Source organism: Crocodylus siamensis, chromosome 3 (genome assembly GCF_052110815.1).
Source record: "Crocodylus siamensis isolate JL-2025a chromosome 3, ASM5211081v1, whole genome shotgun sequence".
Lineage (NCBI taxonomy): Eukaryota > Metazoa > Chordata > Crocodylia > Crocodylidae > Crocodylus > Crocodylus siamensis.
Genome location: NC_143397.1, coordinates 134690237 through 134978594, shown reverse-complemented (window position 1 = coordinate 134978594; position 288358 = coordinate 134690237). Strand labels below are relative to the sequence as shown.

Sequence of the window (288358 nt, the reverse complement as noted above, 5' to 3'; positions counted from 1 at the left end):
GTAGAGAACATTACCCTCAACAGGAATTTTAAACTTCCAATAACTTCCATAAACTATTTAGATTTATTTTAAAATTACAAACTGTGAAAACACTCCAAGATGCAAAAAAGGGAAGGAACAAATGATTTCTAGCTCAGTGGAGAGCAAAATCTATGACCAAACACAATAGGCACAGTGGAGATTTACAGCAACAATCCCAAATTCTGCATATTTACTATCATAGAATAATTAATGAGTGCAGGATTTAAATATTTTATGTAGGCCTTATTTCAGATCTTTTTTAAATAATGGCATAATATTGGATATATAAATAGGTGCAGAGGGAGAACTGGATATAGCTTATTGATTAACATGAGTTCAGAGTGGAGCTCAGATAGATTTATTTTCAGCCTCAGGAAATTCACTTCAGAACCTGCGAAGAGAATCATGCAGCTCCCTCTCCAGTGACATTTTTGGATATGGCCATCAAGCACTAGGGCTTACCATACTTTTTGGCCTGAAAGAGCTTGGAGTTTATGATCTTCTGTGTTAGCCACCTGTGCATTTTTTCCCCAGGAATTTGAAAATGAGAAAAGGTGAGAAATGGTGTGTAGGGACTCATACTTTGCTGGCCTGAGAATGCTCTCTCATAGCTTTTAATATGCCCAATGTTCTTGTAACAGCTTATGTTGAATGTGTAGGACCTGGTGTACATGAAGGACTTTAATTACTGTGACACGGGCTGGACAGGTAATACAGCAGTGCACAGGCAGTCCTGCAAACTCTTGGACTTTGTTGGGGATAACTTTTTGGGATAGATGGTGGAGAGGCCTAGAAGAAAGTTCTTGATTTGTGTCTCTCAAGCAGGTAGGAATTGGTCAAGAATATAAAGGTGGAAGGCAGTTTGGGGGACCATGAACTGAGAGAGTTCAAGATCCTAAGAAAAGGAAGGAAGGAGAACAGCAGAATATAGACAGAAAAACTGGATGGGAGGTATCCTAGGATACTTAATGAGTTGACTGAAGTAATTTCAAAGTCATTAGGCTATTATCTTTGAGGAGCAGAGGAAGTCAGGTGAGTTCCCAGATAGCTGGAAAAGGGGAAAATGCAGTGCCCTTCTTAAAAAAGAGAAGAACGTTCTGGGGAATTACAAGCCATTCAGTCTGACCTCAATACCTGGAAAAATCATGGAGCAGGTAATCAAAGAATCTATTTCTAAGCACCTGGACAAGAACATGGAGATCAGGAACAGGCAACACAGATTCAACAAGTCATGCTTGACCAACTTGATCTAACAAGGTGAGAGACCCTGTGTTGGGGAAAGAACAGTGGATGTCAATATCTTGATTTTATCAAGGCTTTTGACACTGTTTTCTATGACATTTGCATTTGTAAGCTAAGAAAATACACTCTAGATAAAAGTATGGTGGCAAATTAGGTGGATACATAACTGGATGGATCATTGTGCTCAAACAGTAGTCATCAGTGGCTTGATGTCTGTGGGAATCCGAGCGATCCTCACCTGGGGCACGCCCTCGGCCAGCAGTGCGGTCCTTATCAAATGGAGGCATCAGTGTTGTGGCGAGAGCTCCCTATCCACCCCTGCCTACCTTTACCACCTTGGCAGGTGAGATGGATTGGTGGAAGCCCACAGCTGGAGCAATATCCAGGGGCCAGAGACGGGGCAAAAGGTGGAAGAGGCCTGACGGCAGTTGTTCAGGAGAATGGAGCTGGGAATCTCGAGACACCAGGAGAATGCCCCACTGCCAGGGTAAGCGTCTGGGAAGGTGCTGAATAGGCAGTGATGGCCCCACTGTGAGAGCAAGCAAGAGGGTAAGAAGGATGATAAATGGTGGCCCGGGAAGGTGGAGGGGCGGGTGCTCCAAGCAGCTGGCTCCATTTTTTTTCTTTTTCTTTGATCCAATGTTTATCTGGAGGCAGCAGATCGTTTGCCGCTGGAGCAAGAAAGGCAGAGACAGCCTTCCCTCCAGCTGCTCGGCTCATGCTCATTGAGTGGTTGCATGCTACCAATTAAGCCAGGTGCAGCCGCAATTAGAAAAGAAGAATGGGGAAGTCCAGAGCCAGGGAAGACTCTGGAGCCGCAGGAAAACCCAGAGCCATGGGGGAGACTCTGAAGAGTCCCAGAGGATGTCTGGGACCCAGTCCTTTTTCTCCGCCCTGGGACTAAAAGAAAACCCTTTGGGCTTTTATGGAAAAAAAAGAGCAAACAATAAAGGGAGAAAAGAAAGAGCTGCTTCAGGCTGCTTAATTCAGGTACCATCCCTTCTCCCAAAACCTCAGAAGCTGGGTGGAACTCGATGGTCAGTCTAGGTGGAGGTGGGTAGTCACCACCTCCCTCTCATTAATACCTCTTAATCATCAAAGTCATGGCAGGAAGGGAGAGCACTGGATCCCACCTAGACTGAGCAAACCAGGTTCCAGTCACCCTGAGGGGATCAGTCTATGTTATCAGAACGTAAGAGTGCACGTCCTTATCCAGTGGCTACCCAACAATTTGGTGCATTGGCTGGGAATTTCGATGATGGTCGAGAAGCAACAGAAAGGATGGAAGACCTCATAGTGGTGGCTTCTGCTGGCATGGACCCGGTTCAGCAGACCCTCCATTTAATGGGGCAGATTCTCCAGCGGCAGCAGCAGCAGCTGCTGCAGCCACCAGCACAGCAGCTGGCCTTAGAAGAAAATTGGATCCAACAGCAGGCATGGCAACAGCGGAACATGGTGGAACTAAGGGTCCCAAAGATGATGGTCCATGACGATCCCCAAGCATTCCTTGAAAGCTTCAAGCAGGTAGCCCTGGTGGCCGGGTTAGAGAAATTGCGGTGGGCTGGAAACCTCGGGGTGTTGTTAATAGGGAAGGCACAAGCAGTCTATGGGTCTATGCCATGAGAAGAAGCCAGGGACTATGACAAGGTCAAGAAGGACATTTTGTGTAGGCTGGACATCAACCCTGAGACTTATCGCCAAGCTTTTAGGTCCCGGAAGCCACAAGAAGCAAGGGAGCCATGGGTATTGTTGCAGCGTTTGGCTGACCTGGCCACCAAATGGCTGAAACCCAGAGAGAGCTCTAAAGGTGAATCTAGATGAGGAGACCCAGAGGTGGGTCTGTTGTCAAAGGCCAGGGTCACCGATGGAAGCGTTGCAGCTGGCTGAGAATTTTGTAGTGCCCTGGGGGAGAGGCCACAGGACTGAAACCCAAGAGCGATAGGACACTTGAGGCCTCATGACCCTGCCAAGTCAGGAAACTGGGAAGCCTGGGAGGGCAGGAAGGCTGACAGCACGGGGTGATCTGCTTCTGGTGTGGGAAGGTGGGACTTCAGGAGGGGTGGTGATAGCTCAGGTGTTGGTACCCATCCAGTTTAGATTCTCCCTCTTGAAGCTAGCACATGAAAACCCGTTGAGGGGACACCTGGGGCCCCATAAGACAGAAGCCAGGTTGATTAGGTGGTGTTTCTGGGTTGTATGAGCCTGCCAAAAAGTAAGCAGGGATAGGCCAGTGTGAGCCCTCTTATAGCCCATGCTGATAACTGAGGTCCCTTTTTCATGGATTGTGATGGACATAGTAGGCCCCCTTTCTAAGAGTTCAGCGGGGCACCAGTATTTGCTTGTCATTATAGACTATGCAACCAGGTTCCCGGAAGCGGTGCCTATGCCGTCAGTCACAGGGCCCCGGGCAGTGGACGAACTTATGAAATGGATCACCTGGGTAGGCATCCCAAAAGAAATTGTCGCTGACCAGGGGTCTAATTTCATGTCGGGCATCATATGGGGGTTATGTAGGCTGCTGCGGATCAAACATATCCGCACAGCTGTCTACCATCCTTAAACTAATGGGGTAGTAGAGAGGGTCAACCAGATGTTGAAAAACATGTTAAGACAGTACGTACAGACAGAGCCCTGTTGGTGGGATTTGATGATCCTGCCAGTGTTGTTTGTGGCATGAGAGGCTCCCCAGTCATCGTTAGGGTGTGCCCCATTTGACCTGGTGTATGGGCACCAGCCCAAGGGCTTATTAGATCTAGTCAAGGAAGGGTGGGAAGCTGGGCAGAGAAAGGAGCCAGACACTTCCAAATATGTGCAGAATATGTGGCAGCACCTGCAGAGGGCTGGGGAATTAGCGTGTGAGTGTCAGGGCAGCCCAACAAACACAGAAGTCTGCGTATGACAAAAGGGCTCAGGAGAGGACCCTCCAGCTTGGCCAAAGGGTCTTAGTACTACTCCTGGACACTGAGAACAAGCTGATGAGGAGTTGGCAGGGGTCTTTTGAAGTAACTCATCAAGTAGGCCCTGTAGACTACGAGGTATATAAACCAGGGCACAAAGGGAGAGGAAAGTTTATCATGTTAATTTTCTTAAAGAATGGAGGGAGCAGGAAGGCCTAGTAATTACCCCGTCCCTGCTGGAAGATGAGTTCAGCCGAGAGTTAGGCCTGGGTGGAGAGTTAGAGACTAGCGACCCAGTTGTCCCTGTTGGACCCCAATTTGACCCTGAGCAATGGTGCCAGATGAGGGCTCTGGTGAAAGAGTTTTGTGACGTCTTCAGCAAAAACCCTGGGTGCATAAGGGGATAACCCACAGCATAGTCACATCCCCAGGGAAAATTGTTAGGGAAAAGTGGAGAAGGATCCCACAAGGCTATCCGTTCTGAGCTCACTAGGATGCTGGAACAGGGCATAATCCAAGAATCACATAGCCCTTGATGGAGTCCCATCATGGCTGTTACTAAACCCGATGGGTCCATGCAGCTATGCATAGATTTTCAGAAAGTAAACATAATTTCCCAGTTTGATGCTCCAAATCAGCAAGCTCCTCGAGAGAGTGGGACAAGCTCGATTTATTTCCACCCTGGATCTGTCAAAGGGCTGGTGCCATTATGGAGGGAGGACTGGGCTAAAATGGCCTTCAACACCCCATGGGGTTTATACAAATTTAAGAGGATGCTGTGACAGGATGGGACCTAGGAAGTTCCCATCTGCTGCCGTGAACTCTCCTAGCGCCCCCTACCGTGCCAATTTGGTGTCACCACACACCCTCACCATCTCGCCCGCCACGTCTTTGATGTTCTTAGTGTTTAGGGGAGGTTGCCTTTTCTGTCTACGTTGACACAATGCCCTGGTGTATCTTGGCCAATGCTCTGTCCTGGTTGCCCCAGTGCACTCTATCCTTAGGGCTATGCATGGCTCCTACCACCCCTGATACCACGCCCCAAGCCTCGCAGAAGTACCGGACGTTATCTGGTCAATTCTCTTTTCTTGGCGCCCTCGTGGGCACCCCCTGGCTCATCTCTGGGGCTTCTTGCTGCCCGCTCTCCCCTCTGGGGTTTCTTGTAGTTACCCGCACCCCACGGACACTCCCTAGCTTCCCTTGCGATTCCCGCCCACACTGGGGCCTCGCCTCGCGATTCCTGCCCGCACTGGGGCCTCGCCTCGCGATTCCTGCCCGCACTGGGGCCTCGCCTTGCCTGCGCCCCACTGGGGCTTTCTGCAGTCGAGGCTCAGGTGGCTGTAGCCGTGCCTGGCCACCCTCCAGACCGCCTTCTTGGGTCTTGCACCCCCCTGGGCTCCTCACAGTCAAGGCTCAGGTGGCCGTAGCCATACCTGGCCCCCAGACTCTGTGCCCTCTCCAGTGCCAGGATCCCTCACACTACTGTGGAGCTCCTATGAGGCCTCCTCCAACCCCTACAGCCTCACCCGTTCCTCCAGTAAACAGTAAACACAAACAACCAACATAATAACACAAGCCAATCGGCTGTAACTCAAACATAATCCTCCTGGCTAAAGCGTTCTCTCCGACAAGTGTTCTCTAATCCACACAATATCACACCCGTAACTAATGACTTATACCTCCAGGCCTTTCTCCTTTTTTTTCCCTTTCAGGGTCAAGCTCTTTTCCTTAGCCTAACCGTGCCCCTTTGATCCAGCTGCCGGTCAGGAGAGGGAGGGAGAGAGAGAGAGAGCACCCACAGCTTCCTGTCTCTGTTTTATGGTGGTCAACCCTGCCCCTTCCGGTCAGCTGACCCACCAGGTGTTGGCCCTTAGCTATTCCTGGTCGCACTTAGCAACCAGCAGCTGAGCCCATACTACTGTTTTTCAGTAGCAGGCACCTTAGTGCCCCACTACAGATGCCCTATGGGTTGCATGGAGCTGCCGCCACCTTTCAATGATTGGGATTGGAATTGGCCCCACATCAAAAACCGCTTATATAGATAACATCATAATCTACACCCAGGGATGGGAAGAACACCAAGTAGCAGGGAAGGCAGTGCTGCAGGAGTTATGTTGAACGGGTCTAATGGCCAATCCAAAAAAGTACATCCTAGGGAAAGCAGAAACCAAGTGTCTGGGATTTTTGGTAAGGCGAGGGCAAATCCGACCCTTAGCTGATAAGGTTGAAGTGTTGTACCGGTTCAGGCAGCCACAAAACGACAGGCAGCTGAAGGCTTTCCTAGGGTTAGCTGGATATTATTACAGGCGATCCCACCCCAGGATCCCAGTGGGAGGGTTGGTAGTGGGTGGGGCTGCTGGCACACGCTTCCAGCCTAGCCGGAAGGCCTGATTGGCTGAGGGGTCAACCGCAGGAATTTCAAGCCATGGGCTTTAAAAAGTTGAGGAGCAGGAACAGAGGGAGCAGGGCGCACGTGTGCCACACATGTACCTCCTTACCTTGGCGGCGAAGGCAGCAGCTGCGGAGGAGACAGCAGCGGGGGCAGCAACAACTGATTCCCCCTAAGGTAAGTGGGGAAGAGGGTACAGAGCAGCTGAGGCGGATCCAGAGGGGAAGCCCTTTGGAGCCCTCTTAGCTCGCCTGACAGGGAGCCGTGCTCCCGAGCTGCACGCAGGCAGCGCGCGTGAACGGTGCGTGCAAACAGGTGCGTTCTGAAAGGGCGTGCCAGCGTTTGCGCTGGCGTTTGCATAAGATGGGCACGAGGTAGCTGTCAAGAGCGGCACCTCCAGCAAGCATAAGCTGTAGGTGCAGCTCTGCAGACACGGTGCAGATGTGGAGCATGGTTGCCAGGGGCCCCGCCCTGATGCTGCCGCCTGCCATGGGCTTTTCTGAGGCCTCCACCCAGATGGAGCTCATGGCGGGGTCGGTTGCCCCTTGCCCCCCTGTCTGTGGGGGGGGGCTCGGTGGGGTCCTGGGGGGGGTGGTGCCTGGTGGTCCCCTTGCCTGTCCCTCCTGTGCATGACTTAGGGCCCTGGAGGATCAGGTGAGGGAGCTCCAGGCTGAGGTGAGCAGGCTGAGGGGGATCAGGGATGCAGAGGATGAAATTGATGCCTATTTCTGTTCTCTGTAGGCCCGGTCGCCCACTGTACAGCCCCCACAGGAGACGCATCCAACGCAGGAGTGGCAGAAGGTGTCCAAATCCAGAGCTGCTAGGCCTAGAGTGGTGGAAGCTCCCCTGGTTCACCTGAGGAACAGGTTCGATCTCCTGGCAGCTGTGATGGAGAAAGACAGAGAAATTGCCTCCAGCGGGGACGATGCCACTCCCCACATGACAAAGAATGGGCAGAGAGTGAACACCAGCAGGAAGAAACACCGGGTCCTCGTCATCGGAGAGTCCATCCTACAAGGACTGGAAGGTCCCATCTGCTGGCCTGACCCCATGACGAGAGAGGTCTGCTTCATGCCTGGGGCTTGGGTTAGGGACATCATGGAGAGGATCCCAGCCTACATCCGACCTGCAGACCAGTACCCCATAGCTGTCATCCACATGGGAATGAACGATGCAGCCAGGGGCAACCCTGACTGCATTATGAAGGAATTCAAGGCTGTGGGGGACAAGCTTAAGGAGATGGGGGTGCAGGTGGTATTCTCCTGTCTTCTTCTGTTGAGTAGGCAGGGATGGCGACGCAAGACCTGCATTGGTGAGGTCAACTGGCACTTATGCAGTTGGTGCCGCCAAGCAGGCCTTGGGTTCCTAGATAATGACCTATGCTTTCGGGCGGGGGACTTGCTGGAGTGGGATGGGCTTCATCTCTCTCCTAAAGGCAAGCATGTCTTCTCTTCCAGGTTGGCTGATCTCGTATGGCGAGCTTTAAACTAGCCTCGCCGGGGCAGGGGCCACAGGAAGATGAGCAGACACCACCAGAGCAAGACAGGTGACAAATGCAAGGAGTACCCAGGTACGAAACAGGGGTCCAGACAGTCTCCCAAATCGGGTGGGGGGGGCACACGCAGCTAGGCAAGGCCTTAAATGCCTATATACCAATGCTCGTAGCATAGGGAACAAACAGGAGGAACTCGCCCTCAGAATAGCCAGTTGAGACCCAGACATAATAGGACTTACAGAAACGTGGTGGGATTCATCCCATGACTGGGCAGTTAGCATTAGGGGCTATAGGCTTTACAGGCAGGATAGAGAAGGAAGGAAAGGTGGGGGTGTGGCGTTTTATATCAAGGAGCAATACCTATCCTCTGCCAGCAGTATGGGGTCAGAGGAGGGGCAAGCTGAAGTGCTCCGGGTCAAGATACAAGGGGGCTGTGGGGACAGGAATCTAATGGTGGGGGTCTACTACAGATCCCCCAACCAAGGGAGGAGCTGCACCGGGAATTTTCAGGCCAGCTCACAGAGGCACTTAAGGCAAGGGATGTAGTTGTCATGGGTGATTTAAATTACCTGGACATCTGCTGGGAGAAACAGTCAGCCAGGTTGGACCATTCCAGGAGGTTCCTGGCCGAGATACAGGACCTCCACTTAATTCAGGAGGTGCACAGTCCCACCAGAGGAAATGCCCTGTTGGACCTGGTCCTGGCTACAGGCGACGACCTGGTAAGGGGCCTCCAGGTTCTTGGCCACTTGGGTGATAGCGATCATTGCTTGTTGGAATTCACCATCCAGCACAGGGTGTCAAGGGCCAGCAGCAAGGTGGTAGCCCTAGACTTGAAGAGGGCCAACTTCAACAAGTTGAGGAGATTAGTGGGAGAGGCACTGGGGTTCTCCATAGCAGGGGAACTCAAGTGCCCAAGTTGAGTGGTTGTTCCTTAAGGAGATGATACTCAGGACCCAAGGGGTGACCATCCCAACAAGAAGCAAGGGGGGCAGGAGTACCCGAAAGCTCCCCTGGCTCAACAAGTGTGTCCGGGAATGCCTGATTGCCGAAAAGGCGGCATACAACCAGTGGAAGGGGGGTCCTATCTCCAAAGAGGAGTATACCTCCTCTGCTCAGGCCTGTAGGGGGGCTGTCAGGAAAGCTAAGGAGGACATAGAGCTAGGACTAGCATCCAAAATCAAGGATAATAAAAAGTCCTTTTTCAAATATATAGGGAGGATGAAGAAAGCACTGGGAAATGTGGGGCCCCTGCAAGATCCTCTGGGCAATCTGGTGGTTGTGCCAGAGGAGAAAGCAGACCTCTTTAACCAATTCTTCACCTCTGTTTTCTCGAGCAGGGACCAGGACTTCCCCACCATGATTCAAGAAGGACTCGGGAACACCTCCAGACCTCAGGTTGGGGAGGACCGGGTTAGAGAGTTTCTGGAGTGTTGAGGGAGCTAGCAGGGGTTATTGCAGGGCCCTTGGCACAGGTTTACGAGCACTCGTCATGCTTGGGCCAGGTGCCAGATGATTGGAAGATAGTCAACGTGGTCCCCATCTTTAAAAAAGGGAGGAGAGAGGACCCAGGCAACTATAGGCCCATCAGTCTTACCTCAATCTTAGGGAACCTCTTTGAGAAGATCATCAAGGAGCACATCTGCGATGAACCAGCTTCAGGGATGATGCTCAAGGGCAACCAGCATGGTTTAATTAGGGGCAGGTCATGTCAGACCAACCTGCTTGCCTTTTATGATAAGGTCACAAAAGCCTTGGATGCAGGTGTTGCCATGGACGTAGTCTTTCTGGACTTTAGCAAGGCCTTTGACACCGTCTCCCACTCATCCTCATTAAAAAATTGGGCGACTGTGGCATTGATGCCTACACAGTCATATGGATTGCAGATTGGCTGAAGGGTCATACTCAGAGGGTGGTGATGGGTCATATTGGACCTGGGGGGACGTGGGCAGCAGAGTCCCCTAGGGCTCAGTCCTTGGGCCCATGCTATTCAATTTCTTTATCAGTGATTTGGACGACGGGGTGAAAAGCAACCTGTTTAAATTCGATGATGATACCAAAATTTGGGGTGAGGTGAGCATGCTAGTAGGGAGGGAAAGACTGCAGCAAGACCTGGATAGGTTGCAGGGGTGGGCTAACAAAAACAGTTCAATACTGACAAGTGCAGGGTGCTGCACTTGGGCAGTAGTACCCAGCAGCACACTTATAAGATGGGAAACTCCCTTCTTGAGAGCACAGAGGCAGAAAGGGATCTTGGAGTCATTACTGACTCCAAGATGAACATGGGCCGACAATACGAGGCCATGGTTGGCAGGGCTAACCTCACCTTGTCGTGCATCCACAGATGCATCTCAAGTAGGGCCAAGGAAGTGATCCTCCCCCTCTATGCAACACTGGTCAGGCCACAGCTGGAGTACTGTGTCCAGTTCTGTGCGCCCCATTTCAGGAGGTATGTGGACAACATGGAGAGGGTCCAGAGGAGGGCCACCCGCAAGATCCAGGAACAACAGGGCAGACCCTACAATGAGAGACTGTGGGACCTGAACCTGTTCAGCCTTCACAGCAGAAGGCTGAGGGGGGACCTGGTGACAGTCTATAAACTCACTAGTGGGGACCAGAAGGGTTTGGGAGAGACCTTGTTTCCCCTAGTGCCCCCTGGCATAACAAGGAATAACGGCCATAAGTTGTTGGAGAGTAGGTTTAGATTAGACATCCATAAGAACTACTTCACAGTTAGGGCCGCTAGGATCTGGAACCAACTTCCAAGGGAAGTGGTGCTGGCTCCCCCCCTGTGGGGTCTTTAAGAAGAGGCTTGATGCCTACCTGGCTGGAGTCATTTGAGCCCAGTTTTTCTCTTGCCCAGGCAGGGGGTCGGACATGAAGATCTACAAGGTCCCTTCTGACCCTACTTCTATGATTCTATGATTTATACCTAAATTCGCTGATATCACTGCACCCCTCACTGACCTGTTGTGAGGAAGGAAAGGAGGTTCTCTCTCATGGAGCATGGAGAGTACTCTCACGTTTGAATGAACCAAGAGGGCCCTCTGCCATAAGGCAGTATTAGAAACCCCAGACTTCAAAATGCCTTTTATTCTGCAGACAGATGCTTTGGAGTGTATGCTAGGGGCCGTGTTGTCCCAAGAGATCGACGGAGCCTCCTGGCCTGTGGCCTATGCCAGCCAAAAGTTGAACCTGCAAGAAAGAAGGTATACTATGGTCGAGCGGGAGTGCCTCACCATAAAGTGGGGGATTGAGTACTTTTGGTATTACTTACTAGGGTGGGAATTTACCCTGGTTACCAATCACGCCCCTTTAAGATGGCTGAGGACTAAACAAACAGACAATGCACGCCTTACTTGATGGGCTCTGGCTTTGCAGCCCTTTAGTTTTAAGATCATTTATAAACCAGGAAGGACTAACCTGGTTGCCGACATTCTTTCAAGGTGTCATGAGAATAAAGATGAAGAGAAACCCGAGATGGCAAGGGCGGACCCCATCGCATGGGAACTTCAGGAAGTAAACACGCCTAACAGTGAGTTAAGGGGGGAGGTATGTGGGGACCCGAGCGATACTTACCTGGGGCACGCCCTCGGCCACCAGCATGGTCCTTATCAAATTGAGGCATCGGTGCTGCAGTGAGAGCTCCTATCTGCCCCTGCCTGCCTTTACCACTTCAGCAGGTGAGGCAAATTGGTGGAAGCCTGCAGCTGGAGCAATATCTGGGGGCCAGAGATAGGGCAAAAGGTGGAAGAGTCCTGATGGCAGTCGTTCAGGAGAACAGAGCTGGGGATCCTGAGACACCAGGAGAATGCCCCACTGCCAGGGTAAGCGTTTGGGAGGGCACTGAAGAGGCAGTGATGGCCCCACTGTGGGAGCGAGCAAGAGGGTAAGAAGGATGATAAGAGGTGGTCCAGGAGGGTGGAGGGGCGGGTGCCCCAAGCAGCCAGCTTCATTTTTTTCTTTTTCTTTGATCTGGCGTTTATCTGGAGATGGCGGATTGTTTGTCCTCTGGAGCTTCAGCTGCTTGGCTGAAGACAAGAGTTCCCATGCTCATTGAGCAGTCTCGCACTGCCAATTAAGCCAGGGACAGCCACAATTAGAAAAGAAGAGCCGGGAAGCCTGGACCTGGGGAAGGAACCCCAGAGCTGCAGGAAAATCCAGAGCCATGGAGGAGCCTCCGAAGAGCCCCAGAGGACATCTGGGACCCACTCCTTCTCCCCCTCCCCCGATCTAAGAGCCTTCTGGCTTTCATGGAAAAAAAAAGAGCAAACAATAGATAAAAGGAGACAAGAAACAGCTGCTTTGGATTGGTTAATTCAGGTACCATCCCTTCTCCAAAAACCTTGGAAGCTGTTTATAAACTAACTAGCGGGGACCAGCAGGGAACCGTTTATAAACTTACTGGGGGGGACCAATGGGGAATGGGAGAGACCGTGTTCCCCTGAGCGCATCCTGGAGTAACAAGGAATAATGGCCATAAGTTGTTAGAGAGTAGGTTCAGACTAGACATTAGAAGGCATTCTAGGATCTGGAACCAATTTCTAAGGGAAGTGGTGCTGGTTCCTACCTTGGGGGTCTTTAAGAGGAGGCTTGACGATTACCTAGCTGGGGTCATTTGAGCCCAGCCCAGTTTTCTCTCTTGCTCAGGGCAGGGGTTGGACTAGAAGATCTGCAAAGCCCCTCCCGACCCTATATCTATAAGCCGGGTGGATCTCGACAGTTGGTCTAGGTGGAGGCGGGTAGTCACCACCTCCCTCTCATTAATACCTCTTAATCACATAAGTCATGGCAGGTGGGAAGAGAGAGCACTGGACCCCACCTAGACTGAGCAAACTGGCTTCCAGTCACTCTGAGGGGACTAATGTATGTCATGAAGATGTAAGAACGCACGTCCCTACCTGGTGGCTACCCGACGTCTAACTGGGAGGAGATATCCAGCAGGATTTCTCATGGGACTATCCTAACCATAGTACCATTTAAATATCTTCATTAATGACTTAGAGGATGGGACTGAGTGCTCACTTAGCAAATTTGTAGATGACACCAAGATGGGCAGAGCTGCTGACACTCTGCTGGATAGGATTAGGATTCAGAATGACCTTGATAAATTGGAGAATGGTCCAAAATTATTCAAATTAAATTCAACAAGGACAAAAGGAAAATCCCATACTGAACAGAACAGCATGCACAAATATAGTCTGGGGAATGACTGGCTATATGCATAACAGATAATTGTGGACCATAAGAGCCAACAGTATGCTCTTATTGCAAAAAAGCTGATGGTATACTGGGCTATATTAATAGGAGTGATGCTTGCAAGTCAAGGAAAGTGATTCTTCTACATTGCATCTGGAGTACTATGTCCAGTTTTGGGCACCACCCTAGTGGAGAGCAACATAAATGATTAGGAGTCTAGGAAACATGACTTATGAAAAAAAAACTTCTGTGAATCTGTGAACTAGGCTTCTTTAGTATGGAGAAAAGAAGATAGAGTGGATATTTGGTAACAGTCTAAAAAGACTAGAAGGGTGGTTATAAAAATGGTGATAGATATTCTCTGAGACCATAGGAGACTGGACAAGAAGCAATGGTCTTAAATTGCAGGAAAGGAAATTGAGAGTGGATATTAAGAAGAACTTTTTCAGTAGAAGGGTGCTTAAGAACTGGAAGAGAAGTTGTGGAATTTTATCCTTGGAATTTTTTAAGAGCAGGTTAGGCAAAATTTGTCTAGGATAGTTACAGGAATGAACCTAGTCTGAGCAGGGGGATGGACTACATTACTTCATGAGATATGTTCTGGTCCTACTTTTTATGATTCTAAATTTAGGTAGATTGGAGGGTTAGTTTTGATGAGGTATTTTAGGTTATGTAAAAGCTGTAGAGGCTTAATTGAAAGATAGCTTTCTGTGAGTATAAGAATTCAAATAAAATACAGTGTTTCTTTCACATGAGAATTTTATGAACAAGGATTAAAAAAGAACAGCCTCTGACTTTTTAAAACAGATTTATTATTATTTGTTATTAATATAGTGTCTATGAGCCCTAGTTATGAACCAAGACACCATTGTGTTAGGCAAATTACAAATGCAAAAGAAAAAGATTGTCGTAACTCCAAAGCTGCTTCTATGAGAGAGAAGCATGTTATGAGGAACAGGTTTGTAGATGTATTGTGCTCTGAAGAGGTAATTTAATATCAAATGTTAATTAGCCAAGTATGCAGAGATAAATCTATCTTTTTCAGGAAAACCAGTCAGTTTAGAGCTTTAATTTGGATTGCTTGGTGATATTGCTTATGTAACATGATCATGCTTAGTATATTTAGAATCATATGATAGTTAATGTTGCTGCAAACTGAATATCTGCATAAATCTGAATAAAAGATTGAGGGGAAAAATCCCTAAGATTATGCAGCAAAACTGTTTTTTTGTCGCAGTGCTTCAGAGCTCAGAAAAAGCACACACATATTACGTGATGCTAACAATATCAGATTGCATCCTCAATGGATATCTTTCATCTGGACAAACTTTTTGCATACTTCTGGGGACTTAACTTGGATCTGGGCTCATGGTAGCACACCAATAATACCACTATTCCCTGTGAGGCTATTAAATACACTGTTAGATATAGTCCCCTACATTCCCTATGAGGCTATTAGATAAACTATTAGATACACTGCATAGTTTAAGAAAGTGGATTATGCACAGCAAAGTCTATAGAGACTAGCAGGCTGAGGCCAGGGGTGGATTTAGAGGGTTTCAGTGGTGCAGTTGCACTCCCCTTTGATTCCTGCTTCACCTGAACTTTAAAGCCAACTGTGTGGCAGTAACATTTCTATTCAGATAATGTTGAGTCAATTGACTTGATGGCTCATTATCATCTCCCTAATTCCTGCTAATCTCTCTCCACACTATAGGTGTTAATGACCCTCTAATCCTTTTTAATAGTCGTGATGTTTCACTATTCAAACTAGCTTTTCATCTACAATTCTGCTGTTTGTTAGCCATTCCTGGTAATGTCTCTCTTCTTATTTACAATGCTGCAGGCTGGTTTTAGTTCCAGCTAAAAACCTTCACTCAGGTGTAGAAATGACTAGCAGCAAAGTACTGGAAGCACTAGCCATGTGCAGACAAAACAAGAGGTGTGTGTGCACGACACTTTAAAGCAGGCTAAATGCTTTTGTACCACTTCAATGGTGTTGGTGTTAGCATGCCTCAGTGGTGTATTGCGCATTACTTCCATCCACTGTAGGAAATCTGGTGGCGTAATGTGACTTAAATGACTTGGGGCGCAGCAAACTAAAACTCCTTCAGGGAGCTTTAGTTTGCTGCCCCTACAGCCACAGAGCAAAGCACTGGGCTCCATGCAGCTCCATGGCTCTGCAAGAAGCCCTGCAGGCAGCCTGACAGGAGCCTGGGAAAGCAGATCTGCCCAAGAAAAGCAGGGAGCCTGATCTTTGCACCCCACCCCGCCCGGAGCCTGCCTGCCTGCCTGAGCTGCATGGGGGCCCAGTGCTTCCTTTCATGGCTGTGGTGCCCCCCAGGACCACCCGAGTTGGGTGCCTGCGTGTGGGTACTGCCTGGGGGAGGGCCGCCACTGCCATGGAGGGAAGCACCAGCCCCCCACCCCCCGACCAGAGACCACTCTGCATGCTGGCAGCTCGCCCTCCTCTCCTTGCTGGAGAGGCAGGTAAATCAGTGGGGTGTGTGCACCACATGGGGGTTTAATCAGCCCTGAATTGAAGCAGTGTTTTTTAAAACCCACTGCTTCAAATTAGAGCCCCCATTTCAGCTATGGGATCCTTTGACCCTAGCTGACTTCCTGCCCTTGGGGCAGGGGCCTGGACTTGATCTCCCAAGGTGCCTTCTAGCCCTAATATCTATGAAATCTATGAAATCTACACAATCCCACTGTGAAGATGCTCAAGAAGACTAGATTTTGAAAAGGAGATTTACATTTAACTTTAATGACTACAGGGTTAATTATACAATATTGTTTGACTATTTTTTGTCTAGTTTGTTGTATTTCTTAAAACTTTACATATACTATAGCAAATTAGTGCAGATTCCAGTAGGTATATTTGTTTTTGCTTTCATCTTATAATGAATAATGTAGTGCTAGCCCCCTGTCATATTAGTAAAGCTTTAAGTTTTGCCTTAACTGGAGAAACATGTGCTGTGTTATATGTGATGATATGCCACACAATCTGCATCCTCACTTTTCAAAATCCTAGATCTGCCCATGGATGAAGCTCAAGACAAGAGGTTTCAACAGTAGCTGTGGATGAAGCTACTACATAGCAGCTTTTGAAATCTCTTGCCTTTAGAAGCCTTTATGGCCTCCATGCTCTACAAAGGGGAAAGATTTGACTGGTAGATCCATGTAGTTGATGGATTCCCTGGCCAGTCATATACTCCAAACCAACTTGATGCAAGACAGAGGAAGACCTTAATGATCATCACAGCCACACGTAATATCCAGAGGCTCAGCATAAAACCACTCACCTCATGTTTCACTTGTATGAGTGGCACAAACTCATTTTTAAAATGGATGAAACTCCCCTTTTATGAATTGTTTCTTTCTTATTTTGAACATATATATAGGCAAGCAGAAATACAGGTGCACCGATATTATAAAGCTTGAGATGCTCATATATATACCAACCATCTTTTGCCCTTTCAAAACCCCTGGGCTAGGTTACTGCCATCTAGCCTGTCTCTCACACACACACACACACACACACACACGAACTTGAGACACTCATATAGGTGAAACATGAGGGGGGTGGTTTTACACTGAGCCTCTGGATATTATGTGCGGCTGTGATCACTAAGGTCTTCCTCTGTCTTGCATCAAGTTGGTTTGGAGGATATGGCTAGCCAGGGAATCCATTAGCTGCATGGATATAGCAGCCAAATATATATATATAAAATGTGGGTGCGCCTGTATTTCTGTTTGCCAAAACAAAAATCTTTAAAGAGAACTGCAAAGCTCTGATGAGAAGTGATTAAGTCTCAGATTAATGAGTTTAACACCCCTGGTGATGAGGTTGTAGGGGGAGTAACTCAGCTAAGAAATAAACTTAACCAAGTTTTGTTAATGTTATTCTTCATTTGTAGCAATTTCTGACTTTCTGGTTTGCTAGTAAGCTTCCATAAAATATTGTTGTAGTGTATTTTAAAGCTATAAGAAGTTTCATAAAGCCTGCAAGAATGCTTGTAGATGTGACATCACAGTAAGATGCTTTTGCAGGCATCCTTGCCAAGCCAGAAAGTGCCAGGGAATTTTATGGAAAAATGAAAAAAATATTAGCAAATTTTATTTATGTTTTATTCCTGAATATTCCCAAGTCAAATAAGTGAAGCATCTGCATGCAGTCTGTCCATGGTGGTAGATGGGGACCACAATGCAGAGTATCCAGAGGCAAGCAATGACTAAGGGGCTGGAGTGCAAGCTGTATGAAGAAAAGTTGAAGTAACTACATGTGGTTAAGGCTGTAGAAATTAAGGGGGACGTGATAATATTTTTCAGATATCTGAATAGTTGGCATACAGAAGATGGAGGAAGGATGTTTCCCTTGCCACAGCTGGTGGGATACAAAGCAATGGGCTTAAACTGTAGGAAAGCAGATTTAGATCATACTCAGAAAACAATTCTGAACTAAGAAGAGCAGGGCAATAGAACAAGTGACCCCAGGGAATTTGTCTCCTTCACTGGATCTTTTTAAAAGGAGGCTGGATAGACATTTGTCTGGGATGGCCGAGGAAAAGCAAATCCTGCATCTGTGCAAGGAGTTGGATCAGATGACCTGTATGGTCTCTTCTAACAATATGATTTCTAATTTGTATTTTTCTGGACTTGCCTGTAGCCATTGGTTTTTGTTATGCTTTTTCCTGGTAGATTATAAAACCCTCTAGTATCCTGTCTTTTTTCTCCTTGAAGGTACTTATCTGCAATAATTGAGTTGCCTCTCCATCTTCCTTTCTAATCTAAACACTGTGAGGGGTTTTTCAAGGTCTGAAATCATTTCTGTGGCTTTTTTTGTAGCCTCTCCAACTTTTCAAAATTGTTTTTAAATTGTGAACACCAGGATTTTATGCTGAATTCCACTCCTACTTCTAAAAGTGCTGTATACAGAGAGAAAATGATCTTGATTCTGTTCACTATTTTCCAGTTTATACATGCAATGATCCAAACTATAGTACCTTGAGCTACAGTATTACGCTGGGAGCTGATGTTAAGTTGTTTGTTCACTATGGGTGTATCTACACAAGATGCGTTAATGCACATTAGCTTTATTTAATGTGCATTATGGGCACGTGTCTACATGTATGAGCCATTAATGAGCATTAAAAATGGCAAAATTAAATGCAGGTAACATATTTAGGCGTGATTAGTTAAAGCACATTAATGCCTGTGTAGACATGACTGGGCACTAACTCTAGTGCTGGGTCTGCCCATCCACTACGGGCACATGGCAGGGCTGCAGGGACTTGGCATTAAATTTAGTGCCAAGTCTCTGCACATGAAACCGTCTCCCACCCCATCCTCATTAAAAAACTAGGCGACTGTGGCATTGATGCCTACACAGTCAGATGGACTGCAGGTTGGCTCAGGGGTCGTACTCAGAGGGTGGTGGTGGTGGACAGGTCATATTCAACCTGGGGGGAAGTGGGCAGCAGAGTCCCTCAGGGCTCGGTCCTTGGGTCTGCGCTGTTCAATTTCTTCATCAGTGATTTGGACGACGGGGTGAAAAGCAACCTGTTTAAATTTGTTGATGATACCAAAATTTGGGGTGAGGTGAGCACGCTAGTAGGGAGGGAAAGATTGCAGCAAGATCTGGATAGGTTACAGGAGTGGGCTAACATTAACAGGATGCGTTTCAATACTGACAAGTGCAGGGTGCTGCACTTAGGCAGTAGTAACCAGCAGCACACTTATAGAATGGGAAACTCCCTTCTTGAGAGCACGGAAGCAGAAAGGGATCTTGGAGTCGTTATTGACTCCAAGATGAACATGGGCCGACAATGCGAGGTCACGGTTGGCAGGGCTAACCGGACCTTGTCGTGCATCCACAGGTGCATCTCAAGCAGGGCCAAGGAGGTGATCCTCCCCCTCTACATGACACTGGTCAGGCCACAGCTGGAGTACTGTGTCCAGTTCTGTGTGCCCCACTTCAGGAGGGATGCGGGCAACATGGAGAGGGTCCAGAGGAGGGCCACCCGCATGATCCGGGGACAACAGGGCAGACCCTACAATGAAAGACTGCGGGACCTACACCTGTTCAGCCTTCACAAGAGAAGGCTGAGGGGGGACCTGGTGACTGTCTATAAACTCACTAGGGGGGACCAGAAGGGTTTGGGGGAGACACTGTTTCCCCTAGTGCCCCCTGGCATAACAAGGAAAAACGGACACAAATTATTGGAGAGTAGGTTTAGATTAGACATCCACAAGAACTACTTCACTGTCAGGGTGGCTAGGATCTGGAACCAACTTCCAAGGGAAGTGGTGCTGGCTCCTACCCTGGGGGTCTTTAAGAAGAGGCTTGATGCCTACCTGGCTGGACTTATTTGAGTCCAGTTTTTTCTCCTGCCCAGGCGGGGGGTCGGACTTGAAGAACTAAGATTTTTTTTTTAATTCACTAAATGTGTATGAGAGAGAGACCCACCCCAAAACAATGTAGTACGAGGAGGCAGATAATCATATGTGAGTTGGTCTGCAGGCCAGACCAGGACTGACCCCCTGCAGAGAATTCATGGTGCCAGGTCCTACCCATTTGCCACATGTGCCAGCCCCTGGGAGAGCAAGGGACAGGATGGGCCCAGCACTGCAGGCAGCACAAGGAGGCAGTCCAGGACACTGGACTGCCTCTACAAGGTCCCTTCTGACCCTACTTCTATGATTCTATGATGTAGATACCTGCCAAAAATCGCTTAATGCACATTAAGTTTAGTTGCACTTAAATGAACGTGTAGACACACCCAAGGAGCCCTAAATCCTTTTCAGGATATTGTTTCTTATTTTAGGTTTAACCTGCATTTCTTTTGTTCCTAGTTTAATGACTTTGTATTTGGCTGTATTAATCATTTTGCTTGACTGGATCTAGCTGGCCAAGTGATCCAGATGGCTCTTGTGGTCCACAAAATGATTGCCCATTCTACCAATCTTGTTATCTGTGAATTTTATCAGCAGTCATTTGACATTTACTTATAGGTTAATGATAAAAATGTTAATGAATGTTGGGTCTAGACCTGGGATGAGTCCCTATTTAAGCAGGCAAGGAATTTTGACATGCTGATTTGTCAAAATAGATCCATGTATACAAAAAGTTTCAGTTTTGAGGAAATGTTTACTGAGCAAGGTTTTCAGATCCAGATTCAGTTTTCTGGTCAGAGAGAAAGGGAAGAAGCAGGAAAGAGAAGGTAATAACCACACCAAAATAGCCAGTAACACTTAACTGTATTTTCTTTTACATACCATGCACCTTTTCCCCCAGAATCAGCCCCCTACAATTGCCATGCATGTATTAAGCAGATAAGATCAGGCTTTGTCCCTGCTTTATGCAGCCATAACTCTGGGAAAAAAATCTTTATTCTGCCTTAGAGGAGTTGTGTACTATATTCTGGGGCATGTTGTATGTGAGACAACATGGTAAATGTGGAAGACTGCAATGAAAATCCTGGCTCTGTTTGTGGATGCTGAGTGCCTTAACCACTAGGTCAGGGGTGTCAGACAGATGGCTTGTAAGCTAGGTCTGGCCTGTGGAGCTGTATGGTCTGGCCTGTGAGTTGCTAACCCATGTGTAGCATGCAGTATGTGTGCTGGACTTGGTACCAAGTGACCTGCAGACAGCACAAGCACGCTGGCTCCAGGTCTGATGGGGGTGCCACATAGTATACACCCCATGCCAGCCCTGGGTGCCATGTGCAATGCTCATGGTCAGTTCAGCCCTGCTTGCAGCATGTGCTGGCCCTCCAACTCACTGTGCACACAGCCCCTGGGGCCAGCATGGGGAATGCGCTGCCCACTGTGTGCAGACTGGACCCAGTGCTGCATGTGGCACAGGGGGTCCAGGTTGCAGGCTGCATGCAGTGTCCTGGACTGCCTCCTTGTGCTGCCTGCAGTGCTGGGCCCATCCTGTCCCTTGCTCTCCCAGGGGCTGGCACATGTGGCAAATGGGCAGGACCTGGCACCATGAATTCTCTGCAGGGGGTCAGTCCTGGTCTGGCCTGCAGACCAACTCACATATGATTATCTGCCCCCCCTGTACTACATTGTTTTGGGGTGTGTCTCTCTCTCATACACATTTAGTGAATTAAAAAAAAAATCTTAGTTTTATTTCAGTGTCCAGTGGGAAATATTTTTACATCTGAACATTTTTGAAGGATAGGAAAGCTGTTTCCTGCCCAGTTCTGTCTGACACTTCACGTATGTTATGAGATCTGTCACATAACCAATTCCTAATTAACTGATGCTGCACAATCCTACTTTTTAGTTGGACTGTTGTGTGGTAACAGATCAAAATTCTTATTAATATTAACAATTATTTTTAATCAAACTTATTCTTCATCTCAAAAAGTGAAATCATGTTCACTGAATAAAGTCCATTTTCTATAAAAACCAATTCAACTGGCATCCATTTCATCTTTTATTAATCTTGTATCAGCTGTTCCATTCTTTTTGCCAAGCAATGATGCCATGCTACCTAGCTTATAGCTATCTAGGTCATCCCACTGGCTATTTCTGAATTTAGGGAAAATATTAGCACTCTTTCTGTCTTCTGAAATTTCCCTAGTATTCCAAAAGATAGGTCCCAAATCTGTTTAGCCAACTCTTTTAGGATTTTTGGGTGCATATTACCTGTGCCTGCTGATTTAAACAAAATATCATCCTTAATTACTAAATGATAGGAAAGTTCTTTATTGTCATCCTTTCGAAGACAAAAAATTAATATGTATTGAAAACATCATTCTTGGCATCATTATCAACAATTTTATCATTTCTACGTGACAACTGACCTGCAGTATTGTTAGGTTTTCTTTTGTTCCCAAGTTATCTAAACTCCTTATTGTCTCCAGTCTTCTAAGCTATGGTGCTATGTACAAACTCTTCAATTTTTTAATTCATTGGAAGTGCATTATTCCTTGGATCTTCCTTATTAGAGAAAAGAAAAAGGATAACTTGCATCCGTTTACAAGGGAGAATAGCACTTTCACCAGAAATGTTACACAAGAGAAATACACTAGAAACTGTATACCTTTGCATTGCAAATGCAATCAAAGAAGAAAATTACAGCTCTTTTTTATAAAAAAGGAAACAATGCCATAGAATAAGGATGAGCACTCAGCAGCTGGCTTACTAAGAATACAACTTTACATACTGATTGCCCATTGGCCAAACATTCTGTTTGGACCTTTGTAAAAATTACATCCATTCATCAAGTCTCAAAGGACCACTATTGACACCTAATCACTGTAAAACAAGCCAAAAAATCCTTGTGTCCACTACATTACATGTGCTTGTCTCCATATAAAATTATTCGCCAAAGACAGAATTCTATTATTAGGTGTGAGAATGGATTATGGTAAGGAGAGAGGCAAGAGATTACAAAGAAAGTGACAGGCTTAAATTTTCTCTGCAAGAAGTGCCAACTGTCCTTTCATTCTTCTGCCACTTCTTTTATCTATGCTATTATAACACCTAAAGGTGCCAAATGGTCTTTGGCCTCTGCTGTTACATTCAGAGCTAATCGGGAATTTTCCCTCAAAATGTTTTTAAACAGAAAAGGTAATTTCTACAAGAGTTCATTTTTCCATTGGAAAAACTCAAACAAGTCATCTCAGTCTGGGTCAACAACAACCAAAATATTTTGATTTGTCAAACTGAATTGAAACATTTAATTTTTGGTCAGGTTGATATTAGTCTATATCCATTATAGCTGCTGTATGGCTCCTGGGAACTGAAATTTGAGTGCTGCAGAATGCCTTCTTTTATCTGGTTCAGACTCTTTGGGCACATCCTCACGAGCAGGAATGTGCATTGCCTGGGGATAACTAGCAGCGGCACATACTTGTGGTGTATGGCAAGTTGCCCCAAATAGTTTCATAATTTCTAGGGTTGGAAGGGACCTGAGCAGATCATCGAATCCGACCCCCTGCCATGGCAGGAAAGAGTACCGGAGTCAAATGATCTCAGCAAGGTGTTCATCCAGCCTCCTCTTAAAGACCCCCAGGGTAGGAGCCAGCACCACTTCTCTTGGAAGTTGGTGTCACAGGGGCACTCTGGTGCCCTGTTCCTAGTGTTGGTGTCACTGGGCATAACCTGGGTAACTCAGAGGGATGGAAGACCACGAGTGTTGAGGAAGTCCTTCTGCTCCAGGCTCAGAAGAGCCAAAGCCCCCCCTTGCCCAACCTTTGCAACCCTTTCTCTGGTGCCTGCAATCTCCTGTCCTTCTGGAAAGCAGGTGAGCTAAAACTGTTATCTGTGGAATGCAAGGGCACCGCTCGGAGAGAGAAAGGAGGAGGGAGGAGGGAGAGGGGGGGCTAGCAGGTGGAAAATCACTGACAGTGAAACTGACCGGGGTATAAAGATCTCGCTGTTGCAGGGTTAGGTATGCAGGATTTGAGACCATACAGTCTCCCTGTGCCTTTTACTTGAGCTCAAATAAACTCTGTCTGCTTCTCCCCCAGTGTGTTTATTTGGCGCAACGCACACGGGGCAACGAACCCAATTGTTGCCTCCCTCGGGCACCTTGTGCCGGCAACAGTTTTGGCGCCCAACGTGGGGCTCGAGGCTAACATTTCGCCTTGCCTGGATCCCTCCTGGGGTCGACGACTTGCGGCAACAACCGACGCCCAGCACGCACCGGTGGTTTCATCGGGCGCCTCGGCGGAGACGTGGTTTTATCGACCCCGGAGGGCACAACGGTGCAACGCGCTCTAATAGTGGAGAAGCGATCGTGGGCGACGGTGTGAAACCGGTCCCTCGGATAAGGTAGGATAGCTCAGCAGTCTGAGCATTGCCTGTTAAGACCTGGGGACGCCCAGTGTCTCCCTGTAGGACCTGGGGACGCCCAGTGTCTCCCTGGAGTATGGGGCAGGGACAGAGTACGGTTGGCAGGGTACGGTGTACAGCCATAGAATGCATTCTGACAAATTGGAAACTGTTTAAGTCAGATCTAATGACTAAAAATGATCTTAAAAGGTTCTGTACAGTGGAATGGCCTCAATATCAACTGGAGGATCAGGAAAGGTGGCCTCCGGAAGGGTCAATTAACTACAATACAATTCTCCAATTACTCCTGTTTTGTCAGCAGACGGGTAAGTGGAATGAACATTTGTATGCACAATTGTTTATGGCTTTATGGAACAAGACAGATATTTTGCAGAAGTGTAATTTGACTCCGATAGGATCAGTAGTTGTTAGTGTTGAGTCTCAGCATTCCCCCCCTATTACTGTAATGCCAGAGTCAGTGTCCCCTTCGGCTTTAACACCTCCACCATATAAAGATCAGATGCCCCCGGTCCCAGAGATCCCTCCCTCAGTGGGATTTTATCCTTTGCTTACTGAAACTGTAATAGCCCAGCCTGGGGCAGATGGGCGTGCAGCCCAGACCATGCAAGTGTACACCCATGTACCTTTTAACCCGGTGGACCTGGCAGCTTTTAAAGCACAGGCTGGAGAATTTTCAACTAACCCGAGTAAGTTTATCTCTGTCTTTGAGGGATGTTTAGCTAGTCACAAGCCTGACTGGGATGATTGTAATATTCTTATGCGAACCTTATTATCTGAAGTAGAGCGGAATCAAGTTATTTCCAAAGCAAGGGAGGAAGCACAGCGGAGGCATGAAAGGGATCCCGTCAATGATCCTGTTCCGGCAGATGTGGTTCCCCTAGCAGACCCTAGATGGGACCCTAACAATCCTGTGAATCATACCTGTCTTACCTCTTACAAAGAACTGCTTATTCATGGGCTCAGGCACTCGGCTGTCCGACATAATAATTGGGCAAAGCCGTATGAAATAGTAGAGGAGCTGAAGGAAAGTCCCGTTGCATTCCTACAGCGCATCCGAGACGCCATTCGGCAAAATACCAGTGCAGACCCTGATGATCAGGCGATGGAGGCAATTATAAAGGGTATTTTTACCAGCCGTGCAGCCCCTGATATAAAGAGGAAGTTACAAAAGAAGGAAGACTTAATGGGTATGTCTGTAGCACAAATCCTGGAAACTGCAAACAGGACGTATACTCTCAGAGAAGGAGAAAAGGACAAGAGACAAGTTAGAATGCTAGTAGCAGCAGTACAGGCTGGAGTCAGAGAAAGGCCACAAGAAGGTGGGAGAGGCAGGAGTATAAGGGGTCATGGGCACGGGCGCCCTGGCCCACAAGAAAGACGCCTGGGATGGAACCAGCGTGCCTTATGCCGGTGAGAGGGACACTGGAAGAATGACTACCCAGAGAAAGGGAGAGACTGTACTCCTGTAATGACAGCTGAAGGACAGGAGTAGGGGTGTCAGGGGAAACGGACCACCCCACCCCCGGAACCCCGAGTAAAAATGCGGGTGGGGAATTCAGAAATTGATTTTTTGATAGACTCCGGGGCAGCACGGACCGCTGTAAATCAACCTCTTCAACTTCCCGTAGCGGACTCTCTCACCGTGGTGAGTGCCATGGGAAAAAAGACTCAGTGCCCAGTGTATGCTCCTGCAGAATGTGCTCTGGGAGACCGGGCTCTTTCTCACAAATTGGTCTACCTTCCAGATTGCCCAACACCCCTGCTAGGACGAGACCTGCTTTGTCGATTAGGTGCATCACTACATTTTACCCAGGATGAAATAACCCTCACATTGCCCCCTGAAAATGCATGGATAATGACCCTCACGGTTGAACCCTCGGCCATGAACGCTCCCCCGGAGTGGAACCAGTGGGAAGACCAGGTATACCCTTTGGTATGGGCAGAGGGGGTCCCTGGAAAGGCTACACATCAAACCCCCATTAATATTCAACTACTGCCAGGAAAAGGTCCAGTACGAATCAAGCAGTACCCAATCAAAAGGGAAGCCAGAGAGGGACTGCAGGAGACTATAGACTGTTTCCTAAAGTACAGCATACTGCGAGAGTGTCAGTCAGCCTGGAACACTCCTATCTTGCCAGTACTGAAGCCTGATGGCACATATCGACTGGTGCAGGACCTAAGGGCGGTTAACGAACGGGTTAAAACTATTCATCCTCTCGTCCCAAACCCGTATACCTTGCTGGCCTCCGTAGGGGGGCAGTATACTCATTTCTCAGTTCTTGATTTGAAAGACGCTTTCTTTATGATTCCAGTTGACCCCCCCTCTCAGGAGATATTCTCTTTTGAATGGGAGGACAGAAAAAGGGTTAAGAAACAACTTTGTTGGACAGTATTAGCCCAGGAATTTAAGAACTCTCCTACCTTTTTCGGCCAGTCCTTAGCTAAAGACTTGGAGGAGTGGAATAATGAGCATGAAGTTCTCTTGTTACAATATGTGGATGATTTATTAATTGCTGCCATAGATTTAAACTCCTGCCTTAACGCCACGGTAAGCCTCCTGAACTTTATTGGGCTTCGAGGATATCGGGTGGCTCGAAATAAAGCTCAAATTGCTCTACCCGAAGTACGATACCTGGGATTTCACATAAGACAAGGGGAGCATCAGCTTTCAAGCGAGTGAAAGGAGGCTATATGCCAGGTTCCCACCCCAAGCAATCATAAGTGGCTTAGGGCGTTCCTTGGCATGGCAGGTTTTTGCAGAATATGGATCCCTGAATTTGGACTATGGGCAAAACCACTATATGACTGCATGAAAGGGGCAGACCATGACCCCTTTTATTGGACTCCAGAAGCCGACAAGGCATTTAAGATACTAAAAAGGAAACTAATGGAAGCCCCCGCCCTGGGGTTACTGGACCTTTCTAAACCTTTCCAATTGTATGTGCATGAACGAAAAGGGATGGCTCTGGGAATGCTTACTCAATTGTTGGGGGCGTGGAAACATCCCGTTGCTTATTTCTCCAAACAGCTTGATCCAGTCGCCAAGGGATGGCCAGCGTGTTTACGAGCAGTTGCGGCAACTGCCCTAATACTTGAGGAAGCTGAAAAGTTAACGCTGGGAGGAGCCATGCAGGTGTATACCCCTCATATGGTCCAGGCTCTGCTAGACGCGAAGCGGGGTCTCTGGCTCACCCAGGCTCAGGTGGCTCGGTACCAAGCTAAGCTGTTGGAGAACCCTGAAGTGACTTTGCAGCCCTGCCCCTCCCTCAACCCGGCTACTCTCTTACCTGAAACGGAGGAACAAGAGCATGATTGTTTAGACATCATAGATGCACAGTACTCCAGCCATGCAGACCTACAGGATCAGCAACTTCTGAATGCTGATTGTGAGTGGTACACTGATGGCAGTAGCATTGTTGTAGAAGGGCAAAGGAGGGCAGGTTATGCTGTTGTGACCCTCTATGATGTTGTTGAGGCCAAGGGTTTGCCCGCCGGAACATCTGCTCAACTTGCTGAACTGGTAGCCCTGACCCGGGCGCTAGGACTGACAAAAGGGAAACGGGTCAACATCTATACCGACTCTAGGTATGCTTTTGAAGTACTACATGCCCATGCTGGCCTATGGAAACAAAGGGGACTGCTGACAGCCCAAGGCTCCCCAGTGAAGTATGGACCCCAAATTCTCCGACTCCTGGAAGCTGTTCAACTTCCCTCGGAAGTGGCAGTAATGCACTGTAAGGCACATCAGAAAGAGGATCAAGACGTAGCCGGGTAATGCCCGGGCAGACAGAGAAGCTAAAATTGCTGCCACCCTGAGGACGCCGAGACCTGCTGACATCCCTATGCATGCTCTCATTCCATCAGTGGGGGAGCTCCCGGATCCCCAGTACTCATATGTGTGGACAGGATCTTTTATAATGGCCGGGCTTATGCAGATCACACTCGATTTACAGGGTCAGGCTTGATTTTATTACTAAACAAACAAAATCACTATACTGGGTGCACCAGGGAGCACCCACTGACACTCGTGTGGAAGCGGGGAGGGGTCGCCGGGATCAGGCGGGTCTGGCGTCCTTCCCTCCGGCTGATCAGGCCGAAGGTCGCTCCGTGTCAGTCGTCGTGGGGTACGTTTCGTTCCGTCGGGCGCGCAAAGACCCCGAAGTTCACAGCGCGATGATTTTTATACTCTCTGTGATGCGGGGCCGTCTAATTACATGCGGCGCTTTCTCATTTGCCCGGGGCGGTGACCGTCACATTATTGACAAGCCCTGGACTTCCCCTTGAGAGACCCCGTGCGGAAAATTCCAGCCGCATGCTGCTTCCACGCTGCAGCCCCAGAGCCTCCCATCCACCCAGCACCTGCCACACAAACACTAAACACATGCGAACATGGCCACCCATAGCACTCAGCAAGTGCAAAATAATTATAACAATATGAAGAAAAAGAACTAGCCGACAAGCTTGGTCTCCAAGAAAAGAAGGGATGGCTCTGCTCCACGGACGGGAGGATCCTCCTACCAAAGAGCCTGACCCAGCCAGTGTTGCAACGGCTACATCAAACTACACACGCTGGAAAAGAAGCTCTCACTCAGTTGGTGAACAAATATTTTCTAACCTCTGGACTTCGACCTCTGGCCTCCCAAATACAGGCCAGCTGTTCGATTTGTCAAAAGAATAACCCTCGACCCAGTCTCTCAGCACCTCCAGCCACTTTGGAACCTACTCCAGGCCCCGGACTGGTTTGGCACATAGACTTTACTGAGTTCCCCCGAACTCAAGGATTTAAGTATCTCCTTGTTATAATAGAGCGATTCAGCAGATGGCCTGAAGCCTTTCCATGTCTCAATTGTACAGCCAAGACTGTAGCTCTAACATTCGTCCGGGAAGTTATTCCCCGCTTTGGACTTCCCCAGTGGATGGAATCTGACAACGGAACACATTTCACTTCAAAGATCATCCAAAACATCTCAGATGCCTTACAGATCCCCTGGAAACTCCATACTGCATGGCGACCACAAGCTAATGGTGTAGTAGAACGTACAAATCAGACCCTCAAGCGTCATCTATCAAAGATCTGCCAGGAGGCCTCTCTGTGATGGCCTGATGCTTTGCCCCTTGCTTTGCTTTGTATCCGTGCCCTCCCCAAGGGAAGATTAGGGCTTAGCCCCTTTGAGATTGTTTGGAAGGGCATGGCCTATGAATGGGACGCCGGTTCTAGCAGGGGAGTGGGAAATAGGATGTAATATTTTGTCATGGTATATGTGCTCTCTGTCTGCTGTTCTTTCTTCTCTCCATAGGTACACTAAAGACTTGCAGCCTCTTCCGCTGGATGCTCCAGTCCACTCGTTACAGCCGGAGATTCCATGCTCATTCGGACCTGGAAGGATGAGCCCCTCCAAGAGAAGTGGAAAGGACCTCACCCTGTCCTACTACAGCGGCAAAGGTCGATGGACACAAGAACTGGATTCATCACGAGACAGACTTGGCATGATCTTTCTCCTGGCATACGGAGTGGGCTGGTTAGCCAAGCTATATCGTCAACTTTCTACGTTCCTTACAAAATTTGCTAATGATACTTTAGCTATTGAAAAGAGCCTTAACTCCGAGATTTATCAACTTCGTTTATTATCTCTTCAAAACCGTCAGGCCCTAGATTATGTTTTAGCTTCTCAGGGCGGGGTATGTGCTCTAATTGGGAACAAATGTTGTACTTATATCCCAGAAAATTCCCAAGGTATAAATAAACACATTTTGTCAGCTGAACAGGCTTTTGAGTTGTGGAAAAGTCAGGAACGTGAACCCACTGTCTTTGATTCTCTCTGGAGCTGGTTGCCCAACCTTGGAGGCCTAGGAGCGGGCATCCTTCACCTCCTGATCACCAGTGTTGTGTTGTGTTTGGTAACTCTCCTCTTCTTTGCGTGCTGTAACGCCCTCCTGCACAAAGTCTGTGCATCCCCCTCCCCGAGCGCCTCATTATACCCTTGCATTGCCTCAAACACTCAATTACTTTTTGTCTTCAGAATATGAGAAAACTCAGCCAAAACTTTGTTGAGTATTCTCAAAGGGGGGAGCTGTTGGTGTCACTGGGCATAACCCTGGGTAACTCAGAGGGATGGAAGACCATGAGTGTCGAGGAAGTCCTTCTGCTCCAGGCTCAGAAGAGCCAAAGCCCCCTCTTGCCCAACCTTTGCAACCCTTTCTCTGGTGCCTGCAATCTCCTGTCCTTCTGGAAAGCAGGTGAGCTAAAACTGTTATCTGTGGAATGCAAGGGCACCGCTCGGAGAGAGAAAGGAGGAGGGAGAGGGGGGGCTAGCAGGTGGAAAATCACTGACAGTGAAACTGACCGGGGTATAAAGATCTCGCTGTTGCAGGGTTAGGTGTGCAGGATTTGAGACCATACAGTCTCCCTGTGCCTTTTACTTGAGCTCAAATAAACTCTGTCTGCTTCTCCCCCAGTGTGTTTATTTGGCGCAACGCACACGGGGCAACGAACCCAATTGTTGCCTCCCTCGGGCACCTTGTGCCGGCAACACTAGGATGAGAGAACAGGTGTTGGTTGCTGTGGCAACCGCAGTGGGTCAGCTGACCAGAAGGGGGCTGGGCTCAGCCTTTATAAACAGCCCAGGCTGAAGCCAGGCTGGCAGTTCCCTTCTGGCAGCCTGAGGAGTCAGAGCCCTGCAGTGGAGTTGAGCAGAGCAGCCCGAGCACCCGAGTGGCTGCACCATGGTACGGGGTGAGAGAACCCTGACTGGAAGGTTTGGCAGCAAAGCCGGGTGGGCCTAGTTTGTATGTCATAGTCAGGAGACTTATTGTTGTGTTACAGCCAATTGGCTTATGGTTCTGTTTAGTAATGGTTATACCGGAGGACTGGGTGAGGCTGTAGGGGTGGAGGAGGCCTCATTAGGAGTTCCCCAGTAAAGTGGGGTGCTCCCAGTGCTGGAGAGGGTATTGCACTTTGGGGGTGTCCTGACCCTGACCTAGAGAGATAGTATCGGGAAAACTCAGTAGGGCTCCACAGTGGTGGAGGCCCCAGTGCCAGCTGGGCACCGTAGTTTAGGGGTGCAATACCCCAACCCTGAGAAGGGGAACAGATGACTTTGGAGGGGCCAGGCATGGCTAAGGCCACCTGAGCCCCAACTGCTAAGAGTACTAGTGTGGGCACCAGCCAGATGCCCAGAGGGTGTTCACGTTAAGACCCAGGGGGCATACATGAAGTGAAACCCAGGGTGAGGTGCTGTTATAAAGATGAGCCCAGTGAGGGTGACTGCACGGTCAGAAAGCCCGGGGAGGGCGAGTGCGCGGAGAGACAGGACCCAGGGGGGCACCGTCTGTATGCGGAGGAGCCCCAGAAAGGGGCAAGCATATTGAGTGGGCCTAAGAGGGGAAGACATATTGAGCAGGCCCGAGAGGGTGCAGAAAGCAGAGGGGTGCCGGTTGCGTGACAAGCCCGGGGGCGCCAGTCAGGGCGCAGGAAGGAAACTGACCAGACAACGTCCGGTACATCGGCAAGGCTTGGGACGTGCTACAGGGGAGGTTGGAGGCACGTATAGCCCATAAGGCTTGGGTGCACCCATCACTCCATATAGAACAGGGGATAGGATTAACATAGCACCGTGTCCAAGGGGACAAAGGGCAGCCTCCTTTATAAAATTTAGATAACATCAAAGATGTAGCGGGTGAGAGAGGGTGCTGAATCACCTACTTGGTATGGTAGGGGGCGTTAGGGAGATCATGGCCACTCCTAGGTCCCTGCACCGTGACAGTTGGTTCCAGATCCTAGCTGCCCTGACCGCGAAGTAGAGCCTCCTGATGTCTAGTCTGAATCTACCCTCTGCCAGCTTGTGACTGTTATTCCTAGTCACTCGTGGTAGTGCTTGGGGGAACAGGGATGCTCCCAATGCCTGCTGATTCCCTCTGACTAGTTTGTAACACGCCACTAGATCCGCCCCCCCAGCCTTCTCTTGTGGAGGCTGAACAGGTTCAGGTCCTGTAGTCTCTCCTCATAGGGTCTGCCCTGCTGCCCCCGATCATGCGAGTGGCCCTCCTCTGGACCCTCTCCATGTTGTCCACATCCCTCTTGAAGTGCAGCGCCCAGAACTGGACGCAGTACTCCAACTGTAGCCTGACCAGTACCTCCTTGGACCTGCTCGAGATGCATCTGTGGATGCATGACAAGGTAAGGTTGACCTTCCTGACTGCATCCCCACACTGCTGGCCCAGGTTCATCTTGGCATCAGTGATGACTCCAAGATCCTTTTCTGCCACTGTACTGATGAGAAGGGAGTTCCCCAGCCTGTAGGTATGGTGCTGGTTCTTCCTCCCCAGGTGCATCACTGTGCACTTGTCAGTGTTCAATCCCACCCCTGTAACCTAGGTCTGATTGGAGCCTATTCCTCCCTTCTAGGGTACCCACATCCCCCCCATATCTTAGTGTCATCAGAAAATTTGAACAGGGTGCTTTTTACCCCCTTGTCCAAGTCACTGATGAAGATGTTGAACAGTGCGGGCCCAAGGACCAAGCCCTGGGGGACTCCACTGCCCACATCGCTCCAGGTCTAAAATGACCCATCCACTACCACTCTCTGGGTGCAACCCTTCAGCCAGTTGGTGACCCATTTGACTGTGTAGGTGTCAACACCACAGTCCCCCAGTTTCTTAATGAGAATGGGGTGAGAGACAGTGTTGAAGGCCTTCCTAAAGTCCAGGAAGACTGTCCACTGCTACCCCTGCATCTAAGGATTTGGTGACCTGGCCATAGAAGGCCACCAGGTTGGTCTGACAGGACCTGCCTCTAATGAACCCGTGTTGGTTGCCCCTAAGCATAATCTCCCCTGCTGGCCCGTTGTGGACATGTGCCAGAATAATTCTCTCAAAACCTTATGTATTTAAAAAAGGGCTTGTTGTCCTTGATCCGGGAAGCTAGTCCCAGTTCCATCTCTGCCTTGGTCTTCCTGACTGCCCCCCTGCAGCACGGAGCAACCGCAGTATAATTCTCCCTGGTGATGGCTCCTCTCTTCCATTGGGTGTACGCCTCCCTTTTAGCTAGAAGACATTCCTGGATGCTTTTGGTGAGCCATGGGGGCTTTTGTGCTCTCCTGCTCCCTTTGATCCGAGTTGGGATTACCTTCCTTTGGGCTTGGAGGATCGTCTCCTTAAGGAGCAACCATTCTTCTTGGACACCTGGCTCCCTTCCCCTTCCCTCTGGGACCTCAGCGTTTCCCTGACTATTCTCCTGAGCTCGCTGAAGACCGCCCTCCTGAAATCTAGGGCTGCTGCCTTGCTGCAGGCCTTTGCCACCTTGCGCTGGATGGTGAATTCCAGCAGGCGATGATTACTGTTGCCCAGGTGGTCGAGCACCTGCAGCTCCCTCACCAGGTTGTCACCAGTGGCCAGCACCAGGTCCAACAAGGCATCTCCCCTGGTGGGGCCGTGCACCTCCTGGGTTAGATGGAGGTCCTGCATTCTGGCTAGGAACCTACGTGAGCGGTCAGACCCGGCTGACTGCTCTTCCCAGCAGATGTCTGGAAAGTTCAGGTCACCCAGGATGACCACGTCCTTTGACCTAACTACCTCCATGAGCTGACTTAAGAATTCCTGGTCTAGCTCTTCCCCTTGGTTGGGTGGTCTGTAGTAGATCCACACGGTTAAATCTCTTTTCCCTCGACTGCCTTGTATTCTAACCCAGAGCACTTCCGTGTGCCCCTCCTCTGACTCTGTGCTACCTGATGAGGATGTGTATTCCTCCTTAATGTAGAGCACCATGCCCCCACCTTTCCTCCCTGTCCTATTCCTCCTGTATAGCCTATAGCCCTTGATATTCACCGCCCAGTCATATGTTGCATCCTACCACGTTTCAGTGAGCCCCACTATGTCCGGGTTGGTGTCAGCTAGCAGGAGGGTAAGTTCCTCTTGCTTGTTTCCCATACTATGAGCATTTGTGTAGAAGCATTTGAGGCCTCCTGAGGATGTGTGCACTGGCCCCCTACTTTCAGCATTACCTTGGCCCCTGTTGCTTACCTGCGTATATGTTCTGCTCGTCAGTCTACATAGATGGGCTGTACTTGTGGGTTTTGCTAGGTTTGGCAGTCCAAGGCTTCCTCCGCCCTCGTCTTCTCCTTCCCCCAATGAGCCTAGTTTAAAGCCCGCCAGAGGAGATCTGCTAACTTAGAAGAAAACACACAAATTACCTTTAGGCGAAAGGTGGAGCCCATCCCATCCGAGCATGTCTCCTGTCGTGATGTGTAGGTTGTTGTCGAGGAAACCAAAACCCACCTCAAGACACCATTCCCAAAGCCACCAGTTGGTCTCTGTGATGCACATAGGGGAGGAAGCTACTTTACCTAGGGTCCTGGAGGGCCTCCCAGGGCTCCAGCAGAGGTGATCTGGTTGTGTGGAGTCTGGCTGGCAGCCAGAGTGAGTGACACAGTTTTGGATGGCACATATGCCACCCTTTTTTCTGTCGCAGGTTTTTTTTACATTGGGATCTCCTGGTGTCAAAAACCCCTGCTATTCTGCAAATTAGCAGTGTGGCAAACACCTACATGTGCACCTGGATGCCTCCTCTGGATGCACCTTTTGTTGGGACTAAAATTTCCATGGTACACTTTAATCTCCCTTCTGTTTGATTCACCGTGGTGCATCATGGAAGTCGATTGGCCATGATGCTTCATGAGAGAGAGAGTAAAGAATTAGGCCACATATATAGGGCTGTTACTCTGAGTAGAAACCACAAGTGCACAGATATTCAGGATTATTCTCCCAGAGAAAACAAGCTACTCTGGGAGAAAAATAACCCAAGAACAACCAGGGTTAAATCACTCCTGGGAGATTTGCTTCTGGAAGAGCCAATGTCTATACAGGTGACCAAACTACAATTCCAGTGGTATCCCAGGGAAGCTCAAGTAGACTAAAAGGTTGAACTGAACTGAAATATTTCAGCTGGGGAATGTCAACATTTTTTGATTGAAAATGTCTAAGAATTTTTTTTTTTTTTTTTTTTTTTTTTTTTTAAGTGATAACTTGGAAATGACCAGCTGCAAACTCCAGCCAAAAGGGCAGCTAGGTATCTGCCGGGTACAAAAGAGCAAAATGGGATAATTGTAAAATGGCAGGTAATAAAAACAATATTTTCTTTTTCTTAACAGTTTTCTTCCTTCATTGATTAACAACAGAATGTAGTGTAGCTCCTGCCTTCCAATAACGTTCTTTTAAAAAATTATTTAAAAAAATATTTTAAATGAAAATACTTAGAAAATAATCAGTATTGATCAGGAAATTGATTGGTAAGTTTCTGTTGTACTTCTTGGGGGTTGAAAACATAATGTTGAAATCTATTCTTCCTCTATTGCAGTGGCTTTCAATCTTTTTTTTGGGATTGTGTATCCTTTTTTAAAGTTTGGTACACCACTGTATATACCTATGATTCCATACTATGGATCATAAATGCTGACTTTTATTTTTGCTGCGGGTGGGGGGCCTAAGATGATGGGCATGTGGAAAGTTTTATGTGTTTCAGGTGACAGCCGTCTTCCCAAGGGGGGCCGGGGGTCTCAGGCTCCTATATACTCGGAGCCTCTGCTGTGGATAATAAACAAGTAACAGTTTGTCACTACAGCTGCATCATAAGCTCTCCAACAACCCAAGAGGTATTTTGAAGTTGTTCTTCATTTTATCTTTTTTCCCCTGTATTTGTATTTCTTCTTTCCCTTCTGCTTTCCATTCATTCCTCTCGAGTATGTTCTAGAAGTTCATTGTTTAGCCCCAGGGGTGTGTATATGTCTGTTTGAGAAACACTGCCCTATTGAATACATTGTCTTTAAGGTAAATCAGACCATTTTTGCTAGTGGTTGGAATGGGTAATAATTGCGGCTCGGTAATCTTATTTATAAAAATGCATCAGTTGTCTGGAGGGACTAATTAAGCTATGATATAATGTTGAAGATAGAAAAGAAATTACAAAATGTGATAAACAAAAATCGCCAAAACAAAAATAAAGGAAAACATCATAGGTTTTTCCCAAGGAATGACGAAAGAATGCATTTTCCCATTGTACAGAGTAAGCACAAGCAGCTCCTAAATGTCTTTCCTTGAACAGTTACCAGTTTTCATTTTGTTGCCATTTTTATTTTGCTCTCTCAGGTCTAAATGATGACTATCTTTTATCCTGGAGTAACATGCTGCTTGGAAAAATGCTGCATGCATAAAACATCTGTTACATAATGGGCAAAATTCATCTCCTGTTTAATTCCATTATAGTCCATGCAGTTACACCAAGGATCAGTTTGGCTTATATACATTATACACAAGTGAGTAAAATACAAATGCTACAGTTAGACTGTTTAATCCTATTTTTCACTTCTAATTAGATCTGAATAGAATAGAAACCAGCTGCAGAGAAGCCTATGTGGGCTTTTATATGGCCTTCATCAATCCAGTACTTGAGAACCTTCTAGTTATGCAGCAAGTAATATAACAAATATCTGCCACATGTTTGTTTTTCTCATCCTGTCACATGCATTAGAAAGTTCTCTTTTCACTGAATAGCTTTCAGAACAAAATCTCTTTTCCATTAAGACCACAAATGTAAAATGTTTTCAAAAACTAGCAGCAATTTTTAGATAAAGAATCAAATGCATGAAAAATCCATATGTATTTTATTTCTTCCTCACAAATCATAGGAAAGTAGGGCTGAAAAGGCCCTTATAAGGTTATTTAGTCCAGCCCCCTGCTCAAGGCAAGATCATCGCTTGACTAAACCATCCCAGCCAATTGTCTGTCTAACCTGTTCTTGAAAACTTTCAAGGATGGAGACTCCACCATTTCTTTAGGTAGCCTTTTCCAATACTTGACCTTCCCACTCAAGCTGAAGCATAGAAATTTCCTGTTTCAGCTTGAGGCCATTACTCCTTGTCCATCCCATACATTCACTGAGAAAATGCCTGTGTCCATCCTCTCTAATTGCCCTTCAAGTATTTGAACTGTTATCCCTTCCCTTCAGTCTTTTCTTCTCCAGACTAAATAATACTAGTTCTTTTAGCCTTTCCTCATAACTTGTGCTGCCCAGGCCTCTAATAATTTTTGTTGCTCTGGGTTGGACTCCTTCCAATCTGTCCACATCCTTCTTGAAAAGTGGTGCCAAAAGCTGTACTTGTACTACTTCACTGAACCTTTTCTAAACATATAAGTGAGCTCTGAATCTGAAAAGCCCTTCAAATAGTAGCTGGTGAGCAAACTACTACAGGAAAGCATCAACAGTAAAGGTGAAGAGTTGACTATGAAGAGTAGAATTATTATCTTGCATGCATATATTATTGGTGGCATACTGGAATCTGTATCAGTGTGACACCATCATATCATTCTTGCCTTGAGATCCGTTAAAGATGTCATAATCACATACCTAAATCTCAGCAAGCACAGGGCCTCTTGCTCAACTGCTCAAACTTGACAGTGTTAGCATCTGTACTCAGCAGGCACGCTAGTCACATGAGCTGTTCTGTGGCCCTTATATGTAAGAAGCTCAAATTTTAATTTAACTAGGGAAGATATGTTTTTGCTAGCTCTACATATAATTGTTGTTCAAGTGCATGCCTCTCCCAAGCCTTCTGTAGTCAGTCCATTTACATAAATTTGGCTACTTGACTTTACTTCGCTACACAGATAATGGTCAGAAAAACCAACAACTGTTTTCTTGTTAATGCAAGTGCTTTTCTCAAGTGACACCCTTGCATAGAAGTACTGTTAACAGTCTCTGTGGTGCAGTTGGTTAGTGTGTTTAGCTGTTAACTGAAAGGATGGTAGTTTGAGCCCACCCAGGGACAGGACCCATACTTCATACCAAAGGATTGGAAAAGGGCCATTGTGATCTGCATTTAAAAAATGGGGAGGAAGCAGGACCCAGGAAATTATAGGCCAGTCAGTTTTACCTTTGAGAAAATTATCAAGGAGCACTTCTGCAAGGGCCCAGCAGGGGAGGTAATGCTCAGGGGTAACCAACATGGGTTCATTGAGGGCAGGTCTTGCCTGACTGACCTGGTTTCTTTAGTGTGCTCAAAAGCCCCCATGGTTCACTAAAGGTATTCAGGAATATCTGAAAGCTAAAAAGTAGGCATATACCCAATGGAAGGGAGGGACCATCACCAAGGAGAATTATACCTCTATTGCTAGAGACTGTAGGGGGGCTGTTAGGAAGGCTAAGGCAGAGACAGAACTGGGACTAGTGACCTGGATCAAAGATAACAAGAAATCCTTTTTTTAAATACATAGGGGGTAAAAAGAAGGTACTAGGTAACATGGGGCCCCTGTAGGACATGCTTGGAGATCTGGTGGTCACACCAGATGATAAAGCTGACCTCTTTAACGAATTCTTTGCCTCCATTCTTCTCAGCAGGGACTGGGACATCCTCCCCATGGGATTCTGGACAGACCCAAGAGAGGCACAGCCAGGTCCAGGGTCTGTGAGGACCTAGACAGGGAACAACTGGTGGGATTGGATGTGTTCAAATCATCAGGTCCAGATGATCTCCACCCCAGGGTGATGAGGGAATTAGCAGAGGTCATTGTGTGACCCCTGGCACGGCTTTATGAGCACTTGTGATGCTCTGGCGAGGTGTCAGATGACAGGAAAAGGGCCAATGTGGTCCCCACTTTCAAAAAAGGGAGGAAGGAGGATGCAGAAAACTATAGGCCAGTCAGTCTTACCTCGGTCCTCGGGCAGCTCTTTGAGAAAATTATCCAGGAGCATATCTACAAGAGACCAGCAGGAGAGATCATACTTAGGGGCAACCAACACGGGTTCATTAAAGGCAGGTCCTGTCAGACCAACCTGGTGGCCTTCTATAACCAGGTTACAAAATCCTTGGATGCAGGTGTCATGGTGGACGTAGTCTTTCTGGACTTTAGGAAGGTCTTCAACACCTTCTCTCACCTCACTCTCATTAAAAAATTAGGCAACTGTGGTGTTGATGCCACACAGTCAGATGGGTCTCAAATTGGCTGGAGGGCCGCACCCAGAGAGTGGTGGTGGACAGGTCACTTTTGACCTGTAGGCATATGGGCAGTGGGGTTCCCCAGGGCTTGGTCCTCAGGCCTGCACTGTCCAACATCTTCATCAGAGACTTGGATGAGGGGGCAAAAAGCACCTTGTTCAAGTTCACAGATGATACTAAGTTGTGGGGAGAAGTGGGCATGCTAGAAGGGAGGGACAGGCTACAACTAGATCTGGACGGGTTACAGGGGTGAGCGGATAAGAATAGGATGGGTTACAATACTGACAAGTGGAAGGTGATGCACCTGGAGAGGAAGAACCAGCACCATACCTACAGGTTGGGGAACTCCCTTCTTGTCAGCACAGGCAGAAAAGGATCTTGGAGTCATTATGGATTCCAAGATGAATGTGGGCTGCCAATGTGGGGATATGGTCAGGAAAGCTAACTGCACCTTGTCATGCATCCACAGATGCATCATGAGCAGGTCCAAGGAGGTGATCCTCCCCCTCTATGAGACACTGGTCAGGCTGTACTTGGAGTACTGTGTTCAGTTCTAGGCGCTGCACTTCAGGAGGGATGTGGACAGTATTGAAAGGGTCTAGAGGAGGGCCACTTACATGATAGTGGGCAGCAGGGCAGGCTCTACATTGAGAGGCTATGGGACCTGAACCTGTTCAGCCTCCACAAGAGAAGGCTGAGAGGGGATCTGGTGGCTGTCTATAAACTTACCAAGGGAGACCAGCAGGGAACGGGAGAGACCCTGTTCCCCTGAGCACTACCAGGAGTAACTAGGAATAATGGCCATAAGTTGACTGAGAGTAGATTCAGGCTGGACATCAGGAGGCACTACTTCACAGTCAAGGCGGCTAGGATCTGGAACCAACTTCCAAGGGAAGTGGTGCTGGCTCCTACCCTGGGGGTGTTCAAGAGAAGGCTGGATAATCACTTAGCCGGGGTTGTTTGACTCCAGCATTCTTTTCTGCCCATGGCAGGGGGTTGGACTTGATGATCTACTCAGATCCCTTCTGACCCTACCAATTATGAAATTATAAAACACCATAAAGTATAGTATATTTCTAGCATCTCTGAACTTGCCATCTTTAGTAGGACAGAAGACTCTACTCCATGTTCTCTGAAACGTATCTTATTTCTAGGAGTCTGTAATCCTTCCTCCTCACTCCTAGTAAATGTATTTCCAGGCAGAGATTCAAGTGGCTTCATTTACTACATTACTGTCAAAGATCAAGTTTTCCTCTGACATTATGTAGAAAAGGAATGACACACAGCACTGTTTGTAAAAGGCTGAACTTTATTTCTTAACCTAAGTCATATGCACATCACAGCAGTCCCTGGCTCCAGCTGTTATTCTTACAGCCTTCTTAATTAAACAGATATCCTGCATGTGCACAAAAAATCAGAAATGGAGTCCTCTGGATACTCAACTCTTCATGAGGCATCTAACTGGTACATGGATGTCTAGCTAATTCTGCTGTAGAGATGGAAGTAGCTGGCAACCAAAACAAAACTGAGTCGTCTTACGTGCAAGGAATACTGAACAATTTGAGAGAAGATAGTTCCTTCTTTTTGCTAGGGACCAGAATATTAAAATAAAAGCCCTGCCATGCTAAGGTGCAAGCAGAAGGATATACTAGCTTGGGATCTTTCTCAAGGGCACTTCTCTCTAGACAGTGGCTAACTGCATATCATGGAAACCTTTGATAGCACATCTATCAAATGGCTAAGGAACAAAACTACCTGGACCAGGATGTCTCTGAAACAATGGCTGTGTGCATATCAAAGAAGAACACACTAGTGCAATTAACAGGCCTTTACTTTCAACAATCATCATTTCCTCCAAGCCATGGATGCAGCTGTTGGTACAGAGATGGCCTCCTGATATGCCAACCACTTCATGAGCCACCTGGAGGAAAAATTTATAGAAAACTGCACCACCAAACCTGCATTATAGCTGTATTACATATATGATATTTTCATTATCTGGACTGTACACCTGGTCTTACTTATTGACTTCCATCACAGACATAACAATCATCATCCTTTAGTCAAACTTCCTCTGGAATACTCCTATACTAACAACAACTTTCTAAATACCACATTCCACATCTAGGATGCACCCTACAAACCACTATATACAGATCTCCCCTCCCCTCCCCTCCCCTCCTCAGAACACAATACCTGTGTTCACAAGACCAGCAGTCATCCGAAGCACAGCAAAAAGGATGTCATCTACAGCTAGGCCTTCACATACCACTGCATCTGCTCTGAGGAGGATGCCCACCTGACCAACCTAAAAATCTGCCTTTATAGAACAAGGACACTCCAGTAGAGAAATAGCCATCCGAATACCTTGCAGTAATCTGCTATAATACAAAAATGAAACCCCCGGTGACTGCAACTCATCTACCACCCTACACCGGATCCGATCAGAAGAATCATCAACCAGCTACAGGTTATGCTCAACAAAGACCAGACACTGAGAGAAATATTCCCAGCCCCTCTGCTCCTAGCTTTCAAACAGCCCCTCAACCTTGCCCAATTCATCATCAGAAGCAAATGCTCCACTGTCCAAAAGAAATCAAGTGAGAGACAGCCTTGCCTTGGCAAGAAATGCTTAACCTGGCAGCACATCTCCATTGCCTCTACTATCAACACCCTCCTCCCAGAAAGAAATCATCAGGATCCAGGATTCCTACTACAAATGCCTCTCTCAAAATGTGCTGTACCAATGCACCAGATGCCCTCATGGCAACTATGTGGGTGAAACTAAATAGCAATTAAGCACAAGAATGAACTCTTACAGCAAAAAGATATAAAGGATGGAAACATGCATTCACCATTAGGAATACATTTCTCACAGAAGAACCACTCTGCCTCTGACTTCTCAATCCTTGTGCTCAAGGGGAATCTACTTAACACGCTCAAGAGACAAATTTAGGAACAAAAATTCATAAGCTGCCTGGACACTAGGAACCAAGGACTAAACAGTGATATGGAATTTATGGCCCACTGTAATTTACCCAACTCCTGAATTCTTTCCACACAAGGAAGGTGAGATTGACTCCCTCCCTCCTTTTTGATAAGCCATGACCTTCCAATAATCAGCTTCTTTTCTTCAGCTAATTGTGCACCTGCTACCCCTGAGAATTTTTCTCAGCCCCTCTCCTATGCTGTGCTTCAGTTGCTGTGCCTATCTTCCAGTGTTCAGAGACCTGAGGAAGAATGCCTTACATTCAAAAGTTTGTTTACCTTTATCCCAACTACATAGTTGGGCCAATAAAAGATATCACCCTAAGAAATGCTTGGCTCTTGCATCTACCAAAATAAATACAGCACTGAAAAGTGTAATGAGGAATCAGAGATTAGGAGATAATGGTGAGAGGAATTAAGAGGGAAGTCATGGCTAACTACCTTTCTGTACTTTTGGAAGGAGCAAAAGGAGGAAGTTACCTTAGGGCAGTGTTTGGAAACCTTTTCATACTGCAGACAGAAATAACCCAGCTTGGATGAGACATAGGCAGGTTCTAGGATCCATCCACTACTGCTGCTGCCACCACTTCTCCCACTGCAGCTTGGGGAAAGCTCCTGCCATGGCACAGGAGAAACCCCTATTGATGAATACTATTGGACCCCTCATCCATGAGCCAGATGCAATGGCTCCAGATCTGTGGGCCATTGCTGACCCCCACCCTAGGGGAAAGAAGGAACCTAGTCATGGAGGCCAGAAGTTCCCCAACAAGCTAAGAGGATTACTTTCTGCTAGAAGCATAGGAAGCACCAAGAAACATCTTCAGCCAGAAGTTAGCAAGGAGTTGTTTCTGGTTTTGTATGTCTGTCTACCATACTTCAGAAGGATCTTCCACAACATTTCTCAGCTGACAGTAAAAAGCTTTTGTGAGGTCAAAAAAGGCCATGCAGAGAGGCTTATAGTTTTCCTAACATTTCTCCTGCGGCTGGTGAGCTGTGAAGATCATGTCAGTTGTGCCTCCTGATGATCTAAACCCACACTGAGATTCTGGGAGGAGCTCTTCAACAAGTGGAGACAGTCCAGGAGGATGGTTCAGGAGGCTCCCCACTGAAATTTGTGACCATTCTCTGCCTGCTCTATGACAGTATGTGAGTGGTGGTTCTCAGTAATGGATCTATCACAGATACCTTTGGAGTTAAAACAGGAGTTAAGCAAGGCTGCATCATTACTCCAACACTCTTCCTAATATTCTTTGCTGCAATGCTCTATTTAACCATCAACAAGCTTCCAGCTGGAGTAGAGCTAAAGTACCAAATAGATGGTAAGCTGTTTTACCTCAGCTGAGTCCAAGCCAAAACCAAGACCACCCCAACCTTAATCATAGAGCTCCAATATGTTGATGACACTGCAGGCTGTGCTCACTCAGAAGTAGACCTTCAGGCAATTGTCAATGTTTTTACCAAGGCATACAAAAAAAAAAAATGGGACTGACACCTAACATTCAGAAGACTAAGGTCCTCCACCAACAAGCTCCTAGTGAACAGTTCTCAGATCTGGTAATCCAGATCCATGGTGAGGCTATGGAGAACAGTGAGTATTTCCTGTACCTCAAAAGCCATCTTTTGCAAAAGGCTAACATCAACAGAGAAATCCGTCACCTCCAGTGTGAAAGTGCAGCCTTTGGATGCTTGAAGAAATAGGTGTTTGAAGATCATGACATCGGATCTGAAACCAACCTCATGGTTTATCAAGCAGTCATGATCCTCACTTCGCTGTACAGAGCTGAGACATGGACAATGTATAGGAGACATCAAAATTTGTTGGAAAAGTACCATCAATGCTGCCTGAAGAAGAGGCTCTGAATTCAGTGGGAAGACAGATACACTAATGTTAGACTCCTTTTGCAAGCACGCACCATGAATATTGAGGTGATGATCATCCAAAATCAACTTTGGTGGGCCAGCCATATCATTCAGATGTCCGACTCCAGACTCCTGAAGCGAGTTTTATTTTCCCAGCTAGGCCAAGGTTCAAGAAGAGGGCAGAGAAAGTGCTTCAGGGACATCTTTGAGGCCAGCTTAAAAAAAATGCAACGTTGATGTCAACTTGTGGGAGATTATCGCTCAGGACTGCTCCAAATGGAGAAAATCTGTTGCAGGGATCTCCATACTTTGAAACCTCATGACAACAGGAGATGGAAAAGAGGGAGCAGCAGAAACAGTGCATCACAGACTAAACCAAAAATCCAGAGGTACCCACCCCACACAGAAACACATGTCCAACTAGATAGGTCTCATCAGCCCAATCATCCTTGACTGCAAGGGATTGCAAAAGAAAGAGCGTGTGTCTATCAAACCTAATGATTGTTTGCTGATGTGTTTTCTGTTTTATGAAATAAACCTTTTGGCTTTTTACCTTAGTTGATCCTGAAATCACTCATCACCAGACAGATGGCAGCAATGGCCACAATACAATGACACCTTTATTGCCTCTCTAGCATTAAGAGGCCTGAGATAGGGGGAGTCAGGTCCATCCTGTTCCACTGAGTCCAGAGCCAAGACCCTGCCCTATGATGACGGTTGACTAAGTAGTCTTACTTAACTTTCACTACTATATTCCTCAGGCCTACTTCTTACCTCTGCTTGCCAAGGTATATAGTCCTTGGCAACATGTTTACCGGAACATGTTCTACCTGTTTCTGCCCAAGGCACTTACACTTCAGCCTTTACCACTACCTAGGAAACTCTTTCCGCATTGGGAGCTGTCCAGCTATGGTCCAGATCCATGAATTCCTACTCCTTCAGCTGTTCTGCCGAAACAGCTGAAGGACTACTCTATTTGTAGTACTAAAGTGGGTAGGACTGGAAAGAATTGGCCAGTTGAATCATCAGGTGACCACCATCTGTGCTGTGCTTAAGATTTGCTTTCTCTGTTACAGTATAGGCTTTCTAAATCCCAACATACCGGTGTTTCAATGGAAACACATAACAACCCTCTGGGAGTGTTGCAGGGCATTATTTCTAAATTATTCTCCATTTTATGTGATATGCAGAGTGTTAAATGGAAATTATATAAGCTTATGTTAAAGATTTAAACAGAGGTCTTACTGTACTATGGAATAATGGGATGATACTGAGAAAAATAACTAACCACATTTTAATAGTACTATATTTTCAGTCCAGTCCTAATTTTTGCCCAGACTTTATCCATCAAAGTTACATAAATTTAAAAGCAATATATAGAAACTCAAATGAGTCAAAAGAAGTGTGGCTGAGTAGCTAGGGTGACTATATATCCTATTTTTGCCAGGACAGTTCTATTTTAATTACCTATTCTGGGTGTCTCATCATTTTGGGCTTAGTAGAACACCTAGGAGAGGTGTTTAAAACAAGACCACTTTAACTGCACTCTCTACTTTCCTGCACTCTATCACTGGGCTGAGATGAAGCTCAGACACAGCTGAGCATGCTGGAGAGGGAGGAGGGGAGAAGCAGAGTGTCTGGTTTTGAAGCTAGGAATACAAGGTCACAGTATGAGTAAAGTATTTGAACAACCAGGTAGAGATGCCTCTAAGGCCATCCTGGAAAGCTTTGAGGAGAATGAATCATAACACTGATCAGGTTGTCTCCTTAGCTGTTATGTTGATGCAGCTGGCCTTTTAAAGAAGACAGCAGAAAAACTTGTCTAGGGCTCGCAATGAAAATCATTTTGTTTCCTCTTGGGGAAACCACTGTGCCCCATCACTGAGCCAGTGGTAGTGGATTATTTTAGCAAGGGAGAAGCATACCTCAATGAATCACAATTGAATGGCTTATCATGAGCTGTGGCTCCCTTTCCAGTGTTGCTGAAAGGAAACCAAAGTCTAGTTTCAGTTACTTTGATATAAATCTATAGAGAGTCACTGGCCAAATCCAAGATGGAAATTTGACTGAAAACAGTCATAGTCTCTAAGCAGGCATCTCATAATGCCTTTTTTAAATTTATAAAGAATTTATCCTTTAGGCAAACTTTATTTCATTTTAATAATGCAAACAGTTTTGAATCTCATATGGCAGCATCCAAACCATTCCTGCTTGATATTGTTTGGAAATGTTTGTCATAACTATTCTAGAAAACAGCATTAAAAATGGCCCAAAATCTGTTCTTAGTTGTAAAAGGTAACTCCTCTTTACTATTAAGGAAGATACAAGACGTTTGTGTTTTACTGATTTCTTAGTTTTTCATAGAGATGTGATTTTGTGCTTTTGCTCTGTGCATAATAGATTGCAAAAGACCTTAAAGAACCCTGCATAAAAATCTAGTCAATCTGATGGAATGGCTAGGGCAGTTTCTTAAAACATAAATCCCCTTTATAGTTACTGAGGCAATGATAAGAGAGCAATTCAAGAAACATTTGAAATCCATTTGAAAAAAGCAAAGTAACAAAACAAAGTCCCATTGATCAGCCTTTTATCTTTCCGCTATTCTTTCCCCTGTACTCTTCCCCTTGCTTTTAGTTCCTTAATGATCTATCGTTTTTTAGTCTCCAGCAATATGGTAGAAGATGAACAACATTCAGATTACTATAGAAATTAAATGGAAGGAGAGACTTTTAATCTGTAATCCAGAGTGTATTTTTCCAGACTAAAGAGAGTATAGATAACTGTCTTTTTACTGCTCTTCATTTTCCATTATTTTCATTCCACATACTACAACACATAATCATTGATGCTACTGACATCTACAGATTATTTTCTATCTGAGCTGAACTAGACTATGCTGAATGCTTTAAAGGCATCTATTATGATGTTTAAAACTTTTCATAATGAGCACTAACCTATAAGGGATTTACACCCATTCCCTTTGCCTTCATCCATGTTAATAAAGGATTGTGGACATACTTCCGGGTCCTGCTGAAAGCATTTGTTTTTTTATCCATTATGCATAAGATTTGTTGATGAAATGTAAACATTATAGGAATGCCAGCCAAAGCAGGTATATTTATTTTATCAGAGTATTATGGCTACTTTCTCCATTTACTGACTGATGTGCAAGGAGTATATTGTTCTACAGCAGAGGACACAACCACCTTTAAAACACCTGTGGAAGGAAACTGTGCCTTGTGTTGCTGCTGCAGTTTTTTTTTTTTTTTTAAGATGATCTAAGGAAGTCCCCTAAAGACTCATTAAGAGGCTTAGTGTCCTCACATTAGTGTATTGTGCTAAAAATATTAGCTAATTTTAATGTCAACAGCAACTAATACTTATGAAATGCTTATGTAACACCAAAGAGCTTAGGAGAATACAAAAAGCATTCAGTTGAAGGAGCTTGCTTGCACCAAGCCATAATTAACAGTACAGCAGTACACACATTATGGATTTCAAAGGAGGAAATGTTTGCATTATATACAGATACCATTGCTACGTATGTTTTACATTAAATGGTATTGAATTATATTCCTTCTACAGGCTGTTATAAGGGATTTAAAAAAAAAAAAAAAGGTGGTTGGGGAGCATGCCAATTGATTTTTATTGACAAAGACTCCAGTTCAAGGAGGGCACTAAAGCAAGCGTTTTGGTCTGTCCATGTTCAGGAAAGCATTCAAAATACTTGCTTAAATTTTGCATGTGCTTACCTTACATTGACTTCAACAGCTTGTGATGAAATGCTCAAATCTTTCTTTGACAAGTTGCTTCAGGAAGGCTAAATACATATAGTCAGAAAGCCTGAGGTGGAATTGATTCAGTCTATGCAGGTTTCTCTAAGCTGAATAGATTGAACCAAAACCAAACACAACACAACAGACTTGACTTTTCAGTTGGGAAAGGCAGGCAGATGCCTGCACTAGCCCAGGCCAAAAGGCGGACAGCGCTAAAACACGCCTCCAAGCCTGCTGGCCAGCCAGACCATCCCAAGTTGGCTGGCCAGCACATATCCCCAACCGCCTGCTGTCCGCCGCAGGGAGGAGAAACAGTTCCCCATCCCCAGCCTACTCTGAGTGGGAATCTGCCCATGCGGGAGGGAGCCCTGGTCTGCCCAGCTGTGGGGGGTGGCGACTTTCCCCCCATGTGGGCACATCAGTTATGGGAAGCCCCCCCACTCTGGTCTTGGCTCCCCCTCGAGTTAGGATGTTTCCAGCTGAGGGGGAAGGGAGGGGCTGGGCCCCAAGGGTTTGCTCATCTTTGCCTACCCAGGCAGGCTTCATAAAAAGAAGGATCGGGCCTTGCTGCTATTGGTGCCAGGAAGCCCAGGGGGCTTACACCAGGTGGCAGGGATGGGAACACCCCACAGAGAGCAGGATCAAGCCCTGCTGGCTGGCACAAGCCTCTGGTGCCATCCAGAGCATCCCCCAGAGCCTGGTATCAGCAACAGTTAGTAGGTTGCAGCAGGCATCCCTGGGGGGCTCATGCAGAGCAACAGGGCTGGGCTGGGCTGTAGTGGGGAACCCTCTGCCACAGGGCCCCCATGGAAGACCCACGCAAGGGGCCTGGGGCTGAGACTGGGGTCTGTTCCCCCTGCCCATCCTGAGCTCCTGGGTTGGTGGGGCTCCAACAAGCTCCCTGCTGGACTGGGCTCAGATAGCGATTCACTAGGGAGAGCCCCCAACATGAGGGTCACAGCAGACCCAAGCAGGGGGGGCCAGGGTGTGGGTCCCTGTCCCAGCCAACCCCAGTGCCTGACAGATGGGCCAGCAGGGGTTGGGGCTCTGGCAAGTCCCAAGTCAGGTTGGGCTGGGCTGGGAGGGAAACCCCTCCAATTTTAACCCCCCCCAAGCAGACCCTAAGGCCAGGGTGGGGGTCCATTTTCCCCTGCCTGCCCCCAGCACTGGGGTCCAGTCTCCAGGGACAGCCCTGCCTCTCTTCCTTGTCTGCCTCCCGGGGTGAGGCGTAGGGGGTGCACATGGGTACACGTGCACCCCCTGAGCATGGTGGTGCACCCTCTACAAAAAGGCGCTGCCGGCTAGTGCTCACAGTTTATGTGCACTGAATTTCTGTTCTGTAACAGATCTGAACTGGTTTCTGATTACTTATACCAGTTTATGTGCAATTTTTGATAAGCAGGTATGGTAGGGTTACTATATTTCCATTTCCAACAGAGGATACCTGTCAGGGGGTGGGGAGAAGTTTCTAAATGTTACAGTAAATAATAAGTGTTATTGCCTGGAGGGGCAGGCACCTCCCCACTACCCCATACCCTGCCATGTGCACATGCACAACCTCCCCCACTCCCCGGACAGTCCCCAAGCCCTGGCCCTCCACCCCCTGCCACCCATAGACTTACCTGCATCCAGCTGTTGGGGCTGCTTCCACCACCTTACCTGGCTGTATGCCTGCCACGTGTGTGGTGCCCCCTGCCTCCAATCACCCCAAGCAGCTCCGTGCAGACTGGAAGGATGACAGCCTGCAAAGGGAAACCCACGGCTTTCTCCTTTAAAGAAAAAAATCCAGTTTTTTTTCTGCAGCAAAACAGAAAACCCGGATCCCTGGTAAACATGGAAGCTGGGAAATACAGTTTTACCAGCAAAGTCCTGGACATCTGTACATATTTCAAAAAACTGCCTGGACGGAGATCAGAGGACCCAAAAAGAGGACACGTCCAGGAAAACTTAGATTTATGGTAACCCTAAATAACCCTCAGGCTCTCTCTGCATGGCTGCTCCCCTGCCCCAACTGTTTGCCCCCTCTGCAGGGAGGTCAGCCCTGTAATAAATAAATTAGTGTTTGAAATAGGGTGCTTCTCAATTCACAAAAGTTATGAAGCCTTGAGTTGAGCAAGGGATGCCTCAAATCTGAAAAGGTTCAGAACCACTGGAGTAGAGGATCAGGCCCCAAAGGGGTCATATTGTTAACAGGAATTTTTTTAGTAAAAAGGTTTTTGTAGTTAAAGTTGGCCTGGCAGAAGTATGACAGTTCACTTCAGAACATGGTTCAGATTCTGTGTAGATAGGACTAACCGACTGAAAGATTTTTTTTATTTGTGGGACCATGAATGAACTGCCTTTCCTGGAGCATGCATTGATTTTGAAAAAGAAAAATGAAAGAAAAAAAAAAACAACAAAGACTGACAGTTTTTCAGTAGAAGCTTCTGTTAGCCCCCAATTCCCAGATATCACATCACTGCAGAAATAACCTTTCAGAGCAAAGAGAAGCTGCTTGGACAATTTCAGAATTAGTTAAGGGTTAATAAAACCCACACCTACCCTGAGGGACAGCTGTCTAAGAACTATGCAGGCTCCTGTTGTGCCATTGCTGAAGGTGGCATAAGAGCAACAAGAGGAAGTCCTTTTTGAACACATTGATGTGAATATATGAGACAGACATTTCTTTTTGGCTTTGGGCATTTATCCTGTAGGCAGCTCTTCTTGCTACTAAAGAGTATACATGAAAGGATGCAAACATGTTATAGTGGAGTATTTTCTAATCCTCATTAATAAGTTTATGCAAAACTGTATTGGGAACAACAGGAAGAACTGATAAACCTCCCATTTTTGAGGAAACTCATGGAGAAATTAGTGAACAATGTGCTGCAAGCTCATTTTAATGGGAGTCAGTATTTTAGAATCAGCAAAATCTAGAATCAAGCCAGAGTGCAGAATAGAACTGAAACAGTGACATTAATGGGTGCTCTCTTCCTGTCAACAGATAGAGGGCAGACATTTGTCCTTATCTTGCTGGATCTTCTGCAGCATTAAAACTGTAGGTATTTTTTTCCTGAGAGAAGTGACCGGGAGCCAGGAAATAGTTTTATTTCTTCCTGGATTGACACAGCCAATGAACAATAATGGAAAACTTTGTCTCTACCACTGGATCACTTACTTCTGGAGTCCACCACTGATCAGTTCTTTCTCTGTTTTTTTGCAGCTTCCACAAGCAGCCACTAATGATCAGACAGTGTGAACTCAGGAGGTATAAGTAATATGCAGAAAACAGATATTCAACCTACTCTTTGCAGCTGCAGCAATTAACATTGCTGTCACTTGCTCCACCAAATTTCTGGCCCTGTAGGCAGCCCCTCAGGCCAGTTGACAGGGATCTGTGCTCTAGATCCAGCCTGCACCCTGGCTTCATGCTAGTCACCTGGCGCTTGGGGCTAGATGACTTGGACACCCCCAATTTAACCCATATTCCTGTGGTGGATGGCAAAGGCGACCCTTTTGTCATTTCTACAGTTTGGCTTGTCTTCTTTTTGAAGGTTGTCACAATCATGGTGTCCTGAGGTCATCTGGGATCTCCTCATTATTAAAAATCCTTAAGATGAGGGCATGAAGCTGTAATGTGAGATCCTTTCCCCCTTGCTTGAAGATTTCAGTGGGGATTCCAAGATTGTCCCTGCCTGGGTGTTGTGGGATACAGTTGAGGACACCCTTGTTAACAACAGAGTCTTGACTGAGAAAGTCTTCAAAATGCTCCTTCCAATGTGTGTTGATGCTCCTCCTTTCCTTGAGTAGGTCTCTTCCATCCTTAGGTCTCAAGTAGGTTGGTCTTTGAGTGCTAGGACCATAGATGCCTTTAGAGGCATTGAAAAAAAAACTGTCATCATTGATGTCAGCAAGATGTTGAATGTCCTGTTTTTCACACTGTGGGTCCTCCTTTGGATCTCTGCCTTGGCTTGTTGGAGATTCAATCTATTTTGATTGGAGGTGGTGTCCTTCTGCCAAGCACAAAAAGGCCTTGCGCTTGCAGTTGATCAACTCTTGGATCTGCCAGTCATTCTTATCAAATCAGTCTTGGTGTTTCCTGGTACATAATCAAAGTGTCTCTTTGCAGGTGCTAATGATGGCGGACTTGAAAGCACCCAACTTCCAATATTCTCTAGTTGTTGACTGGACCAGTTTTTCATTGAGGCAGTGGTGGAAGAGGTCTTGCTTGATTGTGACTCTGAGTCCTTCAACACTGACCTTTCACTGACATTGCTTTTGCTGCAGCCATTGTTTGGGAGCCAGTCTGAGTGACATAACTGAGTGGATAAGTCAGTGATCAGTCCAGCAATCGTCAGCTCCTGGCATAGCTTGGGTGATACAGACATCTTTGCAATCCTTGGCATGAACAATAACATAGTAAATCAGGTGCCAATGCTTAGATCGTGGGTGTTGCCATGATGTCTTGTGCCTGTTTTTATGGTGATGCTGAGTCCATGTTCCTCATCCCTCCCCTCCCCTGCAGCAATCAGAACCACTTTTAGCTGGCTCCAGCTCCAGCTCCAGCTCCAGCTCCAGCTCCAGCTCCGGCAGCCATGCCCAGCAGAGCCTGGGCTTGTGGCTATGTTTCGGGGGGCAGCTGCAGGCAGACGGCGAGAGCCCGGTCCCCGCACGCCGGCAGCGAGCACCCACAGCTGGGGCCAGCACCTCTCAGACTTAATAGGCTTAAAAATCGCCTCCAGCACCGACACGATCAGGTGCGGGGAATACATGGGTACAGTCTATACATGGACTATTTTCCGAAATTACAATTTTCCGTGGGTTATACATTGACATGGGTTATATCAGTGTGCGGGCTATATATATAGTGCAAAAATACGGTAGACCTTTCCACTCTTTCTGTTCCAGAGGTTGTAGTCCTTTCTGACTCTGGGATTGAAAGTGTTGAGAAGAATAAGTCTGTCTCCCTCTGGAATGTCAGAAAGGACGGGTCAAGGTTGGCATAGAATTCCTCCTTGGCTTCATTGACAGCATCAAGAGTCAGGGTGTAGGCACTCCTGATGGGGCATATGTGCTCCAGGAGACCCTACTGAACTGTCTCCTTCCACTTGCTGAAGAGCTCCTCCCAGAATCTCAGTGTGGGTTTAGGGCATTGAGAGGCACAACTGGCATGGTCTTTATAGCTTATCAGCTGCAGGAAAAATGCTGGGAACAGCATACACCTCTCTGCATGGCCTACTTTGACCTCCCAGAAGCCTTCAACTTTGTCAACAGAGAAATGACATTGAGGATCCTTCTGAAGTATCGATGCCCACCGAAATTCATCAATATTGCTTGCATACCATCACGGAGCAGGCAAAGAGTGGTTCTCAGTAATGGATCTATTCCAGATCCCTTTGAGGTTAAGAAAGGAGTTAAGCAAAATAGTATCACCACTCCAGCACTCTTCTCAATATTCCTTACCGTGATGCTACAAATGACCTCCAAAAAGCTTCTAGTCAGAGTGGAGCTAAAGAACTGAATGGGTGGTAAACTGTTTAATCTCAACAAACTCCAAGCCAGAACCAAGACCACACTGACTTCAATCATCAAACTCCAGTATGCTGATGATGTTGTAGTGTGTGCTTGCTTGAAAGCAGACCTTCAGGTTGATGTCTTTACTGAGGCATACAAAAAATAGAACTCATGCTTAATACTCAGAAGACTAAGGTCCTCCATCAACATGCTCTTAATGAGAAGCCCCCAGCTCCAGTAATTCAGATTCATGGTAAGACTCTGGGGAAGTATTTCCCATACCTCAAAAGTCATCTATCATAGATGACATCAGTGAAGAAATTCAACATTGCCTTAAACGTGCAAGTGCAGCCTTTGGATGCCTGAGGAAATGGATGTTCAAAGATTTATACATCAGATCTAAAACCACGCTCATGGTTTATCAAGCAGTTGTAATCCCGATCTTACTCTGTGCAGATGAAACATGGACAACATATAGGAGACACCTCAAGTCGTTGGAGAAGTACCAATAAGGCTGCCCGTGGAAGATCCTTTGAATCCAGTGGGAAGACAGACACACCGACATTAGCATCCTCTTGCAAACAAACACCACAAGCATTGAGGCAACAGTCCTCTGACATCAACTTCACTGGGCCAGCCACGTCATCCAGATGTCTGACTCTAGACTCCTGAAGCAAGTTTTATTCTCCCAGCTCAGTCAAGGCATATGCTCAAGAGGAGGGCAGAAAAGTGCTTCAAGGATGTCCTCAAGGCTAACTTGAAAAAATGCAACATCAATAACCACTTGTGGGAGACTAGAGTCTGCTGTAAGGAAGAGTCTGCTGCAAGGATCTCAGTACTTTGAAATCTTACAATGACAACAGGAGACGGAAAAGTGGGAGCAGCAGAAACAGCATTTCACAGACCAAAACGAGAATCCAGAGCCACCCACTTTGCAAACACTTGCCCAAGTTGCAAAAGAGTTTGTCAATCCCAGATCGGTCTCATCAGCTATCTTCAGGCCCACAAATAAGACAATCATGGACGACATCAACCTTGACTGTGCAGGGATTGCCTGGGGTTAGCTCATATGTAGGAGTTGCACAGCCCTCTCAGAGGCTGATCTGAGATGGTGGAATAAACTCCCTCAGGAAATAAAGCGCCATCAGAAACTTCACCTCACTACTTTCTGTTTTGAGTATGAGGTATAGTTCTTTTGACCTTGCCTTCCCCAACGTAAATATTTAGCAACATGTATGTATATAAAAAATCATCTCACCAAAACAAGACAAGTCACTGCACAGTCTACTCCCCCTGAGGAGATGTGAGAATAAACAACATGTGACAGCTGTTAGTCACATCACTTAAAACACTACTGAAAGGTCCTGAGATACCATGGCAATGCATCTGGTGCATAAGAGCATATATAGAACAGCAAAGAACAATATAGAACCTTATTATCCCAATGCCTCCCAGCACTTGGAGTTGCAGCCTGAGGGTGCTGAACTTGCCAGTCTTGCTCTTGGGAGTAGCTGTCTCTATCAGAATCCTGTAGAGCAGGGGTGTCAAATGTCCTGCCTGCAGGAGCCTGTGGAGCGGTGTTGTCTGGCCTGAGAAGCTTCTAATGGGGGTTGGGGTACACATCCGCATCGGGGGGCTAGTGACAATGGCCACTGCCACCACTGCTTCTGGTTTCAGCCTGAAAGGAACCATGTGGTCCAGATCCAGCCTGGAGGATTTGGGTGAGTTTGACACAGAGGATATGAGATGGAAGAGGGATGGTGAGGTCCCTTGACACTGGTTCTGTGTTGGCACTGTTGTTTTAGTCATTGTTCTCCTAGTGATTTCATGTAATGCAGCCCAAATAGGTCCACAAATAAGGCATCTCAGATATATTATTGATCCATCTGTATCCATGGAAACTGAACATGGAGCTATTGTTTAAAGCATATAATTAAAGTGATAGAATCAGATTAATAGCAGAGGTGGACTAACTTACTCTGCCACCTTTATCAGCTAAAGGAGTTCAAGGGCAAAAGTCCATAGTAAAACCAGCACAGGAGAAAATATATTGTTCTCACACCATTCCCTTTAAGAAGAAATATCTATGTACATTAGAAGGATGTTACAAGGTCAAAAAAATTAAATGTTGAAAAACAATGTTTTATTTATGACGTTAAAAAGTATTAAAACTGAAGGGATTTTAAAAGGTTAACTGGCCTTTGTTGGTTTGTAGGTTTTCTTCTTTATATTTCTTTTAGATTAAATAATAAAAATAGATGAACTAGCTGGGCACTTATTGACAGGCAGTTTCTAGCCAATTTAATTTCCAGGTTTTCTTGGACAAGGACTGGTTGGGTTGCAAACACTGCTGTTTCAGATTCATTGAAACATTTCTTATAAGAGAACAAATTCCCTGCTGTTGATGCACACAGGGGCATAGATTTCAATGGAGCTGCTCATTTTGTCTCATCTCATCTAACCTCATCTCTTCCTTGAATCTCTCCAGCATATTTTAACAACTCTTGAAGTAGCAGGACTGACCCAAATTGTCCTCGTGCTTCAGCTGTAGCATGTTAGGGTATTAGGTCTTTTGGTTGTGTCAGGGTTAACTCTGTAGTTTTACTAATAGGTTACCCAAAGGTTTGTATAGGATGGTTTCGATAGGGATTATTCTGCCTCTGGCAGGGGGCTGGATGCTAAATGGCCACTAGAGGGCTCTTCCACCTTTGCTCTTCTATGATTCTGTGATTAATTCATTGGAACTTTCAGGATAGAATCTGAAAGTACGCAGATATTTTGTGACTTTTACAAATATTTTATACAAAATTTAATATTTGAATCGAATATGGTCTCACTGGGCATGTCTACACATGCATTTTGGCATGCCTAACTGTAATGAGCATTAGCTTAATGAACATTAAGGCAATTTAGGCTCGCGTCTACATGTGCATGAATTAAAGCACATTAATGCCATGTGCACAGACTGACGTGGGACTAAAGTTAGTCCCAAGTCAGTCCTTACACAACATTAACGCATCTTAATGCATCTACATGTGCTAATGTGCTTTAGCTATTCACAACTAAATTTGATACCTTCTTTTGCAGGTATCAAATTCAGGCACTGATAGCCTAAAATCACCATTTTTTAGGCACATTAAGAGAACACACATGCAGGATTGCACCTTTAAGGCACCTTAAATTGGGCTACAGCACTTTTTAAATTGGCATGTGTAGATGCACTCACTATGTCCTTTTAAAACTCAACACTATGCATGGCCAGGTGAATTACCTTTCTGATGAGTAATTTTGAAAGTACAAATTTATTTTGACTTTCCCTGTCTCATTGTTCTATGCAATCTAAAAATAATCCTTCCCTGACAGACAAAAGACAATGAACATTAAGCACTCCTTTGATGCAGTCTTGGCAGTAATAGAATAATCTTCCATGAGAAAAATCTCTCTGACATTTTGATTTCTTAAAATGTCCAAACATGATCAGATTCAAAATAAAGCTCAGTTGATTTGCAGAAGCCTGCAAGTTTTAATATGATAGGTGGGTAGATAGGTAGAGCTAACTCTAACAGATTTGTGACATATATGTACAAAAGCTTGCTGTCTTATCAGAGCTACAAGATTATCAATAATTCAATTTTGGCAAAATGTTTTTGGGATTTTGGGGGGGCATCATGAATGGTAGTTGAAACAATGACTTTATTGCCTTGAATGGAGCAATGACACTAACATTCTGCATAGAAATGAACTGATGAACTCCAAAATCCACCATTAAAATTTTGCTCAACATTCTGTGCCAATAAAAAACCCCAAACAAACCAAAAAGCTGGCAAAGGGAGCATTATGCTCATAGTAGACAAACTCAGCAGGCCAGATTTTCTGCTGGTATAAATCAGAACTTGCAAATTCTGGACTAGATCTCAGGCCCTTAACCTAAGCATGTTTTATTACTCTGAGAAAACAAACAGAGGTTGACGGGGTGGAGATTGCTGGAAATGGGGGAGGGTTAGAAGCCCCTGACTTGGAGACCATGGGCCAGACCCTCCTATTCTGTCTTTGCCACTCAGTGGTTTCCTTTCACTTGCCTCTTCCTGCATTTTTCTGCCTTAACTCCTCTATTCACTGCCCCTCTCTTTCCCCCATGCAGTCCCCATGACCCATACCACCCCCTGCAACTCTACCTGGTCTTCAGTTGCTGCCCCTATCACCTCCCTGGCTGGCAAGACATGGCAGCTGCAAGCAGCAGCTACCAACTCCCTATTTGTGACACTCTATTCTGACCTGGATTCCATCAGAAACAGTAACAGCAGGGGATGAGAGCCTGCTTGATGACTTGCTATTTCTCCTGAAGGCAGAAAAGCAAGGAACACTGGCATGTGTGGCACTCCAGTTGAGTGGTTCGGGTATGGGGTGGCATCACCAGCTATATGAACAACATGTGAGATGCCTGATAGTTTTTGCCCTTGAGATGCAGAAACCAGTGGATTCCATGTGCATTCTAATTAGATCTTAGTGAAGAATGCAATGATTTTCCCCATGAAATACCATATTTACCATTCACCCCCAAATAAAAAAAACACACACCCTGCTTTGGGAAGGCAGAATGAAGAAAAGGCTTTTCCTTTTAAAAATGATTGGAATGAGTTTTCTTGTTTAAGACGTGGACTCCTATTTTTGTGAAAATGGTGAGTCTAGCATGTGAATAAATCTTCATTCAAATTTAAAATAAAGTAGTTTTGACAATGTTTTTGCCCTTTTTCCCCATTCATTCTCCCTGACCACTAGAACAGCTGAGGCTTACTAGCACAAATGTTTATGCAAAAGCAAATTTCCAGGTGCTGTGCACAGCTATTTCCATGTTGCAAGTATTTATGTTAGCAGTGCTTGGACGCTCAGCTAATCAAGGAAAAAACAACGGTACCATTTTAAAGAAATCAACTAGGATCAGCAACACAGTTCACATTCCAAATATCTGATCAATTCTATATTTCCATTATACACCTAACACTAATCATAATATTCAGTTACTGTTCATAGATTTGCAGGCTATGTCTAGAGCAGGTAGCAGGACATTATTATTGATAAAATACATCTTAACACAGGGACCAGTAACCTCTGGCCTGCAGGCCAGATCTTGCCCACAAAATAATGTCATCTGCCCCATACAGCCTGGATATTGATGGTATTTTGGTGGTGGGCGTGTTCAACAGTGGGGGTGATTCTGCAGCAGTGGCCAGGTTGGGCATGCCAACCTGCCTCAGACGAAGCTGCATTATTCTGGCTCACTGATTCTGTAAGGTTCCCACCCCCTGGCCTAGGAAGTTACAGGCGAGGGGTAAAGTTTTAGACATGGATTCATATGCTTTTTGATCTGAAAGATAATAGGGGATGGATAAAAATGGGAAGTGGAGCCTTGGGCACCTGACGTGATTTAGCAGCAGGAAGTAGATGGGAAGAATGATACTGGACTGAGAAAGGGAAGCTGAGTAGATGCTGGAAAGAAAGACTGCCCAAATTTGGTTCTGTAGTGTCATTTTGAGGTAATGGATTTCCTCTCTCCCAGTCCAAGTAACACCTGGCCCCTAAGTGCTGGCAACAACTTTAATCCTGAATTTATTATGATGAAACAGGCACTGCATGGGGAAGTAGAAAATCCTCCACAGGCCACAAAAGGATGGCAAATTCTATGCAAATGTTAATGCAGCTCAATGAATGGACAAACCTTTCTGGCTTTTTATAGTCCCATCCTCCACCCCACTGGTGGGTCAGTTTCCTTTATGGTAATTTGCAGGATTCCAGCACGCTTTACTTAGTGGCAACTGGGATAAAATGCACCCCTGCCAAACTCCATCCAGCACTGCTGGTTTCAAGAAAGTTGCCTAATATACTGCAGCAGAGAAAAGTTTAAAATATTTGGTACCTGATGGGATGGTTGTTTTGCTGGCACAATTCTGCTAGCTTCAATGTTACACCCGCTGGGCACTTGGCCCAATATGTCAGTAAGTGTTGCACAGTGGCAAATGATTAATGCAACATAAAATTGCTAAATTTAGGGTGAATGTTTGATGCAGTATGCCGGTAATTAAATGCTGAGCTCCCATTAACTTTAATGGGAACAAAGGACTAATTCCCTTGGCACTAGGCTGAAAACATACTCCAGAATATCTGCATGGCTGCTCTACTCATTTCCCTTTTAGAAGCTGTTTCACACCTCTAGACACAGCTTATAAAACAAAGTACTTTACTATCTAGGAAGATTGCATGCTAGTTTCTAGCACGAAATGATCCATATCTATCTCATTTGTCAAGGGGGACACAGCAGTGTTTTACATTTCATACAAACACCTACAGCTGGTAGGTAGCATCTCTCATAAGGTATTTCTAAATGTCATCATTATTCAAACACCTAAGAGAGCCAGATTCCCCAGGTCTCCCTACCTTGTTGCTATAGAGATTTACAAACATATAGTGGAGACACCAATCACTTATGTCTTCCTTACCACAAAATAGGCTACTCAGTTTAAAAGCCTGGTATCTTCAGTAAAAGTAACCACAAGAGCAAGTTGCATTTAAATTATTTAGAGTTAATTTATGTGTGTGCGTGTATATATAAAAAAAAAACAAACCTTGAGGTTCCTTTTTCCTTCCCTCTCCCTGCCTCTGTTTTCTTTTTCTGATATTTCTAACGCAAAAAAACAAAACAAAAGAAAAAGAAAGAAAGAAAAAAACCCCAACTCTGACACAACAAACTATCAGGAGTAGCAAGTCTGGTCTTCTCAGGTTTTTCAAGGGCAATCACTGAAGGTTTCAAATGTTTGGACTGTGAACCGTCTGAACTGTAAATTGAAGGTGAGGGATTTGAATGTTTAACAACTCTCTTGTCTCCCAATGTTTTCTTCAGTTTTTTGTGTTAGAGAGATGCTGACAAATTATTTTTAAAAAGAGCTTATTTTCAGGCTTTATTTATGCACCAATGAAGTAGAGACAGCAGAAATCCACTTCAGCTTTCCTCAGGTGCCAAAACTCTCAATTCAAACATCTGCAAGATTAATGGATATCTGGGATCCTGATGTACATCAGACTTTTGCATCTATCCCTACATTTAATAAAGAAGGAGAAGCAGGGGCTGAAGGGAATGGGGAATTAGGAATTTTTCCTTTAAAAATAAGAGTCCTACGCTACAAATTTTATATGCACGAAAGATAGCATCTACTGTTACAGGAAAGTAATTGAATCAGTGGCCATATAACAGCTAATACTAGTATAGTAATATATTTTCACCCGTTACCAAGGGGACACATATCAACTGCAAGAGCAGCGTTCAGATCTACCCATATTCTGCCTGAAGCTGGTTTAATGGGCTGCACTTGCTCACAATCTGTTTTTGCTAAGAGAAGGAATAATTTATACAGACATACTTTACACAAGGCACGCTGCTTTGGTTAGGCTACTGTATTTCCTTGTGGGCACACGTGTAGATTACACTCACATCTCTGCAGGGATCCAGCATTGGTCTCTGCACATTCTCCATGGCTTTCCAAAGGAGATAAAAATTGGTATAATCTTTTACCATATGCTTCAGCTACTGTCCATACTGAAGATTTCCTGGCAAGTACATATTTTCAGTGCTGATCAGGTCTTTGTCCTATGTTTTTCACATGGCCATGAAGATAACATCCAGAAATGTAGTTCTACAATGCGAAATGCATGTTACTAGGTCTAGTCTAGTCCAGCATTTCACTCTTACCATCATGTCTGTCATCTTGAATGCATTTCTTCCTAACTTTAAAAACAGCAGGCTAAGAGAAGAAGCTGGCTACGGCAGTACTGCAACCTCCTTCATTGGAGTCTTCTCCTGAAGAAGAGTCTGGATAGGCATCTGTCTGGGATGATCTGGGAACAACAAATCCTGTGTCTGTCCAGATGATCCTTCAGGTCCCTTCCAACCCTATGAAGCTATGCTCTGACAAGTGCTTTATTGTTCAGTACATTTAAAATATGTGGCTGAGTAACCATCTAAGTAGTCTATACTTTGGTGTTGTTTATAGACCGCATACTGTACACTCTGGCATAACAAGAGTAGGTATTTTTTGCTTGGCTTGGCTAAAATGTTAGAACAATACTAAAGTCCACTGGCCTTTATTCTGTTTCCTAGATTGACACAATGAATTACAGGCTAATATGAAAGACCATGTTACCCAACTCATCAGAAACACACATCTCTTCTATGGATCTTTACTGGAAAATTAAATCTTTATTGGGTGCAACAATTACTTTTACAATAGAACTAGATAATTTGAAAGAGGAACATTTAATAAATTTGCCATTTACTACTGTATTACAATTTATGATCCTGAAGGCTAATTAATATTTCATTGTCTCACATCTGAAAAAAAAAATTACAAAAATAACCACAAAACTATAGAAGACACTTTTTTCCCCCCTAAGACTAACTAGGAGAAAACCACAGAAGGCAAGCTTCTGGGAATTACAGGCACCTGTTTTGCATTTAATTTGATAAGCCTCAAAGTGCTCTTTCCTATGAAAGAGTCACAGTTATCAGCTGACAAGGAGAAGGTGAAGGAGGCAGGGTTTCATGACTCAGCGTGTAAATTAAAGTGATCTGTGGCTTGTTTTTCTAATTTGTTTACTTTCTCTAACAGTAAAACAGAGCAAAGTGAGCTTGTCTTTATTTCCCCGATCACAGCTTGCTCATTTATTTTAACACTCCTATTGTTCTTGCAGGCTGTTTCCTAATACCTCTTCCACTGTCAAGTTACTTCCCACCTGCTTGACTTCATTACCTGCTGTTCTTGTCACCTAAGCCTGCTTGTGTTTGCTCAGACTCCGTTTTGCTCAACTTTCCTCTAACTTGTAAAGCCTGTCATGCAAAGTTTAACTGCTAACCTTTGTGCTTTATAAAGCACGGGTGACTCTGTTGTAGTTAGTGATTATTTTACATATGAACCTAATTATCAGAACCTGGTTGGTGGTTCACCAATTCCACCGATTCCCCTGGGTTAGAGTCAGAGAGGAGAAGAAATGTCTTTATTTAGTTGCTGGGGAATGCTGAATTAGGCTTTCTACAGGCATCCCCAGTTTCAAGGATGGGGTTATCTTCAGCAAAAAAGCTTCTGTCTTCACCTCCCTCATTGCCACACAGAACTGTTGGGCTGGTTGCAAGGGACCTTGGGGTACCTGTAGATGTTACACACCTGTTGATTTAGGTGTTAATCTGTGCAGATATTTGGGGAGGTTAAATTAAGCAAAAAATGGCTGGCCTGATCTAAATTAGTTCACCTGAGAAGGTGAACAAAGTTAGACCAGGAACAGGTTAGCCTGATCTAATGAATGTCTGTACATGTTCAGAGTGCAGCCCCATGGCTGCACTTTTCCAGGTTCCCCCTTCCCCCAGATGCTAAGTTGCCTATTTTTAGTTCCCCAGCCACTGCATCCCCAAATGGATAACCTCCTTATTCCCGGATGGGCAACCCCCCCATGGACCCACCAACCCCGTTCCTGCAGACCTGCTATCCCCTCTCCTGATCCCACCTGCCCCTCCCCCTGCCACCAGTTACTTAGATCAGGCTCCTGGCACCAGTGAAAGCATGCACAAGACACTCCCAATCTACGACCATGCATCTTAAAGTAACCCCAGTTAGTTCAATTTTAAAATAAGCCGTGTGATCATAGACTGGAAGTGGTGAACATGTACCCTGAAGAGGAATTTGGTACAACTCCTTGAAGGAATTTAGGAAAACTATTCCTGTAGCATCTCTGCCAAAGCTTATCCAGCCTCTTCCTGAAAATCTCCAGTGAAGGAAATTCCATAACTTCCTTAGAGAGTCTATTCCACTGCCTCAGTGTTGTAACCCTCAAAAGGCATGTCCAGATAAGTGCGTATGTGTGGTATACAGTACTGCAGATCCATCTGTGGCACTGCAAACTGTATGTGCCACACATGCAGGTGTTCGCTGCACTGCTAATTTGCAGTATGGTGTGTTTTTTTGAAGCCAGCAGATCTTGGTGTCAAAAAACCCTGTGCCTGAAAAAAAGTGGGGTGGCGCATTTGGTGGCAGTATGTGCCACCCGAAACCAGAGCCTGGCTGGCTGGAGCCATGTTCCAGGTGCCAGCCAGGCTCTGTGAGCTGGATTGCTGCCACTGCAGCCTCAGGAAGCCCTCAGGACCCCAGGTAAGGCTTTTGGGGCTAGCCCGTGTGCTGGCCCCAGCCTCCTCTCCCCATTTGGAGCAACTTGCTGTACTCCAGAGCATGAATGCACAAATATTCCCTGGGGACAAATAGCAGTGGTACAACTATGTGCTGCTGCTATTTGTCCCCCAGGAAATGCACGTGTGTGCTGATCTGGACGTGCCCCAAAAGTTTTTCCCAACAGCTTATCTAAATCTCCTTTTCTCCAGTTTGGAGCCATTGCTTCCTGCCTGCCTTCAAAGCAAAGGAGAATAGTTGTTGTCCCTCTTTTTTATGGCAGTTATTCAGATACTTGAAGACCTGAATGTCAGGTCCCTCTCTTAATTGCCCTTTCTCCAAGCTAAATATGCCTCACATGCTCAACCATTCCTCATCATTTAGTTAACTCTCCAAAGGGCGTAAAGAGAGTCTATTGAGTCTGGCAAACAGGATTGACCTAGGATCTGTTTTTCTGAGCTATTGAGCACCCAGGACTTCAGTGGGAGCTGCAGGTAATCAGCCACCACAAAAAGATTCAGGCTTCTAACAGGTAAAATAGGGGTTGTTTTTCTCCTTGTGCTGGATTAGATGCCAGTCGACAAAGGAAACAAATTTAAATGAATAACTGCCTGCATTGTGCTTTTCCTTGGCTGACAGCTCCATTCCTGAAGTCTGCCAAGGAGACCAAAAAAAAAAAGCTATGAGGCTTGAAGAAAAAAACCACCAAAACAGATAGAACAAACAGTTAAAAATATGCTTGTATTTAGGGGAATTCTCTCCTTTATTCTATGGTTTGGGATGGGATAATAAAAGGTAAGCATTAGCGGTGGAGGCACCATAATGACAGAAAGAGGAGACATCTTCCATCACTTAATTCTTGTCACAGTCCAGCTTCAGTGCTGGCCAGGTTATTAAAATCTCAGAGGATTGTCCTGAGCTTTAGCCATACAAGGGAGTCATTGCCTTAACTCACTCTAACTGAACAGCATGAATTGGAAAGCTGGAAGACCCCACAAAGTATTGGTGTGAGAGGTGACAAGATGATTTCTTGAGACTTCCTTTAGTGGTCAGTCTTGCAATGTACAGCTGAGATATTGTTTTGGTTGTGGTAAGAGTCTTCCAAGTCCAGCAGCATTTTGTTTGTACAACATAAAGTGACCCTGGTCCATAGATTTCACGGAGCTGGCTTTTACATCATCTATGTCACCAATGAATTAAACATTTCCCATCTCCCTTGATGTGTACACCTATTAGAACTGGCCTTCTTAGATAGCTACACACAATATATATAATGTATACTAACAATGATATTGAGTCCTATAGTCTGTCCTGTATTTGCTTACTGTGGCTATTGTATTAAGTAAACAGTAACATATATAATGATTGGTTATGCTGTGCAGTCACACATGGCAGATGCAGTTTAGGTACTGATAACAAAAATAGGTGTTCTCAGCAATCTCAGAAGCGTGCGTGTGTGTGTGTCTGTCTAGTATGACTTCATGCCTTAGTTATTGCTTTTAGAATGTGTACAGTTACATTTTTGTAATACCTGGCTAATTAGTGCAAATACCTAAACTTCCCTCACATATGTTTTTGTTTCTTTCTTTCAAAATGTACCTAGGATTGTCTAATGCATAATTAATTGTAATTAAATTGACAAGGTACTGTCAGGATGTGAATCAATATTTTATACAAAGATCTGATTTCAGAGGTATAGCTGCCAAGACAACATTAAAACTGCCCTTTTTAATATTGAACATTTCCCATCTGGGTTATAATGTCAATTTAAAACATTTGATAGCGAGTGGCAATTAATAAGCATTCCATCTTTCATAGAAGCAAGAGTTTTGCCAAGTGTGTTTAATTTACTTATCAAAAGGATCTGGTTTTTAAATATGGATCTCCACTAAAATTATCCATTTAAAAGGAGGAATACTAGAACAAAGCAGTTTGCCTCAGTCTCCTGAATGTTCAGGATGATTGCTGTGTATACCCTTAAGAGGGCATATCCCCCTTTAGACACACTTGACATTTTCCACTCCTTAATGTGAAGAGACGTGTCAGCCATGACTTGCCAGAAAATATAGAAGCCTATAAACTGATACATAGCATAACTACTCCATGAATTAGTTGTTGTATACTAACTGGCTGTTTATTTCTGATACTCCTCAAAATCACAACAAAAATATGAATTATTCAACCACCATATGAAAGAGAGAAATATGACACATGCACAGAATTCATATCAGTTAAAACCATGTGCCAGCAGAGTGAAACTGAGAGCAAAGGGAAAAGGAAGACTGGTATTGGGTAAATATTTTCTAACGTCCATTACACAGGTGCCAACTTTGGTTTTTGCCAGTGGGTGCTTGCAGATGTAAAAACCTCCCCAAAACTGGCGCTTTAAACCTGGGACGTTCCTGTGCCGAGCCCAGCACATACCCAGGAAAGGCAGCGCGTTACATCAGCCTGGCTCTGTAGCATCTGTAAAGATCAAGCACTTTAGTGGGGCTTTTTTGTCACTTTTATCTAGTAGCTGATTGAATCAGCTTTAGGTAAAAGTGCCAAAAGCCCTGATGAAGTGTTCAATTCTTTACAGACACTGCAGAGCTGGGTAGAAGTATTGCGCTACTTCTGGTAAAGCGTAATTTTTTTTAATGTCTGCAAACAAAATGGCTGTGGCTGATGGGTACTGATCACCTGCTAATATTTTTCAGTGGGTGTTTGAGTCCTGGAGTACCCATGGAGTTGATGCCCTATGGTCCATTAGATAGCAGAACCATCTCTGGAGGGAGAAGGTAGGGGCCTCATCACTTGAGTTATTTAAAACTAGATTAGATAAAGTACTTGTCTCTTTAGTAGAAAAAATGCTGAACTGGCAGAGGAAATGAACAAGATCGTCTAATAGTTTTCTTTCTCATCTCTAATTTCTACAATTTGGCAAATTTGTTCATACAAGCCCTATTTGTGCAATTTATGGAAGAAGCACAAATACACTAAGTGGATTTCAGCTGTACTGTTGCAAAACACAATAAAACCTAATATAAAATGATACCAAATGAAATTTGTGCTAGCAACTCACATTGTAAGATGATTTCCCTTTGTTTACAGAATAACAGCTAATGCTTTCTAAGGCAGTGTACATCAATACCAAAATGACTGCCAAGATTGATTAGTGACTAAAACCACTGTTGTGCAACTGCTGTTGAAAAATATAAAAATTCAACATTAGAAAAAACTGAACAGTATATTCATAAAAACGTCCTAGATTGACACAGCTGTGTTTTTCATGTTTTGGCTAATACTTGCCTGGTTACAGATGTTAACATAGCTATTACCTGTATGGGTATTCCTTAAACTGTGAGACTTCAAAATTTTAGGGGGCAATTGATGCAAAAGGTCAGGGAATATGGTATAAGGTGGAGAAAAGGCATAATATATGACTTCCACATAAGGTGGAAAAAAGACATATGACTTTTGCTAGGGGTTTGACAGAATTATAAACCAAGTATGAAATTTCCAGTACTGCCCAAAAGTTAATGCCTGATTTGCTTATCTGAAAGTAAGAAAGAACTAGGGGATATAAAAAGAACAAATTGCTATACTCTTTTGAATTTTTTAATGATTTTAAAATTTCCCAATGTTCTACCACTTCCCCAGTGAAAGTTGCTTTCCCCCATTTTCTCCATTTAAAATAAATATTGAGGAAACTTGTATATATTTTTGTAATGATAGAAGAATACCATTGACCAAGTCTGCCTACCTCTCTCTACTACCTTATCGGTTTTAAGTGCTCTAGAGTTAGGTGACTGTAGGGTGGCCATCATAGAGGACATTCCAGTTTTCTGCTACTCTGTCCTCTGTTGTCCTCTCTTGAAGAGATAAATAGAGGACATAAAGGCATTGGGTTTCATATCAACAGAGGACAGAGGACAAACAAACTCTCCTGTATGATCACCACCATATATGTGAGACTCTTGTTTGCCTGAGGACTATGACTATTAGAAGCCTATGGGAACAACTATAAGCAATGGTTCAGTGCCTTGAAAACAGGGGCAGGTCTGGGAGGTTGTAGTGGTGAGGATGTGCTCCTCTTCTGTTACTGCCTCTGGCTGGCCTAGGCACAGGGATGTCCTAGAGCTGCTCTTGCCCTGCTCCAGCCACAGGCTGTGGTTCTGTGGGGTATCAAGTTCAATAAGAGACAGTGGCAACCGCAGGCTGGTTTTCTCTTCCTGCACATGCTCCCTGCCCTCTCCAAGTCCCACATTAGCTGGGAGGAGCCCACCCATCACTGACCCTGGGTGATGCAGGCACAGGGGTATCCCCAGAGTCATTCCTGTCCTGCTCCAGCCAGGGGCTGTGCGGAGTTGCTATGCAAGATTCTGGGCTTGGCTGGGATCAGCAGCATGCAGATTCCTTTTTCAGATGCCTACCCTTGGCTTGGGGGTGATGTATGGGGTGTGCGGTGTGGGGCAGGCAGTGGAAGAAGGAACCTGTGTGCTGCTGCCACTGCCCTCAGCCAAGTCCAGCACCCTATTCAGCTGCTCAACTCTGGGGCTCCTCCCTCCCCTGACTCATCTGGGGACAGCAGCAGTGGTGGGCAGGTTTCTTTTCTGCTTGAACCTTCTCCCTTCTCCCAGTGTTCTTTGTGGGCCCAGAGGGTTCCAGCCACACCTTGCCCCATAGTTTGAGGGATGGTGTGCCATCACCCCACTTTAGTACATCCTGGATCTACCCATGCCTGAAAGCAGGCAAGACAGGGATCATCCCACCTTAGATAGACAACTGTGCTCTTCTTTCTTACCCCTTCTGAAATCCCTCTTCTTTGATTTACACCTCCGCCCCGCCTCAGAGGTTGATTAGCACTGTGAGTTTGACTGTATGGGACTTGTCCTTTCTATTTTGTAGCCTTGGGACTCATTTCAACCTTTAGATTACCAGATCTTGGAGTAACTCTATTTACTGAAGTTTGCCACTGACTTCATTTGGGACAGAATTTCACTTATAAACTGTATTTACTCAGATCTAAGACAAAGTTCCCCCCACTGAACACAGGGAAAAAAGCCCCTTGGATTCAAGCACAGGCAGCAAGGGCAGGTGGCTGCTGCAGCTTAGGCTCTGGATCCAGCTCTGGCTCTTGCCCTGACCCAGGATCAGAGCCACAATTGTTGCCTGCCTGCACCCCACTGCTTCTGCCCTCTCACTTGTCTCTGCCTACCCCACTTGCTGTCCTGCCTCTCCCCCATCCTGTCATTTTTGCTTGCTCCAGCTCTGGCAGGGCTCCAGCTCCATTTCAACCTGGGACATGGAGCATGCATTTGCTCTGACTGCAGCCCAGCTTGACAAGAGCTGTTGCTGCAATGGCACCTCTGGCTGAGGCCCAGAGCTGGAACCCAGGCCAGAGTTGCTGCCACCACTGCTGCTGCTATGGACCTGGGCTGGGGCCACAGCAAAACATGTGCTCCATGCCCCAGGCTGGAGCAGGGCTGGATTCCTCTCAGAGTCAGAGCAAGGATAAGTAGTGGGGCCAGAGGTGGTATGGGGGGCAGGCAGTAGTTGTGGCTCCAACTCTGAAATTGGTGTGCAGAGACTTGGGGGGTGGGTGGGGGTGGGGAGGAGAGGCAGGGAGGCCCATGGGGAAGACAGGTGCCAGGGGGTGCAGGCATAGGGGAGCAGACAGCAGGAGGAGCAAGTGGTAGGGGGACAGGCAGCATGGGTCTAGCTGCTTGACTCCATCACCTGCCCCCTATTGCCTGCCCCCCTTAATGCCCCCCCTACCACCTGACCCCCACTGCTTACCCTCCTACCACTGCAGCAATAGGGGGAATTTAAGATGATCCTCCAGTAACTAGATTCTATTAAAGGAAAATTAAAACAAATGGAATACTTTTCCTTGTATAGAATGTAATTACTGGGGGGAATCATCTTAAATTCAGAGTTGTGTTAGATTTGGGTAAACATGATATTGATTTTCCATTAGCATATACACCTTTCTGTGATATACACAATAAAATAAGTCAGTTTCCCTTGTGGCTAAATCAAAGATTTCAATTTCCATTTTTACCATTCCTATGTAAAGGGCATTACAATACAGTTTAGGCCTCAATGTCACGTAAAATGCCTTTCAATTACTCCAACAAGGTAGGAAATCTTTCCAAGTCTAAATATTTTTTTAATTCTAAAGTTAACTGCTTTGGTCACTTGGAAAATAAAAAACGAAATAGTAGTGACAGTAGTATCGTAGCAGTAATGCTCTACTGCCTTGTATAGTCATTTACACTTGTGCAAAGTGGTTAAACAGCCCTAACAAGTCTGAATTCTCTACCCACTGGTAACATTTTACAATATCTTTATGCATAGATGTTAAAAAAACTACACGTATTGAAAGGCAGTGGAGAATAACACCCACCATCTTTGGCAGATCTAAGCAGAGAAACTCAAATTTTCCTGTTGGATGTGCTTCAGTAGCTAACAAAGTTTAATATCAGCAGGGTGTTGACAAATATACTGTACACAGCAGAAAGTAAACAAAAAACCATGTTAACTGCAGCTCCAGCAGAAATTAGCATTTGTAGAAAGATTAATATTGGTGATATGGAAGATAAAATTGGTAGGTAGGTAAGTGGGCTTTGATGCTGTTTTCTTGTTAAACTGATGGGACAGCAGTGTAACATCATTGGCTTCTGCAGAGTCGCTCTTGATTTACTCCACTATAAATGACATTGTAGTTACAGTGAACTAGGTCCCCAGTAGGATCATAGGAAAGTAGGGCTGGACGGGACCACATGAGGTCATCTAGTCCAGTAATTTTGCAGTGTTTTCAACTGCCAGTGTCTCTGAGGTATTACAAAGTAGAGCATAAAGGAAAAGTAAACAACTGGTATTCTTTTCACCTTGATTCGAAAGCTAATAGCTCCACCAACCTTCTCCAGAAACTGAGATGTAGAATGTGCTGATGCTCTGACTTGACACATTGCAAATACTACAAGACCTCAGGTGCAATAATGTGCTTCACTTGAGTAGCAGAATAGCTATTTAATGTTCCTGCATAGTCACACTTTGAGTCACCTAATATTATAATATGGCCTCAAATAATAGTGTAAGTTAAACTGGATGTGGAAGTACTCAGATTTCTACATTCTGCAGGAATATAATTTAAAAGCCATGCTAAACCCTTTTTGGCAGTGCTTTAAATGCTGAAGCACTATGGTCAAGGTGTTTTATTTGTAAAGAGGTATGCAAATAATGTTGTCATTGAGATGACATTCGGTTATGTTTTAAACCAAAGTATTAAATACAATGCTGGAGCTGAGATAACTGGAAGCTAATTAAAAAAAAAAAAAAAGAACAGACAGGGAAAGACACCAGACACAACACTGCAGACACATTGTACAGAGGTAATGCATAGATGGCATGCACTTACAGAAATGTCTTCCTGTGTCAGCCACCCATTTATTAGAGATATTAAGACAAACTGAACAGAAAAACACCCTACAAATAGATGGATCTCTGACACCACACACACATCTTTTCCAAGCATGGGTACTTTAAAACCACGTAGATTTTTTTTGTACATTTCTTCCATTTGCCTCTGTTTGGATACTGAAACTAATGGATTTGTGGATTAGTGACACCTTGGGGTTTACCTGTGCTGGAGTTGCCAGCTCATCTGACAACATATATTTTACTACAAGCATTAAAATAAGGAACTCAGTAATACCACATTCTAAAAAATTTGAAAATATGTTAATGATCAAGTAATTATTGGAATGACTATTTTAACCTTTCAGTAGTTAGCTCTGTAACATCACATAGCTGCAAACTATAAATTGCTATATCCGTACTTCATGAACACATGTATTATTATTATAAACTTCCTCGCTGTCAAGTGATACATTTTAACTGTCTCATTTTTTCTGTGTCTTTAATAGGAATGGGGCAGTAAAAGGGACTTGAATCTTCTCAAACTGAACTGACTTAATTTCATATCACCTGGGCTAGCAACACATTCATGCGTGTTTTCCTTTTGTTATCCCAGCTTTGCATTATTTTATTGCATAGATCTGCAATAAGGCCTATCAGGCAGTACATTTGGTCTTTGCACTGCTTCCTCCTTTCATCTCTATGTTACCTTAACTTTGCATGTAATCAAAAACCAGGCTTGAACTAAGATACTGCTCTTGTTAGTTTTTGGCTCTGTTGTGCAAATAGGAAAACAGAGCCTTAGTTACTTAGGTATGCTCTTAACTAGTTATTTATATATGTTGACATTACCCTTTCATTTTTTAAATATATAAAACCATTCCTTTTTAAAATGATATATGTATATATAGCAATCTTCCATTACTTCCAAGTGTAAGCTGATAGAAAACAAACATACCTTATAGAGTCTGATTCTGCTTGCAGTTATGCTGGTAAATCACCTGTAACTCCTCTGAAGTCAGTGGAGTTACCTCAGCGTAAATACTTGATTACAAAGCTCCAGCAATTCCCACTGGAGTCAGAGGCAGCTGAGGGTGGTCAACATCTTGCAGGACTGAGTTCTAAATGAAATCCTGATCACAGTATGTCCTTACAGTATCCGTTCTTTGAATTTGAGAAATAGACAGCAATTACCCATGTCAACTTATTTCATAAATTTGCATTACAGCATGATTATCTTGGTGGGATGGAAAGAACTCCATCCTCCAGCTAAAGGAACTAAGGGAAACTCTCTAATTACTGGAGGATAATAGAGGGCATGGGACTGATCAGGTGTTTTGCTGAGGGAACTAATGGGCTGGGGATAGTGATTGCAGCAGGGAATACACAGCAAGTGGGATGGTTTAAATAGGAAGTGGTCAGAAAACCTATGACTGTGAAAGGGAGTCCAAGAGGCTGGGGATCTTAATGAGTGCACGTGGAATAACTTGCTTGTAAGAGACAGCCATACACGGTTACTCGCTTAAATGTGCACATAAACCTAAGTGGCTGTCTCTTAAGGTGGGCTGCAACCACGGAGAGGAGTTCATGGATGGCTGGAGGGGATACTCTGAGGTGGGGAGAGTACAGAGGCTATGTTTCTACCAGAGGAAAAAAACATGTAGATTCTCTCTCCATTTCTCAATACCCTCCAGGATTGTGTTACCTCTAAAGGAATGTAAAGGGAAATTAGTAATCGGTTACCTCCCACAAAGACTTAAGCTACAGAAAAGGCTGGTGAGACCTGTAAACTTATCATGCTTTTCTTACAATATTAATTCACAAAGAGATTGAAATCACTTACTGGCATAACAGATATTACAAAACAGAACATAACATACACATTGTCTGGGATGTTGCCTTATATGCCAATGGCCTGCTGGGCCTCATCCTGCAGCCTTGACAGATATGACTAATCTAGCTGAAGACAAGTGACTATATAGATGAATAAGGGCAGCAGTGTCAGCCGCTGATTTAGGTAATCTTGCTTTTTTCTCTTAGCCTAATCTTTAAAAAAATTAACATGTAAATTTTATTTCCATTGCTTAGTAGAATGAACAAGTAGAACAAATTAAAAAAACAAATATTGAAGCATTTTTAAAAAATGGACTATGGCCACTGCTTCCATTTAACATGATGGACTACAGTAATAAATAAGAATACAAAGAGAGCATAAATTAACTATGCTACCAACATGGCAATATGTCTTATTTCTTATTTGTTATTAAGATGACATGCAGTCCAAAAACTCATGGCATACGCATTGGCAAAAACCATAAACCATGAGAATAACAAGGCTCGAAGGAACAAGGCTGACAAAAACGACTCCAAGGGTGACTTTCTTAGATACCAGTAAGTAGATCCCTAAAGGCAAGGAACTAAAGTATAGCAAACCTAGCAACCAAACTAGCACTCGAATGGAGGTCTGGAAGAGCAAGGATGTACAGTTCCACACTGTCCAATCATGTGACACAGTTGCAACAGAGTCAAAGCTTGTGGGCCTGTAGAATTCCACCACAGGGGTCGAGTTCAGAGTCTGAGGGCTTTCTCTCTGCACTTCCATGATGGTTATAACCAGGCAATTGGAGGAAGTGTGAGACGGGCTAACAAGAGATGCCAGCCTTTTGGGAGTCAGCAGCAGTTCTGTTGGATTGTCTGGGAGGCACTTCTTCCCCTTTCCCCCACAAGCCAAATTCACGAGGATGTTGTTGTCATCGGGAAGACTACTAACCTCATCATCTGGCAGACAAGTCTCAAACCTACAGAATGGGCACACTATGACTCCTTGAGGAGAGTCCCCAAAGTCTATGATCTTGCAAAGGCATTTGGCACATACCCTGTGACAACATTCTAGCACTTTTGGTTTTCTCTGTTTCACGTTATAGCGGTTGTAACAGATCTTGCACTCAAGCTCATCTGAGCTCTGGGACTCCACAGTATCTTCGGGTGGTTGACTGGTCATTTCTTTTAGTGGTTTGTAGAGTTGAGATGATGGGAGTTGAGAGGAAGTATTTTACTCAAGATAATTTTAGGGCTTCTTTCTGGTTATCACATCACCCATATCAGTCAGAAAAACAAGGGAGGACAGTATCAAAAGTACCAGTGAGCTTCATTCATTTTTGGCTTCTGTTAATGATTTTGTACTGTTCCTTCATTGTGTGCCATATAAAAAAGACAGCGTGGAGTTTCTGTAGAGGAAAAAGAGAGTCTAGCATTGTTAGCATGGCACTGAAGACAAATCTTTCACAGCTTTATCTTTCCAATAACATTTCTTAAAATTCTCTAAAGCCATTACTAAAATAATTTTTCTCTGTCACCTGAAATATACACAGCAGTCGCACTGAAAAAAACATGATACCACATTTCACATGTAGGTATGTTTAGTCTCCTGAATAACACATTGGCTCTTGAAGTCTTCACTGCATCTTGGTTCTGATAGATTTGTTTCCTGATTGGAACCTGTTTTATCTCTTGCTTTGTATGTAGTAAGTAGGAGCACCTGTTTCCATCATATCTCCTAGCCAAGCACAAAAGGAAAAGAGAGTGTGGGTTTATCTAGCAGCCACCAAGGCCCCAGAAAAATGTACTAACAGTATGGTAGAACCCAACCAGTGAATATCCCCATTGTTCTGTCCCCTGTAATTGGTCCTTGTGATTTTCTTTGCTGTGATGACAAAGAGGGAGCCACTGGCAGGGATCCAGAGAGTGGGTCATGGAGGATTTTGCATTGCTGTGTTGTTGTTTTGCATGATGCTTTTACCACCAGACCCTGTACCCTAGGTTGTGCTGGCAAGAGTAAATATGTTCTAGGCACTACATACACTATATTTAAAACCAAAACATAGTAATCTGCCAGATGGAATGAATTTACCCCCAATATAGGCACTTGGCTGGTCAAAAATGTGAATTTGGCAATATGCCTTAAAGGCCATCAAATCCATGCTTTGACAAAAAGAGTGAGCTTCAGAGCTAGGAACCCACTCTGGTGCCAGGACTATTGTCTAGTTAGACTGTACTTAGTATGTAACAGGAGGACAGTAGGGAGTAAGAAAAAGGTGGTTTTATATTCCTATTGCGGCTGCCCAGTTTGGGGCTGGACAGAGACCACTTTGTCCTCTTAGTGTAACTTAGAGTATTTTAGAGTTTTGCTCAAAATTGGGTCCAGCCACTTACGATTCCAAAGGGTGATTCAAACATCTGGAGATTGCCAGGGTACGATGCAACCTACTCATATCCCCTTTACTCCCATTTTCTTCATTTCTTCTTAAAATCTGTTTCATTTTTCTTGCATGTGAACTAATGCTGACTACTGTTCACAAAACCATAACTACTGTCTGTTCCTGGTAAGTGTTATGGGCATCTCCAACATAGGCTAAGTTTATTTATTTATCTTTTAACTTTCTGTTTCTTGATCATTAGTTTTGCCAAGTTCCTCATTTCCTTCACTGCTTATTTTGCTTCTCTTGGGAAATTTACATTCAGTATGTTTGCATCGTTGTCCTCAGAGAACAATGAGGCAGCAAATTCTCTCCTTTTAGCATTCTACCTCTTCTGTCAATAAATGATGCCCGCTATCTCTCAGTGCCCTAATGTCACTTTCTTGGGCCTCTTGTCTCTAATGTACTTGAAATACTGTATTTTCTTGCATATAACATGATCCTATATAAAATATGCACCTTGTTTTTAAAAGTCATGATGAATGTAAAAAAGGAAAAAAAACCCACACACATCTTTTCTTGAGAGCCTCTACCAGGGAGGAAACAAAATCCACAGCCAGCAACACACCAGATTTCCAGCAGCTGAATTTTGGGAAAAAGGACATGTTGTATGAGAGAAAATACATTATTCTGTACTGTTCATCTACACTTAACCCTAACATGCAATGTGCATTCTAGTCATCACTTCTAGCTTTTTAAAATTTACTTTAAACATATTTAAAACCTGATGGAATACTTCAAACAATGCAGCAAAGAAATACAGTGACTATAAACAAGAAACATATAAGGTAATGCTCCGGGGTGGAGGTGGGGGGGGCACTTTAATTAGAGCGGCTCTCAGAGTTGCTGTAATTAAAGTACCCACGGTGTCATGTGTATTCAGTGTCCCATGCTTCAAAATGGTGGCGGGGGTGCTTTAACTAAAGCTCATTTGATGAGCTTTAGCTAAAACACCCCTGCCACCATTTTGAAATGTGGGGACACTGAATACACACAACACAAAGGTTGCTGGAGTACATAGTTAGCACATTCCAGCAGACTCGCAGCAGACTCAGTTAATATAGTCTGCTTCAATGCACGCTAATTACCATGCATTGGAGCAGAGTTCCATCACGTGTATAGGTGCCCCAACCTACCCAAATACTGCGAACCAAAAAATGGAAACACTAATATGATGGGCCAACCTGCAGGGATGTGAAGTTCAACTGAAAAATGTAAAAGAAACAACACAACTCTAGGCTGTGGCCTCAATCTCATATAGATTTTTTGGACTGGGGGTGAGTTAGAATATTCAGCTTCTAAATCATTCAGAAGTAGGGCTGGAAGGGACCTCTAGAGGTCATCTAGTCCAACCCCCATTTACAAATCATAGAATCATAGACAATTAGGGTTGGAAGGGACCTTAGAAAGTCATCTAGTCCAACCCCCTCCTCAAAGCCAACTAGATCATTCCCAGCTAGATCATTTCAGCCAGGAATTTGTCAGTCTAGGTCTTAAAAACTTTCAAGGATGGAGATTCCAGCACCTCCCTAGGTAACCCATTCCAGCGCTTCAACACTCTCCTAGTGAGAAAGTTTTTTTTCCTATTATCCAATCTAAACATTCCTTACTGCAACTTCAGACCATTGCTCCTTTTTCTGTCATCTGCCATCACTGAAAACAGTTTAGCTCCATCCTCTTTGTAACCACCCTTCAGGTAGTTAAAGTCTGTTTCAAATCCCCACTCAGTCTTCTCTTCTGCAGACTAAATAAGCCCAGTTCTCTTAGCTTCTCCTTAGAAGTCATGTGCCCCAGCAGCCTCACCATTTTTGTTGCCCTCTGCTAGACCCTCTCCAACTTGTCCACATCCTTTCTGTAGTGGGGGCCCCATAACTGGACATGGTACTCCAGGTGTGGCTTTGCCAGTGCAGAATAGAGGGGAATAATTACTTCCTTTGATCTGCTGGCAAATGCAGTCCAGTATGCCATTATCCTTCTTGGCAACAAGGACACACTGTTGACTCATATTGAGCTTATTGTCCACTGTAGCCCCCAGGTCCTTTACTGCAGAGCCGCTGCTGGTTCCAAGCCTACAGTGGCATTATGGGATTGTTCTGTCCTTAGTGCAGGACTCTGCACTTCTCCTTGTTGAGCCTCATTAGATTTTTTTTGGCCCAATCCTCCAATTTGTCTAGGTCACTCTGAATCCTAGCCCTACCCTCCTGCATATCTACTATTCCCCACAGCTTAGTGTCATCTGTAAACTTGCTGGGGGTGCAATCCATCCCATTTTCCAGATAGTTAAGGAAAATATTGAACAAAACTGGCCCCAGGATTGACGCCTGGACACTCCATGTGATACTGGCTGCCAACTAAACATCGAGCCATTGGTCACTACCTGTTGAGCCTGACGATCCAGGCAGCTTTCTGTCCACTTTGCAGCCCATTCATCCAACCCATACTTCCTTAGCTTGCTTGCAAGAATGCTGTGGGAGACTGTAACAAAAGACTTGCTAGAGTCAAGGTATATCATGTCCACTGCTTTCCCCACATCCACAGATCCAGTCATCTTATCATAGAAGACAATCAGGTTGGTCAGGTATTACTTGCCTTTGTTGAATCCATGCTGAATGTTCTTCTCCAAGTGCTTAGAAATGGATTCCTTGAGGATTTGCTCCAAGATTTATCCAGGGAGTGAGGTGAGGCTGACTGGTCTGTAGTTCCCCAGATCCTCCTTCTCTTTCTTAAAGATAGTCACTATATTTGCGGTTTTCCAATCATTTGGGACCTCTCCCATTCGCCACAAGTTTTCAAAGATAATGGCTAGCAGCTCTGCAATCACATGGGCCAACTCCCTTAGCACCCTCAGGTGCACTGTATCCAGCCCATGGGCTTGTACATGTCCAGCTTTTCTAAATAGTTCCCAACCTGTTCTTTCGCCACTGTCGGCAGCTCACCTCCTCCCCAAACTGTGCTCCCAGCTGCAGTAGCCTGGGAGCTGACCTTGCCTGTGAAGGCTCTGGTGAAAAAGGCATTGAGTACTTCAGCCTTTTCCACAAAATCTGTTACTAGATTGCCTCGCCCATTCGGTAAGTGAGGGACCCGCCCTTTCCTTGACCTTCCTATTGTTGCTGACTCACCTTCACGTCCCTTGCTAGCTACAACTCCAGTTGCGCTTTGGCCTTCCTGATTTCATCCCCGCATGCCTGAGCAATACTCTTATGCCCCTTCCTAGTTGTTTGCCCAAGTTTACACTTTTTGTAAGCTTCCCTTTTTTGTTTTAGCTCGCTGAAGAGCCCCCTGCTAAGCCAAGCTGATCTTGTGCCATACTTGCTAGTCTTCCTGTGCAATGGGATGGTTCACTCCTGTGCCCTCAGCAAGGTTTCTTTAAAGTACAACCAGTGCTCCTGGGCAACTTTCCGCCTCAGACTCTCCTCCCAGGGGATCCTGCCCATCAGTTCTCTGAGGAAATCAAAGTGTACTTTTCTGAAATCCTAGGTCCATACTCTGCTGCTCTTTCTTCCTTTTGTCAGGATCCAGAACTCGATCATCTCATGGTCACTCCTGCCCAAATTGCCATCCACTTATACATTTCCCATTAATTCTTCCCTATTTGTGAGCAGCAGGTCAAAAAGAGCATGGCCCCTAGTTGGTCTCTCTAACACTTGCAACAGGAAGTTGTTCCCAATTCTCTCCAAAAGCTTCCTAGATTTCCTGTGCACTCCAGTATTGCCCTCCCAGCAGATGTCAGGATGATTGAAGTTCTCCATGAGAAGCAGGGCTTGTGATCTGGAAACTTCTGCTAGTTGCCAGAAGAAAGCCTTATCTGCTTCATCCACCTTGTTTGGTTGTCTACAGTAGTGATCTCCAAAGTGGGGTGCACAAGATGATCCATTGGGGTGTGGGAAGAAAATATTAGAACTTCTATTTATAGTTATATAAATATACATATACTGGGGGTGCATGCTCAACATTTTTTTACTGTTAGGGGTGCGCGATCAAAAAAGTTTGGAGACCACTGGTCTACAGCAGACATCCACCATGACATCACCCTTATTGCTCTTCCCCCTGACCTTAACTTAGATACTTTCAACAGGTCCGTCTCCAGTTTCATACTGGAGCTTTGAGCAATCGTACAGCTCTTTACATACAGTGCAACTCCTCCTCCTTTTCCCTGCCTGTCCTTCCTGAACAGTTTGTATCCATCCATGACAGTGCTCCACCCATACAAGTCATGCAAGTCTCTGTTATTCCAATCACATCATAGTTCCTTGACTGTGCAAGGGCTTCCAATTCTTCCTGCTTTTTTCCCAGGCTCCGAGCATTTGTGTAAGGATGCCCGAGGTAACTAGCTGATTGCCCTACTGTCTCAGTAAGAATGAGGAGGCCTCCCCTGTTGCCTTCTCCTCCTTGTGCTTTCTCTGGGTCTTTTCCTCCCCACTTACCTCAGGGCTTTGGTCTCCATCCCCCAGAAAATCTAGTTTAAAGCCCTCCTCACTAGGTTACTGAGCCTGTCTGTGCAGATGCTCTTCCCTCTCTTCGTGAGGTGTATCTCGTCTCTTCCTAGCAACCCTTCTTCTTGGAACAATATCCCATGGCTGAAGAACCTGAATCCTTGCTGGCAACACCATCTACCCAGCCATGCATTGATCTCCAGGATGATGCAGATTACTCCTGCCCAGGCCCTTCCTCTTGATGGGAAGGATCAAGGAGAACACCACCTGTGCTCTTGTCCCCTTCACCCTTGCACCCAGAGCCCTGTAACCACTCTTGATAGGTTCAGGATCACCCCTGACAGTATCATTGGTTCCCACAAGGATGAACAGCATGGGATAGCAGTCAGAGGGTTGGATGAGTCTCTGTAACCCTTCCATGACATCTTGGATTTGGGCTCCAGGCAAGCAGCAGACTTCCTGGGACAACAGGTCAGGCCAGCAGATGGATCCTTCTGTCCCCCACAGAAAGTAGTCTACAACCACTGACACCCACTGCTTCCTCTTCATGGCAGTGGTCTTGATCCACCCCACCTTGGGGATTCCTGGCCTGGCCTCTTCCACCAACAGAATGTGCTCCATATGTCTTTCAGGCGGGGATGACAACTTCTTGCTGCTAAAGGTCATAAGCTTCCAACTTTCACCTTCCTGGAAACCCATGCTCTCTTCCTTTTCTTGCACTGCCTCTGGCAGTCCTTTTTCCACAGTCCTAGAGGTTTCCTCCAGGGTGAAATCAATGAAGTCCTCATGGTGGAGGATGCTTCAGAGCCTTGCTACCTCCTTTTGTAGCTCTCTTGCCTACTTCTTGAGGGACACCACCAGAAGGCACTGCTCACATGGCAGGCACTCCCCCACCTGGCTGACAATGGAAGGAACCTGCAAAATGCAGTCTGCACAGCACCAGACCAGGACCTGGGTGGAAGCCTTGACACTGTGCAGTCCTTCAAGGACAGACACCTCACAGGTGCAAGCAGAGTTGGAGCTGGAAGTGGCAGTGGATCTGGGATAGTGATGTCCTCCAGCCATCTCTCTAGGTCTTCTAATCTGCTGCCTCTTACTTTCTCCCTCTCTTTCCAAGCAGACCTTACCTAGCAAACTCCTCTGTAGCTGGCCTGTTCGCTGTTCTTTGGACCTGAAAGTTTCCCTTTTCCCTGAAAACCTCTTTCCTCTCAGCAAACTTACAATGAAGAATATGAAAGAAAGTTTCCAAGCAAACTCCTCCTCACTATGGACTCTAGTTAAACAAGGGGCTTAAGTATTGGTTTAGCTGCTGAGTTTTAGCTGCTTAAAATAAAATAAAACTATGTAGGTCTTAATTACATATAAAAAAAAAAAGAGAGAGAAAAATTTACCTTACAAGCTTCCCTTCAAAGAAGGAGGCAACAAACTGACCTGCAAAGACATGTGAACTGCTTGTAAAATGTGCTGACTAAAAATGGCCCATCAAAACTGGTCTTTATATAAATTTGGGTTTTGTCAGCCCACATTTTTCCTGAAAATGTCCATTTCCATGGAAAATTTTGACATTTAATTGAAAACAAAGAAGCTGAGAATTTTCAGTTTGAGGTCTAAATATTTTGAATTTTAGTGGAAGGTTGAAAATTTCCACAGGACGAAAACCCACTATTCTAATATTATTGCTTTCCCCTATGAACATTTTGCCAATATCTGGCAATTTTTGTGGCAGAAAAATATAGAGTTTTGCTCAAATTTTTTCCCTTTTGTTTGGTCAAATTCAGTACTAATGATCATAACTTCACTGAAGTCACTGATAAAAGTAGTAAACGTGGCTCATTAATTTTATTATCAACACACATTGCAATTCTATAGTAGCTCTGCCAATGATTAACTATCTCATAGTAGTTTGTCAAAGTCCATTTTATCAACTGCTTTCAAACTTACTTTAACATACATTCAGAAGAAAGACATAATGATATTCATTGTTGCTTTCAATCTCCTTAAAACATATTCATCAGTATTAAGCATCCATGTAATTCTACTTTCCTTAGTAGGATTTGGTTAAGCCTAAGATACTGAACTTCTATATGCATATGCTCCCTCAACTGCCTTTAGTTCTTGCTATTCTTACACTTACTTCTTCTTTTCCAATTAGAATTAAAATTCACACTTTCTTTAATCAAGACTTTTCATTACTGCTTTCTCTACTTGATAACATTTTCTTGATAACATCAACTTTGCTGCTTATTTTATCAGTTTTTTCTTTCCATTACATTGATTGCTTTGTTTTCTTAGGAGTTTCTGTGTCGTCTTCCCCATTTCTCCTTTATTCCTCATCTCTTCATACAGATATTTTGTGTCCTTCAAACCATAATTTATCCCTCTTGTAAATATGGTGAAACTTTCCACCTTAATCAACGTAATATAGACCAGAGGAATTGGAGAATTTCTAGTGGAACTACATTTAATCTTGACTTTGAACTTTAATTCTTATTTCTCAAACATCAACTTCAGGTCTATATAGTGAATTCTAATTATGTTATTCTTTTCATCATGGATCCAGACTGCTGCCTTCACCCAATACCTCCTTGTTTTCCAAAATTATATGATAACTCTTACCTAAATTGTAGTCATGACTGCATATCATCATATGGATCTGCTCCTAATTAAGTTGGTTTTGAAATTCCCATTGACCTGGGACTGGGAGCAGGCCCTGTATCTGCTACATAAAGAACTAAATTGAGTTCTGTTAAACTACTGAGTTCCATCAACAAAACATTAGTTTCCCTTTCATCCTTCATTGTGGATAGAAGTGTGTCCTCATGGCATTTTCGTTATACGTTGGTTCTTGATTAAATGAAAAATTGCTTAAATGGTTTCACCTCACTTCTAAATGATGACGCAATCTTTTATTTTTCTTTCTGCCACCAACTGCAGCAAGCACTGATAAAGTTAGAAATGTACTACAGTGGTCTACCAGAGTGCTTATTTGAGGATGTTCTCTCTTCTAAATAAAGGGCAAGATAGAGGAAGGAAGAGACCAACTACAGGGACTATAAACATGGAGAAACTTATGTCACCTGGGGAAAAAAAATCCTTGTGAAGGTTCATTCCTGGACCAAAGAGGTCAGAGACCAGAGAGAACACAGTTGGTAAAGTAAATATGGCAGCTGGGGAAACCTTTAGCTTTGTTTTGTTTTAAATAGAGGAACTAATATCCCTCAGTGATTTGAATAGAAATACCCATAAGTCATTGTTTCAGTCCATACTAGTATACATTAACATTAGGGGAATCCTATTTACTAAAACAATGTATATTTAAGTACAAAAACCATGCTTATTTGAAGATTTGTAGTCAGCTTTAGAGCTCTTCAAATACTATATGTCAATTACATGTACATTGCTTATCAACACCTCTTTCAACAACAGTTCTTTCATAGATGACAGAAATCTATTTAATAACTACAAAAGTGAAAGAATTAGAGGTGTCCTGGCCTTAAAGAAAAAAAAAGGGATCAACATACTTTCCTTCAGACATCCCACTGAAGATCTTCAATCACTTCTAGTTTTCCAAACTTCTAGTTTCCAAATAAATTGCAGCGACATAGATGCTGAGTACATTGGGGCCCAAGGGCCCTGGCCCCTCTTGGGAAGAGGGTAGGGGGACCACTGTCCCTAATTGGAAAGGACAGTCCCAAAATGGTGGGAGGGTCTCCCAGGAGGGATGTGGGGGGCATGTGCCCCCCAGATTTGTACATGGGGCAGGGGTGGATGCCCACCCTAGTGCCCTCCCTACAGGAGCCCTGCACTAGCTACATCACCATGGCACAACACACCTTGTCTGCCCAGCAGCAGCAGGGGCAACGGTGTGGAGTTGGGGCCCTGAGCCTGCACTGGGCAGCCTGCATTCTCCCCCGCCTGGCATGGTCTTCACTCAGTTTTGCTCTGGCTGTGCCGCTGGGGAGCATCATCTTAGGCCATCCCCCCATCTCCCCGGCAAAAATAAAAGTCAGCGCCTATGTGCAGTGACTTCTGCACTTTCAATTTAAAACCATAATATATCTGTAGACCAGCACATTTGTATTCAGCCAGCTCCCTGGCATTGTGACTCAGCAGGAAGTGACCATCTCACTAGATTTTTTCAGCTTGTGCTACATGGTTTGCTAAAATAAAAAAAAACTGCTTTACTATCCCCAACATTTGTATACAGTACACTCAAAAGCTTTGGCAGCTGCATCCTGTTTCATGCCACATTTCTGCTGGCTCTGGACAGCTTTTAACAATGATCATTTTCGTGTCGGCTCTAATCAATTTGTGACTCTGCACTAGAGTAACAGAACGTGGCATATCGATCTGTTCTTGGTTTACAGTCACATGTGTAAGTGACACTGACAATGCCTGAGTGTAATTCTTTGCATGATAAAAATTACTATTACTAGTATAGGCACAGAAATCTGTTGGGGGGGGGAGGTTAAACCTTCAAAGAAAGCTGAAGAAAAAAATGCATGGAAAACAAAATCTGCCATATATGCAGTTTACAGGTTTATATATGTATTTTTACTAATGGATACATAACAAAGAGCACATATAATAATTTATTGGGTAGGAACTGCCCTTTTATTGATGGTTTTATGGCACTTTAGATCCATGTAATCACTACGTCGCCATAGTGTGCTGTACAATGATGTAGCACCTCGCTACGCCACTGCAGGGCACTGTGTAGGTGCACCCTATGAGTAATACTTATTTTTCTGACATTATAAAGGTACCTGGTAGAGATAGGGAAGGCATTACTTATCTTGCTTTGTATCTATGCAGTGAGATCTTTAACTATCATTTTAAATGAGCTCTGAGCAGTGGCATAACAAGTAGAGTTGGTGCCTAGGGCAAGCCCTGAAGAAAAGAGCTACATGCTTTACGTGCCCCGGCTATTGCTCTTAAAGTAGCAGCAGCAGCAGCAGCAGACAATTTAGGAGTTCCCAGCATTGGTATGTTGCCAGAGTGTGGACTCTGTGGCAATGGGGGAAATTCTGGTACCCCTCCTAACTTGGAGTTCAGGGCAGGTGCCCCTCTCACCTACCCCTAGTTATACTATTGGCTTGAGCATAGTTCCCACATCCTTTATGCCTATACACACGTAAGTATCGCCTATTACCTCTAAATAGAACAATGTAATATACACTGCTTCTAAATTATTCCAATATTTAAGATTGTATGCTGAGTACCAAGTAGAAGAGGAAGGCATATTGGAGCATATTTTATTGAAACAACAATGCCCCCCTTTATAATATTCTGACTTCCCCTAGCTCCAGACAGAGGCTAACACAATGCACATACAAATCTTGCAACTGTCTAGAATGATGTAGACTAGACTGTTTCATAATTGAGAAACACAGACGCAATCAGAATCTTTTAAACAAAATTTCCAGTGAAAGATTTTCTATCTCATATATCATTTATAAAATAACTCATACAGGAACGTTCTGATGACTGTTTCAAATTTAAGTATGGCTTTTAATTTTATCTTTAGAGGAAACCAATAAAAGACAAAGGATTTGCTTTCTCTATCTTTTAGTTCAATGGATTAATACCAACTGACACCATGTAAAGATCTGGACCAAAAATTGAATGTAAAATGATAGCAAACAAACATTATTCAGCAATAATTATTTCCTTCTGTTGAACAACTTTAATTTAATTGCCCTATTTACTTGGGCTTTTGCCTTTTTCTGCATTTGACAACTGTTATTTGGTAGCCCTTCCCTGTGCCTCTTTCTCACTGTGGATAGCTTTCCTTCTATGGCTCTGAAATCAAGAGGAATGTTCTATTATAATACGAATATGTGCTTCACAATAGAAATTGCATCTTTAAAAGGGATATCATTATGTTATACAAAGAAATGAGACAATTACTCACAGGAACAGGCTCAATGATTTACCATTCTTTTCTCTAGAAAAATATTTTTTTTAGCTGGCATGCTCATTTAAGTAGCAATCTGGTGCTTTGTTACTTTTTCCCAGACTCTGTCCTTCAGAAGTTCTTCTCAGAATAACTGTGCTGTCTGCGGGACACTGATTCTAGAAGATGAATTGAAAAGATACATAATGATAAATAAATAAAAAGCTTTCCAACATTTCTTTTAGGTACATTAATGTTTAATTATGTCAACTACAGATGTGTCAGTCATTTGTCTTTAAACCTGGAATTATTACAAAGCTAGTAGGATATTATATATATTTGGTTTCAGAAGGGTGACCTGGTAAAAAAGATAATATTGTAGAAGTTTCCCTGAGCATGGAAGGAACCACACAACGTCTTAGCATAACTGCAGATTTTGCTTAAGACTTTAAAAATAAGGTTTGAATAGAAATTAGGTGATGGGTACATCTTCTGGCCTGGAGCTCTAAAGAATCCCAGAATGGAGTGAAAAGTGATGTTGTAATTCCTGTTTTAACAGACAGCTAAGACCACATGCCTTCTACTTTGTGCATCTACAGCAGGGGCGGGCAATTATTTCAGGTGCGGGGCCGCTTACTAAGTTTTGGCAAGCCACTGAGGGCCACATAACAGGTAGCCGGGGGCAGATAAATATTCATTTTCTAAATTTTTTAGTGGCCCCGTGGGCCGGATAGAATGGCCCGGTGGGCTGCATCTGGCCCACGGGCCACATTTTGCCAACCCCTGATCTACAGCTATAGCACCGGAGCTATTTATCCTCTGAGCGTCTCATTTTGCAAAGAGAGGGTCTTACAACAACCCACAAGGTCTGGAAAATCCTGACATTTTAGGACATTTGAATTCTGTTCTAGATCGGAACTCTGTAGTTTATGCCCCTCTCTAATGTGGAAATTAGTGATGAATGATGACAGTTTGAAAGTTTGGAGATATTTGATCCCTGACTCAGCCTGGACATAAGGTGAAATACTGAAATACTGAAAATATGGAAGTCAGTGGGAGTTTGGTCATTCAGTTCAATGGAGCCACGAGGATTAACTCATGAGATTTCTAGACCTTCTTGTATCCCTCTTGCAAACTATGAAAGCCAGACCCACTGAGAACAACAGGGGTTTTTTATCTCAGTAAAATTCATTTTCATTTTGATTCAGTTTTGGAACACAGATTCATGAGCAAAATAGTCCCGTATTTTTGCTTTAGCTGAATAAGTACCACCATAATGTAAAAGCAACATATAAAGGAAAATAGAAAGTAATTATTCAAATGGCATGTTGGTACAAGAGTTTACCAATATTTTTCTATGAAGGCTTTCTGTTCCAATCACTTTTTAGAATTTGCATTGTTGCCCTTTGTCCAATGGAAGAGAAAATGGGAAGAAGCATTGAGATGTAAAATTTTTTATCAGTGAAGCTTTTTCAGGGCAGGTTAGAGAAACTTCTCTGGGATGGTTTAGCTCAAGATGATCCTGCCTTGAACTGCAGGTGGACTAGATGACTTCCTGAGGTCCTTTTCTGCTCTCTTTCTGTGTTTCTTTGAGCTGTAGCTACTTCAATTACAAAAGGCTAAACATTAATATATTATGAAATAAACTGATTTGAGCATAAACCTCCACTCATGAAGCAACTATCTCAGTCTTGGCTTTGTATCAACAAGCCCATTTTGAAAAGTCCTGGACAGATTGTCCTGACTAATTTCTCATGCAATCTTAACAGCTTCAGTTGAGGAAGAAGGGATACCTTAGGAAATAATCAAGCCATCTGGGCATATTAATATGTAAGAACAGAACTTCAGTTTATGTACAAAGCATTTTTAAAAAAACATTTCCAGGACAAAGTAATTCTTTTTGCAATATGCCAACATTTGGCTTATGAAAAAGTGGGACATACTCTCCTTTCAGTTAACTTTCTAGAAATGGAATTGGAATGCTGTAATTTAGGGGAAAATATTAGTACTTTGTGTTAATGAGGCGGGAATAAAGCTAAGTTGCATGCCTCCCTTGCAGTCCTCCCAGCTTTTGAATGATTCCGAAACCCAAATGTAAAAACAGTGAAGGGACACTAACTTGGATTGTAATTAGGACATATAACCCTCTGCAGAATGTTCTTTTTTGGTATTCATGTTACCAAAAACACCTGTTGTTGTTGCTGTTTTCGTGTTTTTTTTTAATGTAGGAGGAGCCATATAAGAACAATCCAGTAAGTTTGCCTTAAGCTTCAAAGGTTCTTGATGGTCCCTTAGTATATGGGACCCTTGATGGGAATTATACTGCATTAGCAAGCCCTGTTTTCATAGACTTCACACATTTTCTTTGCCACCCAAGTTTTCACTAATGATGAAATGGAAAAATTCTGGCTATGTTTTTATATGAAGGATAAACTAATTAGAGCTGATGCCTTCCCTAGGGATAGGACAGTACTACAGAAAATTATGTGAACTTTCATTTGAAATTGTATTTATTTGAGCACTGAAATGTGTTTATAAGGAATATCATAGTAATTTCTTTTCTGCCTGCCAGATTTTAATTTTAAAGAGGCCCAGTTTGTTTCTGCTAACATTTGTACATTGTAGAGTGTATGAGGATCTCCTTTCATTTGTGTCTCTACTCTGATTGTACTGTCTGTCTATCACTCCTACTCCCAACATTGCAGAGTCCTTTAAGTATAGTTTGGAGTCCATGAAAAGGGAGAGATAATTTAGGGTGAGCTGGGGAGATATAGGGGTTGGATTAGCCATAAAACTGACAGAGAAAATTTAAAATAGCTCAGTATTATGTTAACATTTCCACAGATGTCCAAGAGGTAGCTGTGGACAGAATGGAACCCTGCCAGTGCAGATCCAAATAGGACTGGGCTTGTCAAGGTCCAGAAGTACTAGGAGTGTGCAGGACATTCATGTCACTAAAGGCATGGGAGAAGGGGAGAAGAAAGCATATTCTCCACAATGGGACAATGAGGGATAATTTCTGCAGAAGATTCTGTAGACAAACTGGCCTGTTTCTCCAACCAGAAATGATTCAATGACACATCAAAGTACCTTCTAGTCCAGACCTTCAGGGTACAGTTGATTAAATTTAAAAAACTGAAAATAACACTGTATCAGAACTAATCCCTGATCAAAACAGGCTGCAGGGGTCCAGAGACCCCTGCCTTCCTTCTAGTTTTTATAATATTTTTTCAGTCTATGAGCAAACTTTTCACTGATGTCCTTTGAAGCTTCTGAAGTCCATTATAGTTTTTAGTGATCTTTTCTGTTGGGACTTGTCTGATTTCCATTGCTTTGTGATAATTACATTGAAAATTTTAAACTAATTTGCAGCAATCAAGTTTTGCCCACTTTCTGTAAATATCCAAGTGTACAACTTTATTGCCAAAAACCTACATAGAAATGGTAAACTTCAAGTGAACAACTGATGAAATATTCACAGAAAGGACATAATAATATTCACAATAGAAACTTGATTCTAAGAGATAAGAAACATAGAATGGGTCTTATGTTTTCAAATAACTAAGACTCCTGGATTTTATATATCAGGAAAACTGCTTGCAAACAAATTGCACAAGAACGGTTATTTAATATAGTTCGATGCTGTTAACATTTCTACAGCACAAATAATTATGAATGACAAATATGTTAGAACAATTTCAGCCATTTAAATAATATTTAAAGGATATTTTAAAGTGTTTAAACTACGTAAATAACGTAAAACCTGAACTTAAGTTAATTATATTTTACAAATCCTTTGTTCTACAGCACTCTGGCATTACCCCAGAAATAGAATTAAATCTTTTGCAATGGACTTTTATGTTGTAAAGAAGCATGAACTCCTCTTCAACAATACAGATATAAATGTTAGAAAGGCAGCTTTGGGACTTCCTTGTAACTGGTGTAAATAAGTTTCAAGGGGCAAGCCTACATGTGCAATTAATGTGTAGAAAGCTTACTGCATAGTAAAATACTGTGCAGTAAGCTTTCCCTGAGAGAGCATCTACATGTGTGCTCATTGGGAGCAAATTTTCTCCCAACAGGAGCAGTTCAGGGCAGGGATAATGTCCAGTGCAGTTGGGAGAGGGGGCTTAAATGCCCTTCCCTCTCCTCCACTTCAGTGTGCTACCCGGGACTGGTGTCTGGCCATGCCGCTTGCCCCCACTGCTTGAGCAGTAAGTGGGGAGAAGCCAGGCAGGGGCTACTGCATCTCTGCCAAGCAGATCCGAGCTGGGGTCCTGTGTGGGTGGGAGAGGGCACTTAAAGACCACCCCCCCACCTCATTCTACTGGCCTGGCCCAGGTTCTGCCTACCTTCCCCCTCCACTCCAGTGGGGAGTGGGGGAAAAGCCTGTGAGGGGCTGATCCGCCCTTGCCAGGCAGAATCTGGCTGGGATCTGGAGCCAGGTTTCCCACCCTCAGCCCCTTCTCAGCTAGTTAGAGGAGTGATAGTGCTCTGGCTAGGGAGCAGAGAGGTGGGGTCAACCCTGTTCTGCTGGAGCAGACAGCCCAGCCCAGCCCAGCTCAGGGCTGCAAAGCATCTTGGGATGTTGGGAGACTGTGAGTTAACTTGAACAGGAAGGGGTCTGGGACAGAAGTTCCATAAATCCATTTGACCTAAATCAGTTAAGTCTGATATTGCATTCAACCAGGTTTATCTTAAACCAGTTTTGGCCATTTTAAAACTGGTTTATGTTCCCTGAACTGTTTTGTTACAGGTTTAAACTGGTTTCTGATCACTTAAACAGGTTTATGTATAACTTCTGTGCCTAGCCAGTGTGTTACTTAGCAATGAAACCAGATGGTTTTGTTCCCATGGTGAGCTGTTAGTAAAAGAGGATATTCCAAGGAAAGCAGTCAGAGACAACCTTTTAACTTAATCAGGTATTGCTTTGGGTACAAGTACTAGTTCAAAGGAAGAGCAGAGTCCTTGCAGGATGAATTATATGTATGATACTAATACATGGACTGCAGATCTGCTGCAAGGAAAATGATGCCTGGCCGTTAAACTTTCAAGCCATGTCAACACTTAAAGATATGCAGTCCCACTGCAGTTTCTTTATTACTACTGCAATGAACACTTACTTTCAGCTGATGATAGTGTATTGACTGGAATTGATTATGTGATATTCCTGTTGGAGTACTTAATTTTAGGGTTTTCCAGGAGCTGGATGAAGGATGGCCAAGCTACGGTCTTAATCCTGCAAGCTCTTTCTTACAATGCTAGTTCCTGAAGACATGAGCAGATTCACTGAACTACGTAGGCTGCCCAGTTTACTGTGGAAAATACAGAGAGAGCCCCATTTCAAGGGATGGGCTTTTGTGGTGGAAAGGACTTTGTTGCTCTCTTTCAATAATAGCTTGCATAAATGGGAATGCAGTCATTTCAGAGCTTTAGCTGACTGGTGGAAAGGAAGGGGACCACTTTGTTGTCACCTAGCAGAACTGATCTCCACTGAAGGGCATTGAAAGAGAGAATACATCTCCTTCTGACTTCATTTTCCAGTGATGTCACTGGTACTATGATAGTGAGGAGGGATTTCAAACTACATCTGTGGGGCTTGAGGGATGGTTCATGTATTGTGCCTAAGGTTGCTTCCATATGTCTCTTCTATCTGGATGCCAATGCAGGGAGGCACTGAGCACAATTCAGCTGTAGAACTGTACCCTTGCTAACAGGTAGGATCACAGTTTAGTTCTCTCAGATGTGACCATTCAACAACCTTGGAGCATGTACATAATTAACTAAGAAAATCAAAATATGCCCAACACACATTAGTTCCATAGAGTTCACCTAGACAATTGCTCAGCATACTATTCATTCTTACTCTTTCAGACAAATTCCAAAGGAGAAAAAAAGGCTTCCATGGTATACTAAAGGTGAACTGGAATCTCAGTCTGATTTAAACAGCAGGTGAAACACAGAGGCAAAAGCCCAACACTGGAAAAGCCCTGAGACCAGTCTCTAGATCTGCAAATCTATTACTGAAGGTACTTTAGAAAAGAAGTCCCAGTGCCTGAGCATACAGGAGAAGTCTGTTTGGTAACCTATGCACAAACCATGTAAAGCATTATAGAAACATTATGGAAGTGAACTAATAGCCTATGTAGAGTTCAGAAAACAGGCTTTAGCCCATATTAAACTGGCTTCAGATCACTAAGAAAGCAGGAAGCCACAACTGGTTGTAGCATTCCAGTGATTTTCAAAAATAACCTCAGGAAATGCATATTGCCACAGAACAATTTGGAGGTCAGAGAGGCCATATCAGTAGTGAGTCCAGCAATGCAAGGAGATGACTGAAACTGTCTAGTCAATGCAGATGTAAAGGGTAGTTCTAATTGCTGACACAGCATGGGGAGCAAATCAAAATTGGAATAGGAATACCCTTAGATTTTGAGCACAGAGAACCCATCACCACACATTCTGGATGTTTCAAAGTATTCCCAATCTCTGCTTTCATCTTGTTTGACAGGAGTCTAACACCATTGGTCCTACCCACATCCCTATCTCAGCAGGCCCTGGTATTAAGACTGTACCAGAAATATGAAAAAGTGGTGTAGACGTGTCTGTCTTCCCATACTCATGGCCAGAACCTCTTATTGCCTTTCTCAGCAGCCTCTGGTGTTTTCTGAATGGGAGAAGCCACAGAAAAGAACCCCACAGGGAGGAGCTCCATCAGTGATCTAGGAAGGCAGAAAAACAATTGCTTAACAGGCAGGATCCCTTTCAGTGGAAAGAATGGATCCACTCAAGCCATCACAAAGCATACCTTTGTCAAGATGAGCAAGACTTGCTGGTCCATGATCTAAAGATTTTTGAAAGGTCTAATCATAAACAACACTGCCTGTAGCCAATAGGAGACACATTATTGGTTAATTTAGTACAGGTTTCATGCCAGATTCTGGTTAAAATTAAAAAATATATCATAGTGTCTTACTGCAATCTTAGAACTACATACTTGAGGAAGTTTAGAAATTGACTGGTAGTTATTAAGACACAAAGTAATGGCTTCTTGAGCATGGACCTGGAAACTTGTCAGTGATTTCTTACAGACAGGAAATCTTAATGAATGGTAGACTCAAAATCTTTTTGAGAGGAAGCCACAAGGAACATGAGTCTCAGATTTGAGGGCAAAGCTTCCTCAAGCACACTTGATACCTAGTGGCCTGATTATTTTACTCCTAAGTGGACCACATAAGCATATTTAAAGCACAAAAAATCCGCAAAGCCTGATAATTTTCTCCTGAAAATCTGCTTAGTAAACCTATCTAGAGAGAGTTTGGGACAAAATGAGTATAAAATGAAACTTTTAAATATTACAAAGCAGCAACACAGAATCCTTACACTTACTTGTCTACCTGGTTTACTGGATATTGTTTAAGACTAGAGGTGTGTACAGAAGTGCTCTGTGCACATTTTAGAGCTGTAATTTAGAACACTTTTTATAGCACTATGAAGTTACAGTGCTTTTAAACATGACAGAACTGTGCAATTCTAAGTTTGGTCAGGGGGTGGGCTCTGAGCCTCTCTGCACTTTCCAGGCTAGGAGGCATGGGGTGATCTGCAGAATCCTGGGGCTTTTCTACTAGTCAGAAATTTGACCAGCATACAGAAGTTACTAAAGCGCTGTAGGTTGGTAAAGTGCTGTAAAATACAGCACTTCAAATTTAATACCTCATTTAACAAGGGTTAATTTAAGGCAATGTACCCATTTTTAAAATGCTGTAAAACCATGTATTTCTGTTAAGTCACAGCAATAAAGTGCTTTAAATGGAAAAAAAAGCAACTTCTGTACACACCTCATATGCTTTATTATTAGTTTTTTCTTCTTAACACATTCTATATTTACTCTACTATGGATATAAATATCCTGTATAAACATATTATTTTCTTAATGGATACTCAAAACAATGTCACTTTTCCTATTAGTGTCACAAATGAGCAATTTGGCAGAGACGGAAAGAATGAAGCAAGATAATGAAGGATAATTCTTGCTTTGCCCAAATTATGAATGAGGAAAAAAAAAGACTTTGATAGAAAAAGAAACATAACTAGCATGCCTAGTTTGCATATTTATTTTTAAAATATTCATTAAAATGATTTTAATGAAATCTCTACTTTCAGCCTACTTAAACAGTTAAGTGTAAAGGTCTGCTGTACTCACCATTATAAATGGTACATATCTCTTTTCCAAAAAATGATGCTAGAGTAATCAGGCAGTTAAATGGCCTGCCTGGGCAAAAATTCAAGGATGATTTACATATTTCACAATGCCCTCACAGTGCTGCTTGCAATTTGCATATATTTATAGGTTGAAATTCTGCCTTCTGTGGGGTGCAGGGAAAAATGCATGAGGATACTTTTCCTGGCATCTCTACACTTCTTCAAACACAGTGCACACCAGTGGCAGTGAATCAAAACACGTCCTTTTCCTGGGGTTTGGTTTTATTGACAAAAGGTTCTTATGATGACAGCCTAAAATCCAGTTTTTATCTCTAGGCTTGACTACTTACAGGTTTCCTATCAACAGTTCTGCTCAACAAACTTCTCTTCTCTGCCTTTCCTACTTCCCTTTTATTTGCATGGGGTTATATAAGCCACTTGCAACAGAAAGTGTGTATCCACTTTGGACAGCAATATAGTGTAGAGATGTGAAAGCTAGGTTTAAAGGAGCTACCTCAGTTGCAGCATAGAATTCTGCCCAGGATAATTTACCCTGCTTCTAGGTTGATTTGGTAACACTAGCCTGATGGTTTCCACAAGAGTGTTGCTTTCTCACAAGCTGAGGTTTTTCTGCAATTTTCTCCATGTATTTTGCCAGTCTATTTATCACTAGATCTGTAAACAGTCAAGGAATGGTGTTGCATGAACCAGGGCATCAACAGAAGCGTTCGTTTTGAAAGGTGATAGGTAGGAATTCACATTTTGCAAATTTCACGGAAACCACAAAATCCAGAACAAAAAAACTTAATAAAAATAAAACGCTAGCTTCTCAGTGGGAGCCAGTGGTCTTCACTGAGGGAAGGGGAAACTGCCAGCTGTTGGGGTAGTGCAAAGGGCAGCAATTAAGATGGTGGCTGCCCTTTTGTCTCTCCTCCCCCTTACCAGGTTGGGGCTGCCATGAAATGCCCATGAACTTGGCTCTACACGCCATGAGTGGGCTATGAAAACCCTTTGTCTCATCACAATTTAAATAGGTCCCTGCTTAAATTAAGTAGGGAGAGATCTTAGGCCCCTGGCAGATGTTCAGTTAAAGGCACCATGGGATCTGATGAATGATCACAATTGCACTTTTAGCCATACTACATGTTCATGGTGGGGGTGGAACTGTGGGTTCAGGGATCAGATCCCCATTGCACCATATTGCTGGTGCAGGGTGAGCCTGGAATCAATCCTGAGCTTCCCTTGCACCAACACGTAGGAAGCCAGTCAGCTGATCCCCACTCCCAGCTTCAGGAGCATGTTGGAGTTAAGGACTCTGATTGCTGCTCCCAGCCTTGGAGAGTGCACCAGAGCCCTTGACTTCGATACACCCCTGGGGCTGGGAGTCCCTTAGCTGCTTCTGTCAGCCTCCCTGGTGCAGAGAAGTCAAGGGCTTCATTGTGCCCTGGAGGCTGAGAGTACAGATCAGCTGCCACACCTGGTCTTTGAGGCACAGCTGTGTCAAGGCCTCCTGACAGGCTGGAAGCTGATGTAAATTAAGGCACAAGGCAAACCAGCCACAAAGAGCACTTACGCACATGTGGGGAACCTGCTCTGATGCACTGGAAATCCAGTGCGTCGGAGCAGACTCAATTAATTGAGTCTGCTGGAGCATGTAAACTGTGCTCTGGCAACTTCGCATGTCATGTGTATCAGTGGCACAGTGCATCTCTGGGCTGAGAAAATGGCAGCGGTGTGCTTTGAAATAAAACATATCTGATGTACTTTAGTTCATTTTCTCAGTGCGGGGACATGCTGTGCTGATACACATGACTCACGGGTGTCTTTATTTAGTGCGGCTAGCTAATTAAAAGCATGGTGCCACATTTGGATCACATGTAAAAATGCCTAATGCTATTATACATATTTTATATAAGAAGTTTGTGCCTTTTTCCTTGTTTTATCATGCCATTAATTGCATTAATGTGTGGCTGGATTACTATACTAAACATGTGATTAACCAGTTAATCATGACTTAAATGTAACGTCTGCCAGGGCCCTTAAAAGAGAATAAAATTTTATCTTCCACTCTTCACATTTTCAAATCCAGATTTGTCTCAAGGTGAACTGGATGGCTCAGAGTATCAGTAAGGATAGAAAATGGAGATTTCCATCTCTGTGGCCCATGTCTTCTCCTAATGTATAGAATGGAAGGCACAACTTATTCAAAAATCTATTGAGATCTGTCATTTCTGCCACTCAACCATATTTTTCATTTACAAGACTGGGCACAGTCCAAAGTGGGCACAGCTCACAGCATATGACCCTACAAATATCTGCCCATATGCACTTGCAAGTCCCTTAGTCCCATAACTCCAGCCATGCCATCATTATATACCCTTGTGCATGTGGCCTCCAATGGCCCCTCTGACAGGGTTAAGAAAGTATGCAGCAGAACCTTTAAGTCCTGTTAACTACAACGAGCTTCTGTTCTGAATAGCCCTGATTCAGTCATCAGGCATTTTCATTTATATTTGCTTGTAATAGCCCTTCTGGCACCCTGCTGCATGGATGACTGGGGAAAGGATAAAGGATGAACTAATGGAGCAGGTTTGAGGCCAGTGGCATATATTTTGCGGTGGCAGAACCTCCAGCCAGTGCCCACGTCCCCCTATAGAAAGACAGATGGACACACCCAAAACAGTGGCCATCAAAATAACTGAGCAAACCAAACTCTCTAAAATGAATGCTTGGTTAAGACATATCTGTTTTCTTTGATTAGTTTTTCCACTTAAGAGGGAAATCAATTTGATTTTTCTAGAGAATGCTCGCAGTACTACTTTTATGCAAAAAAAAAAAAAATCCTTTAGAAATATTTTTGCCTTTTTGAAGACAGAACTTCCTTCATAAATCAAATAACCTTGGTTTATGCATGGAGAGACTGCAATGGTCAGTAATAAAAAATAGTATGGTTCTCACACATGAACAGGTCACTTTGGATTGAATGGCAGGTATATGAGAGAAAGGATAGCAAGATCATCCCCCTTTGATGAAATTTCTCTTCCAGAATGGTACAGTTTAAACTTTCTGATAATTTCAGCCTGTCCAAATAGAAGGTTTACCTTGTTAATGAGGTGCTCCTTCTATATAGCAAGAAGTGATTATGTTCTAGCCAGAGGATAGAATGCCACCTGTGACCAAACCTCTAGCTTCCAATTATCTGAGCTGAACTGCATAAAATAAAGACAGCTCTGAGCACCATTTCTGGTGATGCAATATATGATAGAATACACTTGTAAAATATGCTTATGATACCAGGTAAAACCTTAAGTGGTTAAAAACCTTAGGTTAATAAAATGAATCTGAGCATAATGCTAAGTCAGAGGTTCCCATACTTTTTCTTCTTGTGTATCCCCTTCCAGATTTACCAGTTGCCTGTGTACCCTTACCATATGCTTTATATTTTAATCCCTTAAATGTCACTTATAATAATAATGACAATTAAATCAACTATTACACAATTTATCCCACATACCCCCCAGAGATGTCTTGCCACAGTTTGGGAACCCCTGTGCTATGTCATTTGGACCTTCCAATCCTAATCTCATTTATACCTGTAGTGTAAATTCAGAATAATTCAGTTACCATTTTAAACTGTAGCAAAATAATGCCAGCAAAAAAAAAATAAAAAAATCACATTTACTTTGTTGTTTTAAAAACCACGAAATATTGTCAGAATTAATCACTAAACAATACTAGATCATTTTGTTTATTGTCAATAGCATTTGCTATTCTCACTGCATGGCTTGAAACAAGGTCTACTTTTTCTTTGGGTTGCTTTTATTATGCTCCTGTAAAATTCCAAAGAGTTGTAAATATGTATTATTTTTATGGATTCAGAAATCAGGCATTTTCATTTATATTAGCATTTCACCTTGGCTGTGCATTTCTTCTAAGACCCATTTCTGCGATCTTCCTATTTCTATGATGGGAAGAAGGCGGTTAATGTTTGATTACTTCCTGCAGGATCCAGCTCTAAAAATACTTAAAACTTTACTTGGATTTGGAAGGAAACATATTCTGGTGCCTTTAAAACTTTTTAATTCTAAATGGCTAATTATATAGGTCTTGCTCAGGCAACAGTCACATTGAATTGTGTGGGAGGCCATAGGAAAAACTAAGAAACTATTTTTAAGCTGGAATTTTTGTAGAGCTTTAATCCTGAACATAGATTGATGCTCTGCTGTTGAAAAACATTCTTAAATGGTCAAGTTACTACATCTTGGCAATAGTGATGCTTTGTAATCTCTGTATCTGCCCTATGAACAACATCAGTAAGATGTTATGATAGCATTTTAGTAATTCCATGAACATTATGCAATGCTGGATGTACTTGCATACCCTAAAGTGATACATTTGTTTTAATATAAACAGGATGTACAAAGGGGAAGATAGAATCTCAGTGGCAGTGTTTATGAATGCATGAATTGTGACAGCTTTATTGGCAGGGTATCAAGTCTGAAGGATTTACTAATCCAATATTATTTGAATGAAGGATTTGAAATGCTGGCACTGACATTTTATTGTGTCCAAAAGAGCCATTATGGTATCAATAGAAGTGTCTCATATATTCTGTGAATGTTCTGTGTGAAACCCACTGCTTCATTCCTCTTCTGGGTCTGAAATAGCCTCATATCCAACTCACCATCAATAGCAGGTCTTAAACATTTTATTTTTCAATCTTTTAACTCAAATATTCAGGAGATGAAATTGAATACTATGCATTATTTAAAATAACATCAATAAGAATGGTACTTTAACTGGAACAAAAAAATTCACAGTAAAGATTTTCAGTCCATTCTCAAGGCCCTGGGGTAAATCCTACCCTGAGTTGTGCCCATACAAAGACACTGAACTCAACCCTACTGAGACACTTGAGTGGCTCGGTGTAATCAAAGACAGAACAGACCTATTTTGCAAGATTTCTTTGTGAGACATATACCATGCTAAAAAATAACTAACACAATAAAACCAGGTCAAAACATGTATTTTCAGGTGTGATTAAGCTAGCGAAATGGCGATTTTTGTGAGGTATATCTAGGTATTGTGTAAAGTGGACAAGCACCCATAGATGCTAAAGCTAACAGTGTTAGCTAATACTTAAGTGTAAACTTTAAATAGGAATTGCTTGCTGTTTGTCAGTTTTAAGTTAGCACATGCTTTTTACTTTAATAACTGTTTATATTTATCGGATTGTTGTGGGATCAACATGAAAAATACTGTACACTTGGTCCTCAATTTGGATAAGAGTATTTGAACAGGCTTTGTAAACAATACCAGCATGGTGACTGAACAAAACTATATATTTGTATACAATTATAATTAGTATTGTATTACCAAGGTGTGTTTTATAGCGTCTCAACACATGTTTAGTGATTTACAGAAATATGTAACTATATAAGTCCCCTGCACCAAAGACCTTATAATTTGCAGTAAACAAATGATGAGATCACCAACAGAAGAGGGAGATGCAGGTGTGTGGGGGGGAGAAGAACAGGGTTAGCATAGCATGTGGTGATTTAATTTGGACATATGCTGCAACCTGGGCTTGTGCTGTGAATAACTGGATCTCATAGAAAGTTTTGGTTTTGTGTAAAACATTAACTTACTTCTGAAAGATGCTAGTATAAGAGCAAGATTTCAAAGAGGCACAAAGGGTAAGAGTGTGATGAATGGGAGGTGGTTTTAAGTACTGGAAGATAGAATGGAAGAAGGCACAATGTGGGAGAAGGATATTAAGGATGGGGAACTTCAAACCTGGGATCAGTTGTGTAGTGGACAGGACAGAAGGGATTCTGGCAGACAGGGACAGTGATTCAGGGTCTTATATGTGATAAAAACAAAACTGGAGTTGATAGGCATCTCTGTAGAGCAAGGGTGGCAAACTGGCTTGAGGTGGGTCACCCAGCCCACAGGGCTTCTCAGTACAGCTGTTATTTCATTATGTCCATACCCAGTGGGTCTATGCAGAGAAGTACATACTCTCTTATCCTCACTTTTACCAGTTTTGATCACTACTTCCAATTAAAATCTGTGGCAATCATTGACAGGGATAAACAGAGTTAGCAGCTGTGTTAACCGCCCCCTCTTGGGCGCTGGCAGGAAATATGGCCCACCAACTGATTTGAGTTTGACACCCCTGCTGTAGAGCGTTCAAAGATGGGGAGTGACATGGTCTATGAAGTAGGGTAGGAGCATTGTTATAGCCACAGTGGTTCTGCAAATGCACGAGAGACAACAGTGTTTCTGTAGTACCTTTTATTCTCCCAACTATAGAGCTGGGAAATGTAAGACAAGCTTTCATGCACAAAGTACCGGGTCTGGGGGCTCAAATCCTTGTCCAGTATAATCTATGGAGATAATCAAGGAAGGCGGTAGGATTTTAGATACTGCTTCTGAAGGAAAGAAACATTATGATTGTCAAATCAACTGGTGAGGTTGGTAGGAGTCAAGGGAGAAAAGCCTAGGCAGGAGATGGAGCTATTTGCCAGAAAGAAAAATGGAGGAGTTTTAGATTTGTGGTAGGTGAATAAATGGCAGGATTTTGTACTAATCTGGATGTGAAGAGAAAAGGGGAAAGGACCTTAACAGTCTTTCCTGCCCAGAGCAGGGGGGCTGGACTGGACGATCTCATAAGGTCCCTTCCAGCCCTAAACTTCTGTGAATCTGTGAAGAGCAGACATTTTTTCCAGTGTTGCAAGCCTGAGTGAAAGGATTGCATAGGAGTGATTGGGACAGTAATTGAGAAGGAATGATTAGAGCAGGATTCAGAAGGAGATTTCCAACCTTGTTTTGGCAATGCTGTGGGTGAGCCATCAAAGATGAAATGTAACGGGACCAGCCAAAGTGAGATGTATAAAAAATGAAGTGTTTCTCTTTCTTCGCGACTCTCACTAGCCAGAAGCTTCACATTCCAACCACAGTTAGCAGTACATACAAAAATGCAGGAAACAACCAAGCAGGTGAGGGGAAAGAAAGACACTAGCAACCTTCACTCCCTGAGGTTTCAGACCATCAAGCTGATAAATGGCTTGGCTCTTCTCATGGCAAATAATATAGATGAAAATGGAGTGACAGACATGATTTATGGCAGCTCCTTTAAGGAGGGAAATTCTATTTCCTCAAAAACCAAAAAAACGCTAAATGCCTGCTCTGGTCTGCAGTGAAATTGCAAGGCATACGTGATTCTGAGAGACATGATTTAATTCTATATACAACAGCATTACTACACCTTTGAATGACAGGCATTATTCGTGACTCCAACCCCCTCAGGTTAGTCTGATACAGCTGGGAGGCTGTATCACCTAGTGCTATGGCTGATGCTGAAATTGCCTTTTAAAGATGTAGAAACAGAGGACTGAAAAGGAGCTTCCTGGGCTGTCAAGTACAGTCCCCTGTGTTCCCAGGATTTCCTCAAATTCAAACCCTCATGCACAACTATGAGGCACGAAACATCCAGAAACCATAGGAACACACTGCAACATGCCATAGATGGAGACTGGGAAGTTAAATGCCCTGTCACTGCAATGATAGACGACTAATTAGCTAATCTATGCTAAAGGAAGGAAACTCTACCCTATGTTACAGAAGAAGGCAAAAAGGCCCATAGCCCTTTCCAATCTGATCAAGGGCAAACATTTCTTCCAGAGCCCTAGTGTGGTGATTGGTATCACCCTGAGTAGGAGAGCAAGCTTCTTTAGTTAGGAACCTTTGGGTTTTCTAAGAATGGGCAAGAGCATCAGTATACCCCTGTCAAAACCACCAGCCTTATCTGTAGTCAACATCCCAATGCTTCAGATAATAAACTCCCCTGTCCTGCTCCTCCTTCTCTATCCTCTCCCCACCTCCAGTAATCTAAAATGGGTCTTACCAATGGCTTGTACGTAGTACTAGTGCTGCCTTCATGGTGGGGGAGGGATTTCTTTTCTGGCTCCTGCAGGCAAGCAGCAAAAACCGTGAAGCATGGAACTACCAGACACCTACCACTGAGTTACTTACCTTTATGCCCCAGCATACAAATACTTGGCTCCATATATCACACTCAGTGCTGAACAAAGACCCATTTTACCATACTGTCCCTTCCATAATCCCATTGAATTCAAGCTTAAAGCAATTCAGGTTCTTTGTCCCCACTACTTTGCTTGCAAGACCATTCTAAAACTTTACTCCTATCATAGTTAGAAATCTCTTTCTAATTTCCAGTCTAAGTTTGTTCATAGCTTGTTTGCAGCTATCTGATCTTATGCTGGTAGTGTTTTTTAGCTTAAAAATCACTTTGCTTTCCTTAGAATTCTTCTCACGAATCAGTTTGTTAAAAAAAAGGAATCCTATTCCCCTTCAGTTTCTTGTTTTTAAAGCTGAGCAAGCCAAACATCGTTTATCTTCTTTCATAAGAAAGTCTTCATTTACTTAAACATCTTATTGGTCCTCTTTTATACTTGTTCTAGTTTAAACTTTTTTAAACACTGCTGACCACAACTGCACACAGTAATCTAAATGTGGTCTTGACAATGCCTTGTGGTGTTTCCACAGGTATAATCTGCCTCTCAGATAAACCTCACTACTTTAAAGATATGGGTCCTTGAAAAAAACCCCACTCAGATAACCCATAAAAATCATAACGAAAAAATAAGAATAATCTGAGTCATATTTATAATCATTACTTACCAAATAGGTACAATTGAATGCAATTTTCAAAAACAATAGAATTACTCAACATTTCACTTAAATGTTGAACTTGGAGTCATCACTGTGTTCTTGCAAAACATACACAACATGTTGCATAGAGCGTTGCATTGCTTTCATCCATCTCTGATTTGGAGCTAGCATTTGGAGATAGATTTAGGTTTTCATCAGTTTATTTTCTGAGTAGTTGGTGGGGTCTTCAATCTTGACCTCAGCATGCAATCAAAATCTGCTTGATATAGTTTTCTATGAGAGACTTCCAGGGACTGTTAACCCAAATGAGCCCTTCTCCGAAAGTCGCATGTTTCACTATGCTGCTTCCTGTGTATTCAGGCAGCACTCCCTGCATCCATTCCTCTCCTTTTTGGTAGATTATGTTTTAAAAACTTTAATGAATGGCTATGTGAGGTAGTTTGAGCACTTTTGTCAGGCCTTCTGGAAAAGCAACCACTTTAGATCCAACTCTGCATAATTTTTCCTTGACATCATCTTGGATATGACAGTCCTAAAATTCAACATAAGGATTGAACATCCTTAAGATGCTTACTCCAACAACTTTCATTCCCGCTGAACATCATCCATCCATCTTTTTTCATTAACTGACACACAAACATTTTTTAGCAGGGTTTTACAAGCCATCGTTTTGAGTTTGAGAATGAGCATGGGTTTGAACTTTTTTTCCCACAAATGGAACCATGCAACACAACTATAAAGTAAGTTTTCTCATATCTTGTAGTAGCAATATAAATGCCTTTTTTTATCCATTTCATCAATGGTTATGTCACTGGGGCACCAAAACAAAGAGAACTTTGCCCATATTGTGCAAATCAGTTTATGCAAAGTTTATGTTGATTAGGGTGTTCATTAGGGTGTTCAGTCATCCGAGTGACAAACAAATGGAAGTTCCCCACCTTTTCTGACAGGTTGTTCTAACTGCTGGTTTGAGGTTTTATGAGTATGTCTGGAAAACAACTTAGGAACAAAAGACTGGGAAGAACATCCTGAGCCATTAAATCTAGTCCCCTCTGTTCACAGGAAATCATTAGTGCAATGAATTGCCATAATTGCCACTTCAAACTTTCCCACTTGACAAGAAGTGGGAAAGACCTGAAACACTAGGAACATACTATAACATGTCATAGATAAAAGCAATGAAGACTGAGAGCACTGCCAATGTTCTGCTGCTACAATGACAGGAGGCTAATGGGTTAATATATAATCATAGGAGGTCATAGGAAGAGGACTATGTCTTTTGAAACAGAGGAAGGCAACCCCCCCCCATGATCCTTTCCAATATAGCTTAGGGGAAGAGTCCTTCCTGACCCCAGACATGGCAGCTGGTTTGATCTTGAGCAGAAGAGCAAGCAAGACTTTTAGACAAGAACATCTGTGTTTTTCTAAGTAACGGCAGGAGCATCAACACAACCCAGTCAGAACTCCCAACCTTAGCTATCATCATCAGTCCAGTGCCTCAGAGATAGGAAAAAAAGCCTCCAGCAGCTAGTAACTTTAATAAAGAAAAAAGAGTCCTTCCTGGCCCCACCAGCAAATGCCCTGAGGCATGGAATTATCAGCCACCTTCTACATTGTGAGACTGTATTATCCTTATCTAGAGACCACAAACATATGACTCCATATCACACCTACTAATTGTACATCTTTTCTATAAATTTGTCCAGTTCAGTGATTCAGGGTCCTTGCCCCCAACACTTTGCTTGGAAGCTCATTCCAGAACTTTGCATCTCTGATATAAATCTGCTCTTAACTTCCAGTGTAAATTAATTGATAGCCAGTTTGTAGCCATTTGATCTTGTGCCAGTGTTGCTTTTGAAACTAAAAAACTCTTCTCCCTTCCTAACATTGACTCTGAAAGTATTTGTAAAGAGTGATCATATCCCTCCTCAATATTTGTTTTTTGTACCAGCTTGGGCCACCTTTAAAGATGTTGATTATGTTTTCTTTAGTTATTTCTTGTGCCTTCATCTGAATTTTTACTATTGATATTGTTTGTCATTACTGTTGATACTAGCTTGACTTTGTGACAGCACCTTCCTTGTCAGCTTAATCTCATTTTGAGTACACTTAACAGTACCTTTCTAGCAACCACACTTCCTGCATGGTAGCTTATGCAACTGATCTTTCATTTCCAAAAATCACGAGCATAGCTTTTGTCTATCCTGAATTCTTGCCCTGAAGCATGATTTCCATGTTGTAAGGCATAGTCTAGAATTTTCAGGATAAATTCAGCTGGAAAACCTAAGCATGTAGAATTTTTTTGGAACCACTTACATCCTGCTTTCAGAATGAAATACAGCTGATCTTCCTCCCCCTTTTCCACGTCATGATTTTTCCCAGAGAAGTAAATTCTCAGTTACTCTGCCTCTGTATATGGCTCTATAGCAAAACCAGAAAAATGTTTAATACTTCCCCTTGCACTAGCTGCACAGGAGGATAACCCAGACTGCAGCTGAATTAAAGGGTTTTTTCTGAAAGGCAATCCATGGGTTATACATTTGAAAATATTTCTTTTCTGACTTCACCTTGCATAACACACCCTAGAATTGCATTAGCCTTTTCTACAGTCCCATCACAGTCGCTCATGATCATCTTAGAATCAACCAATAATCCCAGGTCTGCCTCTTCTTCAGTTGTCTTCAGTCTACACGCCCCCCATCTTATAGTCAGATTCCTTGTTATTGGTCCAAAAGTGCACATCATGCTGTTGCTGGACACATAGTTTGCCCAGACCTATGTGCAAAACTTAAATGACTAAATTATAATATCAGTGCCTTTGCACAAGAATGTAAACTCGTGCCCGGGACCACCTGAAACATAACAACATAGTTAATCCCATCTCTGGCTTTGGTATCAAGTATACTCCATGCCCATCTATTCTAAATTGATTATGAATAAGTTCCTCTTTCAAAGTGATTGCCTTTCCCTTGTTATCACATTCCTCACCAATCTAGGTGTCTGCGCCAGTTGGAAAATATTTTGGAATCTGCCCTATAATAATGACCTACATAGTGCCTTACAGTTCATGGTCTAGGTGCTCAATTCAAGTAATTAAACACTACTGCAATTAATCAAGTAGTATACTTCCGGTTTAGGGTGTTAGGCTTGAGCAATCAAGTCATACTATTGTTAAGCAAATTATAAACCTCCAGAGCGATCAAGGGTTTTTGTGCATATCAGTTTCACTCACAACAACCAGAGATGGATTCAAAAGGCTAACATTTACAACACAACCAAAGGACAATGACCCTCCATCCTGTCAGCTTTGTCCAGACCCTGATCTTCAACCCATCAAGAAAATATACTTTGAAGCTATACAATTAAACAGTATAAGAACTAAACAGATTTGCCAGCAAAGTGCGTGCAGTCCAGAAAAGATCAAGAAGCCATCCTGCCACTCAGCCAACAAGTAAAGGATCCACCCTTTGAGGCTGTGCAAGAACTGCTTCCTCCTGTATTGGGTAAAGATTAGGGGTGTGAGAAACAGGGTGCATTCAATTCAGATTCAGCCTGAGTAGGGGACAGCAATTCAATTTGTTAATTCAGATCACTGTCCCCAATTTGATTTGGTTGTATCCAAATCTGAAGATTCGATGCTGATTCAGAGAATCAGCAATTCAGCCACAGACATAGCTTTAAATGTTTTTCTACATAGTTTGAGGTACCAGGCACGGCTTGTGAATGCTGTGATGGTGGGGCAGATGCAGTGTCCCACAGGAGTCCACTTCCGAGTCTGCCACCAAGTGCACTGGGGGGTCCCCCGCTCCCTCCCAGCTTGGTGAGTGGCCATGGAGGACCCTAGGTGCCCCCCCAGACCCAGGAGGCACCAGTTGCTGAGCCAGAGAAGTGCGGGGAGGCCCCCCAGCAGACCCAGAAATGAATTGGAAGTGCTTCTGGTCCACTTTTGGGCCTGCTGCTGAGCATGCTGGGGAGTACCCTGTGCTCCTATGGGACACTCCATGCGCTCAAGCATCTCAGCATTCACGAACTGCCTGTTACCTTCAGGTATGTAGAAAAAACATTTAAAGCTGTGTCTATGTCTGAATTGTTGAATCTTTCTGAATCTCTCTGAATTGATTCAGAGGGTTCTGATTCAATTTGGAGAGATGAAAGGGTCTCCAATTTTGATTTAGATTCAGAGATTCAGCCACTGAATTGGGCCAAATCTCCGCTGAATTGAATCAGTGACCGAAGCTTTGCACAGCCCTAATAAAGACCTCTTTGCAGTTAAGACAACACTAGGACTAATAGTTCATTTTATATTGGGAAAGAGTCTTTTTCTGTCATTTAGTTTTGTAGCTTTTAGTAGTTATTAAGACAAACCTTTCTGCTATTCATCAACTGAATGTTGTGTCAATTCATAAATCACTGGGTTAAAAACTTGGTTTCTAAGTGCAACACTGTTAAACTTTATACAGTCTCTAATGATCCATTCCACAAGATTATCTAAGTTGTACCGTATAATAAACTAATTCTCTTCTCTCTTGACAATACTTCCTACTCCCAGTTTGATGTCATCTGCAGATTTCATGAGGTCTCATCTATCTCCAGCACCAAAATTACAATGAAAAATGTTAAACTATGTCAAGAACTGGGCCAAAGAGTGATCCCTGAAGAACATCAATGATATCTGCTTGTCTTCTGATAATCCACTTTTCAACATAGGCGCTGTAGTGTCCTTAAAGACAACTCCTTATCTACCTCATAATTACGACTCATCCCTGTCCTCTCCAGTTTGGTCAATAATAAGTAACTTTTTTTAATCTAGAAAAATTAAATTTGTTGCATTTCCCTTGCCCACAAAGTTAGTTATCATTTGTCCTGTTTTCTGTTTACTTCTATATCTTGGATAAATCCTTCCTTCAAGTATCTGCTATAAGACTTTTCATATGACTGAACTCAAACTAACAGGCCTAAAGTTGCCTGGATCATTCTTGTTCCCTTTTATAAAAAAGGGCACTATGTTTGCTATTCTTTAGTCATAGGGTACTGTCCTTGAGTTGATAGACAACTCAAGATCTGTGCTAATTTGTATACCAATTCTTTTTTTAAAACCTTTTTTTCAGTATAGAAAGAAGAGTTTAATACAGGAGAAATATAAGACATATAAAGGAACTGTATGAGATTCAAGCTATTACCTCTTTACAAAAAATGCAATCATTCTCACAAATTGTTAACTCTACCATTGATATCATAATTTATATGTGCAGAGATATCATTCAGTAATATATATTAATATTCAAAGAATCTGGCCAGTGATTCTGGCTTAATGGCAGGCGAACTTTTGTTCTCTGTATGGGTCAGTAATGGAATCCATATTTCTAAGTATCTGTACCTCTTTTGTCTCTTCTGTAATGTCTGAAGTAGTTTCTCCATCACCAGGAGCTCCCATATTTTAGCATGCTACATTTTCAGTGTGTGTGTGGGGTAGGGGGTCACATGTTATTCTTTGAATTGACACACATTAAAAAACTCATGAAGGCTACCATTTCCAAAGCATGCCTCAAATCTAATGAATTATGCCTTCAGTCTAATGAGGGGTGCCTTGAGTCTATAAAGGTTGAGAACCACTGCTCCAGCCACACAATTTATTCTGAATTCCAACCCAAAAAACCTGCAAGGTCTCATCCATCAAATCTCTCCTGTAGAGAACTTTTGTAAAGGGGCCACTTCTAAATTGCCTACATTAAAAGATTCAATATATTATTACAAACAATTGAAACCACAGGAACCAAAGAAAAAAAGGGAAGAAAAGAAAAAGATTCTCTTCTTTAGAGAATTTATGTTGCAGCTAGCTTTCTTTGTTTTTGTTTTGTTAGACAAAAAATTCATCCTGCTAGTGATTACATTTTGTCTTGCATAACACCAAGGACATTATGTATATGTCACCAATCAGGCTAATTTATCAAATCTGTATGTGGGTTATTATAGTGCAAAAAAGTTGAATGGAATTTGAATTTTTAAAAATTGCAATAATAGTGTATGTTACGGGAAGTCACTGAATCTCACAAGCAGGCTCACAAATACAAAGGCACACATCTATTACAAATATTATCTAGACCAGAGGTAGGCAACTTTTTTTGGATGGAGTGCTGAAAAAATCACAATGTCTAACTTGGAAGGTGCACCGATGTGCCAGAGCCCGGAGCAGCTGTTTGCAGCTTCCCGGCTACAGCCAGCCCACAGAGCCCGGTCTGCTTGTAGTAGGGCTTGCAGCCTCCCAGCCGCCTGCTGGGAGCAGCCTGGGCTCTGTGGCTGGCAGCAGTTGCTTAGAGCCTGGGCTGGCGGTATTGTGCCGAGCAAAATGGCCTTGCGTGTCATGCTCGGCACACGTGCCAGGGGTTGCTGACTCGTAATCTAGACAATCTACAGGACAGAACAGAATGGGACACTTTTAGTTTGACTCCTCCACATAGGCAGGCATAGACTGTAATTACACATTTTTTATCTTTGAGGGGTGAATTTTTAGAGCATTATGTCACATTTTCTGTTTGCTGTTTGTTGTTGCTCTAGTTAATGTTGTTAATCTGGGAGCAGCAAAGCAAAACCTGCTAGAATAGACCTTTTAAAATTCTAGTAAGTTTTGCTGTACTACATTCACACAGAAGAGATTATAAATGGAAAGAGACATCATAAAGACAGGGAGAGAGGGCAAGAGAGGATCAGCACAGAGCTATAGGAGATCAGTATAGAAAAGAACACACAGGAGTGGGTCACAGAAACACAGTAGAATTGGTTTAAAGTTTCTTGCAATTTACTATTTCACGGTTGGATGGTAGATTATTTTCCTTTAGATACCTGTATATAACTATACCCACTATGTTACTGACCATATTGTGTGAAATTACTTGTCAGACTTGAGTAATCATAGGCACACAAGGGGCAAAAGGGGTAAAATGCATTGGCAGATATGTGTGCACATTTCAGATGGCAAGCCATATCTCTGGTCTATCTGATAACTATCTTAAGAGAACATTACAGCTTTTCTGTAGTTATAGCCTAGACATACATATTTAATAGTGCAATGATTCACAGCATCATCACATTAAAGTGATTATTCCTATTGAAAAATTTATAAGAAATGCCTATTGGCAATTCTTATTATGAATAGAACATAAGAACTGCCATTTACTGAGTAAGACCAGTATCCCCACTGCTGCCACCCTGCAGCACCTCCAGGCTGCTCTGGGCTCACTGGGTGGTGGCGGCAGCAATTGGGAGTAGCTGCTGGACAGCCCTGGCATGGGCTCTGGGCAGCTGCAGCAAGAAGGGCCCCAGAAGTGGTGAGCAGGCCCACTGCCAGGTACTGCTTTTGCCTGATGTCCAGCATGCCACCCACTCATTGTGGGCAGGGCTGCCTCTCTCTGTCTCCCCCTTCCCTCCCTTTCCCCCCACCAACCATTCTGCTCCTATAGCATGGCCCCATAGCTCACACTAGCTCTGGTTTGTGGGCAACAGGTAGGCACCAGCATCAGCTATGAATGCAGGTGGCAGCTTCCCTTTGGGGATTGGGGCATCTGCCAGAACCCCTCCTTGGGGTAGAAGGGCAGCCAGAATGCACCCCCCCCCATACCCACACCAGCTCCCTTCCACCTGCAGCCCCATCTCACATAGGGAGGTTTGGTGAGTTGTTGGGGGGGTAGGGGGAGGGAGCAGGTGTGCTGACCCAGCCCACAACAGCTCTCCAAAATTCCTTATGTGGCCTGCAGGACCAAGTAATTGCCCACCCCTGAGCTAGACTGTTTTAGTGGTGGCAGATGACAGAACAAAGAGCAATGGTCTCAAGTTGCAGGAAGAGAAGTTGAGGCTAGATATTAGGAAAAACTCTCTCATGAGGAAGGTAGTAAAGCACTGGAATGGGTTACCCAGAGAGGTTGTGGAATCTCCATACTTAAAAGTTTTTAAGACCTGGATAGACAAAGCCTTGGTGGGGATGATCTAGTTGGGGATAGTCCTGCTTTGAGCAGGGGATTAGACTAGATGACCTCCTGAGGTCCCTTCCAACCCTAATTTTCTATGATTCTTTGAGTATGTTATATTCAATCCCAATCTAACCTATGCTGCTTACAGAAACCCACATAGGTTTGAGTGATTTTGCCTTGGAGGTTTGGAAATTCTGATTCAGAGGCTATACCCATAACTCCCATGTTCAATAGCTACTGATGCCCCTTTCCTCCAATTCCTTTTTGAATCTGGTTAAACTGTCAGCCTCCACAACATCTTGTGGCAATGAGTTCCACACTTTAATTACACTCTGTGTGAAAAAGAACTTCATTTGTTAGTTTAAAACTTACCACTTACTGGTTTCGTTTTGTGATCCCCTAGTTCCTGTAGTGTAAGGGAGCTGAAAAATTAAACCCTATTAATTTCTTTTTGCTGTTTAATGTTTTGTAAACCCTTATCATGCTCCCCTCAAGCATCTTTTTTTCTAAACTGAATAGGCCTAGCCTCTTTAGTCTCTCCTCATATGGAAGCCCTTCCATACCACTGATCATCCTGGCTGCTCTTCTCTGTACCTTTTCTAGTTCTTCTGTATCGTTTTTTAGGATGTGGGGATCAAAACTGGGCACAGTATTCAAGGTTTGGATACACTATAGATTTATAAAGGGGCATAATAATACTTTCTGTTTAGTTTACATTTCTCTTCTTAATAATCCCTAACATTTTGCTTGCCTTTTTGATGAGTGCTGAGAACTGAACTAAAGTTTTTAGCAAACTGGCCCAGATGACTCCCAGATCTCTTTCCTGTTGGTAACAGCTAATGTAGAGGCCATCATAGTATAGGTATAACTATTATAGTGTAACTATTGATATCTGCCATTTAGTTGCCCATTCCCTTAATAAAGCAAGATCCTTCTGTAGTTCCTTAAAGCTTGCCTTAGTTTTTACTACGAATAATTTTTTGTCATTTACAAATTTGGCCACCTCACTATTTAGTCCCTTTTCCAGATCATTTATGACTATGTTAAACAGCACCAGTCCCAACATAGATCCCTGGGGGACCCACTGTTTACTTCTTTCCATCCCCAAAACTGACCATTAATACTCACTCTTTGTTTTCTATCTTTAAACCAATTTCTAATATATGAGTAGACCTTCCCTATGAGTGGACCTTCCCATGGCTACCTAACTTCATAAAAGCTGTTGATAGGGACCTTGTCAGATTATTTGCATATTCTAACTCTATTGCATTTGAAAAGAAAAAAAGCACCAATAATCTAATTTAGAATAGACAATGAAGATCCAAAGACCTCTCCTCTCTACATGCACACAACAGCTAATTAATAACAGGAATACAAACATCAGACAGAGCAGGTCTTTTTATGTGCATTATAGTAACATGCACAAAAGCTGAATAGAATTTTAAAGAAATACAATATCAATGCATATTAATAGAAACCACAGATTCAATCATCTGAACACATTGAATATTACTCTCAGTCCTGAAAGGCACACTTCAACTTGAAGCAAATATTTTTTGGTTTTGTTACTATACCCAAAATACAAGTTTTATCATGGAAATGTGATCAGAACTTTAACTCCAGCAACAGTGGGGCAACTATTGCTGGCAGTTACATAGTATAACACTACTGTGCTCAGTGGGCCTCTACACCATTGCCAACAAGCTTCCTATATCTAGGTGCAGAGTTTTAACTTCTTTCCACAATAATCCAGGAAGCTGACAGAAGACAACCTTCCCTCATTCCTAAAGAAAGATCAGAGGGTAGTAGAAGGGTAACCATTCTTCTCATTTGGGACGTCCCACATTTGGAGACCTGCAAAATCCCATTTTAACAGCTCTCTTTTTCAATGTACACAGTTTGTGAAGTTAATGGGAGAAACTATAATAGGCTTCTGTATAATAGGATCCTCAGCTCTGCCTCTTTTTCTCTTCTAGTCTGGCCAGAAATATTTTCTTGATCCCCCATGCTCTGGTTCCAGAGAGCACTTAAAAGCTAAATGACTGTGCCATAACTGGAGTTACTGCACAGTAGTGCTGCTGAGTGACTTTTTTGTGATGCTGGTGTTGTGTCATGTTTTCTGCCACGTGATGCTGCTGCACAGTAGTCACAGGCTACTGCACAGTCAGCATCTTGTGTAGATGCGGCTAGTATCTAAGTGGCTTAAGCTTCATCTAGAATGCACTATTTATGATCCTGGGGAACCATTTTGAAGAACCTCCAGGTTCTTCATTTTAGGATACTTACTTACCAGCTGCCAAGCTGACTCACAATATTGGGCCTTGTCTATTTGTTCATTCATCATGACCTGATGTGACTGATATGAAAATAAATGTATGATTGATTGATGGTGTGTTCTCTGTTTCTTTCTGCCCTCTGGTGCTGAGGAGAAGTGCTCCTGACACCATGCTATGCCAAAATGGTATGTGATCTCTGGATTAATAAACAGGGCAGCAGGGATTAGGAGTGAAGAAGTTATTTTATCTCTCTATACAGCTTTGGTGAGAGTGATGCTAGGATTCTGCATATAGTTGTTGTGCTCAAATTTTAAAAAAAGATGATGAAAAACTTGAAACAGTGTTGAAACAGACTACAGAAATAATTCCAGCGAGTATAATGATTCTCTTCAGAGAAAATTCATTAAGGAGAAAACCGTAAAAAGCCAATCTGTTTAGTTTATCAAAAAGACGATCAAGATGGGACTTGATTACAGCACATAAGTACCTTCATGATGAGAAAAAGCTGCGTACTAAAGGACTCCCTAATTTGAATTTAGCTGAGAAAGCTGTAACAAGTACCAATGAACAGAAGCCAAATCCAAAAACATTTCAAATTGCAAATAAGGCACACCTTTTTATAGTGTGTGTAGTTAACCATTAAAACAACCAGCCAAGGGAAGTGGTAGATATCTCTTGATAGCTTCAAATCAAGACAGTTCTGGAAGATATATTTTTAGCCAACACATTTTATTGGGCTCAATGCAGGTACCAGTGCATGAAATTTAATGGCCTGTGATATCCAGGGCTGCACCCAAAAAGAGGTGGTGGAAGGATCTTTTTGACCAGGAGGGATGTGGGCAGTGGGGTTCCCCAGGGCTCGGTCCTCAGGCCTGCACCGTTCAACATCTTTGTCAGTGACTTGGACAAGGTGGTGAAAAGCACCTTGTTCAAATCTGCGGATGACACTAAGATGTGGGGAGAAGTGGGAACGCTAGAATGGAGGAATAGGCTGCGATCGGACATGGACAGGTTACAGGGGTGGGCGGATGAGAACAGGATGGGTTTCTACACTGACAAATGCAGGGTATTGCACCAGGGGAGGAAGAACCAGCAGCTTACCTACAGGCTGGGAACTCCCTTCTTGTCAGTGCAGCAACAGAAAAGGATCTTGGAGTCATTATTGATGCCAAAATGAACGTGGGCCGCCAATGTGGGGACGCAGTCAGGAAGGCCAACTGCACCTTGTCGTGCATCCACAGATGCATCATGAGGTCCAAGGAACTGATTCTCCCCTTCTATGTGACACTGGTCAGGCCGCAGTTGGAGTACTGTGTCCAGTTCTGGGCACCTCATTTCAAGAGGGATATGGACATCATCAAGAGAAGGGCCATTCGCATGATCAGGCGGCAGCAAGGCAAGCCCTACAAGCAGAGGCTATAGGACCTGAACCTGTTCAGCCTCCCAAGACAAGGCTGAGAGGGGATCTGGTAGCTATCTATAAACTGCCCAAGGGGGACCAGGAGGCCATGGGAAAGTCCCTGTTCCCCCAAGAACTACCAGGAGTAACAATGGCCATAAGTTGACTGAGAGTACATTCAGGCTAGATATCAGGAGGCACTGCTTCAGTCAGGATGGCTAGGATCTGCAACCAACTCCCAAGTGAAGTAGTGCTTGCTCCTACCCTAGGAGTCTTCAAAAGGAGGCTAGATAATCACCTTGCCAGGGTCATTTGACCCCAGCATTCTTTCCTGCCCATGGCAGGGGGTCGGACTTCATGATTTGCTCAGGTCCCTTCTAACCCCACCAACTATGAAACTATATCAAAGAGGTCAGTTTATGTGATCCAAAGATTCCCTCTGGTCTTATGCTCCATGAATCTTTGGATTTTCATATGTTATCAACATTACTATTAACTTTAACTTTAACACAGGAAGTTTTGAGTTAATAATATTTAGATTCAGATAGCTGAAACAACTTTTAAGGTATGTTTATGTACAAGAACTATATTAAAATATTATGTAAATGAGAAAGTCAAGCACTCAGGAAATATTAGAATTAAGTTTGCCTGTGGAGACAGCTTTAATTACATGATCACACACTATTTTTCCCATAGGAGCCTTCATTCAGTGTACAACAGTTGTCCTTACCAATTTGTCATTCATCGAACCTTCTTTTAGTCTCATTTTTAATGCGTGCCTCTAGGCCCTATGCTGTTCAAACCTTGCACTGAATACAGAATTATTTATTTATTCTTGGACTTTTCTATGCCTTTACCATTACTGATTATATGGGCTTCACAAACATCAATTAACCTAGCTTCACAACAATTCTTTCAACTGAGATGATATCATTATTCCCATCTTACCCCAGAAGGGGAACTGCAGCTCAGATATTTATGTCCTCCACTAATGTCGTATTTATGTACACAAATTCTGGGCACCCACTTCGAGATGTCTATGGCTTAAATTTGCGGAGAAATCAGAATTTCATAATACTTTCATTATATAGGGCAAAGCTCTTACTGATTTCAGTTGCGAGGGCTCAGGACTTCTGCAAATCAGACGATAAGTATCTCAAGATAGCAACATAAAAATGAGGAAAAACAATTAATAGCTACCTGTGATAAGCTATAAGTAACTTGTCCAGACTTACATAGAAATCCTGTTGCAGAGGCAGTAATTGGATCTCGTTCTCAATGGTGGAGTTCAGCTACCTACATTAACCTTTTTCTTTTCTTGCATTTCTTTACCTCATTCCTTCCCACTTCTTTGGTAAATGAGGGAGGTGTCCAACAGATAACAGTTATATTTACCACTCAACCTTAAGCACCATCCATCATTTGCAGTGAATGAAGCAAGTGCCCCGAGAAAGGAAAAAATGTGGTCATGAAACTAAAGGCAGTCATAATGCATAGGAAAAGCAGGCTGACTTAAGTTTACATGGACGACCTCTATTCTGGTATTTCCTAACTTGTGACAGACAATCGCTCTTTTAACATGGGAAACGACATATAACAACAAAGTTTTTAAACAAGAAACTGAAACCCAGAAATTCTTCCTGAAGTGCTTGCCCATCTATATATATTAAGTGCATTATTTATGTATGTCATTCTTGGCATTTGTTGTGTCCCATAAATTTGAGATTAAGGTTCTTTGGTCACCTGCTCCTCCACTACAGTAATACATGCCATCACCTGCTTACAGTGTCCTTCTGCTGCCTAGATTGGCTGGACCTATGTTAAAAAATGAATGGAAACTAATTTAACCTCAGCACCAGAAATATAGAAAAGAACCTCTGTATATTTTTTAAGGAAAAATTCTTTAAAAAAACAACGTGACTACAAAATTGCTGAACAAGCAATCATCCACAGACTTGATTTTCACAGATTTCACAGATATCACAGACATTAGGGCTGGAAGGGACCTCGGAAGATCATCAAGTTCAGCCCCTTGCCCCAGGGGCAGAAAGTCAGCTGGGGTCACAGGAACCCAGCAAGATAAACATCCAATTTTTTCTTGAAGGCATTCAGAGTAGGTGCTTGAACCACCTCCAATGACAGGCTATTCCAGACCTTCAGGGCTCAGACAGTAAAGAAATTCTTCCTTATGTCCAGCCTGAAATGGTCTTGCAGAAGTTTATAACTGTTTGACCTTGTCATCCCTTGGGGTGCTCTGGTGAACAATCGTTCCCCCAGATCCTGGTGAACACCCCTGATAAACTTATAGGTGGCTGCCAGATCACCCCTGAGCCTGTGCTTTTCCAGGCTGAAGAGTCCCATAGCTCTCAGCCTGTCATAGTAAGGCCTGTTTTCCTGACCTCTGATCATGCACATGGCTCTTCTCTGGACTCTCTCAAGCTTCTCCACATCCTTTTTGACTTGTGGAGCCCAAAACTGGATGCAGTACTCCAGCTGCAGCCTCACTAAGGCCGAGTACAATGGGAGAATGACGTCCCGGGATTTGCTCGAGAAGCATCTATGGATGCAAGCCAGTGTTTTGCTCACTTTACTAGCTGCAACATCACATTGAAGGCTCACGTTCATCTTGTGATCAATCATGACCCCCAAGTCCCTTTCATCCGTAGTGCTAGCCAGCATGGCACTGCTGAGCTTATAAGGATGCCGCAGGTTTTTCTTCCCAAGGTGGAGAACCTTGCATTTTTCATTATTAAACACCATCAGGTTCTTGTCCTCCCATTTCCTGAGCCTGTCAAGGTCAGCCTGGATCGCCCTCCTGTCCTCAGGTGTGGATGCTTTACCCCAAAGTTTGGCATCATCAGCGAACTTGGCCAGTCCACTCCTGACTCCATTGTCCACATCATTAATGAAGATGTTGAACAATATAGGCCCAAGGACAGAGCCTTGGGGGACCCCATTGGTCACAGGGCACCACCACAATTGACTTCCATCAACCACCACCCTCTGGGTCTGAACACAGAGCCAACTGCCCAGCCAGTGGATTGTGGTGGACCCAAGGCCACAGTTGGCCAGTTTTGCCAAGAAGTGATCATGGGATACCAGATCAAAGGTTTTTTTGAAGTCAAGATATACAATACCAATCTCCGCTCCCTTGTCCAGGTGATATGTCACCTGGTCGTAAAAGGAAACGAGATTGGTCAAACATAACCTACCCACAAGAAACCTGTGCTGGCTATCCCTCAGGATGCTGCCATTGGCCAGTCAATTGAGGATGGCCTCTTTGATGATTTTTTCTAAGACCTTCCCCGGGATAGAGGTCAGGCTGATGGGCCTGTAGTTTTCTGGGTCCACTTCTTGAAGATAGGCACCACATTGGCCTTCTTTCAATCTTTGGGCACTTCATCAGAGCGCCAGGAACTCTTGAAGATCCATGCCAGGGGGTGAGCTATGATGCTAGCCAGCTCCTTGAGTACTCTGGGGTATAAACCGTCAGGGCTGGCTGACTTGAAGGTGTCCAGCTTCTCAAGGTGTTCCTTCACAAGCTCAGCATTGATGGAGGACAAGGGATCTCCCTCACTTGGGCCTCGCTGTCCTGTAATGGGCAGGCGCAATCTGTGGGACTGATGAAAACCCGACGCAAAGTACCCATTTAGTAGGCTTTTTCCTGGGCATCAGTTGTCAGTTGTCCCTTCTGATTTCTCCCCACGTATCTGAAAAAGGACTTTTATTATCCTTGATACTTGTAGATAGTTGGAGTTCAGTCGCAGCCTTGGCTTTCCTTGTTCACTCCCTGCAGGTCTGGACCATTGTGGAATATGCCTCTTTGGAGGTGGATCCCATCCTCCATTCTTTGTAGGTCTTTCTTTTTAGCCGCAGAAGGTCTGCTAGTTCACTGGAGAGCCAAAGGGGCTGCTGTGCCCTTTTGCTGCCTTTCCTCTGAGACGGAATGGCATTAGCTTGTGCATCAAGGATCACTTCCTTGAGGAGCAACCACTCTTCCTGAACTCCCCGCCCCTTTGGGTCATGGTTCCTTAGGGCCTCCTGAGCTTGTCAAAGTCAACTTTCCTGAAGTCGAGGATTTCTGTATTGCTGACTGTCTTGCCAGCTTTATGGCAGATGGTGAAGGTGATCAGCTCATGGTTGCTGCCAGCTTCCCACTGATTGTTAGATTGCCAGTTTGGTCATCCCTGGTTGCCAGTACCAGGTCGAGAAGCACTTTACCTCTCATTGGCCCGTAGACCTCTTGTTTCAGACAGAGGTCATCCATGCATGAGAGGAAGCTTTGAGACCACTCGGATTTAGCTGAGCACTCTTCCCATGAGATGTCTGGGTAGTTGAAATCTCCCATCACAACCATGGACCTGGAGCATGCGGTTTCAGCTAATTCCCTGGTGAACTCCTGGTCAAGTTCTTGACTTTGGGTGGGAGGTCTGTAGTAGACTCCCACCATCATTTTTCATAGTTTCTTATCTCATCACCTTAGCTAGCTATTAACTTTTGTATACCTTCAGGCATTAACTACCTTGTTTGTCTCAAATGATCTTATCAACTCACTTATTGCCTCAGTTTTTCTTGTTCCTTTCCCATCTGCATAAAAGCTCCTATTTCTGCCAGTCCTGTCATTGTATCTGACAGAGTATGTTGTTGTCTATGAAAGCTCATACCTCTCTGAACCAGTTAGTTTCTCAGGTGCCATCCTCCTTTACCTTGTGCCTAAGTGTAAGGTCCTCCTCTTTGACTATCCCATAACTTCCTCCTCCTCAATTAGCAATGCAATAACTTGAACTTTCAGAGGAAGTACTTGTGGAAGATCTTCTTAGGTTGGAGACTTAGCTGGTCCCATGGCCATACTGTCATCCTCACTCTGTTTCATTCAGATTCATTTAAAAGTTATTTGAACCCACCAAAGAAGATGACAGGTTCCATGCATGTTCCTCTAGAGATGCTGTCACAGAATCAACATTGGGGAAAGCTCTTCCTCAAGAAGCAGCCTCATTCATCCTCCCGCTCCTGAGGTGACCCCCTGCAGCCAGCCCCAGCGTGGCTTCACAAGAGGGGCAAGCCTCTTGCTTGGTTGTTCTCAGTCCTTGACTTCCCAAGTGATCCATTGCATGCCCAGCCCTGGGACCTCTTCGTTTTCAGTCAGCTTCCAGGATAAAGGGGTACTATTTGCCTCTTTGAAAGAAGAGGGGTATCAGAGTACCAACTGTCTCCAACAGCACAGCAGACTCTGCTTCAAAACAAACAGTCTTTATTGGGCCATTTCAATTTCCTCTGTCCTTACTCAGACTTGATTCAGTCCTCCCTGGGACTATTCCTTTTCTCTCTGTCCTCCCTGGGAATTTTTCTGTCTTCCCTGGAACCTTTTCCCTGTCTGCCCTGGAACCTTCTCTCCCTGTCTGCTCTGGGACTGCCTTTCCCCTGTCCACCTTGAGACTTTCTCTCTCATCTCTGGGACTATTACCATGTCCTCTTGTGGACTACTCTCTCCTCCAGCTCTCTCCAAGCCTCACTCTGTCTCCTCACACCCAGGCAGATACACTTGCATCAACACAGTTACAAAACCTTAGTATTATTTTGGGGACAACACTCACCCAATACAATGAAACATTGTCATGGGGAACCAATCAGAAAGCAGTCTCTGTGGCCTGCTGTCAGGCCTAGACTGCCATCCACCTGAGGGGTAAAAAGGGCATATAGAGGCCTACTTATGAAATTATTTACAAGAATGATTTACAGTAAAGCCTGCACACACAGAGCCCCTGCAAAGTGCTCCCCACCAGAATAAGAGACTACAATCTAGCTCACCCAGCCTCTTTCCTCTTAGATGCTTTAGGAATTTTCATACAAATTGACTGATCTCCATTTAACTGTAACTGGGTAGCACTCCCTATTAATAAGGCTCTCATGGCCTCTGCTAAAAATACAGAAAGAGTGGATACCTACTATGGTTATTCCTACATTGAGAAAAATGGACAAGGTATGTCATGAACTTTCTATGGGAGCATAATATTTCTATGCCCACTCAGTAGCAGGTTCATTAGTGGCGGTTGAGACTAATGAGGTAAATCAAGCAACAGCAAAATTTCCATCAGAGGGGAAAAAGAATGAATATGTCTTGATTTATTTGGACATAAAAACTGTTCATTAGTGAGCCTTCAAATACTACTGGCCCATAACGATTTCATGAATTATAGTAAGCGTTCTGATTTTGCTGAGAAATCTTCCCAAGAGACCAGAAGGACAATTAAGAAGAAGATTTTCTCTCTGCACAGTTATGGATACAGCTGACACTGTTCCTAGGTCTACAGCTACTTCAGCAGCGAGGCTGAAGGCATCTTGGCTCCAAAGTCCTGATTTCCATGTGAGATCCAGTGAATGGTGGAAGAGCTGCATTTTAAAACCCAAGATCCATTTTAGTAAAGACTGACGATGCCTTTCACTTACTGAAGGACTTTTGAACCAAGCTTTAAGATTTACAGTCCTGCACCTAACATAAAACAGGAAGATCCCCCACATTTTTCAAGGCAGAGACCTTTATCAGGCACTATCTCCCGTCAAAGAATGTCAGAGCCTTCAAAAAAGAATTTGTTCTCAGAAAAAGGAGACTCTCTTTCCCAGCCCCCTCTACTTCAAACTATATGCACTGAAACAACCATTTTGATGGTTCACTGAGGGCTGCAAAATCACTTTTCAGTATCCAGACACTTTCATTCCTCCAATTTGAAATGGACTTTTCTTCCAAGATCTATAGAGCTAAATAACTACAGACTATGGAGTAATGAAAATCATTTTAGTCAGATGCTCCATCCAATTCCATAGTGCACCTATTGTTCCTCTTCAGGGACCCAGTCTTATCACAATGTACAAACATTTCTGTCTTTCAAAGCAACAGTAAAAGTAATATCTCAATTCTCAGGCATGGTGCTTACTCCAATTACTTCATAACACTAAAGAAGAAGGAAGGCCCTTCTTGTTTTGAAGAGAGCCAAATCTTGTCTATACTATAGCAGTGCCCTGTCCTGGCATTTGAGACCCAGAGCACCCAAGTCCACAGTTGCACTCCAAACCCAGAAGTTTGCTAGTGATGTTTGTCACGGAGCGGGAACCTACGAGCGGCTGTGTACTCGCTAGCGCCCCCCTGCCGTGTCACTTAGGCAATCCAGCACCCTCGACTCGCCCGCCACGTCTTTGATCTTAGGTTCAGTATGGGAGGCTGCCTACTTGCACCTATGACACCGCGCTGGTATTGCCTCCATTCCAAATGGGGTGCTCTCACCCCAGCCTTATGGGCAGTGCATGCCTCCAACCTCCCCTTATAGCACGCCCCAAGCCTCGCAGCTCTTCCTGGACATTGTCTGGTCCTGCGCCCTACTGGCGCCCCCTAGGCCGGCCTACAACCAGTGCCCCTTCTCTGGAGCCCCTGGGCCTGACCCGCAACCAGCACCCCTTCTCTGGCGCCCCTTCCGGGCGTGGCCCCCTTGACTGGATTAACCCTCTGTATCGACTGGGCTCAGGCAGCTTAAGCCCTACCTGGCCCCTTCTGAGTCCTGTCCCTGGTGACCATCCAATTGGGCTCAGGTGGCCAGAGCCTTACCTGGCCAATGATAGTTGTCCAACTAAGTGTGTCCTGGTAGGCTCAGGCGGCCGGAGCCTTACCTGGCCCCTCTGGTTCCTAGGGCTCCCCTGCCGGTACGGGGACCTTCCAGACAACCCTTTAGCTCGCACCTGTCTTGGGTGCCTGTCAATGAAATCTGCCGCCCGTCTTGGGGTGGCTTGATCAAGTATGTGGCCCACCTAGGGCCTCTGCCGTGCCTCTCATGCCCGTTGCCCCCTCTGGGGCATTTGCCATGCCTCTCGCGCCCGTTGCCCCCTCTGGGGCCTTTGCCGCGCCTCTCTGGCGCAAACCGCTGTGCCCCGCTGAGCACCACTCGCTGTGCCCCGCTAAACACCTATGCCGCGCTCCTCACGCCCGCTGCCCCCTTCTGGGGCCTACGCTGTGCTCCTCGCGCCCGCTGCCCCCTTCTGGGGCCTATGCCGCCTCTCGTGGCTGGGGCTACAACCCTACACCCTGAGCGCCTTTCCGGCACTCCTCATGCTGTGCCTAAAGTGGCACTGCGCACTGTGCCCCTATTGGGCACCGGGAACCCCCAAGCTGCTGGGGAGCCCCCGTGAGGCCTCCTCTCATCCCTACAGCCTCACCCGGTCCTCCAGTGTAATCATAACAAAACCGTAAGCCAAGCGGCTACAACACAAGCAAAAGCCCACCGGCTTATAACACAAACCACACGCCGCGCTGGTTCTCACCGATACCTTTCTCAGGGTTCTCTCTCTCCCCTCGCATCATTGCAGCAGTCAAACTGCCACCGTAGGCTCTGCTGCTCAGCTCTCCGCTGCAGAGCTCCTGCTCGTGCAGTGGCCGGACGGGAACTGCTCACGGGCTCCAACCTGAGCTGTTATAAAGGGCCCGGCCCTGCCCCCTTCTGGTCACCTGACCGGTTGGTTGCCCCAGCAACCCGCAGCTGCACTGCTTTGCTGCTTGACAACTCTCCTCTTATCCTTTAAGTCACAGGGTACCTCAGTGCCCCTGTGACAATGTTATTCTGGGGTCATTCCTAGTGCCCATTCTCAGGCTTGCCAGAGATCAAGAACTGGCACTATCCATAAATAATTCTCTGTTTGGCACCTGTATGTTTCTGAGAGCATTTAACAGTCTTAGCAGTAGTTACTGCTTATGTAATTAGACCGAGTATAACAGTCTACCCAATACTGGACAGCTGACTAATTTGATGGCGATTATTTCAACAGGTAAAGATGCCATTCATTAAATTCTTCACCTTTTATTCACTCTTGGTCTAAAAATCAATACAGAAAATTCCAGATTAATGCCTTGAAAAGACTAGGAACAATATTAGGGTCAACTACAGCCAGAGCATATCTAGTCTAGGATAGAATAAAGGTTATGTCCAACCTAATAACTCAGATGCAGACAAATATTTTCACTACAGTAAGGAAACACTTAAGTCTCCTTAGGAAAATGCATCCTGCATGTTTTCATGAACAAAGACAAACTACATCTATGCCACATGCCGAACTGATTCAAATGAGCATACCAAGCAAGTAGACATCAGTACTGCGTCCAGTTCTGGGTGCCACACTTCAAGAGGGATGTCGACAGCATGGAGAGGGTCCAGAGGAGGGCCACCGCATGATCAGGGGACAACAGGGCAGGTCCTATGAGGAGAGGCTACAGGACCTGAACCTGTTCAGCCTCCAAAAAAGAAGGTTGAGGGGGGATCTTGTGGCCTGTTATAGACTAGTCAGGGGGGATCAGCAGGCATTGGGGAAGTCACTGTTCCCCCGAGCACCGCCAGGAGTGACCAGGAATAACGGTCACAAGCTGGCAGAGGGTAGGTTTAGGTTAGATATCAGGAGGCACTACTTCATGGTCAGGGCGGCTAGGGTCTGGAACCGACTTCCAAGAGAAGTGGTGCAGGCTCCTACCTTGAGGGTTTTTAAGAGGAGGTTGGATGAACATCTTGCTGGGGTCATTTGACCCCAGTATTCTTTCCTGCCATGGCAGGGGGTCAGACTAGATGATCTGCTCAGGTCCCTTCCGACCCTAGAAACTATGAAACTATCTTTTAGGTATGCTACTTGATGATCCACAGAAGGTTGGCATAAAGATTCCTACCAAGCATTCAAGAATATACCCTTCAAGAACACTCTACCCAACCAGGACCATTTTGATGGATATATCCATTTTAGGATGGACAGGAAACCTGAACCATTGCTAGACACAGAGCTGATGAACTTGAAAAAAGACAAAGCTTCATATAAATGTCCTAAAGGTCACAGCAGTCTGCAGATCCTGGTTTGTATGTCTATCATTCATTCAAAATCAGAAAATGCAGATTATGGCAGACAGTTTATCAGTTATGATTTATATAAGGAGACAAGGAGGGCCAAGATCATCCCTGTTCTGCCAGGAGGTAATAATTTGACTATGGAACTGATGTATCTGTCATTAGGTATCTCTCAGAGTACTTCATCTCCCAGGCCTGCAGAATGTTTTGCTGGACGATGAATGGGAAATCAAGTTGTTGGTCATATATAGTATCTTCAGGGTATAGGACATCAGTAAACTTGTTAGCCATAGGCAAGAAAAAAAAATTATATTCCTCCAATACCTCTGACTCCCAGAGTGCTCAGAAAGATCAGACAAGGTGTGATGAAGATCATCATGATTGTTACCTCCTGGCTAAGACAGTTCAGGCAGCAGAGTTAATGCCATTGTTGATTTGTCCTGCAAGGAGTTTACCTCTCCTGATGGACTTGATAATTCAAGATGAAGTAAATCTACTGTATCCAAATGCAAATGCCCTTCATTAGCTTGCTGCTGGCAGGATGTCAGCTTTAGATCATGATTTGCAAATTTCAAACTATATTAATCCAGGGTAGAATGGACTGCATTAGATAAACTTACACTGCTAAATGGAGAAGATACAACTTGGTATGAACAAAGGCAGCCCCCTATCATGTTAGGCTTCTTGCCCTCCCTGATGTTTTTTTGCTCGTCTATTACTTTAATGGGGATACCTGCAAGACCAGCTACTTCTGTGGTTATTTCATACCTAATAAAAACCATACAGTATTTTCATACCTGATCACAGCTAGATTTTTGAAGGTCTCATATAGGTCTTTCATCAGCAAAGAACATCTCTCCACATGGAAATTCTATGTGGTTCTTACAGGTTTAATAAGGCTCTCTCTCAACCCCATGGCAACCTGTTCCCTATTAAATTTATCTGTAGAGACCGCCTTCTCAGGTGCTGAGGAGATACAAATATAGCTGACCTACACTATACAGTACAATACTCTACGATGAACAAAATCTTTCAGAGCTTCCCCAAGTCTGTTTGGAGCAATTGCTGAGAACATGGGTACACAAACAAGCTACTGTGAGGTAAGAGGGAATGCATTTACAGCTACTCTACAGTAATTGGCCACATGCACACACTTACCCTATGGTAAATAGGAGATAACAGACTTTTACAGAGGGGTAAATTACCTTGCATTTATTGTGGGGCAAGAGAACTGAGGCAGTTACTACAGAGTAGCTGATCACTATATGTTCACATTCCAGATTGCTTCATGGTAATTTCCTTGTCCATGTCTCCAGATAAAAACAGCCAATAACAGCTCAAAGGCTAAATGGCTGTCAGACTTTATTAAAGATTGTTATGACACAGCTAGTTTACATCCACCCCATTCGGACTAGGGTCCAGGCAGTTTCTATAACTTCCTTGTGAAACGTCTGACTTCAGACATCTGCAAAACAACCACAGGGCAATTAGTTCTTACATCACCAGAATACTGTTCCATTGGAAAAACATCAAGGGTGGATGCTTATTTTGCAGAGCTACACTACAGTTTCTTTTATCTAGCCTCTCATTGGGTTATAGCTTGTGTGCCACCAGGAGTTTTATATTTACATATACACCTGTATTAAGCACTCCAAGAAGAAAGCTTACTTACTGGTACAGGAATTAGAGTTTTTTGATCTGTCTTGCCCACTGCTATATTCCATGACTTGCTCTCTTTCCCCACTACAACATGTAGATTCTGCAGAGCTGCAGGAACCGATTTCCCTTCTCTTCTTAGTTTCAGGGGGTGGAATGAGGACACTCGGTCTCGTCACTGCTGGCCAAAAAGATTGCAACCTCAAGCCTATTCAAACCAAGGATGGAATAACACATCTTGAAGAACTCTTATTACTGTACTAGTTCTGTAACTTTTCTATCTTGTGGAACCACATGGTATCCAATATCCTTGGTATCTGCAGCAAAGTACGCTTCCTCTTAAACTAACACAGAAAATGATCACAGTAGTAAATTGTCAATTTCCAGCCACAAGCTGGAGATCAGCCACACAATTTTGTGAGTGGTGTTTATGGCTATTTGCTGAGCCCATAGCACAGGTGACTAGTAGGGGAGGTGGGGGGGTGCATGCCCCCTCTTCCCCCCCACCCCCGAGCTTGGCCCCTGACTCAGCACTGCTCAAGATGGGACAGTTTTTTTGCCATGTGGGCCAGCAGTGTGTTGGGGGGGGCACTAAGCCACAGCACACGAAGTAAAAGAATGGCTTTTGGCTCACCCCTGGGCCCGCCCACATATTGTGTTCCCCCCAGACGCAGGAGGCACGAGTCACCCCTGGCCCAAAGGGACACTGTGTCAGGAATCCTGAGTTCTATTCCAGGTCCAAAGAAGAGTATATTCTAGTGCAAACTTTTTTCTTTTGTGGACCCTTAAAAACTTTTGAATTGAGGTACAGACCCCTTTGAGTTGTAAGTGTGGGTATTCACATATTTTTGATTGATCATAGTCACCTTTTGTGGACCGCTTAAACAAAGTCTGTAGACCACAGATTGAAAACCACTGCTCCAATGCTTACAGATCCCTCTGACCCTGACCCCTTTTGCCTGACTTCGTCTCAAGACCCATGTCCCCCCAGCCCCATCTTGGCTTCCCTTCAAGTCCCAATCTTTCCCTGAGCCCCTTTTCCAGTCCCCATTGCTGAATCTGTTGCAAAACCCCCAGTTTTTGTTTTTGGGGTTTTTTTATTTGTAAAATGCATTCCCTCCCCTTCCCCAACCATTTCTGACTTTCTCTCTGCCCTTTCTATCCCTTATAGGCAGGCATCCTGGTTTTCTGTTTCCCATGGAAAAACAGAGAAAACCGTGGATTTCACATTTTTATCAGAGAAAACATTGATTTCCCTTTTATCAGAGAAACCCACGGATTTTCCCCTTTTGCAAAGAGCTCTGTGGGCTGGCAGAGTTCCAGCCCACAAGAGCTGTTTGCAAAAGGGGCCAGGAAACCCTCAACCCTGTCAGAAGGGTCGGACACTCATACTAACCAGAGGCTGGTTCAGGCTTACTTTTCTTGCTGGAGGGAAGTGGGTCTTGGGGGTTGTGGGACAGGGCTGGGTGGGGGATGCTGGCTAAGGGAGCAGGCCAGCCAGGTAATCTGGGTGGGAGGGGGTTTGCCGCCTCCCCACTCCCTGCCAGAGTGCTCAGCTGGCTGGAAAACCCTGCTGCTCCCAGCCAGCTGCAAACCTCCCTGCTCCCTCAGGCCCTAGGCAGCTTGGGCACTCCCTGGCTGGGCACTCTGGCTGGGAGTGGGGGTTTGCAGCCAGCCGACCATTCTGGCCAGGAGCAGGCAGGCCACCTTGGCCACACTTCCTCTGTATGCATGGGGGGCAGTGCACATCCGCCCTGCCCCCACCCCCTACACAGATCTGGGGGTGTGGGTCCCCCCTGCCCCCCAGGAGTGCATGCTGCCACTGGGAACTGGCTCTACCTGAGCCTGCAGCAGGCAGCAGCACTGGGGGACCCGGCTTGTGCTCCTGCTGTAGCAGCCGCTGCCTTCCACTGGGGGCAGGAGGCTGTGGACCTGGGTCCCTGGCCCCATAGCTCTGGCATCTGGGTGCCCCCTCTAGCAGGGCTGGGGGGGAGGGGCTGTAGGTGGGGGGTAAGGGGAACAAGCAGGGCTGGGGGGCTGTGAGTGGGGAGTGAGGGATACCAGCAGGGCTGTGGGGGGCATTTAATTTTAACCACAGATTTTGGCATTTTTATCAGAGAATTTGTGATTTTTTTATCATGGAAAACCAGGATCCCTGCATTATAAGTGATTACAAGTAGTACTAGGTAAGCTAAGTTCTTGTATACTATTACTGTAATAAGCCCTATTTTTATATATTGTAAATAGTGTTCTGTTATGTTTGTATTGATTTTTACTGTTTTATATTGTATTATATTGTATTCCTATCATTTGTGCATTGATTTTTATTGTTTCATATTAATATTGTACAGTTTAGGCCTGTGTCTGTAAAGTGATGTCAAGTATTCATTTGCATCTTGTCCCCATGCCCTGTTGTGTAAATATGTTGCAATTCTGTAACCTCTCCCATGTAAATTGGTTTTCCTTGAATTCCTGAAACAAAAGGGGGAATAGACAAGTGAAACACAATGATAGCAGGACCCCCAACTAAATCACCCCACCATCAAAACCAATACCTGGACCAATGACCCAGCCATTAGAACCACCCTCAGCATTCAAGAAATAAAAGATGAGGCAACCCACCATTGTGCCAGGCTTCACATGCTCAGTATGAACATCTGGAACCCACTGGAACAGGGCTAACATTGCCTGGACATACCCTACCCATAGGAGATCATAAGTAGTCTGCCCCATAAAAAGGGGTTGTGAAGACTGACTCGTTGGGACACCATCTTCACCTGGATCAGACCTGCTTTATGTTACACTGCCTATCAACCCAGAGGCCCTGCCGGTGACCCCCTCTGGACAATACTTGCTGGAGAATGACCCCAATTGGCCATCGAGGATTCCCCTCCCAGCCTGGATAGGTAGCTATCATCCACATCCTCTCTTCAACCAAGGACTTGGACTCTGTTTCTCTTCCCTACCTGGAGTCCAACCTTTTTACTGAGTCTCTTTCTCCTGCTGCCATTGTGTGAGTGTGTCTGGGAGTGCTTGTGTGAGTGTGTGTGGGAACCAAACTGTACAGTACAGTGTTCATTTAATACAACTCTTATTTGGACCCCTGAGTTGGGTTCTGTCCCTGCTACAATCTCTGCTCCTCGCCGCTCTAACTTCTGTCTCATTTCTCCCTCTCCTGCTTCTGGCTTACCACCACTGCCAACACGTGTCCTATGCCCCTGTGGCTCCAGCTGTCCTGAGCTCTTGTCTGCTTGGAAACCCGTTTCTTTGCTATTGCCTCATCTCCACTGCCTTTTCCCCTGATCTCTGTCACTGCTGTTGCCTTGTCCCCACTGACTTTTCCCCTGATCTCTGCCACTTGCTCTTTAGTTACCAAGCACCCCAAGCATAGGAGTACCACAGGCACCAACACACATACACGCTGTCACCTGAGTCAGTGTTTAACCTGTGTGTATATGTGTATGTATTTGTATATTGTGTATGATTTCATGTCATTATTATTAGGGTATGTATGAGCTTGAATTGGTGATATGTGTGCATGTGCAATTGTACACCATGCCCTCCTGTCTAACAGCGCAATATTGAGATCCTGAGTGTTGGCCTGACCCCACAGGGTAACAAATCCACATCAGGTGCTTCCTTTTTTGACCCATTTGTCAGATCACTTGGATCCTTGCTTGTCTTCTCCATCTCCCCAGCCCCATCCCTTTCCCTGTCCTGTTCCCCATCCACCCCTTCTGACTCCCTTTTGCTCAATCTAACCCGCATGCCCAGCTTCTCACCCTTCTGACTTCCAGTGAGACTGCCTCCTAAACCTTCATGTCCTTATCCTCCATGCTGCTTGGGCAAGAAGGAAGGGTGGAAAGACTGAGAGAAAAGGAGAATTTCCTCACTTTCATCTCTGTGTGAGTGTGTATGACACTGCTTCTGCCTCTGGCTGACATGAGGAGCAATTGCAGGGTGGGTCACAGTTAGCTCCTTGCAGCCCTGGACTGGAGCACACTCAGTACCGGTAGAGTCTTTAGAGGATTGAGCTGTGAAACTTTAACAAGTCTCTACTGACCTTGTGTGGACTGAGACTTTCAGAGGTTTATTACTTAGTCAAATTCTTATTCCAAAATAAGCTGTTTTGAAATGCAGACAGGCCCTAACAGAGGGTCTAAATTGGACCTACCTTTTGGGTTTTTTGTTTTTTGTTGAAAAGATAGTGGAACGGGTAGATATATCTAGCCCACTTGTTGTGCATGTCACTCAATTTGCAGGAAAAATAAGGGGTCAGACACTATTTCACTTATCAGGGGCACAAGTGTCCTTAGGTGTCTGTGTGCGCTCCTATGCCACCCTCTTTGAGTCCCTAAAAACAGTTAATGCAGAAGGTGGATAAGTCCCCCCACTCCTTGCTGCATTTTTGTGATTCAGTCTTAAGGGTAAGATAATGGTGTATTATAAATTACTTAAAGTGCATTAATAGATTTTCAGGACTTGAACAGGGTGGAATTGAATTGCACTTAAGCACCTAAGTCTACTTAAACACTTAATAGGTGGCACTGAATTTGGCCTCAGGTGCATGAAACGACAGAGGATCAGGTTTTGAAAACTTATTGTAGGGGGGTTAAAAGTTTTTGCTGTTGTGTTGGGAAAGGTGCAGAGCAATACATATCTTCATGTATGCTTGTAGTGGGGCTGAGGTCTAACATATATATACATATGTATATATACTTATGTATATATATACATATATATTCAGAGACCATGTCTGAGTTCTTTGCAGTTAATATGAGCCTCACCAATGCTTACTTGCTGCTTTATGCTTGGAAATGCACATTTACTGAATATTATGCCACGCTAAGGTGCAAATGTCGGCCAACAGCATGTTACTACCAGAACATTAATTTACGTTAGATGGTTAAGAGTTACACTTCATAATGGGTAAAGGCCACAAGAGAATTTCCTGAGCTTTGTTCTGCTTGGTCCCACAGCACTCCATAGCAACAGCCTCTAGGGTGCCACTGGTAGGTATCTCGCTGTGTACCTGTAATTGCTGCTGGCATGCATTGACTTTAGTGACCTAATATCACTGCAAACCATCCCACATAATGGGTTCTTTCATTTCTTTTTGAGACAATGCCCTATCCTCCCTCGGACTTTATGTAGACTGAAGGAAGGCATAAAATGGCATCTGTGAGGTTCCAGCATAGGCCAAATTCTAGCATTTCTTAAAATCTTACTACATGTTTACATATTAGGTATGAGATGCCCAGGTTTTCTGTAGTGAGTTACCTTGCTCTCTTACGATGTGTGTAGAACTTTGTTTTTTCTGACTCCTCTCACATTTCATTAAATACCATTCCAATTTTTGGAGTTAGTAGTTCTTTTGCAGATAGTCTATATGGAATCAGTTCAATTCTGCAATTTCATATGGCAGCCTATCTCCTGAAAGTTTTTGGCATTCATTTTGGCTTTTAAGACACGATTTGTATTAAGTTTCAATCATTTTCTCACTATTTGTCATGGAAGCAATGGGAACAGAAGTCCCCAGGTTTTTAAGGTACATAACTGACCTTTTATTTCCTGATAGGTACTTTTCAATTTCATATAGCCTAGAGTATTGTCTAGAAAGGCAAATTCCCATTGTACTAAACTAAACTGAGGTCACTATTCCCATGCATTTAATAAACCCCACAGCTTTCTCTTCAGTGTTACATAAAAACAAAGGGTTTTTGAAAGGGTATCACTTTTTCTCAATAAAACAACTGTTGTGACACTTTGTCAAGATGTGTGAAACATTTCTGAATGCTTTGTAAGCCACTGTGCACTGGATACGTAAACCATTCCACTGAGATTTTGGGTTTTTTAACTCAAATGTTTCTAATTTCTTTTCACATACAGTTTAAATGGACAAAACCATAGTGACAAAGACATTAGAAACATTTACAATAGATTAATACATTAATTTTAAATATACTACCAAATAATGTTTCTTGCCAAAGACTATCAGCTTCATACAAAGCATCTGCCACTTTTGTTTGCAATTTTTGAGGAAAGTTATACTTCTTTGTCATTGTTTCTTCCCCAAATGTCCCACCATATTATTTTTATTCACTGAAAGTCTTTCAGTGAAATTGCTAGGTTAATTGCTTAATTTAAAAGTGGCAATTTCTATATCTACTTAATAGGCTCATCAGCTCCTACTCAACACTTAGCTCATGAGTACTGAAATCCTGAGAGAGTGATGAAAAATACATTATTTCCCATGTCTTAAATCTTGAATGCTGTGATTAACGCTACTTGAAGTTCAAATTCTTACTACTACAAACTCCTCAATATACAGGTCTTTCACATACATGACCCCTGTTTGTATATATGATCCCACATGTACTACTATAATTTTATCCTGATCCATCTCTCAGTTTTGTCCCTAGGTAGTATAATGTCACTACACAATCCACAGTGGGGCACTGTTAGCTAGTTACTTAGGACTTGGTGCTTTAAAGCCAGTCAGTTTCTCATCACAGTTGTTCTCAGAGAGCTCTTGAAATTTTTTATTTCTATCAAAACCTTTTGCTTGCAAAGCAAATAACTATCATACTGAAAACAAATGCAGTATAAATACTTTATAGATATTTAACTGTATTGGAAGCTTCCATAAACTGCCCTGTCAATAGTGCCCCGTTGACTCCAAGACTTAGCTCCCCTTTTCTCCTTTTTGACTTATCCTTGGCTGCCTGAATTAATCAAATGTGATACATATTTTTTAACCTCACCAATTTTCCAATGAAGACTGAATTTGGCAGCCACCAACTCATTTCACATAAACTCATAAAACAGTCCTTTTTTATACACTTACTCCCAGGCATGAACAGTAGTTTCTTGAGTCGTGAATCCTAAGCCACCTGGTGCTTTGGCATTTCTTGTCTTTTTAAGCAATACATATTAAAAGTAACGTGCCCTATCTTCTTCCGTAAAACTGAATTAGAACACAACCAGTTGAAGCATTGAACTCCCAAAGGGGAAAAAACCCCATATTTACTCTGCTGTTGCAGCAAAACATGTAGTTTATCAACAGCAACAATGCATGTTTCTTTAAAGATACAAATACTATCCCTGCTGGAAATAGTAAGCCCACCAGTTGCAGATCAGGGAACTAAAATGGAATGAGCCCTAATGTATCATTTTTCTGTAAGCTTATCTTTAAAGTTGTTGCCAGGTCAGTAAGTCAACCTGCCAGGCTAACAGAAAAAAGTGACCCCCCCCCCCCAAAAGAAGCAGGATCGCCCCCTTCACCCCCCCACCCCCCAAAGAAGCAAGATTATCCCTGGAGCTGTGCATTTAAGTTGAATGGTTGTTATCCTTCCCACACTCATGAAGCAAAAGTCATAAACCGGTCTCCTTCACACTAAGCCTTTGGTTCCTCTTCATTTCAGACATACCTTCTGCACTGACACTGAGTTTCCAACACATTTAGTGCAACCAGTTAAGCCAAATAAGATCTTTAACAAATTCCAGCTTCCTTTTGCCTTTTACCAAAATACCTCTTCCTTTTCACTCTGTGTCAGTATTTTTGTGTGCAGATCTTCCTTTCCCCTCATCCTTCCAGTCTTTACTGTTTTTCTCCTAGAGTGGGAAAGACAGTTTGCACCCCACCCCCATCCCACATATACCCACGCCAGCACCCCCCCAAAATAATCCCAAGAAGGTATGTGTTCAGGGGACTCCGTGTCAGGCTCTAGTGAACGAGCCGCCTCCGGCAGTGCTGCTGCTCACTCCTTCAAGGGGAGACACTGGTGCAGTAATAAACTGTCAGCAAGTCATTAAAACACACTGATGCTCAGGAGAGCCCCAGCCCCACAATGACACCCAGAGCAGTATGCAGCCCCCTGTACAGGCATGGGGAAGCTAAAGAGAGGGGAGGAGGAGTGCAGCTGGCTGCCTCTGTACCTGTTCTGGGTGCTGCAGGCAGGGTTTCTTCAGGAGACGGTGACCTCCTCCTTCTCCTCCTCCCTCAGCCTCAGCAACAGCAGTGAGTGTCTGAGAGCAGGGAACAGGCTTTGTTACTACTCCAAGGAGGCCCGGATCAGTGCCGTTGCTATAGAAACTGGCTGCAGCCTGAAGCGACACTGACAAGTGGCAAAGGAGCCTGGGCTGTTCATTCAGGAATATCCTAGCCTTCGCTGCTTACTCCTGCTGCAGCCGACGCCGGGAGATGCCCAGCCCAGGGGGAGAAGGGGCTTCACCCCACCCAGTTGCTCTCTTCCTCTTGGGTACCCAGATCAGGGATGTCGCTCTCCATCCGTCTCTCGGAGGCAGCCAACAGGCAGTCTTCCATCTCAACACACACACACACACACTCTCTCTCTCTCCCCTCCCAGGTCTTCCTCTAGGACTAATGTGCTGGAGGGCATGCTTAAGTGAGAGTCTCTTGGGAGCCCCTTGCTAACGTTTGTGCCCCTAAATTGAAGGGGAGGTTGGGACGTTCTCCCTCCCTGCTGCAGATGAAATCACTCCTCTCTGCATGTTGCCTGAGATGGCCTAGCTCTGTGGCTCCGAGAAATGCTTCTGAGGAGAAAATGTTTTAGCGGTGTAATGGATCCGATGACACCAAATGACAGGTATTTACAAACATTTCCCAGGGGGGAACTTGCTGAATCTGGCTCACTAGCTTTTCACCCATTGTCTCCTCTTCAAATAACTCTTTGTTGTTGTTATGCAGTTATTCAGGATGTATTTTTCCCCCTCCAAAAAAAAAGTATAAACACTTTCAGCAATACCATTTGATAAAAGGGACATTAATTCCTTCATTTCTTCGGAAATACTGTTGTCACTGAACTAATAAATCACTTAATAGCTCCTGAGGCCCTGAGGATTCAATCTGGGTGCACGTGGAGACAGACACACTTTTAGTTCATGAGGTTTTTCACAGAAAAGGAGGAATTTTGTGGTACCCTTAAATGAAAAGACAGACAGCAACTCACCTTTTAACAAGAACCCAGTCCAGAGTATCATGCCTGGGATATTATCATTATTATTATTAGAGGCAGGGTAGATATGCATCTTTATAGACAAACTAAATCTTGCTGTGGGGTCCTCTGTCAGGAGTTGGTAAAACTGTTGGAAAATTGTTTCTTGGCTTCAGACAAATATTTAGCTAGTCTATAAAGATGCATAACTGTCCTGTCTTCTGACTGACTTCAGACAAACATGTCTAACTACCTCTCACTGCTCATATTATTATTATTAGTCAGATTTATTGTGGTGATGCCCAAGAGTCAACCAAGAAGGAGGTGCGCTTCAATGTGCCGTAGCCTATTTTACTGCACATTAGAGCGTCATGGCAAAAAACGTGCTAATAAGCTAATGCGTGGTAAAATTAGGCTACTGTGCATTAAGTGTCGCTAAAAAAGTGTGCGTTTTTGCTACTGCTCATTAGGGCAGCCTAATGTGCATTTAGTTAGTACCTCACATTAGAGGTACTAAATTAAAAGCACAGTAGCAAAAGCGCATTAATGAACACGTAGACACACCCAGAGAGTGGCAAACAGTCTTGGCTCCCAAGAGGTCACAGTTTAATGTAAATGTACAGACATGGTCAAGGTGGGGAGAGGGGGAAGAGGAAAGGCTAGCATATACAAACAAAATGAAAGATGTGATGGAAGTCAATGACAGATTCATGCCAAGATTTTCATCTGAATGGATTTAATTAAGAGAGGATAAGTGAAGTTCAAAGAAAAATGAAGGGAAAGGAGGCAATAGGCTCAGGTCATTGCAGAGAAGGATAGGAAGGGGAGGGTTGGAATAAATGGCCAGTTAGAACCAGGTGGAGAAAGTCTTGTCAAAACTGTAGGAAGGATTCTGATAAATGAAGAGATGTCTGCAAATCCAGACTCCTTTTTGCTTCTACAGCTGGTCCTTCTGTCTGGAGTCTCTGTGTGGTTCCTCTGTACAGTTTTCCCCCCAGTGCTACCTTCCTGTTCCACCTTCTCTTCACCCTTCTCCAGAGAATGCTCTGGCTCTACTTATGAAGTCTGCTCCTCTGATTTTATTCTTCACTCTTAAGGATCTTTCATCTCCTTCCCTCTTCTTTCAAGCAAATAAAAGTTGAAAATCCTTCCTGAATGAAGGACGGCTCTCTTCCTCTTTTTCTCTTTTCTTATTTTGTATTGATTAGCTGGTGTCCTAAATTTGCCAGGTAGAAGAAACCCAACATACAAGATACAACTCTGAAGCTGCATTATCAATCTTAGTTGCTGCCACTGCTAAGCTACTGCTGATGACTATTAAGTATCAGCATTGCAAGTCACTGTGAGCTGATGAATCTCTGCCAAGAGCTGCCTGAACACTGCAGCTTATACTCCTTAGGAAGTGTTTGGCAAAGACAAGAAAGACCCCCCACAGGACTGCTTCACAAAACAACATGGCTTGAAACAGAACTGCTAACAGATTATAAAACAATTAAATAACAGCAGAAGCAGGGAAGAGGGGAAAGGCAGGGTTGGAAAGAGTGGTACTGAAGGATTAGGGTCACCACATATTTATCTACCTAGGTTGCATGCTGAATACCAAACCTAGAGTGCAACAAATACACCTGACGAGGGGGTAGAAAGACTGAGTGGAATTCCTTATTTTACTTTGAGGAGACACTCTGATCTGAAGTTCTAAGTGTAGGATGAGCAAGGGGAAAGGTCCTCAACATGTTGAATCTCACAGCATAAGAAGTATTTTGGTTATTTTTTTCTCATTTATGATTTAATTTTAATGACACAAATGCACAATTTCCTTTTAAAAAATTGAAAGCAATCTATTTCTCTTCCAAAAGCTTTGCAGTTTAGTTGCATAGTCAACAAATTATTTTACTTCCTTTACCTCTGCCCCCGCCTTTTTTTTTGAAACTTTTATTTTAAATTTATTTTATTTTAGGTAAGTAACACTCATCAAGAGTCATTGGGATCCCAACATCTGCCTTTAGGAAGAATGGCATTCTAATCCAAAACACAAACTGATGCGTCTGTTGGCTGAAATGCCTTAGTTCTACAGTTGGGAAACCACAAACTACATCTTGACAAAAAATACAATTCTGGGATTTTAGCAACAAGTCTTTTTTAAAATTAATAACTTTGGTAACATTTTAAGACCCCAGATATCCTCTGCTCCTGTTCTGCCATTTCCCCTCTCCTTTTTCTAATTTTACAGATGTCCAACTAGGGATGACAAGGCTATTTCTTATTTTAAAATTAAGATATGGACTATATTTATGGCAATATTTTTAAAGTTACAAAATACAAAATATTGGGGAGAGGTGCGGTGGGGAGGAAAAGAGCATTTTAAAAATATGCGTTTGTGTCACTATTGCCAACTTATGATTCATCAGTGACATGCATATGTCTCAGGACAGAAGACTTTTTCCAGAAATGCACTGTTCACTGTTCTGAAGGAATACATTATGGGACAGTGAATGAATACACGTTGTTAATATTCATGTTGAGCAAAAGAACAACTTTGATAGCATCTCCATTCTTTTGGGCTTTGGCCTCACTCCAAATAGTGGCTACTGGGTCTTACACCAATACGAGTCTTAAAGAACTAGCAACAATAATGATTATACGGTCCCTTTATTCTGTGGAACTGCATTACATTTTACCAATTTTGTGGGGATAGGTGCAACAGGATTATCATTTCTGCAGAAAAGCAGGTATGTTAGCCCAAGAGGAATTCCTTACTAATTTGCTTCCAGCACCTGAGCTAGGATATGAATGGATGTCACCGCATAGTGAAACACAGTCATACCCTACATATATGTAGAGTAACAAAGGGTCCTCTCAAGGGTCACTCTTATGACTGGAACTGTTAATATATTCGCTGATGATCTATAAAAGGAAGTTAAATTGTGTAATGAAATGTGTAGATGATACAACATTATTTAGTTACAAAAACACCAGAAAAAGACTCAGAGATATAACAGATCAGTCTAACCACATGGGCAGCCCAACAGCTAGTGAAATCAACTGTTGAAGAATACAGTGAAAAGAATTATTTGCATTGCTTGTACAACTTACTGGGCTCTAAACTGAGTGCCAACACTGGGAAAAAAATCCAGGCCTCATTGTGAATAACTCAAGGCACAGCAGCAATTTAAAAAGAAATAAAAAAATGTCCAGGCATGTAAGAGTTATACAATCATACTGAAAAGACTGCACAATTTCATAAACCAATTATCTACCCTCATCTTGACTACTTTGTTTGGTTCTGATAACCCCATCTCATAACAGATATGGCTGATACAGGAAGAGGCTACAAAGGTGCTGAAAATGATTAGCGGCTTAGAGAGAGAGACTTCTGAATGTGGAAAAAATGAAAAGATTAAGCCTGTGTAGGAAGGAGGTGAATAAGTGAGGACATGATAGAGGTTTATAAAAATAATGAATGGCATATAGGAAATAAATCCTGTGCTCCTAGGCACCCTTTTCCATGATATATGAACAAGGGGTCAGCCAAAGAAATTAAAACTGAATAAATTTAAAACTGATAAAAGGAAACAGTATATACTCAATATGAAGGCATTCACTGTTACATTAGAGAGGATTTAAAGTAAAGATTAGATAGTACAGAACATTTTTAAGGGATAGGAACCCTCATATTTTACAGCATAAACCAATCACTAGCTGATGAGAAGATGGGGGTAAGAAGAAACTTCCCTGTAGGCAGGTTACTTCATTATGGCATTTCTGGCACCTTGCCTCTGCAGCATCTGGTACTGGTCACTTTTTGGGAGAAAGATATAGGACTAAATAGCCTCTTGGTTTAAACTGATAGAGAAGTTCCTGACTTCTCCAAGGGTATTAAATACCCACTTGGATATTTGCACTTAAAAGAATGGTGTTTGAAGCAGCATAAACTCGTGCTGCCTGGGACAAAGTGCCTGATCAGGGGACCAGACCTGAGGAGTCAACTCTATGGGACTGACTGATTCTTTACCATTAGCCATCAAGAAATGTAAGATTGAGAGGCTGCATCTCAGTTGCCTCTATGGAATCCCAACACTTTTTCCTCTGATGACATTGGTGAAGGCAAACGCAACAAGTGCCATCCCTTGGTGTTTTCTTGTTCTTTATGGTACTCCCAAGGAAATATCCAAGGGAAGTTAAAACCTGGCTATAAAAGGCAGGATAAATGAAGTGGTCATATGAAAATATTCGAAGGCTGACATGTCCACGTTTCCTGGGTAGCCCGTCTGGGCCTCCTGTCAAACAACACACCAAAGGCATTTGAGTATCTTGAAATAAGCATATCCTGCCAGGAATTACTGTTGTTTCAAATGACACTTTAAAGGCCCCAGATATGGATTGAATGTTATTAAACTACTGGTACAACATAAATGCAATGTGGAGTAAAGGAAAGTTCTTTTTAGCCATGCATATCAACTATTACAATTCATGTCAGTTTAAATGCAAAGAAGAATAAGCTTAAAAAATTTCAAAAGGCAAGATAGCAGCCTCAATCCCATTTACAGAATTGACTTAGGACCAAATTTTGGAAGTACTTTGCTGCTTAATGCGTGCATCTACACAAGGCATTTACTGTGGAGCTGCCTAATTAAATGTACAGTAAAGTCTCTGCATCTATACATGTGGCCCTACTAGGCCACAGTAAACTAATGAACACTGCTGTAGGGTAGTACTTTTAAATACAAATACTAATGCTGTGGAGGCATTATTTACTGTGCAGCACCACATATATAGATGCTGATGGGGCTGGATGGGGCATGAGAGTGCTTCAGTGCAGAGGCTGCCTTCAGGCTAGCCCTGCACTGAAGTACCTTCATATCCCAGCTAGCCCCTCCACAGTACGTTGAGCTGGGTTGGAGCAGCCCAGGACTGGCAGGCAGATCCTCCAGCCCCCTGCCAGCCAGGGCTGCTCCAACTCACCTCAATGTGCTGTAGTTCCAGGCATACATGTAAACATGGGTCCTGGAAGCAATAAACTATGGTGAGGAATGTGCCAGAACTTATTGCTTCACATTAATTACACGTGTAGATGCACCCAATGTCCACAGAATTCAGTGGAAGCTAGATGCCCAAAAGCCTTTGAAAATTTTATCTTTAGGCACTTAGGAATGCAATTTTCTTTTAAAAGCAATGGGACTTAAGAACTCAAGAAACTGATGCATTCTTGAAAATGCATTTTAGGACTCTAAGGCTTTCCTGCGCTCCTCTGTGCTGTGCCCAGGATTGCCCTTGTGAAGTATGTGCAGGCTGCTTTGTGTGCACCAAACCCCAGGAATGAGGTAGAATAGTTGATTAAATACAACCTTGAATGCAATCCCTAGTGCTCTCTCTCTTGGGCATGCTTCTTGGCACACTTGCAACATTCCTCTAAATTGGCTACCCTGCCTAATTTCTGGGATTTGGCATACACTGAGTGGGAGTCAATATGCAAGGTATGTTCTTCAGCAGCAGTGCTGGGCACAGCACACCAGGGCTGTATAATAAATCACTGAGGTACTTCTTAAAATTTCACTCCAAACCCTAGTTTTTCCTCTGATAAAACACTAAAGCCAGTAGGAGCTTTGCTATAATAAATATAATTTGTCCAATTTTCTTTATACATTTTCCATATAATAGGATTCAGTATAACAATAGCTTCAGTTGTGCCTTGCAAAAGAAAGCAGGAACTTAATGTAGCTTGGGGAAAGACAACTAGACTACATATATTCCAAGATATTCAGACAGCAGAAAAATCACTTACATTTCATGGAGTCATTACTTATGTATAAACTTGCATCATGCTTTAAATTTAATGTTGAATTAACTATACCTTTACCTTGCAGAATTGTATACTCGACATTCACGATACGTTTCAAGTTACATTATCCAGACTAGTTGTGTTACTGTGGTTTGTTCTGTCCAGTGCACAAGAAACACTTTATTTCCATGTTAGCTGTACATTTTTTAAACTGAGATTTTAAAGGAGGCAGACCAATCTGTGCTGCCCTTTGAGAATTTCAGAACGTGACCATCTCTTCTTTACTCATATAAAAACCACTTACTAACTCACAGCTGGGCTCTGTGCAGTTATTCTGTACCAGCAGTCACTGTTTCTCTTTGAATTCCCCTTCCACATAAAAAGATGTGAAACATCTTGCCCCAGCAGCAGAACAGCAATGTAGGAGTTCTTTGTTGTCACCACTGTCCAACATCTGCATATGTGGTTTGGTTCAATTCTTTTTTTCTTCAAAAATAAACCTAAGTTAATTTCTATAAAAATGTGCCTGGATCATTCAAACAAGAGGAATAAAAATAAGGAAATGATATGAGTCTAGTAGGAGCACAACATCTCTCAGGATCACACTTGATATCTCTCAGTGATGCAAAAATTGGCAGTTCATACTACACTGCAACAAGTTGTGTTTCTTTAGGTACACAGATTCACAGAGGGCATGCATGGTCCATGTGATGCACAGAGGTTGCTAGAGTAATATTAATGACTGCTTGTTAAAGAATAGCAAGAAATTCTAATGCCCACAGCCTTTCAGATCACATCTCCTTTTTCTTTGTTTAAAAAAAATAGAATATAGTAATTTTGTTTTCCTGAATTTAAATAGGGTTTACCTCTTTTCTTATTCAGCTCCCTCTCATTTGTTTATTCTTTTTTTGTTCACTCTTTAGGTACACACCAGAGCATAACTCATGCAAACAGTGAGATGGCCTTTGTCAACAGAATTATTCAGAATAAATGTCTCTGCTTTAAATTGATCTGTGCACCCTGGATAGTAATTTCTACATCTAAACTCAAAGCCCCTCTAGAATTAATTTAGTTTAAGACTAATGTTGCTATATAATACATGTATACTTTTATAAGATAAACATCATATAAAAATACATAGAGTGCCTTATAGTAAGAATCAGTCAGAGAGCTAGAGGGAGAGGAGAGGGGAAACAAGATTTAAAGAAAAGAAATGATTCAGTGGTTTGAAGGAAAGTTGGAAAGGGGAAGAGAGCTTCTGAAACATTGCATAAAAGACAGGGCCATTTGGGCCTATGATTTTTATATGCAAAAAATAGCCAGTAGATGTTAAATGTAATGCTGATCCTTGATTTATTCCTCTTTGTTTCATATGAAGGATATTGTAATTTACTAGGTAAGTTCAGAGCATAAAATCACGTATTTTCATATCACCACTCTGGGGGCACTAAATTTCATTTGGGTATTTCCACCTCCCAAAATTAATTGGTAGTTTATGAGAGTAAACTGATGACCAGGCCATGGGATGGCTTTTTTCTTCAACTCATCAGGGTTCTATCTAGGATTGTTAATCAAATTGGTGGCCAGCACACACACTCCTTCTCAATTTTTGCTTTAAGTTGCAAGCATCAGAAGATAGAGAATTTATGTCTAGTCTCAGATTTCCTATGGATTCTTAGCTACTGAACTCAGAATATGTGGACTAAAATTATTTGCCTATAGAAAATCATAAATGTATCACAGGAATGTTGCAAAAAAGGGTCATTTTAACAAGATAAGTCTTTGGCTATTGAATAATTAATGCAAATAACACATGCGGAGATGTCTGAAACTTGGAATTTTCATTTCACAGGAAAGTTGACTGGACCATCTCCCAGTTCCCAAGTGCCACCATATCTGGCAAATAAGGGAGTGCCTCCAAACTAAAACTTCTATCACTACATCTTTCCTCTTAACAATAAGTATAAAAATAAATTAACATCCAGTATACTTGAATGAAAAGAAATAAAAAGCATATTTGAATTGTGAAGCAGTTGGCAAGGCTCTGCAGTCCTTTAGTCCCTTTGACCTGAGGGACCATCTCCCAGCTCCAACCTCTGTTGTCTTCCAAGTAAAGGATTGACTCCAAATTACAGCTTCTATCACTACAAGCCAAACTGGGAAACTATTTCTCATCACAAATAGAAGACCTATGGATCTAGAGCATAATAGCCATCCAGGTTTTTAAAGAAATATAATAAGTATAGAAATAAAATAAACAGAAGATTTTGAGTATTATATGATATCATAATACATAATCTTATGACATGACAACATTTGAAAAGTCACCTTATGTACTACTACAACTATTACTTTGCTAATATTAATTGGAGGAGAAGGAACAGAGATGGCCAATCCATATACAGAAAGATCACTTTGGTCTCACTGTGAAAGATTTAGGTCTCACCATATCAAAACAATGGCAAGAACAATTACCATATGGAGAATTGATTTTCTTGTCTTGGAAACAGGTAGTTTGGTGTTTCCAGAACATCTGTGTGGAGAAATTAGCTTCTTTCAGTTTGATGGGCTCTTATTCTTAATTAGAAAGCTCAGCCTTGGAGGGCTGAATAATATAAATGGAAAACAGGATCTGCCCAACAAGACACTGTTGTTAAAATATGTGAAACTTCAAGGTCCACAAATCTCATTTCCATGTACTCTTGGTTGTGGTCCAAATGCTCACAAATAATTGAAGGTATGTATTTGCTCCCAAATATTTAAAAATAGAAATATCAAACTGTCTCTCTTAGACTGCAGGCACACATCTGCACTGCACTTCCGTGAAGGCTGCTCTTACAATTGCCCTGCCCACCTGGCCTAAACCTGGAAACGTATGAATAGCCTCCACTCACCTGCTGCCAAGTTTCCCAACCTGTCAGAAGCCCTGCAGGCTGGATACCATAGCTCTGTGGGCCTCATTTATCCCACAGGCCAAAGGTTGAGCACCGCTCATCTATACTGAATGAGAATCAGTGAGTGGGGCAGTACACTGTGGGAGCACTGGGATGCCAGATGCACTGTAAGAGAAATAGCTTGATTAGTTTATAATTTTAAAAGATTACACATGCAGGTCACATGAGACCCTATTGAGAGAAACCTGCATCAAAAGATGAGCAAAACAAACTCAATTTGGGGCCTGGCTTCACTGAAGCGAACCATTTTTTTTTGTACAGTAGGAATGACTTTTTAAAGTTTTCAATCCACAAGAAAGAGGACAAACGAATGAGGACATTTTTGTAAAAATATATGAACATAATCATTTCTGTTTGTGATATGTGGCATTTCAAGGGGATGTTGGTTTACGACTCAATATTGTTATTCCTGAACACTGAATCAAGATCATTTAAAGGGAAAATTCCACCTTCTGTCGAAATCTATTTAGAGTAGTCAGTCATGACTCAGCCACATCACAGCCTAGTAGGTCCATCAGGCTAGCACAGTTAAATAATGCCTGCTTCTGCAGTCAACAGCACAGAAGGAAGAGATGTGCCTAAGTCTCCTGCTACACATTACATATATTATGCAATTAACTGGTTAATCACACAATAAATTTAAACTGGCCACATGTGCAAAGTAAGAAGGGCCACAAGTGCCAAGTAACTGTCACACAATTAACTGGTTAATTGCACATTAAAGTTAGACCAGTCACACATGCAAAGTAATTATCACATGATAAAAAAGACTAATCAATTATAAAAAGGGCTAACCAGCTATAAAGTTAGTGCTTGAAAATGTGTAACAACTCTATAGCTGGTATCTATCCAGCTTTAATCTGAAAGTGTAGCAGGGCCCTAACATTCCTGCTTGGTCACTTCTGATTCCCCTGCCTGACCAAACAGGCACCCCCATTTATGGCTGCATTGACTGGGGGCCAGTGGTGTAACTAGAGTGGTGTGACTGGGGCAGACATTCCAGGTGCCAGCATCTGGGCGGAAAAAAAATGTCGCAGTTGCACAATCACACTGGTGATGGGGCCGTAACCAGAAGCTCCTCCTCCCCTTGCATGTGGCAGCTGCCCAGGCACCCAGCCATATCTTTACACCTCTGCTGTGGGCATCTGGTAGCAAGAGCTGTGGCAAAATCCCTCAACTGTTCTGCCAGTCTAACTCTTCACTTTGGGGAGTATGTAAATTTATTTATTTTACAAAGCAGCTGTTTGAATGCAGCTCAAAGGTTCAATATCCTGGACTTAGTCCCTGTAGAGTTGAATGGATGGAATGCAGGTGGAAAGGTCAGTTGGACAAAACAGATTGTTTAATGACAGCTTCACAGTTTTACCACACTCACCGAGTAGAGGGAAAAATAACACAGAGACATCACTGTGTACTTTGTGCATCATAAATGTACAGTATCTTTACACAGTCATTAGAGAGAGGCATTTTATGTCCTCTAACTGCAGTATGTAGCCTTCTTTGCTGCAATGAAAATACCAAAATGAACAATTCCCCACACCAGCACCCCGCCGACCCTTAAGTCTCCCTATGTTTTGGTTCTGAACACATCAACAAAGATTTAAATAATTTACTGAAGGTCAGTAGAGTTTGTTCACTGTCAGGCTGACTTAGGAGAAAAACACCAACAACAATATAATTCATCCTATTTTAAATGACTTTGTATGCCTTGTGTATGTTTGAGTATCTGCTTCCAAAACCAATGTGCCGTAGAAAAGAATATAGAGCAGAAAAGAATCATAATACTGCCTTACTTTTTTTTGCAATTCAGATAGTATATTACAATACAAGTTGTGTTCAATTTTTTTTTAGGTGGGTAGGTGATACGCAGCCTTAAATATCAGCAGCATGATTTGTGAACACTGCAGGGATGCAACTTCACACGTATATTTGCAGGCCTTCTTTGAAGACACAATTACCATGAGTTCCTGCACAGTTACCATGCACGCATACACAACAAACATGCAAATCACCAACTGGTGTTTGTATGCATGGTTGCAACAGTATGTATGCAAATGATCTAAGCAATAGAGGCTGCTTACAGACATGAAAAAACCCCAAACCAGAGCTTTACTTTCAGCTTGGTGTGCTCCCATGCCAAGTGCAGTGCATGGCCAGAAGAGGCATTGCGTTAGTTTGACCGGGCTCACACAACGTCTGTATAGACCTCACGCTTCAGCAGGGCTTTTTGGTGTTTTTATGTAATAGCTGATTGAATCAACTTTAGATAAAAGCGCCCAAAAGTCCTGCTGAAGCACTCAACTTATACAAGCCCTGGGGAGCTGGATCAAATTAAACACGCTTCATTTTCCAGTAAAGCACTCTTTTGTTTTGTTTTTTTCACATCTGTCAGCACCCAGAGTGCTTAAAATGTCAGAATATTGAGTCCTTTATCACAGTGGAAGCTGACAGAATCTGGGAGTGAATTGGCATTTCTGGCAATTTTCAATGGGCATAATCATCTGGGAATCTGTCTAGGAGCATTACTTGAAATGTTACTGCATTTTGTCTGTGTTTATACAGCTTTAAACCACATTTGCCTGTGCTTTACTCGGACTATGGCAAGGCTATACAGTATGCTGTTGCCATCTAGAGTTGGCTCATCAAACCACAGATCCTGCAAAGCCTACTTACTTTGCTATTAAATGAAAACAACCACTTTAACTCTTCAACATTTCCTCTCTCAAATATAACCTTGCTAAAAGTCAAGGCCTGTTCTGCAGATCTTAATCAGAAAGATGCCTTTGGCTTCTATTTTGCCTGAGTGTGAATTGTAAGGATTAGGTGATAATGGAATTTAGAGTAGTTTAGGAAAACTGGGAAGCATATATTACTTTGCACCAGGTGCAATTCTCACTACGGCCCACTCTTTGTTAGGAAAGAAAAAGACATTTTGAGATTAATTAACTAATTTGAGGTGAAAATCCTAGTGACCACAAGAAAATTTGCATGTTTTGCAAGAGATAAGGAATAGGTTATGGCTACACTATCAAAGAGATGTTTTTATAATGAAATACCTACCACATTAGAGCTAAAATGCCCCAAACATACAGCTGACAGTGGGAGTCTGCAGACTATATTTAAGGGGTCCACAAAAGATGACTATGATCAAAAGTATGTGAATACCCACATTTACAATTCAAAGTGGTTTGCACCTTCATTTGATATTTTTTAGGGGCCTGCAAATGAAAAAAGGTAAACAACTATAGAGCCTTGTTTCCACTATGTAGAAACACACATTAGCTATCTGGCTATAAAAAACACACCTCTTTTCTGGCTGTGAAGACATATAGCATGGATTATAACATCAGTTATCATGGACCGAATAACACAGATTATAATATCCAAGGCTCTTTCACTTGCAACTCCACCAATCATTGCCAACCTTAGGGAAAATGGTGCCTTGGACGAGCTTGTATTGTGGGTCCCCTATCCCCCACCCCTACACCCACTCTGGCACCCACCCTTACAAGCCAATGGAGCTGCTGCAGGTAAAGGCAGGCAGGCAGGGATGTGGGGTGCAGTCCGGGAGGGAGGTGGAGTGGTGTGGTGCCCCTTTACTGTCTATATTGGACTATTCCTATATTATGCAATGAACGAACACCACTCTGACATTAGCTGCAAAAAGACACACAAGCTTGTGGCAGAACACTTTAACTTCCCTGAACATTCCTCCATTGCCAACCTGAGAGTTGCTGTTCTCAGACAGCAAAATTTTTTAAACAGATTTGAGCAGGAAACAGCAGAACAAGAAATCTTCCAGACTGGTCTGTGTTAAGTATGGCTTAAATAGAGACTGTGGATTCTTGTCCCATTACCTGGGTTAGCTTTGGTGATGCCTTTACTTCTATGGGTATAATGTTTGCTTGTTTGTCTCTCCCAGTTCTGTTCCCACTCCCCTCAACTTGTCTATTCTATTCTAATTTCTCCCTCCTTCTACTTACCTTTTTCCTTTGGTTAGTCTATAAGGTACAAATCTACCCTGCCTTATATATGAAACCATTAGGTTCCTCCATAGTCTGTGACTGGACCTGCCAACTCCTATGAAAACTAAAAACTGTCTCATCTTCACTACCCTTTTACCTTGTGTAACCCAGGTGGTATGTGGCTAGTACCCCATCCTGAATTGAAGAGATGTCAGTGAGTGCATGTATGCTGAGGAAGTGTGATGGCCTAGCTGCAGGCCAGCTCACCTTCTTTCCCTGCAGAGCAGACCAGAGACCAGGACACTGAGTGATACTTAACTATTTACAGGTTTAATTATACAACATTATATAAAACTTATAAACATATACTTATACACACCCACACACACACACACACACATATTACTATACTATTTACAAATATAGGTTTACAAAGCCAATAACTTTTGTCAACCCTGAACTCAGGCACAGGTCTCGATCCTCTGTGGCCTTCTGGCTAGTATACATGCTTTGCCCTCAACAGGGCCCTCCAGGCAGCAAGCATGGGAACACTCAGTGATAAAACATAGGTTATACAACAAATCAACAAAGGAAAATCTGTCAGTGATGGAACAATAACAGAACATGGACAGTGATATTACATCAAATGGGATACCAATACATAATGATAAGCAATACAATGAATTCAGGTATAGAGTTAGGGTTGCTGCTAGGAAGCTAAATAATCCAACATTAAAGACGCAAGTTTACAATGAAAATGAAAATCCCAACATGAGGAACCAGAACACAACAATCACACAGCGGCTGTGCCCAAAGAAGAAATGGGAGCAGAGGGAAGGAACCTGCTACCTTAAAGGAACAACACCATCACCTTCCCTGAGGCTACGGCCAGGAGGGGCCCTGTAACCCCTTCCCGGGTAACTCATGACTCTCAGCAGCTTTGAAGAATTAGGCTTGTCTCTATCTGTGGGTTGGATGTGGGGGGTGCCGGGATGGTTGTCACTTGGTGCAAGAAGGCCCAAGTTGCCTCTTGCAGCTGCTGAGGCCTAGCAGCCCTCTCTCAGGCCCCCGTGCACTGCCCTGTGCACTAAAGGGGTGCCTGCCTCATGCAGGGATGGGGACGTGTCTGCTCCCAGGCCCTCTCCAGCCCTGTGCACTGGTCCATGCGCTGAGGGCTCCTGCCTTGTGCAGGGTTGGGGATCCACACTGCCTCATGCAGCCACCAAGCTCCAATCCACTGTGCACTGGACCATCTGTGCACTGATTGGTATAGCAACACCACAGTTCCCTCCACGATGGGGCTGGGATGCAGCCGCTTGCTGCTTCCCACTTGGTGGAGGCATCTTCTGAGAGCTTCTAGGGCAACTGCTCCGCCTCACTGGTCAGCTCCACCAGCTCTTCTGCAGCCCTCTTCATCATCCCTCATCAAAGCCACGCGTGTGCTGGGCATGCAGGCTTGTATCTCCTCTGGGGTCTCTGCCCCCAGATTGTGGAAACAGACCAGTGAGAAAGCCTGAGGGGTTGCAGAGGGAAGGAACCTCTGGCCCTATTAGATTAATAGATTTTAAGGGTCTGGAAGGGACCTTTCAAGGGCATCATGTCCATCCCCCCTGCACTAGGCAAGAAAGACAACTGGGGTCAGGTGACCCCAGCAAGGTGACCATCCAGTCTTCTCTTGAAGATTTCCAGGGTAGTCTTCAAGAGGAGACTGGACAGTTAGCTTGCTGGGATCACATCTTCTTTACCTCGCCCCTAGGTTAGGGCAGGGCAAGCCTTCCTCCTGCCTTCTTCTGATTGGTGGGGAAGGGAAATGGTCCCATGAATTGGCCTGAGTCATTCAGCTCAAGTTATCAAGCCAGGCTGCCACACTTGCGTTAGCTAATAGGCATTAGAAAAAACTTTTTTCCCCTGGTGAAGATTCCAGCCTAACAGAAAACAAATGCATTAAACGCTCTTTAGACTAAATCTAATGTACTCTCACAGCTCTCTTCCACAGTTTGTGAAAAATATAAGGGTATACCTATACTGTTCAACAATGGCACCTGGCATGCTGCGTTTGTTCCACATGTATTGCTTCCTGAACTGGAATTAGTATAGCTGAGCCAGCAGAGTGCTGTGCATGTGCCAATAAACCCCGCTTCTTGGCTTTATATAAGGCTAGGTACAGAAATAAGACATGAATCGGTATAAGTGATCGGAAACCAGTCTAAACCTGTAACAGAACAGAAGTTCAGTGCACATAGACTCATCTAAAAATGGCAGAACCCAGTCTAAGATAGACTTGGATGGATGTAGTATTGGATTTAATCAGTTTATGTTAAACCAGTCTATCAAACTTCTGTTCTAGATCCCCTCCTGACTTAAGTTACTGAACTCTGGCATCCTAGGATTCTTTGCAGGTCCCCGCTAATCTCTACTCACAGGGTGAGCGGGCTAGCCTCCATCCATGCTCATCTCTTCTGACTGAGTGGCAGGCCAGCCCTGGCCCTGGGCTGTCACATGGCTGAGGGAGCAAACACTCTGCTTCCCCAGCCTTGCACGTACACACTGCGTTAGTTTATAAAGTGCAAATCTACCCTGCCTTGTACTTGATGTCAGATGAACACAGCTAACCATATCTTGTCCAACATCTAAGGCAGCTACACTTTTTCTAGTAGTATGCATGGTGCAGACACAATGGACATCTTTACATGTGCTCCAGAGTTGGGGGTAGGGGGGCAGTTTAATTAGAGCGGCTCTCCGAAGCATCATGTATTCAGCATCCTGCACTTCAGAATGGTGGCGGGGCCACTTTAACTAAAGCTCGTTCTTTAATTAAAATGCCCCTACTGCCATTTTGAAATGCGCGGATGCGCGTGTTGGAGCAGACATTGGGCACATGTATAGGGACCCATTAGGTCTCAGCCTGGCACTGACTGGTGCTGCAATTGAGTAGTATGGACATTTAGAACAACAGTGTCTCCTGTAGGATTCTGGGATAGATACTCTTGCTAAAATACTGAGGAAAATCATCCCCACAGATTTTGAAGTTCAGTCATTCCCAAGGCACAGAGATGACAGGTCATGTCTACAGCGAACTTACTATGGCAGGGGGTGGTGCCTTTGCACATGCTGCACTGGTCTGTGCCGCCTGCTGAATCTGAAATGGTGGAGCTGTCTTTGAGCAGTGCGGCAGGTGAGCTAATTATTGTTGCTAATTACCGCAACTGCAGTGCCACGTTAATGCAGTTACACACCTACCACTTTGATGTGCTTGAGGGGGCTTTTGTCTGGTACAGTAATTTTATCATGCCAGAAATACTTACGTATAAATCTTCATAAGCGAAAGTTTCCTTTTAATCACTGTCTTGTTCTCCCCTTGTTGCCCTACTGGACTGAGAGCTTGACTCAAGCATTTTTAGAGATGGACTTTCTATACAGGTGGCATCTTTCACTTAAAACTTCGGTTAAAATATAAAGTATTTGTGTGGCTGTATAACCAAAGTAATGCAGTAGCTGAAGTGGGCAGAAAAATAATATGAATAGAAAGCTGGGTCAGCCACTAAGGCCCTACTAAGCCTCCAGCCCCAGAAACTGGCACAAGAAGCAAGGGGGAGTTCCCACTTCTTACAGAAAATCATAGGCGTTAGGGTCACAAGCCAATGGGCTAAAGACGGGGAACAGGTAAAAGGTAAAGAAACGTCAGCACTGTGGTAACATACACTCAGCACCTTAACTCCCCCTGCCCCCACACACATCTCTGGAGCCTTTAAACCAACAAGCTTTTAGTCCCTAGGTTTCAGGTAGGACTGTGCGAAGCTTTAGGTGGTGATTCAATTTGGACGAGGTTCAGCCCGATTCGGTGGCCGAATCTCCAAATCCAAATTGAATCAGGGAACCAATTAAAAGGTCTGAATCGATTCAAAGCTCTCTGAATCATTTGGAAAAGATTCAGAGAGCTTCAATGATTCAGGAAGTCCCCGTTTGCCACCGCAGGGAGCTGCAGCTGGACTCAGAACTGGAAAGCAGGGGGAAGGAGAGGGGACCATGGGGGGACCCTTGCCAGCCCCCATCCCCTGCCTGCTCCCCCAGCCCCCCCAACTCCCTCCACTCCCCTAGCTTCCCCGTGGCTGCCCTGCCTGCCCCAGCTCCCTGTGCTTTAAAAAAAGCCCCACTGCTCACGGGTGCTGCTGGGTGTGGCAGGGGGTGATCCCCGCTGCCCCCCACTGCCCCCCAGGGCTCTGCATGAGCCCCCTGACCCCCCCCAGTCCCCCCATGGTTCCCCCAGTCCCCCCATGGCTGCCCTGCCCACTGCAGCTCCGGCCCACAGTAAATATTGGACCCATGGTAAATATTTTTTAAGAAAAAAAAAAAAAACGGAGAAAAGCCCCAGGACTCACCAGCTTCTGCAGTGGCCTTGGGGTTTCAGGGGGCTTGTGCTGAGCTCCCCGCATGGTGTGGGGCAGTGGGGGGCAGTGGGGAATCCCCCCCACCGCAGGAACTGTGAGTTTGGGGTTTTTCTAAATTTTTTTTCTTAAAGAGCCGGAGCTGTGGTGGGTAGTGCAGCCATGGGGGGACTGGGAGGGATGGGCCTGTGTGATTCAGAGATTTGGCAGCAGCTGAATCAATTCAGGACAGTGATTTGAATCACCAAAACCAATCACTGTCCTACAAATAGGCCAAATCCGAATTCGAAGCAAACAGTAGCTGCTTTGCACAGACCTAGTTTCACGGGTGTAGGTTGTAGCTGTGTTGGTCTAAGGACATAGGCTGACAAGGTTCTTTGGATAAATCTGATATTTTATTAGACCAACTCAAATTGCCTTTAGTCCCTAGGGACATTTCTTCATGTGCTCCAGGAGCATGTCTGTGTGCGTTGGGGGGCGGGGGGAAGCACTTTAAGCAGCACCAAGGGGAACGCTTTATAGCAGCACCAAGAGCTCCTTTAATCTGCATCTCCATGCTTGAAAATTGAATGAGCTTCAGTTAAAGCACCCTGCCACCATTTTTAAGTGCAGGGGCACAGATACAAGAGACACTGGAGCCAGCTAGAGTGCAGTATTACCACACTCCAATAGACTTGATTAATCAATTAATTGAGTCTGCTCCTATGCATTGTACTTATGCATCGGAGCAGCCCTGCTGCTCATGTATAGGTGCCCTAGAGTGCTCAAACACCAGCCTGCAGCTACCCGCAAGGCTGAGTCCATCTCCTTCAGTTCACAGTCCTGTCTGATCAAGCCAGTGAGCTCTCCGGCTCCACTGTGCACTCCTCTGAGTACGGCTGAGCAGGTTCCACATGCACCCTGCTCTCTCTTCGCTCTACTTCAACCCCAGCTTCCTCTCCCTTTTCCCTTGCCCCACAGCTCATGGGGGTTTCTGGGACTTGCAGTCCAAATTAACAAACATCACAGCTCTGCAGACTGCCCCCTAGTTCTACTTGCTGTTACATACAGTACATTCACATTACAATATGCATGGCATTTGTAACTATGTGCTAAAAATATTATGCTTTTGTTCTCTGCCATTTGTAGAGATAAATGCCACCTTGTGAAGCAGAGCTGATAAAGCATGCTACAGACGTCCCCTTGATTTTGGTTCTTTTTTGATTTGTTTCCCTTCAGATTGACAGCCTCGGGTTGTTCTTTGTAGGGGGAAACACCACCACGGTGAACATGGCATTCAGGGAAAAAAGCTTACTTTTCTTCTTTCAACCTTCAACAACATATCTTAGCCTTTTTCTTATGGTGACCAAAAACAGAGTTTTAAACTCTGAGCTAGAGCTGGCTCCTTGGGGGATCCATAGAATAATCTATATATATACAGTACTGCCTTAAAGCATTCTAAACAAATGACAACCTCTTGGTATTTTGACATTTTAACACCATCACTCTACATCTCATGTGATACTGGTTTCTCTTCTGCTTTGGGTTCACGTGGGCTAAACTACATGGCAGCATGCATAGGGATTTCTACAGGGGATTTCTAATTCAACAAAACCACTGTGGCTCCTACTCCCTAACCACAAATCAGAAGGAAAGGTCACAGCCTTTTTTTGGCCCTCCGTGATCTTTCTTCCTGGAGTCATCCTGGCTGATTTGAGGCAGGCTAGGGAAATAATACAGCTGAAACTCAACTGACTCAAAAATGTGCACTTCAGGTCACATAGCCTCCTATTGAAGAATGGAATAATTGTGTTGTATGCCATCCATGACACTGCCACTTATGAAAGTGGGCACACTACAGTACATCCTATAGTGGCCCTGATATGTATATGCAACAATTGCAGAATTTAATTTGGAAGATGAAAGTCTAAATCACACATGAAATACAATTTTCAGAAAGGCAGAACTGCTACTGGTGATGGGGAACCACTCAGATAGTAATTCTATGGTAAAGGCTACTCAAAGGGTTTATTGGAAAGACTAGGGAATTTTCCAAATTAATTTTAAACGCTACTGTATATAGGAATCCAGCTGTTATCCTTTGCATGCCATTGAAGCAAATCATTTCAAAATGACCATTTAAATATTTTGTAAAAGTTTAAATACAAAAATCAGAAACTATTTCTCAATAATCTAGCTCATAGACCTTCATTACAAAGTTAAGAGAGTTAGAAAAGCCACAAAGCAATTTATAGCTAGCTGATTTGCCCAGAGAGAGTGACCTCTGGATCAAGTATGCTCTCCAGAGTATACTTATTCCATCTCATATGAAATGTGCAAGCAGCATCTGTTCTTTTTCAAATATACACGAACAACTAAACCAAGTCCAAAATCAATATCAAATGCAGATCTTGTTGTATTTTAAATACAACTGAAGAGAGACTCATGAGGAATCCATTATAAGTCACAAAAGTTTCTATCCAAAGTCCAATATTTACTGTGGGTCAAATATCTTCAAAAAGTAATAAAATAGAGCAAAATGCAGCCAGTCAAATGGCCAGATTTAGTAACAAAGCACCAACTCACAGGAACTCTGGCCCCTTCCACTCAAACTAGCAATGCAAGAAGCATGCTAGCAGGGTAGAGGTGAAAGCTGAGTTTGGAAAGGGACAGTGTCAGCAGGTTTTACTGGTACTTTATAGAATGGGGGCAGTAGCTATGGTTTGGAGAGAGATAAAACAAACCCAGCAAAGAAAGGTCTTCAACTGTGTAAGGTATTTATATGGCACTTGTATAAGATTTCTCCAGCTGCTTCCACTACCTGGAGCTTCCCCCTCTTAAGAAAAGTATTAAGGAGTTATGTGTAAAACTGTTCCATGAATATTGGCCATTACTATCCTGGCTTGTTTAGTTATGGAGCCATTAGAATGGTCAGGGTTGCCCAGGACAAATCTATGCTGGAGATGAGTAATAAAATCTTCTTTTTACACCTCCAGCCTCACAGCTGTTACTTTGATTATCTCTTGCTGCACTATCACAGCTGGCTTTACTGAAAGGGCATTAACAAAGGTGAGCTTTGCAACCTAAAATCCAAGAATCAAAGGAGACAGGGCCAAAAGAAACTTTTGGGGTTTGTTTACACAGGGGTAATAGTGGGTACCAGTGAGGACAGGCTGAACAACAGGCCCTTACTTACATAGTTTATACTTGCTGATGTGCTTCAAGCCTGGAAGTACATCAGTGAGCTCAAAGCTCATCCACAGCAACCTCTTTCAGGCCTGCTGGAGACTAGGGATTTGAGAGTGGAAACAGAGGAACAAGTCCAGAGTGCTGCAGATATGGGTACCCAGGGTATAGATGGGGCCCCATCCTCTACAAGACCTGCCACTACTATATTGTTGATAGTCCCTTAAAGCAACATTTTTCAACCCATGTGTCATGACCCAAAAATGGGTCTCAAGAATATATGAAAAGGTCTTAAACAAACTTTAAAAATAGATTCTCCTTTAAAGGAAAAAACATGGGAAACCATGGGTTTCCCTTTGCAGGCTGGCAGAATTCCAGACTGCAAGGGGCTGCTTGGCGCTGTGGGGAGCATGAGGAGGGTGATCAGGCAAGGGACACTACGTGCATGGGCATGCACACACATGCATGTGGCAGCCAGGTAGCATGGACAGCAGCTCCTGCAACTCCCTGCAGGTAAATCTATGGGATGGGGGGGCACAGACAACATGTGGGAGGGCACAGGTGATATGACAGGGGGACATGGGGGGCACATGCCCCCCCAGATTTGTGTGCCCACAGTGGGCATGGGGCTGCAGCCTGGCTGGACTGGCATGAGCAGGAGCTGCCTCCACAGCCTGGCAGGTAGGACCCAGCATGGGAGGACAGAGCAGGGCAGAGAGATTCATTGCAAGACTCATTGCTGCTGCCACCACTGTGACCCCTGCACTAGCTGTGCCACCAGCAACAAGAGAAGTAATGGATGGGGTGGGGGCCACACTGCCCTCACCTCTTCCCACCATCAGCTGCTCACTCTGTACCCCGGTGCCATGGCCCAGCTGCTGCCACGGCTCCCCTCAGGCTGCAGCTCTAGCCCAGAGGGGATGTGCAGGTGGCTTGAGGGGAGCAGCGGTCATGGCTGGGCCATGGTGGTGGGGTAGAAGGTGAGTGGCTGGCAGTGGGAGGAGGTAATAGCAGTGTGGCCCCCACTGTGCTTTACTCCTTGTGCTGCTGGTGGGGCAGCTGGTGCTGGAGTCCCAAGAGGTGGTGGCAACGAGTCTTGTTGCCCCGCTCTGTCCTCCCATTCTGGGTTCTGCCAGCTGGGCAGTGGAAATGGCTCCTGCCCATGCTGGTCCAACCAGGCTGTAGCCCCATGGTCACTGTGGGTGAACAAATATGGGGGAGCTCATGCCCCCCCGCCACACCTCCCCCTACACACACCCACTCCTGCCCCCACACACTGGGAGGTTGGGGGCAGTGGGTAAGGAGTGAGGGGCACCAGCAGAGCTGGGGGGGTGGGGAACTGTGGGTTGAGAGTGAGGGGCACTGGCAGGGCCAGGGGGCTGTTTTCTACTTAAACTATTTAATGGGCTGGGACGACCATCAATGTTTACAGATAGCTCCTGGTACAAAAAAGGGTTGAGAACTACTACCTTAGGGGTCATCTAAGCATACTTTTTGTCCCAAGATAGGATGAATTGAAACCATTTCTGATAGAGGTACATTTCATCTGTTCTTATTAACCTCCAAGATTATCTATTCCTGTGGTCAACAATCCTCATGGTTGGAAAGTTGTTTTCCTAAAGTCTAACGTACATCTCCCTTGTTGCAATTTAGTGAACATGGAAATCAATGTATTACCTTCCTCTTCACAGCAATCTTTTACATATTTGGACACTGTTATTACAAGCCCCCTTCATCCTATCTTCCCTAAACCAATACAGTTCTTTTAATCTTTCCTCATATGCCATTTTTCTAAACCTCTGGTCATTTGTGTTGCTGTCCTCTAGTCTTTCTCAAGGTGTGATGCCCAAAACTGGACACAGTACTTCAACTGAGACCTTCCCAGCACTGAGTGGAATAGAAGTCTTACAATAATACTCCTGTTTATGCACCCCAGCACAAAGTTTATTTTTTCTGCAACACGTTGACATTGTTAGCTCACATGTGGTTTGTGACATTTGAATCATTATAAATGTCAGTGCTTCCTTTTTTAGTTAGAAACTCTACTGTTCCAGTATCTGCTTGAATAGCTATTATATGGGTAGCACACAGTTGATATGAGACTGGTACATGCAGTCTGACATTAGCACCAATATCTGCCTTGAATTGGTTGAATGCCTGTTGATGGTTATCTGAGGATGCAACTAAGGTCATGATAATGAATTGAGATAACAGTGGCTTCAACCAAGGCATACCATCTGCTTGTTGGCTGGAGAAGATTTTTCCATGATGCATCTGTAAAACCAAGTAGGCAATAAAAAGTACCAATGTTGGTCTTCGGTATGCAACAAAATAAACTGTGCTTCACCAAAATATGGCACAGGTACATTAAGTTCTCTCTATAGTACTGGATTCATGATTTAAACATTCTATGGCTGTTTCCTCCATGGGGCTAAAGACTACACAACCAAAAGAATATAAATACATGGGGCAATACAGTCCCCTCCTGAAAGTGCTTGTAATCTGAAGGGGCAAAAAACAGCTGCAAGATAAAGAAAAAAATGGTCCACTGTATAAGCAAACTGGCTAAAAAGATATCAAGGCACAGGTTTAGTATCATAACTTATTATTTTTATTTTATTTTTTATTTTTAAAATAATGTGATATTGTATCTGCACATGGTATAATGCAGCCCCATCATACTTAGATTACTATATTTCTCAGTAACCCTAGCAAAAGTTGTCCATTTCTCATTTCTCCATTTCTCATGTCTGATCCGCCTACCATGCATCAGCTATTTCCTCAACCTCCCACTCAAAAGCAGTGCTTCCTCTTTTCAGCTTTCATTTGCATCAGCACAGATGAGCATTTTTTTCGTCTGGACACTACAAAAGGACAAAAGCATCTCATTCTGTGATCCAAGGGTGTGAGGGGAGACTGGGGAGATGAAGTCTGGTGAAGGCCATAGATTTGGGGCTGGGGATCTAAAGGGATCTTGGGGCCCAGGTGGGGGCTTTCTTGCCCTGCCCTCTCCTCTCTTTCTAGAAAAATTGGGCCTCATCAGAGGATACTCAAATTGAGGTGGGGGCTTCAGCCTTCATAGAGGCTGGGAAGGCCAGTTATGGGGGCCTTGTTCCTCATAACCCTTGTGGGTCCTTGCTGCTTCTTGGGATGCATTTACCTCCTTGGGGTAGGTACTGCCTTGTGACATGCCCTGTTTGGAGTAAGGGGTTTGCATCCCATTTTTATATAGCATTAAAGCGTTGTAGAAAGGTCATCATTATATTTAAATAGTGAAAAAAAATATAAACCTCAACAGCCCTTTGAGAGAAGAGATTTCTGAGTTTTAACTTCCATAGAAGTTGTGTGCTTAGTGTACCAGAAAGACAACTTTTCATAAAATATTCTTCTGCACTGAAAAGAATAATCCAAAACAAACACAGGGAGGAAATAGAGCTTCCTCACTCTTGCAGGGCAGAATATGGGCTGCAAATTATCATTTCTTTCAGCATTACTTCTGCTGTCTTTTTTCCCCACTTCAGAAAGTGAATAGGCACCTTAATAGGGAATAAAAAAGATAAACAAAAGAATAGGTTCACAGCAGAAGGTTTCAATAGGAAACAGCAGAAATGGACCCTGCACTTACACCTAGAATCACAGAATCATAGAAAGTGAGGTTTGGTAGGGACCTCGAGAGGTCATATAATTCAGCCCCCTGCTCAAAGCATGTTCCCATTCAAGCTAAGGAGTAGGCTCTTGGGCTAATATTTTAAAAAACTGGCCTGTAATTTTGGGGTAGCACCTTATGTCAGGTATTTTAGAGGTTCTGAGTACAAATAAGTCCAACCACAATTGAACAGCATTATAAAAATCAGCCTGATATGTCACAAAACAGGCACCCCAAAATCTGGGCAGCTCAAACCAGTAGGTCATTTTTTTTAATGTGGGGTTATTGACTGAAATAGGAATAGAAGCCAAAACTCACAGCAAAGTCCTCTTATCCACACATTAAATCTGAATTCCAGTCATTTGTTCCCACAAGCTGAGAGTATTCCTAACCTTATGGTGGCTGGCAGCTGAGAGGATAAAGCAGGGGCTGGGCTGGATCACTCTACACATGCCCCGTTTCTTAGAATCATCCTAAGATTTCCTTCCTTTCCTGTGAAAGACAGGATACTGGCTAGATTTTGTCTGACCCAGTATAGCAGTTCTTAGGTTTAACATGTAAAATTCCCACTGATTTGACAGATCTATCCAGATGGTAAAAGCAGAACACAAATGAACATCTGCAACGCACGATGGAAGAGGGGAAGTTGTACGTAAAAACTTGTACCAACCTCAGGTTCCAAGTAATCTACATACATGAGAGTAATTACAGCCCTTGACTCATGGATTGCTGGTGTGGTGAGCCTCAAGGCTGATCTTTCTGTTCTGGTAAGCCCCAGAAAATACAGACAAAAAGTTTAGCTGATACAGATTTCCCTAGTGGTTTGAAAAAATAATTCTAAGAAGCACTGATATTTTACAATGTAAGACAAAACCTTCCTGCTTTTATTAGTAACAACAACTCTGCTTGTCCTTTTATCAGCTGAAAGCTTTTCATTCCTGCTTAAGGGTTTTAAGATTATCCAGAATTAGGTACAGCTGATACAGACACTACGGACAAACCTACTTTTTATCTAGTCTTTGCCCCCAATAGATCAAAGAGTAAGCATGACTTCTCTTCCAACAGCTTGATGTGCAAACCCTAACCTTCCCACTGACTACAAATAAAAACTGGAGTTTCTTTATTAGCCCTAATGCATGACTGTAAAGCACTGAGATGCTACGGCAACATAGGAACCTATTAATTCTAAATTATTCATCAATTCTGTCCTACATACACACACACTCTCTCTCTGTCTCTCTCTCTCTCTTTTTAACTGGCTATGTTATACCATTTCTCTGATGTTTCTTTGTAGTGAACTCTGCTTTTTAAACCCATGAAAGTCAAGAATCTGTAACTTTGAGAAAGCATGTGTTGTGCTATCCTTTTATACAAATGTTGGGACACAGTCAAATTTATGTACTATGTGAAAAGATGCACTAAGTATATTTATATGCTGGCAACTAATATCTGGTTAGGAGAAAGAAGACTGATGTTACTATTTATTGAAAACTAACAGTGTGCTGAGGTCTGTATAAACATTGAAAATGGCACAATTCTGAAGTTTCCAGCTTTCTCTAAGATACCTAGCATTCTCACATGCTTTTAATTTTTAATGGCAAACTACATCCTTGGCTGAAACCATGAAGCTCCTGAAATTACTTATAGCTCTGCAAAAATGTGGATGCATCCCTTCTGAAAACTAATAAAAGTTATATTCTTTTCCCTCTTACTACTCACTCTCACATTTTTGAAAGCTTCTTATGCACATACATGAATGAAAACCCAAAAATGAAACCCAAAAGCTGCCATAATTGCAGAGATAAGGACAGGTTTGTGTTACAAAGGCAGTAGATAGGTATATATGAGGGGACACTGAAAGCCCAGACTGGAAAGTACAGTCAAAGTTTCCCCAAAGGAAAATCCCAGCCAGGGAAAGTTTAGAAACCAAATGATCTCACCCACCAGAAGCAAATGAAGTTTCAGTTTCCTTTTCCATATTTTGCTTTGTTGCTTTTTGTTTGTTTTGTTTTGAGAAAGCAAGCTTACATAAGTCCATGGGCCAGATTGGTCTGCTTGCTCCCATCAGTGCCAGATCCAGTGCCCATTCTGGGGTTCATACTGTGTGCGGTGCACATCCCAGAAAGGCTGGGGCAGATATCATGTGCATTCTGGATCCTGGAGTGGCCAGGGTGGGCACCACATATGGTATGGATCGGGGAGAGACTGGAATGGGCGCCACACTACATACTGGTCTGAGACTATACCATATGTGGAAACTACTTCAATCAGTTTGGATGGGGTGCCTTTGGACGTGTGTCCTGGGCCCTGCCCATGAGGTTGTTCCAGGTCAATTCAGAACCAGGGGCAGCACCAGGGGCCGGTATCTGGGCTCCACAGGCTAGATCTGGTCCATGGGCCTTATGTTTGATACTCCCATTTTAAGTCATGCTGGCTAATATTTTTCGTAACATATTAGGTGCCTTGACTATTTTGTTGGTCAAAATGTGTTAGTTAACACAGTTTATAAAAGTTTTTTTTCCCTTATGTAGCCATGGGCTGAGTGGGAAGATTCTTCTCCCCAGGAATAAGCAACAGGAAAGGATCTCAGACTAGATTCTAGCTCTTCTCCTTTTAATAACTACATACTATGATTGACAACAAAAAGCCTTTTGAGAAGAGACACAAAAATCATTAGGCATTATGATCCTCTAGGTCACCCTGTAGGTCACCTTCTCCTACATGTTCTTCATCTAGGAAGGTAATTAAGGTGGGACATAATAGTTAGCAGTCTTCAAATATCAGAAAGCCTGCCATAATGAAGACAGAGACTGATTTCTCCCTCACTGCAGCAGGCAGGACATGTAACAAAATGGTTTGGGTGAAAAATGGCTGCCTGATTGTACTCAATGATTCCTTACTTGATTTCTTCTCCTGAAAATTAATTGCAGAACAGTACAGATGTTCCTGAGATCTGATCTACAACCATGCAGTGTGATTGCAGATCAAGTACCAGTTTTACAAACCTTCGCCTGTGCTAGGAGTCTGATGTAAATAATTAGGGGTAGGGGGGAAAGGTTGGGAGGAGCTAGCAGGTCCACAGGGGTTGGGGCTGGCTGGATCAAAGAGGCTTGTGGGTTGGGGGGGGGGGGGGGAAGGTCCAAGAGGCATTTGACAGGAACCTTGGTACAGTTTGGCACTTAGAGTGACCTAACTAGGGATCTATCTGTAAGGTCCACATGTTGGTGAAGTAAGTTAGGTCAGGTGGCCATTTTTTGCATGACCTAACCTTCTAAATTTCTACGTGTAATTATTGCACATACCCAAAGTAGGTTTAGGTTGGATGTCAGGAAAAACTTTTTTATGGTTAGAACAGTAAGGCAGTGAAACAGAAATTCCCAGGGAAGTTGTAGCATCTCCTTCATTGGAGTTTTTTAAGAAGAGTTTGGGTAAGTATTGGTTAGGAAGGATTTAGGAACAGCAATGCTTGTAGTATGCTGTGAAGAGCAACAGCTGGAAACCAGGAGGTTTACCATAACTCATTCCTCAGAGACCATGAGAAGAGCTCTGTAGCTCAGAGCAGGTGAAAATTGAAGAGGAACCAGGCTCGGCAGCAAGAGGATGAAGCAGAACTCCACAACCAGTCTGGTTTTAAAAGAAGATTAAAGGCACCAGGATAAGTTTATGGAAAGGACAGGATGATAGAAAAGGGATTTTTAGTTCTCTAGTAATGGTGTGTGATGCATGGAGTTGTTTTCCAGTACCCAGACTACAGTGCAGAGTGAGGGTTGTTTCGTTTTTCTCATGTTTTGGGGCATTGCTAGTTGTCACACAGGGCCAGGGAAGCATAGTCTCCCCCTTCCTGTTGCTAAAGCTTTTCAGGGGAGTTTTGGGTTGCTGGTTTTTTGTGTGGGGGGGGTTCCTTCCTCAGAAGCATTATGTGATGGCCATAGCCCAAGCTGGGGATTTTGATAGGGATGTACTTCTGTTCCTGCTGTGACCTAAAAGTCCCAGAGGTTTCTGGCTAAACAGCCTAGCTCCTCTGGTCAGGGTAAGACTGATCACCTGGGATCAGGAAGGAATTTTACCCCACAGTCAGACTGGCAAGGACTGTGAGTGCTTTTGACTTCTTTGTAGCAAGGGACATGATCTTCTTCCTTGGATTTTTTTACTGTATTTAACAAGCTACTTTTTGTCCTGGCAGTGGCAGGATACTGACAGTTCCCTCATTCTCCTGCTTTACCTGTGACAAATTATTATTTTAACGTTTCAGACCTTATGCCTGGTAGTTGTGTGTGATGGTTGCTCCTGAAGTTATAGAATATATTAGACATACACTTTTCTAGGATGCCTTAGGGAAGAATGATCCTGACATAAGCAGGGGGTTAAACTACATGATCTCTTGAAGTCCCTTCTGATCCTACTTTTCTATGACTCTGATTCTACAATCCACCATGTAGAGCAGACTCACAAAACTACATTATCTAGTCTCCCTTTCTGGACTAGAAACCGCATTGTACTACATGTTCACCTTGATATGGTTTGACCAGGCACAGTCCATAAATCACTAATCATTCCTGATAATCTTGTCTGCAGCAGCATAGATTAAGTTAGAACAAGTTATTTGATTTAGTAAGTGGACAGAAATAGCCCAAACCATTTACAAAAAGTAAGAAGTCAGCATCTTACAAAGTTCCATGATTCATAAAATGTTTATTTGAACTTCCTCAAAAAACTTCCACGGGGAGGGCTTGCACAGCTTGTAAGCAATGACATTTTTTGTCTGAAAGTTAGAGAGCATGTCAAAATGAATCTGATGCCAGAAACTTTAACTTGTCTCTGCAGGGAAATTTTACCAATCTAATTATAAATCTATTAAACCAATTAATATACCAATTTTTATATTTATACCGCTATAGTTGTATAACTTCTCCTGAGCTTTGAATACAATATGAACAAAACCATACAAAGGTACCCTTTCTGTGGCATATGAATGTGCACAGGCAAAATTGTACTAGCATAATAACAGCAGTGTACTTGACGCCAGTTAAGCTGGTAAAATTTTGTGTAGACAAGCCCTTAAAGACAGAGCATAGAGTCATAAAAGTTACAGAAGATTAAAGGAGCCAGAATAAGTTTATGGAAAGGATAGGATGATAGAAAAAGGATTGTTAACTCTCCAGTTACAGTGTGTGATGCATGGAGTTGTTTGTCTGGTGTCAAAACCTGGGGGCTTACTAATGGGTTCTGAAATGCCATTGAACATGGTTTATTCTTGGCTGCACTTGCATTCAATTCCATCTGCTGCCTGCTCAGCAGCAACTGTGGCTGACACACATTGTCAGCAATGGCCAGTTTTGTTGTCTGTTGAGCTCAGCGGCAGAGAGAAGCAGGGGAGGAAGCCCTGTCTGCTAAAGGAAAAGTGGGAGAGCCCTAACAAGCTGAAGAGGTGGAGCCTGCATAATCTACCCAGGGGTTTTCTCTGTGAGGAGTGGATTTCAGGGGGATTCCCCAGCTGTCCCTTTCCTGGGGTGTTTGCTCAGTGGTAGAAGTAGCAGCTGCCTCCTTCTGCTCACACAAGTCCTCCTACAAAGAGCAAACTTTGCGCTCCTCTTCGATTCAAGCCAGCAGCCAGCCATGCCTTCAGTATACTACACCCAGCTTGTCATCCTAAGCAATGGTAAATGGAAAGCTTTTCATTTTTGATTCTTACTTTTCTCAGCAATTTTTATAGGGCGCTCTTTGGGAAACCAAGAATGTTTAGATTAATCTTTTACAATGTGTGTACTTGTGTCTTACAGTTTGGTGTTTGATTCATGGGGCTCCCCAGGCACTTTCAGAGATTGTGGTGACATGTGGTGAAGAAGCACTGCTGCCCTGTCAAGCTCCTCAGGATCTCCAAGTCACCTACACAGCTGTGTCCTGGCAGAAAGTAAGTCGATGCTACTGGGACTTGTGTAGACTGGAGAAGTAGCTCTGCTTTTTCTCCTGTCATATGTGGTTTTCTTTATGCCAGAACAGTGGAGAAATGGAGTTAGCAGGTATTACCTACAATAGTTTGACTCAGATAAGTTGGATCCTCATTCATTGCTTTTCTGAAGCTCTCTGCTTACCTGCTTTCAGATGTCCTCAGTTCCCACTGCATCAAAATTCAGAGGGTGCCCACCTTCTTATCCTATAGCAGTGATTCTCAACCCTGGGTGGGGGGTAGGGGTGGGTCTTCAGATCTTTTCAAGGGTGCCACAGTGTGCCACATAATGTTAACCCTGATAGGTTTACAAACTTGATTCACAAGATAAACCCAGAGATTTCAAATGGAAGTCCATAGTTGTGGTCTTTCTGAGTTCTTTGCAACTGAAAAAAATGCTCTATTATATTTTTGCAAGCAGAAAAACAGAGTGAAAACTTAGAGCTAGCATTATCCAAAATGTGCCGTGAGTCTATCCAGGGGTGCCATGAGTGTAAAAAGATTGAGAACCACTGTCCTACATCCTACTGCTTCACCTCCTGCTCATCAGTCTTTAAGACTGCTCCCTTTGCTATACTCTTGTACTGACGTTTTAACTTCAGAACCCAGTGACATTGCTGTAAAACGGGGATTGACTTTTACTTAAACAATAACGCCTAAGTTAGTATTTGCTGTTCTTTAGAAGGGGTATGTTTTGGGAGAGATTGAGTAAAGGTCTGAGTTATCACTCTGTTTAGTTAAGAAAAAGTTTCCCTTAGACTCCCTGCTTCAGTGTTGCTCTTTTTAAAATATAAGGATTCTGCTTTTAAGTGTGGGTTAAAAAAATATTATTTCAGGATGGCTTAGACAGGAATTCCTATAAACCTTCTGTGAACAGGGGCTTGAACTAGATATCCTCCTTCCAACCCTATTTTTCATATGATTCTTACCAACCTACTTGGAGGGCTACTAAGAACAAATAGATCAATTAATTGATTAATAATATACTTTGAAGATGAAATTGTTACAGAAACAAAGGCAGCATTGTCCAATGGTTAGAGGGGCAACTTACTTTCTGTGTGACATTATTTGGCCTCAGTTTCCTTATTGGTTAATTGGGAGAAAGTCCTAATAATTCACTGTGGTAAACTTTTTTGCTATGTAAATGCTTTTGATTCACGTGCATGTCCTACATTTAGTCTGAGGTTCTGTGGTTGGAACAGCTCTATTTTAAGGTGGTTACCATAATAAACATCCAGATACATACATAACTTGGCCAGAATTACTCACTTCTTCTTTGCTATCCCATCACTATCCTAATATTGTTTCCCTTAGAGGGTGGGTTGAATAGGAATGATTGCTGGAAAAAGAGGACCTTGGCAGGGGGTCGGACTTGATGATCTGCTTAGGTCCCTACCAACTATGAAACTATGAATTTTGTGGGTTTGGACAGTTTTCCAGTGAACACAAGATAAGCCTGTTTCTTTTTTGCCATCTGATTTCAAAGACTGGATAAACTTGCATTTTACAGATAAATATTGACTAATTAACTAACACCCCATGCCTCCTCCTGGGCCTGTGCATGTCATGGAGGCTCTAAAAGGCAAAAGTACAATTTTTCAGGAGTCTTTTTGTAGGCAATCCATTTGAAACAGGTCACATGGACCTTGAGAAAGTGAACAAGGGCAGGCTGTTAGTGGGTGAGAACAGGTAGTGGCGTAGGCCAGGCTTCTGCAAATTCTTCACCCAACTGGCATAGGAAAGCAGCAGAAGTTAAAAAAAGCTCCAGATAAGACATTCAGGGGTGGATACAAGGGGGAGTTGGGGCAGCGTGTCCCTCTTCCACTGTGTAGCACAGTGAGCTTTCCTACCTGCATCAGCCAGCAAGCGAAACTGTGGGGGGTGGACAGGGAACAAGTACAGGAAGTGGGGTGGCACCCACTGCCACACTGCTGTCCATGGCTGAGCCTGGCTTTCCACACAGCCACTCCCTACAGCCCCTTGCTGGAGCAGGGCAGGAGTTGTCCTGGGGCTCCCACAAGCCCCAGGTCAGCCAGGGATGTGTGGGTCTGCCTTCCTGTACCTGCTGTCTGCCTGGCCCCTCCCCCAGTTTGTCCCATCTGCTTGGGGGTTCCACTCCCCCTCCCCATGGTCTGAGCTGCAGTGCTGGTTGTATCTGTCATACCCCTCCATGTCTAAATATTAGATATGCCTATGAAGATGCTATACCACTTCCCTGTCTTTAGGCAAAAACCTTAGGGTTTAGGACAGGTTTAGGGGATCAGTCATGATCAGTGAAGTACCTGGAAGCAGGGTCCTGCAGGAAGCATATTCTCCAGAGTCCAGTGGGAGTTGGTGGGGCCAGACATCAGAGTCAAGAACAATCATGGTGGCGGAAGAATTCTTGGGAAACATTTTAGGTCTGATTTGCTTTTGTCCTATGGCTCTTTACACTTCTATGGGGGTGCAGTGAGGCTGTAAACCCAGAAGCCCAGGTACTTGATGAACTGTTTGTGTACAAGCGTTCCTGGATGGCAACATTGCAACCTTTCTTTGCAATGTCGTGATAGGGAGGTGTGTTGGAGGCAGAGCCTTGGGGCCAGAGCTTCTCCCCTGCCCTGTCCTTCTCATCCTTTCCCTTTACTGTTCCCTCTCCCTTTACTTTTCTTTTTAGTTTATCCCCTCCTCACTGAACCCACCTTAAAAAAAACCCAAAGCCATTCCCCTCTCCTTCCCCAACTGTGGTAATAACATATCTCTTCACACTACTTGTATGTCCTGCTCTGATCCACCTCTCTTTATCAGCTTGGTCTATTCAGACTACATCTTTTATAATGGCTGTGAATGTCTGGTACTCTGTTTGTACAGTGCCTGCACCATTCTTGGATAGGCATTACCATAGTAAACATGATTAATAATAATAAAAGCTCATGCCATGGTTTTCAGGAAACAACACAGCCAAGTGAATGTTATAGCAAACTTACATGCCTATTTTTACTTCAGAGTCTAATCATAGGGGTATGGGCTTACTCTGCTACTGTGCATGAGTTATGCATGCAGAAGAGAATGGGTTCTTTAGTCACTTAGGTTCAGGTAAGAATGCGGCAAAATACTTACAGCTCTTAGGATGTCTCTGTCCTTTCTTCCACTTGGTTAACTGAGTGTTACTCTCACCATTCATGATAAGGGGGAATCAAACAAACAAACAAACAAACCAACCAGAAAGAGGCAACCAAATATAGAATTAATCCGTTTTAAAAAAAAAAAGAAGCTTCCAAAGGATTAATCAATAAACACCACATATAGCTCCCAAAGGGCTAATTAAAAAGTAATTCCAACAAATGACATGAAATTTCAGCCTGTAAAGTTCAAACAGCTGCTACGCTTAATCTTTTGTATGAGGTCACCTTGAAGTGTGCAGTAAATGTGAGCAATTAACCTGTGGCTTCTGCTGCTTTTTTTTTTTTTAATGATGATGATGTGACAATGCAGTGCATTCAACTGTTTGTGCAGAAATAATGCTTGGATAATACATCCCTAGGATATGATTGCCATTTCCTAACAATGTCAGGGCCTGTTTTAAAAGATGCCAGCTTAAAATATTAGGGTCTTATCTGAAAAAAAATAAACAACTGTCCCTCCCCAGTCTTTAAAAGCATCGTGTGTCAATCTAGCATTACTATTTTAGTGTAAAAATCAAGCGAGGATAATATGGCAGCACTTAAGGGGTCAAAGTACAGCTTCAGGGCTGGGTCCATACACTGATGCCGCCAGAGGTGTGATCTTGAACCCTCCTTTGGACTTGTGCTGCAGGCTGCCCCCTGGTTAAATAGTGGTCTGCTCACTCAGGCTAGGGACTCAAAAGCAGTCAAATGTGATGCAAGCCACAACTCACCTTTGTGGCTAGGGACAGACATTCAAAAAGCCTGAACCTGAATTGATTCCATCTTTGCAGGTTAGTCCAACCTGGCTAGGTTAAATCAGTTTTGTAAGCAGACAGACATCCCAGAAATGCAGGCACATGCGTACAGTGGCTCAGGCTAGAAGCCAGGGGGTTCTAGAGCAGCTCTCCCTTCCCTTCCACAGAGCTGAGCTCTGGTGGCCAGGCCCTGGTAGGACACTATGATCCAATCAGGTTTATCTCAAACCAGTTTCAGCCATTTTCAAACTGGTTCATGTGCACTGACCATCTGTTCTGTTACAGGTTTAAACCAGTTTCTGATCACTTGCATGTAATTTCTGTCCCTATCCTGTGTGTCCTCAGTAGTAGATACCAGCATGGCGTAATCATGCTAGCCGGATGGACTGTTAGGCTTGGGAAAACCTTGACTTTGACTAAGCACTACAACTTTCTCAGGCTGCAAACAACTATACTTGTGGATAATTCAGCACACAGGTGATCACACTGAAGCCACAAAGTTATACAGGTGCACGAGCAAAAGGTGCATCAGCGCCTGTGTCAATTATCTCAGGTAGAACTGTTTTTATTCAGATATTTGAGAAAGTGGAGCCTACTGGGCTGAACACAAGTTTGAATGGCAATAGTGGTTATGCTCTGTTCCTGGCTGTGTTACCAAGCATTGTGAAGTCTTCAGCAAGGTACTGAGAGCAAACTTTTCATAACAGAAGTGTCCAAAGTTGAGTAATTACAGAAGTGTTATTTAGTCTTTCTGGGATGCTAAGCACCCCTACGTCCTGTAAAGTCACTGGGAAATTATCATGTTCGCTATCTGAACGTTATGTCACAGTACCTGAGTGCCTTACTTGAACTGAGTGTAGAAATGAAGTTCCTTGTTTCTGTGTTCCATCTCTTAAACAGAACTGTGAATAATAAAACTTAACTAACTTGCCTTGTTGGGCTGTTGAGGACTTGGTAGCTGCTATTTATACAGTAAGTTGAAAATATAAAATATGTTGTAACAATTAAGACCTGTTACCTATTAAATTAATTTTAAACAGGATTTCAATACATGCAAATTTGAATCTAGTGGGTGTTTGGATATCTCCATTATTAGTGCTTCACCTGTGAAAAGCCTGATCTAAAAACCACTTTTGGTGAGGAGGAGAAAAGCTCATTTTTCAGTGGAAAAAGAATCCAAATCCGTAGCACTCCCACAGAAATGAAGCAAAAGAAAAGCAAGATCTGTGCATTTCAGTATGCTTAGATTCTTTCAGAAGCAAAACGCTTGGATAAAAATGAGCAAAACAGGCATCTGATAACAAATCTGATTTGGTATTCTCTGATCTGTGTACCTAAAACACACAGGGCAAATGCTATCTCCATTTATGACCAGCTAGATCTGGTCAAAAAATCTTTGTCAGGTTTTAAAAGAACAAACAAAAAATGGGAAATACCTATTTGACCAATTTGTGTGTGTGCTTAAAATCACGTTTTTGGTAGAAAAATACATTCTCATATTATCCTTTCTTTTTCTTCTGGAAGAGGGAGGGAAAGAAATGAGCAACCAGGGTCCATCCCTCCTCCCCAACCACCAATAAAAATGTTTCAGTCTCTAAAAATGAAAGATTTAATGGGAAAAAATGAAGGGAATCACACCTTGTCACCATCACCATAATCAACAGCAACAACGATCCTTTTTCAAAATGTACTTTCTTTTACTCACCACCTTCTCACTTCATACTCAACAGCTGATTGTGCCAATTTGGGCATGGCCCTAGGATTGCAGAGGAGACACTGAGCTTTCTCAGCCTTTGGGACCACCAGGATACATTATGTATCTTTGAAAAGGCACTGGAGTACAGAGAGGTTATGTTCTCAACATCCTACTTGCTCCATGTTGCTTAGTGTTTGATTGTGGGAAGAGCAGTGGCCTCACCTCCTATCTGCCCCCCTGCCTGATCACAGGGAGTAGGAATAGAGGGTGCCTGTAGATGTGCAGGGAGGCTACAATTACAGTGCATCAGAGTAGACTGGACTGAGTCTCCTGGAGCGTGCTAATTAGTGTACTTCAGCAGCCTCTACATCTCATGTATCAGTGTCACCATGCTTCAAAATGGCAGCAGGGGTGCTTTAACTAAAGCTAGTTCAACAAGCTATAGTTAAAGTGCCCATGCTGCCATTTTGAAGTGTGGGGACACTGATACATGAGATGCTGTAATTAAAGCACAGGGATGCTGATACATAAGATGCTCTAATTAAAGCAACCTCCCCACCACCCTTGGAACATATGTAAAAATTCCCAGAGATACTCCTGACCTGAAATGCTGTACGGGATAATCCTAGTTTATCTTCCTCACCCTCCCTCCCTATACACATGATGCCATTCTGAGGCCCAGTCACATAGATTCTGCACAAGTACAATAGGGAGCAGAAAACCTTGTAACACTTAGACCTCACAAAATAAATTTACTGTGGGGTTAGTGACAGGTGTAAATTCAGGTCCGTCTAAGCCTTCTCTTCATTAAAGATTTGATCCTACAATAGGCAGAGCTCTTAAGAATCCTAGCATGTACTTATGTGCTTTGCTGGTTGAGGATCACTGAGCCAAATTCTATGAGTCTTTCTTACACCAGGTAGCAATTTGAAAGTAATGGGGGTACTCATAGGGTAAGGGACACTAACCAAGAGTAAGTTGTAGGGAAAGAGATAGATCCTGGTTCAAATTAGATAAACCCTAGCAACACTACTACTACTCTCCTGCTAATGCATCTCAGGCCTGAATCAGAAAGGCCTTTTCCCTTTGCACTCGGTCCTTGGCCTCTTCACTGCAGCAGTCCTTAAGAAAACTAGTTAGTGCCAAGGGTCTAGGAAGGCACGAAAAGCTTGTCTCTCGGGTAGTCTCAGTCCAGTTTCAGCTCATTCTACACTGGCCACCAGACACTTAAAATTCTACCAACTTGGTATTTGAAAATCAATGCCTCATGGTAATATACATGTTTTACATCAAGAAAAACAATCTGAAAGTCATACATTCAATAAACTTGTCTTATTGCTGGCAATTTTTTAAATTAAATCATTTTTATAATTATCCTACCCTCAGAAAAAACAATGTTAATGTTAATACATTCCACCTTCATTCTGACATCAGCCTTGGAGCTGTACCATTTTGCATGTAATAAAAGGTTGTTTTTATGATGGATGGGGATTATATCGGCAGTTTAATGTAGCTAGGAGCCACAGTAGTCGTAGCTGAAGGGAAGTGCTATGAAAAAAGCCATTTGATGAGACTGGAGAGAGTATGTTAATTGAATAGCCATTTTTTTTCATACACATTTAATAAAATTAAGTTTTAATTGATTATTTCTGCCAAAGCACAGTGAGTTGTATGCACAGCCGCTACATTGGGGTGAATTTAATTTATGGCGGGTGTCTGATCATTTATGTAAAACAACTTATTTGCTAACCCCCACCTCAATTTTCCACCTGTGATCTAGAAAGCAATTCTTGTTTTGGTTGGCTAAAGGAGACATACTTGTAGAAAATGAATTTAAAAAATGTGGAACCACGGTTACTTTCCCCTTACTTGAAAGGGATATTTGTCCAGTCAAAGAGCAACAACACATGCAACCCAGAAAGTCAGTGAAAACCACATATCTTTTCATTGTAAACTGTTTACAGAACACCTTGCAAACAAAACTAGAGCTATCTGTAGATATTATTCTGCATATAACTTTGAATTGTGGATGATTTGGGAATATCAATTTTAAAAGCAAAAAAAGAGAGGCAACATTAATCTAGTAAATTATGGTATTACAAATTACTAACCCAACCTATTAGCCACAAAGTACTCTAAGAAACTCATTAAGTTGGAGCAGAGTTTTTCTAGTATAGTTTCCTTTCTCCCTTATATCCAGAAGGGTAAAAAGCCCTGGCTTTTACTTTCTGTTAAACTAGTCTGAACTGATAATTTCAGGAAAATAATGGAGCCACTTGGGGCTTGCATCAGTGGAAGGAAATAAAAATTTGCTTTTGTGTATTATTTTAAAAAGGTAAGACACTTTTCAGAACTTAGGACTCCATAGCCTTGTTTCAAAACAGTTTAAAATACAGCTCTGGCTAAGCAGTGCTTCACATGGTAGGATACAGCCAATTCTGTTAAAAAAGAAATGAATGAAAAAACTTCTCCTGCCCCATTTAGTCTACAATAGTGGTTTTCAAACTTTTTTTTATTTGCAGACCCCTAAAACATTTTGAAGGAGGTGTTGGACCCCTTTGGAAATTTTAAATGGAGGTGTGGACCCCTTTGAATTGTCAGCGTGGGCATTCACACTTTTGATTGTTCATAGTCATCTTTCACATACCCCTGAGACAGTCTGTGAGATCCATGGACCACAGGATGAAAACCACTGGTCTAGAACATGATAAGGTGATTTTAGGAGAATAGCTATTGACCAATGTAGACAGAGACTAAAAGGCCCTGGTCTACAATGATTTTCAAAAGAGAAATTATAGTCAATCAGTTTTGTATGTGTGTTTTAGAGAGGAACAACCTTCCATTTTTTAAAATCCATTAACAATGAAGTGGGCTGATTCAACAGTTTTTACCTTCTATCTATTTTCCCATACTGGAAAAAAATAGAAACTGGCCATTCAATTATATTTTCTTAAGGTCTGCATTTGGAAAAAAAAAAGGCTCATTTGCTTCATTGGTGAAGGCCCATATGCTGATTGCCTCTTGCTTCTCTATTTTAGCAGCATTTTCTCCCCTCATTGCCGTCAAGGTGATGGAAAACAACAGAGTAAGCCCTCTGGCTGGTTTCTGAAAAGTTGGAAGCCTGTCAAAAATGTCGCCACAGGCCAATGTAAATGTGACAATAAAAATAAACTCAAATTTCTTTTGTTGTTTAATTTTTTTTAATGGATTATTTTATGCAGACAGGAGAATGCTGCCTGCAGGTGCCTGTTTCCCAGAAAAAAAAATTGCTTCAGTAATTTTCAGCAGCCAGAATGATAATAAGTCCATTTTTATGTAAATAGGCTTCAAATGATGTATTTCTACAGGTTCCAACATGATTCATGATCTGTCTTTTGAATTTGGTAGAGGGTTTACAAGAAAAATAGTTATAAAGCCCATGCCCCTTTCATGCATCCAATTTATTATCAGGAGGATGCATGGCATCTTTGTCAACATGCCCCCTCTATCCTGGGACAGAAATGAAACAAATCAAGGCAGAAAACATTTGGAGGCTGATTAAAGAAGAACAGGATGGTCCAGAAATGTGTGGACTGTAGACACATACAGTGTTCTGAATGGACACCCACTGAGCTTGGGTAGAATTAATTAGGTTAAACTCATTGCATCCACTTTGTGCTCTGCAGTGTGGCATCACCTGGAGAAGCCTTGGCATGAATTAGCACTGGATTGTCAAGGGAACTTGAGCTGCTAAATGATCTGTCTAGCAAGAGTCTGCCAAGTATTCACAGGAGACAGCAAACTAAGTGGCATTTTGGTGATTTTAATTAGATTTGGGAGAATAAGAAGTTGGTGCTAACATAGACATGTGTTGAAGAGCCAGCATGACTACTGCCGTGATTCCAAATATTTCTCTATCTTTAATGACTGTGGACTATGTAGCGAGACCACTATGCAAACCTTTAAATGCCTTCAGATATTTCCTGGTAAGGATACAATTTAGGAAGGAAGATTCAATGACATAATATGTGTATAATTATATTGTACCAATATTATATAATAATCACAACTAATGTTATTACTAGAATAATACCCACTATAATGATCATAAATGTGATTATAATAATTTAGACACATGCATATACATATATAAAGAGTGCAGTGAAAATGAATTTCAGCACCCAATAAGAGAACTGCTTGTGAAATATGTGTCCAAACATGATATATTTTACGTGGTAGCTATATTGTAGCCGTATTGGTGTAGAGGGCCATATATTTTATGTAAAATTTCTAAAACTACCACCAGAGGTCTCTCTAACCTAAAAAATTCAGTGGGATTGCTCCACTGCTAAGGAGATCTCAGAGAAAATCAGACAGTATGAAACAAGTGTGATGGGCCCACACAAGAACCATTCATATGAAATGTTTTTCTCCCCAGCTGTAAAGGCTTGTATACAACAGGACCTTGGTTGTGGAAGAAAATTTAGAGTCGTTTTTTAAAATGTGTGTTATATATGAACCTCATGTTTTTCTTTGGTAAAAATAGACATGGAACAGGAGTTCGGTTTATCTCAAATGGCTGCTAATGTTACTACTTTGGAATTTCAGAGTCACATCTGACAACTGAGTATCTCAAAGAACTTTGGACCCAATAATTATTTCCACCACACAAACTCCCTAAGAGGTTATTGGCCCTCTTTTAGCAGTCATATAGCTGGGGGTGTATGCATGGGGCACCAGCCCTGGGCACTGATTTAGAGGGCGCTCCAGAATGTCATCCCCAAGGGATCCCATATGGTGTACTCCTCCTTCCTCAACTCTCTAGCCTGTCTGCCCAGGACACCAAAACTGCTAGTTAATGCCTCTGTCCTTAAAAGAGACACGGGAGGATTAAATCATTTACCCAAGTCTACATAGGAAGTTGGTGTCAGATCCAGAATGGAGTCTATGGATATTGTTTATTTCTCAGTTGTATCAGAGTTGTTAACATAATTTCACCCACCTCAGTGGAAGTGCTCCTAACATTACAGTGTGAGAGAGTGTTAAGGCATCTTGGATCTCAATTACAGTACTGTGCCTTAATCATAATCTGCTGTCAGTAAATCCAAAAATTGCACAACATGACAGACAAGAACTCAAATTATCTGGGCATTAAGCATAGTTTTTAAAAGCATTGTTATGACCCAATAACTCAGACCCTAGAGCAGTGATTCTCAACAAGCGTGCCATTAGCACTGTTAGGTGTGTAAATGCCTACACATGATTCACAGCATAAACCCAGAGATTTCCAATAGGGATCCAAAGTGTCAAAGTATCTGACCTATTGTAGTCTGAGTTCACTGCAACACAAGAATTGCTCTATTATTTTTCTGTATTCAACAAACAAGTGAAAGCTAAGAGGTGGTACTTCCTGAGGGGTGCTTCAAGTCTAATGAAGTTGAGAACCACTGCCTTAGAATTTGTAATCTATGGGTGTGATGTCCAGGATGGTCCAATTAATTGCATTATGGACAATTTTGCATTTAAATAGAGAGGCACGGCCAAACCATTTATGTGGTAGAAATCAACTCTTCATTCCTTAGATCAGAGTGGACCTGATTTGGGTCCCTCTCCTGAAAGTGGACAGCCCCTGATTACCCTATATACCACTATGTGAGAAGGTAAAGGCCTTAAACCCTGCGAGGGGGAGCAGATCCTGTCAGCTATGCAGGAGAAAAGAACAGTAAGGGGAAGCTGAGTTAATCAGGGGAAGGATGTGCCTTCTCCTCTCCTCTTGCTGATTAAAACAGAAAAACATCTAGCGGCTGTTTCCCTCTACTCTGCTTTGTGTTTTGCAAATAAATTAAAGAAACCCAGGGTATCCAAAGAAAAATACCCTGGAGCTTAATATTCATTTCCTGTCTAGTGAAACTGCCCATGCTAGCGCCTCACCCATTGTTATAACTGGTATGAAGGGGCCAGAGCAACAGGGAGTATCAGGCCCATGTTGTTTTTTGAACATCTGTGCATGTTCCATGTGCACACCCTTCTAAAGGAGCCCAGACCCCGTCAGCCTAAATATCAGTGTATTAGTTTAATTATAATTACTTGTTCTCTGATGCAGGAATCGTAAATATAAAAATAAACGTCAAGGTACAGCCCAAAAAAATGTCAGCAAGCAAAGATATAGGTTAGATTAGTTATAAGCTTGACTGAAAAACCAAGGCTGGTGCTGAAAGGTAACAGACTCTGGCACTGATGGTTCCCAGAGGAACTGAATTCATCAGTTAGAGACCATGCACCAAGAGTGACCTGCCTTAGTCCCCAGGAGTGAACTTCAAGGGATCTATCTATCTATCTAGCTATCTTTTTAGCAATTCCAAATTAATTGTCATTTCCAGGGTATCCTGCAGAGCCATGTTAGAAACTGTTTCTGGAAATACATTCACTCAGAACTCTGGCAGTCTCTCAGTAGAGCCAGGAACGATGCATCTCTCAGCTGTAACTCACAATGATGTCTGTAAATTGTTCTGAGTTATGTTACCCCAGACCAGACAGAAGTCCACTATTGGTTCCAGGGGGAAGGGGAATCTAGCTGGGGCTGGGAACCTGCAGCCAGGTTCCCATAGCAATTACCAGGCTGTCTGCCAGTGCTCCTGGTTTTCAGAATGGGAGCGGGGAAAGACAGTGGAGCGAGCTTCTTCTTGGACCCCCCCAGCCGGTGCTGAAGGGTGGAGTGCATAAATTGGAGCTCCTCCTCACCTTGGCAGGGGTGGAGGGGGGACTTTAATACACCCAGCCCACCCCACCCTCCGTGGAGGCTTAAAAACCCCCCAGATTGAACTCCCTTCCTCCCCTCCCTTTCTGAAAACATCTACAGGTTGAGAGCTCCGCAGACACAAGTTTCAGAAGATGCTACATTTTGAAATGACTTTATCTGATATCTCCTTATGCAATGAGGAGTAAGATTTTCACCCAACTGGCCATTTTTGAAGCTGTTTGTAGCCCTACACTTGTGTTTAGTCACAGCTATAAACTGTTTTATGTGGCCTGATCAGGCAAAAATGGTCACTTCTGTTTGCGTCCTGAGTGTTCTGGTTACAGTTACTAAATACATAGGAAATAAGTAGTAAACATGTAAATTAAATGTAAGTAGACATGAAGAAATGCAGAAGTGAATATTGCTTCTAAAGTGCAACAAAACTTGCTCACATCCTTTATGCAACATAGAATCATGGTATAATGGAAAAATATGGCTGGTAGGTACCTCAGGAAGTCATCTAGTCCAACTCCCCCTCAACTCAAGGCAGGATCATTTCAGTCTAAACCATCTCATCCAAATTTTAGTTTTACCGGCTCTTAAAAACTTCCAGTGATGGAGATTCCACATTCTCCCTTGGCAATCTGGAAAATAAAGTCCAAAGAAGTAACATCTGTTACAATAATGAGTCAAGGACAAAAATAAATACACTTTCCCTTAGAGACAAGTTGTGTTTTAAAAGGTCATTTTCATTAATACTGGCATAGGAAAAATTCCTGTACCATGTGGGATGTCTGGCATGGAAGGTGATTTTACTGCAAAGAAGGTTAATCACCACTGCTGCCCCCCACTCAGGTTCCTCACAGGTTCTGTAGGAGGGAGCAGATTTAATTCCCATCAGAGCTTCACTGATGTTCTGCCATCAGGAGGCAGCTGGAGGAGGTGATGTGTCAGTGCAATGGCAACACCTCTCTCTTGGTCAATACTACAACCTTGTTATAGAGTTCTGCTCTCCTACAGCTGCACAACACAAGAAAGGTTCACTTGCATCTCTTCTACTGGCTTCCTTGAAGAAGAATTCAGCCCACAGCCTTTTATTGCACTGTAGCTCCAATCACTACACATTCAGATTACATAGGTTAAAAAACCATATAGAATAGTTGCATGCACAAACATATTCTTAACCATTGGAAATGCTAATACATTGAATGAGGTTAACTTCATTATTTGGGGGCATAAAAATATTAGGATGTTTTGGCGCTATCTTTTTCTTCCACCATATTGTGCATTTTTTAAAACAAGTCTGCATTTGTATCAAATGTTTTTGACCTAAAGATGAAGAGGACCAGACTGCTCACAGTAGACTTATGCTGGTGTTTTCCAGGTTGCTGAAAATTGTAAGGAGCTGACAGAAATGGTGCAGGACAATTGCATGCATGAAGTGAAATATTATGATCTCGTGCATCTTAATGAATCCTTGGAGATCTCCAATTATTCCTTGAGGATCAAAAACACTACCAGTCACAATAGTGGAATATATAAGTGTACTTTGCGGGAATCGACTGGAAAGCACAATGAAAGTGGCACAGTCTCACTCAAAATAACAGGTATGGTTGGGTCATTTGGCTACTGATTGGTTCCTATGACCTCTCAGTGGTTACAGGTGAACAGAAATACTGATTCATCTTTCACACACTTCATTTTATTTTGCTTTTCAGATTGCCCAGAAGATGAAAAATTTAAGAAATACAAAACAGAACTTTTATTGCTGACCTGCCTTGGGATTTTTTACTTACTGCTCATAATTTTTACCTGCGTAAGTCATTTTTGGGAACATTTGCTTTATTTACTGGCATCACCCTAACAAAATAACTTAGTTAGAAATGGGTTCCTATACCCAATTTCTGGCTAGTTTGCAATGCTTGATGTCCATGCCCTCCCCCACCTCCCCCAACCCCAAACCCTGATCGAACCCGGGGGGGGGGGGTGGAGGTCATGGGGCACAAAAGAATGCAAGCCTGACAAGAGATAAAGCACTTATTCACTTCATTCAGCCATCTGGCTCACAGCATGCTGCCCATGTTCTGCACCCAGACACTCATTTCTGCTCGAAGTTACATCAAATATAAATTCAGGGGAAGGCCATTAACATCAGTGGGTTATGTCAGGAAACAGTCACGTCTTTAGAAACAGAATTTGTCCAAGGCTGAGCAAGAGACCTCTGAGATCCCTTTTTCCTTATACTACATACCTTCTGCCTGATGCATTGTACGTTACTTAATGTACACACCCAGGACTTGATACTTTCTCACTAAAATCCACAAGATATTTCCTTTGTTCCGTATCTGTAAAACATGGGTGATCTCCTTTTAGAGGGAGGCCAAACAGATTAATATTTATCATTACATATCTATAAAGCATTTTGAAATATTGGCATGGTAAACAGTGAAGTGGAAAGGAGTGTTATAAACAAAGGTACTGAAAATAGTAGCTTTGGACTGGAGTATGTGTTACAGCCCCTTCAAAGAACAATATAAAATCCACTTATTTGGCCTACTGAGATTTGTACAGTTCTTCCATGTATGAGTCTTCTTATAGAATGAAGGGAAAAAACCCACGCACAACACAAAAATACTATGTAATGTAAATTCCAGCTCCAAAGTCTGGCAGGAAGAGTAAGAGTCAGAGAACAATAGCTTTATCTGCACACTTAAACTCTAAACCCACAATATGTTTACACTGCTGTAAAAAAGGAGCAACGATACTATATATAATCCTGTAGTGGTGAAATTTATTTGAACCTGGAGAATTATTTTAGGAAAAATCAGGAGCAAAACTATACCAGGGTCAGTTACATCAGCGTACATGACAGCAATAGACACGGCTTATCTCAAGGTGGCTATTTACAGAAAGCAGCCAACTGTGTGTTCCCAGCCAGCTAGTGGCAAGGGATTGTAATAGCACTAACTGTACCTCAGGGAGCACTGTTCATCTCTCTCCCCTAGATCTTGGAATAGTTTACATTAGCATACAGAAGTGATGTCAAATACAGGAATCTGAGTGTATTGTGTGTCCAGGCACTTCATTTTGAAAGGTAATTGTGTGAAAGGTGGAAAGAAGAGACATTTTTAAGAAGCTAAATAGACAGGAATTTTGTTTGCTTTGTTAGTGCCGTCACCTCCTCTGGCATAAAAATAAGAGGTCTGTAGTCTATAACCTTGAGACAGAAAGTGCCTCAGGTTTTAGTACAGGACAGTGCGAGTTATATTTTTAAACAATGATTCTATTCCCTCCTATAAGAGATTTGGGTTTTTTTACAAAGAACCTCTCAAACCTCCACAGATTGTGTTTAAGTTTTCCTGACTACATTACTTTGGCTTTATTGTCTTCCTCATTGACAGATAAATCGTAAATGCTATCTGATTGGAGAATATCCAATTAGGTGTAGCTAAATGTAGATTCTGATATATCTTCAGGGAGCAATTAAACTTCGGTCTGTCTCTTTTTTAGATTGACAGTCTCTTCCAGTAATTTGTGCTGTTCAGAATAAAGTTTGACAAGATAAATCTTGTAGGAATTTGTTAAAATGAAATTATGAAAGCAAGTATATCACTCATGAAAAAGGTGTCCCTGTTCTGCTCTGTGTCCTGGAAGTGCTCCATTCTACTAATAAGGACCCTTCATTTCCATATATAAAAGCTGTGCATCCCATTTGCTACACTGGAAGTTGTATGGCTAAAAAAAATCCAAGCCTTATCCTGGAGGTGATCATCCTTATGAAAAACTACATGAGATACTCCACAAGTATGGGAGTCCAATCTCAGAGACAATGAGTCATCTTTCATCAATGTTTAATACTGCCTTAATCTATGAAAAGAACTTTACTGTTTAATATGTCTGACAAGTTTTTATAAAAGTCTCATCATTCCTTTGTGTGTGCAACTCCCACTAAACACACTGGCAATTATGAGTGTGCACTGAAAGCAGGATAGGGGCTTTATTAAGATTTAAGGTTGATAATTTGATGAAAATATCTCAGACAGGACCTGGTATACAAGCCAGATGGAAGCAAGTCTGTTGAAACCTGATCGGATATGAAGCTCTTAGAGAGCTGGTCGGGTTCACACTGTCACTCTTCAGAAAGATCACCAATGTGAGACCCATTTAATCAACCTTTAATTAAAAATAAGTTTCCCCCCTGGTATCCAGGTCTTCTTACCATATGAAATCTTTGGATTAGTGGGCAAGCAAGAGAAGGTGAATAATAATAAAAAAAACCCCTTTCCTTTGATTTGAGCCACTGTTTCATGGGAAATGAATGAAAAACACATTCTCATTAACTGGTTAGTGCTGTGAATTTCAAGTTTCTTAACACCTACTGTAATGTATAATTCCTGCTTTCAAATGAATTCAGAAAGGAAAAAAATTCTAATTATGCTTTTCTTTTTTTGGTTTTAGAAATGTCTAAGAAAAGAAAGCTTGTTTTCAGATTATCAGAAAGGAAGAAGAGGAAAGAAACACACACTTACCCTTGTCAGTGCACAAGAAATGATGACTTTCCAGCATTTAGACAGCAGCAACACTGGCAAAAATGGACTTAATTGGAGTTCTGTCTAAGTTGATGTTGTTAAGACACCGTGGGTTCATCAATAAACATGACATGAAGATGGATGGTTGGGCAATGTGGAGAGAACAAAAGCTAACACATTGCCTCTTCAGGAAAGCCTTGTCTGGGTGATCTGTCAGCTATCTGCTTGCGCTGGACAAGTCTTCGAAGAGCATTTTCATACACTACAATAATTCTTGAATTTAACATGACTAACAAATACCACTGCAGCTATACAACTATCTTGAAAGGCAACTATGTTAGCACATACTATTTCTTCAATCCATCAAAGGCTGTCTTTTTTGGAGTGAGGTGGCTATTCTTACCACATGAAGACTATACTATAGCAAGAATGTGTCAGCTTATATTTGGGGGATAGAGTTATTTACTGAACTAATACCTCTGCTCTTTCAAAATCGCACACAGCAGTTGCTGCTCTGTTTTCAGAGAATGAAACAGGTAGGACTTTTTCTACTCTGGACACCCAGTTACGATTCTTGATGTAAATAACTCTGTATAACATCGTCCTACATTTTCACCAGATCAGACCAGGTGTTTCTTAAATCTCCAAGGGACCCCTGAAAAACGTCAGAAAACAACCTGAAAATTTTTGCTTAGTGTGCAGACTGTCCTGCTACTGCAAGAGTAGCAGGAGTTCTATGCTAAAAATGGGACTAAAAAGTACCTTTAATTCAGAAACTGTTCATTTAAACACTGATACATAGTAGTTGTTCTTTTTTCTCCCCCCCAAAAACCCGACCAGTGAAGCATCATGTGAAAGTCAAAGACGCTTAAAAATGGATGGTTTCATAAAATAAATGAAACCAAAATTTATCCTTGGTTTAAATCAATGGAATGATGCCAACGGTGCACAGAGCCTATGGCATGCAAAATCAGCCATCTGGTTCCTTAGAACATACTGAGTTGGCAAAGAGATCTTAGATGAGCTGGAACAATTGGGCTTCATGGGTATTCATGGTATAAGCTGTGTACAAGAAATAAGGATACTAGAAAAGCTAACTGTAGGTACCTGTCCCAAGGGAAGGAAGACTTGTCATGTTTAACCACAGACAACAAGAGACATTGCAAGCCTCAGCTGAAACAATCTGAGAGGGCAGACCCTTCCTCATTAGATACAAGTTAAAGGAGGAGGGTTTTAGAAGGACTTGAGCTGTTTGTACATGAGGAGAAGGTCTGTGGGATGAGTGACACATCATGGAAGATGTGCAATCACAACTGAAATAATTAAAAACATTTCGTAAGAAGCCAAATGGACTCATTGATGCAGCATGCTTTTTTTTGTTTGGGATTTTTTTCCCCGGAGGGTTGGTTTTGTTTTGTTTTGTAATTCTAGACTGTTTAAAGACAGAGATGTTTTATCTGTATATGAAGGGTTACTAGGAGGAAAACATAGTAGGCGCTCATCAGTGCCCCCTTTCAGCCTATTAAAGATTTGAGCTGAGTTAATTGGAAGAGATTCCTGTTCAGTTGGTGGTTGAAAGGACGGTCAGGGTGAATATAGTATTTATTTAGTATATTTGTTTTTTTATAATTGTTTTTTACCTATAAATGCTTGTACCGTATGTCAAATAAAAAATCAGAGTTAATTACCATGTGTATTCCTGTGTGTTATGTATGAAAAATAAAAATACCATATTAAATGCATATTATTTTAGAATGAACAGCATTACTTAATTGATTTAGATGCTTCACCCAGTCTGTTCTGTATGAGTTAAAGCAGGTATCTATAAAACAGATTGTCATCATTTATTTTTTGCATTTCCAAGTTGTTGCTATTAACAATAATAATCATTTAATTGTGTCTCAAAGTTCTACTTCAGTTAAAATACACATTTCCAGTTGTTGATAGATAACTTGTGTACTGCCTCATTTAGACCACCAAAACCAAGGACACCAATAACTGTAACATGAACATTTGGCAGGTAGTAGCAAGAACTGTACATGAATGTATACTGCTCCAATACCCTCCCTGGGCTCAGAACAAGTCTGGATGTAGTCAAGAATAGATACATAGATTTCTAGAGTCAGAAGAGAGCTGGTAGATCATCAGGTCTGACCCCTTGCTCCAGGCAGGAGAGAGCACTGGCGGGTTAGGTAACCCCAGCCAGATGCCTGTCTAATCTCCTCTCGAACATCTCCAGGGTAGGGGAGAGCACCACCTCCCTTGGAAGCCCATTCCATATTTTGGCAACCCTTACCATAAAGAATTTCTTCCTTATGTCCAGTCTAATGTCTAATGTTCTCCTTCACTTTGTGGCCATTATTTCAGGTAACCCCGGGGGGTGCCCTGGTAAACAGAGTGTCCCCTGTTCCCTGCTGGTTCCCCTTTGATGAGTTTGTAGGCAGACACAAGATCATCTCTCAGCCTTCTCTTGCGGAGGCTGAAGAGATTCAGATCCCTCAGTCTGTCTTCATAGGGTCTTACCTGCAGGCCCTCAACCATATGAGTAGCCCTCCTCTGAACCCTCTCATGGTTATCCACATCCCTCCTGAAGTGAGGCACCCAAAACTGGATGCAGTACTCCATCTACAGCTTCACCAATGCCACAGAAAGGGGAATCATCACTTCCCTAGACCTGCTCGTGATGTTCCTGCTGATGCAAGAAGGCATGCAGTTAGTCTTGTTTATTACCTTGTCACACTGGTGACTCATGTTCATTTTTGCGTCAGCCAGGACTCTGAGATCTCTTTCCACTGTTGTGGTACTCAGAATGGTACCCCCTAGTCTATAGGTGTATTGGAGATTCTTTCTCCCCAGGTGCAGCACCTTGCATTTATCCTTGTTGAATCGCATCCTATTCTGATCTGCCCACTTCCCTGGTCTGTCCAAATCTGCCTGAATTTGCTCCCTGCCCTCTAGTGTGTTTAGTATGCCCCATCATTTAGTGTCATCTGTGAATCTGGACAAGGTGTTTTCAACACCTTCATCCAAATTGCTGATGAAGATATTAAACAGTACTGGTCCAAGGACAGAGCCTTGGGGGACACCAGTACCCACATCCCTCCAGGGAGAAACCACCCCAACCACCATCACTCTCTGGGTGCGTCCCATAAACCCGTTTTTCACCCATCTTACTGTGAAAAAAATCCACATCACAGCTACTCAGTTTGCTCATAAGAATTAGGTGCAACACTGGGTCTAAAGCCTTTTTAAAATTAGGTAAATAATATCTACTTCCTCCCCTGCATCTAACCACTTTGTGACCTGGTCATAAAAGGAGACCAGGTTAGTCAGGCAGGATCTGCCTGCTATAAACCCATGCTGGTTGCCCCTTACCATTTTGCTACCCACTGGCACCCTGCAAATGTGATCCTTTATGATTTTTTCTAAGGTCTTGCCAAGAATAGAGGTGAGGCTAACTGGCCTATAATTACCCGGGTCCTCCTTCCTCCCCTTCTTGAAAATAGGGACCATGTTCACCCTTTTCCAGTCCTCTGGGACCTGTCCCAAGTGCCACAAGTGCTCAAACAGCTGTGCCAGTGGTTCTGCTATGTCATCGACCAATTCCTTAGTACTTTTGTGTGAAGATTGCTGGGGCCTGCCATCTTAAATATGTGCAACCCTTCCAAGTGCCCCTTCACTAGGTCAGTGCTAACCATTGGTGGTTTGGTACTATTCTCACTCCAGACTAAAGATTCATTGGGAGGTGCATTTGTATCCGTATCCAGGAAAACAGAAGCAAAGAAATAATTTAAGAGCTCCGCTTTTTCCATCCTATCAGTTACGAGTTGCCCTAGTCCATTCTGTAGCGGCCCTATGTTACCCCGCACCTTCTTCCTGCTCCCTACAGCCTTAAAGGACTTCTTGATCCTTGATCTTTGTTTCCAACTTGAGTTCTGTATCTGCTTTGGCCTTTCTCACTGCTTCCCTGCAAGTGCGAGCCAAGTAGGTATACTCCTCCTTGGTGGCTGCCCCCTGCTTCCACAGCCTGTAACCCTCTTTTATCCTCATCCTCTGAAGGCTCTCCTGGATTTCCCTGCTCAGCCAATAAGATTGTTTGACTCTTTTGCCTCCCTTTGCATGTACTGGGATTGTGTTCCTCTCCTCTGTGCCTGTAGGATCAGTCCCTTGAGGAACTCCCACCCTTCTTGGACCCCCATCTCACAGATGCACTTACCCATCAGTCCCACCCTAACCAATCTCCTGAGCTCGTTGAAGTTGGCCTTCTGGAAGTCTAGCACTAATGCCCTACTATTTGTCTTTCCCACCTTATGCCGGATAGTGAATCTTATCAACTGGTGGTCACTATACCCTAGGTTACCTTGTACCTGTAGCTCCCCCACCAAGTCCTCCTCTGAGTCCAGTACGAAGTCAAGTAAGGCATCTCCCCTAGTGGGACTGCATACCTCCTGTGTTAGATGCAAGTCCTGTATGCAGCTTAAGAACCTACATGAATGGGCAGACCTGGCCTACTGCTCCTCCTTTTGAATAGTCACAAGTATTCAAGGTATTAGCTGATATGGCTCATAGTCACTATCACAACAACTTTTTCCTCCTTAACAAGGAGCATGGAAAAAGATTGATAATTAGCATGTCAAGGGAGAATTTTTTTTAAAAGGAAGCCTCAGAAGTGCTGTTATAATTATATTCTCAGATTTATAATGCAGAGATCACACTGAGGCCTGTGCCAGCCTGACTCTGTGGAAGCAACTATGTTCATTATTTCTGGTTTCTGGAATAGCTTGTTTTGAATAGAGAAGATTGGGTCTAAGACAAAACTATTTCCCTTCACAGGCATATTGCAGAGGTGTTGCAAGGCAGCGCTATGCTGGGGGCAGATGCAATGCATAGGGCAGTGCTGGCTGCTATCAAGCTGATTGTGGTGGTGTGGTCAGCCACCCTACCATCAACAGCTGTTTGTGCGCTTCCCCACAAAGGAGATACCCATTTGCCTCCCCTTGGTTACCCTGCTGCTATACTGAAATGGATAATTTTAGCATTTTGATTTAGACCCAGCTCTGACTTACTTTTCAACACACACTAGTAGGCTGCAAAGCTTGGAAGAAGTAGATATTGGGGAAGTCTTATGGCTTATGCTAAGATGCTCAATTGTCTTATTGTAAGATGGATCTGAAAACATATCAGTGACAATTTCAAAGTGAAGGAATGTCCCTGCACCTCAGAGAGGTTTGCACACTTGTAAAGAGAGTATTGTCACCCTATCAACAAAGCAGAAAAAACAAGGGATAAGAGCTTACAACTGGCTGAAGATCAAAGGTTAGATACAGCAACAATCAAATGGCAAGGCCAATGGCTGTCAGAAACACTCTGAAAAGGAAGTTTTAAGGTTGCATCTAAAAATCCTTCACACAGTAAGCTGCATAGCATTCAAATAATTCATAATCAATAATTTGGGGGCTGGACTTGATGATCCTTCGAGGTCCCTTCCAGCCCGAATGTCTATGAAATTTCAAAAAGCTAATGGACCAAGAGCATTCTGTTGTAGTGTAGACCTCTATTGGTTATCTATTCAGGCAAGTTATTTCATACCTGTTGACTATATAACTAAACCAAACCTTCTAGCAGGTGAATTTGTGTACGACTGTAGGAGGCATATGACACTGGCAATGTTGAGAGAGGTATATTTATGTGTTGCTTAGTATGGAGGATGTAAAAGTTTGAATGGAATAATGACACTATTAGGCATACTTTTGTTTCCTCTTTCACCAGGCTTCCTGTAAATGACATTTTTTTTGTTTTGAGAAATGACACCATAGAAATGTCTGTATGTAAACACTGCTGCACCATTGTAATATGGTACATTCCACTAAAAAATTCCAAGGTGATTCAAAAACATGAATGCATTTATCTTTAGAAATCTCTATGCTATAGCAACATTTTATAATCTATGCTTCACAGCTAGTTTCCCTGTATCTCAGTTTTTAAAGGAAGTTTTCCATGGCCATTTAGGAGGTCTGTGTCAGGTCCAGGAAGAAACCCAGATTCCTCGTTCTCTGACATACATATTTTGATTATTTTTATTAATATTTTTTCTTGTAGACTGTAGTCTTTATTTTTCCACTAGGTTTTCTGGGGGTGGGAGTGGAACTGAGTGCATTTAGAGAAAATTGCTTACTTATTTTTCCACTTCACATACAAATTCAATGTGCAGATAGAGTGCATTCATCTTTGATTAGCTACTACATAGGGAACACTACACCAGACAGAAAAATTACTCCACAAGGAAGTTGCAACAGCTATACACTAAAACTAAAGGAATATCCAAAATAGCAACTAGAGAAAGCAAAGAGACATTCCAGAACTGCTGAGTGTATGAATTATAGTTCAGGGGTATAACTTGTAGCCATGTTGGTCTAAGGACATAGTTTTTTGGGTAAATCTGATATCTTTTAGACCAACTCAAATGGTTGAAAAATCTCTTCTTTGCAAGCTTTTGTGTACAAACACCCTTCATCAAGCTGAGGAAGCACCTGCAGTTGGTATGTGCCCTTCCTGGATGGAATAGTAAAGAAACCAGAAGTAAAGAATTATAGTAAAGAATTATAGTTCTTAGCTAAACCTGATTTGTGTGACTAGCACTTACACAGCAGATAACCCAGGCTGACAGTGACCTTGGCAGAGTTGCAACAGTAATATTTTCTGTAAAGGCTGAATGGTTCTTGACCAATTTTTCCTGAGTAATAGCCACAAGCATGCTTTTGTTCAACCTCATAGACCAAATTCATTCCTGGTATAATTCTGTGCATGACCCTGGGGAAAAAAAAGTGGCTTTCACTATATACATAGGCTGTTCTCCTCCCTTTTTTCTCTTTTCACTATCTAACAGTATTGTGTACAGTGTTTTGAACATCATTCCATCATTCTTGTGTACCAGTTCTTATTTCCCCTCTTACAGCAGAGCAGTGATGCAGTGCAGACAGTACCTTGTTCCAAGTCCACTGAGCAACTACTAGTGTTTAGTGACCTTCTCAACCAATAAGTCTGTCCTTTGAGGATTGAAATTGATTTTCCTCATTTCTGTGTGTGAAAGCAAGAACTCTACATTATGGTACAGATGCTACTAGCAGCTACCTATTTAAAGGTAAGTTGAAGTACATTTTTTTTCCTTTTAGGTAAATACCACAAATTGTATGATTCCCCATGTCATTCGCTGACTATATATACAGATTTAAATGACTACAAATGAATAGAAAAAAGAAAACAAAGTATCTGATAATTCCAATTTAATTTAGCTGCCAAGGCAAGATCAATATTCACAGTTCTCTGTGTCTTGTTGACTGTAGTTGATACCACTTGCCAGTGAAGCAGGGTTGGAAAGACAGCTCATTCTCTAGGGTTATATGTAAATACTGCAAAATCTGCAACAGAACTAGGTGAGGGAGAGAGCTTGGATGGATGCAAGTAGTGGCTGCATGCAAGTAATGGCAAATACTTTTAGGACTTTACATGTGTAACGGCATGTCTACCCATGCTATTAATGTGTTGTAAGCTTACTGCACAGGAGAATATTGTGCAGTAAATTTTCCTGGGCAGGGCATCTAAAAGTGCACCCATCAGGAGCAAATTTTCTCCAGACAGGCGCGTCCAGATGAGTGCACATGTGCGTTTCACTGGGGACAAATAGCAGCAGCACAAAGTTCCCCGGGTGGGGTAAAGGAGGCTGGGGCCAGCTGCACCTAATAGGACTGGGTGTTTCACTAACCTTGGGGATCCTGGCAGCTGTTATCCCCAGGGGTTGGGAGTCTCAGGCTGAGCATAGTGCACCCTTGTGCCTGGGAGCCTTGTCAAGTGACAGTCAGGGTGGCTAGGATCTGGAACCAACTTCCAAGAGAAGTGGTACTGGCTCCTACCCTGGGGGTCTTTAAGAGGAGGCTAGACAACCACCTTGCTGGGGTCATTTGACCCCAGTACTCTTTCCTGCCATGGCAGGGGGTTGGACTAGATGATCTACTCAACTATGAAACTAAGCTGTATAGAATGACCAGAAGGCTTAGGAGATAAAGAATACAGAAGACCAAGAAAGGAAGCACTCGACAAAGACCCATCATAGAGAATGCCCTGCTTGTAACTGCAATCCAGGTACCTCTGTTGATTATGGCAGTTGCATTCTGGTGCTGGGAGAAAGGCAGCCTTTCACATAAGCCATTTTTAGTGCTTTGTAAGTTAAATCAGCACTTGGAGCTCTCCCAAGAGACCAACTGGGAGGCAGTGCAGCTTTTGGGGTATGAATGCTATATGCTTCCTGTAGATCAGGCCACTCAACAATGTGCACTATTTTGAGTTTCCAAGTGCTCAGGGCATTTTCACTGTTCAGCCCTACAAACAGTAGCCCAGTTCTGAGGGGACAGAAGCATGGAGGACAGCAGCAAAGTCCACACTGGCTAGAGGCAAAGGCTGCACTCCGGTTGCCAGACATAAATGCCCAATTCACCCTCCCTTCCTCTTGCGGTTGCTTCTACCTATTTATCTTTGCTACTTTAGTCTTATCCAGATGACGACAGTTGCAGTTCAGTCTCATCCATCATCCAACTTCATAATGACATTGGATTGCTTACATTCACTCCCATGGTCTAGGTGAATCTGCTGCACTGTGTACGTAAGCTCCATATATGACCAGCGTGCTGCCTATACTGCCACTCTCTAACTCTCCTCACCAATTCCGACACCTATCAAATATAAGGGATGGTGAAATTGAGTGTTTTAGTATCCTATATGCCCAAATATTGCTTAACGCCACATTTGAGACCTCCCACAAAGGAATGAATAGAGCCACTTCAGAGCCATCTGGGCTCTGCTGAAAATGGCTTAGAGTGTCTCAACAAAACAGTGCAGTCAGCAGTATGAAAGGCAGCTGACAGAACTAATAAAAATTAGCAAGTACTCTTAATCCTCAGCCATTGCCAAGATAAGATTATTAACCAGCTCACTAAATGCCATCAAGTTTACTGCAACCCTGACTGTTCCCTATAGCACAGTGGTACCGTCACTACCTCTCTGAATTTCAACTTTTCTTCAAATTAAATGTTTTTGTAATTTGCCAAGTCTGGCTTTAAAACTATAGGAGCCTACAGCTTTCAGGATTCCAGTCTCCAAGTTTTTAAAATGCTTTTATCACCTGATTTGTATAGCGCTGGTGCTTCGTATGTTTTGTAGCACCTTCTATCCATAGACATAGTCTATGGCATTTCAGACTGATGTATTTAGGGGTGAAGTAACTTGCTAAAGTCACACAAGGACAGCACACTGCTGTTGTTGTGTGTAGCCATGCTGTATTCTGGGTAAAAACAAACAAACCTGTATTTACTGGAATCTAAGATGGCCCTGTGATAATTAGATCCTACATGTGAAAAAATGTATATATTTGTTATAATTTTCCATGTATAGAATCTAATTATTGGAGGAATGTCTTTAATTCAACCCCCAACTGTTGCAGGGGGACAGACAGTGAGAAAGGTCAAGCAGTTTGCCCTCTGCTTGTGCCTGCTCCCCTGCCACTTCAGGTCCTCCTCCCCCAGCTTCTGCTCTCCCGCTTCCCCCTTCCCCCTTCCCCTCGCTCCATGCTGGAAGGCTCCATTTCCATTCTGGCCTGGGGCACTGAGCACTGCTGGGGCCATGCTTAGTGCCCCAGGCTGCGGCATGGACAGAGTTTGCCAGCATGGAGCTAGAATACAGTGGGAGGAGAGAGAGGGGCAGGTGGGCTAGCAGGAGCTATAGGGGCATGGGGTGGTGGGGAGCAGTGGCTGCAGGGGGGAAATGGTGGGGTGATGAAGTGGTGCAAGGGCAGGTGGCAGCTATGGCCCTGACCCCAGGTTCAGGATGGACCCTGAGACACAGCAGCTGCCTGCACCTTGCCACCCTGCTGCCCTTCTACTCATTTCTAAGACAGGCTTTTCTTAGAATTGAGTAAATATAGTGCTGTATTTCATGGTGTATAAGTCAAGTTTGGAAGTCCAATTTTTGAGTCTTAAAAATCAGACTCAATATACACCATACCACCGTCCCCTGTGAGTGGCACTGGGCTTGGCTGGTGTGCCCAGGCAGTGCCACTCACAGGGGATGAGGCCACGCCAGCCAAGCACTGAACTTTGTGTCACTCACAGGGAATGAGGCTGCATCAGCTGAGCACCAAACCCACCCCTGTCCCCCACAAGCAGTGCCAGGTTGATGCTCAGCTGGTATGGTCCCAACCCCTGTAAGCAGTGTTGATGCGAACCAGGCAGCACTGCTCACAGAGGATGGGGCCACACCAGCTTAGCACCGAGTGCTCAGCTGGCACAGCCTCATCCCCTATGAGTGGTGCTGGGCTCAGCGCTTGGCAGCACCACTCGCAGCTGACAGGGCCAGGCTTGGCAGTCAGCTGGTGCAGTCCCATCCCCTGCGAGCATGGCACTGGGAAGATAAGTACTTTGATACCTCGGTGACACTGGGCACATCTACACATGCCCTTGCATAGTCCCGGTGGCACACAGTTTTTTTAGATGCTACATTGCCATAGCAATGAACTATGGCAGTGTAGCTCCTCACTACAGCAATGTAGCATTGGGGTCATGATTTGTGCCTGCTGATGCTACATCACTGTAGCAATGAGCTAGATTGCCATAGCTCATCACAACAGCAATGTAGCATCTTGTGTAGATGTGCCCACTGTGAGGATAAGCAAGTTAAAGATGAGGTGCTGAGATGCAATGGGAATGGAAGCCATTCGCTACCTTGCATATCTCTGTGGCTCTCTCTCAAGGCAGCAGCATGGTGCCAAGCTAGAACTGGAAGTTTTTGAATGCTACATTATTAATAAACTTGCAGCAGCCCTACATTGGATTACATTGTGCTATGTGCTATGCAAACACATAGAATGCAATGAAGTCCAGGGAAATTTACTACTGGATTGCAACAGATGTTGGCACAGCTACTACAGAGGCCATCTAAGGGTGAGGCTCTTCTTGATTTATATCATACAACTTGGGAAGAATTGGTTGCAAGTCTAAAGCTGGAAGGCAACTTGGATGACAATGATCACAAAACACTAGAGACCATGATCCTGTGGAAAGGGGGAAAAAAGTACAAGTGCAGAATGAACACATCAGACCTCAAAAAAAGCAAAATTTAATTTGGAGTATTGGTGGGCAGGACCCAATGTGTGGGAAGTCTAAGGAAAAAATGATGTAGGATAGTTGGCTCTTCCTTAAAGAGGCAATATAAACGGCATATGGACATGCTATCCTGATGTGAAGGAGAAAAAGGAAGCACAGCAAGACTGCCACCTCATGGCTAAAACATAAGCTCTTGACTGACTTGGAATTTAAGAAGGTATCATGCAAAACATGAACACTTGAACCATATTACTAAGGATGAAGACAGGAGAATAGAACAAATATGCAGGGATAACAATCAGAAAGGCCAAGGCATGAAATGGGCTTGGATACAGAAGGTTATAAGAAAGCACCCTACAAATATGCAGGAAGTACTAGGAAGGCCAAAGAAAATGTTAAGAAAGTGTAGGTTCCTTAATGAATGGAGAAGAGAAGCTAATAGTGGATGATTTGGAAAAGATTGAATTGCTTAATGCCTTTTCTAATTCCATCTTCACAAAAAAAAGGTCAACTGTCAAATGACACACACAATTAGCAGCAAGGACAGGGGGAATAAGACTTTTCAAACCCTACAGTCCTTAAGGAACTTGCTGAAGTAATTGTAGAGCCATTTGTGCTATTTTTTATTTATTTATAGAACTCATGTGAGTTCCCAGAAGACTGGAAAAGGCCATGTAAGGTCACCTTCAAAGAAAGGGAGGAGCACTTAAGGAATTACAGATGCAAGGAATTCTAAGTCTAACTTTGAAACCCAGAAAGATACTGGAGCATATCATCAAACAGTCACTTTTGTACTATGGTAGTGGATTTGGTCAGGCTTCTGGCCTGCTTGACTAGGAAAACAGACAGAGACCAGAAGTGCTGATACTGCTTATTTCAGTTACATGTTCTGAGATAAGGAATGCCTTGTTTTGTCTTGATATATTACCCTGTGCATGGATGTTTTCGCTATGTAAACTGTCGTATGTCTGTGTGTGATTTACTATTGTTCTGTTTCTCCAAGGTCGTATTTTTTCTCTTTCTCTGTTTTAAGTATAAATATGCTTGTAAACTTATAGAGTTCAAGAAATCCTTTGAAACAGACAAATGGGTGATTCCCCTTGCTGTATGGAATTCTCCCTGTGATCACAGTATAGCCCTATATAAAGGAAAGCTGGCTCTGTCAGTTCTGATTCAACTACAACGTGAAGTTTGATTTCCTCCACAGTACCTACAGGATAACAAAGTTAAAAGTAACAGCCAACATGGGCTTTTCAAGAGCAACTAATGCCTTACCAACATGATTTCCATCTATGACACCACATGGCTGGGGAATGGAGTAGTGGAGATGATTAGGCCTCGATTTGCATAAGCTTATAACTCTGTGTCCCACAACACTGTCACAAGCTAAGGAAATAATATCAGAAGGTGGGTACACAACTGTATGGATTGTTGTGAACAGAGAGTAATTATGCACATCTCCACGTCAAGCTAGAAGGAGGTATCCAGTGTGGTTCCTCAGGGATCCATCCTGACCGGGTACTGTTTAATACCTTCGTTATGGACTTGGAGGGTGAATTGGCAGCCTGCTTATTAAATATGCGATGAAAACAGGCAGGGTTTGGTAGCAGATGCTTTAGAGAAGTGTATTAGGATTCCAACTGACCTTGATAAATTGGAAAAAATGGTCTGAAATAAACTGCCTGAAATTCAATAAGAACAAATGCGAAGTACCGCATTTATGGAGGGACAGCCAAATGCATAAGTAAAGTGACCAGCTGGGCTGCAGCATTGCTGAAAAGGATTTGGGGGTTGTAAGTATAGTGGATCACAAACTGAATGAGTAAACAGTGTAAAATGGTTATGAAAAATACTGGAATGTATATAACAGTAGTCAGAAGTAATTCTTCTGCTCTGTTCAGCATTGTTCAAGATTAATCAGGAGTGCTGTGTCCAGTTTTTAAAACTGCACTTTAAGAGCAATATGGACAAACTGGTGAGTTCAGACATGGGCATGATTAGGGATTTAAAAATATCAGCTACAAGGAAATTTTGGGAGTACTGAAATAATTCAGTCTAGAGAACAGAAGACTCAGGGAAGATGTGACAACTATCTTTAAATAGAAAAGACTGTTGTTATGAAGAGGATGGTGATGAATTGTTCTCTTTTTCCACAGGGGACAGGATAAGAAGTAATGGGCTTATTTTGCAACCAGGAAGCTTTTGATTAGGAAGAAGTTTTTGACTATGAAAGTGATTAAGCAGTGGAAGAGATTGCCAACGGAGGCTGTGGAATCTGTCATGGAAGTTTTTAAGTAGAAGCAAGACAAACATTTGTCTGAGATGGTTTAGCCAGGAATGATTCTACCTTGCATAGGGGGTTTAAACTAAATGACTTTTTAAGATTGCTTTCCGTCTTATTTTTCTGTAATTTTGGCTGTTCACTTGAAGAAAGGAACAGTTAAAAATCTGCTTCGCTAAAATCTTCTTACAGCATTTGTTATAGCTTCTAAGCAAAAGCAATTGGTAAAATGTATAATCGCTCTAGAATAGGAAAGTCAATGCTTAAAAACATTTTCTGTCACCTAAACAGGTGTCAAACCTCCTAGGTTCGTCTTCTCACAAGTTTATTTCAATTTCACTACATCTTAATACCTGTAAATGGCTTCAGTAAATTGTACACTTCCATTAACATTAGCAAAAATTATGTCAACTGCACTAACAATACCTGTCAGGATAAAAGGACCCCAATTTTTTTTAAATGTAAAGACGACAAGGCAGTACTATAGCTTCAGTGCATATTGTACTATCGTATTTGCATATCTTCTCTGTTCTCAGCAATCAGCTTAATGCAAAATAACTGTTCCAATGTTAGCATGTTCTATATCATTCTCTCTTCCTTTACAATTTGCATGGCATTCAGCAAAACCATTTATTTTTTTGTAAGCAGCTTAGTGAACAAATACAGTTTGCTTTGGTGCAGTATTTTCCCCTGGAATCTTAGGAAACACAGAATATAGCTTGTTCTTTTTGCAGAAATATTACTCTCATTCCTAGATCTGCTTGCCTGGAAAGTATTACAGCTTCACCCATATTAAATGCTGACATACATCTGAGTATACAAAATATCTACCCTACTTTCCCTGTGCTTGAAGATGGGTGTTTATGCCTGAAAGCTTGCAAAGAACAGTTTTTCCAACTATTTAGTCAGTCACATCTACCCAAAGAACACTGTCTACCCAGCATGCTTTTCTGAATGTCTAATGGCACAGCAAGTGTTAAAGCTTCATGTGCATTAACTTAGAGACCTTAAAACCATTTCAGTTGGGAGCAATTTTTGTAAAATTTGTAAAATACATTATATATATAACAAACCCTAGTAAAGCAGTCTTTCAGTATCAGTCACTTTGAAAACAAAAGTGCATCAACACTTGACATAAATCACTCCATCCATGAATGTAAACATGCTTGCTCTGTGGTTGGATTTTTCTTTTCCTAAAGAGCATATGGAAGCAATTACCTGAATGTAAATGTGATAAAGAATGGATGAAATGCAACCCAAATGATGCCTTATTACTTAACTTAAAGAGACTGGTCTATGAGATCAAAGTTCTTTAACACAGAGTGTAATGGACTTAGCTAGGGAGAAATGCTTCCTAGCTTTTGCATTAAAATATAGCTACATGTTGATGAAATAGCATGTAGATAAAACTGGACATTAAGAGTTAGCCAGAAACAAACCCTTGCACTAACAGCTTCACTTGCAAACAATTCCCAGGTGCTATGGTGTTTGTAGAGAGAAGCTTCTCTATACAGCAGAGATCTAGACATGATGGCGACAGGACAGAAAAAGCACTTTTTATGCCCCCTTTTTGGAGAAATCCCACCCTGAACACAGGAACACAGTGGTCACTGGGAGGAGCAAGGGTATAAGCATTTGGTCAGCACACATTGCAGTAGTATCTCCACCTCTGAAATCAATCCCCTTGTAATCCTATCCCTAGAAAATGCTATATTCTTGGAACGGAAAATACAGTGTCAGCCTTCTCAAAGCAAAATATGTTGAAAAGAACACAATGCAAAAAAGAAACCAAGACCCAGTGCTATAGCAGGGTTATATATAGACTTGGGAACCTCCCCACAGATTTGGAAAAACAAACATGCAGCACTTAACCCCTTGAGAACCAGTAACTGAGTATATGCTCCCAAGTGCTCTATTTAGAACCGCGTAGCAGCACTTACCTCTTAGTACTTCATGCATTTTGTAACAAACAGGCTTCTTTTCAACAGGGGGTCAGAAACGTTTTCCTAACTTGGACCATTTAATGCCAGTTTCCTCCCAAACAGCCAATCCTGTGTTAGTAGTGCTATTTTTCATTGACAAATGATCCATCCAATTGATTAAATAAATGATGTGCTCTAAGTTCTGTTATGTGCAAAACAAGAATTCCTTTATTGTTAACTTTTTGTCTCAATTCACCTGCACCACATTAACTGATTTTGTCCAACTGTTGTTTTTGATTGCTTAGGAAGTAAGGGGTATGGGCTGCTGTCTGGTGTCTATGAAGCATCCAGAATTTGGTAGACGTTCTCACAAATCAAAAACAAGCAAACAATAATGATAGGTATGCAAATCCCCCTGAAAGGAAGTGACTCAATACTGGGATTGTAAGCACTAATTAAAAAAGAAATATATTGGGAGAAGAAAATTGGATCTTCAGTTGTTGAAAGGATTTTAAATGGTTTGATTTTAAAAGACTGCATGTGGAATTAAGGCTGCCTACCTGTCACAGCATTCTCTCTTTAATGGAAATTTAAAGATGCTAAACTCTTTAAAAAAAAAACCCTCACTTCAGTTCTTGTTTTTTCAGAGTCTTTTGTTTTCAATTACATGCAATAATGGGAAACGTTTTGTAAAATAGCCCGATGCATGTGTCTCCAGTAAAACTTGTACATGATTAAGGTACAGCATCTGATTTTACATACTTGTAATAACACGAAAAGATTATTAAGAAAAACAGCAATTAAACCAGACACAATACCCTCTTCATCACTGACAAATGCTTAAGCACTGTTTATTGAAATGACATTTTATTTATTATTTATGCAGTGCCCAAAATGTTTTGGGCTCTTTATGTAGCAAATATAAAACATACTCCCTGCCTCGAAAAAACAACAGTATATAACATTTGCAGGATCAGATCTGTCAACTACTTTGTTTCAGAAAGGTTATTCACATACACAAGTGTTCATAGGATGTCATGTGTTTGCACCAACAGACAGTAAGTGTGGCAAGTTACAAGATGCAAAATGGGGGAAGAGAAAGGAAGATCAGGATAAATAAATAACTCCATGCAGCTTGCCTAGGTGAGCTAGTATGGACTTATTGTGATTCACATCTCATTTCCTTCCATCTCTCATGCTTGGCTTTTGATTTTAAAGATGAGGGGACAAAAAATAGAAGTGGGAAGGCCAGGGTCACAGCTCAATTAGCATTACACATGGAACAATCGATAGTAATGGCAATGGAGGTAGAACAGCCCTGAGCAGCAGTGCCCCCTTTAACAGAAGTAATTCACATTTTAAATCTGACCTTTCCATTTCTATAAGATCATCAATGTTCCATATCAAATTCAGCTCCAAATGAGAACAGACGGAGGGTACAATCCTGCTCTCGTGGTAGTGACTAAGCTGCCTGCCACTCATTTGAAGCATAACAAGCTCAGGCCCTCAGCTTGCAATGCTTTTTATCATCTCCTTTGCTCACATCCCATGGCTAATGGGCAGGTCAAAATAATTAGATCGTATGTAGGTCATATGAACTGGATCTCGTTTTGTGCTCTCCTGTGGATTGCCAGTCTAACACTTCAGGAAGTGCAATCTTTTTAAAGAGAAAAGGACTACTAAGCAGCCATTGCCACATTCAAGCAAATAGCAAAAAGAGATACTGCATTCAAAGCATAATTAGGGACCAACTTAAATCATGGTTTTGTGATTTTTGCAGAAACTAACAAAAACCGTGATCACTGTGAAAAATGACATTGACTGTGATTTCCTAGGAAATTAACCAAAAAAAAAAAGCCCTTAATAAAAATAAAACGTTAGCTCCACAGTAGGAGCCAGCAGTCCTTGCTGCTGCTGTGACCTGGTTTCGCAGCCTGATTGAGAGAGGAAGGCATTGCTTGGTGGGGTGGCATGAAGGGCAGCTGCCAAGATGGTGGCTGCCACCCTTGTCCCTCTCTACCAATCAACACGGAGAGGCAGGGCCACACTAAGGGCAGCCAGCAACCAAGCAACCGCTCCCTTGTCCCTCCTCCCCATGGTGTCTCATTTGATTTGTGAGAACAATCTGTGCCAAGAGGCGGGGCTGCCATGAAATGACCATGAAGTCAGCTCTTTGGGCCATGACCAAGCTGTGAAAATTGCTTTCTCTTGCCATGAGTTAGGTAGGTCCCTACACATCATGGGATCAGTCCCATATTATCAGGGAACAAATATGTTTCTATACCATGCGTTCATTTAGAGACTGGGTGATTTTGGGGAGATTTCTTTTTACTTTGAGCTTGCTTTTGGTGTCTGTCTGTCAGAGCCTGAATTCATTAAGTGAATTTTAAATTACACAGTTCATGTATTCCTGGATATGTCTAGGCAGCGCTTAGAAAGGAGGTACTGGTAGGTTGGAGGGTGGGAGGGACAACTGGGAAGCTAGCTTGGGGCAGAAGGATTTTGATTTTGAACCTTGGCCTATTTGCGCATACAATTAATTTTTACTAAATTTATGTTCTACCCATACCGTGAGTAAACCCAAATAAATGATGCCAAACTTGTACTGACTTAACAACTTTACTAACTTCTCTTTACAGCTTTAATTCACAACTTTAAACTCACCAGGCAAGATTCTGTTCATCACATAAGCAATTCAGACTGAACCTGGGTGTAATTAAGAGTGAGTCTTACAGGTAGGCCTGATTTGCAGAATATACTGATTGATTGATGAACTAAATGATTTAGACCTAGACCTTTCCAAAATTTGTAGTCATTCTGGGTGCCTCACTTTGTTTTCTTAGTTTTGGTTTTCCAAAATTTGTAGTTTTCTTAAATTTGAAATTTCTTTTTAAAATTCTTTAAAAAAATTCTTTAAAATTTTTCTTAAAGTGGAATTTCTTAAATTTTCTCAGGGGTGTAGGTTGTAGCAAATTTTCTACAACTTTTCTCCACAATTTTCTCCAAATTTGTTTCCTTAGATTTTGTTTTCCAAAATTTGTAGTAATTTTGGGTGCCTCAATTTGTTTTCTAAGTTTTCTTAGAGCACCTGATTTTCAGAAGGGAGGTGTGTGGGGGTGAAGTTCAGCCTCTTCTGAACACCTGGGTCCTTGTCTGATGTTCTGTCTGAGTTTCAGTATGCTTAGATGTCTCTCTCAGGAACCAGCATGCTTGATGAGCTACCCATTGTAGCCATACAATGAAAAGACTTTTCCTTATTTGAAAGAACCCAGGATCAAGTAAAGTTTAAAAGGTGTTACTCAAGGTACTAAGAGCTACAGGCATCCAAAACTGCTAAACACTATTACAATTAAATAGGAATTAAAGAGCAGCTGTACAATGAAAGATGTGTTGGTGAAAATGGCATGGGGGCTGGGGGAGGACCCCACACCCAGAGCATCCTCTGGGCTCCTGCTGAGATGCTGGGAGGGCGCTTTGATGCACTGTTGTTACAGCACATTGGAGCAGACTCAATTAACTGAATGTAGTAATCACTGCACTTCAGCAGCCTCCTGCATCTTGTGTATTGGCATTCCTCCACTTCAAAATGGGGGTGGGGTGGGGTGTTTGAACTAAAGCTCATCAAACAAGCTTTCGTTCAAGTACCACTGCTGCCATTATGAAGCATGGAGATGCTGATACATGAGACACTGCGACACTTTAATTAGAGTCGCTCCCCAGAGCATGTGCAAAATTGCCATCTGTGACTAGCTTTCCAGTGGTGTTCCAGTGCTGCTCCTTACCCTGGTACAGCTCTCTTTCCTTCCTCTCCTCCATCTTCCACATAGCAACAGATCCCAAGCTGAGTGGAAAGCTCCTCATGGAAAACTGAAAAAAAGGGGTGAAGGGGAAGTAGGTAACAGAGCTGCTGTTACCTTGCCAGACTGTCAAAACCCCTGTGGGGGTGGGGGTCTGCTTCCTGCTAGAAATGACAGGGAAACAATTTGTCACCATAGTGCTACTTAGCAATTCTGTTGATAAGCTCAGAGCCAAAACATATTCCATCTCCCCTGTGTTGGTACTGCACAGCAAGTAAGAAGGAAAAGCAGTAAACACTTTGGCCAGTAAAGTGAGCCGCTAGCACTCTGAATACACAGGGTGAAGTGCTGAGTTAGAAGATAGTTAGATATACAGGCTCATTTTTTAGAGCTGATATGCACTTTTGAATTGCTAAGCACATTACACATGGGTTAATTAGAACACCAGGTGCCAGTGGTGTTCCTATTGGCTAGAAGATCCTGGGAACAGCCAAAAGAGGATACTAATAGTCTAGCCAGCACCTGTGTTTAATTAGTTAGTCTGGAACAGGAAGGGTGCTGACAGGAATGCGCGCTGGCTTTTAAACTGGGTAGATTGCTGAATTGCTCCGTAAAAAGTTTTTGGACTTTTCCTTCTTTCTGTTTTGCATTAAATAGAAGTTAAGCAGCATTTTCTTTAAGGTTCCTTGTGACACTGATTTTCAGTCGCTTTTACTTGCATCACAAAAGGACTCACCTATCAGGTGAGGTCAAACTCATTAAATATTGGGGCCAATCCTGCAGACTTCACGCATTGTGGCATGGGCCAAAGGGATGGGGATATCATTCTTTAGTAGTGGAAATGGCCAAAGAAAACAAAATCACTGCAAGAATTGCTTTACAGGGCATTAACCCTTACTTGTTTGGAAATTAGCCATTTCATCTCTTTTAAAATATTTGTAGTGTTTGGGGTGGGATTTTTTAAAATAATAAAATTAATCTGCAACTTCTTCAGTGAGGAGAGTTTGAAATGGTTTGGACAGAAAAAGTAATAAGCAAAAGAGGTGTTTGCTGTCTGTACAGACACGGGGCAGTGAGCCAGGAATTCATGTGCTCTAAAAACCTGCAGCATCCTTATAGGCTCGGCAGTGCTATGCTGGTTAGCATTACAGATGAAAGGGACTTTGGGGGTTGTGATTGACCACAAGATGAACATGAGCCTTCAGTGTGATGCTGCAGCTAGTAAAGCGAGCAAAATGCTGGCTTGCATCCATAGATGCTTCTCAAGCAAATCCCAGGACGTCTTTCTCCCATTGTACTCGCCCTTGATGAGGCCACAGCTGGAGTACTGTGTCCAGTTTTGGGCTCCACAATTGAAAAAGGATGTGGAGAAGCTTGAGAGAGTCCAGAGAAGAGCCATGCGCATGATGAGGGGTCAGGATAACAGACCTTATGATGAGAGGCTGAGAGCCTTGGGACTCTTCAGCCTGGAAAAGCGCAGGCTCAGGGGCAATCTGTTGACTACCTATAAGTTTATCAGGGTGCTCACCAGGATCTGGGGGAACGTCTGTTCACCAGAGCGCCCCAAGGGATGACAAGATTGAATGGTCACAAACTCCTCTGCGACAGTTTCAGACTGGACATAAGGAATAACTTCTTTACTGTCCGAACCCCCAAGGTTTGGAATAGACTGCCACCGTGGTGGTTCAAGCACCCACTTTGAACGCCGTCAAGACACTTTTGGATGTTTATCTTGCTGGGATCCTATGATCCCTGCTGACTTCCTGCCCATGGGGCGGGGGCTGGACTCAATGATCCTCGGGGTCCCTTCCAGCCCAAATGTCTATGAAATCTATGAAATCTATGAACTCCAGCTCTGATACTGACTGCTACTATTGCCTAAATGAAAAAGAAAAGAGCATAAAAAATGGTCATTATATTTTCCATATGTTCTTGATTCTTTACCAACAGAAATGTATACATGAATATTTTTCATCCCGCAGGATCCCACAGGGCTTGGCAAACAATATATACATAGAAAGCAGATAATATATGCAGGCAAGGTTCTTGGGTAGATGTGATATTTTTTATTAGACCAACTGAGTAGTTGGAAAAAAGTTCTTTGCAAGCTTCTGGGCACAAACCCAGCAACATGGAAAATAATATATGCATGCATTGTAAACACATGCATATCAGTTACACATGGTATATGCAATGCAGCTTGCTAACTACTGAATTGCTCCAAGTGTCCTTTTGGATTGGTTCACTTCTCTTGCACACTTTTATGACCACATTATTTGTGTGTAAATAAAGACTTCCCTTTTCCCATCTACCTAATTTATTCCATGATGATAAAACCTAGCATTTGTGACATCATGATGGTCACTTCCATGATGAATTGGACTCGTCAGACACTGGACTATGCTCTTATAATGTGCCGTATTATTAAGTTTGTTTGCATTAAGTTGCCAGTTAATTGAATAACTCCCTTGTCTTTTATTGGAAAGAGTCCACAGTTTTATTAAGTTACATAATTTACAACCAATAGTGAAATCAATAAAACATTAACAAACATGTAACCTAGGACAAGCCTCAAATATTGATTTATTTAAATAGCCTGATAGGTCTACTGCTAGCTTGCGGTGCATATATAAACCCCACAACAGCATCCAGTGTTGCTAACTTTAAAAGACATACTTGAAAGGGGAGACAGACATGACCTACTTGGGGTTTCCTACCCTGTCTCTAAATTCTATGGGTCAACCCTAGAATAGTGAGGCATATTCCCAAGACTCACACTTCCACAGGTTATTCCAGCTACCTTTTTTCCGGAAACCTATTTTTACATATAAGTCTACTGTCCTATTATGAAAAAGAGAAGGGTATGCAGGGCTTGGTGTACAAACTAAGGGTTAAGAAACACTGAAAGTCCATCAGCACTAGCACTGGTTCACCAGCACTGGAGCGTATTTAAAATAAATATTTTAAATAAATAGTATTATTAATAATACACATATATATAAATAATAATATTAAAATGAAATATTATTTTAAAAAATTCCACCGCACAAATTGCAGAGGCTGGGTTTTACTTTCTTTGGCTGCAAAGGTAGTAAAACCTCAAATCTGGGAGCCCAAGCCCACTGAATTTGATTCTCCTTTTTACATTCTGATGTAAAGGCCTCTGCTTTTGAAGAAGATGTACAATTTCCCTGGTCAGTACCCCTGGATGAAGCACATGATAGCAGCAAATTAATTAATTAACATGAGTCAATTTTTAAAAAAAGTACCGTATTTTTCGGACCATAAGACGCACCTGACCATAAGACGCACCCAGTTTTTAGAGCAGGAAAACAAGAAAAAAAATATTCTGAACCAAATAGTACCGGTATACTAAAATATTTATTAAAATAAAGCAAAATACGGTAATATTTAACAGCGTAAACTCAACAGTGGTGTTAAGAACCATCATCACTTCCATTAACAAATGAGGAAAGACTTAGAGGCTCAAGCACTTTTCTAGTTTTCTTGAAACCCTAAAAACTCATCATCACTAGTGTCAGAATTTATGAAGCTCTGTTGCTCTCTGTGTGTTTCTCCTGCCATGACGGGCTCCTTGCCTGCCTGTCAGGGCACTGTGCTGCATCACATAGTCCTGGCCGGGACGTTACCTGGTACTGTACCTAGCTGCCTCCTGTTTCAACGTTCTAATCCTGTCAGTCTGTCAGTGTCACACACACACACGCAGGGGAGGCGTGCGCTGTGCCGATCATGTGACCTGACTGACTGACATTGAGACTCCAGGAGGCGGGACTTCCCCCACACACACAGCAATCCACAGCATGGGAACGGCAGCGGACAGAGGACAGTAAGCGGGCGCATGAGACTGCAAACAAATGTTCTGGGGTACCACACCTTCAGACCATAAGACGCACCCTCGTTTTCCCCCCACTTTTGGGGGGAAAAAAGTGCGTCTTATGGTCCGAAAAATACGGTATTCACTGGTCACGATCAACCCTGTGGATGGTGGGTTCCCAAGATTAACTACAACCAACATATTTTAAAGCATAATCAGTTCCTGTTTATACTAGGCACTAATATGTAATGTCAGGTAAATAACACATTTGTAGCACAGGAGTTCCCAAAGTGTTTATGCTGCGGCCTGGCAAACCGTGGCCTAGCAGTCACAGCCAACTGAGGCCGGAATTTCCAGCTGGAAGACAGTAAAGATACCCCCACACCCCGAGCGGGAGGGTGGGCCAAACCCTGTGCTGCTGCGGGCCCTGCGGGAGAAGCCATGGCCTCTCCGCCCGGCTCTGGGGGGGGCCACGGTTTGCCAGTCCGCGGCCACTTCCGATCCAGCAGCTGACTTGCCGCGGCCTGCCACCGGGCTGCGGCCTGGAGATTAAGAACCCCTGATGTAGCACATAAATGTTTTCCTATTGCAGACAAGGCCTCTGATGTCTTATGAGTGCAGTTTTCTGGATGGTACTGGTATATAGGCAGTTACAGAATTTATCCAACCTAGGAAGTTAGTATTTCATTATCTCTACTTGAATGTTCTCTACTTTCAAGACTATGAAAAAAACCACCCCAACAGACGATGTCTGCTAGGGAATCTTTATGCATTACTACAAGGCAGAATTGTATCAATGGTTATTTCACAGGTAATTTAAAACTAGACTTGAAGAAGTACTGAAAAAAAAGCAATGTAGGAAACTCCCCTGTTCTGGCAGAGATGTAGGCTAGATGATTTTATAGTTTTTTTTCTATCTTTGGTTTCAGTATATCTACAAATATATAAACATCTGGAATAATTAAATCAGAAGCAATCAACCTCAAAACTTGTGAGCCACGTTGTTCACAAAGCAGCTTGTGAGAGCAGGAAGACATAGGCCTTGATCCTAACATGCACATCATCTAAGTATCAACATAGTGTGGGTCTGACAGGTATGCGCCTCTCTAAGACCCTCCCCTTTGACTTTTCTTCCTCTTGAAAGGACAGAATATCTTGGTATTTTGGTGTTTACCTAAAAGATGTTTTTATTTTATTTTATTTTATTCTGTCTGCAGCCTTTATTCACGGATATCCGTCACAGGATCTTTGTATATTGTGTGGAAGATTTAGGCCAGACCTCTCAAAACCAAATTCCACTAATTAGGCTGATTGTTTTTGACCCTGAGTTGTGAAGAAGCTACAAAGCCAGATAGAGCTGCAGCATCCTTGAAAATCTGATCATGAATAAGCCTGCATTTTGTAAAGATCTAAACAAGAGCTTAAAAAAGAGCTCTTATTTGTATACAGAGTAGTCCCATTGCAGGAGTCACTGAAGTCACAAATCATTGCCAGATCGTACTGAGGTGCCCAAATATTACGTTATTTTGGAATCTATGTAGTCTTGAAGTATTTGGTATTACCTAAGAGGTATTATTATGAGAGGGATAATCTTAATCTTATATGTCTGTGGAGGTGCTCTTGACTGTGTTTTACTCCCTAAATTTAACTGAATATAGATATGGTTCACTCCTCACTGTGAAATCTATCATGACTTGTGTGTTAGGCTGAAATTGAGAAGTGACTCCTGCCCAAGAAAAGGTTTTACACCCTTGAATTAAATTCTTAATTTCTTTGTAAGCTAGATCCTAGAGCAGCCATATAAGAAAACATACACATTCTTTTTTTTTATAACTAAATAATTCATTCATTTTGAAAGAGCAGGATGGTTTCCCTTACAAAAGGGATGCCTGAGAGAGACTGCAATAAAGCTTCCCAGCAAATGTTGGGGGTCGGTCTGCAGAGTTCCCATGAACCCTATAGAGGCTTTTTTGTTTAACAGCCACAACTCCCCTTTATTAGATCACTGTAAGACAAGTGCCCTGGAGGGAGTCAGAAATGAATTGAATTTTGTAGATTTAAATGATTGTGTGGGACCATTTTGGTTTAATATATACCCTGGAGAGGTTTCCTAGTGGAACATGGGAACTTTATAATAAGAATCATTCCTTAGCTAGAGATCTTTATCTCGTTATATTAATGATTCACTGGGGGGTTACACTGGAAAATGAAGGGAAAGTTTTTGAAAAAGTCTATTTGATAAAATGTTTGCATGGAGCCATGTACTGAGATGGTCAACAAAGATTTATGGGACAGTGAAATTAAACTGTTTCATATGAGGGTTGCTGTTCCCACTGGGGATCCAAGGCATCCAATGAGATCAAAATCAGACCCTGCTTGAACTACTGTCCAGTATCAGGGTATAGAAAAGCAAATCACAATGGAACAGAGAGGATGAATACACTTGGAGTCAGCAAACTCATATAATGGAGCATGGCAAAGGAAATACAAAAACAGGTACACTAACTTCAGTAATAGCGGCTCAATTCTGTAGTCAGGCCTATTTTTTATAGTGTATAAACACATACTTTTTTTTTTCTACCTTGAAGTCTCATCAGCACTTTGGTTAGGTCTACATTTCATCACTTCACCACTTCTGTTTCCTAAGAGCTCCCTGAAAGCAGGGGATGTGGCCCTCTAACTGGGATCTCCTGAATGTATATTAACAACCTTTTTCCAGAAACAGCATTTTGGCTGCTGTAATAATGCTGTAAATGTTTTACCTGTAGCAGGTGATGGTGTTATGTGTTGTGCTGTGTCGGGGTTAACGGTAGTGTTATGAAGAGTTTAGATTTTGTATTTGTATAGGATGATTTGGACAGGGGATGATTCTGATTCAGGCAGGGGATTGGGCTGGATGACCTCTAAATGTCCCTTCTAGCTCTTCTTCTCTATGATTCTAATGCACAATTTTGTGACCTACGACATACCACAGATTCTGCTGGGACATGTAGGCAGCTGAGAGAGTATCTGACAGAGTTAAAAATTAAAAATTGCAATACGTGCCAAAAAAATCCAACCCGAGTACATGAATGGGTCAAATGATTACCAGTTCACTAGGTTTAATTATCAGGATATGGTATATCTGCATGAAATACAACACATAAAATGAAGCTAAAAAATAAGAATGACATCCTTACAAGCATCTACACTTGCTTTTCTTGGCAATATAGGGCAGATTTTCAAAGGAAGAAATGAGAATTAAGTTGTGAATTCCTGCTGAAAGTCAGTAGAAATTGGGTGCCTAATGGTTTTGGTGCCTTTTAAAATCTCTGTCATGAAGTAGAAATCATAAGTAAGGTGGAATGCACCCTTTGCATTTTGATGTCAAATTTCTTATCGTGATTGTCAGATGACTTATTGGCAGAATATGGTAGGGAAATGAAAAAAATGTTTAGGGGCTTAGAGTGAAGGCCACTGAGTTTGTGCATTCATGTTGCCCTGTTAGAGTGATCAAAGAAATGTCTTGCAGAAGTCAGGGAGGGACAGGCATAAGGTAGTCAGGAACTCTGTGCAGCCTTGTTCACGATCTACCTTTGCTACTACTGTTTTTAAAGATTCACCACACGTTTTCCTAGGCATTGGCTGTCTGATACTGCCTAGTGTATCCACCTTGGCTAGGCAGGTCCCTTCTGGCCCCTTCTTCAGTGCCAGCAAAACTAGTGGCCCTCATCCTCTTGCATTCAGGGAGTCAAAAAATGATAACTACTTTCTATAATCAAAGAAAGAGGCTCCTGTGACCTCTTTATCGCTTGCATCTGCTGCATTTTGATACAAAGCTTTAAGAAGAAAACTAGTCAGATTTCTTCTGAATGAAAAGATCAGGATTAATATCATAAACACAGCCAGTAGATATTGAGTATCTTGTGTGCTTATTTTAGTTTCAATAGTAGTGATGAGCACCACCCAGTACCTTTTGGAATCAGGTCCATTGTGAATGACAGGGACAAACTCAACCAAATTTCTACTGATATCCTATACAAGTGTGACAAGTGCATTATGTAGAATGTAATACACACTTTACTTATTATAGCTTTGGAAATAATGTCAGAGGAAGTGAATTTAAATTCTTCTAAATGCAATTAGAGTTGACAAGATTTCTCGTGGTGAAAGACTGGGTTAAAGTAAGAGCTAAAAGTTCTCATCCAGTTCATAAAGCCTTAGGTAGCTATTGGAAATATGAATTAAATTAATCAAAATGGGTAAAAGCTAATGATCCACTTGGGAACAAAATTAGCTCCTTAATGAAAGAAATGAAGTTAAGAAATTATAATAGAATATTAGCAGATGTGCCCTTTGGAAATTATAAATTTGCAAAACTCCTTTATGTAGATATTAGTTTGAGTCAAATTATCACTAAATCTGACCCTGGAGATGTGATGTGAATATATGTACTAGTATCTCTTTAGAGGAACGTGGAAACCCCCATCAGCATTTTCACTGAGATGCAAAGGGTATCAAAGAATGTTCTCCAGAGTTGCAGACTCAGGAACTTTTCATTGCATTTTGCCAACATCTCATTAATGATTTCTGCTCTCTGCTGGGGAGGTTGGATCCCTAAGACTAAAAATCCTACAGAAGGGTTCTTTGGAAGGATTCACATACAAATAAAGCATAAATCCTGCTCCCATCCAAATCACTCGCTGCCTCATTGATGACAGTTAAAATAGGATCTCTCAAAACTGAAGTGTAAAGACAGTTATCTTCCTAGATCAATTTAGCAAAAAGCAAAAGATGAATCATAGCTTCAAGATGTCAGTGTTAATGGTCATGGAAATGCAAAGAGACTGTTAAAGCTGTGACTAAACAGCATTTGTTACAAGTTTGTATTGCTGTTTCCAGCTGAGAACTTTTCATAACTATTTATGGAATGTTTAGAAACCACCGGGAGTGAAATAGGATAAAAACTAGATTGAAAGCATTCTTTCACATGCTGCACACATCAGCCTACAGCCATTTTCAGCATTTTGAGCCCTAGAAACTATTAAGTAATTTATAATATTATGTGATTGGCATGAAAAATAGCAGATAATTTTATTTCGTAAAAAGGAATCTGGCTCTAGAGGGCTAGATTGAGGGACTCTGGAAATGTAGAAGCAGTGATTCTTCACCAGGGGACCATGGCACCCTGGGGTGCTGTGAGATCTTTTTAAGGGTGCCACAGGGTGCTGTGCAATATTAGAACCATTAGGCATGCAAACACCCATAAATTATTCACAAGATAAATCCAGAGATTTCAAATCTGGTGCCCTGTGACCAGTGGGGTCCCCCAAGGCCCTACATTGAACACTTTCAAGTGTAAATTGGATGCTTATCTTACTGGGGTCCTATGACCCCAGCTGACTTCCTGCCCTTTGGGCAGGGGGCTGGACTTGATGATCTTCCCAGGTCCCTTCCAGCCCTAATGTCTATGAAATCTATGAAATAGGAATTCATAGTGCCAAAACATTCTGACCTGTTGTGGCCTTTCTGAGTTCTTTGCAACAGAAGAATAGCTCTATTCTTTTTTTTTTTTTTTTAATGTACAAACAACTAGTTGAAAACTGAGCTGGCATCCTCTGAAGGCTTCCCTGAGTCTAAAGAGGGCTGTCTAAAATAGCTGCCTAGAAGACTGCTTGAAGGCCAGTATCCAGAATGTTTTTTCAGCTCTTGCTATTTTATAGAAACCCCAATGCCTTACTTCTGGAAACAAATTAAGAGAGAAGGTTACCATTTTAAAGATGGCTTATGCACAACAAGATACATGCCTATTTCCTGCTTTGAGGACTTAAGTGTTGCGTAGTCGTGAAAATAAAGTCCGACTTCTATTTATGCATAGGATGGGCAACTGCCTTGCCAAAGTGCATCTATTCTATGCTGAAAGGCATCTCTATGCTCCTTTCGATAGATCACTAACTGTAAAAGGATCTGGCAAAAGGAAAAAACCAGTAGAACTCAATCAATCACTTCCACCAGAGAAAAGGAGAAAATTCCTAATTTGTACAAACTAAAATGAAAACAAAAACATTTTAGATAAACAGAAAAAGAAGGAAAGAAGACAAAGAAAAGGCCCAAAGAATGACAAAGTTTACCAAAACGGGCCTTCCATCATGTTCTAGACTAAGGCCAAGAACAGATGACTCAGGAAAAGAAAAACACACAACTAAAGGCAGTGAGACAAGGATAGTGACTGCAGTAATGTGATCTTAGGACAAATATCTAGGCATAATATTTGAGGTGTTGGTAAACAGATCTCAGAGTGGTTTATTACCCAGTTTACATAAAGAAAGATTGGGGCACAGAGAGGGACAGTGATTTGCTCTATTTGACCAAGAAATAAAAATTTTGATGTGCAGCGCAAAGGTGGACATTTTTCTTTGAGAAATATTTAATAATTAAAAAAAAAATGGCTCTATTATGAGTTCAAATGAAATCCCCAAATTCTAAAATCTTCTGCAAAGAAAAAAAGCAAAAGCATATTTCAGATTGACTGATGGTTTCCTTTTCCATACAACTGACATGCTTAATTTTGCCTTTTTAATTATTTTTTATTCTGAAAAGCAAAATGGGATGTTTCCACCTTACATTGTTAGACCTCTTTTGGCTAGTTTTCTTTTGATATAAAATCTGGGTGAAGTCAACCCTACTTTGTCGAGTATTTTGATTTCTGTGGAACTGAATAAAGTTCTCTTGAAATTCCTCTGATCTGTTCTGCCAGGAATAAAATTCAGTGAATAGTTACAAATATATCTCAGTGACAGCTGTCTGAGATATATAGAAATGAATTTTGAATGATAAGAATACATTATTATAAGAAGTTAATTTCATGTCATTGATGAGGCCAGTTTACAGAACATTCCTATATTAGACGGTATTAAATGAGAGATCCTATTTTGATTTAGCGCGCAGATTACTTTAGGCTAATTTCATAATTAGTACCTTCTTGAGAAGAGAAAAAAAATACTTAGAGGGACAGTTGCTGAAATCTTTCTCTCTCTCTCTTTTTTTTTTGCATGCTTTAGGAAAGAGCAATTGCAACAACGTCTTGTTAATTTACACTTCCCTCTCCTTACTTCTACTCAGTGCCTTACCCTCTGGGCCCTGGTTTCCTCCATATATATATATATAAAATTTAGGCTGATTAATTTACTGGAATTCATCAATTTTGGGTCAATTTCTGGCTTTATCATGGACTTCCCATATGTTCTCTGACAAATCATTTTACATAAGCTTCGGCTCTCCATGTTAAAACTGACAGTGATGAAGTTTTCTTCCTTATCAGTGTATTGTATGGACAAATACCATATTTTTCTCTTGTGTAACACACACCCTTTTGCCTAAAAATCAGCTTCAGGAAATTGGGGTATGCATTATATGTAAGGAAATACGGTAAGAGCTGTTTCTGTTGCTTGCTGGGGAAAGTGAAACTGAAGTCTGCACATGATCCATAGGGGAGGGGGCAGAACAATACGCAAGTTCAGCTCCCTAGCTGCTGTTATTCAGTTACTGCGAGGAAAGATTTTTCCCCCCCCCTTCAATCTACCTTTCAAAAACAAGGTGTATATCTAATTCTGAGGCACACTGTATACAAAAAAACCATGGTACATTAATACTTACAAGGCACTGAGATAGTATGGTAATATTGGCCATATCATGAAACGAAGACATTATTTCTGGCCTGTACTCTAATTTGGTACTTGTTTCCTTTGCATGTTGCCGAATTTCATAGTATTCATCTAGTTATTTATTGAGTATGGAGTTACCATGATCAGATATCAGCACCAATACATGTCAATATAAAGTCATGTTTATTATTAAGGATTTTCCACACTGTGATATATTTGTGGGAAGTGCAAAAGTAGGAGAAAACTTTAGTGAGAATAACAAACTTGCCCTAACCAGGCAGACAGACAGACAGGCAGGCAGACAAAACAGGGAGTGAAGAACCTTCTGGAGTTCAAGGTTTTATATTTCTTAAATACAGCCTCTAGGGGATTTTAGAGTTAGCAAAACTAGAGTGAATATGCAAACTGTCTCCTTCCTGTCATTTAAACACAATATATTCCAGAGGGAAGAGCTGCAGACAGGGCAGATACTTCAGCATAACTTAAAGCAGGTTAAGGACTACATTAATTTATGGCCAGATGCCAATGCCCCAAGGTATTTTACAGAAGCCAGAGACTCCATTTCACCTGTTTCTGTCCCTCCACCCTCTTGCAGCTGAGGATACAGTGAGGGTTGAATTGGAAAAGTATGGCTGGAAAGCACAAAAAATTGCTGTTCCTGGGCTGGTGGAGTGGTCCCTCAGAGACATTTCTATACAGTACAAGCTAAAACTACTTTGAGGTTTCTTTAATTTCTGTTGGGGTGCTTGGACATGCAAAACATTGTCCTGGTGTGACCAAGGAGTGGACAGGTAGCAGTGAACCTCTACAATGGAGTAACTTCACATTAGCCAGTATAAAACACTGTGGTTGAATACAGAGAGTTAAACATACTGAGGCTGAATCAATTCAGTCTCTTCTTAGATTAAACTGATAAGCAAGCCAACAGACATTCCCTTTTGATTCCAGAAATGCAGCCACATGCCTGCAGTGGTCCAGGCCAGAAGCTGGGGGGTGCTAAAGCATGCCTCCCTGCTAGCTGCAGCAGACAGCCTGGGCCAAGGCTAGCTTGCCCACTCAGTGAGGTGGGGTGTGCAGGGGAAGTGCAAAGCCTTCTTGGATGCTGGGGGACTGACTGTTACTTAACTTGAATGAGGAAGGGTTCTGGGACAGAAGCTCAATAAACCGATTTAACCTAAATCAGTTAAGTCTGATACTAGATCCATCCTGGCTTATTTTAAACCAGTTTCAGCCATTTTGAGAATAGTTTATGTGCACTGAACTTCTATTGTGTTACAGATTTGAACCAGTTTCTGATCACTTATATTGGTTTATGTGTAACTTCTGTCCCTAGCCTATCAGTGCAAACTACACAGGGATGGGTGCCATGGGCCTGCAGCTTACCTTTGAGTAGTCATTTGCCTATCACAAATGAGTTACTACATACTTACGATCTCCCTGGGACAAACCAGTTATCTGTTTCCTTTAGGTCAGTGGTGTAATTTATGTTGGTATATGAAACCAGATAAATGATACCCATGCAAATGTGTTGTGTGTCCAAACTCTTGTCCAGAGGGAGGGAGGAAGGAGAGTGAAAACCCACTTATGACTCCTGCTTTCTCCACTGTAATGTTCCGAGCAAAGCCATACCTGGCCTAACATGCTCTTTATGGAGGCTGAACACTACTTTTTCCTTTGCAGACATATAACAAAATGTCTAAAAGTTTGATTTAATGTTCACCATAACCTCAGTACTTAAAGGGCGTGTCTACACATGCATTTACTGTGCAGTAACTTACTGCTCAGTAAGCAGCTTTTAGACCAGCGTCTACATGTATAAGTGTTACAGTGCAGTAACACTGTGTGTGCGCCGAATTTGGAGTAAAGTTATTTCGAAGTCAGTCCACACAAACAGGGTTACCGTGCAGTTAGGCGTCTACATGCGTCTTACTGTGCAGTAACTACTTGGGAGTAAATTTGCTGCCTACATCATGCAGGAAGCAAATTTACTCCCAAATCAACATAAGTTGCCATAGTTACTACACTGTGCAGTAATTTTCAGTTACTAAGCAGTAACCTAAATTACTGCACAATAACGGTGCGTGTGTAGATGTGTCCAAAGTGTCTGTCACAAGAAGCATAAGATGCCTATAACTTGCTTGGAACCTCTTAGCACTTATGCACTGGTCTGAAGAAAAGCAGTTAAAAAGAGTCATTTTCACTGGGAAATGCTTATTGTCTGTTCTCATTAGAAACAACACTTTTTTTTAGTGAAAATTATTTTAAAAGGGCAGATAACTTACAGATGCACAAAGTATAATCCACTAAAGTGCGCACTGTTGTGTTCATCTGGATGCCCTCTGGGCAAAAATCATCAAGGATAACAAGCAGGCTAAATACAAATAGACATAATCATAAAAAATTACATGCATGATTAAAATATCTTTTCCAAGGCACTTTTACATTTGCAAATAAAAGTCTTGTTGTGAGAAGCAAAATGCAAATTTTCCATATAAAAAGGACAGGCAAAGCCAAATGACATCTTTGCCTTATTTGTAGCGACCTTGGGAGATTCCTCAAATCTGACCTCTATATCTTTTAAATGCATTGAATTGTCAGGAAAATATGTAAATGGTTTAGATGAGAATGTCATATGCAAGATATCCATGTCAGTTGATGGGACCTGATGTGGAGAGAGAATGAGAATAATGAGCAACAGTCTAACTGGATTCAGAGTGATGTGGCTCTTTCAGGCAACTGGGCCAGTAAATAGAAAATGCAATTTAAATTAGACAAATGTTACGTAATAAATCCAGAGGCAGTGAACCATGACAGTGAGAGTACATTTTACGTGGAGCAGTAATTCAGAGTGAACTGACCAGGAAAGGAATTTACTCTAGGGGTTATTTTAGTAAAACCCTTCAAGCCATCAGGCCAGTATATGGCTGTAGCATAAAAGGCAAATGGGATAGTGGGGTGAATAAGGGAGTAGAATATAAATCAGAAGAAGTGATAATATTACTGCACCAGGCACTGCTCTTCTTCATTTAGAATATGATGCTCAGTCACCTTTTCACATGAAAAGGGCATTACTGCCCTGGAGTGGGTGTAACTGAGGACAGTGAAAATGACTGCAGATTTGTTTTAAAAGATGTCTTATCAGGATGAGCTTATTCTCAGAGTAGAGAGCATGTTGCAGTGACTAAACAGAAGTGTTCAAATGTTGAAAGAGTTACAGGCCTGCCTGACTGCCTTGTCCTGAGTTACCTGTCCCAATGCACAAGAGAGTCCAGAACCGTTTTCTGTCTTTTTCCTCCCTTGAACACAATGTAACTTGTTGGGTGGAAGGGAGAAACTGTGGCATCAGTATGAGACTTTTGGGATTCAAATATCAGAAAAGCCCTGGAGTAGGAAAAATGGATGAAAACCTGGCATTACTGAAGTATATGGTAAAATACTGCCACTGAATTCAAAAGAATTGGAATTTCACCTAATTGTGAGGGCAGTGGTTCTCAACCATTTTAGACTCATTGTACTCCTAGTTGGACTCAAAGCACCCTTCAGAGAATGCCAGCTCTTAGCTTTCATTTGTTTTTTGATTATGGGAAAATAATTGAGCAATTCTTCTGTGGCAAAGAACATAGAAAACCCATAAGAGATCAGAATGGGATGCCCCTCCACTCTCATTGAGACTCACTGCTGTAGGGCCTACCACACTAGCTGGTTCTTCATACAGAATATGGTGCTTAGTCACCTTTTCACGTGAAAAAGGCCTTACTGCCCTGGAAAGGGCGTAATGATGATTACTTATTTGCACTGAATATACCACCTAACAACCACTGGCTACTGCATGGAAACAGACAGCCATGGCCAAGTGCATAGACCATTGACAGAAGTATGTATTTTTCTTTCACCCCCAAAAGCACATCCTCATACAAATTGCTATAATTTGGCAAGGGGTGTGAATAAGCACTAGACCCCCTGCTGGATTTAATGCCAGCAGTGCTACTGTGTATGGGTAATCACCATACATTTTACTGGAAGCATTTTACAGAGATTACAATTGCTGCTATTGCTATTACAACTAATGGTGACTGACCTTTCACTCAAGTGTAGGGACCTGTGTTGTGAAGCAAGAAGTTCTTTCAAGTCCTATATTTTAGTACCTGTGCCTAGCACAAAGATATCTAGCACAAAGACTTGTTAGAATTATGACACCCTGTGGGGAAATAATCTGCAAGTTAGTGCCCTGTACTTACTGCTTGGGAGAAGCCAAATCTGAATGCAGTTCTTGACCTGTAACTTTATCTTAGACCTTCAGATAATATCCAAAGGAATAACTTGCACTGGCGCATAAGGGGGAGGATTGCTCAAAAACCCTTGCACAGCTAATGTGCCCTACACGTATACTGCCAACTCTATACCAGGATTTAGGGAAAAACAAAAGGATCACCTCAAAATATTATGGAAGGATTAGCAGTGACTCTGGAAGCAAGACTGGGAAGGAACAGTCACAGATGTTTTTCACACTGTCCATATAGGTGGAGAGCTGACCACAGGATACCCCAATATGTTTCAACTCTGTACCAGAAGAGCCAGCTTTAAACTTGAAAAGGTAGTTCAGTCCTCAGAATATGAAGATCTTTCTGATTATACCACCAGCCAAAAGGACAGGAGGAGGTTTTGTGATCTAGTAATTTCCTCTCGGGATACAAACACATATCATATTTTTCCCAAGAAAAAGCCTTTTGTCCTGGGTTCCTACAAAGGCAAAGGTCCATTATACTGCTTCAAATCGCTCTGAAGTATACTGGATAAAATGAACTAATACTTTTTCTCAGGATATCCTGCTTTATGTCTGTACAGTTATCGCAGTTCATTCCAGGCACAAGCTGTCAGGCTGTGTGCTCTCTTTGGCTAGCTATTGGAAAAGGAGCAGAAATGCAGGTTGAAAGAGCTATGTAATATAAAGCACTGTATACACCAGTTTTAACCCGAGTCAAATCCTAGGACAATCAATCCATAGTCAAATGAGATGTCTGTTCATAACGTAGAAAATGAACTCAGATAACCAATGCATTTCACATTAGCCAGGAGTACACTGCCATCGCATAATAATTCATTTTGGCCCCTGTAGCCTTGGGTGAAATCTTGGCACTACTGAAGTCAGTGGGAGTTTGCTATTTACTATACCGAAGTCAGGATTTCATTTCTGGACTGGATTTGAAGCAGCAAATCTAATGCCTACAAGTTCTAGATCCCTTTATGAACTCCTTACTGTATGTTCCTTTCATAAAAGACAAATGAGCCAGACCAGAGCTGAAATCCTCATTATAAAAACATTCAGTAATATGGCACTAATACCCCTGATTCAGTAAAGCATTTAAATGTGAGTATAAAGCTATCCCTCTTCAGAAAAGTGTGCCTATTTTTAAGCATTAGCTTCAACTTGTTTGGTTGCAATAGGACATGTATAACTATCCTTCCATACTTTCCTAAACTGGGACCCCATGAAGGAGCCGTGGTCATATCTGACTCATCCATACAAACCTAACGCATGTTAACAGCCCTATTGATAATAATGGAACTAACTGCATAAGTCAGGGTCATAAAATCAATCTTATAAACTTTGAGCAGGATGTACTATTGGGAACACAAAGCTCTGCCTTCTCCTCTACCCCACAAACCAATTTACATTCAGTCACCTCCAATTCTGTAACTTTGCATTCCATTGCCAGGCACGTGACCAATGCTAATAATCAGGTGGAAGCCAATAATTTAACACTAACTTACCTCCAGTGAAACATTGGTGAATATATTCTAAGAAACCTGAAATGTGTCTCATATCTTATGATACATGCATCAAGTTTCTCTACTTTTTCAGCTTCTGCCACTTTCTCATTGCAGGACAGTACTGACATGTTTGAATAATTAGGGATATGTCAGAGTAGTGGGGGCCAACATTTTTGGTAGTTGTGTTTTGTGCCACAAACTAGCGCTGAACTCTCCTCGGATGCTACTCTGATCCCCTTCTCCAGCCTGATCTGCTGCTCTTTGATCTGATTTGCTGCTTTGCTTTCTGCTTCCTGCCTTATCTGCCATTGTGAGGCCTGCTCCACCCTGCCCCACCCCACAATCTCCCTCCCTGATCTCCCACAGGTGATGCACAGAGGCCCCCTGTGCCACTTGTGGCACCTGTATCGCAGGTTGGCCACTCTTGTGTAAGACAAATACATAGTTTATTTTGCAGGCAAAATATCTTAGAGTAAATGGGTATTTCTCAACAACTAGATAGCATTGGCTATACCCCTTCCTAATTCTCTCACTGGGTGATTTTGAGAAGTTTGCAGATAGCAGAAGAGATGCTTAAACAGGAACCCACTGGTGTAGGAGAGAGGGAGCTGCTAACAAGGTATTCTTCATAAAAAGTCCTTTGCAATTCACCTTTCCTTGTGGTTTGAAACATTGAGGGCACAATACAAAGAAAGATCCATCTCAGAGGGGCCCAATAAAAACTATAGCGATTCTGTGTCTGCCTAGTTTGTATTTTGGGGGAACTGGTTGGTTATGTGTTTTCAGCTGATCCACTGACTATGCTATTGTCACGTTAAAATTAGCTTAATACTACCAGGAGGCTTTTCTTTTTTTGTGTAACAAATCTAAACAAGTGAAATAAATGACTATAACCCCCAGGCCTTCTCCCACAATTCCCTGGTGATCCCTTTCCTTCAACACAATCTCAAAACAATTTTTTACCTTCAGATGTCTTCTGGAATGAAGTAATTTTGTTATCACTCATGAATTCATCACAAGTCTCATGGTACTTGATGTTTTTCTTAAACCTTCAGCTACTGGAGAATCTCAACTGTCATTTTTCTAAATTAAGGACATTTCTGGTCCAGCATTACTAGACTAAAAAAAAAATGGGAATATTATCACATTAGCTTAATGTGAATGGATTTACCAAAAAAAGTATTGTACATCACAAAAAATTAAGAATATGCCAACACAAAAGGTGATTTGTCCTTAATATATGATCATGTTGTTTAAATAAAAATAGTTTGATAATTTAATTCCTTGCCGCCTCTTAAAACTTGAACTCCTCCTTTGGGTTCCACTTCAGAATCGCTGTCCTCTACTGTTACTTGCCTCAGAGCAGGGATGCTCAACCTACCCGGGGAGTAGCGAGCAGCTCAAAAGGGGGTTGCAAATTCTCTTTCCTCCCTAGAAGTGTGTGTGTGTGGGGGGGGGGGGGGGGGGGGGGTCGGGCAACTGCAGCGTACCACTTCCCCACACTCAGGTCCACCCAGTTGACGAGTGAGAGTGCTTGATGGCAGTGATGGCACCGCCCCCCTTACCACCACTTCTAGGGAAGGAAGAGAAGTTTGCAACCCCCTTGTTGTGGTATCAAAAAGTTTGAGAACCCCTGCCTTAAATCATGTGCAACATGGACTGAGTGAGTCAATGTGCATGAGAGACAGCACAAAAGACAACTTAAGATGAAAAAGTAATCAAATATGAGCATTTTCCTTCAAATCTGAGCCCTCTTTGATTCTGTGTGAATTACTGTACACTTTGACCATTTCTGCAACTGTCCTACATGACACAATGGTCAAATTTGCTGTGTAAATTAGATAATGATTACATACCTGACAACATTGGTCTAGCTCTTGTAATTGTGGCGAAAGCTTGAAGATATGACCCATGTATATTTGAAAGGATCAAAGGCCAAACTGCCAAGAATTCACCCCTTTAAACCACTTCCATGATTTGCAGGATGACTCGTCACTTTTGAACCCTTAAGCTAACGACAGACAGTCAAAAAGCCCAAGGACGAATTGATTCAATCTTCACAGATTAGTCTAAATTAGATTAGGTTAAACTGATAAGCAAGTGAACAGATTCACTTTCGATTCTGGAAATGCAGCCACATGCCTGCAGTAGCCCAGGCTAGACATGGTGGGCACTAGAGCACACCTCCCTGCTCAGCTGGAGCAGATGATTTGGGCCAAGGGGAGTCAGGTTGTGGAGAAGGTACAAAGCATCCTAGGGTGCTGGAGGACTGGAGTTAACTTGAATCTGAAGGGGATCTAGGAGAGAAGTTCAATAAACTGATTTAACCTAAATCTGTTAAATCTGATAATACATCCATCCAAGTTTATATTAAACTGGTATTTTTGGCCATTTTGAAAGTGCAGTGAACTTCTGTTGTGTTACAGATTTGAACCAGTCTCTGACTACTTATGCCAGTTTATGTGTAATTTCATCCCCTACCCTTGATGCTGTTGTTACTAATCTTGCCTGATCATCTGTACTCACCACTCACTCTCCTTCTCCTCCAGTCTTCAGGTGGGTTCCCTTAAATATTTATCTTCATCCATCAGCAATATTCATGAGAGGAGTGGCCGGTAGTATCAGCTCTCCTACATCTGAAAAAAGATCTGGAAGGCAGTAGCTTGTTCCTGCCCATTGATATAGCAGTAAAACAGGATATCTTTATTCTCTATTAGCACTAACTAACTGGCTTTTTGGTACTTGAGATATCCCAGAGGCCTTTGTAGCTTGGGAAGACTTTTTCTGGTCTGGGTGGCATAAAAGTACCAACCCTACACCTGAGTTCCACACACACATTTAAGAAGGGGATGGGACAACTTGATCCCCTAGGACAGGAGCCAGCAACCTTTTCAAACCTTGGGCCAGAACAATGGGCCTTCAGAGCTATTGAATCTGGTCTGCAGAGCTGGAAGTGGTGCAGGCACCTACTCTGGACTCATTTAAGAAATGCTTGGATGCTTATCTTGCTGGGATCCTTTGACCCTAGCTGACTTCCTGCCTCTATGGCAGGGGACTGGACTTGGTCTTCAAGGTCCCTTCCAGCCCTAACATTTATGAAATCTATGCAATATATGAGTGTGGTGACACTCGCTTCATCATTATCACCCCTGCCCTAGGAGGATTTCTGAGATGAGAGGAAGGAGCGTCTAAGCCCAAAGGCATGGAGATAAATAAATGGGGATTTACTGTCTTCTCCAGATGCGATGAGATGAAGTAGAGTATGTTAGTGGTAAAGGATCTGCCGACTTGTAGAAGGCCTGCACTTCTGAAGCTTAGGAACAGAAGGACTTCCAGGAGGTAGAGTTTCATTAGAGAGATCTCTGAATGTTTGCATATATAAGTGAATGTGCCGGTATAAATGACCAGGGGTCAGTGGGTTCCAAGAATAATGGCAGCTTTGGAACTTGCCCAGGCTGTGCCACTTCTGAAAAAAATAAATCTTTCCTGTACAGAAATGAAACTCTTGAATCTGGCCTTCGGTGAGGAGGGGTTGGGAGGAACACACCAAACTTTGCTCACTTACAGCTGGACTAAAATGTGACCCTACATAGAATAGATTCTGTGTAGCTGCTGTCCTCCCCACTGCAGCAAATGGTATGGACATGGGTGAATCTAGGATTTTGAAAAGGGGTGCAGAAGGTGTGGCATATTATTATATACAACACACATTTTTCTCCAGTTAAAGAGTAACTGGAAGCTTTACTAATACATCAGGGTGGTAGTGCTATACTATTCCATTTAAGATCAAAGCAAAAACAAGTATAACTGTTGGAATGTGTACTAATTTGCTCGATGATATATTAATTTAAAAAAACAACAGCAAACTACATAAAAATAGTCAAAATAGCCAAAAGAGATTGCACCATTAGTCCTGTAGTCATTATAGTTAAATGTGTCTCTTATTCAGATTCACAAAACAAAATCTGGTCTTCTTGAGCATCTTGACAGTGCCTCCGATGCTTCACTGTCAGTCATTTGTGCACCCGAGTTAATATCACCACACCTGAGTTAAGATTTTTACCTGGAATTAAAAACAGCCTGCAGGGGTGTGCTCTGCCCGATGTGGTAAAGCTTCATGCTACCTTGCTTTCAATGCTTAAAATAAGCTCTTAATCTAATTCTTTGTCCCCCATCTTCTGACCCCCACCCTTTTGCCATTGGTTATTTTGTTACCACAATGGGCAAGTTCTCTGGAACAGAGTCATTTATAATCAGTGTTTTCCTAAAACTGTCAGGGAATGTACAAGAGAATTCTATCCCTGCTATAGAAGTCTATAGGACGGTTCAACACAACGCACAGAAAAGTTCTTGTTCTTCATTAAATTCTATAGTTGTTGTTGTTTTTGAGTAATTTCTATAGAACTGTATTGATTTCATTCCCCGAGGCTTTCCCAGAAGGGTTGATTTATTCTGCAGACGCACACAGCTGGCTCATTACTCTTGCACTGAGACGTGTTCCTGAAAAATAATATCAGCCAATCTGAACTCAACAACAAGTTTATTATTAATTTTTCCTTCCGCCTTCCTTTCCATCAAAGTGACAGTTTCTGTCTCAGGAATCTGGCACAAAAGGAGGAAGCAGCATGCTGCTGCTGCTGCTGCGGGCTAAAAGCCAAAACAGTTTGTGCAGGTTAACCGGTCCTCCTAAGCAAAAAGTGTCCTTCAGCTCAAACATATGCTAGCAGCCAACTACTTTCTTTTTCTCTTTTTCCCTCCAGTTATTCCACCCACTCCAACCCTCACGCTCAGCCCAAATGTATTAAAATGCTGCTGTCATTTAAACAACAACTACAAAAAAATCTTGCAGCTGCTACTTCTATGAAATGGCAAGCAGCTTTTAAACTCTTTCCGAGAGAACACAGCGGTGTATTCTGACTTCTCTTTATTCTCTCCTCTTAAGAGCCCCTACATGGAGATGTTTCCACTAGAGAGCTCTTCAGGAAAAATATCCTCAAGCATGCTCTGTGGGAGCCTCTGACAGAGCTAACCACCTGACAGCATCTTTTCTAACTGGCTGCTGCCTGTTGCTAACCCACGTGACCCATTTTCGAAGCATGTGATCTTACAGAGAGGACACCTTCCCCTGTTGTTACTCTATACATTTCTAGGCTCTCAAGCAGATCCAAAGTTACGGAAGGCAGGCATTTGTCTGAACTGTAATTCAGACATGCTTCCTTCCTGGAAAAAAGGTATGGCGGTGCAGCGGCTGTACTCCAAGCAAACACAAGATGGCAGTATAGTTCTGTTTGTTTACATTATTTCCAAGGCAAAATAGGCACAATGCTGTAATATCGCCCTTGCTTTTTCAGATAAGTTTAAAGGTTGGCATGAGCGAAGACCACAGATAACAACATCTCTGCGCTTTCAGAAGCTTTGTGCTTGGAATCTGAACTTGAATCCAGATGTGAAATGCATAGGCCTAAACCAGGCCAAATCCAAAACACATCTATCTGCAGGCCCAGCTTTTTATGAGGCTTCAAAACTGGATTTAAATGTTACAGCTTGAGCCATTTGTATTTAAGCATCATAAGCACAAAAAAATTATCGAACTTATTGTTCAGGTTGCCAGCTCATTATTTGGGAGGCTGTCTGGATGACTATCTCAACCATCTGAACACTCAGGATCTGACCTCCAAAATTTCACAGCGGACGAAACAAGCTCAAGAGTGAAGGCTTTCATGTACAATCCACTGCCTGTTTGTAATAATACCGAAGCCATTTTCAAACATAGGGAGGAATCTAGAGTCAACTTAGTTACATATTTTGCATTAGCAGACTGAGTTGAAGGAACAAAATATTTTCTGAAAGTGCAACAAGGTCTGTATTTTCTGGGTAGCAGCTTGCACTCCTTGGTGTCTCACTAAACTGCATCCCTCCAGAAACATGTCCTCTTTTCACCTTATCTACTCATCACACTGACGGATATGGTCAGAAACTACACCAAAACTCTTGCTAACACCTACAGGTCTCAAATACAATCTAAGAGGAAAAGGGTAACCCCGTTTATTCTGCTTAGGAGGTAGATAGATTCAGCACTGTGAACTAGGGATGGGGAAAGCTGAGGCACTACTTATGCTACAGTATTAACTGAATGAGAGAATCTGGTGACACCTTGAAGGACCATAAGAGTTTGTCTGCATAGCACAAGGCAACCCTGTGTGCTAGCACAAGAAGCCAACCTCATCAGCTTGCCCACAGGGGTGTACTAATGTGGCTATACTGCTTCTGCTTCCCGAGCTAGTGTGCACAGAGTGGGAGTGGCATATCTGTACCACATCCAAGTTCCCACTGTAACCAAATCCCCTTGGCACTGTAGTGTAAATGGGACCTTACACATTTGCATAAGGCTCTCCACTCCAAGTCTCTCTCCTTTAATTATATGCACAGTGACAAGGTAACAAGGCACTCTTTCTCTTTCCTCCTTTTTAAAAGAGTGCAGTAGGCTATTTTAATGAGCAAAAAGAGGTACTGTAGTTACTCTGGAGTCAGGCAGAAAACAGGGTAAAGTTGCACCTTATAGATTAACTAAATCAGAGATGCACAAGTTTTCATAAGCAGTACCTTACTTCACAAGATGCTCTCTGATGAAGTAAGCTGCTGCTTATGAAAGCTTAAGCAGTTCTTATTAAGTTAGTCTATAAGGTGCAACTGTACTCTGTCTTCTGCCTGATTAATTCAATTCACTTATAACACTGTTCTGCATCACAGTGATGTGCCCACGAGTTGCACATAGTGGGCGCATCACTGTGAGCAGGATCATACATTGCTCTTGGGACAAAGAGCACAGCGGCACAATATGTAGAGTTCTTCAGGAAAATATATGTACCACTGCTGCTTGTCCCTAGGAAATGCCTGTGTACATGCATGTTGGTGCATGGCACGTTGCCCCAGATGGGGTAGAGGAAGCTGGGTCCAGCACCACTGATGGCCCCAGTAGCCTTACCTGAGGTCCTGAGGGACTCAGGGCTGTAGCCATGGCAGTCTGGTAGCACAGGGCCTGGGCAGCAGCTGGAGTGTGGCTCTGGCCACCCTGGCTCTGGTTTCAGGTGGTATATGTTGCCACCATGTGTACTGCCTCGATTTTTAAGATTTAGGTTTTTTGACACCAGGATTTCCCGGTGTCAAATCCCCTTCCCCCCCTCCCCATATTGCAAATTAGCATTGTGGGGAATGCCTGTGTGTGCAGTGTACAATGCCGCAGATGGGCCTGTGGCACTGCATACCGCACGTCCACACTTGCCTGGACATGCCCACTAATTCTCTCTGCTCAGTTATGCTGCCTTCCTTTTATCCCTGTCAAACACCCCCTTCTTAATAAATTGGGCAGGGTTGCATGCTCAATACTGTTTATTAACAAGTCTAAAGAGTCATTTAAAATAATGGTTGTGTGCTCAAGCCTCCAAAAATCCCAAGACAAACTTAAAAAGGGCAAACATTCAGTTGAAAAGTCATGAAAGCTGTTAATACATAGTTTTGATTTTTGCTGGATCTTTATCAGAGCTGGAGCACATTTAAATAATTTTTCTCTAGCACTATTTGGTCATAGAGATAAGACCAAATTATGATCCAGTGAAATACAATTAGGTTATTACTATATTTAAGTAGGATGCTTAAACACAGTGACCTAAATTTTGAAAAGGGGCTAGGGGACATCCTAAACTGAGCCAGATTTTCAGAGGTCAGCATAGGCAGAGGGAGAAAAAATTATTTGGGGGAGCTGAGTATGTGCATCCTGCCTGCCACCCAGCAGGTAAGTCAGTAGGGGATGGGGCAGGGGGCTGGGAAGGGCCTGGGGGCGCAGATCGAGGCTCCAGCGGTGAGGGAGGGAGTGGGACAGGGCCAGGGGCAGGGGGTAGGTGAATGGGGCCCCAGCTGGGCTGGGTGGTGGGACAATCGGAGCCCAGGTGGTTCATCCATGCTCCCCCGATCTCTGCACGGGGTGGAGGCAGCAGTGGCTACTACTGCATGCTGAACTTTGCTCACTGCTGCAGCTGGCCTGGGAGGAGTGTGACACCACATGCATCCCACTGCCAGGTGGGCAGGGGACATGGCGCAGCCCAGCAGTGTTGTGCTGTTCCCAGGGAAGCTGCAGCAGCTATGCAGCAGCAGCCACCTCCATCCTGTGCACAGATGTGGGGGGCACATGCCCCCCAGGCCTCAGTGGTGGGAGCCCCCCGCCCCCTGAACAAGCCACCTGAGCTCTGATTGTCCCACCACCTGGCACAGCTGGGGCCCCATTCACCCCAGCCCCACTCCCTCCCTCAATGTGGGGGCCTCGATCTCCCACTCCCAGGCCCCTTCCCCTTCAGACTGGTACTTGCCTGCTGTGCTGCTAGTGATTCACATACCGGGCTGTGATCCTGGCTCTGTGTGTGCCCCTCCCCACCTCTGCTGCAGCAGCCCAGAGCCTGTGGCTGGGCTGCCTTGAAGCTCTACCCACTGCCCCGCATTTGCCTGCTGATAAGGGTTTACAAAATACTAAATGGCAAAGAGAAAGTAAATAGGGATTTATTATTTACTCTTTCATACAATATAAGAACTAGGGGTCACACAATGAAACCAGTAGATACAGCAGTAAGTTTCAAACTAACCAAGGACATTTTTCTTTTTTTCACACAGCATGTCATTAAAATGTGGAACTCATTGCCACCAGTTGTTGTGGAAGCTGACAGTCTAGCCAGATTCAAAAAAGCAATCGGACAAATTATTAGAGGAAAGGGGCATCAGTAGCTATTGAGCATGGGAGTTATGGATGCAGCATTTGAATTAGAACTTCCTTAAATGCTGGAGACTGCAAGTGGGAGAGGGACAGTGGATAAAACCTTGGTCATACACAGTTCACTCTCCCTTTCAGCATCTACTCTATGCCCCGTGTGACAGGATTCTGGGGAAGATGCACCTATGGTCTGATGCAGTAAATGGCAATTCTTATGCTCATAAGTTCTTAACAAAATACCAACATTTCTCTACAAATCTACATACCTAAATATCCATTCCAAATTATCTTTCAAACTACATATATGTAAAGCTGTTTGAAACTTTGAATTTTTGGAAAGTGCAGAACTCTGAAATGTTTGTCCTAAATGGGGAGGGGGGGGAATGTTGGAATTCCTGTGAAACAAAGTTCTGGGGAAAAAGTCAAATGAAAGGGTTTTTGTTTTTCAATAGAATTGAAATGTTTCATTCTGATTTTTGCTTTAAAACTGTTTTCTAACTAAAAAGAATATTCAAAATGTAATTATTTAGATTCTCCATCAAAATTCTTTTTTTTTCAATTCTTTTTCAAAACAGATGCACTCAATTTTGATGAAACTTCATTTTCCAATAGGAAACATTTTACTGTAAAATTTCCCACCAGCTCTAATTACATGCATATGGGTAGGGTATGAGCATGTGTCTTAGTAGACAGGTTGCAGGCCAAACTTCATCCTGGTAGGATCTGAAATATGATACATAACCCCCTGAAAAATGGCTATTGGAAATACCAGATGATCCATTCCAGTGACAGACATGTTGATACTAGAATTATAGAAATGAATTTCTGATTAGAAGATGAATTTGTTCAAAAAGTATTTGCACTGCACACTACTCTCTGTATATCCTGTGGGGAAATCCTTTGAATTCAATACCTGATAAATAAATTTAGCAAGTGAATAAACATTTCACAAACCTATTACTGAAATGCTATGCACCTGTTACAAGAATACTGCTGTACATTTGTTTGTACAGTACCATATCCCTTTTAAATTGATATCTGATAATGGAGTGAGCATACCTAATAAAGAAAACAAGCTGCCTCCTCTGTGTTACCTTGAGTGTGATGTGCCAATCCACACGCTCCAACGAACCTTGACTCTTAACAGAGTCTAAACATGATGGTCCTTGTTCACTCCTGAATTATTCATAGTAGCAAAATTCTCCTCAATTCACTGAAGTGACACTGGTTTAAGGCCAGAGGAACATAATGGTGCATCAAGCTGGTCATGTCCTAGACCCATCTGGTTTTCACTCGCACTGATTGTGGAAGACCAACAGAGAGAGGGAGTGCTGTGTATTTTATGCACAGCTGCTCTGTGATGTATAACTGTTTGGGAAACAGATGTACAACTTATGAATTCTGGTTGATATTATGAAGTTCCTCTGGAATCATTACTACGAAAAATGCTGCCTCATGAATGCTGCTTTGTGAATATGCATCCAAACCTCGCTGACAAACCTTTTAGCATGTTCCGTTAGATTCAGGACATGGAAGAGGTCTTCACTTTAATGATCTCAGAACAAAAGCAGAGGCTTCCTATGCCTGAAGAAGGGTACTTGTGCCCAAAAGCTTGCAAAGAACTTTGTTTCAACTACTCAGTTAATCTAATACATGATATCACATCTACCCAGAACCTTGCCTGCCTATGTCCTTAGACCAACACAGCCACAACCAAAAACCCCTAAACTTTAATGACTGTGTTTTAACCAGACAATAGATATGCTAAAAAGATTGTCTGAACAGGGAAACCAGTTTGACCATGGCTGTCTGCAGGGGACTGGGGTAGAAGAGAGTGAAAATACCTCATGCAGGACAAAGACAAAAGTGACAAAGGACTCAGAGAAGGAACAAAGGAGGTAGCTTCACAGGGACACTCAGGAAGTATTGGGGAGGGGAGAAATGATAGATAGGCTTTCGTAGCTAGGGGGCAGTTTAGTCACAGAACCAAACAGTCAGAAAACAAGAGATCAGTAGAAATGAGATCAGTAGAAAAGACTCTATGGTTAAAAGAAAACTAGGAGAGTTACACAGAAATGTCTTTGACCATTACAAAAGACCTGACTCTCAGGCCAAAGGAAGTTCCAGAGTGGTGAGGAAACCCACATATTTTGTCTATATCTGTATAATCTTCATGCTTATACAGAGAGCAAAAGTGGTTTCAGAAATCATGCCCAAACCCATGTACATGTGAATGCAAGTGTGTGTCTTATACACATCACAAGTTCCAAAGTAATTAAACTATAGGCTGCTTTTGGGAGATGATGTGATGCCACAGGGGACTCTTAAGGGTCAATTGTAGGATCAGGAGGGAAGACAGCTGGACTGTGGGTGCTAGACAGAAAAGCTGCATTCAAAAAAGTGCCTAGAGACCCCAAGACAGGGACATTGCCTGGATGTTAATTTACTCTAGTGAAATCCCACTGACTTCAGTGGATTTAAATTGATGTATTGAGGGTAAATCTTTACCAACCTGCCCGAGTAGATGATTACGCACATACCACTTGTGTGGCTGTATATCAAATAGCTTCAGGAGACTAATATTAACAATGCAGCAAGGCCAATAACTTAAAAGAGTAGTTCTCAAGCATTATCTTCATTGAAAATTTGAATTCACTATGGTTGTTTGTCTTACCATGTCTGCTTTCACAGAGTAATCTACAAATGCTGGCAGAAGCTACTTGTATCTACAAAGTTGCAAATGCTCATGGAAAGTTTTGCTTTTGTAAAAACAAGCCTGTGCATCAGAAAGTGGATTTTAAGAGACAGTCATCCAATCAGGAAAGAAGAAAAAACCATGTGATGTCCGTGTCTCTGTCCAATCAAAACTAAAAAGCAGAACTTACATTTCAGATGGTGTGGGAACAATCTACAGACCAAGAATTAGCCACAAAGTAACAAAAGAATTGAAGAAAATCACAAACTGTTCATGGACAATTTGCAAAAGAAAGAGAGGCCAAATTAACTGAATACATTATTTGCTATGAATCATTCACTCTGCTTTAATTAACAAGACTTGTGTACTCAGCTCCTTCTGCAGCATCTTAACAATCTACTCCTAAGGGTCAGAGTCCCTGAGAAATCCATCATTTTACTTGTAAATGTGTTTTCATTAAATAATTGTCTAAAATAATGGCAGAAAGACAGAGAGAGAGAGATTTTCAAGGGGATCTAGTGATTAGTGAACTTCAGTTAGAGAGGGAGTTCAGATTCTTCACTGGAAAGTTTGGATGCTTATCTGAACTACTGTCCATAACAGTGACTCCTCAAATATCTTCCCTTTTTCCTGCCATATTTTTCCTTAATCAATCACTGTGACCTGAAGGCATGGAAAAAGTACAGAGTTTTGTCAAGGGTCTACAGCTGCTCAGTAGTACAACTAAAAAGAAAAAGTGGATCTCCTAAGTCCCCATCCAGTATGCTGGACTGCTTTATTTTCTGCAGTGCTCAGATGCCTGCCATCAACCATACTAAGTAGCTACATATGTAGCAGGCCAATGATGATGTAATTCTCTGAAAAATAGGACACCATGATCACCCTTTTCTTTCTGACCTCTCTGACTGGAACTTGATGATGTGCTTAGAAACTCCCTGGTTCTTGTGCTGTTTTCAACAAACTATTTTTCTTTCCTTTCTATTGACCAAATTAAATCTCAGTAAAAATGAAAAAAAGTTTATGCAGGTATATCATTTCCCTATATCAGGGGTGTCAAATATATATCCCAGGGGCTGTGTTGTGAAGCCCTCAGGGCTAGTAGAGAGGCTGTGAATTTTGGGATGGAGCAGGCAGGTGTAGAGCCCATTTCTGAAATCTGGGGCTTGAACCCCATTAGTGATGTGTTAAACCCTGCCACCTCTGCTGCTTCTTGCTCCACTGGTACTGCCACATCTGGCTATTGCTGGAGGTATTCTGGGAACTAACTGAATGTTCCAATCTATTGAACAGAGCACCACCAGCAAAAAAAAAGAACAAAAATATAACTTCTTTGAAAGAATCATAAGGATTTTTTTTTAAATGCACCCTTCTAAAAAGAGCTCAAAACTTTTAATATTAAAGTATCCATATAACAGGATGTGTAGAATTCAGTTATAGATACAGACTGCATTATATAAATACCTGTAGGTACAAGTCACGTTATAGCTACACGATTCTTTACAAGTGTTCCTGATACTTTACACCAGGGGTAGGCAACATTTTTTGGCCAGAGTGCTGAAAAACACCATGATGCCTACCTTAGAAGGTGCTGGAGTGCCAGCATAGCAGAAAAACAAAATGAGGGCAAGGGGTACATGGCAGGATGCCCTGCTTGTGCCCCTTGCCCCCCACTCAAGCCCCTGCCACCCAGCCCTACTGCCCCTTGCCCCCCACCCAAAGTCCCTGCCACACAGCCCAGGCTCTGTGTCTGCCAACAGCTACCCTGGCTCTGGGTAGCTGCTGGAGCCCAGGCTGCTCCCAGTAGGGCTTGCTGAGTCCCAGCTGCCTGCTGGGAGCAGCCCGGGATCCTGGGTGGCAGCAGCTCCCCAGAGTCGGGTCTGGCTGCAGCCGGGAGGGTCCAAACAGCTGTGCCAGGCTCCGGCATCAGCTCCACACCGGTGCATGCAGGTGCACCTCGGAGTGGGTGGTGGGGGAGGGGCCTGAGGCAGGGCAGCCCCCCGTCTCTCCCCCGCTCCCAGCAAGGAGGTGATGAGCCCAGCCCAGCTGGTTGGAGCCAGCCCAGGCTCTGGGCAGCTGCAGCAAGCAGCGGGCAGGCTGCAAACAGCTGCACTGGGCTCCACAGCTCCAGCATCAGCTCTGTGCTGGCAGTGACTGCACAGTCACCTCAGGGCTGGCTGTGCTGCCCCGCTGTCTACCCCAGGGTACACACACAGTCACTACCAGCACAGAGCAGATGCCAGAGCTGTGGAGCCGGGTGCAGCTGTTTGCACTCTGCCCGCTGCTTGCTGCAGCTGCCCAAAGCCTGGGCTGGCTACAACCAGCTGCGGCGGGCTCATCACCTTTATGCCGGGAGTGGGGGAGAGACGGCCTCAGGCCACTCCCCCACCACCTTCTCCGAGGTATGCCTGCATGCGCCAGTGTAGAGCTGATGCCGGAGCCCAGTGCAGCTCTTTGGAGCCTCCTGGCTGCAGCCAGAACCAACTCTGGGGAGCTGCTGCCAGCCACGATCCCAGGCTGCTCGCAGCAGGACTTGCTGCCTGCTGGGAGCAACTACTCAGAGCCAGGGCTGGCCACCAGCTGCCAAGCAAAATGGCCTTGCGTGCCACGCTCAGCACGCATGCCAGGGGTACAGACCCCTGCTGTACACGGTTAAGGGTTAACTCTAATCTGGGGCTGGTCTGAGGCATGTGCTACATGAAGCACCAGTGCCAGCCCAGTCCCATGATCTGGACCTGGCCTGCAGGGCCTTATGAGGTTGATAACCCTGCACTAGGGCAATTCCCAGTGTAGCCAGTCAGGCTACTCAGACACTGACTGACTTCGGGAGGGTGGCAGGATTGGTCCCTGCCTTTGTCAAAGGGCAGGGATCTGTTATTTTGAAACAGAGGGAGAAGTTGCCTGCATCTCAAGCAGGTCCAAGGAGGTGATCCTCCCCCTCTATGCGGCACTGGTCAGGCCGCAGCTGGAGTACTGCGTCCAGTTCTGGGCGCTGCACTTCAAGAGGGATGTGGACAGCATGGAGATGGTCCAGAGGAGGGCCACTCGCATGATCGGGGGCAGCAGGGCAGGCCCTATGAGGAGAGACTACGGGACCTAAACCTGTTCAGCCTCCACAAGAGAAGGCTGAGGGGGGATCTAGTGGCCTGTTACAAACTAGTCAGAGGGGACCAGGAGGCATTGGGGGAGTCCCTGTTCCCCTGAGCACTACCAGGAGTGACAAGAAATAATGGTCACAAGCTGGCTAGGGGTAGATTCAGACTAGATATCAGGAGGCGCTACTTCACTGACAGGGCGGCTAGGAGCTGGAACCAACTTCCAAGGGAAGTGGTGCTGGCTCCTACCCTGGGGGTCTTTAAGAGGACGCTAGATGTACACCTTGTTGGGTTGTTTGACCCCAGTACTCTTTCCTGCCATGGCAGGGGGTTGGACTCGATGATCTGCTCAGGTCCCTTCCGACCCTAGATACTATTAGTTATATAGAGACACCTTGACTCAGGTTATAAACCACATTTAATGGGAAATAATTGAGGATGAGGGGTTATGCAAAAGGAGGGGATTTGAGCTTTTTAATTTCCAGGCTACTGGTGGTAGGTTGTCTTAACTTGTTCATATATGCTGCATTGTGGGTGTATTCTAAACTACATAAAGGGTGCCTAAAGAATATTTCCTTTTCTAGAAAATAATATTGCTAATTAGGAGACATTTTTTAAGACACATTCATTCCCCTCTCCCCGCCACTATGTTTGGTGTTGGATTCCTTGTGCATTTCACAGTGTGTGAATATGGAAATTTGAGTGGCCAGTTTTATCTGCTGCCCATAATCTCCCTTTCTTTTCTTATGAGTGAAAAGTAATGCTAAAGAGGACTGCTTACATATATCTACCTTCCACCATTCTAACAGCACTAAATGAAATATGAAAGACAAGGGTTTTTGTGGGTGATATCTATCACCCCCACTAAATTAAATATAACATTCACATAAATATTTCTAGTTCTCATTTAGTTTTGGAAAGTCCACATTTTATTTATGCGAAAGTGCCTCTTTATTATGATATAATGCCACATACTGAGGCTCTGATTCAGAAAAGTATCCCTGTTCACTAAAGTGGTTAAGCACTAGCTTAAAGTTGAGCAATATGCATAAGTGCTTTCCTGAATATGAAATGGCCTTAAAGTAGTTAATTGCTTTCTTGAATCAGAGCCTAAATACATGTTAAAATATTAATGACAACAATGTCCTTCCTATCAGTTTTTAAATAATTGTCTCACTCATTTTTCAAATGGTTCTTCACAGCTGTGCAATGACAATTCTCTACAGAAGAGAAGTTCTCTTCAATGTCTTTTGTTTTAGAATGTCTATTTCTGGGTTTGGGCATCAAACCCACATCAGGAGGCTTCACTGCTTCTCTAAAAAGTTTGGTGTTTACTCTTGACATCATAAAGAAAGAACTTTCAGTTAGCAGATTCAAATCAAGACTATTGTATCTTTATTAACATGCACCTCCTTATTTTTTATTTCACCAGCTTCTTGAATATGTGGTTCTCATTATTCTACCTTTGACTTGTGTGATTTTGCAGTCAGGCATATACATTTTTAATGCTAGCCACATTAAAAAACCTAGAGTGTTAATAAAAATGTCTGGAAAAGGTTTTCAGACTCAAATCATAGGATTTTCATTTCAAATTCATGAGGTTGAGGCTAAGAGCAATTTTTCCCCTCCTACCTGTGAATGTTGTCTAAGGTTAAGCCAGCTCTATGATTGTTTGACAGTTAGCCCTCCTTCATATTATGATTCTTGGCACACATAAGAAGCCATTTGTCTAAAGTTTCTCAGTCTTTTAGCTGGAACGAGCTATTATATTGATACTGAAAACAATATCACATAATAGAGTAAAATCACATGAGTTTTTCAGCTGTGAAAAGAATACATTTTTTTTTTTTAAACTAAACTATTCCTGGCCAGATTTTCCATTTGAGTAAGTCAGTGATGCTACATCGCCATGCAATATAATTCTACATATTCTAGTCTAGATTCAGGTCTGTGCTGAGATTTACTCAGAGCAGCGACGGAAAATGGCCATTGGCTTCTCTTTTTTGGGTCAACAGCATGAGCAACCAGGTAGCTTGTGCCAGGCAGTCAGTTGACAGGGCTCCCCATTGGGCCTTCCCACCTTCACCCTTCTTCTAACCCTACTTTCTTTCCAGGATTCCTCTAATCCCTGCCTTTTTTGTGCTGCTTTTGGCTTGCCTTTACCTTTCCATCTCACTAATTATGATCCTGCTCTCCCACCCTACTGTCCTATGCTATACCCCCTGACTCCCATCATCATTCCCTTACAAATAAGCTCTTCAGGACCACAGGGTTCACTTAGGAACTCATGCAGCTTAGACAACCTTAAAATGGACACTCCTTCCTGAAATGAATTCCATCCCTGACAAGTCAGTCATTTTTCAGCGACAGGGGTTTAACTCAACCAAGCTGCTCTATATTTTTGAGGGTGGAGCCCTGAGTTATTCTACCCAGAAAAATGAGCTGCAATGCACAATTTTCTATTCATTTGTGTGGAATTTTACATTCAAACTCTTTTTGAGTGATTTTTATTCCTTAGGTTTTATGTCTCTTTCTCAGGCCTGGCATGCAAAAAGAAAAGCATGAGAGATCTTCCTCATCATCATTCCCTTACAAATAAGCTCTTCAGAAAGAGAATGGATCTATTTGCATATCTCTTCCCATCACCTGTTGTCCTCCTCTCAACACTGCTTTTCTCCCCTTTCCCTGGTTAATAGTCCCCTCTCCCGAATTCCCCATGAATAGCACCTACATTAAATCCTGGAAGATTAACTCAACAGAAATGGACACAAATAGCCAAAAGCATTATTTGCATACAGTTTCAGAGAGGAACATATTCCAGAAAAGTGTGCTTACTATATCTTGTGGGAAACAACTCTGGCAGGCACACACTACATGCTTGGAAGACTAAGACCATGTTTACATAGTAAACTTAATATGTTCCAGAGCCACTGCTCTCAAACACACTGTGCTGTTCTGGGCCTCATCTGTGAGGCACTTGAGGCAAAATAATTAACACTGCCGAGCAAGGGTGAATTTACGTGTAACACCTAGATCATACTAAGAGCACTTAAAACATGAGCAATCATACATTAGAACTTGTTAATTTGTGCTAAGTGCACAGCCATGTCCTCAGGGTTCAGACAGGGAGTAGAAGCAGCAGTTTGCAGATGTCTGGTCCTGGTGCTGCCACTGCTTCTCCCTGCCCCTGCTCCTTGGCTATGGTGTTTGCGCAGGTTCCAGCCACTGAGGGGCTGTGCTGGGACCAGACATCCACAAACTGATGCTGCCATGCATCCCAATGACACGGCTGTCCTGTGCTGTGCTCTGCTCTGCTCTGCTATGCCCTGCCCTGCATGCATGCTGTGACCTCCAGTTTAAAATGCAACCCCCACCCAAAGCTTCATTTTTTGCGGCACACTACTACACTATGGCACATCCTTTGGAAATCACTGCCTTAAGTGCTTGCTGGGTAGTGGCTTACTTTGAACTCTTTTTGAATTTTCACCTTATTTTCCCTGATAGCTGACTATTATATTTAAACAATGTATTTATACAGTAAATATCACGCTAGCCAGGTCAACATATAGCGTTCCTGAATCATCATAGAGCAAGCAGCTTCGCATCCATCACAGCCATTATCTCCATTTTGCAGATGGGGATTTGCAACAGAAAGAGATTTTGTGTGAATTCCTCTTGGCCCTACTGACATCAAAGGCAACCCTCCTAGACCTGACTAGTAGTATGATTTCACCCAAAATGAATCACATAGGTATCACACAGGAAGCTGCAGCAGAGCACAAACTTGAACATCAGTCTTATGAGTAGAGATGGTCACAACATTGGTGAAGCTCTTTCCAAAAATAATTATACTTTATGTAAATGAAAGGTTTAATAGAAAACATATTCTGACAACATTTTTCACTGAAAAATTTTTGGAACGGTTCAAAATAATACTTCCTGATAGCTTTAGTTCATTTAATTCTGAGGGGGGTTTTTTCACTTTGTTGCAAGTTTCCCTTTAGCGTGGGCTGGGTTGCCTGCCCAGAAACACTACAGTTCCCTCTCCCTTTCCTGAATGATGCAATGAAAACCAGGTAAAAAAAGTCAAAGCACTCCATCAAAATTTTCTGATGCACAAGTTTCATTTTGTGCCTTTCTACGTGAAACATTTTATTATACCACATCTAAAATGCTGTGCAATGGTTTCTGAATTTTGGGGGAAATGCCAAAGTTTCATGAGGTTTTTTGGACCTATTTTGGGAAAAAAATTCCAAAATCATAAATATTTTTTGCAAAATAGAATTTCCATTTCTCAACCAGCTCTGCTTCTGGTTGCCAGACTTGTACCCTGATCTTTTCTTCATTTTCTTTACTGTTCAGGCACAAAAGGGTTCTTTTCCACTTCCTCTGTTGAATAGTTGTCTTGTGTCCTAACCAGTACCTCATGCTGTTCCATTAATCATCACTTTTTGAAATGATGCACAAATCAGATAATTCAATGGAGATTCCACTAGAAGGATTTCAGTAGCAGACACAGCAACCCTTGAACTTTGAAAGCTGAGGAAGGTGGCAAAGAGCACAATACACTGCATTGCTGGATGGAGAAGGGTAATCATTTCTGTAAGGAATGAACTAAGTAGGGGTGCACCAATAGAGATTTTGGGGGTGATACCAATAGCTGATATTTAAAGAGGCATAGTGGCTGATACCAATCTGATTTCTGATACAGCTGCCTCCAGCCGGTAAGTCCAGTGTGGTAAAAGGGGAGAGGAGAGGGAAGGGGCATGGGGGTGCAGATCAACGCCCCCCACAGTGAGGGAGGGGGCAGGGACAGGTGCTGCCCAGGCAGGGTGGGGGGGCAGCTCCTTCCATTGCTTGCACCCCACATGGGGCATGGGGAAGAGGGGGGCATGTGCCTCTGGATCTGTGCAGGGAGGGGCAGGGCAGGGTGAGCTGCGGCTTGGGCTGCATAGGGCTCTTCTTGGTGGGGGCTGGGCTTGGAGCAGGCGCCAATGGCCCCACCCCAAATTTTGCCACAGCTCATCTCCCAGTGCTGCCACTGCCAGCCACCCAGCACTGCTCCAGCTCAATGCCCTGCCACCACCCACACGTCAAGAAAAGACAGGGCTGTACCAGGTGGCTGGCAGTGGTGGTGCTGGGAGCTGAGCTATGGTGAAATTTGGGGTGGATGCAGTATCCTCCCAGAGCTGCTGGTGCCTGCTCTGAGCCCAGCCACTGCCGAGAAGAGCCCCACAGCCCTGGCTGCAGTCCGCCCTGCCCCACCACACTCCATGTAGATCTGGGGGCACACCCCCTCCCAGGATGCAAGCAGCGGCAGGAGTCACCCCCTGCCTTGCCCGTCCCACCTGGGCAGCACCTGCCCCTGCCTTCTCCATCACCATGCGGGGCATTGATCCCCCCCTTCACAATGGACTAACCATCTGGAGGCAGCTCTCCATGCTGCCAGCTGTGCTCCTCGCTGCCTGAGTGCTGCGCTGTGGCTGCAGGCAGAATGAGCATTTATTGGCCAAATTATCAGCCCCATTGGGCCAATATCTGATACAGTAAATTTTCTTTATATTGGTACTGATCCAATATCAGACTGGTGTATTGGTGCACCTCTGGAATTAAGTTTAACCATTTATTTCTTATAAGCTAGTTCTGACCAATCTAGTATCCAAACAGTCACCAGGTAGTAAAAACTCTCAGTCATGACTAGCTTGACTTGAATTCAAGCTGCTAAACTTGTGGTCAAAATCTTTCTGTCCTGTAGTATACTCCCTGAGCCACCAAATACCCCCTCACTTTGTATTCTGAGCTCCCTTTCATTTATTTTTATCTCTCATTTCAATCTTAGTCCACGGTGGTGTCCTCAAGCATACTATACTGCTCTAGGAGAGAGGCTGCAAACTGGTCAGTTAGCCAGGATGTTAACTACTATACACATTACACTTAGACCATACTAAATCTGTGAACTGTTAAGTGGGGTGTTAAAGTTGTGACTGCTCACACCACACACTATGTTAATGGTTAATCCTGTTTCTTGCCTGCACAGCTCTGACTTGCCACTAGAGAGCTGACAAGCAGGGGCACGGCTAGAAGCCAGGACACCTGAGCTTTATCCCTGTTTTGGCAGGGGGTGAGGGGAGGAGAGGGACACAGAAGCAGTGCACCCTGGGATGCTGAAGGACTACAGATTGCTCATTTTATCTCTGTGAAGCAGACTGAAGTCTGCTCTAACATAAACTAGGTGGCACAGTCCAGAGTTAACCCTTGTCCATGCCACCACTGCTTCTCTCAGCAGCTTTTGGTATAAAAAGTGCTGTCCAGTTTAATCCAGAAAAAAAGTTTGGGAAACACTGACTTACGGGTTATGGTGTTAAAATGGCTGTCACTGGCTCTGAAGAATCTGACTTGACTTTTTATGAATGCAACAAACTGGTTTTGAGAAGCAAACTCAAAAGATGTGAACTGATAGGAACAAAAGAATTCTGGCTGGTTGAATAAATCTCTCTTTCTCTGGAGACTGGGTTGTTGGGAAGTTACCCAGGAAACCAGACTAAGCTCAGCATCTACTGTGGTGTCTGGAGAAACTACTGCGGCTAAACTACTACTACTCTTACCTCTAGGTAAGATAGGCATTGCTGTAGACAACTTGTTGTTTTAAAATTCTTTTTCTCCATATTTTCTTGTTCCTAGGTTTAAACAAACAATATATGGCTTTTTGGGTGATGTTTTGTCAATATATAATACAGCATTGCTGAGACTCTTGTAGACAAGGACTCTGGAGGTGCCAGTCTTAGATCTGCTGGGTAAGAAAGGATAGTAGGGCTGTGCGAAACAGGCCCTATTTGATTTGGATTTGGTCCAAATCAGGGACAGTGATTTGATCTGTTGTTTCGGATCACTGTCCTCGATTCAATTTGGCCAACTCTGAATCTGACGATTCGATGCTGATTTGGCGAATCAACGATTCAGACACAGGCACAGCTTTAAAAGTTTTTTCTACGTATCTTGAGGTAACAGCACAGCTCATGATCAGTGTGGTGCTGGGACACATGCAGCATCCCATAGGAGCACAGGGGGGCTCTCCAGCATGCTTAGCAGCAAACCTAGAAGTGGACCAGAACTACTTCTAGTCCACGTCTGAGTCTGACGGAAAGCGTGCTGAGGGTCCCCTGGTGCCCCCTTCAGCCCAGTGATCGGCCACAGGGGGACCCGGGTGCCCCCTCTCAGATGCAGGAGACATCAGTCACCAAGATGGAGGTTCTGGGGGGGCCCTCTAGCGCGATCCTTGGTGGACCCAGAAGTGGAGCAGAAATGCTGCTGGTCCAATTGCAGGTCTGCTGCTGAGTGCACTGGTGAGCCCCCCGCGCTTCTGTGGGATGCTGCATTTGCCCCAGCACTGCAGCGTTCAGAGCCCCTGCTACCTAGAGGTATGTAGAAAAAACATTTAAAGCTGTATCTACATCCAAATTGCTAAATCTGTCCAAATCTCTCCGAATCAATTCGGAGGGTTCCAAATTGATTTGGAGAGATTAAAAGTTCCTCTGATTCGATTTGGATTCAGAGATTTGGCCACCGAATCAGGCTGAATCTCTGCCGAATTGAATCAGGGACCAAAGCTTCACACAGTCCTAAAGGACAGCATATAAGGTACTGTGGTCAGGGCTAAGAATGGGCTACTTATGGAATTGTACTGCAGGTGAGGTAAAAACATCAGAAAGAGTGAAATCAGAGAGACCTGGAAAGGGAAGAGGTGCAGCCAGTCCTTCAGTGGTGACACTGCCTGACTATAGCACAGGGTGGGTTATGAAGATAAATATGTTAAAGAGTCCAAGGTGCATAAATACTATATTAACAGAGGCCATATACATTTCCAAAGCAACATATGCCTGATAGGGTTCTGCTGGTTGTAGGAGGAAGTGGCAGGGGACATGGGCAGACCTCATGTTTAAAAAAAGGGGGGGGGGTGCAGAAGGTGTGGCACATCATCACATATACCACAACAAACATTTTTTTCCAGTTAAAGAGAAATTAGAAGCTTTACTAATATATAAAGAGGCCAGAGTAAAATGTACATCCCTTATTCAGATTCACAAAATAAAAGCTAGCTTTCTTGAGTGTCTTGACTGTGCCTGCAATACTTCACTCAGTCATTTCTTCATCCGAGTTAATATCACCACACCTGAGTTAAGGTTTCTATTTAGAATTTAAAACAATCTGCATGGCTGTGAAATAGAAGAGTGACATTACCAGGAATGGCTAACAGGTAGCAAAATTGTAGAAGAAAGGATAGTTTGAACAGTGGAATATCAAACAAAGTTGAATGGTTATAAACTACTGCGAGACCATTTCAGGCTGGACATAAGGAAGAATTTCTTTACTGTCTGAGCGCCCAAGGTCTAGAACAGCCTGCCATCGGAGGTGGTTCAGGCACCTACATTGTACACTTTCAAGAGTAAATTGAATGCTTATCTTGCTGGGATCCTATGACCCCAGCTGACTTCCTGCCCCTGGGACAGGGGGCTGGACTCGATGACCTTCCAAGGTCTCTTCCAGCCCTAATGTCTATGAAATCTATGAAAAAAGAGAGAAGTTGTTAACACCTGTAGAGGAGAGTGAGATTAGCAAGGATCAGGAAGATGCTAATAAGCCATGAAGTCAATCGACTCTCTCAGTGCTGCCTAAATAGAAATGTTGCTGACCTTCTCAGGCAGTTGGTTTTAATGTTTGGGTGCAGTAGAAATCAAAGGGAGACGGTGCAGCTGCACCACTGCATACCACCTGGATCTGCCCCTTACAGGGGCAAGGGCAAACCTGGAGGTGTGGTGGGGAGACAGCATTTCTATTTAGACAGTGCTTAGACAGTCAATTGATTCCAACCTTGTCTTAGATCTGAGTAAATACGGTATCTAGGCTCATAGAATTCCTTAGTGTAGATACACTTAGTGGCAAAACTCTGCTCATACCATTATAGCCTTATTTTGCTCATGGGAAAGGGCGGGGGTTACTTTACTGGTAAATAACACAGCTGTGCCAGCATGGCTGCTTTCATCTTAAGAGCACTTTTGCCAGGAGACAAAACTCATTCCTTTTGTTGCAAATGTATGGAATTATTCACCGTTCTGATTTCATAGATTTCATAGACATTAGGGCTGGAAGGGACCTCGGGAGATCATCGAGTCCAGCCCCCTGCCCAAAGGGCAGGAAGTCAGCTGGGGTCATAGGATCCCAGCAAGATAAGCATCCAATTTACTCTTGAAGGTGTTCAATGTAGGTGCTTGAACCACCTCCACTGGCAGACTGTTCCAGACCTTGGGGGCTCGGACAGTAAAGAAATTCTTCCTTATGTCCAGCCTGAAACGGTCTTGCAGGAGTTTGTGACCGTTCGACCTCGTCATCGCTTGGGGCGCTCTGGTGAACAAACGTTCCCCCAGATCCTGGTGGTCACCCCTGATAAACTTATATCTGATAGCAGATGGTAACAACTACAGCAAACCTGCCAGAGTGTTGGGTGCTTGTACATGTGCAGGGGGGCTGCTCTGATGTGCTATAATTACACCATGCCAGAGCAGACTTGATTAATTGAGTCTGTTGGAGTGTGTTAATTAGCGCACTTCCAGTAGCCCCTGTGTCCCATGTATCAGAATCCCTGTGCTTCAGAATAGTGGTGGGGGGTACTTTAACTAAAGCTCGTTCGATGAACTTTAGTTAAAGCACCCCCGCCACCATTTTGAAGCATGGGGACACTGATACATGAGATGCTGCAGGTGCTTTAATTAGAGAAGCTCTTAGAGCTTTCTCCCACACCTGGAGCACATGTAAAAATGCCTATTATTAGCTGGAAGACAACACAGATGTTGCCAGAGTTGAGCCCAGTAGCAGTTGGGTGTTGGCTATGTACCACAGAGCTGGTCGGTTGATTTTAACAAGGTGATCTCTTAAAGTTATTAGTCAACACTTAAAGCAGTCAGACAAGAAAGACAGATAATGAAGTAGGGATTTGAAATATGCGGTGTTGGTGGAAGGCATTTTGCCTCCTAATACTGTCAGTGAATGTTGGAAACATTCTAAATTAGCTGAGTGAACTTCTGTCCTTTTGAAGAATTCTATTTTGGGCTGCTTGTTGAGGTGGTGGGAATTGCCTTTGAAGCTGAAGTAATCAAGTCACTCTTAGTATTCTTGTCAGTGCCTACCAGCTAAGCCAAAGTAAAGGCAAGCCTTTTTTCAGCCTGGAGAACTTCCAAGAGCAGTGCTCTATTTCATGTGGCAGAGATAAAAGCAAGTGGTATTATGCCCCTGGAGTTCCAGCAAGGCACACTGACTATATGTCCATGAGTTCTGATGACAGTCCTTTCAGCTTTCATAAAACATAAAGTAAACAGTTTTGTAGGTGATTTTGTACTGATCCATGTAAGGAAAGCAAGAGGAACAAGGTACCAGACTTCAAAAGGTAGCTGCTACTTATGTTTTCCTATAATGGTTTAAAAAGGCTATGTACATGGGGGGATCCAAACTTACTATTTTTTATGTAGAAGTTAAAGAATCTGTGTGTTTGTGCATGTGTGTGCACACATGTGAGCGATAGAGAGAGAGTCTATATTGCTGTGGTAGTACATGAAGGTTGCAGTTAAGTTATTCAAGATGAGGACAGATGTGGGACATGGATTGTGAAAGAGAAGCAAGTGGAAGCCAAGAAGAGACAGTGATGAGAAGAAGGTAGATGGCATAGCTGAATTCTTGTATTGTTATATTTCTTGTTCTTGTTTGTTGTAAGCCATGCCTCCATGCCAAAGCTTAACTTATGTAACAGTAGCAAGCTGCAAAGTGTGGATAAGCAGCAAAAGGCCTCAAAACCCAGGCCTGTAACCATAGCATAAATTTCTGCAGATGTAACAATTAGCTTGGCTAGCAAATGCTATCAATACATCTAATAAAACTTCATTAAACAAAGCATTATATTTTGGCCTTATCTTAAAATATTAAAAATAGTATATAACCAGATATACTTGTGGTGGGGAAGGAAATGGGAGACTAGTTTTTTCCCTGTCCTTCCCCTCTCACACTGCAGGGAGAGTGATGCTGGCTCTGACACCGCAATCTGGCAGCAGCTGGAGCCTGCCGATCCCCGAGAGGAGGGGGTGGGGCCCAGAGACAGAGGGAGCCAGCTGGAAGAAGTGGCGTGTATTGAGGGGGAAAGATCAGGAAGTGGAGAGAAGACACTGGAGAAGAAGGAAAGGAACTAGGGAGAAGGACCTGGAAGCAGCTCGCTGGAAAGGCAGGGCCACAGGAAGCCTCCAGGGAGGCGAAGAGCAAGCAGCGAGCTGGGAGGCAGATGGCAGGCACTGCTGCTGGAGCTAAAAGAGCCTGTAGAGACAGGATGGACCTGGGAAGCCGCATGTGGCTTGCTCTGGGAGGGGAGCCAGTTGTGCTCCATGGTGAAGAGTGACTGGGAAGTCACAAGTGGCTCACCCCAAAAGCTGAGCTGACTGTGTACCCCAGTGAAGAGTGGAGTGGAAGAGGGTCTAGAGCCACGATGGCACAGACAACGTAAGAGCCCAGAGGTACAGGGTGGGGAAGACTGGGGATGGGACCTAGGTGGAAAATAGAGGCCCAGCAGGGAAAACCCAGAGGACCCATAAAAGCTGAACCTTGCCGAACCTGACAGCAAGAAGCTGGGGAGGAAACAGCTCCATTGTGACGGTTGCAACCCCAAGGAGTAGGCTGTGGCTGACAACATGGTCAGAATTGAGTTTGGGAGTGACAGCCAAAGGGACAATTACCTGGGGAAGACCTGGGTGGGATAAAAAGGGGAAACTGCTAAATATGGAAGAACCCTCACAACTTTGATGGCAGTAAGAACCTGGTAGCTACCAGAGGATCACATAGCAGGCTGACCAATCTCGCTTTGAGTTCTTAGTTTAAATTATTGTGTAGCGAAATTATTCTATGCAAAGACACAATGAGGTTAGTTGCAGGGATGTTTACACTAGCCAAAGAATGGCTGACAACAAGCTGATGACTGGCAGGCAGCCCTTGAGAACAAAGGGCAGTGTGCTTGAGAAGTTATCACCCAAGACAACTGATACTTAGGCGACGCTGCCAATTCTGGTCCGGGAAGTGGTAAGGGTGGGGTAAAGGGAAGGCTGGAGAGAAATGAAAGAGTGAGACCTTATAGGATATCTGCTCAGACTGTCTCTTTCAGAAGAACATTAAGACGTGGCAGATGAGAGAGAACAAATGATAGGATTCTCAGATAATATTATTTCCAAGGTCTCACATGGACGTTGCAAGGGGGTAAAACACCAGGTAAGAGAGCACCAAAACCCTATAACATCTACCAGCAACAGTATTAAATGTTATTTTACCATAATAAATGCATTTTTATTAAAATTCTTAAATAATTTGTAAAAACAAAGCAGCCTTGTCAAAAAAACCCCATAAGCTATAGCAAAAAAGTAACAGGTCAGTGTTAAACAGCATTCCACAGTGAAATAAAAAGAAATAAAAAGTCCTCCCTTTTTACTTTCCCAAATCTTCTGAGCTAACAAAAATCTAGCTCAATCCCATTCTAAAAGTTTCAGTAAAACAAAAACAAAAAATTAAAAACCCAACCAAAAACCATTTATAAAAGTAAAAAAACAGCCAATTATAAATACTGGGCATAGACTAAAAAAACCCTCAACCTTTTCTAAAGCTCACCACACCAACTCAAGTCCCCAGAGGAACGAAAAGCCTGGTGTGGCAGAGAAAAGAAACCCACCACTAGAAGATACTTACTGGAGGACACCAAGCAGTCCGGACAACAGGTGGAGACATAACCAGCAACAATGAACCCTAAGGGGGACACCCTGGCCCTGGCATGGGCATGCTTTGTGAGTGTGTGCCGACACCGACTGACTGGGTGTTAAGAGCAGGGAGTAAGAGCCTGTGGAGGGAGTTAAGGACAGCACGGAAGGAAATGACAGAGGAACTGGAAGTGAGTTCTCAGCGTTGAAAGAGAAAAAGCGCAGGCACAGGGTGCCCCAGCAGGGGTGATTGGTGGACGCCTGATCAGCAGTGGTGACCCCCAAACACTGGCTCGGAGGAGCCAGAAAACTTACCTGAAGTGCTGGCCTGGAGGGTAGGTCCGGATGATTGGATCCAGGATGATGAGAAGCCTAAAGAGAAGGCATAAAAGAGTGACCAAACCATGAATAGATAGGGCATTGAGCATAGCAGTTGTCTGCTCAGCCCCTTAACTGCTCCACAGAGGGTGGACTTCACAGATAAGGGTATGCTGAACTGTAAGCAGAAGTTTTGTTTTGGGACATTGTGTTTGTTGTTTTGAATATTACGGTTAAAGATGCTTCAGGAGGCTATTTGCCTCAATCTACTGGAGAAGGAGTTTCAACATCGAGCTGGCGCTAGGTAGGGTGTAGGGGAAGCGGAGCCCCAAGGAAAAGTTCCAGGTCTGGCTGAGGGCCAAAGTTGAAGGGCATGAGACCATTCTCCCTTAACAAAATTTGAAACATCAAGTCATGGCAGGAGGGAACAGTCAATACCTTTAGAAGCTAGAAGTGGCACACCAAGCTGTCCTTCTGGAAGGGTACCAAAACAGCTGGCTATGCCAAGAAGCATAAACACCCGGCCAAAGAATGGCATGATAAATTATACCTGGCCAGCAAACCTGTTTCTTCCTTAAATCCTAGGCTACATAAGCATTATCTTTATTAATACAAATAAGTATTTGCTATTGCATATCCTAATAAAGCTTTTGAGTTGTTACTGAAATGGTTTCACTGGTCATCAATCCTTTCACCCACAGTTAAAATTTAAAGTAACATTGTGGCAAACAGAAATGGTGCTAACTCACCATTAGCTAAGACTCTTAATAAGTAGGTGTGAACATTGATGACAGCCTATTGAGCCACGGAGGATCTGAGTTGTGAGTTCACAGACTGTTATCTGGTGCCTACTGGACAATGGCAATCTTGTATCGCAGCATCTTTCAGAGTTTCAAAAATTGTTCTTCTCCTGCCTCAGAATAAAAACAAAGACAAGTCTTCAGGATTTTGGCCAAGGTGCATAGAGTTCCATAGATATTCCCTGATGATGGTGACGAACAGAACAACTCCTGTCATTTTGGACCTTCAGCTGCTGTCCATATAGGCTCCACTTTTCTCCAGCAATAGGGTCCCCATGGATTGATTTGAGCACTGGAATTCTGTTGCATCTTCGCCAGCTAGGAATCATACCCACAGATCAATGGGAGCTTAACATTCATGGGTATTTTTAATTCCTTAATGTACAATGTGCTCCAGGCAACCAGTTGGCTGCTTACTGTTATTCACGGGAAGGGACAACCCCTGCTGTCCAACAGACTAACTTAGATGGAAAATGAAACACTGAATGAAACAAAATATCAAGTCAATTAAAAATCAAAACAACTCCTAAACTCACCTGAAAATATTCCCACAACTTTATGAGAAAAATAGTCCTCACCATGTAATGTCATTACTGCACACGAATTTAAGTCATTCTGTTCACGTCATAGTCTGTGTACAACAGTGATTCCCAAAGGGTGTGCCATCACACATTAGTGTGCCACAAGAGTGGTGGAAGCACACTGCAAAAAATGATAGTTTTTCAGTTTCAGATCAGACCCATAGAGCTTCCCCTGAGTGTGGAAAGTTGGCAGTGATGGAATGGTGCCAGTTAACACTACCTCTGCTCCCCCACTGCCAAACTGCCATGCCCACTGAGCCAGGATCAGGTCCTAGCCATGACGACCCCATGCTGGGACTGGGTCCATGGACCAGATCCAGTCATGGACAATGGATCAATTTGGCACTGCTCATCAAGCTCAAAGAGTCAAAAAGTTGGGCATCACTGTGTAAGTCTTACATTATTTACACACACACTTTTTGGTATAAGAATGAAGTGTGCTGCCAATTTTAATCCAGAAAGAAAATTTTCCCCATGTATAAAAAGTTTGGGAAACACTAGTGCACAAGGTAGGATGTGAACTTTAGCACTATCTACAGAGCTGTCCACCTCATGCATCTCATAGCAATAACACAGCCAACCTCTTTCTGTTTTCAGTCTTGACAAACTTCAGCTTGGAAATGGGGGAGGAAAAGATGTTCTCTGCCATAAGGTTAATTTACACAAGTTGACTCATACTAAATGAAGTTCAAACCATTTTGTGAGGATTAATGACCAGGTGAGTGAGATGAGGGTCCTAGGTAACCTCTTGTAGTCATTAATTATCTTGAATCCCTTGAGGAAATACTTCGAAAGATATTTTTTCTTTTCCTTTCTTGTTTCATGGCTGTTTTTGCATTGAGGCTCCTCAGGTATGTGCTGGTTGTTCCCACCATCCAATTAAGTCTAGTATCTCCATTCCTAAACATTTCCTTTAAGGTCTGAATCTATTTAACACATTAGATTTAGTAAAAGCTCCTATTAATCTGCATATTTTCAATACGATAGTTAAATAACATTTTCAGAAGCTAAGTTATAAAGCCATTGGATAAAGTATCAATAGAAGTTTTGGTTTTTTGAGGAAAAAACATCTTAATATACTTCTACCAAATAGTTTAATTAATGTTTATGGGGCAAAATGGTAAAATAGATCTCACATAGGAGTGGGAGTCAGTAGACATTCCTGTGGTGACTTGCTCTGTGACTTTGAAGAAGTCATTTTAACAGTCTAAGAGTCTTTGAGGGTGATATAGACTGCCATTTATAAAACCATATTATTTAGAAATAAAGGCACTGACTCAAGATGTTCTAATTAAATTAAAAATATGATTTTAAAACCATTCTTTTTCATAACAGTTTTTGAAATACTTGTCACAGGTCCATAATTATTAGTTAATTGTACTGATTTCACTTAGTGAAAATTATCATTTTAATTATACCTGTCGGCAGGAATTCTGGTCCAGTGATGAAATCTGGAAGTCGGAAAATGCAGTTAAGCACATGGAAGGGACAGGCTAGCTTTTCAAAGTTGCTATAAAACTGTATTTATTTACTTAAATTTAGGAAAGGGTTATTGGAGTGGTTTAATCTAAATAATGCATCCATCTTCTACACAAATCAAATGCCAAAATTTACAACTGAGCTTCTGCAAAAGCATTCTGCCTGTAGCATTTCCTGTTTGGACTTTAAAACCTATTCACATTTTATTTTTATTTTACAATTAAACATAATGGTTAGATAATCTTGTGTGTTACAGTGTGGTTTTCCTTTCAGGAAACAGCAAGGGGGGCAGGGGAACAAAAGATCCTATCCTGTCTCTATGACTGTTATACGGACATAAAGAATTTAGAAAGGACTGAGATACATAAGACTATAAAAAGCATGTTAAATAGGTAGACTATCACTGCTTTTCATTTATTTATTAGATTTATTAGGCAGCTTACAGGAAGGGTACCAAATAACTTATAAAGCAGGAGAATAAACAAGACAACAGAACAAAGGACATCCAGAGATGAGAAGCAACTGACTAAAATGACCTCCCATGCATTTCTGACAAGCAAATTCAGCACATGGCTATCACTTGAAGGAGGCTGTTCTCAGCTGACCTTAGGGGTGCATCCAGATGAGCCTGCAAATGCCTCTTGCAGCATCTCAAAGCAGTTTGAGATGCCACAAAAGGCATGCTGGGAACAAAAAAGCATTCCCTGCACTGCATATTTGTAGCACTGACTCTAAATTTGATACCTGGAAATCCAGCTACGAAAAAAAAACCCCGTGGGGGGGGGGGGGGGGGCGGAATCGATCCAGGGCCATGCCCTAAGACAAACCAGCAGTCGACCCTCCAGAGATGCACTGGTATCTGGCCCAAAGGTCTCTACAGTGCTTCTGTTGCCTCAGCGCACACCCTTAGCATACGGAGTGGACAGAAGTGGCGCAAGGCTGTGGCAGGACCCAGCCTCAGGCGCTGTCCCATGTAAGCAGGTACTGGGGATGGGGGAGCTTTGTGGTTTCTGGGGGGGGGTTGTGGTGTGGGGGGTGTGTGGGGGGAGGTGTGGGGAGTAGTAGGGCGTGCATGGGGCGTGGTGGGGGGTATATAGGGGTGATGTGGGAGGATGTTGTGTTTGTGGTGGGGCTGCCACACACCCAGCCCCGCTACCTTCTATGGTGCCAGCCAGGCCATGCCGGTGGCAGTGCTGCCGGACCTGTAGTCTGTGTGGGGAGAATAGGCCCAGCCAGACTCGACCCAATCTGGCAAGGCCTTTGCACAGGACCATGATGCGTAGTTCCAGCACCTGTGCCTTCTGTCCAAAGGCACACACTAGTTGGAGAGGCAGGGCTGGGTCACATTGGGAGGCCCTGCTGACATGTTCAAGGCCAATTGTGCAGCCACGGCCCACTGGCAGCTGGCCCAGAGGTGCAAAAGCCTCTGCTGTGGCCATGCCATCCCCATCTGGGTCTGGGAGGCATGCAGCCTTGGGGCCACATGCTGTCGTAGATAGCAGCAGGTCATACCCAGGCAGCATCCTTCACTGCCAGACTGTTGCATTGGTAGAGGGTGCAGAGAACTCTAGGTTAGGATTGCTTCAGCGTTAGGGGCTAGTGTCCCCAGATACCAATTGGCTGAGGTCCCCAGTGGCTCATGGGATGAGGGTGGAGTACAGGGTCAGCCACTGGGGCACCTCAGCTCTCTAGATGCTCCTGAGATCAAGTAGCCCTGAGCTGCTTGCCAGGGCAGCTTTGTATACTGCTGGGGCCAACACAGGTGCTGGCCCCAACCTAGCTCCCCTCTGGCTGCAGATCCAGGAGGAGCTGGGCAGGGTCATTTTGCCCCAAGTGACACAACTTGCCCCACACCAAAGTGCACGTCCAGGTATGTGTACTGAGGGAAAAAAAATCGCTGGCACAAATTTGTGCTGCTCCTATTTGAGATGCTGCACATGCCTGCATGTGTGGATGTACCCAGGAATCTCAATGGGACATAAGGAAGAAAGCAGTTCCTTAGACATATAGGGTCCAGACAATTTAGGGTGTAGTAGGTCAAAACCAAGACCTTGAATTGCACCTGGAAAGTTACTGGCAGCCAATACAGGACTGGAGGTATGTGCTATTGTTGACTCAATCCCATCAGAAGGTAGGTCACTGTGTTCTGTACCAGTTGCACCTTCTGGACAGTATTCAAGGGCACTCACACGTAGGGCACATTGCAGCAGTCTAGCCTTGATGTTATGAAGGCATGGATGATGGTGGCCAGATCTGAATCTGACAAAGGTTTGCAGCATTCCCACCAGATAGAATTCGTGAAAGGTGCTCCTAGTCACTGCTGCCACTTGAAGATCTAGGTACAGCAACAGTTCCAAAAAAAATAGTAACTTCAAATTTGTGTGACAAGGGAAGGTTGAACACCACCAATTATGGATCTTCCAAACCCTCCCAGGTCATGCAGCCTGCCCATCATTGTCACTTCAGTCTTGTCTGGGATTCAGCTTCAACTGGTTCACCTGTACCCAATACCCACCTATAACCAGGCACTGGGAAAGGACTGAGACTGGGGAGCCCAGGTTAAATGAGAAATATGTATCAACTACATTATTCTTCTTTGTACTGCTGTGTTCTTGTCCCATAATTAAAAAAAAAAGTGTCAAAGAAAGAAATTCACTCCCAAAATACAAGGACACTGTAAATCAAAAAGTCTTTTTTTTATATATAGTTCTTGTTTCCTTTCTTCTCTCCTTAAATGGTTCACTGAGGAGAGGTTAGAAAAGCACAAAACTGAAACAGAGACCCCTGACAAACATTATATTTATGGCATGATTAACATGTCAATCACACCATACATAGCAACATGCCACATGTTCAGCCAAATTGTGGCGCAGTAAACTGGCAAACCAGCCAAAAGGATATTCCACATAAAATGTGGAACATTTTTATGGCTGGTTTCCATGTGCCATAAATTGAACAGATGGCATGCCTCATCACCCCAAAGCCAATAATCAGCTGATTATCCACATTAGGACCTGGAAAGCCCTGGATATGGAACCCATCCAGAGCTGCTACCGTCCTGGTGTTGCCTATGGCTGATTGTTGGCATTGGACTGGGACAGCCTTGGTGTGATGTCAACAATAGGCTGTGGAGCAGGTGGATTAAATGGCACATATCTATTTAAAACTATATGGCATGTTCAGAGAACTTGAAGTGCTTATTGTTAGCCCTGGGCCCAGATCTTGAACTAGCCCCAGGGTTAGGGCTACAGCTGACAATCAGTTGATTGTTGGCCCTGGGCAAACCCAGTTTTGGGGATATCCACAACCTGATATCTGGATGTCAGGTTGGAGGCATTCCTGTTGTGCAAAGGATTTTATGCCACATCCCAAACATTGTGCATTCTCCCATGCACATCTGCCAAGGGCCGTACAAAGCTAGCTTTCTGTTTGCAATTTCCATATTTATGTCTGACAGAAATTTAATTTTATTTATTTACTGTAGTTTTTATAAAATACATCTCTCACACAGTCATGATGCCTGGTCTATCTTCTTATATCACTTGGCCTAATTCCAAAGAGTACAGGGAGTGCATCTGCGTGTAAATTGTACAGCCTGTTACGAGCCTCAATGCACTGTTAAATACAGTGTTGAGTTTTTTAGTATGACAGCTTCTGGACCATAGAAGAACAAAATATTTTGCTGGGACATATACCATTGTGAGTGTGGTGGTTCTGAGCATTTTGAAGTTGGCACCCCATGTTGTGCTGGCCAGACATCTTAAGGCAGCTACCCATGCAGAGACTTCATTGCTGACCTTCTGAATGTGATGTTTATAGGCAAGGGAATGGTCAAATATGACTCCTAAGTTAGGTTGCTCATGAGGAAGCATGTGGTTGCCTTGGCTTAATGATTGTCCAGGTGGAAGAGTGATGATACTGATTTATTGATGCTAAACTTAAAGTGACACTTTTGAAGATAAACAGCGATAAGTTCCATTTTAGTACTCAGCATCCTTTCTAGTTCCATCATATCAGTTCCTTGGACTACTATGGCAACGTCGTCCGGAAACATTTATGAGGTTGAAAAGTATTGGTGCTAGCACTGATCTCTGGGGGATCCCGTTCTTCAGAGTTTGTACTCATCCTTGGAGGACTCCACATTCTTCAGAGTTCATACTCTACATTTTTCTGCTTGGCTAGTCGTCACTTTGAATGATTTACTGGAGATCATGTTCATGATGAAAGCATATAGCTTGCAGTCAGGTATCACAGAGTGCAGTTTATCTTTTAGGCCTTGGTGCCATCCAGTATCATAGGTGGTTGTAAGGTCAATAAAGACTCTGCCTGTTTTCTGACTCATTCAAATCTATTTTCTATGTCAGATGTACATAATGTAACTTGGTCAGTGGTATACCACTTTTTCCAAAAGCCAGCTTGTTTTTTCGGGAGATGGGAATCAATGATGTTCTCTATCCTATTCAGGATTATGTGCTCCGTGAGTTTATATGTAACACAGGGTGCCTCTACATGAGATGCTACATCACCATAGCAATGAGCTATGGTGACATAGCTCACTGCTACAGCAATGCAGCATTGGTGGGCATGAACCATGATGCTGATGTTACTGTGCAGTAGCAACAAGCTACTGTGCAGTACCTCATTGCTACTGTGTGGTAGGGTCAGAAAGGACCCATGCATTGCCGGGACTAGGCAGTAACGGCAGTTACTTCACAGTAACAACTGCACAGTTGGGAGCACATGTAAACATGCCCGCAGAGTTGTGAGATGGGTCAGTAGCTCTCTGGATCCTCTGTGGTTTACTGGATTTCATGATAACAATGTGTGGCAGTGCACTTTAAGGGCTGAGTCAGGCAGCCACCAGGTGCTTGATTGCAGCAGCCATTTTAGAACACTGGCTAGCTATATAAACACAGTCTGCTGCTGGCTGAGGCAGAAATATTGCCTGGTTGAGCTGCATGGAATATCTAGGAGGTAGGAGCTGGAAGTTCTTGGTCATGAGCATGACCTAAAATTGCACCCTGCCAGGGAAGTGTGGCCTGGTACAGCTCCTAGTGGCATGCAAGCCCCCCAGGAAATGCCAGGCCAGTTACCTCCCCAGTGAAAGGCAAGGAGGGGCAGCTTAACCCCAGTCCCCATCTTCAGGTGGGCTTTGGAGGCAGTTGTGGGAGTAGTGGGGCCAGGCATGCCATCTGAGGCCAGCAGGGATGGGAGATCCTGGAGACCCCAGAGGGGGTGGCATGGGAGCATAGTTTTAAGGCCCCGCATAGAGTAGGGCTGAATGGGAGTAGGCCTGAAGGGCAGTCCCAGGGGTGCGTTGAGTAGGGTCAAACTGGGACTAGGCCTGAAGGGCAGCACAAGGGCCCGCCCTCTGAATAGTTGATCATGAAGATAAGAAGACCCCAGGGTGGGGCGTGGTGTAGAGGCCCTAGAGGGGGTGTAGAAGGAACCCCACGTGTGGGGAAGAGGCCAAGGCATAGCTGTGGATGCCTGAGGCTGTAGTTAGGGCCAGAGGCTGAGTAGAGGGCTCAGCCAGAGAGTTAGAGGGAAGTCCTAACCTCAGTAAGTCCTCCACTGCAAGGAAGCCAAGTGTTGGACAAAAGTAAGACCGGAAGTTTGAGCACAATGACCTGCTGCTCCAGGGAGGGAGGGAGAGTCCCTTTGAGACCCAGGAGTACCAGTCATGGTGTGGGGTGCGAGTATCTTGTGGATGCCATCTGTGAGGCATCGGCTGTATTATAGGGGAGGTCTGAGCCACAGATAGCACCTTGTTGGCATTGGGGCATGTAATGAGCAGTCTCTTGCATTTTCTACCAATTTATGGGAACAGCAAAGTAGTGGCAGCCCAGCATGAGACCCAGCCTTGAGCGTGCCCCCTGTCACACAATGATGTCAGCTTTTCTCCAGATTTTGGGGAGTCTGTTACTTTCTAGACATTTATACATGAATTTTTGGGGCCATCTTTTTCACTGTGTGGTTCTGAGCTTGGTAACAAATTCTAGGAATAACTTATCTGGTCCAGCAGCCTTGCCAGTCTTGATTGCTTTAATAGCTGCGTCAAACTCATCATCAGAGATGGGAACAATTAAATTAAGATTGATGTTAGGTGATTTAAGTTGTTCACAAGTCAAGTGTCTAATCATTTCTCTGTGTTGCGTGCTTGGGTTACTTTACTTGCTGTTGCTGCATAGTATTTGCATGATGGAGTTTGCTGACAAAGGGCAATATCTTTTCTTAGTGCCTTTGCCTGTGTGACAGTTAACGGTGCTCCCTGCTTGTCTGATCAAGTGGGTCATATCCAATTCTTCTAGGGTTGTGAGTCACCTCTCCTTGTTGATATTATTCAATGTGGTAGCTAGCTGTTCTGTAGTTCTTACAGTTGCAAGGTCATTGCATTACTTAATGATGTTAAAGATCTGTTCGCACTGCTTGTCCCAGCATGGTATATAATGGATTCTCTAGCTTCTAGGTATGCAGAGTTTGGCTGTGTCAATTATCCAGTTGGTAAATGTATTGTAACCTTGATCTATGCTGGTTTCTGATGGATTCTCTAATTGATTTGCTCTCTTGTTGATATTGTTTGATATTTCTGCCAATCCACCTTCTGCCATTTTGGGGCTGGTCTGGATGACATAGGCTGAAAAATCATGTTGTCAATGCTGATAAGTGAAGGTCTATGCTGAGACGATGGAAACTTGTCAAGTACATTTCTTATTGGTATTTTACTTCAGTTGCTCTTCCACCAGGTTCAAAATCTAGGTTTTTCTGAATGTTCCAGTGACCAGAGTAGAAGGTCATATAACCATCAGGTCATATAATATCTTTACTGGCAACAGAGATATTATGAAAATCACTTGCTCCATCAACTGTTAATTGAAGACCCGAATAGATGGAGGCTTAAGAGACTTAAAAGTTATAAACCAGTGATACATGAAGCTCACAAGCTCCTGGAAGATTGGAGATGCTGAACCAAAGCTATGGGCAGCAACAGAGTGTGCCAACCACTGGGAAAGATCAGACCTATTCCTGCAGTGTTCTGTAGCAACACCGAATGAGTACCCCAGTGGGCATGGCCTTGACAGAGAAGCATGGGTCAAACTGAACAGACTGAGATCTGGATACAGATGCTTCAATACAACACAAGATAAACATCTTGGACAGGTCCCTGTGTGAACGTGGTATCCAACAAACACAGCACTTAATCAAAAGCTGAAATCTTTACAAATGCCCAAATGGGGCAGATGAAATCTGCACATTGAGTGATAATACTAGACAGCGGCTCATAGATTTGGAAGTTGATATCTGATGCCATACGAAAGAAGAATCTCTCCCACAGTTTTGGGTGCATTGAATATCTAGCAGGTAGGAGCTGGAAGTTGAACTTGCCAACCTAGGAACATTATAGATCTTATTATTTTCCTCAAAAGAAAAATCTTTACATCCTTCACAAATGCTGCTTTCTAAGTAAACACGTCATTCCTGATGTTTGCTCGGGCAATGGAGGCAGCAAACTTCAACAGTGAAAGCCAGCTCAGGCTGCCTCTTTTTAGGTCCCAGACTTTAACTGTAGCATCTGTTTAAAAAAAAAAACCGTGTTCTAAGGAACTTTCAGTGCTCATGGTGACACATGGAAATCACAATATAACTCTTGTAGAGATATTATCAACACACTGGATTACATCCAGAAGTGGAAAAAAAGCCACTGTAGTCATTGGGATACATGGGTGACTGGTGCCTCCCGAGTCTGGGGGGCACCAGATGCCAACAGGTGAGAGAAGACACTGATTGCCAACTGAGGGGAAACCCCAGCAGCCTATCACACTTCTGCCAGCACTTCCAGGTTTGCGGCTGGCGCTACCAGAGGGTGCCCGGCTGATCTCAGGGGGTGCTCACGCAGCCGCGTGCACCCTCTCTCTACGCATCATCAATATTGGGATACTAATTTAATATGCTGCTTGTAGCCATTATTGCTTAGTTAACAAGTTAAAGTGCCTCATACAGAGAGGAGATTGCCCCTAGCTTCTGAGGTGGCATTGACGGCCAGAGGTGTATTTTCTTTATCTGTGTTTTAACTCTGCAAAGGTAGGTGTAATAATGGCAATCGGAGATCCAGCACCATTTCCCAAATCGCAAAAGTATTGACAAATCCCTCAATACTGTGAAGAGAAATTATCCCCGACACAAAACCCTTGCACTGCCAGGAGAAATTCTGGTTGGGATGAAACAAGCTGTTGTGTTCGTCTCCTGTGATTTGCTTCTATTAGCAGAGGGCTGCTTAATCAGTGCTAAATATTACTGGTACTAGCCGTTTAGCGTATCGTTAAAAATACAGGTCATGTTTTCCATTAAGCTTACATTATAAATTGGTTAAAAGAGGTTATAAATTTTTTAATAAATAGTTAAATCAATTGTTATAGACTGTTATAAGTTCCAACAAATCAATAGGCTGCTTATGCCTGGCTTATAAACATCTAAAGCACTTTCAATTGATGTGCTTTTAACAATCTGGAACATACTTGTAACATCTATTAATCATTTATTAATCCTTGATAAATGTAACCTCAATAAGGTACGATCAAGAACATAGTGAGAAAATGGAGGAGCGAGATTAATTGCGAGAAGTATCCCCATCACACACAAATTTGATAAGATAACATAACTAGAAATTTAATGCATTAGAAAAGGCCATAGAAAGCTGGATACAACTGGGTGCTCTTTGCTTGTGAACAGCAATGTTGTATACTACCAGATAACCCCCTGTGAACAAGGAGTTATTATGTTTTCTAACAATGTTTATATTAGAAGAGCAATATGACACACTAGGGAAGATATTACTGAGTTGTTTGGATACTAGAAGTCACTCTGTCTTCAGACTTATTCCACACAATATTCGCTGGGCCACAGCTATTGCCCTTTTGAAGACTTGGACTGCACAAACACTGAAATATATGAGGGAGGCTTGCTTGTTTATTTTGAGGTTGGCTTGAGTTAATCTCAAGTTTATTTTAGCTTTTATCTGTAAAGCCTAGTGCTCTCAAGGCTCAATAGTACAGTATCTTCATTTTAAAAAATTGCTACAATAATTACTCCAAGCACCATAGTATCAGTACTGTAAGATGCGTACTTCTTTTGAAATTTAAGACACTTCTAGCTGAAGACAAAAACACTACTCCTTAATAAGCCAGACAAGAAGCTGTTGGGTGATACAAGAGGCCTTACTCCTGACAGGAAACAAGAGACCAGGATCACACATCAAACTCAGATCTCCCACTTTGCAACAGAGCATTATTAACAGGCCAGCTGAAAATGTTTACATTTCTAAATGTTAATTTTCTTCTTCCCAGGAGGTACTCCAAGCCTTAATGAGCTGCTATTTTTATCTTTTTGATTCATATCCTGGTGACTTCAAGACACATGCCATACCTAAGGAACCACAAACCCATATATTGTCACCTCTGTGCTCCCTTTTTTCTATCCACCTCATTATTTGGTTCAAAGTTCTTACAGACAAGGAACATTGTTGTCTTCTTGGTGAAGCACATAGGCAGCAACTTCTGGGCACTCAGAAATAATGACTAATGCAATATGACTACTAAATAATATTAATGGAAGTCTAATCTTCTCTTGGCTGAGTAGTTCAGGACTTGGCTGCCTTTGGAGACAGACAATACTGCTCTAAACAGTTAACAGAGGGAGAAAACAAGATAGGTGAAAGACATGAGAAATTGCTTTTTTTCTGCGTCTAGTCCTTGGTCATAATACTGCAAGGGCCAGATTCTGTTCCACCTTTTAGACATCAGAGTTAACATAGGCAACTAACTACAATTAAATTCCTCCTGAAAATCCATTCAGGTGTCTATTTTTGTTACATACCAACATCTTACCTTAAAACAGAGTATACACAAATGTTACATTTCAACTGATGGAATTGCAGTTCCATCAGCTGAAATGCTGTGTGCGCAAACGTTTAAACCACTTCAATGACCTCAAAAATGGCCAAAATGGTGGAAATCTCCACTGCATTGGACAAGGTTGAAAAGCTAATAAATTGGAATTTAACCATCTGAATACTACATGGTGCTAATCAACTACAAACACCAGTGTGACATCCACAAACCCACAGCACATTGATTGCAACCACTGCCCGTAGGGGAACGCTGTAACTTGGGCTGCAGTCTAGTGTTACAGAGCAAGCCCTTTACCCTGCCAGTGTTGGGGCCATAGGAAACCCTTCCCTACAGCCCTGCACTACAGTAAAGAACTGCTTTGGTAGTCTTAAGAAAATGACTAGGACAGGAAGAAGATGAAGTTAAATCTGCTTGGGGATTTTAAAGCCTCTCAGCCAAATTAAAAGCACTCTCCAGGCTGGTTATCAGTCTAATGGATATTAATTCTGTCATTATGTATAAATCCATAATGGACATATACTAGATACGATTGCATGAAAACTAAAAATCTCAAATCAAGTTCCATGTAAAATATTCAATCCAGTTATAGAAACATCTGCAAAGAGTTCTCAAAATGATTAGAAATCTACAAAGAATGGTATTCTTGCAAAGCCAGGAACTTATAGAAAAGGAAGAAATATCAGTGAAGAATCGATCTTGAAGTGGGAAAGCCATTATTCCCTCCCTCTAGTATATTTTTGCAATGACCTAATGAGTTCTTTTTACAAAGAATTCTCTTCTATAAACAACATTATAGCTCAAGGAACATCTCTGATCATAAAACGGCATGACCAGTTTAACATGTTAACTAAGCAGTTTTATCCCAACAAGTGACAGAAAATGACAACAAAGCCAGGAAAATTACAAGATGATTTACACACTGGCATATGAGAGCTGGTATTGTCTTTATTATACTTTTAGTTGACCCATTGGCACTTGTTGTTCTTCCCACCAGTGACTACCTTGTTCTACTCATTTGCTGCTATGATTTTTTTAGTAGATTTAGTTCATCACCCTACCACCCAAATAATCTCAAAAAATGCAGTTAAATATTATCTCATTCTGGTTTCATTCCATTTTTGTAAGTGTAACTGATAAGATTGTCTTGGGCCAATACAGCCACTTTCTATGACTTCAAGGCAAAGAGAACAGTCAGTCTTTCTCAAGTTCCTCAGTTCTTATTGACAGCTCTATTGTCAGGTCTCACTAAGGGCTTCAAGATAGTGATGGATGCTGCAGCTTGACAAATGAGGCGCAGGCCAGTTTGAACAAGGCCTTCCAGATGAAGAATCACAGAGGTTTATTTTTAAAGCTAAATGGCAGAATGATGAAAACACAGGTGATGGCCTGCTCTGAATCACAAATCACTTGCCAAACTATGCTACAGCTACCAGAGAAACCCTTAAAAACAGTCATCTTCGCCTTACCTCCAGCATCTCCCTTCACATTCTGCCAAGTATACTGGGATGCCTATGAATACACAGGTAACCCTGCTTTTTAAAGGTGATCCGATAGGAAAATAAAAATGGATCTGTGACCTTCCTACTTTTTTATGAGGTATTAAGACACTTGGAAGAGGTTGTCATTGTTTGTTTGGTTTTAATGGGATATGTGTGTGTGTCTGCATGTGTTAGGAATTCAGGTCTTTTCCACCCTGTTTTTCTTGGATTACTGGAGAATTAGTAGGTTTATGACATCATAAATACCAAGGAAGTAAAACCTACCTCACTGATTGAGAAAGTTTTAAACAGCTTGAATAAAACAGCTGTTTGGATTTTTTGGTAACAGACACCTCCTCAACAGCCAGACAAAAATATTTTGAGCTAAAGAATCAACACTCTCACCTCGTCAAGCAGCGGCTGAAGGAGCTCTCTAATCCACATGTTTGAGTCCTGTATGAATGCTGCTCAGTGAAACCAGGAAGAGCATACTTGCTATTTGAGAAATGGTCCAAGCAAAAAGAAAAATAAGAAGGATATCCTTTGTGCCATCTTTATATATAATAAAAAGGCAAAAAGCAGGTTTTCAGGTCACCCATAATATACCCCTCAGCCATGTCAGAAGTGATAAGCCCTCCTTATTAGTTATTCTGATTAACCATGTCTTAACTGACAGCCTGGCTGCAAGTATTAATATAAGGGTAATGGATGCAAAAGGCTTATGAGCGAGCAAGAAGATTGAAGGGGAAGAGGATCTGTGAGAGAGGATCTGAGCACAGGGCTGTCATGAATTCAAAGAAAAAAGCTTTAAAACTTGATTATCAAATAAGCTTAGCTTGCTTTGTGTCCCCCTTCACATAGATCTGATTAATCTGACTGGGACATAAATAGAGTATATTAAACAGTCAGCACTGGAATCAAGTTTTGTTGACTGATTTTCCACAGAAATGAACAAATAGGGAAAAAAAACCCAATGGGTATGGCTGGGTAAACTCTTTCCTTTAAATATATTTTTAAAGACATGTCCAGCCAAGATTGCTGTAAACAAAATATTCTTTCTAGTAGAAGATAGCTATTTTAGGTTTCAGAATTTACAATCATCATATTGCTGATTTGGCAGGCCTTTATAAATGGACATGAGTGATGTAACACTAGGCTGGATTCAGAGAGGAAAGCTCATCTTGTAGAAGAAATCCAGACTTTGGAGTCAAGAGATGTGGATTATTCTTTGCTTTGCTCTGTCCTTCCTATGTGATGTTAATCAGGTCTCTTAAGCTACATCATTAAATAATACTGACTTCCAAGGGGTATAGGGAAGTTTAAATGACAAGGGTCCTCACATAAAACATATTCGGGCATTGCAAAGTATTATCTGTTTAGAAGTAGTTGTATAGAATTGACTGATTTAAAACTATTGGGAACCTAGCTCCATCTTGCAACAATTTATTATCCAATTTTATGACATATTTACTCAGCTTTAAGTGTTGGCAACCCATATCTGAGCCCATTTATTTATCTAGCATAATTATACCCAGGGAAAGGGACAACATCACTTAAACTTAATTTGAATTAGTTCTACATGTAAAACATATAGTAACAAGAGTTTATATTAATTGCTTCTCTACATTTATTGTTTTGAAAACTTCCTTTTACTATTATCCTGAAATCTGCTCTAATTTAAAAGTTTCTTGATCTTAAATAGAAATCTATGAAGCAAGCCATATGTAAACATTGTATACTATAGCATCCATATCTCTATATACCCATTCCACTGTCATGGTTCATATAGTTTTGCTCTTTCATTGAGAAAAAAGCAAGTCAGCAATGTTTCACCTGTGCTGCTGACCAAGCAGAGAAGGACTTGTGATGATTTTCCTGAAAGAAGCTTTGCAAGATTTCAGGGAGTGCCTTTCAGTTGAAAAGTATGTAGGCTTTTTTAAAAAAACTTTCAGAGTCAATCACTTACTTAGTAGTGTATGGAGACATACGCTCACCATTAGAAGCACATTTCTCACAGAAAAACCACTCCATCTCTGGCCTCACTATCCTCATGCTCAAGGGAAATCTACCTGACATCTTTACAAGGCAAACTTGGGAACAAGGATTCATAAATTGGCTGGGCACTAAGAACCAAGGACTAAACAATGATGTTAGATTTATGACCCATTATAATTTATCCAACTTCCGAATTCTTTCTGCACAAGAAAAGTAAGTGGTCCCCCCCTCACTTTTTATGATAGGCTTAATATTCCAATTATAGCCTACTTTTCTTCTGCCAATTGTATATCGGCTACCCCTGAGAATTTCTCTTAGCCCCTCCCCTTTGTTGTGCTTTACTTGCTGTGTGTGGTTTCACGTAATTAGAGACCTGATGAAGAATGTCTTACATTTGAAAGCTTGTCTAACTTTATCCCAACTACATGGTTGGTCCAATAAAATGTGTCACCTTAAGAAATCTTTGCCCCTCGCACTTGTGTTTTTTTATGCATTGTACTTTGAAGTTGGGACATATCTGTTTATTGACAGACCGTCTGATTGCATTTGAATTCATTATACCATGGTGGAAACAGGTTTTGGAACAAATTGAGTCCAGTCAATAGGCTTAAGAGATCATTAAAATCTGCAGTAGACCACATGATAGAAAGCTGAATTTGAATTCTGTAGTTTTAAAAGAAATTAATATAACCAATTCCATTAGCTGCCCAGACTGATTCAAACAATATTGTGACATTTTCCTTATTCACCTGGCACACTGACATGTTGTGCAGTTTTACTGGCTGCTGGAAGAGACCAATGCAAAGGGACCTCCACTTGTTGGTACAAATCCTGTACCAACAAGCAAATTAGTGGCAAAGCACAATAAGTAAAGATATTGTAGATGAAAGATGAGGACGAATAAACTGGTTTCCATGTGATCGGAACCTTTGCTCTGTTGCTAAAACTTGTAGAAAAAGCTTCTGAACTGTCAAGGAAAAGGTCTTTCATTTCCCTTTTCTTACAAAGCTTCTGTATATTAAAATGAGAAAAGTACATATACATGATAGAAATTAAACATAAAATTACTACAAGTTCATTGGACATTAGTAAATGTATTCTAATTTATTATTTTATTCTGGTAAATTGTATAAATTAATCTACTTAAAGAAGTGGTCTCTGCAAAAAACATTTGCAGAGACCAGTCTATTTGTAATCCATTGTTGGGAGCCTATGATAGGCACAAAATATCAACTGTAACTAATAGGGAGAGTTTGGGGAGATAAATAGTCACAAAGGGCATTTTTCCACGTGCTCCAGGAGTGGGGGTGGTGGCAGTGCTTTAATTAGAGTGGCTCTGAGAGTTGCTTTAATTAAAGTGCTTGGATTGTCTTGTGTACCAGTATCCCCATGCTTCAAAATGGTGGCAGGGGGGTTTATCTAAAACTTGTCAAACAAGCATTAGTTAACGTACCCCCCCACTGCCATTTTGAAGTGTGGGGACACTGATACATGAGACATGGAGGCTATTTGGAGCACGATAATTACCATGCTCCGGCAGACTTGATTAATCAAATCTGATCTGATGCGCTATAATTACAGCATGTTGGAGCAGCCTCCCAGATCGTGTATAAGCACCCAAAGTTTGGATCTGGATCTGAGTTTCTCAGAAGTTTCTGAGTTCTGAAAAAATAAGGAAAGAACACATCCTTTAGCTCCCTTAAAATACATGGGATTGGGGAACAGGAAACTTGCTCAGTATGCTGAATGCACATTTCCTTGTCAAATTGGGCACCCTGACTCTTTCTCCTGTTCCTCAGAATTCTTTCCCTTATTTCCCAGTTGTCTTGGTAGTATCAGAAATCAAAGTCTCAGCAAATACACACCTGTTTCCTCTGACCATGCTGATCCGTGTTACTGGCTTACTTGCTTGTGGTCCCCCTTCTCGGTGTCTATAGGCACTTCTTGTCTCGTATCATAGACTATAAGTGCTTTGAAGCAAGGACCGTCCCATTTTGCTTTGTGTTTATACAGCAAACAGCACAATGGCATGTGGCCTCATTCATGGCTGAGCTTCTACAATACAAGCAAATATTAATAGTGAGAAATAGAAAGACAAGTGACAGAAAAAATACACCAGGAAATCAAGGAGTTTGTACCTTACAGTGCCTTAAATTACAGGGCCCACAACGTCTACCAAGCTATGCCAAAATGCAAAATGAAATGCGTAGAACTATCCCAGTTTAAACTAGCTAAGGATCTGGTCCATAAAACTTCTAGGGACCTGTATGGGCTCTGCTTCTCCTGCCTATTAATTTTCTTGAGAGTCCCATCTAATAAAACTAAATAGCGCAGGCCTGCTGTTGCCTCATAACACTCCTGTGCTGCCCTACTCTAAATCCTCCTTTTCAGAGAAAGGCCTGTCGCACGGAAGCTGGGAATTGTATTCTTCTTTCTTTTTATTTATCTGCTAGCATGATTCAGTTTCATAATTGCTTTTGGTGCCAAAAAGCTAATATCAGTGTAGCCTGCAAGTGCATTCAAGTCCTGGGCATGCTGACTGCAAACTGGACTGTTCTCTCGTTTATAAAACATGAACCCGTTGCTCATTCACATGAATATAAAGGGAAGATTTCTTATCCTATTATTAGGAAGATTTCTTATCCCTCCCACATATTTTCCCAGTACAGAAGATACATAGCTGACCTTGTTAAGCTTGGGAAAAGTTAAATTTTCCTAGCATTAAAGCGTGGAGGAGGAAGCCAGAAATAAAAAAAACCCACAGAGTGGAACTGAACACTGAGGACTTTTAAAACTGGTAAGGACAAGAATTGTATTTTATATCCAGCTCATAACAGACCCCTGGACTTTTCAAGCTTTTGCCATGGCCTGGCCTAATCTAAGCAAGGTACTCTTCTTACTTGCTCACACTTGTAGACAAGAGAGAAGGGGTGGGAAGGGAGGGGGGGAGGGGGAAGAGAGAACGAGCAAGAGTCTCATCCTGAAAAGGATTATAGCACGTGCAGCTTTATTTCATGGTCTGCCAAATGCCCCTTGCTGTGTATCTGAATGGAGAATGGGATAGAAGAATGAGCTGGAATTTACAGCGCCTTTGAAAAGCAACTGGTGTCAGCATGTGCTCCAAATATGCCAAGTACTTCTTTCAATAGAGGGAAGGCCTCTTTTGGCTTTTACAGGACACATGACAGTAGGCAGAAGACAACAAACATCATGCTTCTGTGACCCCTGTGCAGAGGCAGAGAATTCTTCCCACCTTCCACTCAAACAGGGAGCACGATTAACAATGGGTAGGTTTGTGCAGCATTTGTGTATTTCACAGCAACGTTCTGCCAACTGTCTATTTAATGCAACTTGTGAAATTTACCTTTCTATATCTCCCATTAGATTTCAAAATAATAATATGTTTAGTTTCCTTGCCTTTGAATTCCAGTTCTTTCCCAGCCTTGAGGGTCCACTTGGGGAACATTTTCAATTTTTTTTCCTGCAAATGCAAATGAAGTTTTGGGTTGTTAAAAGATTTCAGAGGTTGGACAAGATGGCCCTTGAGATATCTTCCAGTCGTCTGATTGGATGAACCACAGGAGCTAGAAACTTACTACTTTTTTTTAATGAAAGCCATGATTCTCTCATAATTACTTATCACCAGAAATGGAGATTTTAAATAAAACATCAACTACTGCAAGAGTTGGAAACACCGATATAATTTACAACATGGGCAAGTTAACTTTGTTAAGAGATATATTAAAGCTGAACTCCATTAGATTGCACAGGCCAAATTTGTTTGAGTAGCTTTAAAGCACTACACAGTCAAACTAACAAAGCACTGTACAGCGTAATAACAAATATAAACATATCATTCCCAGTGGAATACAAAACTAATTCAATCGAAATGTCATAAACTGTGAGAGCAGGGGAGCTCTTGAGTGGCTGATGAACAGCAGTGGAAATTAGATTGAATTACACCTCATGTAGTTATGGTGAGGTTGTATATTGTTAGTCCTCCTCTGTACAAGCTTTTTTATTGTCTTTGAATTAAAATATGGAGAAAAACATCGGAATTTAAAGAACTTGCATATCTGATAGACAAAGATACCCTATGTCACAGATTCTATGTGATAACTTAAGACAGGTCTTGGGCAAATGCACATAACAGAATTAATTGCATATCATTTTTATTCACACACAAGATAATGAAGGGCCTGATCTTACATGCACATAGGCTATTTTTACTTGTGGGTAGTTCAATAGACTTGTATGCATAGATGCTTAAAAGTGAAATTCAGGTAAGTACTTTCAGTCCATCTTACTTCATTAGAACTAAAGTGTGTGTTTAAAATGCTTTAATAAATCGGGACCTTTAGAACTGTATGAGTGACCCTTTTATAAGGAAAAAGTTTTCCCCTACAGAGCCAAAATTCACTCCAACTTGGAAACACCTTTATTTATAGCTCCTCCTTGTTTCTGTGGCAGACTGCTGAGCTGTCAAGGTCTTTAAAGCATGTCAATTCAAAGGATTCACTTTCAATCAATGTAAGCCCAAACATGACTTATAAGAGGAGGAAAAATGCATGAAATACTTGATTCATATATTGTGTTACAGAACAGAATGTTTCAATGCACCTTTTCAAAACAAATATAAAGAGGGATAATCAGATAAACATAAATTTCCAAGGTTCATTAAAAATACTCAAGAAAATAAAAAGGCTAAGGCTAGCATTGTTAAGTTCCCTGCCTTGTTCAGAGTGTAGATATGATATTAAGGCATCTATTTCACAGATGCAGGAAAAAAAATACTCTGTATGTGCAATGTCCTTATGTTTTGGTGTTGACACTTACATCAACATTGCATTAACATGTATGTTTGTACAGCATGGGTACATTTTTAAAAGGAAGGGGAAAAAAAAACATGCTTTGACAATAGAAAATGTAATACCAGCATAAGATAGTATATAATTATGTATTTAGTATGCTATTCCTTAGGTTTTTTTAGTGAATTATTAATAACATTGTATTATGTTGTATATGCACAATACCCTGGGATTTTTTTTGATTCAGGAGATAATCCTATCAACCTACTCATGTGTTTGTCTCTCCTGCCAGTACACCCTTTGATCTGAAGTATTTTTCCACTGATCCTCAAAGCAACTCCTCCTTGATGCCAATACATTTGTGTAGTTGGAAATTTTGAAGACTATTATACAGTGGTTTATTAATATTCCAAAATAAAGGAAGGAAAAAGGGAAGAAAACCCAGTATGTTAGAGAAAGACAAGTGACTGGCAAAAGCAAGCTTTTTCTCATAATTTTCCATAAAAATATATCAGTATGAACCAACCATGGAAAGTTTTAGTTTAACAGATTTATAAAAACTATGAGCAGGTGAAAAATAATGTTCTATAACAAGCTGAAGGAAACTTTAATTCTGGCATTTAGCATATCAATGCCAATAGCCAGCTGTCATGAAACACCCCATTATGTAACCAACCTTGATGTAAGCTAGAGTGCAGAGGAATACAACTATTATAATTTTGCTAAGAAAGTATATTCCATTTAAGTTCCCAAATTTATTTTATAAAGGGAGAGAGTAAACTATTTTATAAAAGAGATCCTATTCACATTTTTTAAACAGTGTTGAAAGTTTCATATAAATCATACCTTATTTTCTATCAGGCTTTCATTCTGGCTTAAAATCTTTGCCTGGTTGTCAAACTATGCTGGGGTATTAAGTCAATACAGTAGCTGTGTTAATATAATTGAGAGTAAATAAGACTGAAAATGAATCTAAACAGGCTCATGTTTCACTTGGCAAACGCTTACATTCAAAGAAATGTAATACTGCAGCACTCTGCAATGATAGGGCCTTTGAGGGATACTGTGAAAGTGAAAAAAGATAGATCATTCTTTAACAAAAATAGACAAAATCTTCTGGAAAGAACAAATGTGTCCTAACTACAAGGATTTTTATATTACCTATCAAAATATCTCTCCCCCCTCTCCTGCTTAGTATATAAGCACAATTTCTAGAACCATTGGCTTCAATCTCATGTGTACAGTTGCTGTGACAAAGTAGCAATCAATCACTTTTTGAAACGTGACATATATAAACAGACAAAATGTAAAAATAAAAGCCAGTGACGACTTAACATCTAAGTATTCAGCAACACAATACAACAACATGCAAAGCTTCTGGAGACAAATGTTTCCAGAACTACTACATTTCCTATATGACATGGATACTATATATACAGTATGCATAAAAACATTCACATTTTTATGAAGCATGAGTAGCACACATTATGGGGTGTGTGTGTTATATTTTATTTATCTCTGTATATGCATGGCAGATATATAGACTCATACACCTGTATATTATATTAAATTATAATAGTCTGGACAATTTCCACAGTACATTTTTTTTTTTATAAAGAATGAGCAAAACTGAAGGAGCCAACAATCAAATGATGGTACAGTGTCTAAGAGAAAATATTTCTCTTATGGACGAGCTTTGGCTCTCTGCTTAATTAATCCCCCAAATTTTCAAGTCTTAAAAAGAATAATTAGATCTGACAGCTTTGAACTAAGTGTTTGGTTACAAACAACAAAAAAAATGTGTTCAGTTTATAAGCTTCCCAAAGCCTGTTGAAAGATGGATCTAACATTATTTATAACAGCTTCAGCAAGAGGCCGGAAGCAAAGCGTGGACTTTAAATGTGTGTGAAGTTCCCCTAGGACAGCACTTCCATGCAACGCATGACTATAGTCCCTCCTTTGTGACTTACACTCTGTAACAAACCATGGTCTAGACAGGATCAGGATAGAAATTCCCATATTACCACTCCAGCCAGACTACATTTATCATCACCTTGAATGTAATATTAGCTCAAAACCTCTAGGCCTCTTGGCTTCAAATAATAAATTGAGGCAGCTAACACTCTGTTGAATCCTTTGCTGTACTCTCGTCAGTGTCTGTTAGTTTCTGCATTTGTTTATCAACAGAGAAGAAAGTTTAAACCTTAAGCTACATCAAGCAGAAGCTTTTCAGAGGGATGGTGAGCCCAGCATGTGAAAAATCATTGCCTTTGCTGGGGTATTATTGTCCTACCTGGCTACAGTAGTCTCCCTAGGGGCAAATGACCAGGGCAGCACCCCAGCTGCTGATTTGGGGTGGGGGTGAAAGAATAGAAGGTACTGCCAGCTTAGCTGTCACAGCTGCCACTGCCTTGGCTGCCACTGCTGCCCAAAGCACAGAAATAAGCTCTGCCTGCTGATACCAATGCCATAGAAATTGGATGTGCACTTCTGCACTTTAGAAATGGGAAAGATATTTAAAAAACCCAAACCTTTTCCTAATTCATGTATATAAATGGCAAATCTTGTTTTTCAGAAAGACAGCTCTTCCTTGTGAACTGACTCATGTAACTCTCCTCTCCACCACAGGGTCATGTTTCGTGTGTTCATTAAGGAAGAGGCAGCCTGCTTTGTCACTTCATCCATAAGAAGTATATGCATACGCTCCAGGCCAGCACTCGTGTTCTACCATCCCCAGGAGACTATTCCAAGCTGAAAAAACTGAGCCAGTGAATGAAAGTTTGACCAGCATTATTTAACAAATGGGACAGGATTGGGGGGCCTAGCAGCTTCCCAGGAAGGCTGTTGGGTCTGTGGGGGGTTGTCTGTCTGGGGGGTGAAAAATAACCTGGCCAGTGCTGGCAGAGGAGGAAGGAAGGGGAAGGGTGTAAGAAGACCTCAGCCTTGGGGCTGAGTTAGATCTAAGCTGGATTGGGCCAGTGATTTTTTGACTGATCTAATCTCCCTGCACAAATGTACAGCTCAGTAAAGTAAAAACTCAGCTTATGGCAGTGAAAGTGGTACTTCCGGTTTCACTTTTGCCACATTGCTCGGATGCCAGTTAACAGAGTTTTCCAGCTAGTGCCAGTTAACACAGCTTTTACTGTATTTAGATTGAGCTCACCATAGTAAGATTGAGTTAACTGTAACATCTGCATGTACTATGGGAGTTTAAAATCTGAGTCTCCCCCTTGCCACATACACACGCACACACCCCTCCTTTCTGAAGACATCCAACATGGAAGGTTTGTTGTACTATAATTTGGTGGGCCTCCTGACACAATAATTGGTACAGATGCACTGATAAAGTTGTATTGGTTGATACTGATAGCCAATTTTTCACCAGGTATATCAGCCAATATTAATCTGATAACTGATTTACAGGAGCACAGGCAGCATGGTGAGCAGCTCCCTGCAGGTAAGTCTGTGGAGGGGAAAGGAAATGGGGGAGGGAAGGGGTATGGTGGGGGGAAGATCAAGGCCTCCACAGTAAGGGAGGGAGAGGGGCAGGGGCAGGGACAGGGGCAGGGGCAGCTGCTAGGGCTGGGGGCACTGCTTAGTCAGGGTAGCAAATGGGACCCCAGGGCCATGGTGGGGAGTGGCACAGAACCACAGGCAGCTTGTCCAGGGGATCAGTGTCCTGCCACTTAAAAATGGTGGCGGGGGCACTTGAACTAAAGTTAATCAGATAAGCTTCAGTTCAAGCACTGGCACTACCATTTTTAAGCATGGAGACATTTTTAGTAGCGGAGCTATACTGGGCAAGGGCAGAAGCAGGCTGTCTGCTGTGGCTTAGGGGCTCTCGACCCTGGTGACTTTGCCCCAGAAGCGACATGCTGGCCACATGTCCTCTGCCCACCTGGTAGCAGAAGGTACAACTCATGTCCCCACTGCTGCTGGATGGGCAGGGGACAAGCAGCCAGTCCAGGGCTCCCAAGGCAAATGCAGAATGGCTGAGAGCCCTGAGCCCACAGCAGGCAGTGTGCCTCTGCTGCATGAACAAATTGGGGGGGGGCACATGCCCCCTGTGCCTCCCCCAGGGGGGCACACAGTTGTAGGGAGCCACCCCCCTCCCCATGCCCTTTCCCTTCAACAGACATACCTACAGGGCACTGCTCTCCATGCTGGCTGGCTGCATTCCTGGCCATGTGCATGCTGCAGCTGTGCACATGCATGCTGTGTCTGGGGACACCAGCCAGAAGCCACATTATATTTATTGATGACATTATCAGCTACACTGGCCAAAAAAGCTGGTAATGTTAATTTTCCTTTTATTGTTGCTGATCCTATATGGCATCCATTTATTGGTACACCTCTGATAATGGGTAAAATGCTAGCCTGGATGAAAATATTGGCACTTCCTCAATAACCGGACCACACATGCAATGCTGACTCAACAGTTTCATAATTATCAGCTGCTCCTTCAAATAAGATGAGCCTCCATAGATTCATAGATTCATAGATGCTAGGGTCGGAAGGGACCTCAATAGATCATCGAGTCCGACCCCCTGCATAAGCAGGAAAGAGTGCTGGGCCTACGTTACCCCAGCTACATTGTGTGGCATGCATAAGCGAACAGGAGTTCAGGCCTATGAACAGCACCTCACAGGATTGGACCCCTCCTGTGAAATCCTGAAGATGAATGGGGATTTTTACCACCCATTTCAGTGAAACTACAATTTCACCCATAACGTGAAGAGCCCAGCAATGTTAGGCTGAATTTGGAAACAAACCAGATCTCAGGGTTCATTATCCGTTACAAAGCAAAGGAAGAGAGTGGGGAGAAAAGAGCAGGAATCCCAACCACTATAACAGCAGCAGGGCAGTTTTTAATTTTCAATCAAGTAGCTAAAACAGACTTCAAAGGGCATTTAAGCTGACAGTTTTATTTTCTCAGTGTGTAGGAGGAAAGATGAATAAGCACAGAACCAGATCATTCTCAAAATAACTGCAGCCTTGGCATATCTAAATGAGTTTGTAAAAGAAAACTACAGGAGCAGTTGATCTTATTAATTAGAGATGCACCAGAATAGTAATATGTAGTCATTCAAAGGCAGCCTGCAGCTACTAAAATACAATACAATAAACCACTTCTCCAGGAAAACCAGAATTCACCTCCTTCCCCGCACCTTAAAAAAGGCAGCTTCTATGTCCATTTGAGGAGGGGGGAGGAAATAAGGTTAAAAGACTTTTTAAAAAGTCATCAGTTATTTCATTTTGTTGGCACACTTCATTCCTGCTTCTTCATGCGTTCAAGGAGAGCAATGATGGCAGTTATCTTCAAACTGGACTAGATGGAGGCTTGTTCAACATTTCAAGGTTTAGAGTGAAAACCAAGGTGAAAGAACTGAGAGATTTCCTGCTTGCTGATGACACGGCCTTGGTTGCCCACATTGAATCTGCCCTGCAAAATCTCTTGGGCATATTTTCTGAATCATGCAAAAGCTTCAGGATGGCAATTAATCTCAAGAAGACTGATCATGTACCAAGGGGTGAAAGAACCAATACCTGATAGCACTCTGTAGAATAAATTTCTTGGTGTCGTTGACAGTTTTTGCTGCTTGGGTTCTCTGATCAGCATGAATCTTGACCTCCAGACTAAACTGATTAACAGAATCAGAAAAGCAGCTAAGAATTTTGGGCTGTTACAGAAACGTGCATGGAATAACAGCAAACTATCAGCTAAGGTGAAAATATGAATCTATGAGACTTGTGTGCTGTCATCTCTGCTTTACGGTTCAGAAATATGGACTATATATGCTAGGCATATCAAGAGCCTGAAAAGCTTCCACTTCAGATGTCTGCATAAGATCTTGAAAATGAAGTGGGCAGACAGAATATCAAATATGGGGGCACAGGAGCATGCAGGACTGACACACTTAGAAACCACTATCAAGAAAAGGTTGCAATGGATTGGCCACATCAGGAGCATGAAGGAAGACCATATCCCCATGAATATTTTGTATAGTGAGATTTGAGATGGCTCTGGAAAATGGGGTCTCCCTCTATGGCAGTACCACAATGAGTGCAAAAATGATATAAAGTCATTCAACATCAATGTAGAAAGCTGGAAAGAGGGCTCAGAATCCTGTCCAATCTAGAGGGAACATCTGGCACTGGGTGCAGCTCAACATGAAGCAGCTTTGATCTAGAGGATGGAAGCAAAGTGAAAAAGAACAAAGCAGCGTGCTGTAAATTTAGACTCCAACTCAGACAACACACGGATCTGTGAAACTTGTAAAAAGCTGTGTCCCTCTCGAATTGGGCTTGTCAGCCACAAACGGATTCATCAGGCGTCTAACTAGGCCTCTTACATGTATACCATGATTCAGAAGATTGATGGTTGCCTACTCATTCAATGTATGGTAGATTGCCCAACTTATTATAGAATGGGCTCACATTACAAATAAAGACAAAAACTAGTAGCTAGAACTTCCCTCTTCCCATCCCCTCAAAAACAGAAAAGAAAAAAAAAGTTCTTCTGACTTTTTTTCCATCATGCAAGAGAAGGTAAATGGCAGTAGTACTGGAATAGGGTTACAAGTGCTCATTTTGTATTGGTCCTTCCAATCACATATCTGTATTTCCTATTATTTGTATTACTCTCATTGTGCTTGGTGCTGTACCTGTTCAGAATGAGGGACTGTCCTGGCCTAAGGCACTTCCAAACTAAATAAGCCTGAGAAAAGGTGGGAGAGAAAACAATGTGACAGAAGCATGAGCTGGCCATGGCTATTCAGTAAATCAGTGGTAGGCCTATAAATAGTACTTAGGTCTCCTTGACTGCCAGTCAGTGCCCTACCCATCAGCGTACACCAATGATTAACTTGTGTGTTGTAGATGATACATTCATAATATTCATAATAATCTTGGCATAGGCAATGTGTAGGGGGGCACATTCACCCCTGAGATCGGCCCTCACCACCTGGGGAGTGAGGGGTGATGGCTGGTGCCCCCCCTGAGATTGTGTTTTGTTTAGCTGCTGGTACTTTTGCTGCTGGCGGCAATCAGCTGCTGGGGAACTCCCCCTGGTTGGCAATCAGCCGCTGGTGCCCCCCCCAGTATCTGGAGGCACCAGTCGCCCATGAATCTTGGGCAGGTGTTGAACTGGCTGAAGTCAAGCTTTATATGGACCTTATTAGAAAGCAAACATAGCTTATTGCTTTGTTACAGGTTGATCTTTGCAGAAAGGCCAGAGCGAAGTGATCACTATGATCACAATGAAGAGCCATAAATTTTGGGTGCCTAACATGATATTCTCTGGGTCTAACTGCCTAAAGTGCCGAATGTCCATTACTCCCACAGATTTCAATGTGATGGCTATACAGCCCCCCTGAAAATCAGACTCTAGGTATCTTAAGTAGAACCAGACTGTATTTTTTTTTTAATTTGATTTTTGTATTTAAGGAAAAATGGCCTTTCATTATTTTTCACAGGGTAAAAAAGAAGGACCTACAACAGAGGAATAAGCTTGTAACTCTCAGTCCCCTATCCATGATTAATGGCTTGTAATGAATGGACAAAAATGGTCTGTAGTTTGTTTTAGTTTTGATAATCATGCAATCATTCTTTCTTTCTGGAGCACAGGGAGAAAATAATTGTGTACAGACTTCACACTATGAGAAACTGAGGAGAAAATCCAGGTCACTCTCTTTACCTAAAAGTCAGGCAGTTGGCAGTAAAGATTCCACTCCCCATACAGCCCCTGTCATTAAGATGAAGACTAAACAGACAGGGCAAAGTGCAGATACTTTTAGAAGCAAGCCATACTCTTCAGAGCGAGGTTCTTCTCCAGAGAGGTATAACCAATAAATAAGCATTGTCAGGTTCAGGGATCAAGGAAATTTTTCATTTACTAAAACATTTTGGGACAAGAACATTTGCAAAAAGTAAGTCTTCTGGTGAAAAAGGCACATATTTTCCCAACTTGTATCCATGTTTTATCTAATGAATAAAAGGGAACTTTTCACAGCTGAAATATTTTTCTCAAGTGAGAAAATATCAATCAGTTCTCATAGATTTTCCAGTAACTTTGTATAGTAGGCCCTCCATCACATCATTTCCAATGGAAAAACCACCATCACATCATTTCCACTGGAACTACAAGATAAACTCAAATACTGATCCCTCCACTACCCAATCCAGGGATGTTTTACCTGCTCCCTAAAAATCCACAAACAAGGAAACCCCCAGAGACCTATCATTTCAAATTGGGACCCTAATGGAAGAAATATCAGGTTTTGTCGAATCCATCCATCACCCAAGACCAAGCTTCATTCAAGACACAACTGGCTTCCTGAGAAAACTCAAAAAACATAGACCACTTTCCCAGCAATACCCTCCTATGGATGTCACTAGCCTATTCAGCAACATCCCACACCAGAATGGCATCCAAGCATGCCTCAAATATCTACAAGAATGAGATTACAATTCAGAGTACAGACCACAGGATATCACTGAACTTGTATCCTTCATCCTAATGCACAACTTCAGTTTCAGCAACCAATGCTTCCTCCAGACAATGGGCACAGCTATGGGCATCAAAATGACCCCACAATATGCCAACCTTTTTATGGCCCACTTAGAAGAAAAAATCCTCAAGAACTGCATTATCAAACCCATGCTGTACTTGAGATACTTAGATGATATCTTCATCATTTGGACCCAAACCCTGAAATCTCTGATTGATTTCCACCAAAAATTCAACAGTCACCACCCCTCCATCAGAATATCATTCGAATACTCTTAACACTAGCATTTCCTTTTTGGACACAATGATCAATATCCAAGATGGTAAAATTCAAACCACCATATATAAGAAATCCACGGACTAACATACGTAGAACCAGCAATCACCCTAAACACAAGAAAGCTGTCCAATACCACCAAATTTGCAGCAAGGAACATACCCGTGACTGCCACCTCAAAAATCTCAAAAGGGCCTTCAGCCAACAAGGACACTCCTCTAGAGAGCTAGATCACACTTTTGAAATAGCCACCTGGATCATACGTGAAGATTTGCTTCAGTACAAAAAGAAAATCCCCACAAATTGCACACGATTAGTTAAGACCCCTTCCCTGTAACCTACACAACTGCATCCTCAAACAACTGCAACCCATACTAGAAGACTCCTCTTTTAAAGAGATCTTTCCAGAACCACCCATCCTAGCCTTTAAACAAACACCAAAACTTGCTAATCTCTTCACCAGAAGCAGACTCCCTATGACCCAAACCACAACGAATGGATCCAGACTAGGCCAGGACAAGACATGCAAAATCTATCAACACATCTCCACCCCTCCCTCTAATAAGTACACCCCACAACAGAAACTCCTGGATCTTACAGCTGCACCTCCAGAAATGTTATATATCTCATCCAGTGCATCAAATGCTCTGATGGAAAATATGTAGGAGAAATCAAACAACAACTTCACACCGGAATGAACACACACTGAAAATCTATCAAAGACAAGAATACCCAATTACCTGTGGGGGCACAATTCTCACAGGACAATCACTCCCTCTCCAATCTCTCAGTTCTAATCCTCAAAGGGAGCTTACAAAACACCTTCCACAGATGAGCCTACGAACTTCATTTCATAAATCTACTGGATACAAAAAATCATGGACACAATATAGACATTAGTTTTATAACACATTACAACCTGCCTGACCTAACCTTTTACATTCTTCTTGTCCCCCACCTTTTCTCCCCTCTCCTCACCTACTTTTCTGCCCTTTGTCTCCCTGATTTTCTACTTCTTTCTTCTTCATTGAGAGCCTCTTTCTTACCTTGTATTATTACCACTGTTTCCCTTTGGCCTTCTCTCCATCCCCCTATCTTTCTTCCCCTCTGTCTCCTGCTTTACCTTTTGTTTTTCTTTTTACCTATTTATATTTTCACTACATCCTCATACACTTTCAGCTTCTCTCATTCCTGTTTTCCTGATCTTCAATTATTTCGTTTTTCACCAACAGTCTCTTTTCTACCTTGCATTCTATTACTGTAATGTCTCCCTTTAGCTTTTCCCCCCTGCTTTCTTCCCCCACTCCTCTCTGCTTTAAATCTCTGCTTTACTTTTTGTCTTTCTAATTTCTACCTATTTACATTCCCACTGATATCCTGCCACACTTTTAGCTTCTCTCATTTCTTGAAGTCTTAGAACAGCAGAGACGCTGTGTGCTTGAAGAAGGGTGGCTGCACCCAAAAGCTTGCCAATAACTTCTTTCCAACTACTCAGTTGATCTAATAAAAGATATTACAGCTACTCAAAGAACCTTACCTGCCTATAGCAGGCCGCGGTAATGACTGTGAAAGCTTGGCTGGACCTATCGATGAAATGTAAATGCCCAAATTAAAATAGTGCATCTTGCACAAGAATGCAAGATTGTGACTGGGACAATGCAAAATAGAGGAATCCCAACTGACTTCATCTCCTGTGCTAGTTGCAAATGTACCCAATGTTTTATTATGCTAATCCATTCATAAATAACTGCATATCCCTACGTGATTGTAACTGTATTCTGGTTGACACATTCCTCTTGATTGAGGCATATTTCTCAGAACAGGTATTCAGTGCCTGTCTGGGGTTTTGCAAATGTCTCCGTAGACCATCACCATTAAAACAACTACCCAGAACGGTGCTGTGATCAATGCAAACTATTGTAATTCTGCCCCATTGTCAAAACAATTACCCAAAGACAGTGTCCTGCAATCGATACTCAAGGTATTCCATTCAGTCAATCACGACCAATCCCATCTGATTGGAGCATAACCTCTGGACTAATCAAAAGTGTGCAAAAACAAGTTTCACACCTGGACACTCCAGAACAGGATCCAAGAAGTTAGCAACTGTAATGTGATGGTCCCTTTCCACCTGTTTTGTTCGGACTTTAATCAACCAACTATCAAAGAGGAATGCTTTGAAGCTATACCATTGAACTGTATAAGAATGAAACAGAGTTGCCAGTAAGGTGTGCACTCCAGAAAAGAGAGAGAAATCACTCCAACTTTGTATCCTGCACCCAGTTTATCACTTCTGGCAAATCCATGGCCAGTGAAGGCTGAAAAGATAGAAACCACTTCTTGCCTGCATTGGAGAGAAAAACGTTTGCAGCTAAGATATACTAGGATTTTTGTAATAGCTCATTTACTAAATATTGGGAAGGAGTCTTTTTCTGTCGTATAGTTTTATACCTCATTTGTGGTATTGTTATTAACACATTTTTGCCATTAATCAAGCAAGGTGTTGTGTCAGTCCTTAACTGCACTAGGTTTGAATCCCATTTTTGACTGCAACACAGGTGAAGAAAATAAGGAGAAATACTTTAAAGGCAGCTTTGCCGTATACCTCTACCTCCCCTCCCCAATTTGTTTTCCTGGAGCTTTACAATGCCTGTGGTCAGTGGGGTTTTCACATCCGTTTAACCAGCAGCCTTGTCAAAAAAGTACTGTGCTAACTTTTCCAACTGCCACTGCACCTTGAGTGAACTTTAAATGGGTATTATAAATAGTGTAAATTAAGGCTACAGGAACTGAAAGGAGTTAGAGTTTGACTTTAGTAACCCAAACAAAAATAAAAGTCTGAAACAGCTCACTAACCTACAAGGGATTTGGCTGCTTGATAAAACAACTATGATAAAACTACTACCATCTCCCATTTGCAATGAGTTGGGTCACAATTCACACCAGGCTATGATTCTCTTTCTAGTAAAAAACAAACAAACCAAAAACCCCTGCCTCACAGGATGTTCTAGAAGTATTCTAGAAAGTCTTTTGGAGTTGTCTAGAACAGATTTTTCTGGTGAAACAGGCCCCAGGAGAGAATGTCTGCTTTTTTTGCCGCAACTACTGACATAAAATCTTTTCCTGCTGCCTTACCAGTTTTTGTCACTGTGGCTGCAGCCAGAAAAGTCATTTGACATATGCATGTCACAATCCTTACTGGAAATTGGAACAACGCTTTGTTTGGGGGCAGGAAATGACTTATAAGTATAGAACCAATACAAACACATCTATATACTATCACTGTATGCATGAAAGGATTCTTTTCTAGATCAGCAAGAAACTATAGATTTTGATGATCTCTTTGCCCACATGGAATCTCTAGCTTTGCTGATTAGCAATCTGTAAATACAGCAGGGGGAAGCTCACAATGAAAGGAACACTTAGTTAGGACTTTCACTGTTGCTGACTGTTCTGTCAGATGTATCAAACCAGTTAGTACTTTCTAATTGTCCCAGCTGCCAGCCATGTTTTTTCATGATAATCTTTAATTAAAAAAAAAAAATCCCCCAGGACCCCAAGTAAGGCTGCTGGGCCCAGCCTCCCCTACTCTACCTGGATCCCTTTGCCACATGCCAGAGTGCATGTGCAGGGGCAGGCCCAGAGACAAATAGCAGTGGCACAAATACATACCACAGAAGAAAGTGTGCCCTTGCACATGCATGCTCATGTCACCCATTCAGTGTAACATAAGGTTAGGCCCCATACCCTTGCAAAGGACACTAGCAAGACCATTAGCTCTTTATTGTCAGTAGCTCTTTATATAAGTTCCTGTAAATAAAGTGGTGTTTTTCCATCACAAGCCTCATCAAGACACTACCAGTAGCTCACTTGCTGCTTTGGGCGCAAACTACAGTGGGTTGTGAGAAGGTTAACAAAAGACTCTGTCCCTGTCTCCCTCACTCCAGTTTGCTAAGCAGACACACATGGCAGCTATCTTGGCCACTACAAGGCATGCACAGTACCTCCAGGAGTGCTCCTTTTCCAGTGAAGAAAACAGCTTCCCTACTTAAAACAGTTTTTGGGTTGGAGAAGGAGCATTGCTTTTGGGGAAAAGGCACATATTGTACATGAAAAAAATATGGTACATTCGCTGTGGTTTGTGGGGCTGATAAATTAAGGTAACTGAAGGCTACTTCATCTTTGAACATCTAAGATGTTCTGCTGGGAAGAGCTCAAAAGACTTGCCAACTGGAAGCATCAGGGGCTGGCTTGCAGACTGAACTCAACAAAGGAGTGATGATGGCTATAGGTTGTAAATAGGGACCTGCATACACTTTTCTTCCCATGCCGTACGAAGGTGTGGTTTTGCAATGAAGCAAAATTTCCCAGTACAGGTTAAAGGCAGAATCAGCCATTCTGGGGACATCTTGGAAGCTCTGAGCCCTTTCCGCAATGGTCAATCCTCATAACCTCAGTGGCAACAGAGAGCACTCAGGATTCCACAGCAGGTGCTCAGGACCTTGCTCAGGACCTTGCAGGACCAGGACCAGCATGGCCCATTTGCACAGTCCTGCTGTCCGATACAAACTAATAAACCACAACTTATGTTGCTAGGTGGTCTCCATTCATTAGCAACATATAAGCAGAAACATCTTGTTAGCTCGTGAATGAACCAGGACTTCGTCACCCAGCTCATATTCTATCCCAGTTGAAGTGACTGATGGTAATGTCATTCTGAAGCTGTTCAGATGAAAGGTCAACAGTGAAATAGGATCTAGGGGGTATTAACATACTTGTCAAGTCTCCCTCATCTTTCACAATAAAGAGATTCAGGATCCAGCTTGTTCCCTTTTCCTTCTCATGTACCAGTCTAAAAGCTACATCCCAGCCAGGAAGTCTGGCTTACATCAGAAATTAAACATAAAGGATATTAAAGTTTAAGAATGGATACCTCTTAAAGGAGCTACCATGTCTTTCTGGAGTAGAACCTGTTCAGCGAGGATCTCACAAGGCCAGTATCTCCTTGGTGATGGAATCAGTTGCCACAGGTAACTTCAAGATCGCACACATTAACAGATTTTAGAATGTTGACAGTTTAGAAACTGACTATTTAGGAATATCAATTAGAGCTGATATTTACACACTTAAAGGTACCAAACAGTTTAAAAAAACAAAACCAAAAACCCCCATCAGAGTGACTTTAAGCACTGCCAAATTAGAAGCCAAAACCTAAATATATCCTAAGTAGAGCACATTTAGAAAACAGTGTCAAAACATTAAGAGAGGCAGAGCAAACAATGAAACTGAAAACCCTACTGAAAACAAAAACCCAAACCAGCTAAAAGCAAAGCCCAGCTCCCCACCCACACTAAACTATACAGTCTTTCAATGGAACCACGGAAGGCAGTCAGGACCCCACATATGTCTTCAGTTGAAAGTCATACTCGAGAGACCTCATATATTCCTGGCAGGACTGTATGCTTCTGCAGCATCTTACATTAAAAGGTTGCTAATTGAATATGAAATTAAAGGCAATCAGCTCACTTTCCTCTGTTTCGTTTACTTTGATATTAAATTCAATGATTATGTCATTCCTCTACTTTCACTATGTCTGAGACGTTACATGAATGACATGATGCTTGTCTTAATTTTCAAGGCCCTTAGCAGTCTATCCCTAACCCCATTAATCTTTTCACATTCAATATACAAAAGTCAGCTCCTGCCTCTCATCAGTCTGTGGTCCCCGCTTCACCTCCCCACTTGTGAGGTGTTTTTAAACAAGCACCTTCATCATTTTTATCAAGCTCTCTCTCATGTGAGGGAAAAACTAATCATAAACACCTCAAAACTCCTTTGTTCTCCTCATTAAGATTGCTCCTTAAACTTTTCTTTGTCATGAGGCTTACAAAAGCCTTGGCAGCTGCTGGTGAGCTATGATCATCTTTTATCACAGTGGAGCTCAGTCTCCAGCCTGTGGGCCTGATTCAGCCCATGGAGCCATGTCATCTGGCTCACGGGGCCCCTCATAGGTCTTGAAATTTGGTGGTGGGGGAGTGGTGGCAACTAACGCATAAGCCCTGACAGCCAGATGACATAAGCCTGCATATGAGACCAGGGTTACTGGTGTGATCTGGCACAGGCCCCATCCAGCATTCACTTTCATTTACTATTACATGTGAAAACTGCAACTTCCTGGTCCACTTGTTACCTACCACATGATGAAAAACCCATCCTTTTCCATAGAGCAGCTGTTCAGACTTCTCTAGCAAACCCTACTTTCTCTCCTATAATGGGAGAAATACCCATTTATTTTGCAGGGCTATTGAAGCTGTGTTTTTAAGGTGTTTCTGAGGTACCTGTCACCTGGTGTGTCTTCACTGCAAAAAAACAAGAGCAAAAACAAAAAACAACAACAACAAAGCATTTTGATTGACCTTGACTAGGTTAAAACTACTTGTGCTCGTTTCCCAAGAGGCTGCTTCCAGTCCTGTATCCCTATATACATAGCACTGCATTGTGCCTATCTCTAATAGAGATACCCACTAGAAACAGAATAACTGCATTAACATGGTAGCAGGTTTGTGCTAACCCTGGTTCTACTGTATTTACCCACATCTAAGACAACTCTGAATATAAGGTACCCCCCAATAATTAGATTATAGCCAGGAAAAATCATACTATCCCATTGCTCCCTTGTGCCTGAGCCTACACCATACCCCTGCTCCCTTTGCTACATGCCTCCCACCCCTTGCAGGGGCAGCAGCTCCAAGCTGGATCAGGGCTACAGGTGTCAGAGTTGGGGCCAAAGCTAGAGCAGAAGGTAGGGGGGTATAAGCTGAGGGGGGAACAGGCAGTGCTGTCTCCCTCATACTCACCCCCCCACCCCATTGTGTGCCCCTCACCTACTGCATGAGCCACCCCAGCCTGGGGCAGGAGGTGTCTCAACTCTGGCTCTGGCCCCAATCTGAGCCTCCACATACCCTGGGCTGGTACTCAAATCTAAGATGAGACTTTTTTTCTCTGTGTCGTTTGGGCCTATCCTGGTGATACTAATATGACTATACTGGTATCAAACTAGCTTGGGTTCACAGACAGACCTGTACTGTACCACGTAGACATATATTAAGGGCCTGATTCTATTTTATCTCTTGCATGCCAAGTGGATTTAAGTGCTTACATGTGATTCTATTGCAATCTAAGTCCCTGAAAATGCATTAAATCATCAGTTTTTTTATCATCTTACCCTTCACAAAAAAGCAGCAAGGAGAAGGACACACCCACCATTTATATTAATGGTTTTTCAGGGATGTAAGCAGGATGGAATAGGACTACACTTATGCATATAATAGGTGGAATAGACTCTGGCCCTAAAATTTTACACTGAGAAAGTAATCTTGAGTTGGCTTTCTTGGTGTAAAAACACAAAGCCTACACCATGCACGCAGTGATGGCATAGCCTCAGTGCCTAATTGTTGTGTTGATTAATTAATTAGCTTATGTTTGTTGTACAGAAATGTAGAGAGAGCCCATGATATAAAAATGTTATATATCTGCATTAAAACCATGGAATAAAATAAACTGGAAGTTAAAAAAGATACCTGGAGAGAGGATATTCTTGCTAAATAACTTATAAAAAAAACAACACTCCTCCCCACCCCACCCCGCCCCGCCAATATATTAAATAAGTTAGTGGAATTATTGCATTCATTTTTCTATTCGACTTTTTGAGATTGTCCCTCCACCTTCTTATAGGTCTGTTCTATGTGAGAAAAATTACATCCATTTAAAACTGATCTAATTAAATCGATGCCAACCTCTAATGTAGACACACTTAAACCAGTTTAATCCTTAGTTAAATTAGTTTTACCTTCCAGTGGTAAATTACTGTATTAAACTAAATTGATTTAAGCAAAATTAAACTGGTTTAAGTGCATCTGATTAGAGTGTTTGCAATGATTTAACTAGATCAATCTTAAAAAGATTTAATGAAATGGGTGCCACTTTTTTCATATATACAAGGCTTGGATTTCCTTTCCCTCTAAGCCTGCAATTCCCAAGCTGTAGTTCAGCCTTTGAAAAGCTGGTCCGTCACAAGGCACTAATGACTCCTGTTTCCTGTTGCTTCGACAGTCTTCCTGGCTCTTTATAACATAGAAGAACCTGAAAGTCAGTAAAAACAGTAGGGAACAAGGAGCAGCAGTTGGCTTAAGCTGACCTCTTTCTCAAGAACTCACAGGACTTGTAAGTCTCTGTGAACGACTCTCCCAATTCCTTTGTTCTTAGCCTTTTCACTCCACAGCTCCAAGCTTCCCTTCAATGAAAATTCTTCACAGATTAGCTACATTCTATACACGTTTATAGTCCACTTATTTATAGAAAAATCATACCTCTCCTCTGGATCCAGGAAGCATAAGGATCATTGTTTATCTCAAGACTTTCTGGGAGTACAAGCCTGAGGAAATATTAGCCTTTTTGCAGGTTGCAAACTCAGTCTTCCTCTCCCAAGGCCACAAGGGATTTTTAAAACAAATCTTCCCTTGCATATGGTAAAACTGTTCATTTGGACATTACAAGTCTGCCATTTAATTCCAGGCAAAATTCAATTTTAATGAGTTTGTTTCCCCATAGATAAGTTTTAGAGAGAAGGAATGTGTTTTCAGGGTAAGTAATGTATCACACAGTCTTAGTTATCAGTTCTCATGTCCGACGCCAAAATACAACTTACAATATCTGCCTCTTCTGCACCTAATTCTGCTCAGCTGTGCCCTTTTGGGGTTCTGCATGAAGAGCAGCAAAATTAGAAATTTTTATTATTTAGATTCTCAAGAAATTTCGAATCCAACACTTCTAACCCTAGAATTTAGCATAATATTGTACAGTGCACCATGCTGTGAAACTAACTGGTTAAATTGTTCCAGTTAATAACTGAGTTTCTCCACTTTAAGGTTATGCCACAGTGAAAACCATTTTAGTTTAAATAAAACAAATATTTTTCCTCTTCATATTTCAGCAATGACTACATCAACATGATGCCTTGAGGGTACAGCTTTTTTTCCTATTGATGGTGTCTTATTTTTAGCTAGATCCATCAGTTGCCCAGGGTGGAACTGTAACTCAAATTATTGTGAAGGGGCTGCAGGCTGAAGATTTTCTTATCTTTCTTAGAGGGTAAATGCAACTAAGAGATATGATACAGTTTTACAGCTTTAGTTCAGGAAATCATGAGACTAACCTGGGAATGCAACGATGGTAGAAACAGAAGGCTAATATTAGATCTTTTCTAAGAACATCAGATTTCTGCCACCCATTATTCCCAGGAGAAACACTCACAAACCGCACCAAAGAGGGGTATACAAGTCAAATCCTACACAAGGGAGGTCCTACTTGTGATATGATTTTGAAACAGTATTTGGTTCTAAACCTATTGCTAATAGATTTTCACATGGAGGTCTTTTATTCTTTGTATGCATAATACTTTTAATTTACTTGCCAGCATATGTTTAACAAAAACCGATCTGAGAAGCTATTTAACCTTGCAGTTTTGCATGCAAGCAAGCATTTACGTCTGCAAAAGATGAAATTCTCTGTAATGGAGAATGTCTCACACTATTAAATGGGCTGTTGAACATTATTGAGCTTACTCGGAAGGAGTTAAAATCTCAGTTGTTGCCTGCTATAATTCATTGCAATGATGCTTTCCTGTTGTAACTGTGGTGGCTGCGGTGGTGGTAGGGGGAAGGGAAGAAGAGCTTAGGTCTTTTTGAGACCTAAAGCAGCCCAGGTGACTGCATAAACTTGGAAATCAGATAATCCAACAGCAGAGTTTACCCTACTATACATTCCTCAACTGTCATTAGAAACTTGTATTCATATGTCTGATTTATTCGAGTTAGTAATCTTTACTCCTAAACCAAGTACAGAGTGTTCACTGCTTGCTATTGTCAGTGAAATTAAGCAGAGAGTAAATCATACAGTGAAACCCAGATAGCAAGTGCTTAAGTACTTAAGTATGTCAATCAGCAAGACTGGCACGCACTCTTTCAGCAAAGTGGGCCTCACATTTGTAAAATACAACCACCTAAGACCATTAGAAATACTACAAATCTATACTTTTTATAACATAATCACAGATGTCTTTCCCTTGCCCTTTGCCCAAAGAAATTCAATCAGATGCAACTGGAAGCAAATGAGGAAGGAACATAAAAGAAACCTCCCCTAACACCTGCAAAAAAAATTGTCATCTCTAAATAAAAATGAGACAACATTTATCTATTTATTACAAGGAAAATTGTGCGGCTTCATCTGAATACATTTTTCATTAATTTATCTGAATGCTCCATTCTGCATGAAATGCTGACCAAGAGTGCTCACTAGAAGAGTAAGCTTATATTAGTAAACTCCTTATTACTCAATGAAATAAATATTACCAGTAAATCAAGATTGATGCCAATTTGTATAGGGCTCGTTAAGCCAGAGTCTCTCATGTTTATCTCATATCAGTTTATTAAACCTGACTTTGTAATTTCCTTTAAAATAGAACTTGATTTCTGTGCTTCATATGGGCCACATCAGGAAAATATCCTATGCTTTCTGCAGTAATGTTTCATGTTTACAGAATATTTTAGACATCTTACATGTCATTTCCAAAACTTTCTCAACCTTTAACAACTTTTGAAAATGTCTCCCATATTAGCAACTGGGACTATGTCTAAACTAGGATGAAAAATGTTTTTGTTTTGTTTTTTAAAGGTAGTTAACACTTTACACCTCTAGTACAGACAGGGGAAATTGTATTTTAATGTGTTTCATAGTTTCATAGTTTCTAGGGTCGGAAGGAACCTGAGCAGATCATCTAGTCCGACCCCCTGCCATGGCAGGAAAGAATACTGGGGTCAAACGACCCCAGCAAGATGTCCATCTAACCTCCTCTTAAACACCCCCCTGGTAGAAGCCTGCACCATTTCTCAGTGTTGGCTGATGGATGTGAACCTTGGAGCTTTGATAAACATATGTTATATGTAAGCACATATGCATACAAATTTGCACACATACTATTGAAAATAAACAGAAGTCAGAGAATTTGCTGTGTGACACTACAGGCTTCATGTGTTCCTGCATTGCTCAAACTTTCCAAAACTTTAGCACAGAGGTTTGGTTCAGGAAAGAAACCTGAAGCTTAGGGGATCAAAACCTCTGCTCATCATACCTCTGTTTTCCCCTCTCCACCCATTTCTATCAGCTTTCTCTATAGTCAGTCTTGCTTCTATTTTCCATTCTCCGCCCCTTAGTATATTATCTATAATTGTTTACTTTCTTACTGACAGATAATGGCTCTCAGACTACTTACAGAACTTCCCTCAATTCCATGGGAGTTCCTCCAAGGACAAGGCCAGTAGAGAGTGCACACAATATGTTTCCATCATTCATCAATGGAATGACTAAAATTCCAGTTTCTTCTTCCTAGCTTACAGATATGAGAATTGCCAGATTAGTTCCAAATTATGATCTGTCTAGTCCTGCACCCTGTTTCCTACAGTGGCCAGTACAAGGAAGATGTAAGAAAGGTACAAGTAAGATGATGTGGCATAATCTGTCTTCCATGAAGGTGCTGTCCTAATCCCAACTAGCTGGAGATCAGTTTTAGTTATGAACCGTTCTTTTCCAAAATGTGTATTGGAATAACACCCCTGGGCCCTCTGGTCTATAACTCCTTGGAATCTTGCTAGATATGTGGCCTTAGCAACTTTTAGTGACTATAAATTCCAAGCCCTTGTGCATGTGAGACTGTCTTCCCCCCGATCAGTTTTGAATTCAGCACCTTTTGATTGCATTGAGCGCTGTACTCCTCTGACAATGTGGGACACAGAGACCAGATGCTCCCATTCTATCCTCTCTATACCATTAATTATTTCATATGTTTTTATCTTGCCCTCTCTTATACATATCCCTTCCAAGGGAAACATGCCCAGGCTTTTCAATTTCAAGCATGTAATGTCATTGCATACAATATAAGACAGGCATCCAACTACTTAGGAGACTGAAAATACGAGAGAGAACCCTGAATTTGAGCTCACTGCCTGCACCATCTGCCATAAATTGTAAGAAGTCAATTAAAAAGTTCTTTAGCCAGTATCAGTAATGTGTAATGGGAGCATTTACTTGATTGCTAATGGCTGGGTTTACATGATGTTTCAAAGCATCAGTTGTGAGGTCTGGCAGCAGCACAACATTGGGACTGTGATTATCACTATAAATTAAGTTTATGTTGATATAATTAGCAGTTGTAAGCTAAAGTAATATTTATATTGATAGTATGAAAATCAATGCCATACCAATGAAAACATATTCCAAAAGTGTATACAATCCATGTAATGGGATTCCAGATGTTTCATTGTCTCTAAACAGTCCTCCTCTTTACTGTAAAAAGAGAGCGTGAGAGAGATCAGTAGTTGATTAAGAGTGGAGGAGTGAAATCTGTTCCCTTGCATATTGTCCCTGACAGTTTTTCTGGCCAGAAATTTGTAATAAGCAAAGAAGAGAGGACCCACAAAGAATTCATACTGGGCTTTACACATGTAAAGTGTCAGCAGTGGCTATGTACAAGTGTTTGTGTTGTTTTTTTCTGATGTGTGCTTTTATGCAGCCTTGATTTTTGCCCACTAAGATATGCAAAGCAATTATCTCGGAGCCTACTGTACATGGATTAATTAGAACACCAGGAGCCTGCGGTGTTTCTATTGGTCAGAAGTGTTCAAGAAAAGACAAAAGATGTCACATTGTTGCAGCTAGCCTGCACCTGTGTTTAATTAATTTGCTCAACAGAGAGCTGATTCTTAAAACTGGATAGTTTGCTGTTTTGATTTCTGTCACCCCTAGAAGACCTTTCCCTTTTTTAAAACAAACTTTATAGTACAGTATATGTGATTTTCCAAAACAGTCATTTGTCTCAGACATCCACTCACTTTAAGCACTTCTATTAAAAGTAGATGGTAATTGTTAAGGGCTTGGTTTAACTGCTGGATATCATTATGGTACATGTGTATTGTGTTAGCATTTACAGGCCTCAGCCAAGATGGGCTTCCATTGTACTAGGCATTGTATGAAGAGAGAGCTAACAACACTCCTTGCAGCAAAGACCTTACCACCTGGAATACCGCTTACCAGGGACACAAAATTTTCTGTACCTGCACTATGAATCTTAAAGGCTCAAGTTAACTTCTTATCACTTTCTGCCCAATGAGCAGTTGCTGCACACCTAGAACTGCTGGAGGTCTTACAGCAAGCTTCTTGCAGAGTTCTATCCTTAGTCAGCCGTCTTCCAGAATAGGAAAACTCTCACTGCTGCAGTGCCATGTTCAGTACCAGCAAGTCATTTAAATAAGCTGAGAACCAGCACTAATTCCTTCATTTGTAAGGCAGACCTAGCATAATCATTGCACATCTGCCTGAGGTTTTG

At 42.9% G+C, this 288358-nt stretch overlaps 2 protein-coding genes across 3 annotated transcripts; one reads left to right on the top strand and one right to left on the bottom strand.

The window, feature by feature from the left end:
- Window positions 1-72884: 72884 nt before the first annotated feature.
- RNF182 (ring finger protein 182) lies at window positions 72885-218549 on the bottom strand. Of its 2 annotated transcripts, none has more exons than XM_090039254.1 (4): window positions 218413-218549; window positions 177028-177164; window positions 85369-85529; window positions 72885-73992 (listed from the first exon to the last, which is right to left on the bottom strand). In XM_090039254.1, exon 4 carries the CDS (start codon window positions 73764-73766, stop codon window positions 73029-73031), a length of 738 nt encoding a protein of 245 aa, XP_089895380.1. In that variant the 5' UTR covers window positions 73767-73992; window positions 85369-85529; window positions 177028-177164; window positions 218413-218549; the 3' UTR covers window positions 72885-73028. The 2 variants fall into 2 exon arrangements, with proteins under 2 accessions (XP_089895380.1, XP_089895381.1); XM_090039255.1 differs by lacking the exon at window positions 218413-218549 and adding an exon at window positions 178772-178809.
- Window positions 163740-182770, top strand: CD83 (CD83 molecule). The gene is made up of 5 exons (XM_090039256.1): window positions 163740-163920; window positions 164042-164172; window positions 177905-178127; window positions 178239-178336; window positions 180979-182770. The coding sequence occupies exons 1-5, from the start codon at window positions 163878-163880 to the stop codon at window positions 181135-181137; spliced, it is 654 nt and encodes a 217-aa protein (XP_089895382.1). The 5' UTR covers window positions 163740-163877; the 3' UTR covers window positions 181138-182770.
- Window positions 218550-288358: the final 69809 nt, after the last annotated feature.

Coding starts and splice junctions, on each gene's coding strand:
- RNF182 (XM_090039254.1), bottom strand. CDS start 73,766: ATGACCAGTCAACCACCCGAAGATACTGTGGAGTCCCAGAGCTCAGAT.
- CD83 (XM_090039256.1), top strand. CDS start 163,878: ATGCCTTCAGTATACTACACCCAGCTTGTCATCCTAAGCAATG. Junction 163,921..164,041: donor GCTTGTCATCCTAAGCAATG/GTAAATGGAAAG, acceptor TGTGTCTTACAG/TTTGGTGTTTGATTCATGGG. Junction 178,337..180,978: donor TGCTCATAATTTTTACCTGC/GTAAGTCATTTT, acceptor TTTTGGTTTTAG/AAATGTCTAAGAAAAGAAAG.